The sequence below is a fragment of the Bos javanicus genome, chromosome 2, assembly GCF_032452875.1.
Source record: "Bos javanicus breed banteng chromosome 2, ARS-OSU_banteng_1.0, whole genome shotgun sequence".
In the NCBI taxonomy this organism is placed as follows: domain Eukaryota; kingdom Metazoa; phylum Chordata; class Mammalia; order Artiodactyla; family Bovidae; genus Bos; species Bos javanicus.
This window is the reverse complement of record NC_083869.1, coordinates 6,487,325-6,775,682: the sequence shown is the minus strand read 5'-3', so window position 1 is coordinate 6,775,682 and position 288,358 is coordinate 6,487,325. Positions and strand designations below refer to the sequence as shown.

The 288,358-nt window shown below is 38.8% G+C and overlaps 6 protein-coding genes and 1 long non-coding RNA gene across 20 annotated transcripts; 5 read left to right on the top strand and 2 right to left on the bottom strand.

Moving 5' to 3' along the window:
• Positions 1 to 68,965: 68,965 nt before the first annotated feature.
• ASDURF (ASNSD1 upstream open reading frame) lies at positions 68,966 to 73,792 on the top strand. Its single transcript, XM_061433085.1, has 4 exons — positions 68,966 to 69,195; positions 71,946 to 71,999; positions 73,011 to 73,086; positions 73,708 to 73,792. Exons 1-4 carry the CDS (start codon positions 69,106 to 69,108, stop codon positions 73,776 to 73,778), a joined length of 291 nt encoding a protein of 96 aa, XP_061289069.1. The 5' UTR covers positions 68,966 to 69,105; the 3' UTR covers positions 73,779 to 73,792.
• Positions 73,793 to 73,799: 7 nt separating this feature from the next.
• Positions 73,800 to 78,646, top strand: ASNSD1 (asparagine synthetase domain containing 1). The gene is made up of 3 exons (XM_061433074.1): positions 73,800 to 75,266; positions 75,541 to 75,722; positions 78,293 to 78,646. Exons 1-3 carry the CDS (start codon positions 73,800 to 73,802, stop codon positions 78,564 to 78,566), a joined length of 1,923 nt encoding a protein of 640 aa, XP_061289058.1. The 3' UTR covers positions 78,567 to 78,646.
• Positions 78,647 to 84,052: 5,406 nt separating this feature from the next.
• On the top strand, positions 84,053 to 138,466 carry ANKAR (ankyrin and armadillo repeat containing). 10 transcript variants are annotated; one of them, XM_061432896.1, is made up of 24 exons: positions 84,064 to 84,286; positions 86,759 to 87,394; positions 93,344 to 93,781; positions 95,371 to 95,534; positions 96,140 to 96,243; positions 97,122 to 97,302; positions 98,366 to 98,585; positions 99,965 to 100,000; positions 106,234 to 106,435; positions 108,934 to 109,142; positions 112,897 to 113,001; positions 114,204 to 114,445; positions 116,991 to 117,159; positions 120,739 to 120,980; positions 121,146 to 121,299; positions 121,384 to 121,545; positions 123,526 to 123,632; positions 125,911 to 126,033; positions 128,892 to 129,050; positions 129,989 to 130,106; positions 132,486 to 132,595; positions 134,086 to 134,282; positions 136,775 to 136,821; positions 138,130 to 138,466. In XM_061432896.1, the coding sequence occupies exons 2-24, from the start codon at positions 86,794 to 86,796 to the stop codon at positions 138,375 to 138,377; spliced, it is 4,338 nt and encodes a 1,445-aa protein (XP_061288880.1). In that variant the 5' UTR covers positions 84,064 to 84,286; positions 86,759 to 86,793; the 3' UTR covers positions 138,378 to 138,466. The 10 variants fall into 10 exon arrangements, with proteins under 10 accessions (XP_061288959.1, XP_061288950.1, XP_061288941.1 ...); XM_061432914.1 differs by having other exon boundaries at positions 84,064 to 84,334; XM_061432903.1 differs by lacking the exon at positions 84,064 to 84,286 and adding an exon at positions 84,810 to 85,234.
• Positions 138,467 to 138,636: 170 nt separating this feature from the next.
• OSGEPL1 (O-sialoglycoprotein endopeptidase like 1) lies at positions 138,637 to 151,457 on the bottom strand. Its single transcript, XM_061433030.1, has 8 exons — positions 151,362 to 151,457; positions 149,779 to 150,019; positions 144,926 to 145,313; positions 143,940 to 144,144; positions 143,715 to 143,863; positions 142,796 to 142,926; positions 142,600 to 142,671; positions 138,637 to 141,097 (listed from the first exon to the last, which is right to left on the bottom strand). The coding sequence occupies exons 2-8, from the start codon at positions 149,997 to 149,999 to the stop codon at positions 141,019 to 141,021; spliced, it is 1,245 nt and encodes a 414-aa protein (XP_061289014.1). The 5' UTR covers positions 150,000 to 150,019; positions 151,362 to 151,457; the 3' UTR covers positions 138,637 to 141,018.
• Positions 151,458 to 151,732: 275 nt separating this feature from the next.
• LOC133257322 (uncharacterized) lies at positions 151,733 to 156,695 on the top strand. The gene is made up of 2 exons (XR_009739500.1): positions 151,733 to 151,820; positions 153,397 to 156,695. It is a non-coding gene; the product is annotated as an uncharacterized LOC133257322 (long non-coding RNA).
• Positions 156,696 to 159,553: 2,858 nt separating this feature from the next.
• ORMDL1 (ORMDL sphingolipid biosynthesis regulator 1) lies at positions 159,554 to 171,931 on the bottom strand. Of its 2 annotated transcripts, none has more exons than XM_061433052.1 (4): positions 171,845 to 171,931; positions 170,131 to 170,311; positions 164,147 to 164,298; positions 159,554 to 161,085 (listed from the first exon to the last, which is right to left on the bottom strand). In XM_061433052.1, exons 2-4 carry the CDS (start codon positions 170,302 to 170,304, stop codon positions 160,950 to 160,952), a joined length of 462 nt encoding a protein of 153 aa, XP_061289036.1. In that variant the 5' UTR covers positions 170,305 to 170,311; positions 171,845 to 171,931; the 3' UTR covers positions 159,554 to 160,949. The 2 variants fall into 2 exon arrangements, with proteins under 2 accessions (XP_061289036.1, XP_061289028.1); XM_061433044.1 differs by having other exon boundaries at positions 171,807 to 171,912.
• A 130-nt stretch (positions 171,932 to 172,061) lies between these two features.
• On the top strand, positions 172,062 to 282,892 carry PMS1 (PMS1 homolog 1, mismatch repair system component). 4 transcript variants are annotated; one of them, XM_061432990.1, is made up of 13 exons: positions 172,062 to 172,152; positions 180,068 to 180,219; positions 184,165 to 184,347; positions 194,556 to 194,658; positions 227,842 to 228,005; positions 255,862 to 255,978; positions 259,127 to 259,249; positions 260,187 to 260,330; positions 260,478 to 261,367; positions 272,721 to 273,206; positions 276,718 to 276,848; positions 281,753 to 281,913; positions 282,542 to 282,892. In XM_061432990.1, exons 2-13 carry the CDS (start codon positions 180,088 to 180,090, stop codon positions 282,704 to 282,706), a joined length of 2,799 nt encoding a protein of 932 aa, XP_061288974.1. In that variant the 5' UTR covers positions 172,062 to 172,152; positions 180,068 to 180,087; the 3' UTR covers positions 282,707 to 282,892. The 4 variants fall into 4 exon arrangements, with proteins under 4 accessions (XP_061288974.1, XP_061288992.1, XP_061288983.1 ...); XM_061432999.1 differs by lacking the exon at positions 172,062 to 172,152 and adding an exon at positions 172,410 to 172,493; XM_061433008.1 differs by lacking the exons at positions 276,718 to 276,848; positions 282,542 to 282,892 and having other exon boundaries at positions 281,753 to 281,867.
• The last annotated feature ends 5,466 nt before the right edge of the window (positions 282,893 to 288,358 follow it).

The following is a 288,358-nucleotide window of genomic DNA, read 5'->3' as shown; positions in this document are numbered from 1 at the left end:
CTGGGAAAGATTGAAGGTAGGAGGAGAAGCAGACAACAGAGGATGAGATGGTTGGATGGCATCACCAGCTCAATGGACATGGGTTTGAACACGCTCTGGAAGATGGTGAAGGTCAGGGAAGTCTGGTGTGCTGCAATCCATGTGGTCACAACGAGTTGGACACAAGTGAGCAACAGAACAACAACAACTAAAAGGAAACTTACTGGAAAGATGCCCTATTTTACTATGTCAACTAATGGGAATCTAAAAGAAATTAAACCAAAAATAGCTATGTATTTGTCATTTTAATTAGTATTTATTGTAAACCCTTAACCCTGGAACATACATAGATATGTGTGTATGTACATATGTACCTGTGCATATTTTGGCTTTATTGTCCCTTCATAGTTTCAGAACGTTGATCTATTTATAGCTAAAACACATCAGCCTTGGGATCTGACTCCTGATAGTATCCTAGGGTCAAAAACTAACTTATTTTACTTTTAAAGATTTTTAAGCTTTTGAAGATTATCTGTGTTTGCTGTGTCTGTTACATGTTGAATTTTATTCAGTAAATGCTGCACAGCTGAGAGCAAGGGTCTGACCCAGACATGCCCCTCATTCTCAAACCTCCCTCACCTCCAAGCTTAAGTACTCTATATTTTTAACAAAGCCAAGGAATCAGTTTGTTTCTTTCCACCTTTACCAACAACAACAGTCGGTCCTCTCTGCAGTGAGGCTGGCAAACCTCCCAACAAGGCAGCCAGTAGGAAGAGAGTGTTCTGTCCCCATAAAAGAAGCAGTGGTTTTTCTATCCACCCTTGGCTGACAGGTATTGGGGAGGCCAGGCAGTCAACCAAGAGCAGATCCACAATGTGTGGCCTGTCTATGTCTGCACACTTCTCTTTCTCTCTCTCCCCCTTACTCCTCTCTGTTTATTTTCTGGGTGGCCATTAGTCTTTAGTAATCTGGTTCAGGAGGCAAAACTGATTTCAGTATAAATGAGAGAAAACCTAGTAAGTTAATGAACTCAATTTTGATACCTAAAGAGTTTAGCCAAAGATTTCTAACTTTTCCTAGTCAATTGTAAACATTACTTTCCTGTTTCATTTCTCTCAACCTAATCATGCTAATCTTTCATATACCAGCACTTTTCAGGGGAAGAATTTCCATTATTTCCTTGGTGAAATGTCCACATTCTTAAGTCCAGACTTATTTTCTTTTTTAAAGTAGACTTTATTTTTAGAGCAGTTTTAGGTTCACAGCAAAATTAAGTGGAAGGTACAAAGATTTCCTATACACCTCCTGCCACCGCCCATACACGCATAGTGGCCTGCATTACCTATATACATTCCCCACAGAGTGGTTTATTTGTTATAACTGATGAACCTACATTAATATACTAGCACCCAAAGTCCAGAGTTTGTGCTAGGGCTCACTTTTGCTGTTATACATGCTATGAGTTTGGACAAACGCACAATGACACATTTTAATCCTCAGTAACTATACAAGTTATTCGCCATTACAGAGGGAAATTTTTATAAACATAAACATTTTAAGAACTAATTCTTAAAATCAAGTTAATCATAATCAAATTCCTTCAACTTTTGGTGGAGTCACAAAAATTCACATTGTTATTGCCAATAACCTGTTTTCTAATGTCTCAAATTTTTTGACAGAGTTAACTGAAAGGCTTAATATTTGTTTGGGATTTTAGTTTTGTTTTGGCTAATTTTGTTTACATTTTTTAAACAACCGAATAAAATAGTCAAATTGAAATAATATTCTCCTAAATTAATCATTTGCTTAGTTGAACTAATTAACCAGTTTTAATAGTGACAGTGTTATTAAACACAGTATAAAGTACCCAGATTGAAAATTAAATTTGTTCAAAATATGGAAATTCAGAAAATGTAACTACAAGTATTCATTGCCTGTATACAGCAAAATTTGTGTATCATTAATATATCTTCATCAGACAAAAAAGTAATAATACCATGGGAGCTGTGTAAGTAACCTGACAGTGTGCTTTAAAAGCTTTGAATACATGGAACTATACGGAATAATATTTATGTTACTAGACAATGTGTAACAAGGTGTGGCTCTTGAGTGCCACGTCAATTGTTATTTAGGTTCTTGAGCTTGTTCAGACATCTACCATTTCTTACAAGGATCAGGAAAGAAGCCAGACTGAGATCATGGTAGACTGCTGTTTGGCCGGGCAGAGTATCAGGTAGGTTGCTTTGGTTTTCAGAGCCCCCTTCCCTTTGCCTGACCTTCCCCAAGTGAATCTCCCACATATGCCCCCCTCATTCCTCCTCCCTCATAATCTTCCTCACACTCAAACCAGCCTCCTCACCCCTCACCTATGCTGCCTCCAGGAAATGATGGGATAGACTCACTTTCATGTATAAATAGCTGACGAAGCTTCAAATGTTATCATTCCTGAATTATATAAATTTTAGATAAACAACAAATAAGCAAAGAACAAAACATTTACTTCTTCAATTTCAGGATCCTGGCAAATGAAGAAAGTATTTTTGCAGGGTGGTGGCAGAATAGGGTTGGCAGGGAGTGGGCATCTTCTCAGTAAAAGGAATGGGGAAGCTTTGTAATCTCACTTTAGTTTCAGAACTGCAGTAAATATTCCTATGTGCTTAGGTCAGGTGAAACATTTCCCCATAAAATGTGTCTGCTAGTATTTGCTTATATCAAACAGCTGAGTAAGAGTCCAACCTACAGGTTGGTAACTTAAACTATAATTATTTACGAGTCTCATTTTATCCTGAGTCATCCAAAATTACTGAAATCTTCAGAAAAACATTTGGTTGTCTGCTGCACATGGACGTGGATTTGTCATCTTTCACGCTTTCCCTGGTACCTGTCTCACTCAGACAACCCCAATGCCTTGGCTCATACACAAAAGAGAGGACTTCCTTTTCCTCATCCTAGTATTGTTAATAGAAGAATGAAAATAGTACCTTTGTATTAGATAAGCAAGGAACAGACCAAGAGACAAAGGGCGCGAAAATATGTGACAATTATTGACAAGCCCGACATGATGAGGCTGTTTGCTCAATCCTCCCAATACTTCATGAAATACATAAAGAAAGAGCAACTTCCAGAGCAGCATTAACCAAAATTCCAGTTCTTGTGTCTTGTCTCTGGCAATGGACATAGAAAATAGTGTGAGATGCATCTATCAGGTTTGACAGCAGCTAATAAGAGACGTTTATTGTATTTAACCTTCTATGTTTAATCATGAGCACCAAGGGTCACTGGCATTTTAGGTTGCACTGCTGTGATGTAGCTTCCTTCCTTCCTTGCTTGCCTTCCTTTCTTCCTTCTTTCCTTCTATTTCAAAACTATTTTCTATTTACTGGCTTTCCACCTCGACCCAGTGGCCCTTCAGTGACCCCTACTGTGGTTCGGTTTCCCAGGAGAGGCCACATAAACAGGGCAAGAGATCCCGGAGGCTCCCAAGAATTTATGCAGAGAGAGGTGTGTTGCCTTGGCTGGGCAAGACATTGAAAAATGAGCTGTGTGCGGAGGAGTCTAAAGGGTTCTTCCTAACCTGATGGCACTTCATTCCTACAATGGAGGCCCCACAGGTCTCAAGGTAAGAATTCAGTTAAATCACACATGGGCAGCTCTCCTGGATGAGGTACAGAAGATGTCTTTTTTTCTGAAAAACCTCAATAAATATAATTGCACAGACTAACAGTAACAAACAAAAATGATGTTTACTAGAAGGCAGGACAGTGCAGCAGGAAGAGCAGTGGCTGGGGAAGCAGGAGGTGGGCTTCTAATTCCTAGAGAGTCCCGTGGCCTCAGACATGTTGCTTACTCTGTGGCTCTGTTTGCCAGTTTATAAATCAGGTGGGCCGTGTCCCAGAATCATGGGGTTTTTATGGCTTAAACACTTCATCATACTAAGACTAGAAAAGTTGAATTAAACATCCTATGTGTATTACATTTTTATTGCTGTGTAACAAGTGACCACAAATTTAGCAGCTTAAAACAACACATTTAGTATCTGATATTTTCAACAGGATGGGGGTCAGAGCTCAGCAAGGCGCTGCAGGGGCTGGAATCTAGATATGCAATTCTGGTTCTCCTCTAGAAGCTTAGCTCTCCTCTGGAAGCTCAGCTAGTGACCTGCTTCCAAGCTCGTGAGGTTTTGGCAACATTCGGTCCCTGTGGTTGTGGTACTGAAGGCCCGGGCTTCTAGCTTGATGTTAGCTGGAAGCCACTCTCAGTTCCCAGAAGCCAACCATAGTTCTTTGCCACAGGGCCTTCTCCACAGGCCCTTGGATAGCATAGCAGCTTGCTTTCTCAAAGCTGGCAAAGGAGAAAGAGAGAAAGCCTTCTAGCCCGATGGATTCTTATATAATGTAGTCACAGAAGTCACATCCCATCACCTTTGCCATATTTTACTGGTTAAAAGTTAGTCACAGGTCCCAGCCACACTCCTATGGCTGATTCGTGTTGACATGTGGCAGAGGGCAACACAATATTGTAGAGAAATTGTCCTCCAACATGTACTTTGTTCTATACTTCTCAGTGTTTTACAGTCTTAATATTTGGTAATTTTTAAAAATACAGGGAAAAAAAGCAGAAAAGTAGGGGAGGGGATTAAACAAGCACATGAACACCAAGATGAGGTGGTCAGGGAGACCACCTTAAAGTCTGTCTGCCACACTTCTGTATTTTTTTATTTTTTTGTAGTTTTCCCACTCAGTCTTTCAGCAGATTCTGTCAGTTCAACATGTAAGACATACCCATCTGCCACTTTTCATCACCTGCATTTCCAACTCAACCTCCCTAGTCTATGTGTTCATTTTCTCTCATTAACACTACTGCTATAATCTCTTAACTTGTCTCCCTCTCTGTTACTCTATTATGTTAAAATTTTCCAATGGACTTCCTGTTATATGTGGAATAAAATCCAAATGCCTTACTTGCATGACCTGGCCCCTGACTACTTCTGTGACCTCATCCACTTCTGTTCACTTTTTCTCATTCCATGTCTGCTACCACCAAGTCCATTCCCACCTCAGGAACTTTGCACATGCTTTCTTCTGACAGAAATGTTCTTTCCTTAAGTCTTTACTTGGTGGTTCCTTATTTTCATCCATTCTTCACTCAAATTCTGCTTCCTCATAGACCTTCCTAACCACCTTAATCACTCTACCTGAGTTAGCTTACCCTTGTCCTACTCCAGGCATTCTCTGTCCTAATATTCCACTTTATTTTTCTGCATAGAACTTACTGTCATGTGAAATATGTTTTAATTGTTCAAAATTTGTGTCCTTCACTTAGAATGCAATGTCCATGAGGACAAGCCATTGTATTTCCAACAGTCTCCATTGTCATAAACACTGAATGAAGAAAACAATGAAGAACTCCAAACTCAAATTTCAAAAATTAATTGAATAAAATTGGCTATCTGAAAATTTACTTAATTTACCTTAATTTTTGCAGTTTTCCATGAACTAATGACAGGTTTATCAATAATTGCCACCTATTCCTATCCAAGTTTTTGGAGACCATTACATTATGACACCATCCTTAAGGCAGAAAGTGAAGAGGAACTAAAAAGCCTCTTGATGAAGGTGAAACAGAAGAGTGAAAAAGCTGGCTTAAAACTCAACATTCAAAAAATGAAGATCATGGCATCCAGTCCCATCACTTCATGGCAAATAGATGGGGAAACAATGGAAACAGTGACAGACTTTATTTTCTTGGGCTCCAAAATCACTGCAGACTGTGACTACAGCCATAAAATTAAAAGTTGCTTGCTCCTTGGAAGAAAAGCCATGACAAACCTACCAGTGAACCAGCGAAACTGCTCAGTTGTGTCCAACTCTTTGTGATCCCGTGGACTGTAGCCTACCAGCCTCCTCCAACCATGGAATTTTCCAAGCAAGAGTACTGGAGTGAGTTGCCATTTCCTTCTCCAGGGCATCTTCCCAACCCAGGGATCAAACCCAGGTCTCCTGCACTGCAGGCAGACACTTTACATCTGAGCTACCAGGGAAGAGCATATTAAAAAACAGAGACATTATTTTGCCAACAAAGATCCATATAGTCAAAGCTATGGTTTTTTCAGTAATCATGTATGGATGTGAGAGTTGGACCTTAAAGAAGACCAAGTGCTGAAGAACTGATGCTTTCAAATTGTGGTGTTAGAAAACACTCTTGTGAGTTCTTGGACTGCAAGGAGATCAAACCAGTTAAACCTAAAGGAAATCAGTGCTGAATAGTCATTGGAAGGACTGATGCTGAAGCTGAAGCTCCAATACTCTAGCTACCTGATGCAAAGAGCTAACTCATTTGAAAAGACCCTGATACTGAGAAAGACTGAAGGCAAGAGGAGAAGGGGATGACAGAGGATGAGATGGTTGGATGGCATCACCAACTCAATGGACTTGAGTTTGAGCAAATTCTGGGAGATGGTGAAGGACAGGGGAGCCTGGCGTGTTGCAGTCCACGGGTTCACAAAGAGTCAGACACAAATGAGCAACTGAACAACAACAGTATTATTCTATCAACTCAATAGCAATTGTTTCCAGAAGAGAGCCCCTGCACCAAGTCTAAATATCTGGTGAGTGTTTGGGAAATAGATACCTTGAGTGATGGACTGAAAAAGGATGCACAAGCTTTAGAGCAAGATGTACAGGAGGGGTCTTCCCTGGCGGTCCAGTGTCTAAGACTCCATGCTCCCAGTGCAGGGGGTTCAGGTTCAATCCTCGGTCATAGAACTAGATCCCACGTGCTGCAACTAAGAGTTTGCACGCTGCAACTAAAGATACCACATGCCTCAACAAGGACTCAACACAGCCAAAAAAATAAAAATAAAAGATGTACAGATGGCCATACTTCCAGGCATTAGGAAGAAACATCTTTTCCTCTTGTAGGAGAAATTCCTAAAATTGGTCACGTCTACCTGTAGTGAGTAACTGAAACTGATATGCAAAGGAGGTATGGTGATACGGGAAAAAGAAGATTGATCCAGGAGCCAGGAGACCTGAAATCCAGACCTCATTCTGCAGCAAAAAAAAATCCAATTTAGAATGTCGTGCATCTGCCCTGAGACTAATTTTCCTCATCTATAAAAAGACAGAATTCTGCTAGATTTCCAAGGTCCTCCAATATTAATTTTTTTTTGAAATATATAAGTTCTATCAATCCATGAAAACCTATAAAAGGATAGCTGCTGAGTTGAGTTATTGACCACTAATCACAGCATCTGTAGAAAGGAAGAGAAATGATCACCAACAATAACAGTCAACAGCAACCAAAGATGGTTCACCCTGTTCCTCGGAAATCATTCACATCGTCTTTCCATTAACAGTCCTATTATAGTGCTGACACTTGTCTTTCAGCCTGGTCATATGTTACCATCTCAACAAAAACACCTGAGCCAGACTTCCCTGGTGGTCCAGTGGTTAATACTCTGTGTTTCCACTGCAGATGGTATGGGTTCAATTCCTGGTCAGGGAACTGAGATCCTACATGCCACATGACCCTCCCCCAGATAAAATAGAACAAAATAAAATAAACACCTGAGCCAAAGGCTAGTAGCTGTTTCAGCTATCCACATTGTATTCTAAAAGCTCCTTACACTCCAGCTACTCAGTGTGGAATTCTGGCAGCATGGAGAAAAAGCTTCTTTTATCTAGTCCACAGAAATAACATACTAGACAGAAAAAAGATTTACCAGTTTGAAGGCCAACAAAGTAGTTGGGTGACATAGGCATGGCTTTCTAGAAAGCTCTGGGAATCTTATTTTTCTAGTAATAATACGTGAGGGCTTCTCTGGTGGCTCAGTGGTAAAGAATCCTTCTGCCAGTGGAGGAGACAGGTGTTTGATCCCTGAATCAGGAAGATCCCCTGGAGAAGGGAATGGCAACCCACTCCAGTATTCTTGGGTGAAGAATCCCATGAACAGAGGGGCCTGGTGGGCTACAGTCTATGGGGTCACAAAAGAGTCAGATACAACTGAGTGACTAAAAATAACAACAATAATATGTGGGCTATACATTAATTCATAGCACTTCAAAGTGGTTCCACTTGCCATGCTAATTTTGTCTGTCCTTCCCTAAAATTGTACTATTTAAGCTCATTTGTAGTCCATACTAAAACATTGCATGGTATTCTAACTAATAGTAAAAAGTCAATTAAAATTACTTGAGGAAAATCATCTTTTTTATTTTTATGGGTTGCCTAGTAACCAAGTGAATTAAAGAAATGCTCTCCTAAAGAATTTAATCTTCAATTTGCTTATGCTTAATTTGCTTAAGATTAGACCAGTTATGGATGTGAGAGTTGGACTGTAAAGAAAGCTGAGCACTGAAGAATTGATGCTTTTGGACTGTGGTGTTGGAGAAGACTCTTGAGAGTCCCTTGGACTGCAAGGAGATCCAACCAGTCCATTCTGAAGGAGATCAGCCCTGGGATTTCTTTGGCAGGAATGATGCTGAAGCTGAAATTCCAGTACTTTGGCTACCTCATGCGAAGAGTTGACTCATTGGAAAAGACTCTGATGCTGGGAGGGATTGGGGGCAGGAGGAAAAGGGGATGACAGAGGATGAGATGGCTGGATGGCATCACCGACTTGATGGACGTGAGTTTGAGTGAACTCTGGGAGTTGGTGATGGACAGGGAGGCCTGGCGTGCTGCAATTCATGGGGTCGCAAAGAGTCGGACATGACTGAGCAACTGAACTGAACTGAACTGAGACCAGTTATAAAAACAACCTACAGTAGTTTCCTCAAAGATAAAACTATCAATGCAGCCTTCTTGAAGATAGCACTGTGGTTTGACATAAATAATAGACACTGTGAAAACAAACAGGAGAAACTGACATAGAGAGACTGACAAAATCTGGCAGACAATGCAAAAATAATGCTTCTCAGGAAAAAGAAGAATAAACTTGCTTTTTAAAAAGCCCTTGAAAACAATTCTAAAATAATAAAAAGGCAACAGTTTTATTTCACAGTCTCCAAATATTTCATGACTGTGTCATTGGAGTTTCTGATTCCTTCCAATGACCATCTTCCTCTGCCTCTGCCCTCATTTCTAAGGCTCCAAAGTGTGTACAGACCACCCTGGTGAGGTTGATGGTGAAGATGTGGAAGACATTCCCCTGCAGGCTTCAGTCTGCCATTCATGTGCTAATGAGAAACTATGGCAAAGTATATGAGGCCTGAGAGAAAAATGCAAGAAAAATTACATGTATAGAACAGTCTTTTGGACTCTGTGGGAGAGGGAGAGGGTGAGATGATTTGGAAGAATGGCATTGAAATATGTATAATATTATATATGAAATGAGTCGCTAGTCCAGGTTCGATGCATGGTGCTGGATGCTTGGGGCTGGTGCACTGGGACGCCCCGGAGGGATGGTATGGGGAGGGAGGAGGGAGGAGGATTCAGGATGGGGAACACATGTATGCCTGTGGCGGATTCATTTCGATATATGGCAGAACCAATACAATATCGTAAAGTTTAAAAATAAAATAAAATTTTAAAAAAAAGAACAAAAAAAGTAAAAAAAAATAAATAAAAGTGCAAAAAGCAAAAAAGAAAAAAAGAAAAATTACAAATATAACACCTTCCCGCTTCCCTGGTAGCTCAGCTGGTAAAGAATCTGCCTGCAATGCAGGAGATCCTGGTTCGATTCCTGGGTTGGGAAGATCTCCTGGAGATGGGATAGGCTACCCACTCCAGTATTCATGGGCTTCCCTGGTGGTTCAGATGGTAAAGAATCCACCTGCAATGCAGGAGAACTGGGTTCAATCCCTGGGTTGGGAAGGTTCTCTGGAGGAGGACATGGCTACCCACTCCAGTATTCTTGCCTGGAGAATTCCCATGGACAGAGGAGCCTGGTGGGCTACAGTCCATGGGGTCACAAAGAGTCGGACATGACTGAGCGACTAAGCACACATATGACTCAGACGACAGAGGAAGAAAGAGAAGGGGATAGATGTGGGCAGAGGGCATAAACATGAACCGGCCTGGTCATAAAAGCCTGTGTTGGCAGTGAGAAGTCATGTGAAGTGTGTGTGTGCTTTAATTACTACCGGGTGAGCAGATCATAGCCTCCACCTTCCTGTTCCTTTTGCCTATGTGTTCACAGATCAGTAGCTGAAAGTGTGAGACAGATGTTCTCTTCCAGAGGATCATTTACAAATCACAGGTCATTCATCACATGGAATGATTCTAAAACACTCTAAAAGGTTACAATTTAATATCCCCATCAAATTAAAATGCCTCAACCCTCTCCTAAGGGCATCAAGCACTGTTGCCATGGTAAAAATGCTGACGCTGGAGGTGGGGGCTCCACCGTGATGATGTGGTTATTTAAGGCTGTAGGAACCCACTGCCATCTGTGCCCCAAATTATCTGGATGTTAAGACTGTCTCAAAAGATCTAGAATGTGCTGTTGTAAAACTCCCAATTTCTGCCTTCTAGATCGAAGACCTAGAATTTGTTTTTGTCCAAAAAGAACCACTTCTAAGAGTCTTTTACTCACTTAGCTGTGCAGCAGTAGGCAGAAATTTCCACCATCTTTCTCTGGGGCCTGGATTCCAAGTCACAGAGGTGCCAAGGGGCGAGGGTGAACAGGTCCCTGCTCTGTGAAGCATATCTGAGATCGAGTCGTTTAACCAACTCTGGGTTCATGCTTCCGGGTTCATGCTTAGACCAGTGACCTGGCAGCTTGACTGTGTTTCTAAGAGAAGAGCTGAGAGAAGGAACAGCAGTGTTTATTTTCAAGGCCACAGTGAGGGGGTAGACAGTGTCTGAAGGCCTGCTTAGGCTGTGGGAGCAGTTGACCTTCACAAAGGTCACTAGTGATGAGGAAGCAACATGCTGTGAGGCCAAAAGGCTGAAGTGGGAGAATCTAAATTCTTACTCTGCGGCATATGTGTTGTGGTGCTTTGGGACTCTCCTGGTGGTATTTGCAGAAAGAAATCAGAGGAATATCGGACTCGGGCCAGTCACATAGGTTGAAAGTTTGTGTCATGAAAGCCTATATACAAAGGGGGAATTGTGATCTTAGTCACAGGTTGGAGAGACCGGGGACATATAGTCCAACATATATATGAGTTCCTTGACAGCAGACATCTCTGTACCTTAGTTTATCTACAAATATGGGTAAAACGTAGGTTTGAAGATTAAATGCATGTATGATTTATACAAACATAAATTTTATATTTAAATTATATGTAAAAATATGTTATACTTGTATCTTATTGTGTTTATGATATATTGTTGTTCAGTCAATAAGTCACGTCCGACTCTTTGCAACCCTGTGGACTGCAGCATGCCAGGCTCCCCTGTCCTTTATTATTTCCTGCAGTTTGCTCAAAATCATATTCATTGAGTCAGTGATGCCATCCCAGTCATGTCATTCTCTTCCGCCCTCTTCTCCTGCCTTCAATCTTTCCCAGCATCAGTGTCTTTTCCAATGAGTTGGCTACTTATGTAAAATTTTATATTATGCAATACATATTTCTCTATGAAATTAAATGACATATCTATAAAATCATTAAGTATCTGGCCACAGTTAAGAGATAAAAAATAAGTAGTAGCATAAAAATTTATATATTTACCCCCCAGCACGGAAGGAAGGAAGGGAGGTAGGAAGAGAAAAAAAGAGAGAGAAGAGAGGGATACAAGGATGGAAGAAGAAAGAATGAATGCATGAACTGAAGGGCAAATATTCCCTTGATGTGTTTAGAGGACAGTGCGAATGTGCAGGGAAATATTCTTAGCGAAATAGTGCAGAAAGTACACGTGTAACTAAAACAGCTCCACACGACACAGATTAATCCACTTATTTGGGACTGTGGCCAGTCCACATAACACTTTAGTGCCTATACCCACAAATAGTTCATGACTGACAAGAGCTGTGCAACAGGAGCACAGCCAGGGCACCCTAGACCAGAGGGCCTTCCTGGCCCTCTCACTGGGGCAGGCTTGTGTTTCCAGTCTCTGATGTGGGTCCGGGAGGCAGCTCGTGGGAGAAAAGATGATGGGTCTTCAACTGAAGGCTCCACGTCACTAATCCCCTGGTCAACATACTCCAAGGAATTCTCAAAAACACCCAAAAGGGAAACGAGCTTCATTTGAGCAAGCAAATGGGAGTTCAAATAATTTTGATTTATATATTAAGAGGAAGGACAATCGCAGAAGGCTGGAAACTATAAGGCCCTCCAGCTACCCTTGGGTCATCTTCAGTGTTCTAACTCAGTTTCCTTCTCAAGATTCCAGAGTTACATCATGACTAAGTGTAATTCTCTAAAAGCCTGACAAATGCTAAATTTGCTAAAACCAATCTACTTTCTTTACGTGAGGAAGAGAAGATAACTATTTGTAACTGGAGTCCTTACACGTTTAGTACTTCTTTGTAACCCCAGAGAATGAAGGAAAGGAGCTCAGAAAGAGAAGAGAGCTAACATTTAGTGAGCACCTGCTAAATTTCCTGGAGAAGCAAATGGCAGCCCACTCCAGTAGTCTCACCTAGAGAATTCCGTGGACAGAGGAGCCTGGCAAGCTACAGTCCATGGGCTTGCAAAGAGTCGGGCACGACTGAGCGACTAAGTTTCAAGTGCTTTCTAACCTTCGTCCTCATTTAATCCATAGCAATCTTCTGAAGGAGGCTTTATAAATCCTGTTTTGTAGGTCAAGAAATTAGGGCTCATGTTAACTCATCTGCCCAAGATTATAGTGTTTTTCATGCTTGAGTAAATAGTTGTTGTTATTGTTTAGTCACTAAGTCGTGTCTGACTCTTTTGTGACTTCACAGACTGTAGCCTGCCAGGCTCCTCTGTCCATGGGATTCTCCAGGCAAGAGAGACCCTGGAGTGGGTTGCCATTTCCTACTCCAGGGGATCTTCCTGACCTAGGGATCAAACCTATGACTCCAGCGTTGCAGGCAGGTTCTTTACCACAGAGCCACCAGGGAAACTTTAGTAAAACAATTTTATAAGAATCATCAAGAATATGCCAAGTCCCTCGTTTAAAACATATTGATCCAAGATATGTTTTTAAAGGACTTTTTGATTGTACATTACAACTGTGAAAAAAATATTTTACTCATGTAAGGGTAAATAATAATTTTAAATATCACCATGGAACTAAAAACACACACATACCACAAAATCGGAGAAGGCAACGGCACCTCACTCCAGTACTCTTGCCTGGAAAATCCCATGGACAGAAGAGCCTGGTAGGCTATAGTCCACCGGGTCGCTAAGTCAGACTCGACTGAGCGACTTCCCTTTCACTTTTCACTTTCATGCTTTGGAGAAGGAAATGGCAACCCACTCCAGTGTTCTTGCCTGGAGAATCCCAGGGATGGTGGAGCCTGGTGGGCTGCTGTCTCTGAGGTCGCACAGAGTCGGACACGACTGAAACGACTTAGCAGCAGTAGCAGCAACCACAAAATACAAGGACCTGAAAATAATGTCTTTAGACCTCTAGGTGTCCACAGATTCTTGAGAAATATTATTCTCTCTTTTACTATATTCTCATCATTTCAGACATCCATGAAAGACTTGGATGGTGCTCTATACCATAATAAGTAGAATGTTCCATCATTAGAACTAATTTCTAAGCTTACAGTCTGCCACCTGACATAAAAATCCATGTTCTTGATTTCTAATTTGCAGACAAACTTGTACAGTATATATCTGCCATCTTTGCAAAGCTGTGTCGAAATGAGTCAGCCTCAGAAAACCAAAGTCATGACACCCTCATGCTGGCTAAGGCCGTTATTTTTGGACCTGGTTCCCCCCAGGATGCAACCTGCTCCCACGAGCATGTTCAACTGGTCTGAACAGCCTGAGACTCTTGCTGCCAAGTTGATCTGGCCTTTCTGCCCCTCCTGTCACAAGTCTCCTGGCTCTGGGCTCAGTTTGAACAAAACAGTTATGACTGGCTCTCTATATCTCTTACCCCTGTAAAGCAATTACATACATAAATTCCAGGGTTCAGTTCACATGTTGCAAACTTAAGCCTAAGAACAAATGGGTCCCTTCAAACAAGAATTTCCTTTACCCCAGAAACTGTGCCAACCACCACAACAAAGATGTGACTTGGCCATCTTCCAGGACTCCAAGATGATACTTTTCGGCACTGCTGGAGACAGACATCATAGCTGCAAGCAAAAGATCTATGTGGATAGGTAGAAAACACATCGTGTGAAACAAGCCCCAGGTCAGTGCCTTCTTAGGAATTCAGACTTTATCGTCTTGAATTGCTCTTGTAGATATTCATTAACACCTTTTTAAAAAAATACCTGTGACACCTAGATGTTAAATCACATTAAAGAGAACACAAGTAGAATTATTTCTAACTGGGAATCTGGCCCCTTCTCCATTTGATATTTCATTTGCTCCCCTTTTATAGAACTAATTCAAGTGGACCGAAGAACCTGATCTAGTAGACATTTGAATTACAGAGAACCTAGGTGAACTAACTTAGAGAACTATTGATAACATTTTTAACATGCACCTATTGCCAGTTGGGGACTAATTAGGCTGGATGCGTTACCTACCTATCTCATTGAATCCTCATCAGTCATGTAGGGTAACTATTACTGCACAATCCTAAAATCTCCATTTCACCTAGACAACCAAATACTGCAGGGCAGGGGAGCTCTGGAATCTGTCTATGTGGCCTTAGGAGACACAATAGAGGGGAATTGATGGATTTGTCTTGAAGCTACATAGCAAGCACAGTTTTGTTTTTTATTTTTTAGCATTTTTATTGGAGTGCATAGTTGTTTTACAGTGTTGTGTTGGAGAAGGGAATGGCAACCCACTCCAGTGTTCTTGCCTAGAGAATCCCATGGACAGAGGAGCCTGGCAGGCTACAGTCCATGGGGTCACAAGAGTCGGACACGACTTAGTGACTAAACCACCACCCAGCGTCATGTTAGTTTCTGCTGTACAGAAAAGTAAATCAGCTCTATTTATATATTGATTGTATATTTAGTTGTAGCTGGGAGAGGAGGCTGAAAGTGGTGTGGAAGAACTCAGTGACCCCTTCCCCAGTCCTCCAGACTGACCTGTGAGTAGTACTGCTGCCTTGAAGACAGTGAGAACCAGCGTGCTGGGAGGACAGATCCACCATGGATCTTAGGATACACATGCTAAAAACGCCAAAATACACATGCTGAAACTATAGCACACACATGCTAAAAACTGTAGGATACGCATGCTAAAATACACATGCTTAAACTATAGGATAAACGTTCTAAAAATGCATGTAATAACTTTTAAAATAAAAAAAAGGAAATAGGAGAAAGTCTAAATTGCATTTTTCCCAAAGGAAAGAGCTGGTCATGATACTGTAAAGACACGCGGTTTTCACAGCAGAATGGGAACTGTGGCTCATGTTCCCCAAGGGTATTTTTTCAGTTGCTTTCCCTGCATTACCGACCAACTTACTTTCTGACTTAGGAGATCTTTTCCATCTAAAATGTCAGGACATACCAATTCAAAACATGGTGTCAGCAGAAAATGAAGTCCAAACTATTTTTTTTTTCCCTCTCAGCATTAAGAGCTGAGCCAGCTGTTCTCATGTGCCCACTTTGGCAGGGAAACTGGACGCAAGTTTGTGGAATGAGAAGGATTGGTGTCAAGGTTCACACGGGCCTGCAGAGACCATGGTGTTTTCAAGTCGCATCGATTTCCACATGAATACTGGAAACCTTACTAAGTGATTAAAACTACAAAAGAGTTTGGATTATACATGATTCTTGGACCTCTGTCTAGGGAAAAAAATAAACATTAAATCAGTCCTGTACGACATTTCATCTCTTCTTTTAATCCTGGCAGAGCAATTTACAAAAAAATGCATAGCTAATAGGTTTCTTTCTTCCCCTCCCTCCTTCCCTTGTCTCTTCCGTCTTTTCTTCCTTTCTTTGAAACAGAGTCCCAAACCATAAATGTATTGTCCAATACCCACATACTGATTATTAAGTTAGTTAAGAAAGACGAAACCAACAAAAAGTTTTTTTCCCTAAATACTGAAGTCCAGCCAGTGTCTGAGTTGTTTTCGGTTCAGGGCGTGTTTGTTTCTGATCAGTGTGAGTCTGCAGTCTTTGGGACTGCAGTTGATATGTGGCACACGTCACTGGAGGTGTCAGATAGTGAGAGTCCCCAGCCTGTGGAAGGCTGAAGCATACAAGGCCGGATCTCCTCTCCGCTCTCTACCAGCCAGCTCCATTTCCTGCAATTCTTTTCTCCTGTGAGTCTTTGTTATTTTGCAATGTTGACCGAAAATGTCAAGATTGTTTGCTATCTCAAATCCCAAAATACCCATGACCTTAAATAGAGCATAATGATTTCTGAAAGGGAAATGGTAGCCTTGATGGCAAACTTTATATAGTCTTTTCCTCCCACGGAATCAGAGCTATCTTGAAAGAACAATTTAACAAAAATGTTATGTATTACTGGGGAGTCAGATAATTATAATTTGAATAAGACCCAGTTAAATCAACCAACTGAAAAATGTTAACTTCAAACTGCTAGGTTGGATTAGGAATAGATTTCTAACTTCCCCTCTCCTTTCCCCCAATAATAAAATATGAGGCAATTATGAGGCAATTATAAAATGAGAAACTTACAAATGTTTATCATCTCAAGCAAAATCTCAAGGATAGTTTAAACATTCACCAAAGGCAGGCAAATCTATAGCGAGAAAGATGATGCAGCTGCCCACTTAGAAATATTAATAAAACAAGGTATCAAACCAGGAGCTGGCCCTAGAAAAGATTTTGAAATGTGAGTACCTTTTTACGCTTGTCTCCCTGTGTTGCGGGGCTGTGCTCTCCACCCTCTTAATTGCAGCCCTTCCCCCTTGCCCAGCTGCTGTGTAGTTTGCACAGGTTCCTGCACACCGCTCAGCCCTCTCCAGAGCTACTCTCAAGTAGGGATCATGGAAGAAGATGTCAGTCAGTATTTCACCACTGGGACAGTTTGAGTAAAGTTGTTAATCTCATGAAGTGTGTTTTGAAGATAAGAAGAGCCTTATTCATGGAATAAAAGGCTTTTCTTTGTTAAAAGAGCTCTCAGCCTCGTTGTCCAGGTTTGGGATTGTGGCAGTGGCGCAGGTGGAGGATTCCCTATACTCCTCTTCAGAATGACTTCTGTTCTTAGGTAGATCCAGGCCCAGCGATGGCAATGAGTCTACATAAACATGCCTTAGACCATCTGCATTTGAGAGAACTGTGTGTGTTTATGACACTGGTACTTTGCAAGCTTCCATTTCCCTGGCAGTGTAAAAACATCTTTTACAAACTGCCTTTTCTTTAAAACAAGGGTAGTAAAGCTTTCACCAAAATGTTTTCATAGTCAGCAGCCTCCTAATAACCAGGAAGGCAAGCAGAGAGGGTCTTGTTTCCCCATTTTACAGACTGAGAAATCAATATTCAAAGAAACTAAAGACCACGGTAAGGGTCAAAAGAATCCGAGGATTCTCAGAATTCTTTCCTTTGCAAGGGACCCTAAACATAAGACTCAGATTCCTGGATCCCACTTCTAAGAGGCCTGGAATAGGCCCGGGAACCCACATGGCTATAAAGATTTCCCCAGCGATTCTGGTGCTCAGACAGGTTAATTAAACAGGCAAAAATAAGCAGGTGGGGAAGCAGAGGAAAGATGACACAGCATGGGTCTTCTGCAGTCACCTCCTCAGTCAGCTCTGTGTTCAGTTGGATGGGTCTTCGACAGAGCAGACCTCAAAAGGGTAGAAGAGAGATAAAAAGAAAACAGAGAATGCAGATTCGGTGAGAGAGCAGAGAGCTGAAGAGTAATTCCTAATTTGTAGTGTACAGTCCTATATATACAAAACATTGATTCAGATTCTCCCAGCACACCAAAGGAAGGAGTCCAGAGTTGCTATGTTGATCCTTCACACAGTACTAGGGTAGAAAACCTGGGGAAACTCCTTCCAGAAACCCAGAGAGTCACCTTGGAGAACTGAAACCCCTTACCTTCAATCCACTGCAGAGCCACTCCACATTTGGAAAGCACAGAATGCTCTCCTTCATGCCAATGCTTTAGAAAACATATATCTTCAAGTCATCTGTTGGATTGTGTTAGATTCGAAAAGTAAAAATCATCCTGAGAATAAAAGCCACTCAACAGCAGGAAGTCACCTGCACGGTGGTTTTTTCAATCAGTTAACAGTGTTTTCGCCCCAAGGAGAAATCTGATGAAGAGCAAGGAACTGGGTGCCAGACTGCCCAAGTTCAAACCCCAGGCCCACGACTTAATAGTATGTAAGCTAGAGCCAGTTACTTTACCCCTCTGACCTTCAGTTTCTTAGGGCCACTGTGAGGATTAAATAGGTTATTCTTGAACAAAGACAAGCACTTAGTCAACGTTATTTATTAGGTCTTAACAATTACTATGCTTAGTTTTAACAGGTAATAAGAAAACGATAGAATGTTGTTTCAATTTTAATGAGACATATAATCAGCAAATCTATCAGTTAGTGTTCTCCAGGTACAAACACTATAAATCTACCCTGGCTAACAAAAGAAAGTTTTTTGGGAACTTGGAACAAATTGTATAGCTTGCAGAATAGAAGGCAAGTTGAAGAACCAGGTCTGAGAAAGGAAAAGACCCAAGCACTTGTGGAAGTTTAGGTGCCAGGAACCAGCTGGCAGCCTCTTCAGGGCCCTGACCTTGGGATGAATGAGCCACAGTCATTACTTCAAATGGTGTGTTGCTTCTTTAAGAGTCAAGTTCCAGAGCATCTATTGGCCCAGTTGGGGTCATATGTCATTCCCTGCCTAGGAAACAATGAGACATTCTAAGTAAAACTCCCACTAAGACTCCAAGGGAAAGTAAGGAAAATCAGAGTACTGTTTACCAGATGGAGAGATGCAAAGAGGACTGGTGTCCATCATTTTACCATCTGGTTATATTCAAAATAGTCTTTTCTACAATGGTTAGTTGGAATATGCTTACACTTTGCTTCCCTGGTGGCTTAGATGGTAAAGAATCCGCCTGCCATGCAGGAGACCTGGGTTCGACTCCTGGGTTGGGAAGATCCCCTGGAGAAAGGAATGGCAATCCACTCCAGTATTCTTGCCTGGAGAATTCCATGGACAGAGGAGCCTGGCAGGCCCATGGGGTGGCAAAGAGTCAGACATGACCGAGCAATTAACACTTATTTTTCACTTTAGTTGGAATCTGCTAACATTTTGCAACAGATACCGAAATACGTGTGATAAAGTCCTCTGGCTAGCCCCAAAAGGAAGGCAGTTTAACTTACAAAGTTCCAGAAACATTAATAATATTCTTTACTCAAAGCTCCTCAAAGATTCTTAAGCTTGACCTCAAAATTTAAGCCCTTCCCTTTCAAATCTATGTAAGTATTGAAGAAAACAGGGTTAGGAGCACGTAGCCAGCCTAAAGGCCCTGGGCACTGGCCATATTAATTCCATATTGATGTAGCAAGGTAACAACATCACTCATTATCAGAGAAATGCAAATCAAAACCACAATGAGGTACCATTTCACACCAGTCAGAATGGCTGCGATCCAAAAGTCTACAAGCAAGAAATGCTGTAGAGGGTGTGGAGAAAAGGGAACCCTCTTACACTGTTGGTGGGAATGCAAACTAGTACGGCCACTATGGAGAACAGTGTGGAGATTCCTTAAAAAACTGGAAATAGAACTGCCTTATGTCCCAGAAATCCCACTGCTGGGCATACACACTGAGTAAACCAGAATTAAAAGAGACACGTGCACCCCAATGTTCATCGCAGCACTGTTTATAATAGCCAGGACATGGAAGCAACCTAGATGTTCATCAGCAGATGAATGGATAAGAAATCTGTGGTACATATACACAATGGAGTATTACTCAGCCATTAAAAAGAATACATTTGAATCAGTTCTAATGAGGTGGATGAAACTGGAGCCTATTATATAGAGTGAAGTAGCCCAGAAAGAAAAACACCAATACAGTATACTAACGCATAAATTATGATGATAACAATAACCCTGTATACGAGACAGCAAAAGAGACACTGATGTATAGAATAGTCTTTTGGACTCTGTGGGAGAGGGAGAGGGTGGGATGATTTTGGAGAATGGCATTGAAACATGTATAATATCATATAGGAAATGAGTCACCAGTCCAGGTTCGATGCATGATACTGCATGATGCTTGGGGCTGGTGCACTGGGATGACCCAGAGGGATGGTACGGGGAAGGAGGAGGAAGGAGGGTTCAGGATGGGGAACACGTGTATACCTGTGGTGGATTCATGTTGATATATGGCAAAACCAATACAATATTGTAAAGTTAAAAAAAACACATTATACAACAAAAAAAAAAAAATAAAATTTTTTAGGAAAAAAAAAAATAATACCTCCAAAAAAGGGTGGGCAGGGCCTGGATTCTGTGCCTCATTGGAAATAGCAATAGAAGCTTCCAAAGGGATATAAAGTTTTCAAAAAGTTAAAACTTGACTCAATTAATACATCTTAAAGATTTTATTCAACTCCTTAATTAATGAGAGAACTAGGAAACTGGTAAAACTGGTGCACAGAGCATTTTGAGGAAGAATGTGAATATGATTTCTAGTTTAAATATTAAACTGGTGACTGTCTCACATAAAAATGATATCTTAATCCCCATAATCATAGGACTGCCCTTTATACTGGACAAAAATCATTTGCATTTTTACTGGAAACAAATTTATAAATAAACATGTAGCTTCCCAAAGTCTGAGCCTTTAATCAATAGAAGAGTGAGCTTCAAATACAGGTGCATGCCTCAAAAGTAACTAGGGAATCCTTGATGTGAACTAGGGCTCGAGGAGGACACATGTTCACTCCCCTGCATATTTTTTTTAAAACAAGGGGATGTCAGCAGAGAAAACAAGGGTTCAGTGGCAAGAAAAGTGCTCTGATTGCGAGGGTATCACAGGTAGAAAAGGTCTTTGCCCAGTGTCAGGGGACAAGAGGAGAGGCCTTTCATGCATTATACAAGGAGTCAAGAACACACGTCAGGTGTTCTTGAAGGAAAAACCGTAATGAACGGTGACAAGTCGTGGGTGGGTACTGTATAAATAAAGAAGACCACTGAAAGGCTTGTGTGGATTACACACTAGAATAATTGCATTACTAAAATGTTTTGGTTGATTAAATACCCTCGCTATGTGTCTGCTGCTATTCAAATTTTACTGTCTACTAATGAATTATTTAGGCTTCTCTTCCTTTCCGGATGTAGAAAGCATTTTTCTTTCTTAGCTCTTTTAGGTTTTTAAATTTCTAAAAATCAGTCTTTTGTCTTTTAAGTCCTATAATTGAAGGACAGAACAGCAGAATTATAATAATATCTGCTTTAAAACTACCATTGTAAGTTTATTATCCTAGAACAGAAATGTCTTAATATGTAGGAAGTCATATTTCTTGAGACATCAAAATGGAATGAATTTTTACTTTTTAGAATTGCTTTCTTCTGCTATTTGACACAAGGAATGGATTAGATGACATATAGGATCCTTTACTTTATTGCAGTCCCAGGGTTCTATATCAACTAAATTTCCCAAATAGTCATATAACACATTTCAGGGTTAGATGGTTAAAACTGTACACTGTGGCAGATTCGAGTAGCTCATCTTTTAAATTTCCTGTTATCAACACATTTAAAATATAAAATATGTGTAAGAACATTTACCATACTTTGTCAGCTAGCTAATAGGTACCTCAAGAGCTGGAACCCTGTCATCTTGGGCAAATAAAGTGTAATATGATGCTTAGAATACTGTAGATGTTTAATAATTATTTTTAAGTGAATTAATTAATATTGTTAAATATCCAGAGATAGATATTTTCATTAGAAAAATTAGTAAAATTATTGTGTTGCTAATAAGTGCTCAGTCGTCCCTGACTCTACGACCCCATGGACCGTAGCCCAGCAGGATCCTCTGTCCATGGGCCTCTTCCAGGCAAGAATACTGTAGTGGGTTGCCATTTCCTTCTCAAAATTATTGTGTTAGTCTCCCCAAAATTGAAAAATCACTCGAGAATATTGACAAAGTGCATGCTTAAAAATTTGTCTTTTCCCATTTAAGACTAGTTTATATTTTAGAATATGTAAAAGAAAAGACAGAAAATAAAATCCTTTGCTATTAATCACTGCATGACAGGTAAAGCAATGACTCAAATATTATCTGTCTATATATACACATGTGGATTTCCCTATAGTCAGATGGTAAAGAATCTGCCTGTAACACAGGAGATCCAGGTTCAATCCCTGAGTCAGGAAGATCCCCTGGAGAAGGAAATGCAATCAACTTCAGTGTTCTTGCCCGGAAAATCCCATGGACAGAGGGGCTTGATGGGCTACAGTCCATGGGGCCACAAAGAGTCAGACATGACTAAGTGACCAACACACACATATATGCACATAACTGAATCACTTGGCTGTATGCTTGAAACTAGCAGAACACTGTAAATTAACTATACTTCAATAAAAAATTTTTAAGGAAAAAAAATGGATAAAGAGCAAGATCCTACTATATAGTCAATATCTGTAATAACCTATAATGGAAAACAACATGAATATACAGTAGGATCTTGCTGTCTATTTCATTATTTTTTCTTAAAATAGTTTATGTTTTAGAATATGTAAAAGAAAACACAGAAAATAGAATTCTTTGCTACTAATTGCTATGTTATATGTAAAGCAATGACTAAAATATTATGTCTTATATATATTTGCTATACATCAGAAACTAACACAATATTGTAAAGTAACTATACTTCAATAAATAAATTAATTTAAAAATTAAAAAATTCAAAAATTTCAATAATAAAAATAAATTTAAAAATTACTAATAGAGTTAGACGTCTACACAGTAATCTTCTCCAAGATGTTTCTTCAGCATATTTCAGAGCATCTAAACTATCTTTTACTATGTTTATATCTCATTTATTCCCGGTCATTATCTGCAACTATCACAAAATTAAGAAGTTTTTTGTCTATTTTTTTCCTGTTTTTTTTTTTTTTTTTGTCTAAAAGTAGTAAAGAATTAATTTCCAACCTTTTGGGTCATAGTTCTGGGGAAAAACATTATGCTCCTCTTCTAAAGCTATTTAAGTTCTGCTTTAACACCCTTTCACTGTGTGTCTTCTGGAGAGCCATTTTAAAATTAAAAGCAGATGGTGAAAAAAATTCTTTGTCTGAGACTAAACTATAAAACTTCTGGAAGTCTAATTGTGGTTAGGTAAAACAATAAAATTTCATGTTAAAAGCTGGCTTCCAGGAAAATGATTTCATTTTGTTTGGAAAACGCTGTCAGAATTCATCCTGATGCGCTCAGGCAGTGTATTTATAAACTATCTATTTTCTTGCTTTTAAAGAGGGACATAGAGCATGAAATTGGGGGAGGGGTGGAGAATGCACTTTTGGGTCTACAGAAAAGTTCCTAATCCATTCATCCAATAAACACTATTTCTGTCTTCAAGACATTGTTTCGGGTGCTGGTGATAATTAGTGAACTAGATACACAAGTGCCCGGCCCTGAAGACTTTACAGTCTCATGGCTGAGACAGATAATAAACAAGTAAACCAACAAATCAAACAATTCAGTTTTGATTGTGGACAGTAACATGAAGGAAGTAAAAAGAGTTCTTGATAAGTAGTAATGGGGAAAGAGAATCACTTTATTTTTTTTATTTTCTTTTCTTTTTTTAATTTAATTTTATTTAACTTTACAATATTGTATTGGTTTTGCCATATATCAAAATGAATCTGCCACAGGTATACATGTGTTCCCCATCCTGAACCCTTCCCCCTCCTCCCTCCCCATTCCATCCCTCTGGGTTGTCCCAGTGCACCGGCCCCAAGCATCCAGTATCCTGCATCAAACCTGGACTGGCAACTCATTTCATACATGATATTATACATATTTCAATGCCATTCTCCCAAATCAACACCAATACAGTATACTAACGCACATATATGGAATTTAGAAAGATGGTAACAATAACCCTGTATACGAGACAGCAAAAGAGATACTGATGTATAGATCAGTCTTTTGGACTCTGTGGGAGAGGGAGAGGGTGGGATGATTTGAGAATCACTTTAGATAGGTTCATCAGGAAAATCCTCCCTGCACAGCTATATTGATCAGAACTCTTTGCATTCTAAACAACAACTACAAAAAAAAAAAAAAAAACAACAAAAAAAAACATGGCTTAAAAAGAATTTATTGCCTTGTCTGGGAATATGCCTCATTTCCTGCAGAGTTTGGTCTAGCAGCTCAAAGTCCTTCCAGAAGATTTTCAGCCCGCCTCCCATTTGTGCTTTCCTCACTGATGGAATCATCCAGAGGTCCTCCACAGTCACTGCTCTCCACTCCTTACCCCAACTCTCCCCTCCTACAGGAAGACACAGATATGCTTCCATTCCAGAGTGTAACTACTGTTCAAGAACCTAGAGGAAAAGGAAGTCTCTTTCAAACACTTTCAATGAATAGGAATTAAATTTTCTTTCTCAGAAACCCTAATAAACATCTTCTCACATCTTGGCTCTGCCTGGGTTACAAGCCCATCCCTAAAGCTGTCACGCTGGCCCAGGTAAAGGAATATGCTTATCGACTTACACCAGTTGGGACCACACCTAGAGCTGGCCATGGGCTCCATCCCACCTAAGCCTCAAGCTTAAAAGTGGGATCAGGGTGGAACTCCAGAGGAAAATTGGGTCACTCTTTTACCAAAAGAAGGATGGACGGATGCTGGCTGCAAAACAACCGATGCCTCTATAAGGAGGTCACCTTTAAACCGAAAGCTGAAGAAGCCAATCGTGTGCTAAGTCAATAAGGCAGGATTCCACGCACTGAAAATAATGAGTTGAAACATCCAATGCAGAAAAGAAAGAGGCATCTTCAAGGCACAGAAAAGTATGCTGCTGCTGCTAAGTCGCTTCAGTCGTGTCCAACTCTGTGTGACCCCAGAGACGGCAGCCCACCAGGCTCCACTGTCCCTGGGCTTCTCCAGGCAAGAACACTGGAGTGGGTTGCCATTTCCTTCTCCAATGCATGAAAGTGAAAAGTGAAAGTGAAGTCGCTCAGTCGTGCCCGACTCTTAGCGACCCCATGGACTGCAGCCTACCAGGCTCCTCCATCCATGGGATTTTCCAGGCAAGAGTACTGGAGTGCCATTGCCTTCTCCGACAGAAAAGTATAGGTATTTTATAAATACATAAGCTAAGATACTTTGATCAAGAACTCAACTAACTACAAAAGGTAACTGCTTTGAATTTGCTTTCCCATAATCAGATATTGCCCCTTGTATAGTAAATAGTTGACATGAGCTACTTCAATAGTACAAGACCATAATATGTCACAGAGCCTATTTGCGGCAAGATTTTTTGGTCTTTTTACTATGATTATCGGGGCTTTCCTAGCGGCTCAGACGGTAAAGAATCTGCCTGCAATGCAGGACCCCTGGGTTTGATCCCTGGGTTGGGGAGATCCACTGGAGAAGTGATTGGCAACCCACTCCGGTATTCTTGCCCGGAGAGTTCTATGGACAGAGGAGCCTTGTGGGCTACAGTCAATAGGGTCACAAGGAGTCAGACCCGACTGAGCACCTAACACTTTCACTTTCACTGTTATCATAAAAAGATAGATGGTAGGTAATAGAATACATATAAAATACGTAATTATAAGAAGATCAAACTGTCCTATGGCTTACATTTTTTCACTTGCTGCTGCTGCTGCTAAGTCGCTTCAGTCATGTCTGACTCTGTGTGACCCCAGAGATGACAGCCCACCAGGCTCCCCCGTCCCTGGGATTCTCCAGGCAAGAACACTGGAGTGGGTTGCCATTTCCTTCTCCAATGCATGAAAGTGAAAAGTGAAAGTGAAGTCACTCAGTTGTGTCCAACTCCTAGCGACCACATGGACTGCAGCCCACCAGGCTCCTCTGTCCATGGGATTCACTTAGGAAAGAAATATATTCCTCTATATCAATATTCATTCATTTATTTAACTAACAAAAATTTAGTGAGCTCCTACTACATACTACATGCTATTCTAGGCACTTGAGATAACATACATTTAGATGAGTAAATCTTCATGCCTAATAAAAGGAATTTTTCTAACTCAAACTGATGACTTAACTATGCCTTATGTAAACTTTGCTTTGTTGACTTTAGGAACCTGAACTTTCTCACTTGATATGGGCCAGTATAGTTAGAAAAGAAAGACTTCCTTGGAGGGACAAGTATCAGTAGGACTCTAACAGAACCACTGGCATTAGGTCCTCAGAAACAGTGCATTTTGTTGCATATTGCACTTCCAAGACCAAATTGATCCTGTTTTATTACCACTTTCCTCCAACTGGAGGGTCAGGGGGTATACAGGAAGGATCCATTGTAGCACCCTCAGATCAAAGGTCATAGGATTTCCTGGTCCACCTCTGAATTCTAAACACAAATAGGAGAGGAAGTACAGTATAAATTAAAACACGTAACTTCAGAGTTAGAGGAGACATAAAAACTCAGTTAGTTCCTGTCTTTTATTTTCTATATAAGGAAACCCACAAATGATGCAGAGGTCCTGATAATCTGTATTCAAGTAAGCACTTGGTTTATATTAAATTATTGAGTCATATTTCCTCACTAGCCTTTATGCTTAAGATTACAGAGCATGCAAATCGGGTGCTCTGTGACGACCTAAAGGGGTGAGATGGGGTGGGAGATGGGAGGGAGGTTCAAGAGGGAAGGGACATAATGTGTACCTATGGTGATTCATATTGATGTATGGCAGAAACCAGCACAATATTGTAAAGCAATTATCCTCCAACTAAAAAAATAAATTTTAAAAATTTACAGAGCATGACAACTGAGACAGTATGAGAATTCCTAACCAGATCCCCCTCTTACACAAGCTATTTGATAGTGAGGTCAGGACCTCAACCCAGACAATCCAACTCCAGAGACAAAACTCTGAATTACCACCTTCTCTGCCACTTATAAATGGTGACCTTTGCAAACTTCACCTCCCTAAACCTGTTTCCACATCCCCAAAAGAATTCTTCCCTCACGGGGTTTTTGTAATTATTGATCAGACACATATAATATGTTATCTAGAACTTCAGAGAATCTGAGATTTCACCCTCCTTTCAAGTTAACAAGTTAGTCGTGGAGGGTGGCAGAAGTCATGAGACTCCTGAGACAGAACAATGAACAGTTTCTTGCTCCTAGGAATAGTAGTACCAGAATATGAGCATTTGCAAAAGTTCCCTCAGCTCTGATTCTGCAGAGAAGAAGGCCAGGTGCCACTTACGAATGCAATGGGTTATGTTACAGAAGAGGAACCTCAAATATAGTGAACTGAATTATTTTACAATGGGCAATAAACCTGATTTCCGCTCAGGTTTTTGTATGAATTCAAGTTCAGTTCGGTTGCTCAGTCGTGTCTGACTCTTTGGGACCCCACGGACTGCAACATGCCAGGCTTCCCTGTCCATCACCAACTCCTGGAGCCTACTCAAACTCATGTCCATTGAGTTGCTGATGCCATCCAACCACCTCATCCTCTGTCGTCCAATTCTCCTCCCACCTTCAATCTTTCCCAGCGTTAGGGTCTTTTCCAATGAGTCAGCTCTTCACATCAGGTGGCCAAAGTATTGGAGTTTCAGCTTCAGTCCTTCCAATGAATATTCAGGACTGATTTCCTTTAGGATGGACTGGTTGGATCTCCTTGCAGTCCAAGAAACTCCCAAGAGTCTTCTCCAACACCACAGCTCAAAAGCATCAATTCTTCGGTGCTCAGCTTTCTTTATAGTCCAACTCTCACATCCATATGTGACTACTCAGAAAACCACAGCTTTGACTAGACAGACCTTTGTTGGCAAAGTAATGTCTCTGCTTTTTAATATGCTGTCTAGGCTGGTCATAGCTTTCTTCCAAGGAGCAAGCATCTTTTAATTTCATGGCTGCAGTCACCATCTGCAGTGATTTTGGATTCCAAGAAAATAAAGTCTGTCACGGTTTCCATTGTTTCCCCATCTATTTGCCATGAAGTGATGGGGCTGGATGCCATGATCTTCACTTTCTGAATGTTGAGTTTTAAGCCAACTTTTTTACTCTCCTCTTTCACTTTCATTAAGAGGCTCTTTAGTTCTTCCTCGCTTTCTTCCATAAGGGTGTTTACTTGTTTCCATTTCTCTTAGGTTAAGACCTAGGGGTAGGATTGCTGGGTCCCATGGAAAGTCTATGTACAAATACCCTTGAAGATAGTCAGGAACAAAGGCAGGCAGTGCCTCTGCTTGCAAGACTTGCACAAATGTGAGAAACCAGTTAGACAGCATACAGTAAGTGTTCAATAAAAAGTATTTATTACTGTAAAAAACATTGTTGCCTAAGACTAGCACTGGACAAGCCATGAGGGCATCTATTCACTCCAGGGAAAGAATCAAGGCTCCTCGAGGGATGTTATTTCCTACCTACTTTCTTTCCTTTAAGTTGAAAGCATCATTCTAATGGGAGATATCCATTATGGGTAGAAAGGAAAATCTCCTAGGAGATCACAAATATAAATCAATAGATAATACCAGGTTGATGGTGGCTACTTTCCTGACATTTGGTTTCTGTAATACTTCCCCACATAGAGCTGCTTAGTCAAGTGACAAAGTTGAGGATGCCTCTAATTACAAGTTATAAGCTTCAGCTCAACCCATACTCATAATCTTATGTTCCCAGCTGCCTGCAGACAGCAACCTTCTGCTCATGCCCATGAAACTCCAGCCTGCTCATGACCTTCCATTTCTGCCCAACCGGTTTGGGGCATGCTTAGCCACATATATGCATTTTCATGTCCATACATAAACATATACCCTGCCAGTTATGCTTGTCTGGCCAAACCCTGAATGACGCAGAACTTAGTACCAGAAATGGTTCCAGGGGAACAGAATTTAAGGATGGGTTCTTTGAATCAGTCCTGGGTTTTCTGGAATTGGTTTGGAATGCTCTAATATAATTAGGCTAATGACCGTGCTACCAGTGGTGAAATGGGCATGAGGAAAGACTAGTAAGGAGAAGGCAAGGTAATTGGGCTGTTCAGAGTATGAGTTGGAAATTGGACTTTCAACTTTACACACAGACTTTCAACCAGTCCCTCAGTACTGGATTCGTACCTACACTGCTCCTCCTCTGGTCCCGCAAATCCAAAGTCTCCGAAAGTTTGCAGAGTGAAGCCTTCCCGGCAGGAACCTGAGCTGGTGAGGGACTAGGAGACTTCTAGCAGATCAGCAAGGTGGGCCTGAGGGAGCTTAGCACTGCCTCCTAGAGATGGGGGACACGAAATTCAACTGGACTGTTTCTCCACGTGTTTAAGTTGGTACTGTCACAAATAGTAAAATGACAGTTTTAAGGTAGGAGGTGATTATATTTTTCCCCTGATGTGTACGTTTGAATATTTCATAAAGAAAATTAAATAACTTTAGTAATAATTGAAAGATGATGTATGCCTCTTGATGAGAGGGAGACAGAGCTAACTGGCCATTGTTTTAACTTGGGAAAATGATAAAACTGAAAGGAAAGTTGCATGAATATACATCCATGACCCCAATTTGCCCTCTTTTAATCATAAGATCCCCTTGCTCACTCATACTCTGTCTTTCTTTGTCTAGATTGGTGGATAGAGAAATAGATTTTTAGGGTAGGCTGCATATATTACAGCCTTTTTTTCTAGAAATACTACAATTTCCATCTGGTTAAAAGAAAGAGATAGTCTCTTTTATACACACAGTTCACTTAAACTATAATAAATTGAACACTGCTACAGAATTTTATCTATTCTATCAAAATCTTGTCAGTGTACACACTAGTGCCCATGAAGGTACTTTCTTTGCCATCTACAACAAAACTGCCAGAATCATGGATCAACCATGGTGCCTAGGTCACCCCCATCCCCTGAACCCCTGTACCCGCAGTCAGGTCCTAAGGGCAAGTGAAGCAGGCTGGCTTCCTCCGGCTTTCCTCACCACCCCAGTCTTTGTCTTCAGGGATGCATTTTACTGAGTCATCAAGAAAGCTTTCCCTTCTTCTCTGAGCAGGAAACTTTCTCTCAAAGAAATATTTCAGTACAATTAGAGAAAATGAATTATTCCACAAGCTACCACGTGCCCTGAAGAGGATGGCCCCCAATCTCCGTTTCTCATAACCAAGGATATTTATTCTTTCTAAACTTACCTACTCTCCTAATACGCTCTCTTCTGTTGGTTGGGTTTTGTTTAGGGACTCTCCAAAGTTTGGGCTCTGAGGAAGGAGGGAGTCTGCTTCAGCCCCTACTGTCCTGCTCTGGCCTCTCAGAGGTGACCAGGGGCTGGAAAGGAGGTTGACCTTGGCTTAGCTCTCCCTGCCAATTGGGAGGTATGCAGACGGCAGGCAACAGGAAGGATACTGGGTCTTGTTCACCCCTCTGGAGCGGAGGAAAAGAAACTAGTTCTCAGAGATCCTGTTCACAGGTGACAGACCTTCCCTTTCTCCCGCACTGCAGAGACGGTGAAAAGAGCTCAGGTGAGAGGTACAGGTGTCTGAGTAGGTGCATGGTAACCTCGGCTACCTGACTGCAGGATTCTCTGTACTTGGTGGGGGTGTGGGGGGGGGATGAGCGTGGTAAAGCCATATCCACAGCTTCTTTCCTCTCTCTGTCAGGAGGAGGCCAAAGAGAGGGACCAACATTCTGGACAAGCAATCTGTATATAGTTTCATGTAGGACTCAGCTCACTTTCCACCACTGGAGTGTGGACTGGATTCCAGCCTTGATCCATAAAATTGACTCCTGTCCTGGGCCAGCTCTCCCCACCTCCTCTCCACTGCCTCACTCTACAACAAGACAGCCCAGCTCTGAAGTGTTTCAGGGACAGGATACTTTTTCCTGAAAACTGTGGCTTTTGCATTTTAGAGCAGGTCTCCAATATCGCTGATCCCAGAGCTGTGTACACACAGGGAAGGGGGTTACGTGGCAGGCAGTATTGCTATGCTGGATCCTAGGAGCACTCAGCCTAAGATTAAGGTAAATTCCCCTAAGATTCTGTCATGTCTGTAGTGTTCATCTGTCTGGGGAGCACGCATTAAACATGACAAATTGGTCTCCCTCTGAAATGTGCACCCCAGGGAAGGAAAAGCCCTCCCAGGAAAAGCCTTGAAGCTCTTCAAGATGCTTGATTTGATGACACATTGCAAGGGCTTCCCTTGGAGCTCACATGGTAAAGTATCTGCCTGCAGTGTGGTAGACCCAGGTTTGATCCCTGGCTCGGGAATATCCCCTGGAGAAGAAAATGGTAACCCACTCCAGTATTCATGCCTGGAGAATTCCATGGACAGAGGAGCCTCGAGGGTTACAGTCTATGGGTCACAAAGAGTCGGACATGACTGAGCTGCTAACACTCACTCACTGTGAGGTGAAGGTGTTACTCTGTAGAAGTGTTCACATCTCTGCCTGGGGGAAAAGGAGGCAGAGAGTGAACAGATGGTTTGGAATTTAATAAGGAAGTAGAGAGAAGACCAGAAACAGGGATAATCCGAGGCTAACAGGCACTGTGAGCACATTGATGTCCTCCTGGAGGAAATGTACATGGGTTTCATCTTTGAGGGCTTCCCTGGTGGCTCAGACAGTAAAGAATTTGCCTGCAATGCGGGGGACCTGGGTTTAGTCCCTGGGTTGGGAAGATACCCTGGAGAAGGGAATAGCTACCCACTCAAGTATTCTGGCCTGGAGAATTCCATGGACAGAAGAGCCTGGAAGGCTACAGTCCATGGGTTTGCAAAGAGTCAGATACAACCGAGCAGCTTACACTTTCACTTCATCTTTGAGCCCAAATGCATATACGAATATTGTCGTGCGTGGCATGGCCCTCTCTCCTCTCTGGAGAAGGTGACCTTGATGTGTTCCTTCCAGTTGTGCTTGATGACAATGTACAGGGTGTGCACACTGTTTGGTCATCAGGTTTCAGGCTCTGCCTTGTGATTTTCAAGCTCTTGGTGAATTGCTGGTAGGTCTCCAGAGACACCTACAGTTCACGCTGGACAGGTAAGCCCTATTCCTTGCTCCCTAGTTTCCGTGGCTGAAAGGTTGCATCGGGCCCCCATTCAATGCTGTGAAGCCGATGTAGTCAAAGGTACCAAGCAGGTCCTCATCTCCATGCATATCCATGTCATCTGATCAAAGCCACAGAATTCCAGAGACAGTGTCTGCAGTCAAAGAAGATATCAAAGGGATGGAACCACAAAGAAGGAAGCAAAGGTAGGGCCAGTGAAAGGTAAAGTGAAAGGGGCCTGTTAAGACACCCTCTATACCAACACCAAATGGAAGGCAAGGGGTGAGGAGGTGGGGCAAAGTCCATCATGCTGTCTCCATCCCATCTCACCACCCTGTCCAAGCTTCCACACCATGGGCCTAGAATAGCAACCTTTATTGTTTATAGAGAGAGACAGTCTCAGAGAGGAAGTAAAGCCTACAGAGTAGCATGATTAATTCCAAGTCTTCATAATATAGCAAATAATAGTGCACATCCCTCCTTTTGTTTGATGCTCATAACTTGAAGTTCAGAAAGGCTGAGTTACCCAATTAAGTGAAAAATGCTGCACTAGAGAAAGTCAGACATGACTGACAATCTGGGAATCTTTGCCACAGATTCACAGACTAAAAACATCTAACCAAGAGCTGAGTGACTGGCCTGGGGACACATTCAAAGTCATCCTTGGACCCCAGATTTTTTCTTATCTCTAGTTGATACACAGGAGATGAAGCAATCAGACAGGACTGAAAAACACAGGAAGCTAGTAAGGAAGGATCTCCTAATTCTCTCTCTGCTCCTAGCACTGCTTCTCCTTTCCAGGATCCCATCCCAGATGAGAAAGCAGGAAGGCAAAACTCATTAGCTGAATATTGGTGGGAGAGATGAGGTGTCATTTCTCTTTTGAAATAAAGTTTACAAATACTTCGTACTCACACCTAGGTCTCATAGTGTTGCTCGGTCCCAGGGGTCATAGGTCACTTTCTATAGAGATGTGCTCCAGATGATATTGACATAGAATACAATGGGAATGGGGCTCCCTGGAGTTCGGGATCCCAAACTCTATATCCCACACCTAACACAAGCCAGTCAAAATACATGAATGGGCTGGCAGCTTGGGATGAAGCTGCTCCGGTCTATACATATGGGGGGGAGGTGTTTTAATGTTATAATTTGCCATAAATTTAATGGGCAAAAAATAGTATGTTGGTGTTTTAATTTATAGTTCCCGTAAGTTTATTGGCCATTTATATTTTTTAATGAATTTCCTGTTCATTACCTTCAACTTATTTTTATATAGGATTTCTTTCTTTCTTTCCTTCTTGTTTTTTTTTCCTGTTGATAGGCAAAATGATTAGAATTTTAACCTTTGTCTCTTATATGTTCAAATATTTTCCCAGTGTTATTTGTAGTTTAACTTTGTTTCAGAGGTCTTTTACCATATAGAAATTTTACATTTTTATGTATCAAGTCTGCCAAACATTACCTTTTTTCCCCATTTATTTATTTTTTAAAACTTTTAGTTTTGTATTGGGGTATAACTGATCAAAATCCCATGGACAGAGGAGCCTGGAGGGCTATAGCCCATAGGTTCTCAAAGAGTCAGAGACAACTGAGTGACTGAGGAGGCCATATGCAGAGCCAATCAAACATTATCTTTTTGACATGGTTAAAATGTTAGAAGGTTTTAAATACCAGACAGATTAACACAAATAAGTGAAGTGGTCCGGGAGAGGATTGGGTGAACTAGAAAGCATTACTTCTTTCTAAAAAGGAGGACTCCTCTAGATTATGGATATGGCTGAGCTGATTTTCATGTGCTTCCAGAGCTCTGGCCAAGGTACCACAGGCCTTGATGGAAGGGTACATGCAGTCACGCTGGGCTTGAGCATCCCCACAGCTCCCACAGCAAAAGATGCACTTTCCATTTCATACCATTTATCACTTCAGACGACAAGTGTCTGCTTACCTGCCTGCCTCTCTACATCATCAAGACAGATGTCTTGTTCACTATTATGTTCGCAGCACCTAGCCAAGCACAAAGTAGAAGCTGACGTTTATTTGGGGCGCCAAGGAGTAATGTGTGGATGCCTCCATGGTAAGTACTGCATGTGGCTTGTATTTTCATTCTGCACAGGCATTTAGAAGGCATGCTGGATGAAAAGTGGTCTTCCACGCTGAGCCAAGAAATGCCTTCTGGTTTGGCAGTGACTCAGCCTATGTCTTTAACAGAAATCTGAGAACAAGGAAAACAAACATGTGGTCATTTCAGTCTATCTCCCTCTTAGCTGGGGCGGGCTCAGTTTTCATACCAGAGGATTTTACATGTTATTCCTATTGTTTATTTTGGGCTTTAAAAAAAAAAACAACTTGAAAAGGAATTGAATTGTTAATATGGAACACAAACTGCTGAAAAGCATCAAGGGGCGGGGGCAGGGAGGAAAAGATGGAAATAGAAAAAATACAGTGAAAATAAACTGAACAAAACCTTGTTTCAAAGCACATTCTTAATCTGGAACAACAGGGAGCTGTCTGATTCTGGTTCTCATGATGTAAAACACTTAACAAGTTTGTTGATCTTCAAGAGAGAGAGAAAAAAAGAAACAGCTTCTTGATTTGAATCTAGACTTTTTCTTAGCTATCAAGTGGAAAACAAATGTTATCTTTCCTTTTCCTCAGCAGGGGAAAGGAAAAGGAAGCCAAAAAGAAAAAGAAAAGAAAAAAATTCTGATAGTTTTCCTAATCCAAGGATTAGGTCTGCACTATATTAACTAAACTTTATGTTTAGTATTTATTACCAGGAAACAGCAAAAAGATCGGATGAACAGAACTTCAGCTTCAGAATAAAAAGTAAAATTTTACCTGTTAATCTTAATGATTTTTTTTTAATGTTTTTAATGCTTTTAGGAAGGGAAAAACGCTCTTTCTTCTCTGTGCCCGCTGTGGAGTTACTACTAGGGACACTTCAGGGGTATCTGTGTGACTGCCTCCTCCCACTATCTCCCTGCCCAGCTCTCCCATGGGTATACCCCTGCTTCCTGCATTGCCCCACAGGAAAGATGAATCTCAGGAACACGTGATGCTCTCTCCCTGACCACAGTTGATTGAAACAGGACCAACATCTTCCCCCACTACACCAGTCAAATACATTCTCTCAATTTGAAACAACAGACAGATACTGACATCATTTGACTTTCATTCATCCCTCTTTACAGTTAGAATAAATCTCTACTGCTTGAATCACTAACTTAAATACAATTCTATTGTAATATAGCAAAGAAATAAAGAGGAGGAAAGAAAGAGAGGGAGGGAAAAGAAACATACTTAGGGGTTCCATGAGTTGAGATAAATGTCCATTAACCCTAGATAGGTTTTCAAATAAAGCAATTCAATACATTTTGACCTATTGAAAGTCAAATCTCATTATTAGGACTGAGTATGTATAGATTCTGAACATATGTATTGCAAAGCAATTTATTAGTCTTAAAGTTTCTAAAATGGTTTTAGAACTTCAATTTAAAAATTGTATCATTTCAGCCATTATACAATTATTCACGAATTTTGAATTTAGATATGAAACCAGACAGAAAAAAATAATGATATGGCAGACAACTGAATTCTAGATGAGTCAACATAATTAATTATAAAAATTATACTCATTTATTCAAAATCATTTATTGAAATCTGATATATGCCAGGCTGTCTAGTAGGCGGTGGGGAACACATCAATGAACAAAATAGACATAAATCCTTGCCAAATGAAGCTTACATTCTAGAAGGGGAAGAAAATAAACAAAATTAATAAAATATACAGCACAGACTGTTACATGGTGGTAAAGGTAATATGGGGGAAATGAAATAAATAAACAGGTGATCAGGGAAATCCTCAATGAAAAACTTGCCTATGAGTAAAGATCTGAATGAGTCTTTAAGTTTATCTACATAGTCTAAGGACTTCTCTGGTGGCTCAGATGGTAAAGCGTCTGACTATAATGCGGGAGACCTGGGCTCAATCCCTGGGTTGGGAAGATCCCCTGGAGAAGGAAATGGCAACCCACTCCAGTACTCTGGCCTGGAAAACACCATGGATGGAGGAGCCTGGTAGCCTACAATCCATGGGGTCACAAAGAATCAGACACGACTGAGCAACTTCACTCACTCACTCACTCACTCGCATAGTCTAAGCTTAAATCAAAGTGATGAATTGAAGTGATACTTTTTCATGAAAACAAAAACATGAAGGGTAAGAGTAAACATTCCATTTCTAACATGAGCACACCTTCAAGGTGCTGTCACCAAGCCTTTGTCCATCTAGTAAATGCCATCCAAGCCCTGACTACCAGACTCTCTCAGACAGAGTTCAGTATTCCTCCTTGTCTGAGAACTCTTCATTACATACAGACTTGTATACTATACTAGGCTTTCTTCTCTAATAAATCATAGTCTCCTGGAGGTCTGTTTTGGTTCTGTTTCCCCAACATGTAGCACAAGGACTTATTCATTACAGCCACTCATTAATTTCTTTTTAATTGAACAGATCACATGCCCCAAAGTTGACAGTAAACACAATTATAAAACAATTATAAAATTTCAGTATTAGCTAGCTTATCACTGATTCAGAGAACAGGAAATTCTGGCCTATATCCTATTTTGGCCTATAAATTATTGGGCTTCTCATGGTCAACAGGAAAAATGGTCAGAGATCTTTACCAGGCATTCAAGACCTTCAGCAACTCGCCCTTGCCCACGTTCCTATCCTTCTGTCCCACCATTACCCCATACTCCCCCAACTCCAATTATGCAGACAGGCTTATTCTATCTCAAAAACCATGTCTCTAAGCTTCTGCTAAGGCTATTTCCTTGGCCTGAAGTTCTTGTTCTCCTCTTATGCCTGGTAAGTTCCTACTTATCTGAAAAATCCATCTGAAAGGAATTCCCTGGTGGTCCAGTGGTTAGGACTTGTTCACTGCAGGGGACATGGGTTCAATCCCTGGTCAGGGAGCTATGATTTTTGTTCCTCTGAAAAGTTTTTCCTGATTTTTTCAGATAGAACTAGGTACTCTTTCCTCTGAACCTCATTTTGTCTTTTTCATTCCTCAGCTACAATATTTATCACATCGTGGTATAAGTGTTTCCTTGTCTGGCTTCCCAACTTGACTGAGAAGTCTTTGAGGTTAGAGACAAGCTTATTCCTCTTTGTTCACTCAGTGGATAGCAACAATGTCAGGTACATAATAGTTACTTAATACAGTCTTGGTTGAGTGAATGTTGAACAGATTTTAAATACTCGCTTAAGAACATTCAGCAAGATACTGACAGAAAGAAGATATGAAAATAAGTCCCCAGCGTACTTGTTCCTATATATATATGTATATATATACACACACCACCCTGCATGCAGAGTTGTGCCTCACATTTCAAAATCATACAATCTAAACCAGGCATATCACTCCCCTCAGAAGAAAGGATCTTTGAAATCATTGGTGTCAGAACATGTACAAAGCATAAGCTATTTCATATAGCATCAAGACTTAAATTGTATTCAAAATTAGCAACATTAACAACTAAATGGAAGAACTTAAGCAAGCGGTTTTGACTGGAGACATTTAGCAATGTCTGGAGTTATTGGGGGCGGGGGTGGCCACAATTTGGGGGTGGAGCTGCTTCTAGAACCTAGTGGGTGGAGGCCAGTGATGGGGTTAAACATCCTATAAAGTATAGGACAGCTCCTCATTACAAAGAATTATCCAACTCCAAAGATCAATAGTCAGAGGTTGAAAAACTCTGATCTAACCCTTCCACCTCAAGAAATTATAACTTTTTTCTGAGTCACTATAATGACATTAAAAGTTATGATGGGCTCTTATGTAGATATGACTTCTCTCCTAGTCAACTGCTAGGAATGTATAAGTTCTAAAAATAATTGTAAAACATAGTACTCTGAACTAAGAGAAACATTGATCTCAAGGAAGAAGGAAGGGCTGGTTTTTCATGTTCCACATTTGATCAGTAGCAATTTGAACTCTACTAAAACAATTAGACAATAATAATCACCCTACTCAATCTCATAAACATTTGGATGAATTATTAATAAACATTAATCAAAGTATTACTGCTGATAAAATGGATGATAACTTGGAAAGAACCGCTTGGCTACTTAGCAACAAGATTACCAACCTTTGTAACATTTTAGCAATGCACAGGAGACTGAAGTAGTTTAAAGATAAGGAAATACATCAAAGCAGAACAAGACAATCTGAAAGTACTCTAAATGATGGCACCTAAGGTTAACTGCAAGGAGATCCAACCAGTCCATTCTGAAGATCAGCCCTGGGATTTCTTTGGAAGGAATGATGCTAAAGCTGAAATTCCAGTACTTTGGCCACCTCATGCAAAGAGTTGACTCATCGGAAAAGACTCTGATGCTGGGAGGGATTGAGGGCAGGAGGAGAAAGGGATGACAGAAGATGAGATGGCTGGATGGCATCACCAACTCGATGGATGTAAGTTTGAGTGAACTCTGGGAGTTGGTGATGGACAGGGAGGCCTGGCATGCTGCGATTCATGGGGTCGCAAAGAGTCGGACACGACTGAGTGACTGAACTGAACTGAACTGAAGGTTAACTAGCCATCCAAACCCCAGAAATATGTCAAGAATCTGGTGAGGGTGGCAATACACCAACCCTCCCTGTTTTATTCCAGTGACACAACAGCAATGTGCTGCAAAAGAAAGTCTCTACTTCTGTCTCCAACTTCTTACTGACCATGTATTTGATTGTCTACAGGTGATCTTCACTTAGATTTCCCTTTGACAAACAAAACACATTTCAAAACCTGAACTTGTCATTGTTCGTAATAAAATGGAAACTTCATTATTTTCAACAGCATCACCCAACTTTTGACCACCTGAATTTAATCCTGTTACCTTACATTTCACTGCCTATACTTCAGCCTCATAATCCAACAACCCCCTGATTTGTATCACACATTGTCTTTTGAATTTGGTACTTTTCTCCACTTATTCCCTTTTTTAAAATCTATTTTTAAATCACTGCCTTAATGCAGGTCCGTATGTATTCCTAGATTTCTGTAGCAACCTTGGACGGTCTCTCATATTTATTGTCTCCTTGGCCCATTGCTTCACATGCTATTGTAATAACAACCACCACAGCAACACTGATGACAAGTCTAGGCTGCTGTAGCTTACAGGTGTATAGCTCAAGTCTTGGAGTCAGCCTGCCAGGATTCAAGCACTTAAGGATACTGTGATTTAATTAATCCTTGTGACAGCTCAATGAAGCGGCTATGATTATCTTCACTTTACTAGTGAGAAAACTGAAATGTAGAGAGTGGAAGCCACTTGCCAAGATCACACATGTGGTAGCACTGAGTCAGGATTTGGTCACAGCGCATGTGGCTCCATAGGCCTGGCCCTAACCACTGTGATACCCTGCCCATCCTCCAATTGTTACTACCCAGGACTTGTTGTGCCCTACACCCATATCATAAGGCCACTCTTCACATATCTGTATCCTATGAACCCAGCTCATTTTCTCTTTCTGTATCACTTTTGCATGTAAGGGACTAGTTGCCTTTATTTTATTTTTTATACGGTAGTGAATTGTTTTGCAATTATCCTAATATCAGTCCATATGTTTATATTTTGTCTCCTCACCCAAGTTTAAGGTTTTTCAAGAACTTTGCTATTCTTCTACGTTCTTCCAAAGTACTTACTAGAACACCCATGAGTATGTTAAAACTAACAGCCATAGTACTCATGAGTACTAAGTATTTTAAGATTAATCTGTTTATTATTTACATGAAAACCCTTTACACATAAAAAAATACTGAATGGAGGTGAATAACTAATTCTAGGTATTATTATGAATATTAAAATCAAGTTGGAGATTTCCTAAAAAATAATGAAAACTTTGGAGGCCCTGAAGATAGTGATGTCTTCCAGCTTCATCTGTTAACGAGCGCCAAGTACAAGGGCTGAAAGACCAAAGGCTTTGCTTCCTTGTTTAGTAGAGCTGGCCTAGTCATTCCAGAATACTCCCTAGCTTGGGGTGTAGCAGCTCCCAGTACTCTCAACTCCACATGACACTGAAATTGCAAGCTAGATTAGCAGTCAGCAGTGGTGGCCAGTTCTTACTCTTATACAGCGACAGCACGTGATTGAGAGTCCTGGAGAGAATACAGGCTAATACGGTGTGTCCCCAAGCACCACCATCACCACTGTGGCCACCGCTTGGAAATCTTTCATTGGAATAACAGCTGCAACAAGTCATTATCACAGGCCTTTGATTTGGCTTGTCCATATTCAGAAAAGGGAAAGACAAGAGGCTTAACTCACCAATTAGTTTAAGCTCAGACTTGTTCGCTGCAGTTCATACTTGTCTGGCTTGTGTACCTAGAACAGACCTGACTCAGAGGTACTAGATTTGTTGAATTGATGGATGGGTTTAGAACTTCATGTTTTCTTTACATAACAGTGATGAAAACGATATCTATCATTATTGAACTGACAGCATGGTGGTTATACACCAGCTCCCTAGAGTCAGACGGCTTGAATCTGCACATCTGCTGTCTGTCCTTGGCAGAGTTACTTAATTTCTCATACTCCCAGTTTCTTTACCTATAACATGGGCCTAATAAGAGTAACTACCTTCAGGACTTTTAAAAGGATTAAAGTAGAAAATAATGTTATATACTTAGTATACTGTAGTCTTACACATTTTAAGGACTTTAAAAATTGTAGCTATTTTTGAGAGCCTGCTCTGTGTCAGGCATTCCAGGAGGGTTTCTGAAATTTTGCATGATTGGCATTTTGAGACAGATAATTCTTTGCTGTGGGGGTTGTCCTGTGCCTTGCAGAACATTTAGCCCACACCTGCTCTCTACCCACCAGATGCCAGCAGCATCTCCCCGGTCAGGGCAAGCACAACTGGAGAGCAAAATCAGCCCTGGTTGAGAGCCACTGCACTAAACTGAGCTCTCTACAGTTATTTTACTGATTTCTCAAAATACCCTGACAAGGCACTGTGCCAATGGAATCTTCTCTATTTTGTAGGTAAGAAAATGACATCTGTCACCAGCTTGCCTGGGTGGCCCAACCTGCCCAGGTTCAGCTGACTCCGGTCTTGACTGTGTGAACGTCTCCCACCTGTAGTGATATTTGTCTTCATGCCCTCCCTTGGCTTCCTCACCCACGAACGTACTTCCTGTAAGTAGAAGTCACAAAAGGACCTTCAGGGAGCCAAATCTCACCTTTACAGAGTTGTGAGATGATCTCAGGAATCCTCATCTCATGCCCATAACTCCTGAACCACAGTATTTCTACTCAGAGCTACAGAGTTTTGTAAATCCCACGTGCAGCAGGTAAATAACCAAGAATGGCACTACTCAAGAATGTGAACTAGGACTTCCCTGGTGGTCCAATGGCTGGTACTCTGCCTTCCAATGCAGCAGATGCAGGTTTGATACCTGGAAGGGGAGTAAGATCTCACATGCCTCATGGCGAAAAAAACAAAACATAAAACAGAAGCAATACTGTAACAAATTCAATAAAGACCTTTTAAAAACTGTGAATTACAACATTATAAGGCCTCATTTTTAATTCCTCTCTCTCTCTGTTTCCCTGCCAAGTCCCTCTCCAAGTAATATGCATACTTTTCCACTCCTTTTTGTTTCTATGAACTCCATCCTATTCTTGGACCTCACTAAACACAACAGCCAAAATGCTTCAATGGCCCTCACTGTACCACTCCAGTTCATTTAGTATCCTGCTGCCTGATCAATCTTCTGCAGTAATTAACTCACCAAGTTACTGTTCTACTACATGCTGTGCTTAGTTGCTCAGTCGTGTCCAACTCTTTGAGACCCCATGGACTGTAGCCTGCCAGGCTCCTCTCTCTGTGGGGATTCTCCAGACAAGAATACTGGAGTGAGTTGCCACGCCTTCCTCCAGGGGATCTGTCCACCCAGGGATCGAATCCAGGTCTCCGCATTGCAGGTGGATTCTTAACTGTCTGAGCTACCAGGGAAGCCCAAGAATACTGGAGTGGGTAGCTAGCCCTTCAGCAGTGGATCTTCCTGACCCCAGGAATTGAACCAGGATCTCCTGCACTGCAGGCAGATTATTAAAAGCACTGCTGCTGCTGCTAAGTCACTTTAGTCGTGTCCGACTCTGTGCGACCCCATAGATGGCAGCCCACCAGGCTCCCTGGTCCCTGGGATTCTCCAGGCAAGAACACTGGAGTGGGTTGCCATTTCCTTCTCCAATGCATGAAAGTGAAAAGTGAAAGTGAAGTCGCTCCGTCATGTCTGACTCCTAGTGACCTCATGGACTGCAGCCTACCAGGCTCCTCCGTCCATGGGATTTTCTCCAGGCAAGAGTACTGGAGTAGGGTGCCATTGCCTTCTCCACCTAAAAGCACTAATGAATCCTTATTTCCTAAAACATCAAGTTTAAATTTCACTAAGTGACATTCAAGTCCCTTGAAATACTCTCTCTCTCTCTCTCTGCTCCTTGTCATGCTGTCTCTCCTTCTCCTGCCAAAATCCTTGCTGTCCTACTAACTGGCTGAGGGGAACCCTGTTTCTCTGTTCCTGAAATCCTGTGGTTTCCTTACTCTCCCTTCTCTGTGCCTCTCCATCAAAATTCTGACCACTCTTTTAGACCCCATTTAGGCTGAAGCCCCTTCGTGAAGTGTTCTCTGGCAACTATAGCCTCATCAAGACCTTTCTATTTCAAGGTGTTCTCAGCCCCAGTAGTCCATCCCATACCACCAAGCACCTTAATTTAACTCACTGATATCTGCTAAAGTCTCATGTTTGCCCAGATGGACTACAATTCTGTGGCATTCTGGTACCATATTTCACATTTACAGGCTGTTCTCAGAGAAGATCTTCAGTGAGTCCTTACAAGTTGACTTCTGTGGAAAGCCTTCTGCTGCTATAGAAATAGAGACAGTGCTTCACAGAAGTGTGTGCCCTAACCTTACCGTAACATCTGGGGCTCCACCCTATATGAGGTCACCTCTTATGGTTCCCAGCCACCTGGAGACACCATTGCCAGCATACCTGCCTTCTGCCAGCTCATCTCCAGCCTGAGCCCTCTGTTGGCTCTTTGCTTTCAATACTCTTGGGCTCCTGTTCCTATCACACACCTTGACTTACTTCTGCAGCATAGTCTTTGACATTGACTTTCTTCCTTGGGAGTAAAGCCCGATCACCATGCTGAAGTTAATCTTTATGGCCTCTTTTCTGGAGTCTTGGGAAATGAAAATTATGACATTATCTAGGCCAATGATTCCAAAACATAACAGAGAATAAGATCACTTGAGTGCTTTTTAATATTTTGACTCCTGGGCTCTGTTCCAGACCTACTACATCAGAATATCTGGGATATGGGCCTGGGAATCTGAATGCTTAAAAGCATCCGAGGTGATTCTCATGATCAGATGAATTGAGGAGACACTGATCTTAGGCTACTGGGTAGTATTTTACCAGCTTATCTGATGAGATACTCAGGCCTAGTTGACAATCAACAATTAGGCATCCTGGAGAAAGAAATTATTAATTTCAGGGGCTTAGCAGTATTCTTCCTTATAAGTTTCCATTTTTTCTGGCTATTAATATAAGGAGATATAGTCTACTAAATGGACCACTAATACAGAAACTAACAGTGTGACCCTGAAGAAGTCACTTAAGAACTCTGAGCTTTAATTTCTCATTTATAGAAAAAAGGAAAGTTAGGCCAGATAAGTAGTTCTCTTTCATGGATGAACATTAGAATCACTTTAAGAGTTTTTAGAATATACTATCCCCAGAGATTTTAATTTGATTGATCCAAGTGATTATGTGGTACAATTGAGATTAAAATAAAGTGAACTGGGTGATTTTTAAGACACTTTCCAACTCCAAAAATAACTTCATGATTTAATAGCCCTGCCATTTTCTAATTCTCATGTTGACCCTAGACATCATTTATTTCATGCCATATGAAAAAAAAAATACATACTGGTTTTTTTTATTCAATTTTTTTCAATAACATCTTTGTTAGGTATTTGATGTTCATGTATGAAAGAGACTGAATAATTTTAATATTCTTATGAGTTACTACCATGCAAAAATATTCAGGAGAATAATAAAGCCTTTAAAACTTGTCAGGCATAAAGAGCAAAAATCAGCTGCTAATTAAATCAAGATAAGTATATATGTCTCTGTTCCTTCAGTATTCAAAGTAATATTGATTGCGGAGTGGCTGCTCTCTGTCACCCCTGTGTTAGTTGCTGGGGATACAGCTATGTATGAGAAAGAGTCCAAGCCCACATGGAAAAATAAACATTGTGTAAATGTTACAAATGCGATTGGGATCACAGTGGAATACAGGGAGCTACAAGAATGCATAAAGAGGACTTAACCCACTCTGTGCAAAAAGGCTTACAGGAGGAAGTGTGAGTTACAGTGAAGCCTGATAAACGAATTGGAATTAAGAGTGCTTGCTGAGTGAATAGCAGGTTGGAAGAAACTGAGGGTAAAAACAGCTTCCATGTACTAGAAACAGAAGGAAGAGGCTTGAACCAGAATGTGAAGAAAATGTGGTACAAGTGGAAGACCCTATAAGAGAGTTTAGAATTTATCCTAAAGTATGCAAATAGTGGAGTTTAGAATTTATCCTAAATAGCATAGAATTTCGAATAAATTTTATTCTAAGATGCCCAATTATGAAAGCTTAGAATTTATTTATTCTAAGAGCACTGAATACTTTAACTAGGGAACTAAAGCGATCTGATGTACACATTTGAGAGTCCCCACAGTGCCTGGAGCACAGAGATGCCTGTGGGAATAGAGAAAACGGGCTACTGGAGTGTAAGATGGACTGCAGTGGTGAGAGCAGAGATGAAGGAGAGTAGATTTAAGACATCCATCTGAAAAGACTCAGAGAGGCCCAGTGACGGATGGGCTGTTGGGGACCTGATGAGTCAAGATTTCACTAAGAACTGGGTGGACGACCATACATTCCCTGAGTTAAGGGACCCTGGAGGAGGAGCAGGTTCAGTGGAAAACATGGGCTCAGCTCAGGACACACTGAGTGTGAAATACCTGTAGGCCAACCAAGTGGGGGTCTTTTTTTTTTTTTTTTGGTTGCACCACTCAGCTTGCGGGATCTTAGTTGCCCAACAAGGGATTGAACCTGGGCCCCAGCAGTAAAAGCCCCAAGTCTTAGTCACTGGACAACCAGAGAATTCCCAACCAAGGAGGGGTCTTGATCAAAGTGGGTCTGAAACCAAAATAAAACCTGGACTAAAGTTACAACACAAAATTACAAAAGTTGTCAACACACAGAAGATGCCTGAAGTCACTAGAGATGGTTGAAATCACCTGCTACACGCTGGGGACTACAGTAGGTGCTAGGGCAGTAGATTTTTGGTGCTTAAGTATTTCACAGTCCAACCAATAGAACCATGTATTAAGGATGAATTTTAGTTCAACTGCCATGAAAATTACCATGAACCACTACACTGAAAATCCCAATTATGGTCATAACAGGTATACCCTCTTCTCTCCTCTGCCCTCTGGAGAGCAGAGTTATCTCCCAAATCAATCCAAACTAGAAATTCATCTAAAAGTAGACTAGCCTATACTTTGTCCTAGTAAAGTGGATTTCAACAGCTTAAACCATTAAAAGATATCATCTAAATCTTAAAAATGAAATGGACAAGTTGAAATATCTTTACAATAACATAACATGCTTTTAAATATCATTGAACATGAAAATCCAGGGAGCAAATTGCAGATTTTGAGGTTTTGGTCATTCTCATGGCAATGTCAACTCTACAGTTTACAGGGTTATGATCACAAAGCCCAAGGTCTGTTAAGCCTATGCCACATATAAACAAGTCCACAGTCTAAGGGGTTCATGGGACATGGAAAATGTACTTTGTAGCTTAAAAGAGCACTGCACACAACATCTAAGCCTTCCGTTTGAAAGTTCACTTGATACCAGAAATAATTACAATAAACCTAATGGAGTTGGAGAAGGTTCAATTACCCTTTCCCTTTCTTCCTCCATTTCTTCCCTCCCTCTCTTTTTTTCCCTTTAACCTCTTCCTCCCTTCTTTCCTTTTTCTTTCGGTTTTTTTTTTTTTTTCATTTTCTGTCTTTCCGCAATAATTTTCTGCTTAAAAACTTTTATGGAATGAGACAAAGCATACATATATAATCTAAATGCCAGGTTCAGCTCACTTCAGTTGCCCAGTCATGTCTGACTCATTGCGACCCCATGAACTGCCGTACTCCAGGCCTCCCTGTCCATCACCAACTCCTGGAGTTCACCCAAACTCATGTCCATTGAGTCAGTGATGCAATCCAACCATCTCATCCTCTGTCGTCCCCTTCTCCTCCTGCCTTCAACTTTCCCAACATCAGGGTCTTTTCTAATGAGTCAGCTCTTCGCATCAGCTGGCCAAAATATTGGAGTTTCAGCTTCAACATCAGTCTTTCCAATGAACACCCAGGACTGATCTCCTTTAGGATGGACTGCTTGGATCTCCTTGCAGTTCAAAGGACTCTCAAGAGTATTCTCCAACACCACAGTTCAAATGCATCAATTTAGATGGCGCTCAGCTTTCAGTCCAACTCTCACATCCATACATCACCACTGGAAAAACCATAGCCTTGACTAGACGGACCTTTGTTGGCAAAGTAATGTCTCTGCTTTTCAATATGCTATCTAGGTTGGTCATAACTTTCCTTCCAAGGAGTAAGCGTCTTTTAATTTCATGGCTGCAATCACCATCTGCAGTGATTTTGGAGCCCAGAAAAATAAAGTCTGACACTGTTTCCACTGTTTCCCCATCTATTTCCCATGAAGTGGTGGGACCGGATGCCATGATCTTTGTTTTCTGAATGTTGAGCTTTAAGCCAACTTTTTCACTCTCCACTTTCACTTTCATCAAGAGGCTTTTGAGTTCCTCTTCACTTTCTGCCATAAGGGTGGTGTCATCTGCATATCTGAGGTTATTAATATTTCTCCCAGCAATCTTGATTCCAGCTTGTGCTTCATCCAGCCCAGTGTTTTTCATGATGTACTCTGCATATAAGTTAGATAAGCAGGGTGACAATATACGGCTGTGATGTACTCCTTTTCCTATTTGGAACCAGTCTGTTGTTCCATGTCCAGTTCTTACCCCCCTACCCCAACTCTGGCCACTTTTACTCAGCACAGGAAGTGTCTTTTAACTTCATGGCTGCAATCACCATCCACAGTGATTTTGGAGCCCAGGAAAATAAAATCTGTCACTTTCCACTTTTTCCTTTTCTATTTGCCATGAAGTGGTGGGACTGGATGTCATTATCTTAGTTTTTTGAATGTTGATTTTTTGGTTTCTTTTTAAAATAACTTTATTTATTTTAATTGGAGGCTAATTGCTTTACAATATTGTATTGGTTTTGCCATACATTGACATGAACCTGCCACGGGTGTACATGTGTTCCCCATCCTGAACCCCCTCCCACCTCTCTCCCCATTCCATCCCTCTGGGTCATCCCAGTGCACCAGCCCTGAGCACCCTGTCTCATGCGTCAAACCTGGACTCATGATTCATTTCACATATAATATACATCTTTCAGTGCCATTCTCTCAAATCACCCCACCTTCGCCCTCTCCCACAGAGTCCAAAAGACTGTTCTATACATCTGTGTCTCTTGCTGTCTTGCATACAGGGTTAAAGTTACCATCTTTCTAAATTCCATATATATGTGTTAGTATATTGTATTGGTGTTTTTCTTTCTGGCTTACATCACTCTGTATAATAGGCTCCAGTTTAATCCACCTCATTAGAACTGATTCAAATGTATTCTTTTTAATGGCTGAGTAATATTCCATTGTGTATATCTGCTGATGGACATCTAGGTTGTTTCCATGTCCTGGCTATTATAAACAGTGCTGCGATGAACATTGGGGTACAGGTGTATCATTCAGTTCTGGTTTCCTTGGTGTGTATGCCCAGCAGTGGGATTGCTGGGTCGTATGACAGTTCTATTTCCAGTTTTTTAAAGAATCTCCACACTGTTCTCCATAGTGGCTGTACTAGTTTTCATTCCCACCAACAGTGTAAGAGAGTTCCCTTTTCTCCACACCCTCTCCAGCATTTATTGCTTGTAGACTTTTGGATCACAGCCATTCTGAATGGTGTGAAATGGTACCTCATTGTGGTTTTGATTTGCATTTCTCTGATTATGAGTGATGTTGAGCATCTTTTCATGTGTTTTTTAGCCATCTGTATGTCTTCTTTGGATAAATGTCTGTTTAGTTCTTTGACACATTTTTTGATTGGGTCGTTTATTTTTTAGGAATTGAGCTGCAGGAGTTGCTTGTATATTTTTGAGATTAATTCCTTGTCAGTTGCTTCGCTTTCTATTATTTTCTCCCATTCTGAAGGCTGTCTTTTCACCTTGCTTATAGTTTCCTTTGTTGTGCAGAAGCGTTTAATTTTAATTAGTTCCCATTTGTTTATTTTTGCTTTTACTTCCAATATTCTGAGAGGTGGGTCATAGAGGATCCTGCTGTGATTTATGTTGGAGAGTGTTTTGCCTATGTTTTCCTCTAGGAGTTTTATACTTTCTGGTCTTACGTTTAGATCTTTAATCCACTTTGAGTTTATTTCTGTGTATGGTGTTAGAAAGTATTCTAGTTTCATTCTTTTACAAGTGGTTGACCAGTTTTCCCAGCACCACTTGTTAAGGAGATTGTCTTTAATCCATTGTATATTCTTGCCTCCTTTGTCAAAGATAAGGTGTCCACAGGTGCTTGGATTTATCTCTGGGCTTTCTATTTTGTTCCATTGATCTATATTTCTGTCTTTGTGCCAGTACCATACTGTCTTGATGACTGTAGCTTTGTAGTACCTGAAGTCAGGCAGGTTAATTCCTCCAGTTTCATTCTTCTTTCTTAACATTGCTTTGGCTACTCAAGGTTTTTTGTATTTCCATGCAAATTATGAAATTATTTGTTCTAGCTCTGTGAAAAATACCATTGGTAGCTTGACAAGGATTGCATTGAATCTATAGATTGCTTTTGGTAGTATACTCATTTTCACTATATTAATTCTTCCAATCCATGAACACGGTATATATCTCCATCTATTTGTGTCATCTTTGATTTCTTTCACCAGTGTTTTATAGTTTTCTATATATAGGTCTTTTGTTTATTTAGGTAGATATATTCCTAAGTATTTTATTCTTTTCATTACAGTGGTGAATGGAATTGTTTCCTTGATTTCTCTTTCTGTTTTCTCATTGTTAGTGTATAGGAATGCGAGGGATTTCTGTGTGTTGATTTTATATCCTGAAACTTTATTATATTCATTGATTAGCTCTAGTGATTTTCTGGTGGAGTATTTAGGGTTCTCTAGGTAGAGGATCATGTCATCTGCAAACACTGAGAGTTTTACTTCTTCTTCTCCAATTTGAATTCCTTTTATATCTTCTTCTGCTCTGATTGCTGTGGCCAAAACTTCCAAAACTATGTTGTATAGTAGTAGTGGTAGTAGTGATACTGGGCACCCTTGTCTTGTTCCTGACTTTAGGGGAAATGCTTTCAATTTTTCACCACTGAGGATAATGTTTGCTGTGGGTTTGTCATATATAGCTTTTATTACGTTGAGGTGTGTTCCTTCTATTCCTGCTTTCTGGAGGGTTTTATCATTAACCCCAAAAAGATGTCCTTTTCATTATATGGGACTGGAATGCAAAATAGGAAGTGAAGAAATACCTGGAGTAACAGGCAAATTTGGCCTTGGAGTATGGAATGAAGCAGGGCAAAGGCTAATAGAGTTTTGTCAAGAGGATGCACTGGTCATAGCAAACACCTTCTTCCAACAACACAGGAGAAGACTCTACACATGGACATCACCAGATGATCAATACTGAAAACAGACTGATTGTATTCTTTGCAGCCAAAGATGGAAAAGCTCTATACAGTCAGCAAAAACAAGAGCGGGAGCTGACTGTGGCTCAGATCATGGATTCTTTATTGCCAAATTCAGACTTAAATTGAAGAAAGTGAGAAAAACCACTAAACCATTCAGGTATGACCTAAATCAAATCCCTTATGATTATATAGTGGAAGTGAGAAATAGATTTAAGGGACTAGATCTGATAGACAGATTGCCTGATGAACTATGGATGGAAGTTCCTGACATTGTATAGGAGACAGGGATCATGACCATCTCCAAGAAAAAGAAATGCAGAAAAGCAAAATGGCTGTCTGGGGAGGCCTTACAAATAGCTGTGAAAAGAAGAGAAGTGAAAAGCAAAAGAGAAAAGGAAAGATATACCCATTTGAATGCAGAGTTCCAACGAATAGCAAGGAGAGATAAGAAAGCCTTCTTCAGTGATCAATGCAAAGAAATAAAGGAAAACAATAGGAAAAACTAGAGATCGCTTCAAGAAAATTAGAGATACGAAGGGAACATTTCATGCAAAGATGGGCTCGATAAAGGACAGAAATGGTATGGACCTAACAGAAGCAGAAGATATTAAGAAGAGGTGGCAAGAATACACAGAAGAACTGTACAAAAAAGATCTTCACGACCCAGATAATCACGATGGTGTGATAACTCACCTGGAGCCAGACATCCTGGAATGTGAAGGCAAGTGAGCCTTAGACAGCATCACTACAAACAAAGCTGGTGGAGATGATGGAATTCCAGTTGAGCTATTTCAAATCCTGGAAGATGATGCTGTGAAAGTGCTGCACTCAATATGCCAGCAAATTTGGAAAACTCAGCAGTGGCCACAGGACTGGAAAAGGTCAGTTTTCATTCCAATCCCAAAGAAAGGCAATGCTAAAGAATGCTTAAACTACCACACAATTGCACTCATCTCACATGCTAGTAAAGTAATGCTCAAAATTCTCCAAGCCAGGCTTCAGCAATACATGAACCGTGAACTTCCAGATGTTCAAGCTGGTTTTAGAAAAGGCAGAGGAACAAAGGATCAAATTGACAACATTCACTGGATCATCAAAAAAGCAAGAGAGTTCCAGAAAAACATCTATTTCTGCTTTACTGACTATGCCAAAGCCTTTGACTGTGTGGATCACAATAAACTGTGGAAAATTCTGAAAGAGATGGGAATACCAGACCACCTGACCTGCCTCTTAAGAAACCTACATGCAGGTCAGGAAGCAACATTTAGAACTGGACATGGAACAACAGACTGGTTCCAAATAGGAAAAGGAGTATGTCAAGGCTGTATATTGTCACCCTGCTTATCTAACTTCTATGCAGAGTACATCATGAGAAACGTGGGCTGGAAGAAGCACACACTGGAATCAAGATTGCCGGGAGAAATATCAATAACCTCAGATATGCAGATGACACCACCTTTATGGCAGAAAGTGAAGAGGAATTAAAAAGCCTCCTGATGAAAGTGAAAGAGGAGAGTGAAAAAGTTGGCTTAAAGCTCAACATTCAGAAAACGAAGATCATGGCATTCGGTCCCATCACTTGATGGGAAATAGATAAGGAAACAGTGGAAACAGTGTCAGACTTTATTTTGGGGGGCTCCAAAATCATGGCAGATGGTGATTGCAGCCATGAAATTAAAAGATGCTTACTCCTTGGAGGAAAGTTATGACCAACCTAGATAGTATATTGAAAAGCAGAGACATTACTTTGCCAACAAAGGTCCGTCTAGTCAAGGCTATGCTTTTTCCAGTGGTCATGTATGGATGTGAAAGTTGGACTATAAAGAGAGCTGAGTGCCAAAGAATTGATGCTTTTGAACTGTGGTGTTGGAGGAGACTCTTGAGAGTCCCTTGGACTGCAAGGAAATCCAAGCAGTCCATCCTAAAGGAGATCAGTCCTGGGTGTTCATTGGAAGGACTGATGTTGAAGTTGAAACTCCAATACTTTGGCCACCTGATGCAAAGAGCTGACTCATTTGAAAAGCCCCTGATGCTGGAAAAGATTGAGGGCAGGAGGAGAAGGGGATGACAGAGGATGAGATGGTTGGATGGCATCACCGACTCGATGGACATGGGTTTGGGTGGACTCCGCAAGTTGGTGATGGACAGGGAGGCCTGGCGTGCTGCGGTTCATGGGATTGCAAAGAGTCGGACACGACTGAGCAACTGAACTGAACTGAACTACACTATTCCATGTGTCTAGATATTTTGTGTATATTATAATGACTGCTAGTGATTCACAGAAATAAAATCTTAAATCAACTAGTCCTGACCTACAATTTAAAGTATTTTCAGTTCAGTTCAGTTCAGTCACTCAGTCGTGTCCGACTCTTTGTGACCCCATGAATCGCAGCACGCCAGGCCTCCCTGTCCATCACCAACTCCCGGCGTTCACGGAGACTCACATCCATCGAGTCAGTGATGCCATCCAGCCATCTCATCCTCTGTTGTCCCCTTCTCCTCCTGCCCCCAATCCCTCCCAGCATCAGAATCTTTTCCAATGAGTCATATTTTTTTTGCAATTAAAATGATTCTGCTACACATAATCTCTCTACACATAGCTTATTACTTCATTTTAAAATTATATCTTAATCAGAACATTGGTGTGTCAATAATGTTTAACAGTTGCCCTCTGTGCAGATGGAAGAGGGAAGGAGGTGGAGTAGAGAAGCCTCCATTTGTCTTATTTGCCAATTTAAGTGGTGCACATATTCCAACTATGGCCAATTTCAAACTCCATTGGGCAAAAACTGAAACACATGTCAGAGCAAGAGCAATAATAAACACCAAGTAAAATTTAAGAGGTAACAATAACCTAATGAATTGAACATCAGCCAAAAAATCCCCATGCCTTTTTAATATTTTCTAATTCTGATATAGTTGATTTACAATATTATATAAGTTGCAGGTGTACAACATAGTGATTCACAAATTTTAAAGATTATACAGCATTTATAGTTATTATAGAACATTGGCTATATTTCCTGTACTGTATAGTACATCTTTGTAGTGACCCTTTAATTTTTTTAATGAAAATTTATCTATAGGAAGAGTGGTGATTGAAACCAGCTTAAACTGGCTGATGGGTAAATTTTTAGGACTTTTTTAAGCTGGTTATTAAACATGACCATTATTTTTAATTAATTTGCATAAATCTACAGTTAAATAAGGAGAAGGCAATAGTACCCCACTCCAGTACTCTTGCTTGGAAAATCCCGTGGATGGAGGAGCCTGGTAGGCTGCAGTCCATAGGGTCGCTAAGTCGGACATGACTGAGTGACATCACTTTCACCTTTCGCTTTCATGCATTGGAGAAGGAAATGGCAACCCACTCCAGTGTTCTTGCCTGGAGGATCCCAGGGATGGGGGAGCCTGGTGGGCTGCCGTCTATGGGGTCACACAGAGTCGGACATGACTGAAGTGACTTAGCAACAGTTAAATAAGTTCTATTTTAAACAAAGGCAATAGATAGTGAAAGCTCATCGTATCCTAATTTTTTTTAACTCTATTTTACTATTATCTATACCCTTTAGCTTTTTACATCTACAGGGTACAACTGCATATTTCTTTCCAACTCTGCATTCATGCTGGTCATTAGGAACAAGGTATTAATAAGATTTTTTTAATTTAGTATTTTAAATATTGAATTTAAGAATTTAAAGGATTGTCAATAGAGATACAGATTTTATTATTTTCCAGTGGAATGAGAAAGTGATTATGTAGATAAGAAAGTAAGAAGATGGCAGGTGACTTTCTAGTCTAACAGGACAGACTCAGAGTTGGGTCTTTGAGGAATAACATATTAGAAGAATCTGGAGAAGGAAATGGCAATCCACTCCAGTACTATTGCCTGGAAAATCCCGTGGACAAAGGAGCCTGGTAGGCTACAGTCCACGGGGTCACAAAGAGTCGGACACGACTGAGCGACTTCACTTACTTACTTACTTACCTGTAGTAGAATAGTAATAAGAAATGAGAAATGAAGTATGACCGTATGATGTGTTCAGAAAGTAGAATCTGGTTGTTAAACTGGAAGAAAGCTAACTTGGATGCAAAGGTGTTTATAGGTAACAGAGTTTTAAATCATCTATGGTGCCGACAGCAGCAAGATGGGAAGGCCTGTGATTCTCAGACTGTGCCCTGTGATGCCATGGGGTGTCTGTGAACCCAAAGGACACCATGGGATATTCTAAATTTTGAGGGAAACACAGTGATACTGACATCTGTTGGACACGGCTTGAACTGGTTGCTCAAGGTATTCTCAGTTTCAACATTAGATTGTACTACATTTATTTTGACAATGATGTCATATCTTTGCAAAGATAACTGGTGGTTTCTGAGATGAAAAAAAAAAATACCTCATGAAAATCACTGATGAACAGAAACGAGGGTGGTGATGTTCAATCTTATTCCAAGATTTGAGAAGTTATACAGTGCCCAGCAGTCATACACACCCTATTAATGCCTGTGGTTACTTAAGAATAAAATGTAAATGTTATTTTCCATTTCAACTTTATGTGTACTATTTTTTCAAGTAGCTCCTAAGTTGTTCAAATGCAAATATTTCTTAAGTTTTTGGACCTCATTACTTAGTAAAAAGAATTACTCGGAATTTTTTTTGCTCATTTGTTTTTTGGCTTGTTCTCAGCTTTGGGGATCAGAGAAGGAAATGGCAACCCACTCCAGTGTTCTTGCCTCGAGAATCCCAGGGATGGGGGAGCCTGGTGGGCTGCTGTCTCTGGGGTCGCACAGAGTCGGACACAACTGAAGCGACTTAGCAGCAGCTTTGGGGACCATGGAAAAGTTATGGGGACATTTAGAGTACTCTGAACTGAAAAAGTATGGGAATGTCTGGAGGGGGCCTCAAACTCATAAAGAAGGAATGAGTGGGATTCTGGGTGCAGAGCTCCTCAAAACATAGCCATATTAAGTTCAGGAAGGAAATACTGTATTAAACATATAAAAAGGTATTAAAGGTCGGAAGTAAGGTGCAGAAATGAGAATAATAAGTGATAAGCTATGCAGTGCTACTTGTAAAAGCAAAGGAATGGAAGTAACCACAGAGTCCTGAAATAGAAGGATGACTGAATCACCTAAGGGACAACACATGATGGGGTTTGTACTGGGCAGCCGTGGGCGGAAACAAGCATGCACTGCTTTACACTATTGTGAAATCATCTCCAGGATATAATGTTAGATAAGAACGTCAAAGTGCAGGAACGTATGTACAGTGTGCTACAGTTTATCTAGAAGAAGGGAAGAAAATATGAATATGTACATAAACATTTTGTTTATAAGTGAAATTTAAGTTCAATTAAAAAAAAAAAAACTTGTATTAGACTTCACGCTCCCTTTAGGTTATGGAAAGCCTGAAAGAAAATCACTCTTCCATTTGCAATAACAAAAAATGAATGATCTGCAAAATCACAGCTTTCCTTGAACAAATTGGAGAACTAAGCTCACAGGGTAACAAACCAGGCTGAAGCAAAGGAAAGTCAGGAGCCCTCGGTGAGAGTCAGGACATAGGCACTTCTTCCTGGGTCAGACTCCCCCAGATGCCAGACAAGCCAAGAAGAAAAGCTCAGCTAATGTTTTCAATGAATTGCTGAAAAGTGTGAGGATACAATGTCTGGGTGGCCATAGATATGAGGGAAATTCACAACCGCTGGTGCTCACAAGTAAGATCTGAGCAACACTTCTTTAAGGCGCAGGCCTGAGGAAGGGACAAACTTTTTGCAAGGCACAGACAAAGCTCAAAAAGAAACCTATAACTTGTCTTATCTTTAATAAAGAAATCAAAATAATTGTTTTTAAAACACTGTCCAACAAAGAAAATTCCAGACACAGATTACTTTGCTGGGAAATTTTACGTAACATTAAGAGAAGAAATAATAATATTTATATAAACTATTCCAAAATGCAATTAGGAAGGAACACTTCCCAACTGATTTCTGAAGTCATCATTACCCTGATACCAAAATCAAAAGGAAAAAAAAAATGCATTGCAACAAAATAAAGCTGCAGACCCACAGCTCTCATGAACCTAGATGTAAAACTCTTCAAGAAAATATTAGCAAATTGGATACAAAAAAATATTAAAACGTAATTCATCATAACCAACTGGAGTTTATCCCAGGAATAAGATTGGTTCAACATTTAGAAAGCAGTCAAGCTAATTCCTCATACCAACAGACTAGACAGTGTCAGGAAGCTTAGGCAGAATGAAATTCAGAAGAAAGATTATGTTTGTTGCCCCAAAGAGTCCAGCAATAAGCTCTGTAACCCAGAAATTCCTATAAATATTTCAGAGAAGGGACAACTTGTCATACTGGATAAGCTAAAGGTCTATATGATTGCTTCCTAGTTTAACTACAGTTGATTCTCCTCAAGAAAAATTAGGCTAGGGGATTATAATACTATTTCCACACCAAGTCACTCAGTTATGTCCAACTCTTTGCAACCCCATGGACTGTAGCCCACCAGGCTCCTCTGTCCATGGCATTTCCCAGGTAAGAATACTGGAGTGGGTTGCCATTTCCTCCTCTAGGGGATCTTCCCAACTTGGGGATCAAAGCCATGACTCCTGCACTGGCAGGCAGATTCTTTATCACTGAGCCATGTGAAAAGCCCCAAACATTTCCAAATGTCATCTCTAATCCTCAGGGTTAGAGGGGAACTTCAATAATTAGTTTTGGGGATAACCAAACAGCTATATGCAAAAGAATGAAACCGGATTACTTTCTCACACAACACACAACGACAAACTCAAAATGAATTAAAGACTTCAATGCAGGACATGAAACCTTAAAACTCTGAGAAGAACACATAGGCACTGTGTTCTTCGACATCAATCTTAGCAGTATTGTTTTTTTGGATCTGTCTCCTCAGGCAAGGGGAACAAAAGCATAAATAAGTAAGACTGCATCAGACTAAAGAGGTTTTGCACAGTGAAGAAAACTCAACAAAACAACAACCTGCTTAATGAATGGGAAAAAATGCTTGCAAATGATATATACAATAAGGCATTATAGCCTATATATACATATATATAAACTCATACAACTACAAAAAAAAAAAAAAGTAGGCGGAGGACCTGAAAAAACATTTTTCAAAAAAAGAGAAATAGATGGCCAACTAACACATGGAAAGATGCTCAACATCACTAATTACAGAAATCAAACTCTTGTCCCCTGCAGTGGAACGTTGAAGTCTTAACAACTGGGCCACTGGGAAGTCACAATTTCCAAGTTTCTGTTTTCTGTTTTTTTAACAAATAGTCTCCCAAGAGTTCTAACTGCCCAACATCCCTCCTCCTCTCTCATTTCCTCCCTCTTCCCCTGCCCTATACGTATATTCTCTCTTCTACAAAAGCCATCCATGCCCCTTTTTTCAAGAAGCCTCAGTCACACAAACTTATATTGATAACATTAGACCAGCAGTAGGTCTGGTTTTAGTCATCCAGAATTTAATCTCAGCCTTCCTTGGACACTCAACATCCACCATAAAATCAAGAGGTACAGACACATACTCAAATCCTGTTTTGTTTTATCTCACTCAGTTCAGTTCAGTTCAGTCGCTCAGTCATGTTCGACTCTTTGCGACACCATGAACCGCAGCACGCCAGGCCTCCCTGTCCATCACCAACTCCTGGAGTTCGCTCAGACTCATTTCCATTGAGTCAGTGATGCCATCCAGCCATCTCATCCTCTGTCGTCTACCGGGGTCCAGCCCTGGTTGGATCCAGGGATTCCCTCGGGAGGACGGCGTCGGCAAAAGAATAGATAAAGAGATAAGGAAAGAATTTTGCAGTTAAGAAAACAGAGGAGAGAAAAGAGGCTGATATTCTTTGGTTTACGCAGAAAGCCAATAAAGCCCCAGCACGGGACTTACTCTGCTCACATAGGCCGCAGGCGCCCTCTCAAATCGCAGAAGTTGCCCCACCTTAGGCACATTCTCAAGTGGGTCTTAGAAGCCCAGGCAGGAAAGTGAACGCAGAGAGCCCCTGCGCTCCATGGAATCAGCCTGAATAGGAAAAGGAAAGAGAAAGAACGACATGGGGAGACCAAGCTTCGGTCAGCAAGGCCCGCACTTCATTTTCCAAAATAGTTTTTATACCTTAAGTTGTGCATAGAGGATAATGGAGGAAGGGGTAGAGTCATGCAAGGTCAGCAGTCCTTTATCCTTATCGAAGCCAGGCTTTCTTTCTGCAAACTTATCATATGCAAAAGTTTTAGGTGATTTACATCATCTTCTGGCCAGGAGGCCCGTTAACATTTTATGACCCTTTCTTCAGAAAACTTATTTTTCTCTAAAGGTGATTATTCTAAAGTCAGGCGCCACCCTCCGAAAGCATTAGATAAAATAGCATTCCTTTAGGGCAAAAGTGTGGTGGGCTATAACAAGAAAAGAATTAACTCAAGGGTCCAAGGTTACAAACATTAAAGCTACTACTTACATGTCTATACACCAACTATATTAATCAATACACTCCCAGGGACACAGTAGGTAAGGGATATGGAAACTTGGCAGCAAGCATTAGCTCAACAAGGAAATCCTCTACTAGTTATATTTTAACAATTTTAACTCCCTGAGAAGCTCTGCATTGTTAGAATATCTTAAGCTTTCCCTGCCTCTCGTGGTTGGGAGGCTGTGAATATGAACAAACCTGTCAGGCAAGCTAGAAAGTCATCAGAGGGGTTTGAATTGAAACACTCCTATTATGCCCAGAATACTTATTAACTGGAGTTTTAAGTTGATTTTCTTATAGAGAAAGTTGGTCGGGGATAGCCCCTCATTAATGTCAGAAAAGTTGGTGAAAGTCGTAAAATAGTAAAACAGATTCTGGTTTTGGGGTAGACACTCAGGCAGGCCCAGAGGGGCACCCCTCGAGTTCTGGCTCGCCTTGCCCACCAGAACTCTCCCACATGGCCTTGTCATGGGTGGGGACTCCTGTGCTGGCTCCCGGCAGTCGTCCCCTTCTCCTCCTGCCCCCAATCCCTCCCAGCACCAGGGTCTTTTCCAATGAGTCAGCTCTTCGCATCAGGTGGCCAAAGAATTGGAGTTTCAGCTTTAGCATCAGTCCTTCAAATGAACACCCAGGACTGATCTCCTTTAGGATGGACTGGTTGGATCTCCTTGCAGCCCAAGGGACTCTCAAGAGTCTTCTCCAACACCACAGTTCAAAAGCATCAATTCTTCGGCGCTCAGCTTTCTTTATAGTCCAACTCTCACATCCATACATGACCACTGGAAAAACCATAGCCTTGAATAGATGGACCTTGGTTGGCAAAGTAATGTCTCTGCTTTTTAATATGCTGTCTAGGTTGGTCTCACTAGGGCAAGCCAATAACCACTGCACTGCAATACTTTTAACACCAGAACACCAGGCAAATACATGCAGGGAAACTGAACAAACTTGCTTGTTTACACTGTGATAGCACAAGTAGTATTTCCCTGGCTAGTGCTTCACAAAACATAGTAATAAGATACACAAAGTCACGCTGTTACCATAAACAGACTTTGGTTAACAGCTTTGTAAATCTGTATGAGTGCTAACGATCAGAACTGGAGTAAAAATACCCAGCTATGAAAAATCCTGCATTACAATGAGGGCATTTTACAAAGAAAAACATTATCTAAATATATATATATATATATATATTTATCACTGAGACATTTTAACTTTAGTTGTTTTTGTTGATTCACTCAGGCGGACTCGTTTCAACAAGTTGTAAAAGCATCAAAATGCATATTTGGCAACAGTAAAGGCCTAATCACTATTTGCAGCTCTTTAGAAATCAAACATTCATAACTATTTTATTTAACTGACTCAGGTCATTCACTGCAATCTAATGCACAGAGATGGCTATGCTTAATTTTGCCTCTTCAATTATGTAGACCAAAACTTTTTAAAAATGCCCTTTGTTGTTCAGTCGCTAAGTCGTGTCCAACTCTTTGCAACCCCCTGAACTGACCCTTGCCAGGCTTCCTTGTCCTTCACTATCTCCCTGAGTTTGCTCAAACCCATGTCCATTGAGTCCATGATGCCATCCAACCAGCTCATCCTCTGTTGCTCTCTTCTCCTCCTGCCCTCCATCTTTTCTGGCATCAGCATCTTTCCCAATGAGTCACAGTCTTTGGGAAAGTAGGTGGACTGCCGCACCTGTGTGCAGAAGCTCTGGAAGTAGCATTTTGATCAACCTTCGACACAGCTGTCAAGCATGTAAAGATACCCCAGGCATGGGCAGCATAGAAAGCATTTAGCACTGGCGCCATTCACAAGCCCCACTGAGCACTACTTTATAAGGCAGACCCACCAACAATGAAGTCTTCAAATCCGGTTGGTTTAAGAGCAAGTTTGAGACTATGATGTGGTGTTTGAGGTACCTAGGGTGAAAAATTTAAAGAGACACTCACTTGCAGGGCCCTGAGAATGACGGCCTCTTTAAAGTCTACACCCAAGGCCCTCATTTACTTCATCCTAGTCTCTATCCTGCAGAAAAGCCCCAAAGTGACGTTGTCTGTAGGAGTCAGGAGCACCTGATCTCCACATTCCATGGCTGATGTGAAACTTCAGAACCAACCTTATGTCAGGTAGTAAAGTTTACTCATCCCCAGCCCAGTGCATGGAGGCTCAGCTATTTCGCTTGAGGGATCAACAGCAACCTGATACACTCACTTCTTTATTAGGACTAAGTCCCTGAGTCTTGTCAGTGCCTGTGTTATAAAGGGCTAGTGGTGGTGGTGGTTATAGTTGCTAAAGCATGTCTGACTCCTATGATCCCGGGGCCTGTAGCCCACCAGGCTCCTCTGTCCATAGGACTTCCCAGGTGAGAATACTGGAGTGGATCACCATTTCCTTCTCCAGGGGATCTTCCCAACCCCAGGGATTGAACCTGCATCTGCTGCATTGGCAGTCAGATGCTTTACCACTGAGCCACCAGGGAAGCTCCCTTTCCTAGAGGCTGCCTACAAACACTAGTCCAGTATCTCAGGCCATCATCTTCTGACATGATTCCTGAGGCAAGTCACGAGCTCAGATTGCATCACTTCTACCTTGATTTCACCTCCGTGTGATTTGTCTTAGAGTCCATCCGTATTCCCACCCTACTATGTTGAGGTCCTTTAATGGACCAGAACCTGGTGGTCTGGAGTCAACCGATAAGAAAGTAAAGGAGAGAGAAAGAGGCTGATATTCCTTGGTTTACAAGAAAGCCAATAAAGCCCCTGCACAGGACTTGCTCTGTTCACAGAGGCCTCAGGTGCCCTCTCGATGGGGAGAAAGTGCCTTCTTGAAAGGGTCTTAGAAGCCCGGACTGGAAAGTGAACTCAGAGAGCCTCTGTGCTCCAAAGAAATAGCCTGAGAAAGAGAGAGTGAGAGAGAGAGAAAGCAAGACACGGGGACCAAAGCTCTGATGGAGCAAAGGTGTTTTAATCAACATGGTGTGGGCATATATACTGTAGTTATCCTCAGCAAAGATAAAGATTAAAATTCCAGACTTACAAAACATAGGCGATCCATATTAAAGAGAGAAAGAGTTGTAAATAATCACTTTTACCATATGGTTCATAAAAAGGAAGAGGGTGCTTATAACCGTATAGAAAAACTAATGAAGGAAATGCCTGGATTCCTCAGCCCCGGAGAGGCTTGCCTCTCCACTTAATTCCTGAATATTCGGGAATTAATAAGGAACACAGAATTCCTGACAGATCCAAAACAGCACACAGGAAGCCTCCTGTTGAATGCTTCCTGACACTACTGGATTCCAGGGCCCCTCATCTGCCCCCAGAGACTGCCCTTTGACCTGCTAGTCCAGGCTTCTTGACATCTGTGGGTCAGTCTGTCTCCTTTCGACCAACTCCCAGTTATTTCTGCCCCCATCAGCATTAACAGAACCAATCAAAATATTGTGACAACCAAAAGTTCCTCCACATATTTTGTAAAGAAGTGGCTGGGGCAGTAGTAGCCCTGCTGAGAACCACTGGAAATAGATAAAAGTGTATATCTTCAATGAGAAACAGGTCAAGCATTTCAGAGCCTCATTCCATTCCATTGATTCATAAATTTGTTTGTGTTAAAATCATCAAGGGTAACTTCTGATTTATCTGTTTAACACATGCTTAGATACTGCTTAGTATATGCCTGAAACTGTTTAAAAAAAAAAAATACTCTACAACTATTAGCTCATTTAATCCCCACAACAGCCATCTGAGGTAGGCACCATTATTACTCCCATTTTACAGGTCAGGAAACTGGGACTTGAGAGTTTTAATGACGTACCCAAAGTTTCACATCTAATATATGTAGAGGCCAAAATTCAAACCCAGACATTCTGGTTATAGGATATATGGTAAGCACTTTGCTCTGCAAGAGACAATCATGTCCCATCCACAAAGAGTTGATTTAGTAAATCTGGGGAAAGGATTGAGAAATCTATATGTAACTGAACAAGACTTTCAGGTGGTTTTATACAGTAAGAAGGCCACCCATCTACTAACTGATATTTGGGAACTACAGCATTACTCCACACCTCATTTGAGAGAGACAGGACAACAAGAACTTGCATGGCTAGAAACAAATCTGTGTTAGATTAAACTGAGGAAAAACAGTGTTTGGGATATTATTTATTCAAAACCTTGAAAGCCAATCTAATAATACACATCACTTTTACAAAATGGTCAATATTGAACTGTGTTATTAAAGCAAATGAAATATATTAAGAATGTAGCATCAGAGGAAGAGTATGCTGCTGCTGCTGCTAAGTCACTTCTGCTGCTGCTGCTGCTGCTAAGTCACTTCTGCTGCTGCTGCTGCTGCTAAGTCGCTTCAGTTGTGTCCGACTCTGTGCGACCCCATAGACAGCAGCCCACCAGGCTCCCCCGTCCCTGGGATTCTCCAGGCAAGAACACTGGAGTGGGTTGCCATTTCCTTCTCCAATGCATGAAAGTGAAAAGTGAAAGTGAAGTTGCTCAGTCGTGTCCGACTCTTAGCAACCCCATGGACGGCAGCCCACCAGGCTCCTCCGTCCATGGGATTTTCCTGGCAAGAGTACTGGAGTGGGGTGCCATTGCCTTCTCCGAGGAAGAGTATAAATAGCATTAATAAATATGAATTATCCTATGAAGCAGGATATACAGCAGCAATGGACTTAAGTGAAAGACACATGAAAGAAGGAAGAACATTCTAGCTATTTGTATCCTAGGCTCCAGACAGACAGCCCTGAACCAGTCAGGCAAGACAAATGATACCAAGTAACCCTAAAATATTACTTCAAGCAACACAGGAGCTACAGCAACTGAGGGGAAAGATAATAGCAATTAAATAAACATGAAGAAAACAAGATAAAATGTGAAAGAACTTTGAAAATAGTGTGTCACCTTGCCAATATGATTACCACTGTACAATTTAGTATACATTATCTTGGGGTGGCCTCAGAAAAAAAATAGAAACATCAGAACCAAAGCAGACCCATAAGCAACAACTCTCTCAACACCACCCCTCCCACAAAGAGGGATGAAAAACCATAGATCCGTCAGCAGTGTTTCTGGCTACTTACTCCAGAAACAACTTGAAAAGTGTTAGTTGCTCAGTCGTGTCCCACTCTTTGCAACCCCATGGACTGTAGCCCGCCAGGCTTCTCTGTCCATTGGATTCTCCAGGCAAGAACACTGGAGTGGGTTGCCTTGCCCTTCTCCAGGGGATCTTCCCCACCCAGAGATGTAACCTGGATCTCCCGCATTGCAGGTGAATTCTTTACTGTCCGAGCCACAGGAAAGCCCCTAGAAATAACTGTAGGTCAGGGTCAGTTCAAATGTTAATCAGAGCTCCCACTCTGCCAGATTCTACCATAGGAGGTGAGTTACAGAGAAGACTAATACCCTGGGAAGTTCATTCTCTAAAACTTTACAGATAAGTGCTCCATCACCCCCAAATACTAATTAAGATGACATCGTTAGTATGTCAGGAGAAGCCCCAGATAAATTGTAGTGAACCCTATAGGTTTGGGGAAATGGAGCCAGATGGTGGGTTAAGAGAATAAAATTTTAGTTTTTAATTAATATACAATTTGGCAGTAATGTTTAAAAAATTATTATAGGTGAATAAGACTTCAAAACTGAATGTACTTTGCCAAAATTTTAGCATATTTCAAAATTTGTTTTCAGAGCCTTGTATTGCAAACCAAGGCAAATAAGATCCACTTTCATCAAAACTTCGCCAACTTGCTATACTTCCTCAAGTTTTGTCTTTCACCGTGCTCTTTCATATTCTGAACAAGGTGACACTTTAGGACCCTCTTTCTCCGTGCAAAACAAGACTCATTGCATTACTTTGCATGCTGTCTTATTACCTCCCTTTACGTGTCTTAGTGAAGTTGCTCAGTCGTATCCAACTCTTTGCGACCCCATAGACTGTAGCCTACCAGGCTCCTCTGTCCATGGGATTTTCCAGTGCTGGAGTGGATTGCCATTTCCTTCTCTAGGGGATCTTCCCAACCCAGGGCTCGAATCTGAGTCTCCCACATTGTAGACAGACGCTTTACCATCTGAGCCACCAGGGAAGTCCTTACGTGGTCTTGCTGCTGCTGCTAAGTCGCTTAGCCCCATATTAATTATAACTTTCAACCAATTTAATAACTTCTGTTTCATAGGGGAAGCTGGAGGTAGATTATTGAGAACTGTTACATGCAAGCATTTCAGCAGATGAATAAAACTCATAAGTTTACATAACACAACTGCCTACAGCCACACACATTCCTTTCACACCTTCTGAAAGTAGCAAAAATAAATACATACATTAACACGACTCAAAAGGATAGCCATTCTATCACACATAAAAGCAAAAGTATATGAACTTAAAATTATGATTTTATTAATCAATGTTTTAGAATTTAATTTTTTAAAAATCTAGTTACCAAATGATTAATCAGTAATTAATTTAATATTATATCAGGGTTTTAAGGATTTTTGAATTATATTTAAACTTACATAGTACAAAACATAATTTCTGTGGATGTAAAAAGTTTGTCTTAATAACTTTAGTGAACATAAATTAACATTTTTCATAAATGTAAATATTTTCTAGCAATACTATTAGCTTATTTAATGAGTAAATCAATATAAGTAGTTTAAGAAGTTCAGACTAGCTGATCTCTTCCTGAGAAAACAAATCTAATGCCTTTTTAAATATGTTTGTATTTATTTTACTTAACATTGCTAAATCAGAGAAAAGATACAAATGCCGTTTTATTCTTAAACCAAAATTATTAATCCAAGCTGATTTTTCAAAGACTCACCTTAATTATATACACTTGGATTCTTCAAATGTTTCTAAGCTAGTAATTTTTTTTAAGCTTAGCACACCGAAAGCTTTAGAAATTCTTATTCTTTTTAATTTGGGGGATTTGTGCAAGTGCATATGTTTGTCTATAGACCAATTAGATCAAAGTTCCTTTAATTTAAGAGGCTTTAGAATGGAATTTTTCAATACCCTACAGAATAGCAAAACATTCTACATTTACTCAGCAAAATATAAAGGCTGTTATAAATTATGGACACAGACATATAGAGAACTTACAGCTTCAGTTTTACAAACTGAACCCCAGGGTGAAACTAAACAGAGAAACACAAAAATTCACCAGTTTAGATATCAAAAAGCTGTTCATCCGAGTTGGTGCACAAAATCCTTACTTAGTTTGAGCTCACAAGGACAAATGAAAAGACTAAAAACCTAGATTCTTTGTTTTCTCACTTCTAATAGAGACTAGATCTCCATCAACCAAAAATTATCACCAAATGTGCATATGTGTGATCAGTCACTTGAGCCATGTCTGACTCTTTTCGACCCTATGAACTGTAGCCCATCAGACTCCTCTGTCCATGGGATTTTCCAGGCAAGAATACTGGAGTGGGTTGCCATGCCCTCCTCCAGGGGATCTTCCTGATCCAGGGATCAAACTCCAATCTCCTGCATTGCAGGCAGGTGCTTCACCGCTGAGCCACTGATGAAGGCCTGTCTTCAAATGGTTAGGCTATGAAACCAAATTCCCAATCATTGTTAGCAATATGGACCAACTTAGCTAAGCATAAATTAGAAACAAAACCAAAATTTTAAAAAATCAGTAAAAAGACAAAACAGACAGTAATCTTAATTCTATAAGCACTTTGGATGTACTCTAAGAGCCAATAAAAGATATTCTTGGGTTTAAACAACTCATGAGGTACACTTCCTTAGCCATAAAGTTTGACTCCATCACACGGGTTCACTTGGGCATCTTCATGAAAACTTAAGATATCCTATGCTAAAGTATACTTTTCAAAAACAGAAAATCATTTTTCCTGTACAAATATAAAATGAACATTTGTCAAAGTTTTATTCAACTCATTAATTAATGAGGGAATAAATAAGATTCTAAAACCAGTTCAAAGAGTTTATGAGAAAGTAGACATATATTGATGCTTTTGAACTGTGGTGTTGGAGAAGACTCTTGAGAGTCCCTTGGACTGCAAGGAGATCCAACCAGTCAGTCCTAAAGGAAACCAGTCCTGAATATCCATTGGAAGGACTGATGCTGAGGCCGAAACTCCAACACTTTGGCCATCTAATGTGAAGAACTGACTCATTGGAAAAGACCCTGATTCTGGGAAAGATTGAAGGCAGGAGGAGAAGGGCACAACAGAGGATGAGATGGTTGGATGGCATCACTGACTAGATGGACATGAGTTTGAACAAGCTCTGGGAGTTGGTGATGGACAGGGAAGCGTGGTGTGCTGCAGTCCATGGTGTTGCAAAGAGTTGGACACGATTGAGTGACTGAACTGACTGAGACATATATTAATTTTAAAAATTAGGATAGGATTGCAGAGTTAGATGCAAAACTGATTAATATCTTGCAGAATACTAAATCACAGTTTGTGGGGTTATCTGGTCTAATAGGTAGAAATTATTTTCATATCTACCAAAAATCTACCAGTTACATCCCTCCACCCCTAACAGAATATAAATGAGCCCAGTAAATAAAAAAGTCAAACCTAGAAAAGCTACAAAAGAACACTTTGGTAATCTCTTGCCTATTTCCAGGTTTGGGATAATTTTTCTCATAGGAGTGAGATATTGCAAATATTGCATGGGACATATATAAAGTTTCATTCATTTATCTGAAATTCATATTTAACAGGGAATCCTGTATTTATCTTTTAACCCTAACAACTAACTAACATTAACTTTATCAAGTCTGTACAGGATCATTACCAACAGTATATCTCTTAAATCTGTGTCTGGCTTCCATATTTTTGCCTGCTGCTGCTGCTGCTGCTAAGTCGCTTCAGTCGTGTCTGACTCTGTGCGACCCCATAGACAGCAGCCCACCAGGCTCCCCATCCCTGGGATTCTCCAGGCAAGAACACTGGAGTGGGTTGCCATTTCCTTCTCCAATGCATGAAAGTGAAAAGTGAAAGGGAAGTCACTCAGTCGTGTCTGACTCTAAGCAACCCTATTGACTGTAGCCTACCAGACTCCTCCATCCATGGGATTTTCCAGGCAAGAGTACTGGAGTGGGGTGCCATTGCCTTCTCCGATATTTTTGCCTAGATAATGGATCATCGAAAAAGCGAGAGAGTTCCAGAAAAACATCTATTTCTGCTTTATTGACTATGCCAAAGCCTTTGACTGTATGGATCACAATAAACTGTGGAAAATTCTGAAAGAGATGGGAATACCAGACCACCTGACCTGCCTCTTGAGAAACCTATATGCACGTCAGGAAGCAACAGTTAGAACTGGATGTGGAACAACAGACTGGTTCCAAATAGGAAAAGAAGTATGTCAGGGCTGTATATTGTCACCCTGCTTATTTAATTTCTATGCAGAATACATCATGAGAAACACTGGGCTGGAAGAAGCACAAGCTGGAATCAAGATTGCCAGGAGAAATATCAATAACCTCAGATATGCAGATGACACCACCCTTATGGCAGAAAGTGAAGAGGAACTCAAAAGCCTCTTGATGAAAGTGAAAGAGGAGAGTGAAAAAGTTGGCTTAAAGCTTAACATTCAGAAAACTAAGATCATGGCATCTGGTCCCATCACTTCATGGGAAATAGATGGGGAAACAGTGGAAACAGTGTCAGACTTTATTTTTGGGCCTCCAAAATCACTGCAGATGGTGACTGCAGCCATGAAATTAAAAGACGCTTACTCCTTGGAAGGAAAGTTATGACCAACCTAGACAGCATATTCAAAAGCCGAGACATTACTTTTCCAACAAAGGTCCGTCTAGTAAAGGCTATGGTTTTTCCAGTGGTCATGTATGGATCTGAGAGTTGGACTGTGAAGAAAGCTGAGCGCCGAAGAATTGATGCTTTTGAACTCTGGTGTTGGAGAAGACTCTTGAGAGTCCCTTGGACTGCAAGGAGATCCAACCAGTCCATTCTGAAGGAGATCAGCCCTGGGTGTTCTTTGGAAGGACTGGTGCTGAGGCTGAAACTCCAGTACTTTGGCTACATCATGCAAAGAGTTGACTCATTGGAAAGGACTCTGATGCTGGGAGGGATTGGGGGCAGGAGGAAGAGGGGACGACAGAGGATGAGATGGCTGGATGGCATCACCGACTCGATGGACGTGAGTCTGAGTGAACTCCGGGAGATGGTGATGGACAGGGAGGCCTGGCGTGCTGCGATTCAATGGGGTCGCAAAGAGTCGGACGCGACTGAGCGACTGAACTGAACTGAATAAATATTAAGTGGTGTTTCTACTGAGCGTCTATTCTTTATATTCACCACTAGGGGGCGCATATAACTTACAGTCTACTAGATGCCACAGGGTAAAGAGCGTTTCAACATCCCATACGCTAGGGTCGGTTCAGGACCCTAATCACTTGTGCGCACGCGCGCATGTACTCCTAGCGCAGATCCGGCCTGCGCAGGCGTTCCAGTGAGCACGCATACGCCATTGATAGGACTCACCGGAAATTGAAAGAGAGGGGCTGGGGCCGCTGGGAGCGCAGAGCGGCTGTGGACGCGGAACTGCAAGAGTGCCGCCTGGCCTCGCTCCTTCCGTGTTTGCTTCTCTGCGGAGATGCCCAGCCGGGGTGAGCGACCCGAGGACGGCGCTGGGCCCGTCCCTGCTGAGAGCTCGACCCTGCACAAGGAAGAGCTCAGCAGCAAGGTGAGTACGGGACGAGGTAACATGGCCCTCGGGCTGCTCACCACCGGAGACGAGTCTCAGTGGCCCCGTGGGCTAGTCTCCACTTTGCCCTGCTGCGACAGATACAGTTAAAGGGACACCTTGAAACTTGCCCCGAGATTAGACCCAGACGGTAGTAAGGCGGAAGTTTAGTTGGTTTTATTTTTTTTTTAATCAATTTTTAACAAATTTTTAAAAGTATCATACAGTAAAATTTGGCTCTTTTTTGTTTTCTCTATATTTAACACGTGTATAAATTTGTGTGACCACCACCACAATTGGAATATAGACAGGTTCCACGACCGTAAAAGACTCCCTTTATAGCCATGCTCTCCCCTGCCCAGAAGCTCTGGCCATCCCTGATCTGCTCTACATCAGGACAGTTTTATCCTTCCCAGCACATCATGTAGATGAAATCACAGCTTATGCCTCTCTCAGCTTAATGTCTTTGAAAATCATGTTTGGATTTTTTTCTATGTACACTTAGTTAAAACTTTTAGAAATTACCTCCCACCCTAGATCTGCTGCCAGTAGTCTCAGAAAATGTCACCACCATCCATGCAGTTGTCCGTGCCAGTAACCTGGGAGCCCATCTTTGCATCCATCACGAAGTTCTATCAGTTTCACTTTTGAGGCCCCTTTGTAAGGTGTCCGTTTATCACTGTGTACACTTTTAACCATCTTAAACCCGCCTCTTGCATCTGCCATAGCTGCTGCTGCTAAGTTGCTTCAGTCGTGTCCAACCCTGTGCAACCCCATAGACGGCAGCCCACCAGGCTCCCCCGTCCCTGGGTCCAGGCAAGAACACTGGAGTGGATTGCCATTTCTTTCTCCAGTGCATAAAAGTGAAAAGTGAAAGTGAAGTCGCTCAGTCGTGTCCGACTCTTAGCAACCCCATGGACTGCAGCCTACCAGGCTCCTCGGTCCATGGGAGTTTCCAGGCAAGAGTACTGGAGTGGGGTGCCATTGCCTTCCTGCAAAAGTTTCCTAACTGGTCTCTCCTTATCCATGGTTACCTTTTTCCCGTCTGTCCTTCATTTAGCTGGAGCTATGCTCCTAAAACAGAGAAGGCAATGGCACCCCACTCCAGTACTCTTGCCTGGAAAATCCCATGGATGGAGGAGTCTGGTAGGCTACAGTCAATAGGGTTGCTTAGAGTCAGACACGACTGAGCGACTTCCCTTTCACTTTTCACTTTCATGCATTGGAGAAGGAAATGGCAACCCACTCCAGTGTTCTTGCCTGGAGAATCCCAGGGATGGGGAGCCTGGTGGGCTGCTGTCTATGGGGTCGCACAGAGTCGGACACAACTGAAGCGACTTAGCAGCAGTAGCAGCAGCATGCTCCTGAAAATGTTTATTTCATGGTTGCTTTTCTGCTCCTCCCCCCACAAAAGGAAGCCAATGTAACGCCATAAAAAGAAAAAAAAAATTTTTAGTATTTGAAATGAGGATGGCTATAGTCTTTCAGGTAATAGATGTCTGTGATAATACTTTGGTTCTGTCCCAAACTGACACTGGCATCTTGGGCACATCTCTGATTCCTCTGTTACAGTTTCCTTGTCTGAAGTACTAAAGTATACCATTCCTAAAATGAATGGGAAAGTGCTATTCAAATATAAGCCTTAAAAGGAAGTTGTACAAATTCAGTCTTGGAATTCAACCCAATCTCTGTAATCAGTCACTACGGTGATTGGCAGCTGGAAAGCAGAAGGGTACACATCTGTGGGGAATGAAATTTCAAACTGCACACAGCCTGCTCTGATGACTACCTAGCATGCCACTTACACTGATGTAGGACAGAGCCCCCAGGCGTCAGAGGTTACACAGTAACGCTGTTCAGAGGCTCTAGTGACACTGTGTGATCAGTCATGTTTGCAGTATCACTATCATTACTGAAGAGTTTGAAAGAAATTTAGTTTCCATGTAGTTGAGCCCTCTTCTACTTAAAAAAGGTGAGACCTAGTTCAAGAGTGCCAGCTCTGTGCTAGCTTTTGAGATACAAAGAGGAATAAAGCAAAGATGGAAAAGTGATGAGTCATACTACTCCTGGTGGCTCAGACCATTAGAGAGTCTGTCCCTGGGTGGGGAGATCCCCTGGAGAATGGAATGGCAACCCACTCCAGTAGTCTTGCTTGGAGAATCCCACTGACAGGCGATAGTCCATGCGGTCAAAAAGAGTCAGACAAGACTGAACGACTAATACTTACCCTGCATGTAGGATACTTAACTACTACTTGCTTAGTCTGTCTCGCTATACCATTTAGTATGTAAATCATGAAAAGCATAGGCATTGGGAGAGGGAAAGGTCACCCACTCATTACATTTGTGGGTTTTTTTGTTTGTTTTAAGATACAATTTAAATCATTGAAAAATTGGTATTACTTTCAGGTCTTGGTGAATTTTTTTTTTTTTGACATATTCTCTGTTTTAAATAAAAGATATAAACTTTATTTAGTAATGTAGTTCTTGCCTGAATGTGAGTGTTGGTTGCCAGCCCCCTGTCTGGGTATAAGGGGCTGTCTAATACTTTGTCTGTCTAATCACTGTCTTTTCCCCTCAGCTTCTTGCCACCTGCATGCCCACACAGACGGCTGTTATAAAAAGTCTGTATATTCCCAAATTGCCCATTTGGACAATCAATACTTAGAGCCCCTTATCCTCTCTTTCAAGGGCTCCTATTGAGCATACTTCGGTAATCTCTGATTTAATAACTTTTCTTTATTTCAATAGATTAAAGAACAAAAAGTTGTTGTGGATGAACTTTCTAACCTGAAGAAGAACAGGGTGAGTTATTAGCGTTACTGTAAGTACTATGTGGGAGGATTTGATATCAACTGTATAAATCTATGTATTAATCATAGTTGCTAGTAATCTTTCCCCAACATATGCAATTGACATTACCTGTGAATCAAATGATACTAATTGTACTGTTATCCTGGAGCTGTAGTCAATAATGGTATTTATTTTGTACTTGAATTTGGTGTATTCTCTTGACATAAGTAAACTTTGAATCTATTGAGAAGAGAAGAAGCTATACAGGTGAATGTGGATTTTTTTGTTTGCTTATTTTTTAAAAAAGATAAATGCTACCGCTTCCTCTCCCTACCTCCTCAGGTTTTTACTCCAAGCTTCCAAATGGAGTGGTTATTTAACTCCATTTTTATTAATGTATTCGTAGATAATCAAGCTTCTGCTTAGTGTGTCATTATATTGCCAAACATTGTATTTTAAAGTTAAGAAATGATTTGAGCCCTTTAAAGCTTGTAAAGATTACTGGATAACAGACAGGTTAGACAGTTCTCATATGTGGAGTAATAGCAGTTAAGGTACAGTTGATAACAAACTTTTTATCAGGCAAATTGGCAAAATTTATCAAAGTCTTAAAGCTGTGTAATATTTTGATCCAGCAAATCCAGTTTGATTTCTATTTATAGGAATTAATACATTAGGAAAATATCATGGAGTGCACAGAAATTTAGTTACAAAGACATTCATCACAAGTTTGATTATAGTGATAAGTTGGCAACAGCAACATCTAAATGACCAGATGAACTATAATATTACTGAAGAAAAATGGTATTAAGTATATTCAGAAAAAAAAAGTTTTACCTCAGTGTTAATGGTAGCAGTTTCTAGATAGTTGGATAATGGGTGAGTTCTTTGTTTATCTTTATTTGCCAAGGTATTGTTCTGAACATGTTACTAAAGTTCAATAGTAAGCAGTAATAGGGTTCAGAGTTTTGACATCTACCTTTTAGATCAAATCATGATATTAGCCTAAATTATGTTTTGCAGAAAGTATATAGGCAGCAACAGAACAGCAACATATTCTTTCTTGCAGACCGAACAGAAATGCTTTCTGAAAGCAAAAGTAAGTTTTTTCGGTACATTATACAGAAACAAAAAAATTCTTTTGTGGGCTTTCTGTGGAAATTCATGATGGTGCCTAAATTATACTGTCTACAGCTGAATGTATAAACATATATATCTAAAGATTGGATGGTGGTATACCAGTTAATAAAATTAGTGGAATGGTTTGGTTTTCTTCAAGTTAGCCTTCCAATGGTGAGTTAACAGTAACAATAAAATCAAATTTAAGAACTGTAAGAAGTGTTAGAAAGCCACAATAATTAATGTAAGTTTTGGAATTTTAGACAGATATAGGTATGAAATAATGTTTTACCAATTTCTGCCTTTTTTATTTTGAGTGAATCACTTTGAGCCTGCCAAGTCTTAGGGTATTTAAATAAAATGATATGAATATAAACTGTGCATAGCCCAATGCCTGGGTCAGAATAAGCATTTATCAACAGAAACTAGATCCCTAAATAATAAACATTCTTCATCAGAAGTCTGTTGTAAATTATTATTTAAACTAGCACAGTACATATGTGGTTCAATCTTGGAAAAATAGCTTGTTTTGCCTTTTGAATTACTAGGTAAAGCTTCAAGAATTTTTATTCTTTAATGTGTCTTCTTCCGTCTCCCACAGATACATTGGATGAGCTGAGGAAAGAATATCAAGAAATAGAAAACTCAGAGAAGACCAAAATCAAGAAATAGCCAACTTGATTTTACATAGCAATGTGTGGCATTTGTTGTGCAGTAAGCTTTTCTGTTGAGCATTTTAGCAGAGATTTGAAAGAGGATTTACTGTGTAATCTTAAACGACGGGGGCCCGATAGTAGTAAACAGTTGTTAAGGTCCACTGTTAACTACCAGTGTTTATTCTCTGGCCATGTCCTTCACTTAAGAGGTCTGTTGACTGCCCAGCCTGTGGAAGATGAAAGAGGCAATGTATTCCTGTGGAATGGAGAAGTCTTTAGTGGGATCAAGGTTGAAGCCGAAGAGAATGATACTCAAATCATGTTTCATTATCTTTCCTCTTGTAAGAATGAATCTGATATTTTGTCTCTCTTCTCAAAAGTCCAAGGTCCTTGGTCTTTTATATATTATCAAGCATCTAGCCATTCTTTGTGGTTTGGTCGGGACTTTTTTGGTCGTCGTAGCTTGCTTTGGCATTTTAGTAACTTGGGCAAGAGTTTCTGCCTCTCTTCAGTTGGCACCCAAGCATCTGGAGTGGCTGATCAGTGGCAGGAAGTTCCAGCATCTGGAATTTTCAGAATTGATCTCAAGTCTGCTTCCATTTCCCAATCTGTCGTTTTAAAGTTGTATCCTTGGAAATACAGTTCGGGGGGGGATGATATCAGAGAATGTGTTCATAATAGCCTGACTGAGATTTCAGCAGACTTGCCAACATTTGTCTTGGTGGCAGCAAATGAAGCCAAACTGTATCTTAAAGACCCTGTTGTCCCTTTAAATATGGCGTTGCCACAAGCTGCATTTGAGACCCATTGCAGCAGCATTTCCAGGAGTCCACTGACAAGAGAGAGCCTTCGGGTCTTTCTTACAGATGGACACACGAAGGAAGTAGTTCAGCAGTTCATTGGTGTCCTGAGCACCGCAGTCAAGAGACGTGTCTTGTGTTTACCTAGGGATGAAAACCTGGCACCAAGCGAAGTTTTGAAAACTAGTAACGGGAAAGCAAATGTTGCAGTTCTGTTTTCTGGAGGGATTGATTCCATGGTCATCGCAGCCCTTGCTGACCATCATATTCCTTTAGATGAACCAATTGATCTTCTTAATGTGGCTTTCATGACTAAAGAAAAGACTATACCAGTTAATTTTAACAAAAAAGGGAGAAAACAGAAAAATCATTGTGAAATGCCCTCTGAAGAATTCTCCAAACGTGCTGCTGCTACTGCTGCTGCCAGCCCTGGTGAACAGTTCAGTGTGCCAGATCGAGTCACAGGAAGGGCGGGCCTGAAGGAACTGCAAGCTGCCAACCCTTCGCGGATTTGGAATTTTGTTGAAATTAATGTTTCTCTAGAAGAACTGCAAAGATTAAGAAGAACTCGAATATCGCACTTAATCCAGCCCTTGGATACAGTCCTGGATGATAGCATTGGCTGTGCAGTCTGGTTTGCTTCCCGAGGAGCTGGCTGGTTAGTGACCCAGGATGGAGCACAGCCGTATCAGAGCAGTGCAAAGGTATGACACGGCTGCTCAGGATTTCTGAGACCTAATTTTGACCCTTAAAGCTTTTAACGCAAGTTGCAAGAATATAGCATCTTTTAATTGCATTTGAACTACAACACAAAGTATGTGACTTTGTAAAAATTGGGCATATTTTACTATCTTATGACTTTGCCTTGTGGATTTTTTCTGAAAATGTTATCTTTGGGGTTATTATTTTTTTAAGCTTTTATTTTCCTTACTGCATGGTAGGTAATGTTCTTACATAGATTTCTTTCAACCTTTGTAGGTAGTTCTTACTGGAATTGGTGCAGATGAGCAGCTTGCAGGTTATTCTCGTCATCGGGTCCGCTTCCTGGCACATGGGCTGGAAGGACTGAATAAGGAAATTGAAATGGAACTGGGTCGAATTTCTTCTAGAAATCTCGGTCGTGATGATAGAGTTATCAGTGATCATGGAAAAGAAGCAAGGTAATTCTTGTTGTCTGTTGTAGGGTTGTTCGATAATTTTGTAAAAGCAGTAGACTGAACCTAAAAAGGAGACTTTTAGGTTCCTTTTTCTTTGGATACTTGTTCCAGTGAGTTACAGTAGCAGCAGTGTCTTGGCTTTGTATTAGAGTTAGTCAGAAGCAGTGCTGGAGAGGAACCAGAGGAACAGTTTTTCCAGAACTCATTCTCCAAGAAATGGCTTTACAATAATTTTCAAAGGTGATACAATGACCTGATTAAAGGCTACAGTGAAAGACTGTAAAACTTGAGGTAGTGAAATACTGAGGGGAGGTATTTCAAGGGCTCTGTTTTGTTTCAAATGTTTGCTTTCTTCCCAAGCTTCCTCCTCCAGTGTTACAGAGCCTGACTTTGTAGACATTCCTTGTATGTATAGGCATACTTGGAAATCCTGCATTCTCAGTTCCAGACCATTGCAACAGAGCGAGTCAAATGAATTTTTTGGTTTTCCAGTGCATACGGAAACTATCTTTATACTATGCTATAGTATATTGAGTATGCAGTAGCATACTTTATGTTTGCTGTATTTAGACATAAATATGCATTTATGTATTTAGTATTTAAAATATGTATCTAGTATTTAGAATGTATTTATGTATTTGGTATTTAAAATATGTATTTATGTATTTAGAATAAATAAACATATATTTGTCTAAATTTTTATATATATACCTTAATTCAAAAATACAAAACAAAAAGCAATCTCAGTGATAACATCAAAGATTATTTATGTTATCACATATCACCATAACAGATATAATTGTTCTTGTTTTTGTTGTTGTTTAGTCGCTAAGTCATGTCCAACTCTTTCTGCAACCCCATAGTCACTCGCCAGGCTCCTCTGTCAATGGGATTTCTCAGGCAACAATAATGGAGTGGGTTGCCACCATTTCTTCTCCAGGGATCTTCCCGACCCAGGGATTGAACCCAAGTCTCCTGTACTGGCAGGCAGATTCTTTACCACTGAGCTACAAGGGAAGCCCAACAGATATAACAAGAAAAATTTAAAATCGGGAAGCATTTCCAAAAACATCACACAGAAACACGAAGTGAGCGAATGCTGTTGGAAAAATGGCACCACTGATGGACTTGGCTCGTCACAGGGTTGCCACGAACTTTTAGTTTGTTAAGAAAAAAAAAAGCAGTCTCAGTGAAGCACAATAACACAAGATCCATACTGATTTAAACGGTGATTCCAGTACTGGATCCCCTCTATCATAGGTGTTTTGAACACAATTTAGTCATAAACATTCCAAGTTCTCTTAATAGTTTCAGAGATCAAGGCACTTACATGTGTATATCCTTTTTTAATATTAGGGGTTTGTGTTTACCTACAACATATTTCTGATGATAGTATACAAATGCTTGAATACAACTTTTTGAAGCATTAAGGAAAAAGATGTGTCGTTTAATTATAAAAAGCAGAAGTTTGTTCATTTATTAAGTGGTAGTTTTATTGCAGGGGTACAAGCATGCAAGGAGTCCAAATGAGCTTTGTGGGAGTTGGAACATCATAATATACCAGCTCTGAGATGTCATTGTTTCTTGTCTCTACTTTGTTATTCCTATGTTGCCAGTTCTGACATGTAAAATTAACATAATTTTCAAAATTTTATCATAAAGAAGTAACACCACAGTATAAAGTGTGTAAAATGTTTTCCTTTTGACGTGTATCTGTATATGAGAGATAAAAAAATTCAACCCATTTCAGCTAAGTTAGAGAAAAGGAAATTTATTTTATTCAGTAAAAGCAGTTAATTCTAAAGGGACCCCCCTCCATATGATACCCATGGGTAAAAATGGATATGAAGAATGTTTAAAACAGCTAATGCAGAATTTGTAATTGAATGAATACCACTGTAGTGGCTAGATCTAAACCAATTTTTTATGGATTTTGGCAAGAGTATTAACCATACTCTATTAATTAGTTTCTCATTTAAATTTGCTTTCACAATTCATTTTTATAAAATATTCCGTTTAAAGAATGCCTTTACCCTTTCCGATCTCTCTGCTTAAGCTAAAGTAAAATGTAAAACACTAGTGTAATTGTGGATGGGGGAGGGATTAGAGTATTTTAAACAAACCAAAAAAGAACAGAATTTGCTAGGAAATTAGGGGAGCCTAAAGAGCAGAGAGTTGTAAAAAGTTCAGTTTCTTTAGACATGTAAAGAGGAGACACAGGTTGAATCATTAACTCAAGACCATGCTTGTTTTCAAGGCATTCCTGAAGATACCTTATGAAACAATTTGAAATTATTTCTTGACATCATAGGCTTAATTTGTTTATTTATTGAGGGAAAATTTTTTTACATTTTAGGATGTGTATTAAAATTAAACAAGTGTTGTGAAATAATTTTTAATGTGATTAAATTTTAGCTGTAAAAATTTATAAGTAACTAGAATATTTTTAATTTAGAAAAATTGTGCCCTCAATAATTAAATTATACCTTAAATTTTAACATACTGAATAAAATACAAACACAATAATCACAAGAGAAAACTTTTTTTAATAGTGGTTATACTTTTTATTTTAGATTTCCTTTCCTGGATGAAAATGTTGTCTCCTTTCTAAATTCCCTACCAGTCTGGGAAAAGGCAAACTTGACTTTACCCCGTGGAATTGGTGAAAAACTAATTTTGCGTCTTGCAGCAGTGGAACTCGGTCTAACAGCCTCTGCTCTTCTGCCAAAGCGGGCCATGCAATTTGGATCCAGAATTGCAAAAATGGAAAAGAATAATGAAAAGGCGTCTGATAAATGTGGAAGGCTCCAAATCATCTCCTTAGAAAACCTTTCTGTTGAAAACTAGATGTTTCATAGTGTAACAACATTTACTGAATGGTGGTTTTTTAAAAAAATAAAATACTCTGCTGCTTTATTATTGTATAATGTGGTTTTAAAGTTCATTACATGCATTTTTATATAACTTTGTAGTGCAACCAATTTAATCAAATTGATACTCTAGAGAAAGAGATTACACTTGAAAGAACAACCTGGATATTTTAAACTGTGATATTAATATTGTTTTGAACTCTTAGATGGTTATGTCCCACCAGCAACACTGAAAAAAGGGCAGCTTTTATGGACTCTCTTCATGGTAGCTACATCCAGAAATACTAGTAACTCAATTTGTTATCATTATTATTTAACAGACGAGAGAACTAAGGTTTTGGGGGTTCACACTCCTGATTGATGTGTGGTACATCTCTTTGAAAAGACAGCTCACTGCCCTGCTCCGAGAACTTTTGAAGACCATTTTGAATATTCTCCTGTCCCACAAATCTCTAACATCCCTCTGTTTTCCCATTGTCAGCTCGTGACCTGATTTTCACAGAGAAATCAAAATCAAGCCAAGGACTACTTGGTTTTCCGACACCCAAAGTCCTAACTTACCTGTGCGTGCACCCATCCTTTCTCCCTTCTTGCTATTAGAAAGAGAAATGTATTTAAAATGTTCCAGTATATACCAATTTAAAATGCATATTCCTGGTCCCTCATCTTCCATCTCTTGCCTCCCATTCACCTTCCCCCTTTCAACCTTTTCACCTATTTACTGAAGTTCACTCCAATCAGACATCCACCCACAGTATTCATTCGTGACCATGATATCAAGGTCACATTTGGCATCCATCCCCGTTTAGGGCTGACACCCTTTCTAGGTCTGGACGTAACTGTGGTTCTCCTAAGTGTAGTGGGAAAGAAAGAATACTAGCAGGCGTGTATCAGGGCTTTCCAGCTGGCTCTAGTAAAGAACCTGCCTGCCAATGCAGGAGACGTACGAGACGTGAGTTCGATCCCTGTCAGGGAGATCCCCTGGAGGAAGGCATGGCAACCCACTCCAGTATTCTTGCCTGGAGAATCCCATGCACAGAGGAGCCTGGTGGGCTACAGTCCAGAGAGCCACACAGTTGGACACAACTGAAGCAACTTACCACAAGGCATGTGTCCAGATTTTCACATGCCCTGAAGTTATTTCCTGTCAAATGCAGTGTTCAAACCAGATTTAGATATTACCTGAATAGCTTTCAACTGGATGACTTCGTGGTCCTGAGCATTAAATTGATGCTCCTAATGTGAGTAGATAAACTTGAGGTTTGCCCTGCACCCCAGAGTTGAATGTAATGATTTTTATAACAATATAGTTCAATACTAAAGACATGCCAGGCACTAGTCTGAATTTTATGTGTATTAATTTAATCAACTGAATCTCTAAAGGGAATCTCTAGTTCACTTGTTCTGGCAGGATACTCTGTGTGCATGTTTTTTGTGGGGTTTTTTTTTTTGTGGTTTTTGTTCTGTCCCCAGAGGGCCTGATTTTTTACAACTTTTTTGATACTTAATCCCATAAACTGGAATGAAATTCCGTTAATCCTTCAAACAAAGCAAAAGACTTTTCCCAAGATCCCAAGTAAAACAAACCATCTGGGTACCTGAACAAAACCTTTTAGGTAGAGAAATTTACATTACTCATACTTCATAAGTGCAAACATGCAACTCCTAAAGAAGACAGTGATTTGACATCGCTTGCCCTGGGAAAGCAATAACAAATTTACTAATACTACCACCACAGCAGCTAAAATAATGACATGGTTGGACTAAGAGAAATTCTACCTTCAAACAGTTAACCAAAACCCTGCTGCTGCTGCTGCTGCTGCTAAGTCACTTCAGTCGTGTCCGACTCTGTGCAACGCCATAGACGGCAGCCCACCAGGCTCCGCCATCCCTGGGATTCTCCAGGCAAGAACACTGGAGTGGATTGCCATTTCCTTCTCCAATGCACGCATGTGTGCTACATCGCTTTGTGTCCGACTCTGTGCAACCCCACAGACAGCAGCCCACCAGGCTCCTCCGTCTACGGGACCCCAGGCAAGAACACTGGAGTGGGTTGCCATTTCCTTCTCCCACCAAAACCCCCTCTGTTGCTAAATTCAGTGAAAAGCTTGGGTTCTCATCTCCCTTGACCTAGAGCAGCATCCAGTGAAGTTGGCCAGTCTCTTTTCTTGGCTTGTATGACCAGACTTGGCTTTCTGCTCTCCTGGCTGCTCGCTGTTGGTATTCTTTCCTGCCTCCACCCTCTCCGCGTGACCTTTAAATAATTAAATCCCTCAGGTCTCCATCCTGGGTTCTCAAGTCTCTATTCTCTTTCATGGCGATTCCAGCCATTTCCCTGGCTTCATTTACCCTAAGCCAGCCCAAGTGTATTAATCTAACCCAAGCTGCTGCTTTTAACTCAGATCTTTGAGCTTCCCCGGTGGCTCAGAAGTTAAAGTCTCTGCCCGCAAAGCGGGAGACCTGGGTTTAATCCCTGGGTCAGGAAGATCCCCTGGAGAAGGAAATGGCAACCCACTCCAGTATTCTTCCCTGGAGAATCCCATGGATAGAGGAGCCTGGTGGGCTGCAGTCCAGGGGTCGCAAAGAGTCGGACACAACTGAGCGACTCCAATTTTGCATCTAAGGCGCATCTGACATCTCTGCTTGGTTCTCTCACGGGTAAAACTGAACTCTTAATCTTGCCCTGATCCTGCATGTCTGACAAACAGTTGTCGCTACACGACCACCTTCTTTTTAAACTCTCCCACTACTCGATCTGTTACCAATCGTCTCTCCTTACTTCTCAAATGCCCCTACTCAAGCCTGTACCTACCCTCTACTGCCACAAATCGAGCCCAGACTCTTGGGATAAAGTTCAAAATCTTTAAACAGCCTGTGTAGTCTAGCCCTCATCATATTTTTGTGTCCACATCTTTCTTGTTGTCCATACAGAGTTTTGTTCCATTGCTCAAAAGTTCAACTTTTTTCTCAGCTCAGTTGCTCGTCACCTATTGTTTCCTATCCTCGGAAATCTACTTCTGAACTCTCTGCTTGGATAGATCTTTATCAGGCTCAGCTTAAAAGATCACTTCCTCGGGGCAGGCTTTCCCAGCCCTGGTCTTAGCATTCCTTCACATGCTATTATTACACCGTACACTTATGGCATTGTTTAAATACAGCTGTATGCTTACTGGAGGAACTAACCTTGGGGCTTTACATCTGCCTTTTCCAGGGTCTCCAGTGCCTAACTCATAACCAGCGTTCTATAAGTGTTCATTGAAGGAAAGAGTGATGGTAGAGGAGGCATTCCAATTCAGGACTACCTCAGAGCCTGGCGCCTTGCCAACGCCACCTCTGCCCCTGTGCTTCCTCGGAGACAAACTGTCAAAGTAAGAAATGATAGAGATGGTGGCTCACCTGGTGAAGAATCCACCTACAATGCAGGAGACCCAGGTTAGATTCCTAGGTCGGGAGAATCCCCTGGAGAAGGAATAGGCTACCCACTCCAGTATTCTTGGGCTTCCCTGGTGGCTCAGATGGTAAAGGATCTACCTGCAATGAGGAAGACCTGGGTTCAATCCCTGGGTTGGGAATATCCCCTGGAGGAGGAGGGCATGGCAACCCACTCCACTATTCTTGCCTAGAGAATTCCATGGACAGAGGAGCCTTACAGGCTACAGTCCATGGAGTCACAAAGAGTCAGAGATGACTCAGTAACTGAACTGAACTGGACTTGGGCTGAGTGTTGTGTGCTTAGCTGCTCGGTCGTGTCTGACTCTTTGCAACCCCATGGACTGCAGCATGCCAGGCTTCCCTGTCCATCACCAACTCCTGGAACTTGCTCAAACTCATGTCCAATCCAAATTGGTGATGCCATCCAACCATCTCATCCTCTGTCATCCCCTTCTCCTCCTCCCTTCAATCTTTCCCAGCATCAGGGTATTTTCAAATGAGTCAGCTCTTCGCATCAGGTGGCCAAATTATTGGAGATTCAGCTTCAGTATCAGTCCTCTCAATGAATATTCAGGACTGATTTCCTTTAGGATTGACTGGTTGGATCTCCTTGCAATCCAAGGGACTCTCCAACACCACAGTTAAAAAGCATCAATTCTTTGGTGCTCAGCTTTCTTTATGGTGCAACTCTCACATCCATACATGACTACTAGAAAAATCATAGCTTTGACTAGATGGATCTTTGTTGGCAAAGTAATGTCTCTGCTTTTTAATATGGTGTCTAGGTTTGTCATATTAAAAAGCAGAGACATTACTTTGCCAACAAAGATCCATCTAGTCAAAGCTATGATTTTTCTAGTAGTCATGTATGGATGTGAGCAGCAGCAGCAGTAGGTTTGTCATAGCTTTATTCCAAGGAGCAAGCATCTTTTAATTTCATGGCTGCAGTCACCATATGCAGTGATTTTGGAGCCCAAGAAAATAAAGTCTCTTACTGTTTCCCCATATATTTGCCATGAACTGATGGGACCAGATGCCATGATCTTCATTTTTTGAATGTTGAGTTTTAAGCCAACTTTCTCACTCTCCTCTTTCACTTTCATCAAGAGGTTCTCTAGTTCCTCTTCACTTTCTGCCATAAGGGTGGTGTCATCTGCATATCTGAGGTTATTGATATTTCTCCCAGCAATCTTGATTCCAGCTTGTGCTTCATCCAGCCCAGCATTTCACATGATGTACTCTGCATAGAAGTTAAATAAACAGGGTGAAAATATACAGCCTTGATGCACTCCTTTCCCGATTTGGAACCAGTCTGTTGTTCCATGTCTGGTTCTAACTATTGCTTCTTGACCTGCATACAGATTTCTCAGGAGGCAGGTAAGGTGGTCTGGTATTCCCAACTCTTTAAGAACTGTCCACAGTTTGTTGTGATCCACACAAAGTCTTTGGCATAGTCAATAAAGCAGATGTTTTTTTTCTGGAACTCTCTTGCTTTTTCTATGATCCAAAGGATGTTGGCAATTTGATCTCTGGTTCCTCTGCCTTTTCTTAATCCAGCTTGAACATTTGGAAGCTCACAGTTCACATACTGGTGAAGCCTCGCTTGGAGAATTTTGAGCATTACTTTGCTAGCGTGTGAGATGAGTGCAATTGTGCAGTAGTTTGAACAATCTTTGGCATTGCCTTTCTTTGGGATTATAATGAAAACTGATCTTTTCCAGGCCTGTGGCCGCTGCTGAGTTTTCCAAATTTGCTGGCATATTGAGTGCAGCACTTTCACAGCATCATCTTTCAGAATTTGAAATAGCTCAACTGGAATTCCATCATCTCCACTAGCTTTGTTCTTAGTGATGCTTCCTAAGGCCCACTTGACTTCGCAAGCCCAAGTCCACATTGAGTTGTAAAGGGGTGGGGCGGGTGGTGGTGAGGGACGAATCTTAGCTGGGATGGGCGCCCGCGGCCTCTGGGCGAGGACCCACCCACGGGTATGTATAGGAGCGCCCTCTCGCGGAGGCGCCGGGCCAGCGGCCCCAAGCCCGAGGACTAACGGCTGCTGCCCGCGCGGGTGGCAGGACCGCAGGCGAGGCCGAGGGCTCCCAGGACCCCGCGGGGGAAGCGGGCCTCCCAGGCCTCTGCTCAGGAGAGTCCCGCCCAGTCCTCCCCTCGCCCTCGGTCACTCGGGATTCCAGACGGTGAATTCGGCTCCAGGCTAGAGACCCTTGGAGAAGACTACCGTCCCTGACCCCGGGAGTACTCTGGGAGCCGGTGTGGATGACGTTTCCTTTTCCTAGATAAACTGTCATCTCAGAGCAGGTTTCTTCCTTTGCCCTGTCCTTTCCCTTTCCCGTGTCTGTGTGGGCACAGGGCTTGGACCTGACGATGGACTTGAGGAATCAGTTTGTTCTGATTCTGAAGGTGTGAAACCTCCGGCGCATCCTCTATTCTAGCCTGGTTTCTGTCTCTGTGGAGTTGGGCTCCCAACGCCTGTCGCGGAACTGGGTTCACCAAGTATCCTGTCAGAAAGAGCAGCATCTGACTTTTTCAGAAATGGAAATCCTCTGGCCCCACTCCTACCCCACTCAGAATCTCTAGAGTAGGATCCAGCAGTCTGCCGGAACAAGCCCCGGGTGATTTCAACACAGCCTAGATTTTGAGAATCGTTGTACAGAGAGGCCAGTTAAATGAAAAATTTTGTGTATAAAGTGCTGGGTAAATAGATGCTCAGTAAACAGTAGTTAGGTTATTATTCCAGAAATAGAGAGGCACTGCATAGAATCCCTGGAGAAGGCAACGGCACCCCACTCCAGTACTCTTGCCTGGAAAATCCCATGGTGGGCTGCAGTCCATGGGGTCGCTAAGAGTCGGACACGACTGAGCGACTTCACTTTCACTTTTCACTTTCATGCATTGGAGAAGGAAATGGCAACCCACTCCAGTGTTCTTGCCTGGAGAATCCCAGGAACGGGGGAGCTTGGTGGGTTGCCGTCTCTGGGGTCGCAGAGTCGGACACGACTGAAGCGACTTAGCAGCAGCAGCAGCAGCATAGAATCCCATTTCTATTGAACAGAGATACAACGTTAAGGAAGTATTTCTTGCCTTCGCTTTTTTTTTTTTTAAAGCAAGTGTTTGTTTTCTTGCTTTAAGAAAATAAAACAAAAACCCTGAAAAAATTGACCTTGTGAAAATGCCTCTACAACAACAACAAAAGAATAGGTATGCAGCAGTATCTTCTTGTATATAAACGTGTTTCTTTTCGATATACTTCTTCGTATCTTTTTACCTCTTTTGAAAAGCATATTATGATTAATGTTAAAAGTTCTACAAGTTTAACTCAGATTTCAACTTTCTTATGCTGCAATTAGTTTAAGCCTGAAAAATATATTAGAACTACCATGAAAGTGTTAGTTGCTCAATCGTGTCTGACTCTGTGACCACATGGACTGTCTACCAGCAGGCTCCTCTGTCCATGAAACTCTCCAGACAAGAGTACTGGAGTGGGTTGCCATTCCCTTCTCCAGGGGATGTTCCTGACCCAGGGATCAAAGCCAGGTCTCCCACACTGCAGGCAAATTCTTTACTGTCTAAGCCACCAGGGAAGCCCATAGAACAACTATATCATCCAGTAATTCCACTTATGTGTATTTATTCAATGAAAATGAAAACACTAACTCCAAAAGATATAGAGACCTCCATATTTATTACAGCATTATTTACAACAGCCAAGATATAAAAACAACCTATTGATAGATTAATGGATAAAGAAAGTGGAGCATTTATTTACACATACACAATGAAATATTGTTTAGCCATAAAAAAGAATGAAATCTTGCCATTTGTGGCAACACAGATGGCCCTTCAAGGCATTACCAAGTGAAATAAGTCTGACAGAGAAAGACAAATACTATATAATCTTGCTTAATGTGGAATCTCAAAACAAACAAAAAACAAACCGTAGCATAGATACAGAGAACAGTTTGGTGGTTGCCAGAGGCAGAGGGTGAGGTGGGCAAAATGGGTGAAGGGAGTCAAAAGGTACAAACCTCAGTTATAAAATAAATAAGTCATGGGGAAGTAATGTATAGCGTGGCAACGATAGTTAATAACACCAAGACTTCCCTGGTGGCACAGTGGATAAGAATCCACCTGCCAATGTAGGAGACACAGGTTCAGTGCCTTGTCTGGGAAGATTCCACATGCAACTGAGTCCCTGTGCCACAAATGCTAAGCCCACACTCTAGGGCTGGTGATCTGCAACGTCTGAAGCCCGTGCACCTAGAGCCTGTGCTCTGCAACAAGAGAAGCCACCACAACTGAGAAGCCCGTATATTGCAACAAAGATTAGCCCCCACTTGTCACAACTAGAGGAAGCCCTTGCAGCAACAAAGACCCAAAGCAGCCAAAAATAAACAAATGTTTATAGTTAATAATAACATATTGCATATCTGAATATTGCTAAGAGTAAATCTTAAAAGTTCCCATAAGAAAAAAAATTCTGTAACTATGTATGGTAACAGATGTTAACTTGATTTTTTTGTGGTGATCATTTCAAAATATATACAAGTATTAAATTACTATGTTATACACCTGAAACTAACATAATGTATGTCAATTATGTAATGGTTGACCATGAAACAATTAACCATAAAGATGAAAGGCATAGATTTATTTCTTGAGAAATTCAGCTTCATTGCCATGATAAATTTTATTGCTTGTCTTTTCCTTTTCATTTCATTGCAGAAACTTCAAAAAGGACACACTAGAATTAATTAGAAATGTTAAGATTGCCCAAAAAAGGAGCACCTAGATTTGATCAAAATCAAGATGAAGAAACTTACCTGGAAAATTTAGCTGTCCAGAGAAATGCTTCTGCTTTTTTTGAAAAATATGATCGGAGTGAAGTACAAGAGTTGCTAACTACTGCACTAGTTAGCTGGTTGTCTGCCAAAGAAGATGTTCGCTCTCAACTAGACATGCCATGTGGAATTATGAGTCAAATGAATAACGTAGGCTTCTCCACTGCAATCCTACTAACTCCTGTGGACCCTACTGCCCTCTTAGACTATAGAGAAGTCCATCAGATCATAAGAGAATTGGCTGTTGGAATTTATTGCTTAAATCAAATTCCTTCAATCAGTTTAGAAGCTAATTATGATCAGAGTTCTTCTTGTCAATTACCCCCAGCTTATTTTGATACCAGAATTGGGCAAATTCTGATCAATATTGACTACATGTTGAAAGCACTATGGCATGGAATATATATGCCCAAAGAAAAACGAGCTAGATTTTCTGAATTGTGGCGTACCATCATGGACATTAATCCAGATGGGAAGCCTCAAACAAACAGAGATATATTTGCAGAATTTAGTTCAGCAGGTAAGAGAATTTAACATGTTTTATTTTTATTAGAATCTTCTTTTAGAAATTAAAAGTAATTTATATGTGATTTGGTTTTATTTTAGCCATATTTCTTAAAAGATTTTTTTTTAATTCCAAAGAATCTATCTTTTCAATAATTAACCTTTTTTTTTTCAATGTCACCTTTTGAATCTTGGTTAGAACCCGAACCACAGAAGTGTTCGTTTGCTTTTTACTACATCTGTGGCTAGACTGCTGTGAAGTTCAAATGTATGTGAATAAGATTTACTTGATCACAACAAGGCAGCCTGACTCACCTGCTATGGGTTGGGTATCCAGGTGTTTTTCAGGTTCTGAAGCTTTTTGTGTGCCAGCAAGCAGTATCATCTCTTGGAGATGGTACCTCTCTGTCCGGTAATAGAGTCATTTGTCTGGTAATCTGACTCATTTCCATGCAAGGTCATCAACTTCTGTTCAGAGGAGAGTCTAAGAGTAGTGAGTTTATGCAGAAATTCTCCTCCTCTGGGGGAGAATTAGTCTGTGATGTTGCTGGAATCAGCACGAATGCCACTGGATAAGTGCTTATATCCTCTGCTCCTAGGACTGAAGGGTCACTGGCTACTAAAAAATCATAGCCATAACTGGAACCTAAAAATCTCTTCTTGTTGTTCAGATCTTGGGATGATTAGGGTGAAGTAATGCGAAAGACTGCCAGTAATAGCTAGTAAATTCCATTAATTTCTGCATTCCCTTGACTGGTCTGGTAGTTCTCTCTTAAAGGGTACTGATATTTTAACATCCTATAGATACATTGTTGATGAGAATATGGCATGGTCAAAATCTTAAAAACTTTTGTTAGCATTCACCCAGAAGTTCTATCATTTCTGGTAGTTTAGGACCTTCAAGGCTAGTTCAGGTCACATAAAATATAACTAAACTAGGATATAATTTTAGTAGTCAATGACTCTTCTATCCTGGAAATTGTCTAGTGATCTACTAACTAGTCACTGGAAGGCTATAAGGAGCATGGCACAAGTCAGATGATGTTTCTGCCTGCTTGCATTGACCAAGACATGTCTGGAAAACTAGGTTTCATGATTTGCTCTCCTTGATCAAGATGGTGACAGAAGCTCTGTGAAGATCTGAGCTCCATGGAGGGTATGAAGGATCAGCAGGAGTGGATGGCAGCTTTTGACAATGTTAGAGCTTTGACAATCCCGACAAAAATTGGGGTTTTGCCTTTTTTTCTGTTTTCACAAAAATCATTTTGAGGCCCTCGTTGGAGAAGAGGTGGGACTAAAGAACCAGCATTCCAAGCTGGCATGTGTCAAGCAAAGCACAGGCCAGACATGACAGAGTAACTGGTAAAGAAACAATGGCCCCTCTTTAGATTCTAGGTAGAAACTAGGTAGGTACCCAGGTGGAAACTTCCAGTATAGAAGTCAAATTCTGGAGCATGATGAGAGTTAGAGGCGCACATGGAGGATTCAGCCATTCATATGTAAAAGTCCCAAGAGCCTCTGGGCCATCGCGTGAGAGCGTCAGTCGTAGGAAGAGACATCAGCAGGGCAGGAGGGAGCACATGCCCTGTTTTATATCTAAGGACAGAGGGCTCCCGCCGCCTAGTTGATGATAAAATCAACTATATCAAGCAACTTCCCAGCCCAGCTTCTGGTCTATTGAATCCAGCTGTCGGTCACATCTGAGGCCACTCTCTATGAGGACTCCCTCACAGGGGTGCTCCTGGTTGAGGGGATCAGAGCCACATGGAAACATTCTAATCAAGTTGTGGGTGGAGCTGGGGAGCACCCAGAGACTGAAGTTGTCTGTCTTCCATTGTCTACATTTTCAGGGATGATATTCAGAATTAATCATAAGCACTGGCCAGCTAGAACGGGCATCAGTAATAATGCTGGAACAAGATCTCAGAGGCCTCCCGCTTGCCATATGTACCCTTTGCTGGATCATGAAGCTTTCTAGACTGTCCCCCAGGAGGGTGGCATTCAAAGAGCTCAGGGCTAGAGCAATTCAGTTTACCAAACAATATCAAAGGTTTCAGTATTTTAACAGTGTAGCCATATTGGTATATAGCTAAATATCAGTCCTGGATATTTCTACTTAATTCTCCTTTCCTGGATGAGAATTTATGCCTTGACTATTATGATCCTCCCTTTAAACTATCTCAAAATCATCCACTTTGGTTCATCTCAGCTACAGCACCCTGATACAGAACATCCTTTTCTCTAGCCTGACATACTGCAACCGCCTTCTGACTGCTCTCTCTGCTTATGATCCCTTTTCACTGAAAATGAATGAGGCTAGAAATCGTGCAAATCCTGTCACTCTACAACCATGTGCCTTGGGAGAAATACTGTGTTACACCAAAGCACTTTGTAATATTGGCTGCCGAGCAGTCAAAGAAGTGCCTCTTATGTGGATAGAGATTTTCTTCTCCCTCACACTGTTCAGGAGTCTGCTGAAGACCTGGCAGCATCAGCATGCCCCAGGCACTGTAAGGACGGTATAGTGCAAACGATGGTAAAGGACGCAGACACCAGAGTGCTGGCGCAGTCTGCAGGGGGGAACCTCAGCGAGACAGCAGGGATTGGTACAGGTTCCCATCAGCCACCACAGCAGGAGCATCCCGTGAAATCCTGCAGGGCCAAGCATCAGATTGCGGGAAAGGCACCTGGACCCTTAGGAGAGGGAGCTTTTATGCTGCATGCTTAAGGATGTACAGGGTCAGGTACCAGCATACCAGTGCAAAGTGGACTAGCCTAGGTTGCCCCCCAAATTAGGGTCTGAAATGAGGACTTAAGTCAGGGCAGTTTATGGAAAATGACTCCAAGGGACAGGAAATGCATAGAAAAGGAGGAATCATCAACCCAAGGATACGCTGCTGAACTTTCACCACTTAGATAAGTAGTTACGGTTTGGCTGGGACCCTGTGGAGTCACACAGAATATACTTCAGGATTGTCAGCCTGAGGGATGGAGGAGGGGAACATGTATTCCCTGGCTCCTCTCCTGCATTGGTCAAAGATTACGTGGGAGTTAACTCTGTGTGCAGATTTGTTCATCCATCAGAGTGGCTGACTGGATTCCATCAGGAGTCCAACACAGCAGTGAAGAGAAACCCCAGGGCAAAAGTAAGGGCCAGATGGCGCATCTGAGGCAAGGTGTGGTCAGGTTATATCTGTGTGGAGCTGGTCCATGCAATAAGAGCCAGAGTGAAATATAGATTGCCAGGGAACGCAAGGTGTCTGATATAGAGTGTGACTCCTGGCAATTTGGCTTTAGCCCCATGCTCCCAGTTTAGTTCTGGTAGTTGCTGCTATATAGCGGCAAGAGGCTGGGAAGACTTGCTATTTCATCTTTCATGGTTGGAGAAAGAGCACCTCCTCTCTTGACTGTGAGTCTGGGTTCAAACCTTGCAACTGACCATGTGATTGTCTTAAAAACTGTGCTAAAACGGATTTCCAAGGAACTCTGCAGGAAGCCAACAATACTGGGGGGAAGGAAGACTTTTGTGAATCAATGAGGACAAGACCAAGTTCAGCTCTGCATAGCACAAAACCACCAGGAAACACCACCCTTAGGAAAACAGTAGCAACAGCAGTGGAGAATGCAGCACACCAAAAATCTGGTCCTACTCTCCAGTTTGCTGAGAAAGATACTAATTAGGGCAGGTCCCTTGATCTGAGGACCTTATTTAATACCCAAAGCTGGTAGAGTGAAATGGTTATTTTTTTATTCCTTGATCTTTGTCTGGAATGCTCTATCCCTCACCCCACTCCCCACTCTTCTGCATTCCTTCCCAGGTTATTGCTACTCATTTTTGAGTGCTTGATTCAGACACCACCTCCTCTGTGCACATTGTACCACTTTTTATTGGAATTGTTGGCTTCATCTCTGTCTTCCTTAATAGATCTGTGCTTGAGAACTTGAGAGCACAGAAATGTGTCTTTTTTTGTCTTTAAATTCTCATTACACCTGCAGTGCTTTGTTGTTATTTAGTCACTAAGTTGTGTCCAACTCTTCAACCCCATGGACCCGCCAGGCTCCTCTGCCATGGAATTTTCCAAGATCTTCCTGACACAGGGATCGAGCCTGAGTCTCCTGCATTGGCAGGCGGATTCTTATCCACCAAGCCACTGAGCCACCAGGAAGCCCCCTACAGTGCTTCAGTTCAGCTCAGTTCAGTCGCTCAGTCGTGTCCGGCTCTTTGCGACCCCATGGACTATATAGTCCATGAAATTCTCTAGGCCAGAATACTGGAGTGGGTAGCCTTTCCCTCCTCCAGGGGATCTTCCCAACCCAGGGATCGAACTCAGGTCTCCTGCATTGCAGGTAGACTCTTTACCAGTTGAGCCACAAGGGAAGCCCTTATAGTTTAAGGAACTCATGGATAAATAGTGCTTTTAACTATGATAAGGAATGAAAGAAAAGCAAATTTGGGGGAGAGGAAAAATGGATTTTGTTTGGGAGTGCCTCTAGGACATTCAAGTAAAGATATTTATTCATTTTAGTTCAGTCGCTCCGTCATGTCTGACTCTTTGAGACTCCATGGATTGCAGCACGCCAGGCCTCCCTGTCCGTCACCAACTCCCAGAGTCCACCCAAACCCATGTCCGTTGAGTTGGTGATGCCATCCAACCATCTCATCCTCTGTCATCCCCTTCTGCTCCTGCCTTCAATCTTTCCCAGCATCAGGGTCTTTTCCAACGAGTCAGCTCTTCACATCAGGTGGCCAAAGTATTGGAGTTTCAGCTTCAGCATCAGTCCTTCCGATGAATATTCAGGACTGATTTCCTTTAGTAAATCGCTGGGGGGCCTCTCCCCAGATGCCATTATCTTTCTGACTGGTCTGTTTCCTTCTGTCTCCTGCTTTGAGGGGGCAGTGAGTCTGGTGTCCAAGAAGTGGAAGGGGCTGTGGAGCTCTTCATTCCCTCTTCTTCCAATATCTCCGCCTTTCTGCCTCTCTGGGGTGAGAACTGACTCGCTGCATTTTGACTCCCATCCACCCAAGCCACAAAGTTTTAGAGGAATCAGCAATGCTCTAGCTTGTATTTAGATCTATTTTAACTGTCAGAAACACTTCAGTTTCTTCTTCATCTCAATAATTTATCTTAGTCTTTTGCAAAAGGGATATGAATCATAGTGGTCATCTTAAAAATCCAAGCCTATTCTTGCTTTTTAAATATGTAGATTTGAGGAAGAATAAAAGGAAAAAGAAAGTGGGGAGGCACACTGATGTATTATTTTCATTGTAAGGCACGTATGTTACACACAAGCACCATATTTTCTACCAAGTGATATTTTATGATTCTAAGCCATTGTCTCAAGCCTATTTTAAAGTTGCTTTAAAAAAGACAACTTTAAGACAAATTGTCTTAAAAAAGACAATTTGACAACAAGAAAATGACAATTTCATTATAAATGGAAAGAAAATGTAATAAATTTGTCATTTATAGTATAGAATAAAACTAAGTTTTAATTCTTGTTTCATTATGATTAGTTAGTAGGAAAGTTATTTATTGTATATATTTAGCTTCTGTTATCAGCAAGGAGAAGAAATGTGTATTATAGGAACTGAATAAACAAATATACTTTATGCCCAAGTAAGAAGCGGAGTCTTTGCTTAAAGGAAGATCACATTTCTCTTTTGTTCTTCCATATTTTCTTTGATTAAACATGAGACATGTTATTATCTTTCCATGGTGTTGTATTATTCCTTCAAAGAGAATGAAAATCAATTCTTTTTAATTTCACCAGCTTCTCTCTTTCTTTACTCTGCTTAGTTATCATGTATCTGTCTGCTTTTCTTCTTTGACAGTTTCAGTGGTATTTCATTATTCCTTTGCTGTCATTTTGGTAGAATTTTGAGATGAAACTGTATTCAATCTATTTATCCAGAAGCCAAGTATGAAAATTTCACAATCTTAAATTTTTCTTTTTTACTGTGAAGGTTTGATTGATATTACAAAGGATCCAGACTTTGATGGAATCTATGATGAAGACATGAATGAAGATCCAACATATAATCCCAATAGCCCTGAAGAAAAAGCTGTATTTATGAAATATGCAGAATATATCCTACTAAAGATGACATTCAGCACCACACAAGTTCAACAGTGTGAAAATGTTTTTATATTTGAAACAGCCTACTGGCTTACTAATGCTATAAAATGTAATCAGGATAATCTTGATATTTGTACCTACCAGAGATTACATCAAAGATTATATCTTCAAAAAAAGATTATTCAAAAACACTTGGAGAAGAAAAAAGAAATCAGGAAAGGGATAGGATACCTAAAATTAATATGTTTTCTGACTCCATTTCTACTGAGCTTAAAAAAGAAGATGAAAGTTCCATATTTAAGTGGTCTGCTTCAGCCTTTTTCAGGTAAGAATACTGCCCAAATTATATTTAAAATGTAGATATATATTGAATTTATGTTTAAACTCAATTCTGTTTATAGTATGTGGATCCAAGCATATAACCAAGCTATAGCATGTTAAAAATGAAAAACATGCTAAGGTTTGACAGAACACAACAAAATTCTGTAAAGCAATTACAAAAAAGCAATCTGCAATTCCTTCAGTTAAAATATAAATAAATACAAAACAAAATGTGATGTCTCCAAAATAATTTAAAATGCCTGGTGTATTCACATAGTGCAAGGCAAGGTACATATCTTTATCAAGTACGAGGATGATTGAAAAACAAAATGATTTCTGAGATATGTTATGTCCATGACAGTATGACGCTATATCATAGTTCATGCACAGGAGAAATTCAGTGCATTTCTGCTCAACATCCCTATTGTGTTTTTCAGGAAAATTAGAAATTGATCCAGATTAATATGGGGCAGTAAAAGATCATGAATGGTCTTACATTTCTGAAAAAAAAGATGAAAATATATTAAAAGCTTTAGTAATTGGTCCTATAACAAAAGAGTAGACGGAGCTGAAATAGGGTCACGTTTATATGGAATTTGACAGGAATACAGAGAAAACTATTCCTCCCACCCAGATTAGCACACAAATTGCGTATTTTCGTTGGTGGTTAAACATATAGGCTTATTTATAGCAGGTTTTCTATTCAGATAGCAGATTTTCAGTAGAAATTTTGCAAATCATTTAATAAAATTTGTGTCATGAGAATTATGATAGTGAAGCTTATAATCCATACCTGTAAACTATTTAAAAATGAACTCATGACAATCTTGTCCAGGGATGCGGGTGGGGGCAGTGTCTCGTGTATGGAACTAATGTGCTCTTAGAGGATGTTAGCTGTACCTGTAATGACTTACTACTTAAATTATTGGAAACAAATATGACTAAATGTTAATAATTAATTTCCATGTGGTGAGATTTGGGTGTTACATTTTTCTTTGTAATTTTCTGGACCTTTTGCATTTCTTATAATATATACCTTATATTGATGAAACTATATTCTGCTCACAAGTCAAAATACTGAATAAACTAATCCTTGCCAGGATTTTAGAAAATTATTTTTAAAAATAAATGTTATATGTGTAGCTTTCTAGAAAAATGAACTGATTATTTTTGTCATATGAGAGATACTCACATTTTCTTTATAATGTCTCTCTTCCTTAACTAGCTTGGGTAACTTTTGTTTATTTAACTAGAGAGTCTCCATGGCACAGAGTTTCAAATCTCTATTGATAATGGAGGTATAATATTAGTTGTGAGCTCACATATAGTAATTAATAAGTGAATTAATGTTTTGAGTATTCTTTTGAAATGTCTGTACAAGGAAACTATCAAAAATGCCCGAAACATATGATATAAATATATTTCAATATTTAAAATATACATTGAGCATATATTTTATAGACTACAATTGTGAAGATTTCCATTTCACATGGATTCTTTTCACTTTATGTAAAAATGATTTGAGACCTCCAAAATATGACTGCTTATATTCTATTGAACTTTTAAACAAAATTTTGTTTTCATTTTTTTGAGATGACAAGGTCAAGACAGAGCGAGAATTGCCTCCATTTATTTATGGACGAGATTTTAAATGCCAAAATTTTCACTACAAAGAGGATCAGTATTTTCATATTCATGGAGGAATTGAATTTGACATCAGCACCCCTTCAATTGAGAATGCTTCGGAAGATTTTAAGGTTTACATTATTGTTGTTCCTGAAATTGTTCGTCATTTCACAACTCTTTCATCCTATTCTCCAACCAGAAGGAGTTTCTGTTGGTGCAGGCCCTAGGCGGCTCTCCAGATGATGACCTCCACAGCTCGCTAGTCTCTTCATACATTGCATAACATACACGAATTAAGTGCAGGTCTGTGTAAGGTCCTGTGTTAAATGTCAGAGGCACAACTATCATCCCTGCAGACTTTATAGGCCATATTTGCCCTGGAATAGTTAACCAAGTACAGAAGAAATCCCTGAACATTAACTATGTATTCTTCCATTTTTTTCTCAAGGATTAGCATTAAAATGGAGATCCTCCAGAGTTTGAGAACAATAGTTCTTCATCTGGAAAACACAATACATTTCAATTGTCTTTGCTTTTCTACCTTCTCCATATTATATTTCTTGTAAAAAAAAAATTTCCCTCTAATCCAAATTAGGGATTGTATACATTCAGTTATTATCAGGGTCTCTTGGGATATTTTATTAAAAATGTGTTCTTTACATGTATAAAATTTCATCTAAAATAAGTCTTACAATTGTTTATACTTGTTTTTTTAGTAACATAATTTATATTTTAGAATAACTTAGAAAAAATACGGGATTGTGCTGTTAATACATTTGCAGAAGACTCAGGATACAAAGAACATTACTCAATACCAGTCGTGAAATTTAATGGAAAAAGGTAAGGAACTTTTAGTAACTGCTCACAGTCTCACAACTTGTTGAAAGAAGAAAAGAGGAAACTGTCAAAATGAAAAGGCTAACTTCAAACTTCAGGATGGAGATCCCAGAACAATAACAGTCCCCGTGAATGACTGCTGCTGCTGCTGCTAAGTCACCCCAGTCATGTCCGACTCTGTGCGACCCCATAGACGGCAGCCCACCAGGCTCCCCCGTCCCTGGGATTCTCCAGGCAAGAACCCTGGAGTGGGTTGCCATTTCCTTCTCCAATGCATGAAAGTGAAAAGTGAAAGTAAAGACACTCAGTCGTGTCCGACTTTCAGCAACCCCATGGACTGCAGCCTGCCCGGCGCCTCGGTCCATGGGATTTTCCAGGCAAGAGTACTGGAGTGGGGTGCCATTGCCTTCTCCACCATGAATGACTGCAAACTCTCTTAAGTATTAAATACTAGATTTATGACTCCGTATACCTTGATACAGTTTCCCTGGTGGTTCAGTGGTAAAGAATCCACCTGCCAATGCAGGAAATTAGGGTTCACTCCATGGATGGAGAAGATCCCCTGGAGAAGGAAACAGCAACCTACCCCAGTATTCTTGCCTGGGAAATCCCATGGACAGAGGCGCGTACAGTCCTCCGTAGCCTCATGGCTACAGTCCATGGGGTCACAAAAAGGTTGACATGACTTAGCGTCTAAATGACAATAACACCTTGATACATTCTGTGTAATAATCCTTAGACATGGTAATTCGTTCTTATAATGAACACAATGGTTAAATGGGGATGGAGGTGTTTTTGTCATAGAAAATTGTAACTGTTATAAAAAAGTTTTGCCAGCATTCCCAGTCAGAAAAACTTAAAAAAAAATTTTTTTTTAACAGCTACTATGTGATCAGTTTTGAACTTGAAATTTTCTATCAGCAACTGTATAAGACACAGTGGTGGGGAGCCATAAATGAAATAGTGAACAATTTGAGGCTAAAAAGACTTCCACTGACAGATGCTCAATTACATGAACAATTTAAGAAAAAATTTGGTTTCAAGAAAGCTATGAAATGCAAGGTATTTCAGTGATTACCACATAATTTAGTATAAGAAATTATAAATAAGTAGGTATCTCAAATTTTTATCATAGGGATAAATAATGGGTTAAATGAAGTCTTTAATATACAATTAAGATTCTACATTTTAGTAGCTGAAAATTCTGAGTTATACATTTCTGGCCAAGTTACAAAACAAACTGTGTATGAATGGAATTGTGATTAACCTTAATAACGGCTAATATTTATGGAGTACTTATTTTGTATGCTAGGCACTGCTACAAATTCTTTCAACAAACTCTTTCTAGACACTAGTGCTATTGTTATCAATCCTATTTTACAAATGAGAAATTTGACATGCAGTGAGTTGAGGGTCTTTCCCAAATCACACAGCTAGTAAATTGCAGAATCAGGCTTCAGTTGTGGGGACCAAATCTAAGGAACAACCCTGGCATCCTAAATCACATCTCTGCTTCAATATGCCTTGGCTTACAACTTTTGAAACTGATAAATTAAGTGGTGAGCTCACCAATTTCAAAGGACACATTGGCATTTATTTGTTTTAATGTCCATAAATGATAAGTATTGATAAACTTAGTTTAATTTTAAAATATTGAGTAGTCAGAACAGCTAAAAATGGGACATTTTCACCTCTCCACTTTGAGACATAAAGCAAAGAAGACTACTCTTGTAGCTATATATTTCAAGTCTCTGGACTTCTAAGTTAGACTGCTCTTAAGTTAGAGAAGGAATTTGATGTCCATTTGCTTTTTAAATATTTCAGAAGGGTATTTGTCTACCTTGCATGAATTGTCTCCTAAGAAGAAAGATCTACAACTTCTCCTTTAAAAAAAGGAAGGAAAAAAAATTCCCCCAATTATTTTTAAAGTTCTCAGAGTTTCTTTATAGCCCTAACAACTTCATTGCCCAGTGAGACACTTTACACATGGATCTTGTGAAAATTCTGCTGTAATAAAACACCAATCATGTGATTACATAAATATAGTTCATTGTCCTTTTTGTCCTTTCACTAAATTTTAGGTGCATTTGGAAAACACTAATTCTGACCTTCCTCATAATTTTAGAGTATCCCATTTGGTATGAAGTCTGCTGTTGAAAGAGGATTATATGCTGTTTTCCATACATTCAGCCGTAAAACCTCAAGCTCGACGATCAACATTTCGGACGAGGCAGGTTACGCTATTTTCCATCATGCTGCTCTACACAACAGAGTCCCGATCATATGTCAGCTGTGCAATGCCAACTTCAACGTCAATCAGAGACGCTTCATTATACTCAGCCAAGGTGCCATCACGTTTTTATCTCTTGAAATGTTTTTCTTTTACTTCAGCATTACAAATGCATGTTGATTTTAACACAAGGTTAAAATTTAGTATTGGAGACGAGAGCACAGTTGTTTCGGTTTTACTTATCTCAGAGGGGCTCCTTTTAGTTTTCTAAGTATCACCTGTTGCTCTCTTACATAGTATTATTCATCTGTTTACTGTGTTTCCTTCATTGAATAGAAGCTCCGTGAGGGCAAGGATTTGGCTTACTTTGTTTGCCATGGTGCCCTAGGGCCCAGAGGAAAACCTGGCATTGGTAGATGCTTGAGAAATACTTGTTGAATGAATGGCATGATGGTGAATTCAGGGTAGTATTTGATAATCACTGACATAATTAATATACACTGATGTTCCATAGAAATTCTGAGAAAAGGGAGATAATTAGAGATCCCGACAGAACACCCTGTTCTTATCCCAGGTTCTTAACCAGGTAATAGTTTCTTCATACTACACAAACATATGTAATAACAAAACATTCCTCTGTAACCATAATTTTAGGATTAATGACCCCTTTAAGGCTAACCTGGTTTAAACTTTAAAAAGCAAAATTTCCTGATTATTAGAATTACATACATATTTATATGTTCATTGGAATAAATTTAACCAGTATAAAAATAATACAATTGAAAATGAAAGTAGAAGCCCTCCATAACTGAAGAGGGGAAATAAGGTCTGATGCAACAATATTGGCAGTAAGAAATGGTGATTTTATATTTTAATATGTTGTCTTAAGAAGCTGTGTTAAATTTTCACACCAAAACAAAATGTGCTGCTTTAATCCTCTTGACTGTTGAACGATTTCGTACTCTGTCAGTATAATTGAAATGTTTTGGCACTAAAATGCTTCTATTACTTAATTAAAATATTCAGCAGACAATGAACTTAGTTAAAATAGAGCAAAATTCAGTCAAAATGTAGTAGATGGCCTGTTATTTGAAGATGTGTTTTAAGAGTTTTTGATGTTTAAAAAAAAGCTTTCATAATTAAAGTTTCTGTGTCATATTGTGACTACATAGATTTCCATTTGCTGAGAACTGAGTAGAGCTTGAGGTATGGAAAATATCTAACTACCGGCAATGTCTGTGTATTATGACTTCACCAACACAGAGCTGTCTCCTGTGAATTTGGGCCAGCCCTGTGGGAGGCAGCACTCCTGGGTCTGTCTGATGGCCTAGGTGGCTCTGCCAGAAGTTACACTCAGTCCTGTTTGATGTAATCCTGTCACCTGCATCTCAACATAGTCATTTTGTTCACCTTCATATGAGTCAGTTTTGACTAATTTGGGAAACTGTTACGTATTAATAATCATACTTCTATATGTATTCCTTTTTAAAACAGAGTCATCAAAAGTAGACATGAAAAAAGAAAGAAATGGTAAGACTTAAGTAAAATATTTCACATTTTTAAAAGTTCACTGCATATATTAAAACTTATAGTATATAATCTTCAAATTCTGTCACATGAGGATAACACAAAATGATCTTTCTGTACAATTTGAAGTGTACATTTTTTCTACCTGTGATTATGTATTCATATTTTTTCAGTTTGGGCAGTAGATCCTTTTTTAACCACGGAATTTGCGAATTATCTCTACTTATTTTTATAAAATCAGGGCCTAAAATGGGTTTTATGCCCCCAAAATGAGCAGTTAATATTATTTAGATATGTGCCACCTAGTGACAGGCACATTCTGTGCAGTCTGAGAATGCATCGTTCTTGCTGAGGGGAGACTTTAACTCAAGTGTTGTATATGCAGAAATCAGAAAAAGTTTTAAAGGATATACTATATATATATATATATAAGACTATACCTTCATACTCTATATAAGATAATTCAAAGAGGGTTTATTTTTAAAGAAATCATTTGCAAAGACCTGAATTTTGTAAGGGGAAGAGTGATGGTCATTCAGTTGTGTCTGACTCTTTGCAACCCTAAGGACTGTGGCTCACCAGGCTCCTCTGTCCATTGGCTTCTCCAGGCAAGAATACTTGAGTGGGTTGCCATTTCCGTCTCCGGGGGATCTTCCCAACCCAGGGATCATGCCTGGGTCTCCTGCATTGCAGGCAGATTTCTTCTCATCTGAGCCCCCAGGGAAGCCTATTGGAAGGGCAATAGTTATGCAAACCAGCCTCTTGCCATTGATGGAAGAACAGCTAACCAGAGGTGACCAGGGGGTTAGATATCCTGACCTCACCTTTTCCTCCTCCAGTCTCCTGCCAGGGCTCCCACAGGAAGTTACAGACAAGAAGACACAGGGCAGGGGCTGCAAAATCTGCAGAGGCCTGCAGAGTCTGAAGAGAGCAAGAAGGGTGGTAGAGGGAGGTGAGTGGCCTGGGGGGACAAAGGAAGCTTATCTACTGGCCCATCTACACTGTAGGAATTTACAGCCCAGTAAGGCTTCCCTGGTGGCTCAGATGGTAAAGAATCTGCCTGCAATGCAGAAGACCTGGGTTTGATCCCTGGGTCAGATTTCCTGGAGAAGGCAATGGCTGCTGACTCCAGTATTCTTGCTTGGAGAATCCCATGGGCAGAGGAGCCTGGTGGGTTACAGCCCATGGGGCCACAAAGAATAGGACACGGCTGAGCAGTGGTATACTTCTTGCATTCATGCTCTATTTTTTTCTTTTTCTTTTCTAAATATTACTTATGGCTACCTTGTATAATATTTATTTGTTTACTCTGACTCCCTGACTTGAATATAAGGTCTATAAAGGGCAAGAAAATTTGGTTTGCTTTGCATTGGTATCCTAGAAGAAAGCCCAGCATGGTAGGTGGTCAGGAGTGGTTATTGAGTGAACACATGATGGATGAAGGCAGGGAAGTATTTCACAATCACTGACATTATTCGTATAGAGTAATGTACTGTAGACGTTCAGGAGAGAGAGAGAGAGAGAAAGGTCCCAAGAAAGCATCTGTTCTTTAGACCAGAGTTCTTTCTTTACCCGAGAATTTCTTCGGACTATATAAATCCCTCCAGAATGTCCCTGATTCGAGGAGACTAGGACAGTGTTTCTCAGCCTCAGTACTCCTGACGTGGTGGGCTTGCCAGTTCTGTGATGTGAGGGCTGCCTGCGCACTGTAAGATGTCTAATAGCGTCCCTGGCCTCTACCCACTAAATGCCACTAGTGACCCGCACTCCAGACGTGACGACCAAAAACACCATCAGACATTGCTTATGTCAAGGGGAGGGCACTTTATCCCACTATTATGGGGTAAAACTTTCAAGTGTGTAGGAATCACATGTATCTTGTTAAATGAAGACTGATTCAGAGGGCCTGGGTGCGAGCCAAGATCCTAAATTCCTATTAAACATACTTTAAAAGGAGTAAGAGGGGGATGTAAGAATATTATTCCTGCCCCTAGGTTGTGCTGACGTATTTTTTGGAAGAGGATAGAGAGGAGAAGGAGAAGACCCTGTGGAGGTTTCTGCTTTTGGGTTTCTGCTCCAGTAAGCTGTGGTTCTCTGTAATCTTCCTGTCTACCTCTCTAGTTTTAGGAGCAGCATTTCTGCCCTGTGACCTCACTTCTCTAATGGATCTGAGAAGAGCTGTTCATTTTTCAGCTTGTTCAAGTTTTTCTTTGCTATTAGGATGGATTGGGGAATTTTAAGCTACATGCTAGACCAGAAACTAGAAGACTAAGCAATAATTTTAAATAATTAGATTTGGCTCAGATGTTGTGTATTATTAAAGGCTATGATACAGTCAGCAAAAACAAGACTGGAAGCTGACTGTGGCTCAGATCATGAACTCCTTATTGCCGAATTCAGACCCAAATTGAAGAAAGTAGGCAAAACCACTAGACCATTCAGGTATGACCTAATCAAATTCCTTATGATTATACAGTGGAAATGAGAAATAGATTTAAGGGACTAGATCTGATAGAGTACCTGATGAACTATGGACAGAAGTTCGTGACATTGTTCAGGAGATTGGGATCAAGACCATCCCCATGGAAAAGAAATGCAAAAAAGCCAAATGGCTGTCTGAGAAGGCCTTACAAATAGCTGTGAAAAGAAGAGAAGCAAAAAGCAAAAGAGAAAAGGAAAGATATAAGCATCTGAATGCAGAGTTCCAAAGAACAGCAAGGAAAAATAAGAAAGCCTTTCTCAGCGATCAATGCAAAGAAATAGAGGAAAACAACAGAATGGGAAAGACTAGAGATCTCTTCAAGAAAATTAGAGATACCAAGGGAACATTTCATGCAAAGATGGGCTCGATAAAGGACAGAAGTGGTATGGACCTAACAAAAGCAGAAGACATTAAGAAGAGGTGGCAAGAATACACAGAAAAACTACAAAAAAGATCTTCATGACCCAGATAATCACGATGGTGTGATAACTCACCTGGAGCCAGACATCCTGGAAAGTGAAATCAAGTGGGCCTTAGAAAGCATCACTACGAATAAAGCTAGTGGAGGTGATGAAATTCCAGTTGAGCTATTTCAAATCCTGGAAGATGATGCTGTGAAAGGGCTGCACTCAATATGCCAGCAAATTTGGAAAACTCAGCAGTGGCTACAGGACTGAAAAAGGTCAGTTTTCATTCCAATCCCAAAGAAAGGCAATGCCAAAGAATGCTCAAACTACCACACAATTGCACTCATCTCACACGCTAGTCAAGTAATGCTCAAAATTCTCCAAGCCAGGCTTCAGCAATACGTGAACCATGAACTTCCAGATGTTCAAGCTGGTTTTAGAAAAGGCAGAGGAACCAGAGATCAAATTGCCAACATCTGCTGGATCATCAAAAAAGCAAGAGAGTTCCAGAAAAACATCTATTTCTGCTTTATTGACTATGCCAAAGCCTTTGACTGTGTGGATCACAAAAACTGTGGAAAATTCTGAAAGAGATGGGAATACCAGACCACCTGACCTGCCTCTTGAGAAACCTATATGCATGTCAGGAAGCAACGGTTAGAACTGGACATGGAACAACAGACTGGTTCCAAATAGGAAAAGGAGTATGTCAGTCTGTATATTGTCACTCTGCTTATTTAACTTCTATGCAGAGTACATCATGAGAAACACTGGGCTGGAAGAAGCACAAGCTGGAATCAAGATTGCTGGGAGAAATATCAATAACCTCAGATATGCAGATGACACCACCCTTATAGCATAAAGTGAAGAAGAACTAAAAAGTTTCTTGATGAAAGTGAAAGAGGAGAGTGAAAAAGTTGGCTTAAAGCTCAACATTCAGAAAACGAAGATCATGGCATCTGGTCCCATCACTTCATGGGAAATAGATGGGGAAACAGTGGAAACAGTGTCAGACTTTATTTTTGGCAGGGGAGTGTGGGGGGGGTGGCTCCAGAATCACTGCAGATGGTGACTGCAGCCATGAAATTAAAAGACGCTTACTCCTTGAAGGAAAGTTATGACCAACCTAGGTAGCATATTCAAAAGCAGATACATTACTTTGCCAACAAAGGTCCATCTAGTCAAGGCTATGGTTTTTCCAATGGTCATGTATGGATGTGAGAGTTGGACTGTGAAGAAAGCTGAGTGCCGAAGAATTGATGCTTTTGAACTGTGGTGTTGGAGAAGACTCTTGAGAGTCCCTTGGACTGCAAGGAGATCCAACCAGTCCATTCTGAAGGAGATCAGCCCTGGGATTTCTTTGGAAGGACTGATGGTAAAGCTGAAACTCCAGTACTTTGGCTACGTCATGCAAAGAGTTGACTCATTGGAAAAGACTCTGATGCTGGGAGGGATTGAGGGCAGGAGGAAGAGGGGACAACAGAGGATGAGATGGCTGGATGGCATCACCAAATCGATGGACATGAGTTTGGGTGAGCTCCGGGAGTTGGTGATGGACAGGGAGTCCTGGCGTGCTGTGATTCATAGGGTCGCAAAGAGTCGGACACAACTGAGTGACTGAACTGAACTGAACTGAACTGATGATATAGAACTTAGACTGCTAAGACAGGCAGGAAGCCATTGAAATTTTCTGAGTTGGGAGAAAAACAGTGCTTCACTGAGGAAATACCATTTTGGCTGAGGAATAAATAAGATTTAGGTAGACCCCAATCATAGAGGTATTGTTTGGGAGAAGGAAGCTTTCAGACAGCAGAAATAGCCCAGAGTGATCAATAATTCATCATCCAAATCAAGGAGTTTGAAAATGAATGGGCACTATTAATTATTATGCTGGGCAACAGGCATAGACCAGTACTTTCCTGGGAGCCTGGAATGTGTGGTCAGTCACTGTATGTTTGAGGAGCTACAAGAATGAAGAGAGCACGGTGTGTGTGTTGCATTTCTTTCCATCTAACTTACCTCTCTCTCTTTCTTCCCTCTTTCTTCCTTTCTTTTTCTTCTTGGAGGGGAGATGGTTCAGGTTAAGTTGGAGCTAGTGCATCCCTTTTTTGTGCATCATTATCAAGTGGCCTCAGGAAGCCACTAAAGAGTTTTAAACAAGAGGTAAAAAAGATCAGATTTACATTTTGAAAAGTGAATTGGGAAGGGCAAGAGCAAAGTGGGGATATCAGTTGAGGTTCTAGAGATACTTAGACTTGGTGATGTGCGTGTGTGCTCAGTCACTCGGTCATGTCCAAGTCTTTACAACATCCTGGACTGTAGCCCACCAGGCTCCTCTGTCCATGAGATTATCCCAGCAAGAATACTGGAGTGGGTTGCCATTTCTTATTTTAGCAGATCTTCCCAACCCAGGGATTGAACCCACATCTCCTGCCTTGGCAGGCGGACGCTGAGCCTCTTGGGAATCCCCAGACTTAGTAATGAGAGCTGGTTATGAAGCTGAAATAAGAGGACTCTTCCAGGTTTGTGGTTTGTAGAACTGGCTGGATGACAACATCCTTCATGAATTAGGGAGCAATGAAAGAGGATCAAGTTTGGAGGAAAAGATGGGAGGTCAGTTTTGAATATGATAAGTTTGAAGAGGGTGTGGAGATGCCTAGCGAGATAACGGATCTGGAACTTGGAGAATAAATCAGATCTATAGGCATAATCCTAGGAGTCATCAATTTATAGGTTGTAAATGAAGCCATTGAGGAGCTAAAAGTCTTAAGGCTCATTTTGACATCAGGATAATGAAAAGGTCCCAAAAGAGACTGCACAATAAGTAGCCAGATAAATTGGAGAAAAATAAGAGGGTCTCATACCTCAAAAGCCAGGGGAAGAAACCATTTTAAAACCGAAGTGTTCAACTTACTGTTGAGAAGATAAGAATTGAAAAATACCCACCAGGATTTAGTGACATAGAAATCTTTTATGAGCATATATATATTTTTAATTTTAAAGAACTTTATCTTACTACAAGCATTTGAACAAAATGGAAAATTATTTAAACAAGAAATAGTTTATAACACTGATAAGACTATTTTATATATTGACTTAAATTTTCAAATATTTAATATTTTGAGTGTTATATTTATTCTTCATAACTTATAAAGAAGTATTTATTTTTAATGGTCAGGTATCCCAAGTTAAAGAAATATAGAGTTGCCTAAATCCTTTTAGTGATCTTCTTAGAGCTTTTATATCACACAGAACTAAGCTCGGTGGTTGGGCATGATTAATAAAGAGGCACGTTTTTTAGGAATGTTAGATCTTTGAGCACTGAAGTAATTGTCTATCCATTCTAGGTCCAACACCTCTACATCTGGCAGCTCAGGCTTGCTCCTTAGAAACAACCATCTGTCTACTCTGTTTCAAAGCTGATTATACACTTTCTGAAAAAAGAGGCTGGATGCCAATTCACTTTGCTGCTTTCTATGACAATATCTGCATCATAATTGTTCTCTGCAGGAAGGATCCTAGTTTACTAGAAGCTGAGGCAACAGCTGAGTAAGTTACTAATCATTTGTAAAAATACAAATTTCTGCTTTCATGTCTTGCCCCAAGCACTGACCCTAAAAGGAACGGTTGTTATGACTGATTTCAAAGGCTATGTCGGGCTTACTCTGCTGCCTTTTCTGGTCACTATCTTCTTCTACCACTTATCTTTAGAATTTATAAAGATCGAACTTCTGTTAACCTATACAAGTTTTCTGGAAGAATAAGGAGTAAGTCCTAGGAACTTTTTCCTAACTTTTTCCCAAAGGGTGGTTCTACAGATTAGTTTATCAAGTTAACTACTTAGTGTCTTAGAAGAAACACAAAACAAGGGAAGGAGGAAGTTGTTCTAAATTGAGCCTTATACAACCAGGAGGCCGCTCCAGGCCAAGGTGGACAGACCATGGACAAGAGGAGAAATGTCTTCCAAGACAGGAAGACAATACAAAGAGGGAAAAACTTTGCAACAGGGCAACATCCCATGCAATGTTCTGTTTTACAACTTAGCTAGCTCACGACCTTTAGGGTGAAGGCAAACTTCTCCTGAGGGTACTTTCTTGGCCAGTAATCTAGCTACCAGGCTATTGTTTTGATCTAGGCAGAGTTTCAGATATCTCTGAATCTTCAAACAACTTATCCATTATTATTCATTGTAGAAACAAATCCTCCCTAGGTTGGGGCAGAGATGCGTGTGGAGAAAGCTTTCTGGAAACCAGGATCTCTGGCAAATAGACCCTGGAAAGAGCCAAGAGAAGTGGAGGTCTGAGTGCAGTTCTTAGTTCTGTCGTGCTTTGACAGTGTGTCTTTGAGCGCAAGTGGGGTAAAAGACTGGAAGCACTAAAAACGTCAAACGGTTGAAAATGAGAAGTTGAAGTAAGAAGCTATCTGTGAACATAAGGAACAAGCCAAGGATTTATAGAGAGGACAGTTACCAAGGTTGAGATCTATGTGGAGCTCATGAGAAGTGTGACCATGTGTGATATGGAGACAGATCAGGAGGGTATGACGGGGACCTGCGCGATCAGGACACGGATGGTGGTTAGCATGGGTGTTGAAGTCACTGATAACAGAAAGGAGGCATGTTGGTGAGGCAGCCAATGCATGAGCTAGGATGGTGGAAGGGACCCACTGGCAGGAGGGCAGTGGCAGTGCGGACCTGGAAAGGGTAATATAATCTGATAACCTATTTTTCAAGCGAGGGAAATCAGAGCAATGGTGTTAGAAGTATTATAGAAGTAACCTTTATTCCTACCACTGAGTAGGAGAAAGAAAGGAACAGGAAGAAAACATTCTTGTTCAAATAGAAAAGGGAGAAAATGAAGAGATGTTTACTCATAAAGGACAAGTTTTCCCTGGGCCCAGGAAAAAGAGGATAGAGGAGAGGCCTGGGCCAGCTGGATATTAGTGAGTTTAAGGACAGGCAGCAAGAGAAAGGGGTTCAGAAGGCATGGTTGTAAGGACTAGAAAATTAATATTTGAGGCCATGTAATATGGTGAAAAAAGGAAAGGAGACTATGCATGAAGGCTGTGCTAATAAGCTGATTGCTGGTACTCTCATTCTTTTATGGACAATAAAGTAATCCAGTTTGCTTAAGGTCACACTGTTATTCAATAGATCTGTTAGTAAAGTTATAGTCAAGGTTGCCTTGACAAAGAGGGCCCCAAGTATCTGTATTTTAAATAAGGATAAATGTAGTTCTTTTTCGTGAAGTCTAGGCTGGCGGTCGAACGCTGGTGTAATGGGCTGGCAGTATGAGAAACCAGAGGTCCTGTTGTGGCGTCTTCGTGTGTGGTTCCCCTATTCTGGTACAGAATGACCACTTCTGCTTTCATTATTGTGCCTGCATTCTAGCCTTGAGAGAAAGAGAGAGGACAAGTAATGGCACACTCCATTTCTCTTTAAGAAATCGCCAGGTAACTTCTACTAACACCACACGGGCCAAACTCAGTCGTGTGGCCATACCTGTCCACATGGGAAGCGAGGAAACGTGGCATTGGGCTGGCCGGTCTCGTGCCCAGCCAAAAGACCTTCACTTGTCTAAAAAGCAGATCCTGAGTTTTTGACAAAAAGTATTGGTTTCCGCCACACTGAGGACGCTGGCATTTGAGAAGTGGACTTGAGTTCTAAAGACGGGTTGACACACTGTCTGAGCCTCAGTTTCATCATCTGTAAAATGGGCTGATCACACTTGCCTTGCTTCTTCACCTTCATTCATTGACTTGTTGTGACGAATCAGTGAGATGGCATATTCTAAGACCTCTGTACAGATTATGTCAACTTCTGAACAGATTACAAGGCATGATAACTAAGTTGGGAGGGAGGGTGGGGACAACTAAGGCCAGGGAGGCAAATGTATTTACCTGTGGTATCTACAGAAGAACACTGTGGAAGGAAGAGAAGGTGATGTAGCCACCAGAGTTCCTCCAACAGCGGTTTGGATAGCTTTCCAAAAAGGGATTTCAACACTATACGTGTGCTCAGTTGTTACCAGGTTTTCCTCCGTTTTTAGGAATCAGTGTACCCCACTGCTTCTTGCTGCCACATCGGGAGCCCTGGACTCTATTCAATACCTGCTTTCTCTTGGTGCTAACTGGAGAAAAACAGATATTAAAGGAAATAACATCATTCATTTATCAGTGCTAACCTTTCACACAGAGGTGCTCAAGCATATAATAGAGTTAAATATTCCTGAACTCCCAGTTTGGAAAACATTGGTTGGTGAGTATGGAACACATACTCTCTTTATAAATAAATGTTCTTATCATTATTCAATTTAATTATTGATATGCACTCTGAAATAGAACAAATAAAGCATGCATCATATTTTGAGTTAAAACCAAAAATACAAAAATAGTGAACTATTTTTGTATGTGAAAAATTAGTTTTATTTCTGAATTAAAATAAGATAACCCAGATGATAATTTATACAATTATATTTGTTTTTACTTTTTCAACTTTCTCCAAAAGCAACCATCCTCTGTTTCATCAAAAAAAAAAAAAAAAAAGAAGAAGAAGAAGAAGAAATAGGAAATTAAAGTTTCAGTGGAAAATACAAGATTTATTCCTCACCTCCTAATTTTAGAAACAGTTTCAGCAACATCTTCCCTCATATTTTGATAATGTTGTATGAAAAAATTCTATTTGCATTCCCCCCACTCAATTTTTATTTGATCTAGCCAGAAATATTATAAAGGTAAGAATTACTGGCCAACTGAATGTACACATCTAATTTTACTCCCTCCTAAGTCCCAACTAAAATTACATGGCAATTAAATAGCAGCAAGCAAGCACTGAAGAGAAAACCAGAAGAAGCAATAAAATGTTGAAAGCAGACAGGCAAATCCCAGGACTTAGCAGACCAGAGAAACCCATTCCAAGCCAACTGTGGGAAAGCTGAGAACATCTCAGATTTGGACTACAAATCCCCACTAGGCTGGCTGGAGAGCTTTCTGCAAAGGCTAACCTGGAAAGACCTACAGATCTAAAGAGGGAATTCTCTCCGACTAACTGGAAACTGGGAATCTGAACCAAGAGAAAAGCAAAGCAAATTTCAAAGATGATAGCAAAGGGAAGTCCCAGAATGGAAAGAGTGTACCCAGACCAGCAGGAAAATGTGGGAGGAATGACCAACAGGTACAGAGAAAACTAAGCAGATGAAATAAAATAAGGAAATTATCACCTCTAGGTGATACATAGATATATGTTTATATATATACTATCTATAGATATAGACAGAGAAATAAATGTAGATATATACTATATCAGCCCAAGAGATACTGGATAGGGTTTTCAATGTTTATTTGTGTGCATATATATCACTGTATATCGTTCCTTCTCTCATTGCTGAGGCTAAGACTTCTAAAACTATGTTGAATAGTAGTGGTGAGAGTGGGCACCCTTGTCTTATTTCTGACTTTAGAGGAAATGCTTTCAATTTTTCACCATTGAGAATAATGTTTGCTGTGACATTGTATATATGATGCATATCTATAGATAGATGTATATATCTATGCTGCTGCTGCTGCTAAGTCGCTTCAGTCGTGTCTGACTCTGTGCGACCCCATAGATGGCAGCCCACCAGGCTCCCCCATCCCTGGGATTCTCCAAGCAAGAACACCATTTCCTTCTCCAATATATCTATAGATATGTATAGATATGTATATATAATATATATCTATCTAAATCTATATCTGGGCTTCCCTGGTGGCTCAGCTGGTAAAGAATCTGCCTGCAATGTGGGAGACCTGGGTTCAATCCCTGGGTTCAGAAGATCCCCTGGAGAAGGGAACAGCTACCCACTCCAGTATTCTGGCCTGGAGAATTCCATGGGCAGTAGAGTCCATGGGGTTGCAAAGAGTCGGACATGACTAAATGACTTTCACTTACCTTCAAATATATATCTGTATATCTATATCAGATATATAGATATGCATATATATACTATCCATAGATATGTATATAGATATTATGTATATTTATATATAAATAGTATAAATATACCCATATATATAGATAGTATGTGTATATATATATATAGGAGAAACTAAGAAGAGTATCTTGTTACTTTTGATAAAGGCTAACACATTTGAAATACAGTGGTAAGTTGTATCTTAGAAAAGCAAGAAAATTCCAGAAAAACATCTGCTTCTGCTTCATTGACTATGCTAAAGCCTTTGACTGTGTGGATCACAAAAAACTGTGGAAGATCCTTAAAGAGATGGGAATACCAGACCACCTTACCTGCCTCCTGAGAAATCTGTATGCAGGTCAAGAAGCAACAGTTAGAACCAGACAGGAAACAATGGACTGGTTCCAAATCGGCAAAGGAGTACATCAAGGCTGTATATTGTCACCTTGCTTATTTAACTTCTATGCAGAGTACATCATGCGAAATGCTGGGCTGGATGAGGCACAGGCTGGAATCAAGATTGCCAGGAGAAATATCAATAACCTCAGAAATGCAGATGACACCACCCTTATGGCAGAAAGTGAAGAGGAACTAGAGAGCCTCTTGGTGAAAGTGAAAGAGGAGAGTGAAAAAGCTGGCTTAAAGCTCAACATTCAAAAAATGAAGATCATGGCATCTGGTTCCATCATGGCATATAGATGGAAACAATGGAAACAGTGACAGACTATTTTCTTGGGCTCCAAAATCACTGCAGATGGTGACTGCAGCCATGAAATGAAAAGACGCTTGCTCCTTGGAAGAAGCTATGACAAACCTAGACAGTATATTAAAAAGCAGAGACATTACTTTGCCACCAAAGATCCGTCTAGTCAAAGCTATGTTTTTTTTAGTACTCATGTATGGGTGTGAGAGTTGGACCATAAAGAAAGCTGAGTGATGAAGAATTGATGCTTTTGAACTGGGATATTGGAGAAGACTCCCGAGAGTCCCTTGAACAGCAAGGAGATCAAACCAGTCGATCCTAAAGGAAATCAGTCCTGAATATTCATTGGAAGGACCGATGCTGAAGCTGAAGCTCCAGTACTTTGGCCACGTGATTTGAAGAACTGACTCACTGAAAAAAGACCCTGATGATGGGAAAGATTGAAGGCAGGAAGAGAAGGGGATGACAGAGGATGAGATGGTTGGATGGCATCACTGACTTGATGGACAGGAGTTAAAACTTTCCAGGATTAGCTCTTGGATTGGAACCTGAATTTTAAAAGAGAATACCATGGAGTCAGCTACCTAGGTAGAAGCTGGGACTAGATTTGTTATTATGGGGGCTGGGTAAAAAGAGATGAATGAAGATATTTCTATGAGGCTTTGTTTGCACCAGATAAATTGTTTAGAATCCTGTATATTTGTATTATTTCCCATCTGGAGTATAAGTTCATTCAAGGTTTTTAGAAGTATCTTCTTCATACTCAGGCAATGTATAAAGCTTCATATATGATTTAATGCTGGGAAAGACTGAAGGCAAATGGAGAAGGGGGTGGCAGAGGATGAGATGGTTAGATAGCTTCACTGATTCAATGGACATGAATTTGAGCAAACTCAGAGAGATTGTGGACAGAGGAGCCCGGCGTGGTACAGTCGCAAAGAGTAAGACACAACTTAGCAACTGAACAAAAGCAACAGATTTTTATTGACAGTAATGTAGTTTACTTTGCTATGCTTGAAAACCTATACTCAAATTTTATTCAAGTGATTTCAGGAATAAGAGCTATATTATTTTCCAGATGATTTTTGAACCCTGTGACTGCCCAATCTAAGTCATTCAGGCCAAAGATAAAGAATTTTAGGATATTTTATGCTAATTCTATAGATTATAAACTTTGAAGATCATGGGTGTTCAGTCTGTCTAAGCACCTCACATGCACAGAGGGAAATTTAAAGAATGCAGTTGATGGTGATGTTGGTGATCTCAACTCATGGCTTCAGTTGGCCTATACAGAAACAGTCAACCGTTCTCTTACCTCTTGTGAAATTACAACGTGTATTTTTCTGTTGAATACTTATCAGAAATGTTGCAGTGCGAAAGCTATAAGCGAAGGATGATGGCCGTCATGTCCTTAGAAGTAATCTGCTTAGCACATGATGAATACTGGAAATGTATTTTGGATGCAGGTGATGTAAAATCTATCAACTATCTTTTGCTCATGCTATTTTATGCAGAGATATGCCCACTAACTTTAAAACGTATTTTTAATTGTGAAGAAAACTTTTCAGTTGATCTTAAGTTTCTATTTTTCTTTTTTTCTAAGATAATTCCCTTTACCTGTAAACCTTGAATTTTATATTTCAAGTGAAAGTGGCACAGGACTAAAAACTATATAAAGCTCATTTCTCTAAAACTTTGCAAGCTTAAAAGTTATATTAAATTAATTTATCATACTACCCGTATGTTTACTTTCACTTAAAAATTATCCCTTTTCTCTATTTGTACACTTTATTTATAAAAATAGCAGTTACAGGATCAGGCCTGGGTCTGTAACTAGCTCTGAATTTAGAACTTAGACTGATTGCTTACTTTTCTGTATGCTTAATTTCCTCATTAGTAAAATAGTTGCTACCTCATAGGATTGTTTTGAGAACAGCACTACCAATTATAACTTTCTGAAATGATGGAAATATTCTATCTACACTATCCATTATGGTAGCCATTACTCTAATGTGAATATTGGGCTCAAATGAGATGCTTCAGAAATATTGATTGATTGAATAAATGAATGAATGAAAAGGTTATAGGCAGTCCCCTAACATGTTCCTAAAAACAAGTACAAAAAGTTTTTGAATAGTGTTTTTCCTTCACACTAAACCTAAGTAACAAGCATCCAACTGAAGCCATATTTTCTATGTTCACCGTGCCCACTGACTTCTATCTTTGAACCAATTGTTTTCATTTTTCACGGCTACTTATATAAAATATGGGTAAAATATAATAAAGTACTCAAATAATTGCATATACCACTGCCACGCAAAGTTGATGCGATAACCAAAGTGAACTCTACCATATGGTAGTGCAAATACTTTATTTTTCAATTATCTTAAGCCAAAATTCAGTGTTTCAAAGGTGGCTTAGTGTTGCCAATATGAAATGTATGATTGTGTGCTGTGTGAAAATCCAATGTGTGGACAATGAGAACTGCCCATACTATAGACAAGACAGAAACGTGCATTGGTGTGGTTTCAAATGATAATTTTATAAATATTTCATCAAATTATTTGCTAATTGTTTATATGGCAATGCCCATAAATATTAAGTCTATCATGATAAATTGGCTACAAATAGTTACAAACCATGCTCTTTCTTGATCTTTTCATTGTAGGCACCATTCCTGCATTAATCAATCTATTAAAAGGCTCCAAAATAAAATTACAGTGCAAAACAGTTGGGTTATTGAGTAATATCTCAACCCACCCAAGTATAGTGCATGCTTTAGTAGAGGCGGGAGCCATTCCAGCTTTGATTAACCTACTGGTTTCTGAGGAACCTGAACTACACTCTCGCTGCGCTGTCATTCTATATGACATCGCTCAACTTGAAAACAAGGATGTTGTTGCCAAACACGTAAGCTCTTTTCACAGAACATCATTTTGACTGAGTGACTCTCTCATATGGAAGCTAGAAAGATGCCCTTTTCATTCTGCAGTGGCCCTCATAAACTCCCAGGGGAGAATTCCAATCTCAGTGAGGATGCAAAGAGCAAACCAGCCACAATACCATGAGTACCAAAGTGAACAAGAGCAAGAACAAGAGCTCTGTGCCCAGAACAGGCCCAGTGAGGGCTGTGTGTCAACCCTGTCCTGAAGTCCCGCTGTTTGATTTTATTTCATTTCCCCCCACCCAGTCCTACCCTCCTTGTCTCTTGCTATGTTTTTGGCCTTATTTATTTTTGTGTGGACTACTGTTTATCTTTTATATCTCTTCACATCTTTCCTGGGCTTTTCCAACTCATTTCACTGCCCCTTGTCTCAAAAAATCTTCCCTGAGCCCTGCTGTCTCTTCTGTGCACCCTTGTTTTATAAAGGTGATGGCCTAATATAATTTTTTCACTGATAGTATCAAAATCATTTTCAGTTAAAGTTTTTCGTATACTTTGTGATATATTTTTTCTGATGAGCATTCTTTATCTGTCATAAGTTCTTTCTATTTTTTCTCTTATAATATGTTTGAACAGATCCCGTTCTAGGTCCTTTTTGATCAGTACTCAGCTTGAATCCGGAGAAGGCAATGGCACCCCACTCCAGTACTCTTGCCTGGAAAATCCCATGGATGGAGGAACCTGGTAGGCTGCAGTCCATGGGGTTGCTAGGAGTTGGACACGACTGAGCGACTTCACTTTCACTTTTCACTTTCATGCATTGGAGAAGGAGGTGGAAACCCACTCCAGTGTTCTTGCCTGGAGAATCCCAGGGACAGGGGAGCCTGGTGGGCTGCCGTCTATGGGGTCGCACGGAGTCGGTCGGACACGACTGAAGTGACTTAGCAGCAGCAGCAGCAGCAGCAGCTTGAATGAGATACGTTCTTTCTAATCTAGCTATTTGCAGGAAATGCATGTGGGAAAGAGCCCAGGTCCATGTTCTAGGCTACAAGAATATGACATAGGCTGCAGGGTTGTATGCATGGGACCTTTCAGCTTTGCTTTCCCTTAGCTGACAGCGATACAGTACCCATCATGTCGTTTCTATTTCCTCCACAGTGTAAAAATCTGTCTCTTTCTTTTTATCTCACCAATAAGTCTACTTCTTCTAAATACCTTATCAGTATAATTCTTTATTCATCCTTGCCTTCCTTAACTCTCAACACTTTATGACTAACTGGTCCAGGGAAGATCCTGTTGCCATCCTCCACGCCCATTCCTATTGTTCCAGACAGGGAATTGTGTGTGTGTGCATTTTCCTTGTCCCTTAAAGTAGAGCCATTTACTTTAGAAAACTGTGTTCTGCCAGTATTTCCTGTAGCCAGTGGCCATGGGAAATCTCTCTCATCTCTGTTGGTTCGGTTCAGTTCAGTTCAGTTCAGTCACTCAGTCATGTCCGACTCTTTGCGACCCCATGAATCGAAGCACGCCAGGTCTCCCTGTCCATCACCAACTCTCGGAGTTCACTCAGACTCATGTCCATCGAGTCAGTGATGCCATCCAGCCATCTCATCCTCTGTCGTTCCCTTCTCCTCCTGCCCCCAATCCCTCTCAGCATCAGAGTCTTTTCCAATGAGTCAACTCTTCACATGAGGTGGCCAAAGTACTGGAGTTTCAGCTTCAGCATCATTCCCTCCAAAGAAATCCCAGGGCTGATCTCCTTCAGAATGGACTGGTTGGATCTCCTTGCAGTCCAAGGGACTCTCAAGAGTCTTCTCCAACACCACAGTTCAAAAGCATCAATTCTTTGGCGCTCTGTTGGTTACTCATAAACATTTATTATCATTTAGCATTACAGATGTCTCCTAGCTTTATTGAAGATAATGTTACACCTCTGTTTCTTGTCTTGTTTAATATTCTTTCATTATTACTGCTAGTAGGGAGAAGTGCCATCTTTACTCCACTTAAAATTAGTAAACTATATTTACATTTAAAAAGAATATTTTGTGTTATATAAATATAACTGCCAATTACCAGTGCAATGTATACAATGACAGATATTTCCAAATGGGCATTGTATTCAATTGATATTACTCAGTTGTTTCACTTTTAGACACTTAAATGTTACAGTGAACTTGCAGCCTCAAATTATTTTGGTATAAAGGAAGCTATTTGAAAATATATTTATAGGAACTCCCCTGGCTGTCCAGTGGTTAGGACTCTGTACTTCCAATGCAGGTTTGACCCCTGGTTGGGGAACAAAGATCCTACATGCTGCATGGCACGGCCAAAAATGAGAGAAAATATATTTATAGAATTCTCACCTTAAAATTAAAGCTCAAGACATGCTCAAAGTTGTGACAACTGTCACTTAATGTACCATAGCGGTACACACATTTGTTTATGGGCAATTGTTCTGTCCTAAATAAGCAGATATTTATATCAAGAAAGATTATAGACTTGTGTTTCTAAATAAAGATGGCAGACCTCCTAAATAAATTTGATTATAATTAAATACTATTTTATTTTTAGAATGGAATCCCAGCTCTGATAAATCTCTTAAACTTAGACATAGAAAGCGTGCTAGTAAATGTGATGAACTGTGTGCGGGTCTTATGTATGGGAAACAAAAATAACCAAAGAGCAGTGAGAGACCATAAAGGCATCCCATACCTTATTTCATTTCTGAGTTCTGACTCAGGTAAGTCTCTATTTCTATATATTTTAAAGTGACCAGAAATATTAAGTGAAGCAAATAAAGGTTTGAACTTGTCATTGATGAATAGATGTCCTGGATTTAACTTAGGATAGATCTAGACATGTGTAATATAACTTAACTTCTGAAACACTTAAATTTAAACCACTGGATTTATAAAAGGAATTGATTCTCAAAGCCATTACGTATAAAAATGTTGAACTAGACATTTAAAAAAATGGAAACATTGGCACAAGTAATAAAAATAATGTAGTTAATATGCCCAGGGATGCCAGTAGACGTCTCCTTAGATGAATAAGACACATTTTGATCATTGGAAGCTATTTTTCAGGTTACATAAGGACTTTAGATTTGTTGTGAGATATTGGATATCAAAATTCAAGATAAGGAGGTAATTAGGCTAATTGTCAGGCTCTGAAGTGCATATAAATACCAAGAACACCAGAAGCTATGAGGCAGTTTCTGCAGCTACTGCAAATGGTCTCTTAGACTCTGTCAGAATTTTCTCATCCCAATGAGCATACACGTAACAGTGTGAACTTCAAGTCTGTGGTTTTCCCCCACATATGGGGAGATAAAAATTGGGAGAAAGCAGGAGGAATAAAAAATTGGGGAAAAGCTTGTATGTTTTCCTTCCTGCTCAGTTTATCATCTTTTTTTCTATTCTAGCTCTCTAAGAATGAATACAGAATAACTATGTTGGCTATAATGTAAGACAAGGTTATGGATAAGGGGTTTGTTGCAGAAGGTTTTCTTTTACTTTAGTACTTCAAATTAAGCAATTATCATCTAAGAACTTCTTTCATGTAGTGAAATCATTTGAAAGTTCTTTTCCTTTGTTACAAATTCATAAAGTCATTTGGAATATATTCACCTGTCTCCCCATTCTGCCTAATTCTCTGAATCTATTTCTGTGTATTGGGTAGGTTGGAGAAGTGGCCTCATGTAGGAGATGTCCTATGGAGTCCAGCCTCAGGCTACCCTCTGGCCATCAGACCTAGATGCTCAATACAGCCCTTATGTGGGCTGTATGCCCCCTCCTGTTGTAGTGGGGCCAGCTACTGTAGGCACACTGGTGGGCATGGCTGGCCTCTGGTCTCGTTGGCTGAGAGGCCTTGCCTTGTGTAGTTGCTATGGGCAACTGGCGGGCAGGGCAGGTTCTGATGGGTAGCTAGTTGTGAGGCCTGTCATTAACTGGTACAGGCAAGCTGGTGGAAGGGGAGGGGCAGGCCCCTAGCACTGATAGGCTGCTGCTGCTGCTAAGTCACTTCAGTTGTGTCCGACTCTGTGCCCCCATAGAGGGCAGCCCACCAGGCTCCCCCGTCCCTGGGATTCTCCAGGCAAGAACACTGGAGTGGGTTGCCATTTCCTTCTCCAATGCATGAAAGTGAAAAGTGAAAGGGAAGTCACTCAGTCGTATCTGACTCTTAGCGACCCCATAGACTGCAGCCTACCAGGCTCCTCCATCCATGGGATTTTCCAGGCAAGAGTACTGGAGTGGGGTGCCATTGCCTTCTCCAACTGATAGGCTAGAAGGAGGATTCCAAAATGTGCCCGCCGGCATCAGCACAGTGGAGGGAGATCACAGAACTAGCTGTCTCTGTGTCTCATTCCCCTGTGGAGTGCCAGCTGCCTCCTGCTTCCCCTGGAGGCTCTCCAAGATGAGCAAGTAGGTCTGACCCAGGCACCTTTCACACTGCTGCCTCTCTGCACTGGGCCTCCGAGCATGTGAGATTTTACATGCACCCTTTAAGACAGTTTCAGTTTCCTACAGACACATGAAAAGATGTTCAACATAACTAACCATCAGGGAAACGTGAATCAAAACCACAGTGAGGTGTCACTTCACATCTGTCCAAAGGGCTGTCACTGTAAAGACAGCAAATAACAAGCGTTGGCAAGGGTGTGGAGAAAAAAGAACTCTGGTGCACTGTTGGAGGGAATGTAAATTGGTACAGCCAACATGGAATAGAACTAACAAATGATCCAGCAAATCCACTTTTAGGTATTTGCACAAGGAAAACTTAAAGGCTAATTTATAGAGATCAAAGCACTCTTATGTTCCATGTGGCTCAGCTGGTAAAGAATCTGCCTGCAATGCGGGAGGCCTGGGTTTGATCCCTGGGTTGAGAAGATCCCCTGGAGAAGGGAAAGGCTACCCACTCCAGTATTCTGGCCTGGAGAATTCCATGGAGTGTAGAGTCCATGGGGTCATAAAGAGTCAAACAGGACTGAGCGGCTTTCACTTTCATGTTCCATGCAGCATTAGTTACAATAATGAAGATATTGAAGCAACCTAAGTGGCTATTGACAGGTGAATGAATAAAGAAGATGTAGTATATTTACACAGTGGAATAGTCACAGCCACAGAAAGAATGAAAGCTTGCCATTGGCAACAATATGGATGGAACTAGAGGGTATTATGCTAAGTGACATAAGTCAGACAAAGAAATACTGTATTCAGTTATATGTGAAGTCTAAAACTGAAAACAAATGAACAAACAAAACAAAAAGTAGATACAGAGAAAAGAGTGTACTTTTTCTCTTGTAGATACAGAGAAAAAAACTGTGATTGCCACAGGCAAAGGGGTTTGGGAGTTGTGTAAAGTAAGTGAAAGGGATTAAGAGGTACAAATTTCCAGTTATAAAATAAGTCATGAGGCTGTAATATACAGCACAAGGAATGTGGTCAATAATATTGAAATTACTTTGTATGGGAATAGACAGTTACTTTTTGAGGTGGTAGTTTCTATACATCTGAAACGAACATAATATTGTATGTCAACTATACTTCAATTTAAAAAAGAGAAAAGGGGGAAAAGTGAAAATGAATCTACCATGAATGTATTCAGTTATTCCAATAATTCCTAGGACTCTATGCTAAGGGGAAAAATATACAGACAGGAAGGAAATGTGCCAAGATTTTTCCTAAGCATTGTTTAAAACAGTGAAGAGTTAGAAACAACCCATTATTTTTAAACATGTAAATGTTTAAGGAAATGTGAGACATGCATTAATGGAATATTTAGGAGACACTGAAGTTCATAAGGAATGGGAGAAATTTTTTTTTACTGGTAAATTAAAATGCAGGATACTGTGTTTATGTACAACTGTGTTAAGTACAACACTATCCAAAGTTATCTATGGCTTCCCTGGTGGCTCAGATGGTAAAGAATCCACCAGCAATGCAGGAGACATGGGTTCGATCCCTGGGTTGGGAAGATCCCCTGGAGGTGGGCATGGCAACCCACTCCAGTATTCTTGCCAGGAGAATCTCCATGGACAGAGGAGCCTGGTGGGCTGCAGTCCAGTGACTAAGCACAACGCTATCTATATTTATATAATCTATATTATATATTTACAAAAATAGTGGATGATATTACATGGAATGTTTGTGCTTGGGTGGTAAAGTCTGAAGAGTTTTATTTCTTTTTTTCTTTATTTTCTAAATTTTCTAGACTCTATAAACTTGACTTTTAAATATGGAAAACTAGTGATATGCTGCATGCTTATATTCCTACTTTTTAAAAGATTTATTTAACTGGTTCTTGAATTCATTTGAAGATGTGTTGACAGCTGTATCTTCTGTTACAATTGCTGAGGTTGCTCGTGACAATAAAGAAGTTCAGGATGCTATGGCTCTGGAAGGAGCCATTCCTCCTCTGGTGGCTCTGTTTAAAGGAAAGCAGCTTAGTGTCCAAGTGAAGGGTGCAATGGCTGTGGAAGCACTGGCAAGTTACAACCCTGCTATCCAGAGAGCGTTTCTAGAAAAATCATTGAGTAAATATCTTTTAAAACTTCTCAAGGTAGGAATTTTATTACTTTTCATTTTTCTTAAAGTATCCAATATTGAATTTAAATTAAGTGAAAAGAAAACTAAAGCCAATTCTAGAATAAACGTTTTATTAAACGCACATTCCTGTGGTATTCAGTAAATCCTCATTGACTGAATGGAATATTTTTTTTTATAGGCATTTCAAATAGATGTTAAGGAACAAGGAGCTGTAGCGCTTTGGGCCTTGGCAGGACAAACACTGAAACAACAAAAGTATATGGCAGAACAGATTGGATACAACTTTATCATAAATATGCTTTTGTCACCATCAGCTAAAATGCAGTATGTTGGTAAGTTATGTTCTGTGCATAAATCTACACAATACAGAACAGGACTTTGGAGGGTTAGACATGTTTCTTGCTTTTCTTTGTCAGGAGGTGAAGCCGTCATAGCTTTAAGTAAGGACAGCAAGATCCACCAGAATCAAATATGTGAAGGGAATGGGATCGCACCACTGGTCCGATTACTAAGGATTAGTAAAATAGCCGATGGCACGCTGCTGAGCGTCATCAAAGCAGTGGGGTCCATCTGTATTGGTTTGTAAATTTATTCTCAGTTCTAAAAATATTAGTAAGGTACTACTCTTCCTCTCTATCCCTACTGTTGCAGCCCTTAACCATATCTAATCTGTTATTATAATATTTTTATTTCTCAAAGACCTTAATGAGTAGAGCTGATGTAATTAAGCATAGTGTATCAGTCTTGCTTTGAATTCTGGTTAGAATGAGAAATGAGGACCATGAGCCTTGGCTCTTTTGACTTAAAGCAATCTCTTATTTTTAAGTTTAAGAGAAAAATATTTCTTATTTTGAATCTTAGGAACTATATGTTTTCAAAGATATAGAAGTGTTTCTAATGCTGCAGCACATTTTTCTATTCCATTCTCTTTGCACAGAAATTCTTTGTTTATGTAGTGGCCACCAGGTCTTGCTGTTCCTTTCTTTGCAAAGGAATTAACCTTTCCATAAACACACATATTTCTTCATTAATTAGGCCTTTACTATCTCCCAGCAATGTTTTATAGTTTCCAATGTACAATTCTTGCACAATATTTTGCCAATTTTATCTTAGGTATTTCATATAACATGCATGCAACACTCCCTACCTCAGTGCCTGGTGCACCCGGCACTCAATACTTGTCTGTTGAATGAAGAATATTCATGTAATTATTGCTTGTGTGCATCCCCTGGTGGCCAATGGAAAAGGGGAGTAGGAAACAATGAAAGAAAAGTGTTCTCTGCTGCTCTTATTCCCTCAGTTCAGTTCAGTTCAGTTCAGTCGCGTCTGACTCTTCTCGACCCCTTGAATCGCAGCACGCCAGGCCTCCCTGTCCATCACCAACTCGCGGAGTTCACTCAGACTCACGTTCATCGAGTCAGTGATGTCATCCAGCCATCTCATCCTCTGTCGTCCCCTTCTCCTCCTGCCCTCAATCCCTCCCAGCATCAGAGTCTTTTCCAATGAGTCAACTCTTCACATGAGGTGGCCAAAGTACTGGAGTTTCAGCTTCAGCATCATTCCCTCCAAAGAAATCCCAGGGCTGATCTCCTTCAGAATGGACTGGTTGGATCTCCTTGCAGTCCAAGGGCCTCTCAAGAGTCTTCTCCAACACCACAGTTCAAAAGCATCAATTCTTTGGTGCTCAGCTGTCTTCACAGTCCAACTCTCACATCCATACATGACCACAGGAAAAACCATAGCCTTGACTAGATGGACCTTTGTTGGCAAAGTAATGTCTCTGCTTTTGAATATACTATCTAGGTTGGTCATCACTTTCCTTCCAAGGAGTAAGCAAACAAAAGTGTTCTCTGCTGTTCCTATTCCCTGCTCCTATTCCCTATTCCCTTAGTTGCTTCAAACTTCAAGCACCGGGTAATAGTAAGTAGGTGCTTTCTCTTCATTGTTCCTAAAGGGGCCCGATCTTGTACTTATATTTAAGTATGTAAACCCACTGTATTTGTAGTGTGGCATTTATTGGTAAAAGAACAAATTTTAAATTGTTCGTTCATGTCCACTAGAAAGATGATTTGAGTCTCTTAATTGAGATTAGAGCTGCAAATTAAAGTAGTATGCTTAGAAGAAGTAAGATTATCTTTTTAGTATGAGTATTTAAGGAATCCAGAAATTTTAACCAGGTGATTACTCAAGTTATTTTTATAAAAACAAACTTTTAATGGAAAACAGTAGCAGCTATAAGCTGAAGTACCTTGCACGTAATTATTTTTTTAAATAAATGATAGCTATTACATTATTATTCCCTGATAGTCCAGCACTTCTAATTTCTTAGTTTTGTGACTATTAGAAAACTGTTCTAACAGTAAATTTTCCAGGATTATTCACTTTGCCTTTTAAAAAGTTAATTAAGGTAAAACAGTGTCAATAAAGCATTTCCTTTTGTAATTTACCAACCATATTATGCTAGGACACATTGAGAACCAAACAGATTGAGCTATGTTTGACTGTAACATTTCCAAGATGGAAAAAACATTATCTCATTGAGATGTGGGTTCTTACAGGTGTCGCTCATACAAGCAATCCCATTAGTCAACAATTTGTTGTAGATGAAAATGCCTTTCCAGTACTTATTCAACTACTGAGAAGTCACCCTTCTCCTAATATTAAGGTATATACAAGACTTTTGTGTGATATGGTAAAAATTAACATAAATGACTTTTTAAAGAATAATTTTTATCTTTAGGCAAGCTAAGAAGTATAATAAAAATATCTAACCTTTTAAAGCAAAATCCTAATTTTTTTAAATTTATTTTTTCATTGAAGGATAATTGCTTTACAGAATTGTGTTTTTTCTGACAAACACAAAATCACAAAATCCCAGAAGTTTTAAAGAAAACCGTTGCCATAGGAAGAGGTTTTGTGGATTCTTTGATACTTCAAAAGTAAAAAAAAAAAAAAAACAAACCTGAATTCTGGGGAATTGGGTTAATTTTCCTATCTAGATTTTAAGACTAGAATGTCAAAAACAAAAATATGAAGGAAATTAAAACCCCTTTTTAAAGTGAAAAAAATTGCTACAAAGATAGTAGCAAAGATATTACTAAATTTTATTAAAATGTGGTTTCTTCAGATTTAACGAGAGCCTTAGTCTTCTGTCCTTACTTATCAAAGAAGTTTTATTCCTCAGATATTTGATTATTCATAGAATTTCTTCCCTTCTTCCTCAGATACTGGTTGCTAAACCTGGGTGGGGATAAGGAGGATGTGTGATTTATGTAGTAAAATTTCTCAAATATAAATGAATCCTGTCCGTGTTTACACCATCAGAACAGCCCTACCTTCCACCAAGCAACCTGTGTTGGCTGGCAGCAATACTTTTCTCAAGGGTGGACACTGCTAGGAATTACTACGAGTTGCTGAAGAGTCATTCATTCTTCTATTTACTTCTAGTTAAATGCCTTTAGTAAAATGACATTCACATGTATTAAAATCCTTTACCAAGGTTTTAGAAATTCAGGACATCTATACTTGGCCACACAAACTATAATGACAAAAATTTATTTTCTCTTTAAAATTTGGTAAGGGCTCTGCTGGAAATCAGAAAATTAATATAACATATGAAGAAAATATATAAGTAAATATAGCATGATTTCTTTTAAGGAAGGTGTTTGTTATTTTGCTATCAGAAAAGATGTTATATGTTATCTGGCTTTTCTTGCCATGAAAGAGATTATGTCATTACATATGTTGATTAGGGAAACAAAGAGGCACATGTTAGCACTTTTTGGCTTGAATTATATGTAAAAACTGCACTGACTTTCCGGAGAAGGCAATGGCAACCACTCCAGTACTCCTGCCTGGAAAATCCCATGGACGGAGGAGCCTGGTAGGCTGCAGTCCACGGGGTCGCTAAGAATCGGACACGACTGAGCGACTTCACTTTCACTTTTCACTTTCATGCATTGGAGAAGGAAATGGCAACCCACTCCAGTGTTCTTGCCTGGAGAATCCCAGTGACAGGGGAGCCTGGTGGGCTGCCGCCTATGGGGTCGCACAGAGTCGGACACGACTGGAGCGACTTAGCAGCAGCAGCAGCACTGACTTTCAAAGTACAAATAAATTTCTCAAGACTAAGGAAAATGACATATAGAATACATTTTTTATTTAAAAATGTACATTTTCATGGCAAAACAGTTTACTTCAGTTGCGTCTATATTTAAGCATATATTTTCAATGAGTTGTTAAACTTATTAAAACAGAACATAAATATTTAACATTTTAATACTTTTCCTCAAGTAAGATTGTATAGTAAATATTTTGCAATAATAATCATGCTTTTCAAATTCACAATGCTTTTTATAGAAATCCATGGTGTAGTACTTAAAAATTTGTCTACTGAGCCCAGTAATACCAAGGTTCATTAACAGTCTCCTTAAAGGGCTTCAGAATGTGCCTTAAACAACTCCAGAACCAGAAGAAGAAAACTTCCTCTGGATTATTCCCCAATGCTTTGCTTCAGTTGAAAGCATTCCATTAGAGCATTATATCTCAATGGTCAGTAGCTAACAAGCACCATGCTAGGAAATTTAAAAAAAAAAAAATTTTTTTTTTTTTTTTTTTTAGATGTAGAAGGAATGCAGCTATGCACTTATGATAAATTTCTTCACACGCACTGCAAGCCCTGGTTACCTCCCCATGTGCCCTCACACGGACCTTTGTGGTTGCACAGTACACAGAAAGATTGTTTTCTCAGCTGTTAAAAATTATGAGGGGGATTTTTCCAGAAGTTGTAATTGCCACTCTCTAAATACTAGTCAGAGAAATGGAATTAATGGTATTCTATGGTATCTTTGAGTTGGTATATCCTATATAAATATCTGAATGATGAAATGTGTCATTTGATAAACCATGAGTGAAAAATATGTTTCTGAAAATTACATATGTAGGTTGAAGTGGCATTTTCCTTGGCATGCATTGTCCTAAGGAATGATCTCCTACAGAAGGAATTACAAGAAAATGAAGGATTTGATTATGCTGATGTCCTTTATCTTCTTCACTCAGAAGATAAGGTAATAACTTTATGAAATGTTAGAGCTCATTTAGAAGAAAATGATTTTTAGACTACATCCTTAAAATTTCATTTTTTCATACAATATTCAAATGTATTATTTTAAAAATGTAAAATATCTTTGGTCGGTTGTTAGTTTGTAATGATGTAATAGTATTGTTCCATATTTTTCATAGTTGTCTTATTTCATCTTTGAAATGTAGCCGTTTTAATGCTTGGTGACAAGCCAAAAAACAAATCTCTTCTGTCCTGGATGCATCAGATTTCAACTTAATTTTATGACCTTTCAATCTTCAGTCATCTACTTCTTACCCAGTATTCTAGAGTGGTGGTTCTCAAACTACTTGTGATAAAGGAATAGCTTTTTCCCCAGCAATCTGTTATGAGGAGATAATTTTAAAGCAACCAAGCTGTAAAATTTGAAATAATTTTAGACTTTCCATGAATCTGCAAAAATAGTACAGAGTGTTCTGAAAGTACACAGCTTTCTTGGCTGTCAATCAGGAAATTAACATTGACACAATACTACTAGCTAATCTGCAGGCTTCATTTAACTTTTGCCCGTTTCTCACCAATGTCCTTTTCCTATTCCAAAATCCAATGCAGGATCCCATATGGCATCTAGTTATCATGTCTCTTTAGTGTCCTTTAATCTGTGACACTCAAGTCCTTTGCCTTTCATGACTGATATTTTTGATGAGTCCAGGCCAGTTGTTTTCTAGAAAGTCCCTCAATTTGAGTTATCTGCTGTTTCTCATAGTTAAACTGAGGTCATGCATTTTGGTCGAGAACACCATAGTCTTCACTCACTTTCCCAGTGCATCACTGCAGGGAGTACACGATGTTGATGTCTTATAACTGGCCGTGTTAACTTTGGGTGCCTGGTTAAAGTGGTGTCTCCATATTTCTCCCTTTAGTTACTGTTCTTCCCTTTGTAATGAACAAGTATTTGGAGGTGAGTGTCTCTGAGACTATGCAAATACTGTGTTACGCATTGTACTGTTGCTCACTGGTTTCAGGATCCATTGATGCAATAATAATTACTGTGATATGTCTAATGGTGATTTAAAATTTTTTCCCTTTATTATTAACTGGTATTTAACTGTAAGGAAGAGCTGTTTAAGTATTCTCAGTTTGTATAATCCTTTTGTCAACTATTTTGTGAACTATCACTGGTCCATGGGCCACACTAACCCTAGAGAAATAGAGAAACTCCCAAACTATTATTATTCTACGGTGCATTGGGCAATAAGGAAAGAACATTGCCAATTATGTCTCGGCTCAGGGAGATGTTGAGGAAGAAAGGGGAGTGGTAAAGGGGAGAAATGAAGTCATTGCATTATTTTTTTTAAACAGAATTTTACTCTACTGTAGTACACAAAAAGATGAGCAGGGCTGCTGTAATATGGGCAATAATAGGGTAGGAATCATCTGACTTTCTAAACCACGTGTGCGCCCTCTACTCTGTTCCATCTGCGTGCTACTCTCATTAACGCGCTCCTCAGGGACACCAGGTTCTCCCTTTCCCTCTGCCCACTCTACTTTCCATCATTCTACAACCCCTCCCGGGCTGTCACCGCTTATGCCACTCTCTGGACCCTTCCCTTTTATACCTAATACCTTTCTTCTTGCCTGTGATCAGGGGACTCCTTTGTAAGTTGTTGTTCAGTTGCTAAATCATGTTGGACTCTTTGCAACCCCACGGATTGCAGCACGCCAGGCTTCCCTGTCCTTCACTATCTCCACGAGTTTGCTCAAATTCATGTCCATTGAGTTGATGATGCCATCCAACCATCTCATCCTCTGTCGCACACTTCTCCTCCTGCCCTCAATCTTTCCCAGCATCAGGGTCTTTTCCAATGAGCTGGCTCTTCTTGTCAGGTGGCTAAAGTATTGGAGCTACTTTGTATCAGAGTACTTGGTGAGTACATACTTTTTATTATGGAAAAATTCAAACAATTAGAATGACAAAGTAGCATACTCACATATTCCCATGACCTGTCTTCAGCAGTTATTTCATTTATATATTCCCTCACTATCCATATATTACTTTTGAAGCAAATCTCAGGCATCATATACTTTTATCTGTGAATATTTCATAGGTACCTATAGCATTTTAATATGATTAACAGTGACAAGAAAACTCACTAAGATTAATGTTCTCTCACACTGAAAATAATGGTTCTCTCTCTATCACAGTGTTCAAATAAAATATTAAAAATAAGATTTAGTGATAAGATTCTATCTTTTGGGTCTTTCCAGAAGATCAACCATACTTGTAAATCTTTGGCAAATGGACTGCCAAAGGGAAAACTGACTTTTGCTCTGTGCCCAGTCCCAGAATGTTAAAATCCGACTTTTAAAAAGGAAATCATTTTTTATTCTCCCTTAGACTACAGCAGAATTTTATAAGTAAATTTAAGAAATGAGCGGTATCATCTCAGAATGCATAAAATTCAATATATATCATGCTATACAAGAGAAATTTTAATTTTTTATCAATTGTATTTTGAAATGTTGAAATAAAAATATGATTTAAAAAGTTGAAGGTTAATACAATTATGGAGATTCTTATTACCATTTAGGTATTCATTTATATAATCAGTAATCTAACATTCCATTTAAAATTTAAAAATTTTTTCTCTTCTCTTTTCCCTGATACCACTACCTAATTCTCTGTTTTATCTGTTCAATAACACTCTGGGGCAACTCTACTACCTGTTTTCCCTAATAATGTCTTATTTTACTCCCAGAGATAAGAATGAAATGTATCCTAATATGCAAGAATTCAAAACCTATTGCCTTGAGTAACATGATAAATGAAGTAAACTAAAGATAATGCATCTCTCCTGTTTCCAGGATATTTGTTTACGAGCAGGCTATGCATTAACCCTTTTTGCCTTCAATAATCGCTTTCAACAATACTTAATATTGGAAAATGGAAAAATGAGCATATCAATTTTTGAACCTTTCCTTGAATCAACAATTGAAACTGAGAAGGCAATGGCAGCATTTCAGGTATAAATTTGAGGGTTAAAATTTCAAATCAATGTATCTTTCTAGTGAAAACTGAAAAGTTAGAAAAAACATTGGATCTGGAAAATATTAACTGATTTTGTAAAATTCACAGTATTTTTTACACCTCCCCCTTCCACCTCATAAGAATTTCATTATTTATGAGGAGTCCTTCATTTATGTAGAGTTTTACAAGGTTAGGTGCTGCCCTGGTGGCTCAGTGGTAAAGAATCCACCTGCTAATGCAGGAGATGCAAGTTTGATCCCTGGCTCAGGAAGATCCCCTTGAGGAGGAAAAGGCGACCCACTCCAGTGTTCTCGCCTGGAGAATCCCATGGACAGAGGAGCCTGGTGGGCTACAGTCCATGGGGTCACAAAAGAATTAGACATGACTTAGCGACTAAACAACATGATGTGGGTTTTATTGTTTTTTACAAATTAATAGGCGGTTTTGCCTCATCTGATGCTTAAAACCACCCCATCAGGTTGACAGGCAGGTAGTATTACTTTCATCACCCCTATTTTACCAGGCAGGAGGTAGAGAAACAAGTTTTCTAACTGCGGATCTCTAGCTGATCACCTGATTCTTCAACCACGTAGACAACCATATGTATCTGGCTTCTTCTTGATCTTATTCTCTCCTTTTTGTCTATCTCATGACCTTTAGGAGAAGTGTTTTCTGTGAACCCATACTTTACAGATGCAAACGTTGCCAACATTGTGGAAAGAAGATGGAAGGATAATATGGCCTACGATGGTTACTCAGTAATCAGATAGGGAAACACACTCTGGGTCCTCGCCGCACAGCTTGCTTTTCTTCTATTGGATCATACCAAATTGACCCTCTTACTTTCCTGAGAAGCATCCCCTCAGAAATAAAAGGTTAACTACAGAAGCGGAGTACAAAATGTTCAATGAGTCTCTGCTTTTTTTACTTTTAGATTATTGTATTAGCTAAAGTCATTATAGATGTGGACCACATTACTTTGACTGCCAGAGGTGTTACTATTTTAGTTGACAGTCTATATTCAGCTGATTCCACTACTATTGTCTTGACAGGTAAGAAATAACTAGAAGTCAATCATATCCACATAAAACTATTTTCAAAAAAGGTGTTTTTTTTTTTTGGTAATCTGAGGAGTAATAAAATAAGCCTGATACTCTGTCAAATGGTTTTAAGAATGAATTCATGTAAGTCTACGTGGAACTCCAGAGTTAAGTCTACATGGAATGAAATGAAGTCTATTCTGTACCCCAATTAGAGCCTTTCTGATTTCCTAATTAACTTTTTTAAACCTATAATTAATTTTTTCAGGATGTAAAATGAGAATTCAACTATAAACTACCAACCACAAAATTTATACACTAATTTATAGTCATACTGGCAGACTTATGCTGATAACCTCTGTTTCCTTTTGACTAAATGTGCATATTTGGCCAATGTCTGAGTTCTCTATGTTGCTATGCGATGTAGCAGAGCAAAATGGTCTAGCAGCACTCTTGACACAGTTAGTGGTAATTGTTTGACTGTATCTATCCAGATCTAACTCTCCAGATGATAAATATCTTAGTTTGCTTGATCTATCACGCTCAATTCAACATAAAACAGTATCAAAATGACAGCCATATGGACAGACAGCTACCAAAAAATAAAGTATTTGTTTTTTAACTGAAAGGGATTATTGAACACACCAAAAAAAAAAATTTCACTTGCTGCCACAAAGTTACATTTGTATGGTGTAAGGTAAATTCAAGCAAACAAAAATTAGCCAGAAAAAAATACATGTTTAATATAAGTTATTAAATATATTTTATCTAAATGACATTCATAGTCATAGTAATTCTATGACTCTGAAAAACAATTGTAGTGGGTTTAAATTTTACCTCATAAACTCCTCTGTGCAAGAAATGACGTATTATTTTAGCTTTCAAATATTAATTTTCCCAGGCTGGTAGATGTTGAATCTCAAAAATTATTTGGCTTTCTCTGCACTCCATCACTGGAGTCATATGCACCTCCAGAGTCATATGCATGTCTTGGATTTCTCAAGCAAAGCCAGGTATTTAGATTTCAGGGATAAAGTGAAATAAGTGATATGCTCAAGTCCAGGTTGGTATGGTTTCCAGAAGAGGCTCCAAAAGCACAGAAATTTTACATAAGCTGATATTTCTGTTGCCAGCAGTTCAGTTTTTCCCATGTGTACCATTTAACCATTCTTCACAAAAAGTCCTGCTCTCTATTTTAGTCTTAGATTTTCTGCCCTTACCCATTTCTTACTCCCTATATTTAAAGACACTTTTTCCCTTCCTCCCCTTCTATAAACTCAGGCTTTAGAAAATATAAGCCTGAAAGTAAGGTTATCGTTAGATAATTTTTGGTTTAGACCATACCACCCAACTCATCCTGAGGCCATAAATACAGAAGTCTTTCTGGCTTTTTAATGGAGGCTGGAAAAAACAAAAGGAGAACAAAAACTCAGTGAATACCTCAATAAAGTATCCACCCACAAATGTAAAAATAGATTTATTGTGTTACACTTATTCCAACACAGCAACAATATTGTGAAAGAATATCACATGAAATCTCTAAAAATAAAACACAAATTGTAATGAAACAATTTTAAGTTGGTAGCTGCACCTTTATTTAATTACTGCTGCTGCTGCTGCTAAGTCACTTCAGTCGTGTCCGACTCTGTGCGACCCCATAGACGGCAGCCCACCAGGCTCCCCCGTCCCTGGGATTCTCCAGGTAAGAACACTGGAGTGGGTTGCCATTTCCTTCTCCAATGCATGAAGGTGAAAAGTGAAAGTGAAGTCGCTCAGTCGTGCCCGACTCTTAGTGACCGCATGGACTGCAGCCTACCAGGCTCCTCCATTCAAGGGATTTTCCAGCCAAGAGCACTGGAGTGGGGTGCCATTGCCTTCTCTGTGTTATTTAATTACTAGATCACTTTATTACTTCAATCTCAAAACACTGCTTTTATGGGAAGAACTTCAATGATCTTAAATGTCAATAAGCGATATATTGCTTGATTTTAAAAATATAATTAAGCTCTTAACTCAAAGCCATTTGAATTGCAAAAAGGACATTAAATTTTCTTACATAGTTCAAACATTATGTTCATAATCATTAAAAAACATAAAACCTCAAAATAAAATATATTCTGAAGCCAAGAGGAAGAAAACCTCTGATTTTTCAAAATTCTTCACACTTAAATGAACCTATTTAACTTTTACTGTTTGTGACAGAAAACCAAACCATAATTTTGGGAAAAGTTTATATTTAACACACACATATTTTTCCTCAGCAGTTCTTCATTAATAGAGATGTGACTCAAAAGCTTTTTAATACTTTCATATATGCAAATGAATGAAGGCACAGTATATTGGTTTATATCAATTAAATGACACATGCATTTTTTCTTGTTTAATTTATAGGGAACTTAATAGCTACCTTGGCTCATTCTAGAGCTGGTATTCCAGAAGCATTTACCACATTAGGGACAATCCAACAGCTCTGCTATCATTTGTACTCAGGACAAGAAGAGGTATGAAAAAGCAATTCTAAAACAGAATATCCTAAAAATAATTTGCCTCTCTCTCACTTCTGTGGGCCAATTTCTCCACAGGTTGAGTGTTATGTAATATTAACAGTTCATATTACTAACTCAAAATTTTATGAGTTTTCTAGTCCTACCTTTGCCATTCACAATTCTGGTTCCCACAAAATATGCACATTGGTTTTAACTTCAGGCTTTAAGGTTCAGTCCACGAATAAGTACATGGATGATACAAAAATACTTATTTATAAAATGTTTTATAATTAAAGTCACTCAGTCATTTCTGTGATTATTTGTAATGATGAAAGTGGAATCCATTGGAACGTTTTCCTTACCTGCCCAACAGTTAAGAGTGAGGGTGTGTGAAGCCCAGTTGGCTATGATAGTGTTGCTTCTGTTTCTTTTGCTTTTCCTGGAAGGGCTAAGGCAGTATTCCTCCATAAGGCTGTATAACCTGGAGGACTCATTACACCACAGACTGCTGGCCTCCGTTCCCAAAGTTTCTGATCTGGTGTAGAATTAGCATTATGGTGTAGAATTAGCATTATAGTTTGCATTTCTAACGTGTTCCCAGAAGCTGAGGCTGCTGCTCCAGAAGCACTGTGCAAGCCATGGAAGATTTGGGGGCATAGACAGAAGTCGTATGTCAACGTAAAGACCAATATGTCAGCCTTCTGGTACCCTGCATGGGTTTGGTTTACATTCATTTTTTCAACGTTTTTTATGCCACCACGAAGAGATTTTCCTAAGAACTTCCCAGGGGTGTACGTTATTATATGAACAACCTAATTACTTCAGAGTGAAATGCAGAGAGTATTTCCTTCAAAGGAAGGATTACTTTTTCTGGAGTCCCATGGCCTGGAACTTGTGCTTGTTTCTTTCAGTGGATAACTGAGTTGCTTCCTTCCTTGGGTGGCTTATTTTTAACTTACTCTTATGCTCTGGTTTCTTACCTAGTTTCCTATATTATAATCATCTGTGCAGTTTTGAAAAGTCCCAATATTCAGGTCCCTGCACTCCAAAATAATTAAATCAGTTTCTAGGGGGTGGAATACAGACAAGATTTTCATAGCTTTCCAGGTGATTCCAATTCACAGTGAACACTGAGACCTACTATCTTAGTTCAAACTCAAAGGTTCTTACTTACTTGTCCTAGAATCACCTGTGGCACTTAACACCAGATTCTACTGAGAGAGATTGTATTTAGTTGACGGGCTTTAAAAAAAAAAAAAAAAAAACTACCGGTGATTCCAAAATGCAGCCAGGACTGAGAACAACTACTCGAAATCAATGGCAACTCACAGCCCTCCCGAAAAATATGGCTATGCCTCTGTCTATAAATTGCCATCAGCTGACATACATATTTGCTGTATGATATCTACAGAGATTTCCTATGAAATATTTAATGAGCACATTGGGTTAGATATTTTAAGAACAAAGCTCAATGTTTAAGGGGAAATTGTTTTTTCTTCACTTAGGTTCGCATGGCTTGCTCCAGTGCTCTTGGTTACTTAACTTACAATGCAAATGCTTTCCGACTCTTATTAAAGGAATGCAGGAATAAGCCTAATCAGTTCCTTCGTATAACAAATAATATCAGCAGAGATGCAAGTATAAACCCAGCATTTTTAAAGGAATTTAAAATGCAACAAAAAGTGGGACTTCCTTCCCTAAGGTATTATTCCTATATTTGAAGTGGCAGTAGTGAAATTACTGAGACGAATTTTTAAGGAAGTTTAAGAAAGATCAAAGGGAACTATCCTTGATATGAATCTATGTACTGTGTAACGAAGGAAAGACTTCATTCTAAATGTCCATTGCCAAAGCCTCTTTTTAATTCCAACTTAGCAACATAATTTAGAGTACAGACAAGAATACAACTGATCTTGGGGGTCCTGTCTGGTCAGGGTTATTCATCCCCCTTTTCAGAAGTTTTTGGAAGATTAGTTGCCTCCAAATTCAATTTGGGCTTCCCTGGTGGCTCAAAGGAGTAAAGAATCTGCCCGCAATGCAGGAGACAGGGGTTCAATCCCTGGGTCAAGGAGATCCCCTGGAGAAGGGGATAGCTACCAACTCAAGTATTCTTGCCTGGAGAATTCCATGGACAGAGGAGCCTGGCGGGGTGATTCAGGAAGTCATTCTTTGGTAGGTTTGGGGTATATCGGAGAGCTCTGAGGCAACCAGGAATGCCACTATGACCTTGGCATCAAATGGGGCTTTTACACATGATTCAAAGCTATGCCAAATTCACAGGGTATAAACAGGGCTAAATCAGACCCAGTGGCTAAAGTTATGGCAAAGGTTGCCTGGCATTTATTCAGAGGATTTTGCTTCAGTGTTGCAGTTCTACCATGAACTTAAGTTTCTGTAAAAAGAGAGGAGAGGAGAATCTCCTTACAATGGGCATATTTTCTCTTCTTCTGTAATTACAGCTGAATTAAGTCTCTGCAAATAGTGCTATTTACACATAGGAAACAGAACTACTCAAGATATATTATTAACTCTATGATAATAGAAGACAATAGAATCCAGTAGTGTATCATGGTTCTATAAGTCAGTTTTAAGTACAGAGAAAAATGAGTATATCTTCAGTCACTTTAATTTGAATGAAAAACTGAATACCCAAAACTGATTATCTAATTTTATATAATCCAGGGAAAACTAAATTACAATTGCTTTAAATTTCTGGGCTTAAAATTTTTAATTTAAAAAATGTTTAAAATAATATTTATTCAAAAAATTAATATACTTTAAATAATGGAAGTATTATTTTACAAAATCACTCTCACAGCTAGCCCATATGGCAACTTTTGGGGAATTAGAATAAGATACTCCTTCCTAGGTGCACTTTACTGCCATCTACAATTACTGTGAGGTTTTGTACGGCATCCCCTGGAGTTGTGAACTCTCAATTTTCAGGATTATAAACAATAACAAGTGATCAGCAAACTGATGGGAATCACTACCAAGTGAGGTAGAACTGGTAAACAAATAACAATTACTCCCATAACTAATAATTCTATGCACTCTCCTTACAGTACTTATATAGATTGACTATTCCCTTTAATTTTCATAACAATCCTACAAAGGAATTTTATTTAAATGAAACTATGGGGAATGTGCTAAAAGATTATTAATTCCCACAAAATATTCCTTGATACCACTATTGGAAACATAAAGTAGATTGATTTTGGTTGGGGTCATGGCAGCATTGTTTTGGAGTATATACCACTTCTCTCTTCCCACACCCTCATTCAGCCCCAAGAATGGCAGATTAGAAGTTTTTGGATGTGTAAATTTTGAAGTATGTAGACAAACAAAATCTTACTGTTAACTGACCCTACGTGAAAATAATCTGAGCCTAAAGTACCAGCCAGTTTCATGTTACCCTACAGCCATGAAGTTGGCATATTGAACAGACTGGGGTCTGTCTTATTAAAGTTGACAAAAGCAAATGTTCCTTCCTCATCAAATTAACCAGGAACACATCCGTCATAAGAAGTTTTAATATTTAATATTTAAAATTACATTTTATTACCAGGCAAATTTTGTAACACCATATTTATGTTACATGTACAGGATAATGATTAAAATACTTCTATTAAAGCTATATCATATCAACTTAGGTATAGCTTATTATTCTTTAGCTTGAAATACTTCATTAGTATCACATTACTTTGAAAATAAAGTTTAAATTTTCTCTTATTCATGGTACACAAAATGACTGATCTTTATTCTCCAATCTTACCTCCCATCATGTCTCCAGATAACTTTAATTCTGATCACACTAGACTAAGTACTTAGTGCCCTTCGAACGTGCCGTGCCATGCTGTTTTATAGTATTGTAATTTTTCATATTCTGTTCCCCATATCTGGAATACACTCCCCTAACTCATCTATTTAAAGACCTATTTTATTCAAAACCTAGCTGAAGTGTCTCTTCTTCCATGAAACTTTTCCTATTCACTTCAAGCATACTGAATCTTCCACATGTTTTGGGTGGTAAGTGAATAAATGACTGATGGACTATAAAATACTTACAGGTAACATGCATAGTTAGTACAGGTAAAACGTATAAATTAGACCCCTAGGCACTGAATATGGTACCTGGGTATACTAAGTTTTTATATATTTCTAGTTTTTGTGATAAAAGTGTTTTCCTTTCAGTCTGGAGAAAAATGGAGGACCATCCATAATTCCTGTCTTTAAGAAAGGTAATTGATTTTTTCTTTTATCTCTAAGATACTTTCAATTCAGACCTTTTATAATTGTTTTATTTCTAAGAATTCAAAATGCTGAGGCTACCAAAAAATGTTTCCCGGTAAACTTCTACTTTTCTAGTTTTACCTACCTAAAATATCTTCCCATTTACAAGCCCGTGCTGTGTTAATCATTCCTTTTAAGGCTTCCCCACTTACGGCATTTGACAGAAATCCCTTTCTTACTTTGCTTTTTCTCACAAGCCATGCATAGAAATGTCATTATTGAAAAACATATGACTTTAATTACGATCTTGCTATTACTCCGTTTCATGTACCACTTGCCTATAAGTTCTTACAGCAGAGATGACATTCTTTCCGTTGATATTATGTTGTTTTATAGACTTGATAGGTAAGTTTATAGAGTTGATGGCTGAGTGGCTGAGGCCTGTGAGATCAGAATCCAGATCTTATCATGTTAGTGTCCAATTCCTACTAGACAAGTAATAGGGAAAATAAATTAGGTACTGACTTGATGTACATGCTTCGTGCCTGATCATGTGTGCTTAGTGTAGGACCCAAAATCAGTCCACTTGGTATATTACCTCACTGTAAAAGCAAAGACAGAACTTTCTGAAATCAAGATCACTTTGTTGGAGTCACAAATGGAAAGACAGAGAATAGGAAAAGAAAAGGACAGGGAAGAACTTCATTTATCAGGGAGTATCTGAGGGAAGATAGGTATGTGTGGGAAGCTATATTTTTGAATATCATTGGTAGTAGAATGGTTTCTGTATGGTCTGGTTTTTGGATAGCTTCTTTAGTGTAAGAGTAATTTACCTAGAAGGATAAAGCTGGTTCGATTATTCCTTCATTTTAAAATTGGCTTCTGAATAATATGTATACCAGTAATGGTCTGCAAAGTCCAGACCAGGTTTGTGATAACATAAGACAAAAAGGAAAAAGGACAACTAGGTGTCTAATAAAGTTAATTTCATTCAAGTAAAGTCCTCCATTTTAAGATAATGGCTTTTACACCTTCTTTTGACATGAAAATATCCCTTCTTTTCCAAAATGATGTTTAAAGTAGCTGGCATTTGTTCTTTCATTAGTGCCAACTTGGCATGATAAAAAGTTTGCAACATATATTGATCTCCACAGATTTTTGCATTCCAGCATCTTAAGTCTGGAAGCTACTGATCTGTTCTCTTAGTATGTTTCAGCGATGTGAAGAATTAGAAATATATAGAATTAAAAGCAATGAGACTATTCCTAGGGCTCTTAGGCTTAAGCGACACTTAATTATGGCTCTTTCCTTTTTAGGGAAAGAGCACCGAAGAAAATTAAAACCCAAAATTCAACCAAGAGATTCTTTGACTTTTATACCTCCTGTAACTAACTTCATGGGACTCTTCAAAACAACAAAAAAGACTACTGTTTCTCATAATATTTTTTCCTTTTCATCTGCAATTTCATCAGATATCATAACGGTATCAAGACCAAGAATAGTGCTTTTGAACCAACTTGGGAAACATGTACAGAAAGCTAATCCAGAGCCTGGAGAAGGCTAATAAAAGCATTTTAGTGTGAAAGGATTCCCGAGCAATCTTGTAAAATTTTTCATTTTCAATTATGCTAAAATATACATAACTGAATCATCTTTTTGAATGCAAATTCTTGATATTGATGTTTAACAAAATTTCCTTAGCATGTCTACTGGAATTTAACATCAGGTCTGATATATGGCTTCAAAAATTAAGTAGCATTTTCTAAAACAGAATGCCTGCACCTAAAACCATTAAGCAGCTGACACAAGTGACACAATTAGTGTATATAGAAAGATTTTTTTAATTGGTATGCTGGGCTAAAAAGGTCTGATTCAGAGTAGCCTACATGTTAACACTCATTGTGCTACCATATGATATTTAATGATAGATACCACAGATGCATGAGCCTTCTAAAAATCTGAAATGTATACATTTAAAAATACTTCATTGAAAAAAATCTGAAATCACTTCCTATCAAGCATAAAAGTATGGCTAAAAATTGTGGCCACCACTTTTGACCAGATTCCACACCTACAGAGTATCCTTGGTTTGCAGCTGGAACAGATGATATTCTCTGTGGCTCAGAATCACAGGATGTCTTTGCCCAAAGACTACTGTTTCCAGTGGGTGCAAGCTTTGATGTATGTCCGCTTCTCATATTTTACAGCAGCAAACAGATTTGACATAAAAGCTAACTGGGTTTCAGTGAGTCCTTTAAAGAGTACTCCTTTTTCTTCGTCCACTTTGCTCAGTTGTCTCTATGGTCTATCTGGTCCGCACTAGAACATATATGTTAATCAGCAGTTATTTTCTCCAACATGCCTTCACGTAACGATGGTGATGGTGATTGTGACAGCGGCTACAGGTGCTTAGGGCTTTCTATGTGTCACAGTCCAAAGCCCGTGCTTTTAACCACTGTACAACAAGAGACTTCCTTCATCTCCAATTCAATTCTGAATTATCTTAACGTCCAGAGTCACAACTTCCTGGTGGAGAGACTAAAATACAGGAATTCCAGGGAAAAATCTGGGGAGAATTTTATACTAGAAAGGGATAAATAATTCAAATGATAAAAACCAGTATCATTTATTCAGCATTGTTAAGAATTCACATCAACGAAACATTAAGCCTCTGTAGACTTTTAAAAGAAAAAAGCCTTTAGAAGCAAATTTTGAACTTTGTTGCTAGATTCAGGTGGGTTCAAAGTTGAGGATCGTTATTGCATTCAATAACATAGGCATTTTCTGAGTATCTTGGCCTAGATAGACCATCCTAAGTTAAGCTAAGCTAAGTCGCTTCAGTCGTGTCTGACTCTGTGCAACCCCATAGACTGCAGCCCACCAGGCTCTGCTGTCCCTGGGATTCTCCAGGCAAGAATACTGGAGTGGGTTGCCATTTCCTTCTCCAATGAATAAAAGAGAAAAGTGAAAGTGAAGTCGCTCGGTCGTGTCCGACTCTTAGCTACCCCATGGACTGCAGCCTACCAGGCTCCTTCCTCCATTCATGGATTTTCTAGGCAAGAGTACTGGAGTGGGGTGCCATTGCCTTCTCTGAGACAGACCATCCTACCATGCTTAAAACTTTACAGTATTTCTCTTTAAGTACAGGGCAAAAATAAAGATTATTTTTATTACCTTGCATTTTCTTTTTATTTTTAAAAATTATATGTAAAATGAGAAAGGCCTCAATTCATCAAATCACCTGCCTCTTAACCTGTGCATGCACGCTAAGTCGCTTCAGTTGTGTCTGACTCTTTGTGACCCTATGGACTTTTAACAACTTGATCTAGTTATGGATGGTGTAACATAAATCTCTACTAGCAAAACCTCTCAAAGGACATTGAACAGTTGGTAGCATCATCCTTAAATTCAAAGGACAGTACATTCAGTTCCTTTAATCTGGGCAGAAAAGTCATGAACTGTTATGATATCTGCAGTAAAAGTTCAGATTCAAAGGACATTATCAAAAAACCAAAAAAACAAACCTTTTTCATCTCATGTATTTTCACTGATTAAATATACTTTCTAAAATAATGAATGTCAATATATGTGGCCAACTAAAAAGTACAATACACCCTTGAGGGATTACTTGCATGTCATATTTTTTAAAATCTCAGATGGATCTTAAGAAATGTATAGAAATCCCATTTGCTCCAGAGAAGATACCTAATAATATATATTTTTTATAATTATTAACTTACATTTTATTAGAGAAAGTCTCCTTTTGTTTTGTCCTAGAATTCTGAGTTGACATGACTTTGACCTGGCTACCATTCAAAAATTGCTGTCTCACTAGAAAAGTCAGGGTAATGTTTCCATAGGAACTTATACTATTCTGATATGAGAGAGGTGGGAAAAGATCTATGCCTGTGTTAACATGGGGCCATGATTTAGCAGAATTGCTACATTTTTTCCAAGATTTTTCTTTTCACCTGCCCATATCAGTATATTATTTTCCTCACAAGGTGTTTTATTTTGGTTTTTGATAATTAAATAGAAAAACCCTTATACTCTCTTGTAAGACTATTATTGTCTCTCAGAAGAGCAGGTTAAACATCAAACATAAGAAAAGTAATAACAAAGAAAGTCTTGATGAACAGTTAATATTATATATTTTATATACAAAAAAATAAAAACCTTTAGGGACTTTTTTTTTTAAGCAAAAATCAAATCTTCATTTTTAATCTTGGCACTTTTATAGCAGCTTCTCCAACTTCTTTTGATATATCTACTCCAAGAGGACATCTGCATCAAAACCAGACAAATCACATTATTTCAAATATTTGCTTACTGATCTGTCACTAGTTCTGCAAACTATTTGTTTAGAATTCTGACAAAAAATATATGTATCTAGTGTATAACTATCATATGTGATGGTGGTTCTTGAATACATATAGAGTAGGACCTCAAACTAGCAAAACAGGTAAAGAAAGACTAGAAATCTAAATTTGGCAATTTTTTAAAACCTCTTTCATTATTCTAAAAGAAAAAAAAAGTGAACAAACAAAAGAAATCTCTTTGAGGTATAACTGACATGTTAAAAACTATGCATATTTAATGTACACAATTTAGTGAGTTTGGGGTTGAGATGTTTTTGAAAGAGTTCTATTGCTCTCAAATACTGTAAATAAGTTAAAGTTGAAACAAAAAAATTACAAAAAATGCTTTATGCTCTACAAAGCTAAAAGGCTAAAAAGTTTACCGTACAGCTAAACTATCCATTCCTACTTGAGAAATTCACTAGGTTTCCACCAGCTCTTCTCTGAGGTTTCAAAAGCAGGCTCGCTCCTTTCTACATTCCTTTGTCACTGGTGACAGGAGAGGCCTTAGATCCTACCCTTGGCCTCTGTTCTTCCTCAGTAAATAACTCTGGCCTCAGATTTCTGCTTTTTTATATGTTTAGCATGTTGCCCTATGCTAGGCTTCAGCTGGAGCCCAACCTAAAAGCCATCATCTCCAGCCTCAACACTGCCACGAGAAGGCTGTGCTGGGTCAGATGGTGGATTCCACCTGAGGCCAGGCTGGCAACAACTAAAGGGGTTCTTTTTGTCACTACTAACTAAAATTTGTCCACTGATGATCAGCTTTAATAGTCTATGGTTCACGTGGCTGATAGTTATGTACTAAAATGCTGAAAAGTTTTAAAACAGCAGATGAAACAATACTGAAAATAGAATTATGTTAGATTATGAAATATAATCATGCTTTACTATTTTTACTATTCCAGAATTAACTTAGACCAGAACTTGATAACAAATTGAAAAACTGTGCTACTCCTAGGAACTTCAATTTGGGAGGGGAAATCCAAGGACTGCAGAAAATAAACTATCTTTTGGCACTTTCTCAGCATCCTGTGGAGCTGTATACTCACAACCCCATCTCACACTTGAATCCTTTTTGCACATTTCTGTTATTTTCAGCATGGCAATTGGTGCTGAGATGGTTCTGATGCTGCAGAAGTCCAGGTCACGGACATGGTTTCCGTTCTGGTCCCAAACGAGAGAATTCATCATCCTTACCTATTCCGTGTTTCTAATCTATAATTGGCCAACATTTGTATAATTTATTGCTATAACAAAAATATTTCCTGTAAGTTATCTACCACCTAGGTTAGAAGAAAAAAAATTAATGTGATCTTTCTTCAAGTACCACCAGTATGTCAATGAAAACCTTAACTGTAAAAGCAAAATCCAGGCTTTGACTTTTACGGTACAGCCTGCAGAGAGATTATGAATGGTACCACGTACTTTGGTTCGTAGCGGATGCCTTCTGTGTTGTGTAAAATGCCCAAGCCAGCACGTAGTCTTTCAACACCATTCCTAAATAAGAACCATTAAAAATAAAATAACTAGCTGAAGATGTAAAGGAAGAAACTTTAGCAGGATGAAATAGCAAGTAATATCTGCATAATTCTGAGTGAGCCACAAATGCACTGCGGCTTACCACGCAATCATAACGCCGTTGTCAGTGCAGAGTCTGGGGGGCGGGCACAGCAAAGTGCACTGTGTTGCACTGGTCACGATTTCCAGGGCTTTTCGGATATATAAGTTACTTGCAACGCCTCCAGATACAACCTGAAAAAGTTCAGAAGACCAAAGTGAACAAATAGCACATATGAATATGAGGTAAGCTGAGGTAAACCTGGGGAAAATACCAGGATTATACAATAAGACCATATCACATTTTGGTAGGTGGGTAAATGATTAAGTAGTATATCTATATAATAAACATTTGGGAAAGAAAAAAAAAACAACTTCAATATTACCATATGATCACTATCATTTTTGTACATTTTATTCTAACCCTTTCCTCACAGTACAATCATTATACAGTATTTTAGACCCTGTAGTTTTTGCTTGTAAGCATTTTTTTAATTTTACTACATAATTCTTAAACTATTACCTTTATATTCCATTTTGTGAACCTACTGTTTAAATATTTTCCCACTTTACAATTTTCAAAAGGATGAAGTTTAAGATACAGTTACACAGGAAATTTATCAAGCCTTTTAAGCACATTTAAAGGGATTTCATCAAAGGAACATACATTTGAAGGAAACAGTCCATTTTTCTAAAGACAGTGATAGCAGTTACACTGCATTTTGTTTCATACTGTAAACCCTCTTTTAAATTCAGTAAGATGCAGCCTTGAACATTTTTGCCACACAGGCTGTACAGATGTCCTATAAAAGTGCCACACCTGTACAAGAAATGGCTGTTAGTTTTCATTCTACATAATCTCTTACTGTCAGGGACAACTTATGGCATAAAGATCTTTTCATCCTACACTTATGGTCAATTAAGCTCTGGAAAGCAAAGGAACGTACTGTAAAGGATTACTGCTATTCTATGACAAGACTCACCAGTACTGTGTTACTCTGACGTAAGAAGCCTCTCTGCTTGCAGAACAGAAGAGCACGATGTGTTCTTTTTGCAATGTGGCAGGCCACGGTGTGCTGGACCGCAGCAGCAATGTCTGCAGCTGAAGACAGGACCTGCCCCTGCTCGATACCTGCAAGAATGAGCGGGTATTTTCAGGTACCATCCAGTGTTACTTATCTGTCCAACTTTACTAATTACAAATATACCTTCCTCTTTTTCCTTTTGCATTATCATCTTATCAATAACGTGTTGAAGTCCAGAAAAAGAAAAATCACAATTTTTAGCACGTTGCATGGGAGGCTGGAAATCAAAATGCAATCTATTTCCCTGTTTGGCCAAATGTTCTATAGCCTTCCCGCCACTCATGGTGGAGCACTCTGGATGTTTTATTAAGGAAAGTCTTCTTGCTACCTACCAAAAACAAAATAAAAAATTTTGTAACATCATGAAACTGTACACTTTGAAACCAAGATACAAAGGAAATGATTTTTACCCTGGATGAGTAAGACATGCTATACTTCTACAACTAAGGACTATACCTGGTGGTCGGTCAAGACAGACATCTTGCTCCTTCTGACAAGTGCTCAATAGTGGCCAATCACTGCCTTCCTATCTACTTTTGCTCTTTTATTGGGGATGGAAAATAGGTTTGAAAATGACAATGACTGCTCAATTATAAACTTCAGAATAAGAACCTGCCCTATTTCTTTTGAATTTCAGCTTGATAGAAGCAGGTTTTTTACATAAAGAAGTCATTTTTAGAATGCTAAAACAAAGGAAAATAAATCTGCTCGTCAGTGGTATCAGCAATGATAACATTTAATAATGAAACATTGTGCATCTTTAATGTCCTTATGTCATTTTATATATCCTCTTGTTCAGTTTTAAAAGGTACATTACACTTCACAAAGCACTTTCTTTCACATGTTATTTGACTAAAAACATAAATGTAATACATGCAAACTATTAGAACCTTTATATACTGATGTAAACCTCATATCATCTTATTCAGAGTGGGTAAGAAGGAATCTTTCATAAAATTATGCACTACTTACTTTTTGTTTTGTTCACATAATATTTTCAGTTTAATATGATATTATCCAGAAATATTTAGATGAATAGTGAAATTACTATTTAGCTGAAACAGACACCTAACAAAAAAGAATGGAGATATTAATTCTTAAATAATTACCTTGTCAAGCATGTCACCTGGTGCTATGTCCAAAGACTTCCCAAGAAGAAGAAAATCTGAAACTCCTCTAACTAATGCCAAAAGACAATGACCTCCAGAAATCAAAAGAACTAAAAACGGAAATTCTACCTTATTTGTTAACCTAATAGTAAGTGCATGAGCCTCCATGTGATGAATGGGAATGAAGGGCTTTTTAAACTGGTCTACCAGTTGTAAGCTAAACGATAAACCTACGCCCAAGCTTAAAGCAAGTCCTGGCTTTATGGTGGTCGCAATTGCTGAGAGTTCACTTGGAGAGACTTCACTGGCAGAGAGAGCTTCTTGTACTATGCGTTGAATATTTTCTCTATGAAGCTGTTGAGCTACTGGAGGAATAATCCCACCTGTTCTGAAAGACATAAAAAAAAACCCAACTTTTGTAAGTTTAAGATTGTAAAAATAGAGGAAGAAAAAGTATGTATTATGGCTGAAGGCATGTTTTCAAATTATCATTATATAACTAAAAACATCAGTAAGTCAAGTATTTTCTAATTATGTGTGCCTTATAATATGTAGTACATTATAAGAACTCAACATGCAATGATTAAGGATGTAATTTACTGTTGCTGACTTTGCAAAATTGTATACAACTCCCACACATTTATTTCTTGATAAAAGAAATCACCAAAATAATTCTGAGAAGCATTCTAAGGAAGACATCTTGAATAAGGAAAGGACAGGATAAAATTGGGTTTTAGGAAAGGAAATCAGGATTTTGGGGGAAGGAATCAGTATGCAGGCAGGGAGATTTTTAAAGAGGTTATTGCAAAAGTATTTGTGTAAGGTTATTACATCTTAAACTGAGTGATCATGAGAATGGAAAGGGACCAAGAACCAAAAACTGTAATAATTTTAACTGGATATCAGGGGAAGGGGGAATCAAGCCATCAAAGGTAAATCCTGAGCTGGAATGACTGGGAGAAAAGAAATCCTAACAGAAACACAAAGACAGTTTTGTGATGAAGATGAGTTTATTTTTAAACACACTGCACTTGAGGTCATGGTAGGACAGTAGACAGCTTGCAATCCTGAAATAAATTCTGGGATCCAATCTTAATCCAAGAATCCAATTTTGATTTTTGGTCCATGTAGGACAAGCAGAGGAAGATCACTCCAAATGTCAAGAGTAAAGAATTAGAAGGCAAAGGTTGTTAGCAAAACAACGGCCAGCATGTGACTGATCAGAGGGCAGAGCAAAAATGCAGAGGGTCTGCAAGATATACCTCTACTCTCAAAAAAGAACTTCAAATATTTGACGATTTGATGTTGTAAGATCTGCAGGTTCTATACAAATGGCATTCAATTATTTAATAGTTAAAATATGTATGTGTCAGTCAATGAGAGCGCTATTTAAGAGGAATTACCTTATTTCAACACATTCATATTGTAATACAATTTTCCTTAATTCTCTAAAGCTACTTTTTCTTCTATATTCCTCAATTCTGTTAATGGCATCAATAACCTCCAAACTGCTTAGGTTTCAAGGCTCATCTTTTATCTCCTTCCTTTCCCTCACTTTCCACATTTAATTAAATTTATAAGTATTGATGAGGTCAGGCTGTTTGATTGTCACCAGCAATTTCAAAAAGCTCTCATTAAGTCACTCTGTTCAAAGCCTTCTAACTATACTTCTCCAGATACTTTCTCTGATCCTTGGAGTTGTACTATACTGTATTGCCAGAAAAAAAGCAGTGATGACTGAATTTGGGAGACTTTAAATCCAAATCCTCTCCCTTCTACGTATTTCTTCCTTCCCCCACTTGCCTACACTTCCCTTCTTTCTGTGCCTCTTCTTTGTATTCTAAGGATTATGCTAAGCATCAGAGATGAAAGAGATGAAAAACACAATGGCTTTATTCTCAAACAATTAACAATGATTGCTACAAGTCAATTAATAATCAAATAATTTTTAGACAGTATGGAAATGGATGATTAAGGAACAAAGCTACTAAAGATGCATGGAAACCATTTAGCCTCAAGGCTGGAGCCAGGAGTTCAGACAAGAGACAGTAAGGGTTTTGAATTAAGTCAGAGAAAAGGGAGAGGAAAGTTTCCATATTTGGAAGGTAGATTTACCATGACCGATGACTGATTTGGGTACAGAGTGGTGAGGGAGAAGTCAAGATTGTCCTCCAGGTCTCTGGCTTGGAAGAAAGGAACTCCTCTCCTGAGCAGACCTATATTACTTCACTTTACATGCTGTTTTACAACAACCTGTTTGCCTCTTTGTCTTCTTCACTAATATATAACAGAAAGAGTAGTATTGTTACCAGTAATAGATGGGGTTTTTGCAGCCCTTCCTATTTGACAAGAACTACATCATATACTTTAAAAGAATTCACATTTAATCTTCACAACAATATTATGAGCTAGGAGCCATTATTATCCCCATTTCACAGACAGGGATACTGAGTCACATAAAATGGTGCAAGGTCTCCAAGCTAGTCAGTGGCTGAATCAGAATCTAAACCCTTTTATATGGTAAGTTGCTCAGAGGAAAAAAATCATATATTTGTACCCACAGTGCCTCAGAGGCTACCTTGCAATTATAGGTGTTCAATACATGCTGAGATGAGCTGGTATCCAACAGCTTGTATGGTATTCTCACGTGACTTTCACCCTAGCTAAACTGAAAGGTTTATTTTTGTCCAGCACTTTCTCACCTCTTTCCTTTGCCAATGACACTATCTCAGTGTACAAGTCTTTCATCTCCATTCATTAAAGGCCTATCTGTCTCTCAAGGCCGCTGACCCATGCAACATGTCAAGTGTTGTGCCGGCCACTAGGTACAGTGTAGTGATTAATACAGACACAGCCTCCATCACCTTGGAGCTTAGAGTCTATTTGGAGGAAACACTAAATAAGTAAACATAAAAATTATGAAAAGAACTACTAAGAAAATAAGCAGGATATGATGATATAGAATAAACTGGGTGGGAGTACCTAATTCAGATAAAGTGGTCAGGGTAGGCTTTTCTGTGCAGTTAACATTCCTTTGTTCAGATGTCCAATAACCCCAAAATAGTAAAAGGATTGTGAAACTGAGGTATGGTAATAAGTTATTGTCTGTACTACTTCTGAGATACTTACTTTACGCTGCCTTGCACTCCTAACTTTCCTTGTAGGTCTATATATCATGTCTCAAAGAGTAGGTTAAGCTTCTTGGAGGTAAGGACTTGCTAGTATGTCACTGCGCCTTATTAAGGCCCACTGCAGCCCCTTTGATGTAATATGTAACCATTAGAGGCCTACTCTGCCTCTTCAAGTATACTATTTCTAATTATAATATTCTGTTGTTATAAGTATCATGCAACCCACAATTCCATAAGGCAGGTATTATCTTTCCTATTTTATGGATGTGAAAACAGAATCAGAAGCAACCTAGATGTCCATAGACTGATGAAGGGATAAAGAAGTTGTGGTATACACACACACACACACACACACGCACGCATGCACACACACATACATATGCAATGGAATATTAGTCATAAAAAGGAATGAATCTGAGTCAGTTCTAGTGAGGTGGATGAACCTAAAGCCTGTAAAACAGTCAGAAAGAGAAAAACAAATATTTATATAAACACATATCTACAGAATCTAGAAAAATGGTACTGATGAACCTATTCACAGGGCAGGAATAGAGACACAGGCATAGAGAATAGACTTGTGAACACAGCAGGGGAAGGAGAGAGTAAGACAAATTGAGAGAATAACACTGAAACATACACATTACCATGTGTAAAACAGATAGCTAGGAGGAAGCTGCTGTATATAACACATGGAGCTCAACCTGCTGCTCTGTGACAACCTAAAGAGATGGGATACGGGCAGGGGTGGGAGGGAGGTTCAAGGGAGAGGGGACATATGTATACTCATGGTTGATTCGTGGTGTTGTATAGCAGAAAAGAACACAACATTGTAAAGCAATTATCCTCCAATTAAAAATAAATTAAAAAAAAAAAAAAAAACAGATTCAGAGAGGATAAGGAACTTCCCAAAGTCAGAGCCAATACTGACTGCTACTTCATGATTCAAATACTAGTTTATGGTCTCAAAACGTCAGCCTTTTTCACTACTCAAGATATTGGAAATCAATGGCTTGAAGGTGTAGTTGTACTGCACAGTATTTTAATATGTTGGAGTTACCTACTAATTTTTAAAATTTGGGAGATATTACCATAACATTCCGAATTTCCATTCTCTTGAAAATTCTTATGATCAAATAATACAAGGCCTACATTCCTGTATGGCAACAATTGGCTGGAGTGGAGCAGTGACCTCCTATAGTTATTTTCTACATTATTCCCAGCCCACTTATTTATGCAATCTGCCTGGTGGCCCTCTGGAAATAGCTGAGGTTATAAACCTGGCACCATTCTATGTTTTAATACAATGGTATATTATTAAGTATCGACATGACATATATATATATTTATATTTATATTTGTAATAGGATTTTCTTTTTCAGTGATTAACACAGGCTGTAGGTCAGGTCATACTTTCCTAGGACTTCAGTGGAGACCACGAAACATACAGCTGGACAAAAGGAAATGGCATTGCTGAAGGGAATTCATGGCTAAACACCAAAGTTTGTTTGTTTTTGGCAACAGGATTAGCTAAGGTCGGGAAGTTACTGTGGAGGTCCTTAAAAGCCAGGTTGAAAGGTGTAAGGTTTTATACATCAGTTATTAAGACTTGCACAAAAGAAGAAATTAGATTCTAAAATTTGCCTTTTATATGTAATACATTAAGATTTTATTTCATTTTATTTTTCAAAAAAAGTGGAAACTACCAAGATAATGCCTACTCACTTTAAATGAACTTCAGTTTGGGAATGTATTGCTTCTCCCAAAACATTTCCAGCTTCATCCACTACAGCAGCTGCTGTATCATCACAACTGGTTTCAATTCCCAATACTAGTTTATGAAGGAATAGTTTTCCAGGATGAAAATGAAAACTTCCTAAAAATGCATAAATTTTCCTTCTTGATGGTTTAAAAAAGACTCCTGCTGTCTTATTCAATATTAGCATATTTACTGTATGGTTAATTCCTAGAACAGAAAGAAACAAACTATTATTTGGAACTGACATTTGCCACTAGCCCATTCAGTAAAGCAAAATTCCTGAAAACTTGGTTTATTTTTCAACATATAGTTCTATAAAAATTTAGGAAAGTTTTGTTAAAAGTTAGCACAATATTTTAAAGTTATTTAAAATAATTATGAATTAAAATAATGCTCTTTTAAGGGGAACATTAGATAGACATAAAATTATATACAAAATTTCTGTATTACTAATACTTGTATGTTGTTCTTAGCAAACGATTATTCTTTATAAAAGAGCTAATATTACAGTACAATAGTTACATAGTCCCTTGAAAAGTGCTATTTATTTTTTTTATAGCCAAAATTAAGACAAATTGTTGTTTTAAAAAGTCAACACAATAAAGGCAAAGCAAAACTAATGAAAACTAATGCATTCCATTTCCCGGAAACATCTTTCAAAAGAAAAATTTAATCATGTGGTTGAAAAACAAGAGTTCGCATTAAATACACAGTAAGATTCAGGCGTGTAAATTTAGACACAGGCGTTCTCATCAAGCTCATCTTAAAAGAACACCTCAGCTAAAACGACCATAACCTAATACCTATTTTATCTATTAATTACAATTTTTCTAATTAAATCTCCACTTTTGCCACAGGTTTATCCTTCTGGTGTGTATGCTCAGTTGTCTCTTTGCGACCCTATGGGCTGTAGCCTTCCAGGCTCCTCTCTGTCCATGGGATTTTTCAGATAAGAATACTGGAGTGGGTTGCCATTTCCCCCTCCAGGGGATCTTTCCCACCCAGGGATGCTTTATTACTGAGCCACCAATAGAGATCTCCCCAAATCCTCTTGTCTCCAATAACAGCTGTCCATCATTAAAGCACTTTGATTTTTTCACACTGCCAAGTATCTAATCTCATGTCGCCCAAATCACCTTGTTCTAGAACCTTCTAGAAATTTAGTAGATTCTTTCTCTATCACACTAGTGGACAGAATGGGGCGGGGGGCGGGGGGGAAGAGCGAATATTGGAACTTTTATTGTTCCACAGGGCAGAGGGGCGTCCAGGGATTGGAGATGAGCGACGTATTCACAGAGGACAGCTGCAGAGGATGCAGTCCCAACAGACGCGCCATGAAAAATTAGATTTATAGTCACTATATCCAGCCAAGGAAGCTTGTGCGAAGCCCTTCTCGTTGGAGCCAAGCCGGATCCCAAGTGAACCTGGTCTGTCTTGGGACTTGGCCAGCGCTGGTCTCTGCTCTAAGGCGGCGAGGGATTCTAACTGGAACCGCTATTCTAGCCGCGCGAAAGCAACAGAGAGAAGAGGGCTGAGCTATCTCACCCACCTTACTCGTCAACGTTAGTAGCTAGTACGCATCTCCTTTCCGTGCAAAGCCGATTGAATGCCCTTTCCCAGGCGCAGGAAAGCCTGAACTTGCCACGCCGGAAGTGATGTCATCAACATGGGGCCAGCGTCCCGTCGCCAGGGTCAGCAGCTGTTTCCCCGAGGGCGTCACTCAGAATAAATACAATCGCAAAGGCTGTCTTTTCCCTAGATGCTCTGCGTGCGCTCAAGCAATTCTCCCAGACCTGTAGGTGTAGTCTGCAAGGTCACACGGCTACTGACTGATACAGCGGAGACAGATTCGACTACGAGAGCACAGATTCGACTACGTAGCATTTAGTTCTGAACACTACGTACGCTACAGTAAAAGAAAAAAAAAATTTTTGCCTTAGGCTGGAATTTGGACGCCACTGTGAGAAAAGTATGGTCTTTGCTTACTCTGGAGGCAGTCTTCACCATAGTATGTACTCCTATTCTTTAACCTCCTTCAGTCTTTTTTTGTTTTTATTCGTGAGTGAACTTATTACCATTTGAATAGCTTTGTCCGAATCTATTCTTTCTTCTTCCCCGCAAGGCGTTAAGATCTTACCGCAAGGTCTTTATAAATTCCAGGCTGGACAAGGCTGGCTCATGTTTATGCCTTTCTTGGTGTGAAGGTCTTGGTATGAGGTAGGGAAAGTCACAGCTATGGTCTAGTGCCAGATATGTAATTCATAATCACCAGGTATGAAATTTATTATTATCAGCACTACTAAGAATTTTTAAGGTAGAACTTAATGTTTATCAAAAATTTCATTTATGTATGAAATAATGCACATAATTAACAATAAAGTGGAGTTTACTGTGCGCTAGGCACTGTTGCAGATTTAATCTTCGTAACAACCCCATGAGGTAGTTACTGCCCTCATTTTACATATGAGACAACTGGACAACAGAGTTTGGGTTATTTGCAGGTTACACAGCTAGTAAATGCAGAACTAGGATTAGAAGTCAGGCCAGCTGCCCTGGAGTCTGTTCTCTTAACTGATAGAATATTAAATAGCTCATATTTTCCCTAAGATGTGTTGTTGACCCAAAAAGAGGAAAAAAGAAAAATTAAGACCTAAAGGTTAAGAATAATTAGTCATCCTGATTGCATATGATAGGCCAGGAATTACTTGCTCTTATACACTGGGATCTATTCTGAACATAAAATCGTTCACATCTGGTATTGTTTTTCTTGCAGCTTGAATTACATTATCCCAATGCTCTCCTGTGTTGTCAGAATTATCCCTGCTGTGTTTGGTTGTATCAATAGATACCTTATTTGGGCACTCCTTATCTGGGTACCCTTGGCTGCTGTCGAGTCTGAATGCTGCATTAGGTGAAAGAGCAGAACTTAAGGATGTTAGGAAGGAATTTGGGGCTTCCCTGGTGGCTCAGTGGCTCCTCATCTCAATGCAAGAGATGCAGGTTCAATCCCTGGGTTGGGAAGATACCCTGGAGAAGGAAATGGCTATCCACTCCAGTATTGTCTAGAAAACCCCATGGAGGAGCCTGGTAGGTCGCAGAGTTGGACATGACTTAGAGACTGAACAACAGGAACGATATGGGTAGTGGAAAGAATGGCACTTACACCAGTCCTAGATATTTGGCAAGGGAAGGTATAATTCTTCCACATTCTTTATTATACTGGAGAAGTTATTGGGGGAAAGATGTATGCTCTCTGGGGCTTGTCTGGGCTTTTATGCAGATCACATCATATGGTTTGAATGCCACTCTCATGGGCATTCTCAAGAAAACACGGCCTAACTACTGTTAACTGCAACATGAATTGAGAGTTTGGAATTATAAGTATGTTCACATTCTCTGCTATTGCTTAGCTTTCCACTTGTAAACTTTAGAGGAAAACTTTATATAGAAGAATCTTTATCCTAATTATGTCATAACTAAATTGGATTTTCACATATCACATCTTTATTGGATTCTTTCCTTTTTCTAGGCAGTTTACTAGTTGTTAGGGATAAAAGATAAAATATCCATTTTCTATTTTCAAGGAATGGAGTCTAATAATGTGTGCATGCTCAGTTGTGTCCATCTCTGAGACCCATGGACTGTAGCCTGCAAGGCCTCCTCTGTCCATGGAATTTTCCAGGTGAGAATACTGGAGTGGGTTGCCTTTTCGTACTCTAGCACATCTTCCAACCCAGGGATTGAACTGGCATCTCCTGCATTGGCAGGTAGATTCTTTACCACTGAGCTACCAGGGAAGCCCCATGAGTCTGATAATAGGCAATTACAATTCAGCATTATGGAAAATGTGCATTAAGAGAGGAGTCACTTGGGGAAGGGGACAGCTTGCCACAGATTTATCCACAGTTTAGCAGGACCATAGTGTGCTTACTGGGTTTCAACATCTGATTTTCTTTTAGGGTTGAAATCAGTTTATCAGGTCTAGAAGTGATTGGACTCTGGAGTGCTGAGTCACAATTTGCTAATAAACTGCTATGTAAAAACCATAGTACTAATGTATTAAGAGAAATGATGAAGGGTCTAGGATAGTTGAGCCTGCTGATCCTCACCTTTTCTGTGTTGATCAAATTACAATGAAAGCCAGATCCAAATTATAACCAGATTGTTTGGCATAATGGAATGGAAGCAATAGAAATGAGTTTGGTGCTTTTAATGGCTAATATTTCAGGCTTGATGCACCCCTTTCCACTTGAGTCACAGAGCTGTCTTGTTTTTCATAGGTTGAATTGTGCTAAAAAAAAAAAAGTCATTTGCCTTTCTCTTAAGTTTCTTTGCTAACAAATATCTTTTTTGATGTGGAACATTCTTTCATCACAGCTTTCCTGGTGGCTCAGACAGGAGACATAAGAGACACAGGTTCCATCTCTGGGTTCGGAAGATTCCCTGGAGAAGGGCATGGCTACCCACTCCAGTATTCTTGCCTGGAGAAACCCATGGACTGAGGAGCCTGGCAGGCTGTAGGAGGTCTGCAGCGAAGAGTCAGACACAATTGAGCAACTAACACTTAACTTTACGTTCTTTAATTAATGGTAATACCATTCATCAGGCAGGTCTCATCTTTGGAACATGTTTTATTTCATTTGCTGAACCATGATGCTTGTATCACAAATTTACTGTTTTTTAAAAAAATCATGTTAAATGTTAGGGAAATCACCATTTTAACCATTTTTAGGTGTACAGTTCAGTGGCATTAAATACATTCACATCGTTGTGCAACCATCGCTACCATCCATCTCCAAAATTCATCTTCCCCAGCTGAAACTATCCATTAAACACTTAATTCCTCATTTCCTTTTCTTCCTATCCCCTGGCGACCACCATTCTTTCTGTCTTTATGACTTTGACCACTCTAGGTACCTCATACTCTAGGTGACACAGTACTTGTCCTTCTGTAACTGGCTTATTTTACTTAGCATTAATGTCGTTTCATCCAGTGTTGTAGCATATGTGAGAATTTCCTTTTAAAGCTCAATAATATTCCATTGTGTATATAAACCGTTTTCTTGACACATTCATCTGTCAATGGACAGACACTTTAGCTACTTACACCTTGTGACTTGTGAATAGTGCTCCTATAAACATGAGTTGTACAACTATCTTTTCACATCTCTGCTTTCACTTCTTTGGAGTATATACCCCAAAGTGGAATTGCTGGATCATATGGTAATTGTTTAACTTTTTGAGAAACTAACATACTCAGATGATCTTATTTTTCAAGTGTGTGGAGTCTGTTTTTGGTAGTAGATGGAGAGGGTGAATCTCTTTGTTGCTCCCCTAAACTCCCTGGGACCATTAAGTGCCATGATAGAAGCACGAGTTTGGTAACTCCAAGGAGGGACACATTTCAAAGCAGGATCACTGTATCAGGTTTTCATGTAGTAGCTGGTATACTGGTATTTTCCTGGGCAATAGCCAATGAATCATCTGGCTCTTCTGTTCTCATTTAGAAAACTATAAAATGAATAAAATGATGCATGCTTATCTTCTTTATAATATGGTCAAAGTAACACATATTTTCCAAAATCTGTAACTTTTTAAAAAAGTGTCAAAAAGTCTGTAACTACCTGATGTGAAATACCAACTCACTGGAAAAGACCACGATGCTGGCAAAGATTGAGGGTAAGAGAAGGGAGTGGCAGAGGATGAGATGGTTGGATGTCATCACCAACTCAGTGGACATGAGTGTGAGCAAACTCTGCAGATAGTGAAGGACAGGGAAGCCTGGAGTGCTGCAGTTCATGCGGTCACAGAGTTGGACAAGACTAAGTGACTGAACAACATAATTGGAAATTCAGAAAATTTATATATTGTAAAACTCCTTTCATATTGTAAAGAGTTTATTCTAAGCATTAATGATGTTCTTTCAATTCTTGAATTTGAGAATTATTTTTATTCATGTAATTATGCAGTTAAAGGTCACAGTAACAAAACTAGCTTATGTGCTAATTTGAGATTACATAGATCTTTAGAGCTACAGGTTGAGTCACTTTCATAAGCATTAGTTGTTTTATTAAAGGCTTGAATGAGTCAAAAAATAGAATAATTATACTATTCTGAACATAAAATACAAATATATTATTAGCTATTTTAAATTATGAAATATTTTAATTATGAAAGTGTCAAAAATAATATAATCAACTTCTGTGAACCAAACACCCAATTTAAGAGCTAAAGTGTCACCCTTCAGTTAAGCTGTGTACTGTATACCCCAATATTCAGTATTCTAAGTTTGATGTTTATAATTCTTATGTATTCATTCACTTGTAGCTAGACAAAAACTTTAAAAAAGTATTTATTTTTGGCTGTGCTGGTCTCCGTTGCTGCACGGGCTTTTCCTAGTTGTGGTGCACAGACTTCTCATTGCGATGGCTTTTCTTGTTGTGGAGCAAGTTTAGTTGCTCGGTCGCATGTAGGATCTTACCAGATCAAGGATCGAACCTGTGTCTTCTGCATTGGCAGGTGGATTCTTTACCAACGAGTCACCAGGGAAGCCCTAAACAATAACTTTTAAACTCCCCATAACAAACTATCTGCTGAATCATTTTTAACTGGAACTATAATTATGGAGTAAAATAAAAATCTGAGACATCTCACTACTTTTTGACATCAAGCAAAATGAAGGTGTTTATCCTTGCTATGCTCTTACCTACTTCTCGGCCCAGTGCTATTCAAAAATTACTATTTTTTTTTTTAACCTAGACCTATCTTCCTAGTACTGAACTTGTTTACACTTCCAACATCAATATGTAATATCCATGTAACTGTTTTGGGAATTACACTTTTCTGTCCTGTTAGAAAGAATATTAAACTGCATTGGTCTATACTGGGTTCCTGCATTTGTCTTTTGCATGAGGATATTTTGGAGTCATATTTACTAGTGATATATATTAATAAAGGGCTTCCCTGGTGGTTCAGTGGTAAAGACCTGCCTGCCAATGCAGGAGACACAGGTTTGATCCCTGGGTCAGGAAGATTCCCTGGAGGAGGAAAGGGCAACCCACTCCAGTATTCTTGCTTGGGAAATTCCATGGACAGAGGAGCCTGTCAGGCTATAGTCCACGGGGCTGCAAAGAGTAGGACATGACTGAGCGTGCGCATGCACACACACAGATTAATACAGGAGACATGAAAAATACATTGCATGAGAAGATTCAACATCAGCTAGACAAGATGAATCAACAGGTTAAAATCCAATAACATGGGGATCTACAGGAATATAGATAAATCCATTAAGTAAGTACATGAAGGGAAAACCATCACTGAACAGCACTGCATGTTGGGACTGGAGATTTTAGTGACCGTAAAGTGAATCAGTGATATGTGGCTCTCAAAACAGCTAAAATAATATGCTTCATTAAAAATAAAAAGTATCCAAAAAAAATAAAAAATAAAAAAGTATCCAGAGCAAGGGAAGTGGTACTGTTGGAGTGACATCATATCTGTAGTTACCTTAGTGTGATATATAATAAACTGCAACTTAGAGCAGAATTATCAGGACAGTGGGAGAAATTTGAAACCGTATCATAATGGACAATGGTGAGAGCTCTGGTAGTATTTATTCAGTGCTGTTGATAACAGTTTAAAAGTTAAATAGCTGAAAAGTTATGTAGAATAAGCATTAAATTTTGGCTAAAACAGGTTATAAATTCCATTACAAAAATGCAGCCTTGTATTTTTGTAAGTCCTCCTTTATTAGTGCTAACACAGGACTGAACAGAGGCGTGGTGGGGTTCAATTACATAGCCTCTAAGGTCTTTTCCAACTCTTGGCATCATATAGTTTTATAAGGCTAATTCATACAGATATTAGTTAAGGAGACAGCTATGCCCCTCAAGATCTTTCTAGTTTAACAGACTATAGTGACATAAACCTAACAAATACCATTCTATGCTTAAAAACAAAAATGAAAAATGGGGCAAGTGAAAAGAATACAGGGGTTAACTTTGGACGTTCCAGTGGGAACTCCCATTGGTCAAAGCTGGAGGACAATTTGAGCAACAAATTAATAGTGTTATAATGGATTATAAACAAAGAATAAAACATCCATGAGCTCATAATATAAATGACTGAATAAATGGGAGAGAAGGGAAAAATCTTCCTTACAAAAGAATTCCAGTAAATACATGTAGAAGGAATGAGGGAAATAAAACACCACCATTGGAACTCCAAAGTAATAACTGATGCAGTAAAGAGTCACCAATGCATGCTAAAATTAGTAGCATTTCTGAACTCAGACCTATTTAGAAATTGGTATTATGTGTCCTGACTTGAAATTAGGAGCAATTATAGCATAGCAATTGATTTTATTCCAAATAAGTCATTATAGATTTTGTTTAAAAAAGTTTTATCTTACACTAAACTGTACAAATTTGCGAAATTAGGAAGTTTTCTTATTTACCATTCAACCACTCACCTAGGTGTTAAGGCTAAAAAACTATGAGTTATTTTAGTTCCCTTCCCCCTACTTACTTTCACTGTATGAGTGTTTTGTGGATTTGTACTTGCAAAGTATATCCCGTATTTTACCACTTCTCACCACTGCATCAGCTAATTCCCTAGTCTGAGCTACCTCTTGCCTGTAGTAGCTTCTCAACTGTTCTTCCTGCTTCCCATTCCCTTATAGTTTATTTCCAGTATTAGCCAGTGAGCTTCGCAGACACACAAGCAAACCACCACAAAAACCCCAGATCCCTTTACTCTCCTGTGCAAAACGCTCTCATGGCTTTGTCAGGCTTAGAATAAAATTTGCTCTTTACCTTGGTCGACCCCTACCTACTTCTCTGAACTCATCTGCTACCATTCTTATCCTTGTTGCTTATTACTCCTTTCCAGGCACAGTGACTGTCCTTCAAACATACCACCTCCTTCCTGCCCCAGAGCCTTAGTACCTGCCATCACCAGTACTGGAAAGCCTCTTTCCCCAGATCTTTGTATTGCTTGCTCCTTTACATCAGGAAAGTCTCTGTCTAAGTGTCACATTAGTTAGGATCTTTATGGAAGACTTTTCTGAGGCAGGCTCCCCTGCCTTTTACTGGTTTATTCCTCCCCGCCCCCCCGCCCCATGACATTTATCACTATGTAAAATAATATGTATTTGTTTACTCATCTGTTCTCCAACTTGAATGTAAGCACATAGGGGAAAGGACCTGGTTTGTCTTGCTACAAACTGTACCCACAATACCTAAAATAATTCCTACAATGGAGTGGGCCTTCAAATATCTATTGAATAAATATCTTTTAACACACTGAAGGGCTAAAGTAGAGGAAAGAGCAGAAGGCCTGTATTAGAGGCAGAATTCTGTCTCTGAAGTCTGTGGAAAAAAATTTAAGCCTTTTGAGATAAACTTTAAAATGAAGAAAAATGAAAGAATACTTTTTAGCTGCCTTAATTTTACAAGGGCTTCCCTGGTGGCTCAGATGGTAAAGAATCTGCCTGCAATGTGGGATACCCAGGTTCAATCCCTGGATTGGGAACATTCCCTGGAGAAGGGAATGGCTACCCACTCCAGTATTCTTGCCTGGAGAATCCCATGGACAGAGGAACCTGATGGGCTATAGTCCATGGGGTTGCAAAAAGTCAGAGACCACTGAGCCACTAACACTTTGACTTTTGCAAATTCAGTTGCTTAAAACAAAAAATTTAAGCATAACTTAATGACTGAATTTAGAAAGCTTTTGCAATAACCTTACACCAAAGAAAAATTTTATTTAAGTATAGATTACTGGTTATTTAAAAATACAAACATACAAAGGCATTATCATACAACTGATTTCTAAACTCAATACTTTTAAAATACAAAACAATGATCATTACCCTAAGAGTCAGTTTGAAACAAACTGACTTTTGAGTTGGTTTTATAATTCTTTTTACTCACTCTTGCTTACAAACGTTACTAGGTTTTTCGGTTTCATTCCATATCAGAACTTTTTTCTGACATGTTTACTTCTCAAAGTAGTATATAGTTATTTCTTGGAATTAATGTTAGCAACTATAGAAAGCTTCTCTATGTGACAAAAATTCAATATGGTTGCTGCTTTGGAAATTTGAGTTATCTACACTAAGACTCACATATTGAAAGGTAAAATACGAATGGGTAAATGATGCGGGTTGAGAGCAGGAGGACTAAGAAAAGATGATGTTATCTTTTACTGCAGACCTGCTACAAGAAGACTCCGTTATTTACTTTGATACTATTACTAGAGAAGCAGTTTCTGCCAGGTCACAGGTGGGCTAGGTAGTTGTCCATTTTAATTTTCTTTACTAAAGAATGGCAGACGGCAAAAATTAAATTGCTCCACCAAATAAGCAGAGACTTTAAGTTACCATATACTTTAATTATGAAAAATAAATTATTTTCTTAATTGGTTTAGCAGCCTTGTATATGGAAAGGCAGCAAAACCCACTCTATTCCAAAATTAGAAGGCCAGCTCAGAGGCTGCTTCTAAGATGCCTGACTATCTTCTATCATCAATCAGTCATGAAAGTGGACTTTCATGAACTCAGTAATAAATGTAAAAATAAACTCATTTATCAAACAATGTGGAGCCTGCAAAACCAAAAAAGTTCATAAGGTAGGAATTGGTTTGTATAAAACAAATATATATATCCTCTTATATAACACAAGAGGAATATGTATGGTAATAAAAACAATTTATAATAAACTTGTAAAGAAATGATTCTGGTTTACATGTAAGTCGGCTTAAACTGACTATGACTGAATGATTGAAAATTTTCTTCTCCCAACATAATGCCCATTCATTATAAGCTAAGCCAGACTTAGTTTCTTATAAATCTCTACTTCTTGGATTTATCTACTACACTCTTACTTTACAGACATTTAACTTATAAGCTGGGCCTGCCCAGCCTGCCCATAAAGCCTCTCTTCAGAAAGATACCAGATGCATTAAACAGAGACATCTTCCTATAAGAATCTGCATTTCAAAACAGCCTATGAAGAACTAGCAACTGGCCTTCCAATGTAGCTACCTCTCATTTCACATTATGCAGTTTACTAACCACTCCTTCCTTACAGAAAACTCAGTAGCTGTAAAACTTCCTGTTCCATTTCAAAACATTTCAATACTTATTAATTCCAAAGATCCGAACACCATGTAGCTGTGGCATTTTGGGAATTAGCACACTCAGGAGAGAAGCTGTGTTTAGGATGAAGTGAGTTGTATCATACTTCGTATAGAAACTTGCCAGAAAATATCTGTAGAAACAAAAGTAAGAATATATATATATAAAATATCTAAAAGTGAAATTGCTTAGAAATCTTTAAATATTTAAAGGTGGGAAAAAGGCCACTGAAACATAAATACCTAAAAGCAGAACCATTTTTTTTGAGCACTAGAACAAGAGCAAACATTTTAGTTTGGGGGCCTAAATTAACTTTAATTGAGACTGAAACATTGGTTGAATAGAGGCATATATGCACATTTTGCATTTTTGCAATTGTGTAAAATGTATTTAATGGAAGACAGTTACTACTTAGCATCCTTTAAAGCAGAATGCTTTCAAACTAGGGTTCGTATGCTTCTTGAAACTTTAGGTATAGTTTTGTATTAATGTGTATATATCTAAAGAGAAAATCCAGATTCAGAGCATCCATCATATTCTCAAATGGTTTATTGTGACCCACCAAAAGGTTAAAAGCCACTGCTGTAAAGTTGTGAAAAACAGGGTGTTAGTGCATTAGTACAATTTGTAATAGCATCTGCGGAAGCAAACAAATACTTGATTGCCCTTTTGATGTTCTTTTTTCCATACTGTAGTTGAACAGGGATATAACCAGTATAATTGGCAACTTGAAAGATATTACTGTAAGATTCCAGCTGTTTTTCTATAATTGAACATCTGAGTGTATATATTCAGGATATCCAATATCTGAGAATTTGTTTTAAGAAGCCTAAGCCACCTTTAAGACTATAAATCATCAATTCAGAATACCCAAGTTTGACCCAAGGGTACATCAGGATGAAGACACATCAAGAAGCCACCAAAAGAGTATCCTAATATAAAGAGGATGTAAAGACTGTAAACAATAAAGCATTGTACTGTACTTGATACAGAAGGCTAACTAGTTATACTCAAGATTTTTAACTATACAGAAGCTAGGCACACATAAGCCCCATATTATTCAATGGTCAGCCGTATTATAATGCAATCTTCAGCATGTTATAGATGAGGATACTGAGACTTTCAAGAATATGGCTGAAAGTCAGATAGCTAGAGGGTAGTAGAGCTAAAATACAAATTTAGGGCTCTCTGAATAGCCATTATTCTTGTTATTGCATTGGACTTCCCTGGTGGCTCAGACGGTAAAGCATCTGCCTATTGTGCGAGAGAACCCGGTTCAATCCCTGGGTTGGGAAGATCTCCTGGAGAAGGAAATGGCAACCCACTCCAGCACTCTTGCCTGGAGAATCCCATGGACGGAGGAGCCTGGTAGGCTACAGTCCATGGGGTCACAAAGAGTCAGATACGACTGAGCAACTTCACTGTCACTTTGTTAGATCATACATATTTTTCTTTTGATATTATGTCAGGCTAAAATAATTAAAAACTTAAAAAATTTCCTCTTATGTGGAACGAAATCTACATAAGGAAAAAGAAATCTACCACTTTATGATTACTTCATTCTCTTCATTTGAAAATGCCTTCCCTATCTTAAACATCAATGTAACACCTAACCTACCTTAAGTGCCATTTTAAGGGATTCTAATGCCTCGACTCAATAGACATGAGTTTGAGTAAACTCCGGGAGATGGTGAGGGAGAAGCCTGATGTGCTGCGGTCATGGGGTTGTGAAGTGCTGGACGCAATTTGGCAACTGACCAACAACAACGCCTCTAAGAAGTCTTTCCAGTTACTGCAGACCACACTGATTCTATAATGGATATGTAATTATATATATTCTTTGTGACTGGGTGAGTGATTGGGATATATGTTAAATATCCATTGTATGAAAGCATCTGAGTGTAGAATTCAAAGCAGTCTATGCACTTATAAATTCTTTGCAGAAATAAAATAATAGAGAAATAATATAAAGTGGCATAAATTAAGGGATGTATAACTACTACTGCTGCTGCTAAGTCACTTCAGTTGTGTCCGACTCTGTGCGACCCAATGGACGGCAGCCCACCAGGCTCCCCTGTCCCTGGGATTCTCCAGGCAAGAACACTGGAGTGGATTGCCATTTCCTTCTCCAATGCATGAAAGTGAAAAGTGAAAGTGAAGTCGCTAAGTCGTGTCTGACTCTTTGCGACCCCATGGATTGCAGCCTATCAGGCTCCTCTGTCCGTGGGATTTTCCAGGCAAGAGTACTGGAGCAGGGTGCCATTGCCTTCTCCGATAACTACTACTACTACAGAAGTTCAAAGCAGAGCATTTCACTGAAGGTTGGTTGCTAAGGAAAAGACTTCACTGAGATGGTCACTATTTAAATCTTGAAAGAAAAACAAGACAGATAAATTAAGAAAGGAGAAAGCATTTCAGGTGGAAAAAATGACTTGAACTAAGGCATAGAAATAGGATTATACATAACATATTTAAGAAACGCTGCTTAGAAGAGTGGCTAGGTGGGAGTTGGGTTAAGGTAAAATATTCACATAAAGGAAAAATAAAGTAGGAACCATTTTGTGGAGGATCCTGAATATCAGATATTAGGAGGAAATCAGATACCAGATATAAGGTTAGATGCTTTACAGATAGATCTTATCTCATTCATTTTTTATATCATCGGATTTGAGTTAGGTACCATTGGCTAGAATTTTATTTATGAACAAACCAAGCAGGCTGAGTGACAGCTACATGATTCAACCCAGGTCTGTCCTATAATGAAAGCCTAACTTGTTTTCTCTAAACCATACTGTCTCTCCCAGGGAGTTTGAGCATTCAAATGCAGCAGGTAGTCAGTGAAATTCATCTGAAATCATCTAAATCTTTGTTGAGGGAGATTAATTTGATAGTGGACAACAGAACAAGATTATGTGTTTAGTTTTCTTGCAAGCAGCTTAAGAAAGTGAACTAGAATATATCTGACTTGTACATTCTAGAATGTCTTGGCATACTGAGGAACATGTAATGTTGTCTCCATATGTTTGACTGAAGTGAAAACTGGTTTTAACTGTTAAATTTTGCCTGTATTTTATATTCTCTATGAAGTAACAATTTATAAACAAAACAATCTGTTTCCACTTCAAATTTAATCTAATAAAAGAATGGCTTCATCTCATCAAGACCTCCTCATACCTAAAATTTCCACCACTTACAGAATTATTGGAGAAATTGTGAAAAACTTCCGTGAAGATGTAAACTGTACTCCATAGTCCAGTTGTTCCCAATGAGTTAGGAGCCTTGCTTTACCCTGGTCGGGAGTTTCAAAAGGTGTTCCTTTTACTGCATGCAAAAATACATACATCCCCTGAAAAACAAGCAAGGGGGTATATAGTTAATACCAAATACAAAATGAGTATTTGTCATTAAGCATTAAGATAGTTCCAGACTGTGTCAGACTCCATGATAAACTTAATAGCTCATGTTTTAAGATTTCATATTATTGTGAAAGATTGTGGCCAGTTTCTTCATAGTAAAACTAAACTTCTGTGGGCTTATATGGAAATATTATTTGGTGAAAACCACTATAAAATCCACCAAAAATAACCTGTTTTCATCTCTTATTAAACTGAAAATAAATGAAAAGTACCATTAGGGTAGCTTTGCATCATTACATTTAGATTTTCTAATACATTTCCTATTAGGAAATAGGATTACCTTATCTCCAGTGTGTAAGAAAGTTTAGAGTGTTATATTAGTAAGTCTGATGATATTTATGTAATGATAAAAACATATAAATTGGCAAATATTATAATCTGTATAGGGGAAAATTGTTTGAAAATATTTAACATTAGTCTTTGTCTCAATAGTTCTTTGTCAAGATGTCTGAACAAAGATGGTTTGATGTACTAGGTATAATGTTTAACACAATCTGCTTTTAAAATCACCACTGTAAGTCAATAGTGTGTTTTTAGAAGGTAGTTTTTAAAAATAAAAGTAAAAAAAATTACTAAGAGCCATTCTGGCCAGTGATACGTTTAAGTATCTAATTTTGTGGTTAATTAGGAAAAAAAACAATGTATGCTAGATTTGGTTTCCTGGAGATAACCACTTAGATTTATAGGTAACAGGATTACCATCTAAGGCACTGTAAACAGAATAAAGCATATATATTATTGTGGAACAGTTTTACCCAATGAAGTTTTACCCCATGATGTGATATTTTTTTTTTAACTTCAACTTTTAATAAATATATGGAAAAAATAGAAAACTTAGTGATTTGAAATTTTACGTTATAGCTTAAGACAGCCCTTCTTTAAAGCTTAGTCTACCTACTTCCTAGTTATTCCATTAGGCAGTTTAAAAGTTGTTTACCTGAAATAACACATAAGCAACAGAAGCATGGATTCATGTTCAACTGGATGTAAATCTACAAATGTTTAATAAGTGGCTAAGCAGAATACATCATGAGAAACGCTGAGCTGGAAGAAACACGAGCTGGAATCAAGATTGCTGGGAGAAATATCAATAACCTTAGATATGCAGATGACACCACCCTTATGGCAGAAAGTGAAGAGGAACTAAAAACCCTCTTGATGAAAGTGAAAGTAGAGAGTGAAAAAGTTGGCTTAAAGCTCAACATTCAGAAAATGAAGATCATGGCATCTGGTCCCATCATGGGAAATAGATGGGGAAACAATGGAAACAGTGTCAGACTTTATTTTTGGGGGGTCTAAAATCACTGCAGATGGTGATTGCAGCCATTAAAAGATACTTACTCCTTGGAAGGAAAGTTATGACCAACCTAGATAGCATATTAAAAAGCAGAGACATTACTTTGCCAACAAAGGTCCGTCTAGTCAAGGCTATGGTTTTTCCAGTAGTCATGTATGGATGTGAGAGTTGGACTGTGAAGAAAGCTGAGCACTGAAGAATTGATGCTTTTGAACTGTGGTGTTAGAGAAGACTCTTGAGAGTCCCTTGGACTTCAAGGAGATCCAACCAGTCCATTTTAAAGGAGATCAGTCCTGGGTGTTCTTTGGAAGGAATGATGCTAAAGCTGAAACTGTAGCACTTTGGCCACCTCATGCGAAGAGCTGACTCACTGGAAAAGACTCTGATGCTGGGAGGGATTGGGGGCAGGAGGACAGGAGGAAAAGGGGACGACAGAGGATGAGATGGCTGGATGGCTCACTGACTCGATGGATGTGAGTTTGAGTGAACTCCGGGAGTTGGTGATGGACAGGGAGGGCTGATGTGCTGCAATTCACGGGGTCGCAAAAAGTTGGACGCAACTGAGCAACTGAACTGAATATGTACAGAACACAGGACCTGTATACATATATGAAACTTGAACAAGACATGTGCAACCCCTTGAGAAAGTTCAATCTTCTGAGATATAAGGAAAAGATATGCATAAACAACTACAATGTAGGACAGAAATTTCTGTCAAAGGTATAATGAAATACAGGAAATGCAAAGCAAAAGGCTTGATGGTACCTTGTCAACTACCTTATTCTTGAAGGTTCAGCTCAATGATAATTCCTTAGTGAAGCGCTTCACATTAGCATTAATTAACCTCTTCCCTATGTGCATATATGGAATTTTATTGAAAATAGTTAAAAAAAGAAAAGAAAATAGTTTTATTATAGCACAATACATTGTATTGAAGTTATTTATATAATGTTTGTTTTCCCATTAGCCTGAATACCCCAGGAACAGGGACTCATACAAAGCAACTATTAGATACTAAGCCAAGATGACATTAAACCAAGGAATGTTTATTCTGTAAGCACAAGGAAATCACTTTCACATTGGTTTTAAAAGAGTATAAAACGGGAATTCTGTGCTTTCAAATTCTCAGGGGAATGTGACCCCCAAAAGTTAAAAATCTCTGCTTTAGACCATATATGTATTAGACGTTATTGAAGAGAAAAAATAATTCTATCATTATGTCCTTCAAACCACATGCACTCACCAGGGTCTAGAAGATAATTCAAAGCTTATTTTATGTATTCTTTTTAATGAAAAAAATCTTATCTAACCATTTATCTTTTACTCCATTATTTTTATTAAGTTTTTCTATAAAATTTTAGTGATGATTTATGCCCACATTAAAAGAATTAGGGAAATAAGTATGTAGCTCATGATTAGCCCTTAACAAATATTTACTGACTCAAAGTGAAGAGTTTTCTTTCATTTTAAAAGCCAGGGTAAGAACTTTGTGAAGTATTAAAACTTGTAAGACTGAACTGTAGCTCTGAGTAAAACAACTGCTCTAGGTTTCTAGTATATAGTTTATAAAGACAGAGGCCATGTTTTTTCTAACCATGGATAACAATTAGGTCTACTTTTCCATATTAAAAAGCGTGCAGTACATATTTCACACTTTTAATTGGTTTAATGTAGGTTAACATCAAAAGAAATTTACATTTGGCATCATGTAATTGCTACATTTATGGCTGGTTAGTCAGGTTTTTAGTATAGAGGACTAAGAAGTTGAAGTTTACTTCCCTACACGTTCTCAATTACTCGTCCTTTGTCCATGGCCATATACTGTGTCTCAGTCTCAGTCAACTAACTTGCAAACATGAAGTGGGCAGATGACTTCTAAAGTTCATTTAATGCATGTGCCACTGGAGAAGGGAAAATTATGTGAGAACATACATAATTTATTCAGCAACATTTAAATAGGTCTTTAGAGATATAAAAGTTAAAAAATAGAAAAGAGATAAATTGCTAATTATAAAAGTATGATAAACACATGACAAAAGAATGCAGCATGGGAATTTTGTAGCTTCCTAGAAAGGGTGATACTTGAGAAGTTTCCCTGGACAAGCAGGAATCACCCAGGCAGAGCAGGAAGGAGGGAGGGGTATTAAAATAGTGGAAGAAGAGCCTAAGTCAAAGCAGAAAGGTGAGAGATGATTTTCATTATTGTGAGACCATAGTTGTGTTTGGAGATGTGTTAATATTGGGTCTCTTTCTTGCCTCTGTACTATTTTCAACTAGTTTTGTATGTCACACAAAGAACTTGGCATTTTACTATGAATGCAATAGAATCATTGAAAGACTTAAAGAGTGTGTTTTGAACAAACATGAATTTTAAAAATATCACTCTGCCAAACTTGAATGAAGGAAAGTAGAGTAGAGGAGCATCAAGGAGACCAAGTAGGAGTAATCTACTTGAGCGTAAAAAAGGGCATGAATTACAGCAGTGTCAGTAAGGATCAAGCTGAAGACAGTAAAACAGGACACGGCTTTGACTAAATGGCTGTGGAATATAAAGAAAAAAGTTACCCTAAGACTAGTGTGACCATATGTACTAGTTTGCATGGGTAGTCCTGATTTATACTTATTCTCTTAAGGTTGTTATTACTAGAGCTCTCTTTTACCCTCAAAACAGTCTTGGTTTGGATGATATATTATATTTATTAATCACTTTACCTTGACATTCAGCTATGTGGCTTGGCTTGCTGTGGAGATAGTGGTGCCTTTAGATTAGGAACAAAGTCCAGGAACAGATTGTGATGGGTGGCAAGGAATATATCAGGAGTGAGTGTAATTTATACTTGTTTGGTTTTAAGGTGCAAGGTGATCTGGCAGTATTAACATGGTCATCATCATTTAACAGGTAGAAACTGAAAATACAGATAGATGAAGTAACCTAGGTAGAATACATATCATAAGAAGGGATAAAGAAGAAAACCTTGGTAATAGCAATACTTGAGAGCAAAAGAGAAGACTGTAAGAGGAAGTAGTAAAGATCCAAAATATATCCAGGAAAAAGCAGTCCCAAGGAAGCCAAAGGAAAAGGGATATGATTAGCATCAAATATTTCAGAGATCACTATTTAAAAATAGGGTTAAACATTCCTTTCAAAGTCTATCATATAAAATAAACTAATTGGACATTCATTTATTTCTACCACATCATCTTTGTCCTTCTCCAGTCAACTTCAAGGCTTCCCAGGTGGGTCAGTGGTAAAGAATCCACCTGCCAATGCAGGAGATGCAGGTTCCATCCCTGGATCAGGAAGATCCCCTTGAGGAGGAAATGGCAACCCACTCCAGTGTTCTTGCCTGGAAAATCCCATGGACAGAGGAGCCTGGTAGGCTACAGACCACCAAGTCACAAGAACTGGACATGAATGAGCACGCACAGCCAATTTCATATACTTTCCAGAAGACTTAAAATAAATCATATTAATTTAAAAAAAATCTATTTATCCTACACTTTTCTGTTTTAATGTTCTAAGTTTCTCATTTTGGATATATCTTTAAACAAATACAGAGTTAATCTGGATTCAATTAAAAGTCTCAAATAACTAGATTTCTCCCCTTTCATTCTACATTAATAGTTTGTTAAAGACAAAAAAAGTCACCATCAGGTTTTTTGTTTATTTAAATAGGCAATTTCCAGAGTATTTGGTCTAACCTCTGGTACTTTGTAGAGCTATCACATAATAACAAAAGAGCAATAGTTAACAGAAGAAGGTAAGGCATCATAAGTTTTTGAATCATTTAAGACAGATTAAACTCAAAATTTCTACACTGAAACAGAAAAGTATATTTATACAATTTAGAAAGACTTAACCAGGATTTAAGCCAAAGATGTTCATTAGATTCTAGTTAACCAAAAAACATAATTACTTCTGATGCATTCTGGTTAATCAATATATTATAGTAGTCTGAGTTAAAGCATCTTGTAATTTTTGCTAAAATTACTTTTTTCAGATTCTATAAAACCAATAGGAAGAAAAAAAAAAGGTCTTACTTATAAAAAGGGTCCAATGTTTAAATATAAAGTGATAGAAAAATATAATCTTATTCGAGATAAGAATTCTTCAAAACTGTCAGAGATACAAAAAAATCACTGAACTATACACTTTAACTGGGTGAATTTTATATAACTCAAATTGTTTAAAAACTAAGTCATGTGTTTTTCTTTTTATATAAAACTTTAAGCTTCTTAAAAAGTTGTTTAAATACACCATCTTAACCATTGTTAAGTGTACAGTTCTACGGTATTAAGTACATTCACAATGTTATGCAACCATTACAATCATCCATCTCCAGAACTTTTCATCTTACAAAACATTACCCATTGAACAGTAACTCCCCATTTTTTCCTCGCCCAGTCTCTGAAAAATCATTAAACCTTAAGGTTTTAAGTGTTTAGTATAAGGTGAAATTCTTACCAGATTATGTATAACATTTGTTAAGGTCCAAGCAACAGGAACACTGAAGAAGGGAATACTGAGTAAAACAATGTGAAGCAAGCCAACTCCCAATGCATATGTCAGCCACATACCACGGCTGTTCATTACACGGGTATTTGGATTCACCTCGCTGTGGGCAACGCCAACATTCATGTTTGCGCTGTAGAAAAGCAATAAAATGAATCAACACTGATGTAACTGGAAACCCAAATATTCCTAATTCTGACATGACAAAATAAGTGTGCTACTGGGATTACTGCCCCCCCCCCGACCCCCGCCACCTCATCGCTCTGAAATCGAACAGACCCTCCAATATATGCTACTTCCATATGCCCAGGAGGTCAATAGTTCTTCTTCACATCCGACTCTAAGGTAAGACAGACAAGACTTATTTTTATGCTTCTTGTTGAAAATAAACAGTTAAAATTCCTTTCCTAAAGCTTGTCTTCAAGCATGTTGGTTTTACTAAATGAAACAATGGGCAGGAAAACTCAGAGAGAAAACCTACATTTTCTTATATCATGAGAGCAAAGTGAAAACTCAGTAAGTAAGTTTACCAACAGAATAAACTAATATACAAAAAAACAAAGTTAACCTAAACCAGTCTGTTTTCAAATCACTCCTTCAGGAACACCGAAAATGAGAGGAACATAAAGAGGTGGAAATTTACATGGTCAAAGGATAAGGTTTCTTTCTCAATCTTGTGATACAATTAAGGTTAAAACAAGGAGTCTTTCTTCTGCACATTGTAATTCTAGTCACCGTCCCTAAAATACTGGTTTTTTCTCTTTCCTTCCTCCCTCTCCCCTTTTTTTCTGAGATTGGGGGGGGGGGGCGTGCTACAGTGTATTGGGAACAGCTGAATTAAAAATACGCAAACCCTTTCCATTACAGAGTTAGCACTGAGAGAGGAATTTCTCCTAACTCCATCCAACAAGTATTTCCAGAGTACAATGGCCCTCTCCCTCCAAAAACCTATAGGCTTACGGTGATGAAAGTTACACTAAAATCAAGTCAGTCTCAAAATTAAACGTGTGAATGTCTTCCAGTCTAAATATCCACCGTACATAATATATAATTTTTATACGCCATAAATTGTACTTCGAACGTGCCACCACACAGGGTGCTTTTCCCACTTTCGACAGATATTTTTTAATGCTCGAAAGACCTTAAAAATCTACATCTGAGGCGGAAGGCAAAGACTGATCCTACCACAGGACGGAAAACCTTTCCAGGGAGTCTGCCGCGCCACTTAAGGACTGGCAAACAATGACTTCACAGAGCAAAGAACCCTCTCGGCGCTGCCCTCGCGGATGCAGGGAACCCAGCGACCACTCGCTACACAGCCAAGGGCAGGCAGCCTTCCCCAGCGGCCGGAGCTCCCGGGTAGTGGAAGCTCAGCAAAAGCCGCTGTGCTATCGACAAACCGCCCCGACTCCCGACTCTTTCTTCTCGGAGCTGCACATCCCGTCAGGGGCGGGACGCGACGACGAGGATTTGGGGAGCAAGTCGTGGGGGCCACTTGGCCCGCATCGCCAGACAGGGCGCCACGGATGAAGCCAAACTCCACCTTTCCCCTCAAGCCGAGGGCCTGCTAGCAGCTCCCCACGGCACAGGCAGCATCACAGCCCCTGCGGCCGTTTGTGACCACTCACCCGCCGCCCCACTCCCGGCGGCCGGACAGAAGCAGTACCAGTGCCGCGGAGGCGAAGGCGGCGTCTCCTCAGGCCGGAGGCAAGTGGTCAGCCTCAGTGCCGCGCAGCGCGGCGCGGCTGGCGGAAGCGTTCCTTGCGGAAAGCGCTGCCCGCGGATTGGCTGAGAGCGGCGCCAATCCCACGTTCGCCGGACTGGGCGGGACTGAGGGCGGTGCGCTCCGTGTCTGCCCCGCCCCGCGCGCGCGGTGGGTGAGTCGGGACTCAGCGAGGCCGGGCCTGGGCTCCCGTCCGAACGCTGGCCGGTCCGCTAGTGGATTGTAATTGCCCACTTCGCGCGAGCAAGCAGGTAGTGTCGTGTGGCCAACGGGCATTCATTGTTACATTGTCGTAGGCTCGAGAGCGTCCTCCTTTGACCTCGTCCTGGTCTGGCGCGAGTACAGGGGGCCGGCAGGGGCGCCCCTCCCCCTCTCCACGCGCGGAGCGGGAAGCGGGCGCAGCGGCGCTAGCGGGCGCGCACACGCGGTTAGCGGCCTCCCACCAGCTGCGGGCCTCCTTGGTGTCTGAGCTTTCTTGACTAAACGGTGTCTCAGCCCACTCCTCAGATCCTTTTGAGTGCAGGTCTTAAAGTTTGCCAGGCAGAATTTTACCTCCGGACAGCCATAATTCAGCCTGGCTTTGAGTGTGAGGGTAGGCTTCATAATATTGTATGTAGTAGCATCATGCAAGTGGGGCAAGCAAACTTTAAGGTTGATTATGATTTTTACTTATGTCATTCTGGATCTCTCTACACGCAGAAGACGGGTACTTGTTTGCTGAGGAAATATGGGTTCCAAGAGTTTATTTATTTTGCCGCTCCCCGTGGGTTGCAGGGAGGCTTGTGGAGACCTTGGTTCCCAACGAGGGATTGAACCCGGGCCTTGGTAGCGAAGTGAAATCCTAACCACTGGACCGCCTGGTGGTCTCTGATCTTATTCAAGATAAGAGAGGAAAAAAATCAGATTATTTGTAGTTATCTTTGAAGTTGAATTTTATTACTTTGGCAATACACAGAGTTTATTTGTAATGCTGAAATAACTTTAAGTGGGCATTTCAAAATTGGTGTAAGAGAAGGTGGACTATATATATGCGTGGTGGCTCAGTTGTCAAGTCATGTCCAACCTTCTGTGACCCCGTGGACTGTAACCTGCCAGGCTCCTCTGTCCGTGGCGTTTTCCAGGCAATACTGGAGTGGGTTGCCATTTCATTTTCCAGAGCATCTTCCCTAGCCAGGAATTGAACCCTCATCTCCTGTGTCTCTTGCTTTGGCCTGCAGATTCTTTACCACTGAGCTATGTGGGAAACCCTATATACATATGGGTTTATTATATGTATGTATAATAGCATTTCTATTGGCCCTATGAAACCAGTTGTTTTTTTCCTTTTATTTTATTTATTCTCCCTAAAGTTTATCTATGACTTCTCTGATCTTTGCTTCTTTTTTAGATACATTGTTATGCTTAATTGATTTTCCTGATTATCAGCCCTCTTTTGGGAATGTTTGATTTACCCCTCAGCAAATATGGAAGACTGATTTCTGACATTCTTAGACAATCTGTGCTGTGATTCGTAAGCCTGATATCCCTTTTCAAAAGATTCCGATTGGTACACATCGGTGCTTGTTCCAAAAGTTATGTTGCTGCTGCTAAATCACTTCAGTCGTGTCCAACTCTGTGTGACCCCATAGACGGCAGCCCACCAGGCTCCCCCCTCCCTGGGATTCTCCAGGCAAGAACACTGGAATGGGTTGCCATTTCCTTCTCCAATGCAGGAAAGTGAAAAGTGAAAGTGAAGTCGCTCAGTTGTGTCTGACTCTAGTGACCCCATGGACTGCAGCCTACCAGGCTCCTCCATCCATGGGATTTTCCAGGCAAGAGTACTGGAGTGGAGTGCCATTGCCTGGGATATAAAATTAATATACAATCTCTGTTCTCAAAGAGCTTTCAGTCGGGAAGGGACAGAAATAGAATACTTAGAATAATCTGTGATGAGTTTGGGGTTAGAAATAAGGGAAAAGTGCTCTGGGAGTACAGAGGAAGGAGGGTATAATTTGTTGGGGCAGGGATTGGAGCTGATAAGAAAGGCTTCCTGGAGGAGGTCGTACTTGAACTAAATCTAGAAGTATAGTTAGAAGTCATTAGTAGAGAAAGGGAACCTTATGTTCTGAGGAAGGAATCAGGGCTGCTACATTAAGAGAGACGAATGGTATATAGTGTGACTGGTCTAGTGTGTTATTTGGAGAAGAGTAGGATGAGATTAGAGAGATAGAGGTCCAATTGTTAAGGAGTTTGGATTTAACCTAATAGTTGAAAATCTTTATAAAATTTTAAGTAGGATAGCAACATGATTATATAAAGAACAGTGTAGGTGGTTGAGATCCCAGGAAAATCTCAATTACCTGGTTATGGCAGTAGTTCAGGGGAAAATTGTTAAGAGGCTGAACAGAGGTAGTACCATAGCTTTAGACAGGAAAGAACTGGTTTGAGAGAGATTTAAACAGTAGGATAGATAGGACTGGGTGGCAGGATGTAGAGGGTGAGGAGAATTTCAGGGATGACTCAAGGTTTCTAATTTTGCTTTGTGAGAATGGATGAACATAGCCTTTGGAGTCAAGCATGCCAAGATACGCAGGTGTGCCTCTGTCACTTAATAGCTGTGTGATCCTGGAACAAGTTATCAAGCTCTTAAATCTTGTTTGTGATAGAGGAATGACAGTATACATAAACTTGTGAGGATTAATTTTGTATGTATTAATATATAAAGTAGCTTATGTAAGCTTTTTTTTTATTATCAAATAAATTCAAGAAGAAGGTTAGAGAAAGATCTGAGATCCCCTTGGGTCTTGTTAAGTTTAGGGTGCCTCCCTGTCATCTAAATGATGATATTTAGAAAGTAGTTGGAAATAAGGCCCTGGATTCTAGAAAAAAAGCCTGGTTAGGAGGTACAAGTGGTGTGTAGGGGATAGTATGGAGGCCAATTAGAATACATAAAGGAAGGGAGGTCACTCTTCCTAATGTTTACCTTTGCAAGAGGTAAGTGCTGATAAAAGTATTTTTTGTGTCCCGCTTTATTAATTTGTGAAGTACTCTGATTACTCTTTTGTTGCATCCAGAAATAATAATTCCCTGCATTCAGACATTGTTCAGATAAGGACACAGGTGTGTTAAGTGAGCCAAGTTCTTTCAGAATGTAGGGTGAGCAAAGGGTCATTCGTGGCTCAGTGATCATAAAGGACCAGGTTATAAATGATACTGAAATTGGGTCTAGAATGGTAGATAGTTTTGCATCAGGAGAGTGTGAAGGTGCAAATAGGGTGGGATTGCTGGCAAACCAAGATTGACATTTTTGACTGCTGTCAGTAAGAACAATGTGCTGATAAGATACATAACAAAGTTAAGTGGGAGATGTGAAGGGGGAATAAGAAGAGAAGTTCTCTTTTATAAATACCTATTTTGAGGTATCAGTGATGCTGATTGTAAGAAATGCTTGTCTTAACTTGAGAGAGATCACTGTTGGGATGTAGATTTAGATGTGATTCTATACCTGAAGCTTTGGGTTTTAAGGTAGATAAGAGGAGTGTGGAGGGATTATGGAATGCCCATTTTCTGGGAGGAGAGTGAGGAAAATATGAAGAGATTCAAGAGGTATAGGTAGATGATATAATTCTTGAGAATTAAACAGTATCATCGATGTCACATGCTTCAGGGATGTCAAGGAACATGAGTTCTGAGAAAAGGGTTTGATGACGTAAGAGCTCATTGGTGAGCTTGAGAACAGAATCCTATCAGTGGTTGTATACCCTGTTTTGCAAGGTTTTAGAAGTGAGTCTGTGATAGAGAATTGGTGACAGTGAATATAGGTTACTTATTTAAGTTTGGCTTCATAAAGAAAGAAGATAATCATAGAGGTAATAGGGTTGAGGGAAGAATTTTTGGTTTGTTTTTGCTTTCAAGGCCGGAATGACTAGAGGTGTGGTGGGACTGAAGAAACTAGGTGAAATTGTTAGCTTAGAAGAAAGAGACATTAGTCTGAGACTGAGGGAAGAAGAGTATGTAAACATTTTAAAAAACCAAAGAACACTGTGGTGAGAAGGTAAAGTGTGTGAAAATAGAGATCATGCTGTGGTCTGCCTTGATCTCAGTAGGTAGAAGAGGAGGAAGGTTGGGGTGAATTTAGGGATTGGGGAGCAGGAAATAGATTTTGAAAGAGAAGTTAGAATTAGATGAAGATGATGAGATGAATAAAAAGATTCTGCAGAAAGGGAAGGTTGAGGTGAGGCTAAGTTAATACCCCAAAAGTGTTTTTCTTACATCCTTGAGACTCTCAAACTGAGGAAGCAGACTTCTTAAACCCAAGCCTCATCTGATTTCAAGCTGTGGATTAGCTCCTGTTGGGGTAGTTAGAGGTCTGCTGCGTGTGTTTAGGTAGGGGTCGGGGTGGGATTCATTTACTAGTTTGGAGGAATTCAATTTAGTCCAAAGATCCTGGGATCTTTTAGCATGTATATGCCAAGCACTATAATAAGTTGTATGAAAGTGAAAGTCGCACAGTCATGTCCTACTTTTGCGATTCCATGGACTGTAGCCTGCCAACTCTTAGGTTCATGGAATTCTTCAGGCAACAGTACTGGAATGGGTTGCCATTTCCTTCTCTAGGGGATCTTCCTGACCCAAGGATCAAACTGGGGTCTCCTGCATTGCAGGCAGATTTTTTACCAAGTGAGCCACTAGGGAAGCCCAATGAGTTATATACATTATTTTTTTTTACTTCGCAGGAGGAGAAGGGGACGACAGGGTTGGATGGCATCACCAACTCAATGGACATGAGTTTGAGTAAACTCTGGGAGTTGGTGATGGACAGGGAGGCCTGGCGTGCTGCAGACCATGGGGTCGCAAAGAGTCGGACATGACTGAGCGACTGAACTGAACTGACTTCTCACCACAGCCATATGATACCATTATTATCTCTAGTTTGTAGATTAGATGATTAAATTTTAGAGTTTAATTTTCTCAACATTTATATAATTATTAGTGTAAAGGCTAAGCTAGAACCAAAGCAGTGTGATTTCAGAACTTGATCTTGTAACCACTACTTTCACCAGGACTGTGCAATAGAACACTAATACAAGCCATATATGGGCTACCTGGTAGCTCAACTGGTAGAGTTGACCTGCAATGCAGGAGACCCCGGTTCGATTCCTGTGTCAGGAAGATCCCCTGGAGAAGGGATAGGCCACCCATTCCAGTATTCATGGGCTTCTCTGGTGTGGCTCAGATGGTCAGGAATCCACCTGCAGTGTGGGAGACCTGGGTTCAATCCCTGGGTTGGAAAGATCACCTGGAGGGGAGGACATGGCAACCCACTCCAGTATTCTTGCCTGGAGAATCACCATGGTCAGAGGAGCCTGGGGGGCTACGGTCCATGGGGTTGCGTATATGTATGCACACGCACTTTTAAATTTTACGGTAAGTCACATTAAAGGGGGAAAAAATTAAGGGAAATTAATTTTAAAAAATATTATATATAATCCAGTATATTCAGAATATCATTTAATTTTAATCAATGTAAAAAATTAAATTTATTTACGTGTTTTATACCAAGTTTGACATCCAGAGTGCATTAGCACATTGCAGTTGGAGTAGCCCTGTTTCATGTGTGAGCCGTCACAGTGGCTGGTGATGACCGTGTGTGTGCTAGTTGCTAATAGTACCATGTAGTTCTGTACCTTTAGACCTGAGGCCAGTCTGAAGCCTGAGGGTGCCTTTGTTGTGACAGCATTAATTTGTGTGACTGTTATGGCAATGGAGCAGCTGACCGTGTGCTGTTTTCCTGACTGACTGGGAAGGCCTCCCGCCCAGTGAGAGCCACAAAGAAACACTGAAAGGTGGTTGTTGACAGCTACTCTCCTAAGACTGGGCTACCCCCAAATTACATACATAGTGTAATTAGAAGTTAATTGTTAGAAAAAGATTTTCAGTGTTTCTGTATATAATGATCATGGTAATGAGAATACTGTATATTTTATATGGCTTTATCATTTACATAACATTTTGTGTGTATTTTCTTATATGATTCTCACAACAGACTAGTGAGGGATTATCCTCATTTATACAAGTAATAAGTTGATTTTGCAGAGGGATTTAAGTAATGGCACTCCAGTGGCAGAAAATGAAGAGGAACTAAAAAGCCTCTTGATGAGGGTGAAATAGAGGAATGAAAAAGCTGACTTAAAACTCAACATTCAAAAAACTAAGACCATGGCATCTGGTCCCATCACTTTATGGCAAATAGAAGGGGAAAATGTGGAAGCAGTGACAGATTTTCTTTTCTTGGGCTCCAAAATCACTGCAGATGGTGACTGCAGCCATGAAATTAAAAGATGCTTGCTTCTTGGAAGGAAAACAATGACAAACCTAGACAGCATATTAAAAATCAGATACATCACAGGTCCATATAGTCAAAGCTGTGGTTTTTCCAGAAGTCACATACAGATGTGAGATTTGGACCATAAAGAAAGCTGAATGCTGAAGAATTGATGCTTTTGAGCTGTGGTGTTGGAGAAGACTCTTGAGAGTCCCTTGGACTGCAAGGAGATCAAACCAGTCAATCCTAAAGGAAATCCACCCTTTAGAATATTCATTGGAAGGGCTGATGCTGAAGCTCCAGTACTTCGGGCACCTGATGCGGAGAGCCTACTCATTGAAAAGACGCTGATGCTGGTAAAGATTGAGGGCAGGAGACAAAGAGGGTGGCAGAGAATGAGGTGGTTGGGTGGCATCACTGACTCAATGGATATGAGTTCCAGCAAGCTCTGGGAGATATGAAGGACGGGGAAGCCTGGGGCACTGCAGTCCATGAAGTCACAAAGAGTTGGATACATCTTAGCGACTGAACAACAGCATACAAGTGATAAGTTGATTTTACAGAGGGATTTAAGTAAACTTCAGTTTATGTGACTAAAGATGAACACCCAAACCTGTTTTTTTAGACTCTGGTCTGGCGTATTTCTCCATCGTGCTAATCAGCTTTGCCTTGTGCAAAGCAAAATGTAGTTATGAATTGTGAACAGTTAACACCATTCAGAAGTCAGTATATTGACTGCTTCCCAGAAATGCATCTCTCAAAATTCTGTGTAATCTTAGTGGCTATATTCCATTTCTTGCTCAATTACTTATTCTTAAACTTCATGTCACTCTGCTTGTTTACATCTAAGTTGCCTGAGAAAGAATCCTAAATAGAAACCTTTTAATTTTGTTTGTCTTTGGTATCGTTGTTTTGTTTGGACCTAGATTCCATAGGATCATACCATCATGTGTGCATGTAACAAGTCGTGGTAAATTAAGGATGTACTTTGGGTTCTCCCCTCCCCCGTTTTATTGTCAGATAAAATCATAACTCTAGAGGAACTTGTATGTTGTCAAGCTAGTATTTTTTAATTTATTGAAATGTTTTCTGAAGTTAGGCATTAAAGTAGATGCAAACCCCTCTCCCTGCGGATTTTGTATATATGACTTCCATAGGAGGTTTTTTGTTTCTTTGCAAAAGTTTCATGACAGAGAGTTTCATGGCTTAAACAATTACTGGTAGAGAGATTCGGATGGACAAGTTGGATCGGCAGGTAAAGGACCTTGAATGCCAGCACATGGATTTGAGCTTTATCTTATTTTGGCTTTGGGGAGCCACACGATTAGAAAGATGTTTTAGGCTGAGTAGTGTACAGGATGGTAATCTGATGTGATATGTCGGAGATGTGACTAGTTTAGATTAAGGGTAGTTCTATAGTCTGAATTTCCTAACCCTAAAAGAGCTCAGTAATTAAAAGAGAAAATTGTAATTCATTGAAATGTATCGATGACTAATGATGTTCAACAGCCACTGCCATTAAGGCACATGACTGACATTATCTGCTTATCAGTTGACAGCACCATCTGGTCATTCCTAGCCAGGCAGGTCATATATTACACTTATTGCACAATTGTTCTTACCATTCTTCAATTAGTAACTAGTGTGACTTACCAAATAATATATCTGTGCCTTAGACTTAACAATATGCAGATGATAATGGCATTGATTTTAAAGGATATTCATAAGAAATAAGCAATTTAATACTGTATGTGCTTAACAGTAGAGCCTGACATACAATGAGACTCGTAACCAAACTGCTATCAGTTCTGTTAGGAATGTTTAACAATTTTTATTTTTACATCTCATGGTTTATTTTCTAGCTACTGTGCTGAAAGCTAGAATGAAACAGTTGTCCGCAGCAACAGTTCGCCTACTTTCAAGCTCTCAAGTAATCACTTCCGTGGTCAGTGTTGTAAAAGAGCTCATTGAAAACTCCTTGGATGCCCGTGCCACAAGCATAGATGTTAAACTGGTGAGTGTTCTTGAGATGCTGCCAACTACCTTTGAAACAAAAAGGAGTTGGACAGATGTTTTCTCCTTACAACTATTACCTTTTTTTTCTTCATATACCAGTAAATTATTTTTAGAACATTAAATCTTTTGTCTTATTTAAGAGTAAATCCTTAAAAATGCATTTTAGTTTAAATCAATATACAGTAACACTAAAGGAAGTCATAAAGGAAAACTTACTCTTGAGGACTCTTTCACATAAATGAACTTAATTTGTCCATATTTTCTGCTATTACTTACCCTTGGTTATATGTGCTTATTTGTTTTATATATTCTCATTTGTATTTTGTTTTTTCTACTTAATCCTCTTTCAGAACTTTGTTGTTTCATAGTTTTCACATTTTTAAATTTAAGTGCTACATATTAAATCATTTGAGTTAATATGACTTATGACACTTACTATGATTTATTGCAATGAGTCTGAACCTCTACCACCTCTATTATAAATTACTAGCTCATGGAGGTAAGGTCTATATTTTTTTGTGTTGTCTATACCTGTTCAGAATCTGGTACATAAATGGTAAATAAATTTGTTTGAGTGAATGTAAGAATGCATTTTTTTTGTAATCTCCTGATCATCAGATATTTATATTATTTCTGGTATTATGGCATTAGCAAGAATACTGATATGAATATCTTTGTAGGAAAGAGACCTTCCCTTTTCATATACATGTACATATATTATATATATGTTATCCCTTTTTATCCTTATAAAAACTATAAATTAGCTACCGCTACCCATTTTACAAATAACTAAGGTTCTAAGAACTTTCCCAAAGTCATGTAAGTATGGTAGTAAGTAGTAGAGCTGAGATTATATTCCAGATCTTTATGACTCTAAAACCTTTCAAGATTTTTCGTCAATGCTAGTGGTTCTCACAACACTTGGGTGCATCAGTAATTTTAGTGAGTTTGTTAAAACAGCTATTGGGCCCTAGAATTTCATATTCTAGGTAGGGCCCCAAATTTGTGTTTCTAAAAAGTTTCTGGTTGATAATGAGAAGCATTGTTCTATCCTATGTCAAACTTGTACTTTGATTTTAAATGATACAGTAAAAGCTTTATAAATATGAAAAAATTAAAATGAAAGACAGTTCCTTTTTCTTAAACATTTTATACAGTTCAGTCTGATTAGAATACAGTTGATAGTACTTAAATAGGATTAGATAATTATAACTGACAAATTTAACATAAGAATCTTAAGCAGGCAAACATAAATCTTACTCTGAAAGGTCTTGGAAGAAAAATACAGTTTTAAAAAATAATTTTACAGAGCCAACAGAAGTCCTCTTTAAAAAGGAAATTAGAGTACACATTTTTACCTGGTTATATATTTAAGTCTCTTGACATTTATCAGTTTCTGGTTTGTAGAATTTTAAAACAGCTCTTTTGCTCTATATAATAAGATCTGTTTTATTATAGTTTCATATAGTAATAATTGTCCTGAGTATGAATATTTTCATAATTAGTAAATTAAATGTGTTGACATTATTTCAGACATTTAAACAGATGTTTGTATTATTTTACTCAGGTCCCTTGAGTTTTTACTTGTATTTAAAGACTGGCATTTCTATAGTTAATTATTTTTCTATAAAACAAAGTAGACAAGCTATCTCCAGAATCATAATGTTAGATTAAGGGAGAGATAAGAAACTAAATCTTAGGTGACTCTCCCCAGCACCTTGTATTTCTAATTTATCTAAAAAAGAATGATACAGTATCATATAATTTTAGGTTATTAAAAAGGTACTGTAGTATTTTTAAATAACAGTCATTATAATTGTAGGAAGATTTTTTTTTTCCCTATATAACTTGCATTTATGGCCATACACATAAAACTCTGTGAAGTAAAGCTTATGATAGAAGTTTGCTACCAAATTTAAAATGTGTACTCATAGAAAGTGTGATGACCATAGGAATTTATGCTTTGTATTTGCAATATATGCATATTTTTAGTATTAAATTACCCATATTAAGCTATGATTTGTTTTTCCTCCTCCATTTTCAAATTAAAAACTCACTGAAATTGCTAATTAGGTGTATTTTCTGAGCGGTCTGTTAGGTGACTTTGCAGAAAGAAATTCAGAAAGTCATAATTAACAGATTTTTATTTATTTATGACTACAATAAGTAGTTCAAGAGAGAAAGTAGTAAAAATCAGATTGAATGTTGATAATTGCTGGGCTCTTGGTGGGTAGAACTGGGTGTTGTTTTGATGGTGATGGTGTTCTGTTTTATTTGGGAGATTATATATACACAAAGCACCCTTCAGCCTTGTCATGGTGAAGGGACTTGGGTAACTCAGTGAAGCTATGAGCCATGCCATGCAGGACCACCCCGGACAGATGGATGATAGGCAGAGTACTTCATGCAGAATGCTGAGCTGGATGACTCACAAGCGGGAATCAAGATTGCTGGGAGAAATACCAGCAACCTCAGATATGTAGATGATACCACTCTAATGCAGAAAGTGAAGAGAAACAGAAGGACCTCTTGATGGGGGTGAAAGAGGAAAATGAAACAGCTGGCTTGAAACTCAGCATTCAGAAAACTAAGATCTTGGCATCCGGTCCCATCACTTCATGGCAAATAGAAGGGGGAAAAAGTAGAAGCAGTGACAGATTTTCTTTGCTTGGGCTCCAAAATCACTGCAGATGGTGACTGCAGCCATGCAATTAAAAGACACTTGCTCTTTGGAAGAAATGTTGTGACACACCTAGACAGTATATTAAAAAACGGAGACATCACTTTGCCAACAAATGTCCATATTGTCAAGGCTTTGGTTTTTCCAGTGGTCATTTGTGGATGTGAGTTGGACCATAAAGAAGACTGAGTGCTGAATCATTGATGATTTTGAAGTGTGGTGTTGGAGAAGACTCTTCAGAGTCCCTGGGACTGCAAGGAAATCAAACCAGTCAATCCTGAAGGAAATCATCCCTGAGTATTCATCGGAAGGACTGATGCTGAAGCTCTAGTTCTTTGATTACCTGATGGGAAGAACCATGTCATTGGAAAAGGTCCTGATGCTGGGAAAGATTGAGGGCAGGAGGAGAAGGGAGCAGCAGAGGATGAGATGGTTAGATAGCATCACCAATTCAGTAGATGTGAATTTGAGCAAACTCCAGGAGATAGAGGACAACAGAGAGCCTGGTAGCTGCAGTCCGTGAGGTTGCAAAGAGTTGGATACGACTTAGTGACTGAACAACTGCAACAATATATTAAAAGGTCTATATAACTTTGGAGAATATTTCTGGGGAAGTTTAAACATAAATTTAAATGTAAATACCTATTATATGGAAACAATTCAAGGGAACCATGAAGATCATACTGATATTATTTTACACTGAATCTGAGTCCAAGGAAAACAAGGAACTTGCCCATTGTACCATAAGTAGGAATTGGTAGAGTTAAGAATTTAAACTCTTTAACTTCCTTAATGTTAAGTTTACATGCTCTGTTGTGCTGTGCTTAGTTGCTCAGTCATGTCCGACTCTTTGCAACCCCATGGGCTGTAGCCCGCCAGGCTCCATGACCATGGTAATTCTCCAGGCAAGAATACTGGAGTGGGTTGCCATGCCCTCCTCCAGGGGATCATCCCAACCCAGGGATTGACCCCCGGTCTCCTGCATTGCAGCTGGATTCTTTACCATCTGAGCCACTAGGAAAGCACAAGAATAATGGAGCGAGTAGCCTATCCTTTCTCTGGGGTTTCTTACTGACTCAGGAATCGAACCACGGTCTCCTGCATTGCAGGCAGATTCTTTACCAACTGAGCTACCAGGGAAGTCCTAAGTTTCCATAAGAGATAGATAAATAACAAAACTGTTTCATTTGTGTTACCTTCTGTCTAAATGTGATAATAGTTTATTGTCTTTATATACTAAAAGTATTTTTGAACTTTTCATAGGAAAACTATGGATTTGATAAAATTGAGGTGCGAGACAATGGTGAAGGTATCAAGGCTATTGATGCACCTGTAATGGCAGTAAAGTACTACACCTCCAAAATAAGTAGTCACGAAGACCTTGAAAATTTGACAACGTATGGTTTTCGTGGAGAAGCCTTGGGGTCAATTTGTTGTATAGCCGAGGTAAGGTAATTTGTATTGATCATTTTAGCAGTTTCATAATAACATGGTATTAGAATTAAGAGAAAACCCACCCAGAATTTGGCAGTTTTTTTTTAACTGTGTAAAATACATGTAACATTTACCATCTTATTGTGTAAAATAGACATCAAATCTACCAGTTTAGTCATTTTTAAGTTTACAGTTCTGTGACGTTAAATGCATTGGCTCTGTTGTGTAGGTATCACCACTGTCCATCTCTGGGACTTTTTCATCATCCCAAACTGAAGCTGTACCCATTAAACAATAAACCCCTATTCTCCTTTCCTCTGTCCACTGGTCACTAATATTCTACTTTCTGTCTCTATGAGTTTGACTGTTTAGGTGTGTCTTATACTTGGAATCATACAATATTTATCTTTTGTGTCTGGTTTATTTCACTTAGCATAATGTCTTTAAGGTTCATACATGTTATAATGTGTATTAGAATTTCATTCTCGTTAAGGGTGAATGATACTCCATTGTATGTATAAACCATTTTTTATTTATTCATTCATCTATCAAGAGACATTTGGGTTGTTTCCAGTGTTTGACTCTTGTGAAGATTGGTGTACAAATGTCTGAGTCCTTGCTTTCACTTTTTTGGGTATATACCCTGAAGTGGAATCGCTGGGTCAAATGGTTCAGTAATCCCCCCTTATCCCTGGTTTTGCTTTCTGTGGTTTCAGTTACCGCAGTCAACCACTGTCAGAAAATATTAAGTGGAAAAATTCCAGGAATAATTCATAAGTTGTGTGCCATTCTGAGTAGCATGATGAAATATGGTGTGGTTCTGCTCTGTCCTGCCTAGGATGTGAATTGTCTGTCTCACGTATCCACACTGCACACAGTACAGCCTTTTAGTCGCTTTCTGGCTGGGTGAGTTATCAGATCTGTCAAGGTATCATAGTGCTTGTTTTCAAAGGAGCCCTTATTTTACTTAATAATGGCCCCAAAGTACAAGAGTAGTGATGCCAGCAATTCAGATATTCTCTTACTGTGCCTGATTTATTAATTGAACTTTATCTTAGATATGTGTATTTAGAAAAAAACATAGTGTATGTAAGGTTTGATACTATCTGCAGTTTCAGGCCTCCACTGGGGATTTAGCAACATGTCTCCTGTGGGTAAGGGGGACTACTGTAATTAATTTTTTGAGGAATGGCAAAGAGTGTTTTTCAGTGGTAATATATATATATATATACACATATATATATATATATATATATATGAGAGGGAAAAAATGGTTTGATCATCTAATGGCTTGGAAAAGTATTAAAGTTATACAGGTAACTATAAGCATTTCTCAGAGCCTTTACTGTACTAAAGTGCATTGTGAATCTCTGAGGTTGGTGGTTTACAATAGGGACATTTCCTGCACACTTGGCTATGAAACCCATTTATTGAGATAGCTATCACTGTTAATTCTGTTCTGCTGTGGAACACACTCTGGAAATACTACGCTGGTCAACACAGATAATTGGACTGTGCTCTAGAGATATGTAGAGAAGCAAATGGCAACTCACTCCAGTATTCTTGCCTGGAGAGTCCCATGGACAGAGGAGCCTGGTGGGCTACAGTCCATGGGGGTCACAAGGAGTCAGACACGACTGAGCAAACACTCAGTCACTCACTAGAGATGTGCAATGGCTTGGGCTAAACCCTAGTTAGAATTTTCCTCTCCTGACTGCTGGATGTTTTCAGTGTATATAAACCCTTCGTTCAGTTGATGTCTGACCCACCGCGTTGCATAGTATCAATTCTGTGTCACTGCCTCTTCCCTAGATCTCACAACTGGTTTTTGGCAAAGCCCATCTGGAACCTTATCTTGAGAGAGTCAGTTCCTAGGCAGGTTGATAAGGAGTCTAGGGGTTCCCAAGGAGAGAGGGATCTGGAATTCTCAAGGAGGAAGAAAGGACAAACTTTTTTCTTTCTCCATATTCCTTAGGATTATATAACAATAATGTATCTTGCCTAAGGATAGTCTCTGGATTAAACCTTCTGTTATCTTAAAATGTAAATTATGGGAGTAGGTCTGATGAGGTCTTTACAACCTCCAGACATTCTTTGGATGCATTGGAAAGTATATAACTTCATTGTTAACACTAGCAAGCGGGTACTCTTTCTGCCGCCTTCTGATGCCTATGTCAGAAGCTTTCTCTATCTCCTTTATACTTTAATAAAACTTTATTACACAAAAGCTCTGAGCTATCAAGCCTCGTCTCTGGCCCCGGATTGAATTCTTCTCCTCTGGGGGCCAAGAATCCCGGAGTCTTCGTGTGATTCAATAACAACCTTTCAATCTCTCCATCTCCATGTATATCAGTTGTGTTTGATCACTAGTTGCTTTGTGCTGTACTGCTCTCTTCTGTGTTCGGGTCTGTTTTACAGTGTGATTGTGTGCCAAGGTGACTGTTTTACATGGTAATTGTGAGGGTCTCCTTAGCTACCTGCTTTTGCCTGGTGGCCATGTATCCTTTCATTTGTGCTGACTGCTGTTTGGGTGAGCATGCTCAGGTGCAGTGAAATGATGGGACTTGTCTCAGAAAAGTGGCAAAGATATGAGATATTGCTGCTTTCATTGTCTATTTAGTGATCTAGTCTCCCCAACAGTGACCCCTTCTCCAGGCTTCTCCGTCTTCCCTCAGCCCTTCCCTTAGAGTGTCTGCATAAAGTAGGTTTTCTCCACTTTTGGTGGAATGGTCCCATCTAGGTATTCACTCTTTAACTTCAGGGCTCTGTAAGCTGATGCCTAAGAAAGAAAAAAAAATTGTGGGTTGTGGAGGACAGGAGTTAAAAGGGTGAAGTTATGCTGTTCTAGCTCAGAGGACCTTGCTTATTAGAATCCAGATGTTCAGACATCACTAAAGGAGAAAAGACCTTGTCATTCCTTAAGTGTATACTGTGTAAAAATCTTTATCCAAAATCTTGCACACCCTGTGCTTTCTCTATCTTTCTCAGCACTTGTTTTATTGAGAGTTTGCTGAGTCTCCACAATTTACTGGCCATTGCCCAATTTTATCACCGTAGACTGTACGTTGGAATCTATAGTCCTGAAATCTTGTAGAAAGAGTCTTTTTTTTTTTTTTTTTAATTGGGGTGTGATTTGTACCAGAGAGGCTTTGAAGCTCCCAGTACTAAATACTGCTGTTTGAGTTCTCAGGGCTGTTCTAAAAATTGTATTATTTGTTTGAGAGTAAAGTATTTGATTTTCTAACTGTGTTGTCCAAATTTGGCAAATAGTTGTTAAGCTTTATTTTGACAGGTATTGTTAAATAATATATTGTTCAGCCTTTTTGTATTTTCTTTTTTTTTTAAATTTTATTTTATTTTTAAACTTTACATAATTGTATTAGTTTTGCCAAATATCAAAATGAATCCATCACAGGTATACATGTGCTCCCCATCCTGAACCCTCCTCCCTCCTCCCTCCCCATACCATCCCTCTGGGTCGTCCCAGTGCACTAGCCCCAAGCATCCAGTATCGTGCATTGAACCTGGACTGGCATCTCGTTTCATACATGATATTTTACATGTTTCAATTCCATTCTCCTGAATCTTCCCCCCCTCTCCCTATAAGATGTGTATATTGGCCTTTCAGAACTGAAGTTGGTCATTATCAACTTTGTCTGCTAGGTGGCAGTACTATACTTAGTCTTTTAAAATACACTGTACATAAGTCATAATTTATCCAAATCTTCACTGTAGTTACAATTTTTGATGGCAGTTTGGCAAGTCTTTATCCAGTGGTACTCAGCATTGTTTTTTCATTTGATTACTTAAGCCCACTTAGTATCCAAATTTATCATTTGATCTCTTGATTCATTTTTGAAGTATTTGAATGTCTTGAGTATAAATACTTAAAATAATTTTGTTCATCAAAATTACAAAAGGAGTAGAAGAATTGTCAAATTATCACAGTGATAGAAAACTATAAGCTTTAAGACATTATGTTCAATTTACATATTTTAGAGTCCAAAGTTTATCTTAGAAAATATTCCAGTATTTTATGGAATATTGTTAAGTCTTATAAGTCTTTGGGAAAATCACACATAGATGTGTGTGCATGTGTGTGTAAATTTTTATGTATGTATACTTCAGATCAAGATTTAGACCATTATCAGCACCCCTGAAGGCCTCTCTCATTCCTGCTTCCAGCTAGTATGCCTCAAAAGGTAGTGGCTCTTCTGATCTGTATCACAGAGATTAGTCATACCTGTACTTGAACTTGATCTAAATGGACTCTTACAGTTTATACTCTTTCGTCACAAATGTTTTGATGATTTAGATTCTTTCTGATACAAAGGATTCTGGTATGAGTAGTGGACCCTTACCCACCTTATACAGGGCAACCTTGTAAAGGCCCTGTTCTGATTCAGAAACAACTCTGCCATGCTGTTTCTGCTCCAGAGTGCCCCCTGGGGCCTGCCAAGGCCTGCTGTGACTGTGGCACAGCCCCACTTCTCTTTCTGTCTTGCGCCCACAAATGATCGTCTCTGGAGCACTCGCCAGTGCTAGTCTCCATCTTAGTCTTTTATGGTTTAGTCTCCCTATATTTTTGATAAGAAAATGAGGTTTTCTGAAGCCAAATGCCAGGTTTTCTTTTCTTTTTTACAAATTTATTTATTTTAATTGGAAGCTAATTACTTCACAATATTGTAGTGGTTTTTGCCATACCTTGACATGAATCAGCCATGGGTGTACATGTGTTCCCCATCCTGAACCCCCCTCCCACCTCCCTCCCCATCCCATCCCTCAGGGTTATCCCAGTGCACCAGCCCTGAGCACCCTGTCTCATGCATTGAACCTGGACTGGCGATCTATTTCACATATGATAATATACATGTTTCAACACTACCCTCTCAAATCATCCCACCCTCGCCTTCTCCCACAGAGTCCAAAAGTCTGTTCTTTACATCTGTGTCTCTTCTGCTGTCTCACATATAGGGTCATCGTTACCATCTTTCTAAATTCCACATATATGTGTTAGTATACTGTAATGGTGTTTTTCTTTCTGACTTACCTAACTCTGTATAATAGGCTCCAGTTTCATTCACTTCACTAGAACTGATTCAAATGCATTCTTTTTAATAATGCCAGGTTTTCTTAACCCAACTTCAAAACAGTCTAATAATAATTCAGTTAAAGTTTATTTATCTACTGTATGTGAGTGGTTTAGTTCAGAGGAACTGTGCACAGTGAAGTAAATGGAATATGAAAATTGTGATCTCTTTAGAGACACATAATGTATCCATGGCAAAGCCAAAAATTCATTTATAATTTCACACCTCTCAGTACTGGGTTTTCCACAGTACCTCACACTGCTTTCTTACTAGCATGATTAAAAAGGTATTAGTAAGTTTAAAAATGCCTCATATTAAAATAATGAATATACTCAGGTCCATAGTGCTCAATAGAGATTTTATCAAGGAGTAGTCAAGTTGAAATGTATATCGAGGCTTCTGAATACTATTTCAGAAACATAGTAATATATAGTTCTTAAAGTCAATTATATTTTAAAATTAAAACATTATTTAGGAAGACAAATTAATGAGTGCTTTTCTGGGGAAAAATATTACTTTTTAAACAATACACTTCACCATTCAGAAAGAATTGAAGTTGCAAGTATAGAAGTTACATGTTTATTTTAAAGGCTCCAGTTTATTTTGAAAATTTTTGGATAGAGATTTCGATTACATAATAAAAATTAGTGATTTGGTTATTCTATTGGCCAAACTAACTGATGTAGATAGATTTAAAGTCATACAGATGTAAATCATCTCTGACTAGGTAAATTGATAATAGATAATTGGGATATAGTTTTGTCACACAGCCATCACTCAAAACTCCAACTGTTTAAATTATCTTGTGTTAGATTATTTTAAAGTTAATCATAATTTTAGTTATAAAAAGAAAAATTAAGTAGACTTTCAGCAAAGTTGGCTGTCGAAATTTAAAATATATCTAATTCTGTTTTTTTAATTTATGCATTTTAAAAGAATAAGCAGTTTTTCTTATAAATAAACTAATTTTTCAGTTATAAAATGACTTCCAATCAGTCCAAAACAGTAAAAAATAAATTTTTATAACAGAGTGGTATTTAAAACTGGAATTACCTGTTTCCATAATCTGATGAATGTATCAGTGACTGAAACAAAGTGATTCATTTTTTTTTTTTTAATTATATCATTCAGCATAACATCTCTTGAAATTTATTATTGTTGTGGAACAGTAATTTTGGAATATTCATCAGTCTTCAGTGTTAAATTCCTGGTACGTATTACTAAACATACTAACTAAAATGAGCTGCTGCTACTGCTGCTAAGTCGCTTCAGTCGTGTCCGACTCTTAGCGACCCCATGGACTGCAGCCCACCAGGCTCCTCCATCCATGGGATTTTCCAGGCAAGAGTACTGGAGTGGGGTGCCATTGCCTTCTCCGAGATGGAAGTTGGTTTGCCCTTATTTGTGGTCCCACAGAGCTGTGGAAGAGTAGAGGGAAGCCTCTAGCTTCGTTCTGATGTTTCCTGCTCCCTGTGACACGGTGCAGGATGCCTCCTGTGTCCCTGAGAGCCATTGTGGTAAGCCTTTAATTAGAATAGGCACAGAATTTTTTAAGCAGTTGGTATATCATGTTTCGTAAATGCAACTTTCTCACTGATAATAAAACTGTGGAAAGGGGAAACGCCAAGGCCAGGATCTCCCTGTTGCTAGTGTCCCACAGTGGAGTATTTGGGGGAAGTCATAACTTACAGCTGTAGGCAGGCAGACAGGCAGGCATACTCACACTGAGGAAGAAAAGACAGGTCAGTGATCCATGTGCGGTTCACATTTCAGCTGAATCATGAGGACCAATTACCTTACTTTTCAGATTTTGTCCAAAAGTCAGCAGAAGCAAAACAAAACCAAAAAACCTCCACAAAACTTTAATTATCTTAAATGAAATTTTGTTAGGAGAGGATTTTTTTTTCTCATGAATTTAAAGATATATACTAAGCTTTTAATTTACTTACTTTCTGAAACATTGAGAAAAATAGTACTTACCTAAAGCTTAAATGCTTTTATGCAATTTTAACTTTGTAATAGTATTATAATTTATTGAAATTCATTAACTAGACCAGAGAGTCAGTTTTTAACAATTGATAATTAATATAACCTCTAAGGACTTCTAAAACTTCTTTTAAAATAAACTCATTTTAAAATTCTTTAAAATAAATTTATTTTTTCTCTTGAGAACACCACTGGAGTCATTCACTGCCACAATTCCTCAATGTCTCTAGTCAGAAGCACCAGTAATAATTTGTAATATTAAAGATGCTTCTGATGGTGGAGTTATTACCAATTCAAATGTGTTAGCTGCTGCACAGCTAACAGCAGCTAACACATTCTGAACCTGTGCCTGGTCCAAAAAAAGGTTTCCTGTCCAGGACACAGGATCATATGATGAAATGAACTCTTGAAATACAATTCCTTCTTCTGAGGAACACACTGTGTTTTATGAATTTGTGAAACTGTGTGTGTGTGTTATCCTTCACTGTCTTTTGCAGGGAATTACAAAGGATTTCCTATCTAAATAAATTTCCATAGTACCATAAACAATTTAGTTTTTAAAATTTTAACACTGGAAGACGATATTATGTTCTTTTTTTTTTTTCTTTTTTTAAACTTCTTTAACATAAATGTTGCATTATGACCACTAAGGTTCTATTTTGCTTTTTAGCACTTCTGTTTATTCATCTAGGCTGGAGTTTGTTTTCTATTCCCTAATGGTTTAAGGCTAAATCTGTAAAATGCTTTGAAGTAGTTAAAGCAAAAACCCATGTAACCTTATAAAGTATTAGCATCATCTTCATCTTATCATCACCCTTCTCCTAAGATGATAGTGTAATCATTTATTCAGGACCATCTAGCAAGCCACTGGCAGAGTTGGCACTAGAACTCGGAGTTCCAGGGCTGCCTTTACTCAGTGACACCAGCTTACGTCAAGTGGCTAGCTCTTTGGAAAATAGAAATAGAATTCAGTTGACCTTGGCATTTTGGAGCAGTGTTTGGTTAAATGTAGAATTATTTTTAGAGGGACAATCATAAAGTGATTAAATTAGAAATAGGAAAGAAAATCTCTAGGAATTTCTGTACTCTTTGTTTTTAACAAACTTTACTAGAGGGAATCTGGAGAAGGCAATGGCACCCCACTCCAGTACTCTTGCCTGGAAAATCCCATGGACGGAGGGCCTTGCGGGCTGTAGTCCATGGGGTCGCTAAGAGTTGGACACGACTGAGCGACTTCACTTCACTAGAGGGAATCACAATTAGACACTTAGAGTTGGGATGCAGCTGGGAAGATTGAGATTGGTTATCAGGAAAACTTTTTAAAAATACAACTTTTGAACCATGAAGTGTATTATTGGAAATAGAAGAATCACTGGAGAGTATACAGAGGCTCACAACTTTGTTTCAGGTACAACTTTTTTTTGGTAGCAAGATTGTTGTTGTTTATTTTATTTATCTGTTTTTAATTTTTGACTGCACTGGGTCTTCCTGGCTGTGAACAGGCTTTCTCTAGTCGTGACGAGTGGGTGCTCCTCTCTTTTGCAGTGCTCAGTTTTCTCATCGTGGTGGCTTCCGTTGTCGCAGAGCACCAGCTCTGGGGTGCATGGGCTTCAGTAGCTGCAGCTCACGGGCTTGAGAGCTCAGGCTCATAGTTGTGCTTCACGGTCTTAGTTGCCCCACAGCATGTGGAATCTTCCTGGACCAGGGATCAAACCCTGTATCCCCTGCATTGGCAGGTGAATTCCTAACCACTTGACCCCCAGGGAAGTCCTCAGGTACAACTTTTGCGGGGGTGGGGGAACATTTATGACAGAAATAGCAGCCTGCAGCAATGAGCCTCTAATAATGATTTTATGGACATCACCCTTGGAGAAAATCTAACAGACTCTGCTAGTATGCTAGTACTGTGAGCTGGAGAAGCCATATATTTATATGCCATATAAATATATATTGATATTGAATATATATAAAAATATATTTATATGCCATATATATATATATATATACACACACACACACACACACACATATATATATTCGTGGTGACTGGTGTTGCCTTCGTGGTACCCACATGTTCCACAGAGCCATCTGGCCTACCATAAATCAGGGCATGGTTAGGACTTGGTGACAGAATCATCACATGTAGACCCAACTGGACCTAGATGAATTCCAGTAGTGGTGCTGAATCTTTATGGCTTCTTTCTAAATTATATAGATGTATTTTAAGATAGTCAGCTCTGCTTAGTCCAAGGATGACTGAGAAAGATTGCTCCCAATTTTGGGTGGTCATTGCTCACTCAAAATGTGAGAAGGCTTTTTTGAATCCACCCTGCTTTTTTGCCAGCATTCCCACTCACCAACTATGGTGTTTTCTCATAATGGAATGTTTTACCATTGTTATAGCATGTGTTCTTCTAGTAATCTCACAAAAGTTGGTAAGTAGAAAGCTGAGGGTGAGGATGGCTCAGAAGAGTTCAGACATTCTTAAATTTGTATTTCTATGACTGTAATATCTTAGGAAATATTTTCATGCTAAATGGAATCCTTTTTTATATGTTTTAATTCTAGTTTTTTAAATAATAAAATGTTTCCATTTAAACAGTGAGTTTAAAGTTTGGGTTTAAGAAATATTGCTGATAAATCAACATATATGTTTGATTAATTGATTTTTATTCTTTTGAACCATTAACTTGAAATACAGAAGTGCAATTTTATACTCAGCATAAAGGAAGGAGTGAATGGTCACTTTACAAAAGAATTTTTCACTTTGCCAGCAACTTTGTGGGAATTGTCTGTTGAAAAGCAAGCTTCCCTAATGCAATTGAAGTATTTGATTTTACAGATGTTAAGTCATTTAATACATACAGTACAAATAGCCATTCAAGTTTACTGATGTGTGTGTATGTTTTAAGGTAATATATTTGGAATAAAAATCAGTAATTTGCAACATGAAAAATGTAAGCTAGCCTATTGTTTATTAGTGTATCACTATGGAATATTTCAAAAAGAAGTGGTTGTAAGAACTTACTAAGTCAAACTTTTTTCAGTTGAGAGAATATACGTTTATTATTTTAAACCTCATTTTATAATGAGCCCACTGCAGTATATAAAATCATAATTTTATTTGAGTTTTTCTTATTCTAGGTTTCAATTACAACAAAGACAGCTGCTGATAACTTTAGTACCCAGTATGTTTTAGATGGTGGTGGTCACATAATTTCTCAAAAACCTTCACATCTTGGTCAAGGTAAGACAGAAGCTTTGTAGCATTCTTTGCCTTTCTTTCTTATTTTTTTAAAAAAATTGTTTTCTCTTTAAATTCAAAGGTATTGCTTTGTGTTTGATTCTCATAAAGTCTGGTTAACTTCTAATTGAACATTTAGCCTTACTCTAGCTGCTGACTTTTTAAAATACATAGAGTTCTCAAGAGGAACTGTGTGAAAGACTTTGAGCAACAACATGAATTGGTTATTCTATAAAAATTGTCAGAGCAGTTGTTTTACTTGGTCATTAGTGTCTTCTTTATATGAAGGATAATATATTTTTTGAAATGACTAAAATATTATTGATTTAGTAATCCATGGCAGTAAACATTATTGATTTAGTAATGTATGGCAGTTAACCATACTAAGCAAGATATTATTAAATAAATAATTTAAAATATTTTTTTATGGAAAACTTCAAATATATGTACAAAAGGAATAAGTACCCATCTCTCGGTTTCAGTAATTATCAACTCATTGCTCATGTTTCACATATTATTTGAAGCAAATAGATACATTATACTTGCTATTTGTAGTTTAGTTCTTTAGTATTTTATACACTTACACAATGTTAGTACATTTTAATTGACATCTTTTTAAGTCCCTCCCCTAAAGAATCCACCTGCCAATGGAGAAAACATGATTTAATCCCTGGTTCGAAAAGTTCCCCTGGAGGAGGAAATGGCAGCCCACTCCCACTATTCTTGCCTGGAAATCCCATGGACAGAGGAGCCTGGCGGGCTACAGACCATGGGTTTGCAAAAGAGTAAGACATGACTTAAGGACTGAACAGCTACCTATTTACATCTAGAGAAAAATCTCTCTTCAGGTGTGAGTTTCACATATCTACTTTAATCTTTTGCTATTAAATTCTGGTAATGGGATGTATAAAGTTGAGAGAATATTAAAGATATGGCCTGTTTAGAGTCATTCCCAAAAGAATTATGAGATCCGAAAAAGGACTTGTGTTGTAGAGTATTTTGTTAGTTGTCCTTCTGATTTGTGTTGTAAATTCATTTTTAAGTTTTTGGTCCCTCATTGTAATTTATCAAAGCACTGTATTTTTTTCTGTGGTTTCTTCCCTCCAATTTTAATGTTAAATTATTGGATGTATTTTTTCAAATGATTTCTTTCTTCATTGAAATTTATTTTCTTGTATCATAACACTGATACCAAATTTTCTCATTCTTTCTCTTATTTTATAAATCTTCATTTATACTTTTGATCATTAAAAATTAATATTTTTTCATCTACATAAAGGAAAGAGTTAATATGAACCCTTAAGAAAACACACTTTTCCCCCTCATTTATTTGGTAAATAAAAATGAGCTCAAGTCTAATAGCAGTTTAATTTGATGTATTATATTGTGCATGCTTTAATTAAAAGTAATAGATTGTGATTCTTTTCTTTTTTATGTGCTGAAAATAAAGACAAAGACAAGGCATTTTTTAATATGGTCCCTATCCAGAAATGCTCTTACCCCAGTTCTTAGGAGTTCAAGTTAAACCACTAGGAGATATTTGAGTGGCTATCCTGTGGAGGACTTTGAAGTAATCTAGTCACCTTATAAAACTTAAATGTATTTATTTTTATCTTAGTAGTAGCCAGTCTAATCTGGATGGCCAGTGCCTCTGCATCACTCATACTTCTCATGCTTTTCTATATTCATTTCCATGGGAACTATGAAATAACAGTCCTTAAATATGGAATCCTTCTGATCTTTGCCCATTTGCTGATTCATTTTTTTTCTTGGTGACCTAAGCCTTCTGTACTTTTAGTGAGACCATGTAGGCATATTAAGAAATTTCTCCAGTCAGTAAGTGAACCTTATTTTCTTAGCATATTCCTCTTATCTTAAGAAACTACTTACTTAGAAGGTCAGTGGTTGTGAAGGTAGTTAGTGTCTTTCATAACTCACTTCCCCCCACCAATTGCCTAGATAAACAACACAAAATCAAACCCCTAGTTTGTTGTTGCTCCAGGTAAGCGTATTATAGAAACCCACAAGCACTTTCGAAAGCCCTTTATACTTACATTGCCTTAGTGCTGATAGTTTCTGAGTGATTAAATCACAGACTCACATTTCACCACCAGCTGTCATTCAGCTTCCATTTAAATATTTTCTGTGTAAGATAAAACTACAGTACAACCATCCTAATTAATACCTGTGCATTTAGGGTTCTTGCAGGTTAATTTCTTCTGTGGTGTGAATGTCCTTGCTTAGCAGTTACTCCTCATATCATCTGATAGAATGGTGATACCTGTAGATAACCTAACTGTAGATGGAGGGACAGCTCATAGCAACATCTTTCTTAGGCATTTTAAAATTCATTACCCCTTTAAAACATATTTTTAAATGTTTCAGAATTGTTTACTAGAGTTCCCAGTTCTGATTTTTCCAGATATAGGTATTTATTTTATGGATTAATTTAATCATTTAAAATAATTTGTGTGTTTAATGGAATATCATTTTAAATTGCCCTTACCTTCTGTTCACTTCTTTTTTAAGACATTTAAAAAATTAACAAGAAATGTAAAAATAAGTTTCTAGCTTTTAAATTATTTTACCAAGAACTCTGACTAAATGACTTGTTTTGATATCTTTTTTCTGTCATCGATTCTATTTCCTTTACCCTAGATAATCAGCATTAAGCTTTCTAAATTGATTTACCATCCTAGACAAATTGTTTTAACACCTCTTAGTAATTCTGCCTTAGGAATTTCTCAGATATCAAAATTAGTATATTTAAAGTACTCTGATCAGGGTATATCTTTTCCCTACCCCTTTTTTAGAGTAGAACATCATGTTCTTTGTAAATGCTTGGTATGTGTGATTGTGTATGTATTGAAAAATTTTTTTTTTCTTCTTGAGAATAGAACTTTATTCATTGAATAAGAAAACATTGATATATTCAAGCAACCATACCTCTTTACATTAGGAATATAAATAGCTGCCTTATGGCATAACATAGGGTCATTTAAAAATATAACAGGGAGCATATTACAGGACTGCAGTTTAATTCTGGTGTTTATAGAATGTGCTAAAGTTAGAGAGCTGAGCAGTTCTCTTGTAAAATATGATAGTATACTAGGGCCTCCTCCCTATTGGCCAATATTGCTTGGTATTTTTTTAAGGATATACATTTCATTTGGAATCAGCAAAGTTTTCCATCATGAAGTTTTGTTCAAATATATGTGTATAATTCTTGGCTTATTGGTAATTCTCAATTTGTTGAGAGAAAATGTTTTTAGCTGGTGAAGCAATAAACCATCAGTTAATGTACGGATTAGGTACAGTGTGGTCTTCAATGCATAACATATATTTAAAAGCCAACATACATCTTTTTCATTTCATAAACATATATTTGCTCTGATTTCTGCCTACCTTCCTTACCACTGTCTGTCCACAGCTACAGTATACGTCATTATATTTGTACAGGCTAGTGGAGACCACGGGTGAGTGAACAGAATTCACAGACTAGTGGAGAATACAGATGAGTAAAGAGGTAATGACAGCTATCTAGAGGACGGAAAGCAAATTTTTCAGAAAACAATATTTCAGTTTGAAGATGGTAAGAAAAGGAGGGAATATAACTTTTCAATAAGAGAAGAATGGATGTAGAAGATGTCAGGAGACGACTGCTCTCTGTGTAATGACAGGGGGAAGCACATGATTTAAAAAGTTGTATTTTTTAAAATTCATTGGAAAACTGTGTCACAAAGAAGTTAAATGAACCAAGTTCAAGATGCACCTTTGTGCCTTCCTAGACACACTTAGGCACAAAGAGACTGGTGGCTGCTTGTGTCCCTGAGAGCATTAACTGAGCCTGGAGGCGTAGGCAGGCAATGGAGCAAGCCTGCTATATGGGATTGTTTATGGCCCTAAGAGAAACCAGCTGAACTTTATTAGTTGCATACGAGCTGACGACAGATTGGAGGATAGGATTGATCCTCAAATACTGGTTCACCTGAGAAGCCAAATCTTATCAGGACTCTTGCTGAGTAAGCAGTGATGAAGAAAGTTAGGACTGAGCTAGAGAGAGGAGAAGGCAATGGCACCCCACTCCAGTACTCTTGCCTGGAAAATCCCATGGATGGAGGAGCCTGGTAGGCTGAAGTCCATGGGGTCACTAAGAGTCAGACATGTCTGAGCAACTTCACTTTCACTTTTCACTTTTCATGCATTGGAGAAGGAAATGGCAAGCCACTCCAGTGTTCTTGCCTGGAGAATCCCAGGGACAGGGGAGCCTGGTGGGCTGCCGTCTGTGGGGTCACACAGAGTTGGACATGACTGAAGTGACTTAGCAGCAAAGAGAGAAGTATCTTAAAGTCTTACAGTGTTTAAATCCCAAAGCCTTGCCATAGGAAGACACCTGATTCCATCTTCAAGACATTTGAAACCAGAAGTGAACTGGAACTAAAGGGCTACTCAGCTCCAACCCAAATGAACTCCTTTTGTATTGAAGAGAGCTACTCTTCACTGTAGCTGTTTGACAGAGAAAATGAATTTACCTTCACTGGGGAAAAATATCTATTTCAGTATCTATTGTTCCTTTATGCATCATGTCTCGTAAAAATAAAAATATTGAGAGACTTGAAAAAAGGAAAATGGATTCATAGTCAAGAGAAAAAGTAGTTGATATAAACAAACTTGCATATGTTTGAATTAGGAAACAAGAACTTTCATGTTAAAGGATTTAGAGAAAAAGATAGTCAAAATTGATAAGACGGTGGAAAATTTGAGCAGAGAAATAGAATTCTAAGGAAGAACCTAATGAAAATTCTAGAACTTAAAAAGACATTTCTCCAGAGAAGACATACAGATGGCTAACAAACACATGAAAAGATGCTCAACACCACTCATTATCAGAGAAATGCAAATCAAAACCACTATGAGGTACCATTTCACGCCAGTCAGAATGGCTGCAATCCAAAAGTCTACAAGCAATAAATGCTGGAGAGGGTGTGGAGAAAAGGGAACCCTCTTAACACTGTTGGTGGGAATGCAAACTAGTACAGCCACTGTGGAGAACAGTGTGGAGATTCCTTAAAAAACTGGAAAGAGAACTGCCTTATGATCCAGCAATCCCACTGCTGGGCATACACACTGGGGAAACCAGAATTGAAAGAGACACACGTACCCCAATGTTCATTGCAGCACTGTTTATAATAGCCAGGACATGGAAGCAACCTAGATGTCCATCAGCAGATGAATGGATAAGAAAGCTGTGGTACATATACACAATGGAATATTACTCAGCCATTAAAAAGAATACATTTGAATCAGTTCTAATGAGGTGGATGAAACTGGAGCCTATTATACAGAGTGAAGTAAGCCAGAAAGAAAAACACCAATACAGTATACTAACTCATATATATGGAATTTAGAAAGATGGTAACAATAACCCTGTATACGAGACAGCAAAAGAGACACTGATGTATAGAACAGTCTTTTGGACTCTGTGGGAGAGGGTGGGATGATTTGGGAGAATGGCATTGAAATACGTATAATATCATATATGGAACGAGACGCCAGTCCAGGTTCGGTGCACGATACTGGATGCTTGGGGCTGGCGCACTGGGACGACCCAGAGGGATGGTATGGGGAGGGAGGAGGGAGGAGGGTTCAGGATGGGAAACACATGTATACCTGTGGCAGATTCATTTCGATATTTGGCAAAACCAATACAATATTGTAAAGTTTAAAAATAAAATAAAATTAAAAAAATAAAAATAATACAATAAGTAAAGCTGAAAAACCAATAAGGTAGATTAAACTGGTGTACTAAGAATGACATAGCAGAGTTCTGTGAGAATGTTTGGAGACAGTGGATGCAGGAGATGAAGTTAGAAAATGGTAGCTTGGATATTAGGTTATGTTATGTTATGGTGAGGAGTTTTTACCCCTTCTTGCAACCAGTGTTGGGCCACTGAAACTTTTTAGGTAGAGGATGGATATCATGCCATTTACAAAATAAACCAGCAGGACATTATAACTCCTACCATAATTTATGTCTTACTGTAAGAGATGTTATCTTGAACTAAGGTTTGAGGAGAAGGAAAGGACATGACATAAATTTGAGAGATCTTTTGGGCATAGAATGGCTAGGCCTAGGTGACTTAGGCAATATTGGTAGTAAGAGATGGGGGAAAGAGTCAGTTCAATATAGAGTACCTGTTTTTGGAAACTGTTTGATGTCAATGTTATATGAGAACGGGAGGATAAATGTAGTATCAGACTCCAGGAGAAAGATCTAGGCATGGTGATTTGAAGTATCTTTGTAGTAATTTTGTATCCAGGTAATAATTTTGAATAAGTACCTATATATAAGTTGAGTATTGTAGGTCTCAGACATGTATATCTTATTTATAAGATGCACATTTTGACATCTCAGAAAACAGGTTGTGGCTTATAATTAATGGCCTCCCTAATTACTTTGTCAACAAAGGTCCGTCTAGTCAAGGCTATGGTTTTTCCAGTAGTCATATATGGATGTGACAGTTGGACTATAAAGAAAGCTGAGCGCCAAAGAATTGATGTTTTTGAACTGTGGTGTTGGAGAATACTCTTGAGAGTCCCTTGGACTGTGAGGAGATCCAACCAGTCCATCCTAAAGGAGATCAGTCCTGAGTGTTCATTGGAAGGACTGATGCTGAAGTTGAAACTCCAGTACTTTGGCTACCTGATGAGAAGAGCTGACTCATTTGAAAAGACCCTGATGCTGGGAAAGATTGACGGCAGGAGGAGAAGGGGACGACAGAGGATGAGATGGTTGGATGGCATCACCAACTTGATGGAAATGAGTCTGGGTGAACTCCAGGAGTTGGTGACGGACAGGGAGCCCTGGCGTGCTGTGGTTCATGGGGTCGCAAAGAGTTGGACACGACTGAGCAACTGAACTGAACTGAACTGAATCCCTTTTGGATAAGCAGTTGTGTGTATTGTTTGTAATTTGTGTATTGATAGCAGGGATAAACAACAATTTTACATTTTCCTCCAAAACAAGTGTTTTATGAGACCTAAAAAGGGAAAATAGCCACAAGTGAAAAAGCTGTGTTAAATAGAAAGGGATTGCCATCACAGGCCCAGCATTGAAATTCAATACACCCGAGGAAATTGCCTTATCTGTCAGGCTCTTTAAAAGAAATTTCAGAGCAATGAAAGGCTGGTGTGACTAGTTCTGTTGCCTGGGATGGTTATTTGGGTATTGTAGCATAGTTTAATTGGCATATTGTTTTTTTATTTTTTAGAGGGTCATAAAAGTGTATTTCTTACAGCTTTGCTGAAAGGAATTATTGGCATATGAGTGGCATTTAAAGCTGTGGGAGTGGAGGAAGTATCTAGGGAGAACGCAGAGTGAGATGAGGAGGCATAAGAGGTCTCAGAATACGGTGTGAGGCGAATTTTGGTGTGAGTGTGTGACCTCTCTTTAGCAATGGAGACAGAGTGCCTACCTTTTCTGATTGCTGGGTGCGTGCACGCCTTATTCTCCGTCAGCTTTACCTAGGAATTTAGCAGTGGTATTTTTACTTCCGTAAGGCAGGGAATAGCAGCACCACAGTGTTACTAGTGAGTAGTGCTGTGGTGTTCCAAGGACTTCTGTTCTGTGTGTGAAAGTGACTTGGATTTAGGCCAAGAAAATACCCTGGAGGGAGGCCAAAAAAGAAAACCCCACTTCAAAGTGTTTGTACAGTCATCCCTCAGTATTCACAGAGGGTTGGTTACAGGGCACCTTACAGATACCAAAATTGTCAGATGCTCAAGTCTCTTATGTAAAATGGTGTAGTCGTTGGCATATAACCTACACGCATCCTCCCATACATTTTAAATCATCTCTAAATTGTAATACCTAATACAGTGTAAAAGCTATGTAAATAGTTGCCATTGGTTGCAGAAAATTCAAGTTTCACTTTTTGGAACTTTATGAAATTTTTTTCCCAACTATTTCGGCTCAGTAGTTGGTTGAATCTACAGATGTGGAACCCACTGATAAGGGAGACTGACTGTGATATGCAAATGATGCACCTGATCAAGAGAAAAGCAGAAGAACATCAAGTGTGAGCCAAGTAGAAATACGGATTTTCTTTGGTCCTATTCCACAAAGATCTTTTTCTCTTAACCTTGTTTTTTTATTATTATTTTTTCTTTTAGTAAATTCCCTTTCAAAAACTATAAAAATACCATGTGTAATTCTTTAACTGCAGAAACAATTTAAACAAATACAAAGTTTATTCTTACTACCTTGTTTATTTTCTTTCTTCAGTGCATTCATTCATTCATGCATTCGTTTGTTGTTCATTCAAAATTTTTAAATAAATTTTGTTTATTTATTTAGCAATTCAGTGTTTGAATTGCTAGAGAAATAATGACAAACGTGGCAGACCCTAACCCTAACTTGTTCTCATGCTATTTGTATTCTAAAAGAAGAGGCAGACACATGTTTTTTCAAATATTGATAATCTCTAGGAAGAGAGAAAACATGATTGAACTTCGGGAGCAGCAACCTTTGATAGGGCATTTAGGAGTGGATTCTCTAAGGGGTGTTACTTAGATTGAGATCTGAAGCTTGATAAAGGAGTTAGCAATGCAAAGGGTAGGGGAAAGAACACATGTCCACAAGCCTTGAGGTGGAAAGAAGTCTGATGTGCTGAAGTAATGGAAGGAAGGACATTTGGAGGAAAGGAGATAGCCATGCTGCTAAGTTGTTTCAGTTGAGTCCGACTCCGTGGGACCCCATAGACGGCAGGCCGCCCCGTCCCTGGGATTCTCCAGGCAAGAACACTGGAGTAGGTTGCCATTTCCTTCTCCAATGCATGAAAGTGAAAAGTGAAAGTGAAGTCGCTCAGTTGCGACCCCATAGACTGCAGCCCACCAGGCTCCTCCATCCATGGGATTCTCCAGGCAAGAGCGCTGGAGTGGGGTGCCATTGCCTTCCATAGTGAAAGTTAAATAAGATCATGTAAGCTTTTATCTTTTTTATTCCTAACCCTTTTCTCCAGTTTTTACCCAGTATCATTAAGAGTTTTTTCTTTTAAAACATTGAGTTCCAAGCTATAGTTAGGATTTCCCCTATGTTGTATTGCTTACATTTTAAGAATGTTTATTAGTGTTTATTTAACAGTTATATTTCAAATGGCAGCCACATTGCCATCTTCTGTCTGATGATTTTTTGCTCATAAAGTTTTTTTCTTCTCTTATCATGTAATTCTTTGGCTTTTATGTAATTGCCATTTGGTTAGTGTTTATCCTCCACTGTTTTCATCAAATATACTTGGGTAATATACTTTCAGATCTCTGCAGGTACAGAACAGTCTATGTTTTGCCCATTATGCATATCATATTTATCTTGAGTGGGTATACATTTCTTATTTACCCCTCAGTAGTTTGAGATTGTCTGTCTTCTAGTATTATAGATAGCAAACTTAATGTTATTCTTTCCTAATAAAGAACTTGTTCTTTCTGAAGTTTTTGTTAAGTTTTTCATTCTCCTTAAAATTTAGGACCTCCAGTGGAATGTGGTGTCTTTTAGATTTTTTAAATTCCTATTTGTAATGGTTTTAAGCTCTTGAAATCTGCACTCAAACCTTTAACTCAAGAAAAATTTCTTCTGTTATTTATTTAAATACATCTGCATTTGTTTCTTTTCCTTTTCCTGGAATTCCTGATTTTAAGCTAGGCTTTCTAAGTCTTATATTTCCTTCATGATTGCCATTTGTGTTTTTGCCATTTGTTATGAGAAGTAGGTCGGAGAAGGCAATGGCACCCCACTGCAGTACTCTTGGCTGGAAAATCCATGGACGGAGGAGCCTGTTAGGCTGCAATCCATGGGGTCGCTAAGAGTCGGACACGACTGATCGACTTCACTTTCACTTTTCACTTTCTTGCATTGGAGAAGGAAATGGCAACCCACTCCAGTGTTCTTGCCTGGAGAATCCCAGGGACGGGCAGGCCTGGTGGGCTGCCGTCTATGGGGTCGCACAGAGTCGGACACGACTGAAGTGACTTAGCATTGCATAGCATGAGAAGTAGGTCACATTAGGTCGGTTGCTGCACCTTTGCAGCAACTTTCAGGTGTTTTGATTCTGATTCACAGTAAGAAGTACATTTTACATAGCAACCTAGTTTATACAAATCCAATCAAAACAAAATATATACTTATTATGGGTGATGTACTTTGTTATCATTTAGTCTATTTGTATTTTAGTATTTTTTTATTTTTAATGCTAGTTGCTGTATACTGAATCACTGATTCTCAGCCAATGATGGTCCCCTCCTCACCTCCCCAGGAACATATGACAGTGTCTGGAGGCATTTTTGATAGTCACACTGGGTTGGCTGCTGGCTGCATCTAGTAGGTAGAGGCCGGGGATCCTGGTACACGTCTTGAAATGCACTGGACAGCCCCCACAATAAACGTCAGCAGTGCCAAGTTTGAGAAACCGTCTACTACATTGACTCTTTGGCTTTTCAGTGCTCTGTATCTCAGCCCTACTGTACATTCATTAGAATGACAGGAGGAGATTGACTCATTAAATCTGGATTAGCTGGTGACTGGTCGTTGAAGTTGCTTAGTATTTGAAAAAATAGTAACTTAAGGTATATGGCCCTGAAAAAGCATCTAGTACTAATTTCATGGGTTTTTTCCCAACAAAAGCTAATTATTAACTTGATGTTTAACTGGTATGATTTTTATACCTTTATTCGAGTTTTTCCTTTTTTTATTGAAATATTGTTGATTTATAATAGTTTCAGATGTACAGTGTAGTGATTAAATGATTTTATAGATTATACTTCATTTCAAGTTATTATAAAAAATACTGATTACATTCCCAGTGCTGTACAATATATTCTTGTAGTTTATTTCTTTTATACAAAGCAGCTTGTAACTCTTATTCCTCTACTCCTATCTTGCCCCTCACCCAGTTAGTAACCGATATTTTGTTCTACATCTGTGAATCTTTCTTTATTGTATTCATTCGTTGTGTTTTAGATTCAACATATACGTGAAATCATACAATATTTGTCTTTCTCTGGTTTATTTCACTAAACCTAGTACCCTCTAGGTCCATACATGTTGTTGCAAATGGCAGAATTTCATTCTTTTTTGTGGCTGAGTAGTATTCTGTTATATATATACACTACATCTTTTTTATGGGCTTCCCTTGTGGCTCAGCTTGTAAAGAATCTGCCTGCAATGTGGGAGACCTGGGTTCAATCCCTGGGTTGGGGAGATCCCCTGCAGAAGGGAATGGCTACCCACTCCAGTATTCTGGCATAGAGAATTCCATGGACTGTATAGTCTATGGGGTCCCAAAGAGTCAGACACGGTTAAGCGACTTTCACTTCACATCTTTTTTATACATACATCTGTGGTTGGATGCTTAGGTTGCTTCCGTATTTTGGCAATTGTAAATAACGCTGCTGTGATTATTGGGGGGTGCATATATCTTTTAGACTTAGTGTTATCTTTTTCTTTCAGATATATACTCAGGAGTGAAATTGCAGGATCATAATGCAGTTCTAGTTTTAGCTGATGAATTTCTGTACTGTTTTCCGTAGTGTATTGTCATAGTGTATTTCCATAGTCAGTTGGCGGCACCAGTTGACATTTCTGCCAACAGTGTGTTAGATTTCACATCTCTTCACATCCTCGCCAGTTTGTTGTTTGCAGTCATATGATAGCCATTCTTAAGTTGATAACTCGTGTTTTCATTTGCATTTCTCTAATGATTAAGAACAGTTGAGCATCTTTTCATGTGCCTCATAGCCATCTGTATATTTTCTTTGAGAAAATGTCTATTTGGGTCTCTGGCTCACTTTTTAACCAGGTGAGTTGTTTTTGATATTCAGTTGTGTGAGCTGTTTCTGTATTTTTGATATTAATCCCTTATTATTGTTATTATTTCAGATATTTTCTCCTATTTTTCTCCCATTTTGTTCTATTAATGATTTCCTTTGCCTTGCAAAATATTTTAAGTCTCATTTGTTTATTTTTGCTTTTATTTCCTTTGCCTTAGATACTCTAAAAAAAATATTGCTATGATTTATCTTAGAGTGTTAGGCCCATAATTTCTAGATGTTTTGCGGTTTCCAGTCTTATATTTAGATCTTTAATCCATTTGAGGTTATTTTTGTAAATGGTGTGAGAAAATGCTCTAATTTCATTCTTTTACATGTAGCTGTTCAGCTTTCTCAGTACCACTTACTGAAGAGACTGTCCTTTCCCCATTGCATATTCTTGCCTTCTTTGTCATTAATTGGCCATAACTATCTGAATTTATTTATGGGTTCTATTCTGTTTAACTGATATGCACCTGTTTTTTTGTGCCAGTACTGTACATACATGTGCTTCCCTGACGTCTCAGTGGTAAAGAATCTGCCTGCCAATGCAGAAGACGTGGTTTCAGTCCCTGGGTTGGGAAGATCCCCTAGAGAAGGAAATGGCAACCCGGAGTGTTATTGCCTGGGATATCCCATGGACTGAGGAGCCTGGTGGGCTACAGCCTTATGGGGTTGTAAAAGACATGTCTCAGTGACTAGACAACAATTATACATACTGTTTCGTGTCAGTACCATACATACTATTACTGAAGATTTGTAGTACAGTCTGAAGTCAGAGAGTATGATACCTCCAGCTTTGTTCTTTTTTCTCAAGATTGCTTTGATCCTTTAGGAGCTTTCATGGTTTCATATCAATTCTAGGATTAGTTGTAGTAGTTCTGTGAAAAATGTCATGGGCTATTTTGACAGAAATGGCATTAAAGTGTGTAGATTGCTTTGGGTAGGATGTACATTTTAACAATACTATTTTTTCAAGCCGTGGATACAATATATCTTTCCATTTCTTTGTACCTTTAACTTCCTTCACTGTTTTGTATTAATAGTTTTAGAATATAGATCTTTCACCTCATTGGTTAAGTTTATTCCTAGGCATTTTTAAAATTTTATTTACTTTTTATTGGAGGATAGTTGCTTTACAGTGTGATGTTGTTTTCTGTCATGCACCGACATGAATCAGCCATAGGCATACATATGTCCCTTCCTTCTTGAACTTCCCTCCTACCTGCTACCCTATCTTATCTGTCTAGGTTGTCACAGAGCACCAGGTTGAGCTCCCTGTGTTATATAGCAACTTCCCATTAGCTATCTGTTTTACGTATGGTAATGTATATATTTCAAGGCTACTCTCTCAATTTATCCGACATTTTCTTTCCTCCGTTGTGTCCAGAAGTCTGTTTCTATGTCTGAGTCTCTATTCCTGCCCTGCAAATAGGTTCATTACTACCATTTTTATAGGTTTCATATATATGTGTTAATATACAGTATTTGTTTTTCTCTTTCTGACTTACTTCACTCTGTATAACCTGCTGTAGGTTCATCTGCCTTACTAGAACTGACTCAGATTCATTCCTTTTTATGTCTGAAAATAATATTCCATTGTATATATGCACCACAGCTTATTTATTGCTTCCATGTCCTGGCTGTTGTAAATAGTGCTGCAGTGTACGTTGGGGTACATGTATCTTTTTCAATTATGGTTTTCTAAGGATATACGTGTTCAAGCTGATTTTAGAAAAGGCAGAGGAACCACAGATCAAATTGCCAACATCTGCTGGATCATTGAAAAAGCAACAGAGTACCAGAAAAACATCTATTTCTGCTTTATTGACTATGCCAAAGCCTTTGACTGTGTGGATCACAATAAACTGTGGAAAATTCTGAAAGAGATGGGAATACCAGAACACCTGACCTGCCTCTTGAGAAACCTATATGCAGGTCAGGAAGCAACAGTTAGAACTTGACATGGAACAACAGACTGGTTCCAAATAGGGAAAGGAGTACATCAAGGCTGTATATTGTCACCCTGCTTATTTAATTTATATGCAGAGTACATCATGAGAAATGCTGGGCTGGAGGCAGCACAAGCTGGAATCAAGATTGCCGGGAGAAATATCAATAACCTCAGATACGCAGATGACACCACCCTTATGGCAGAAAGTGAAGAGGAACTCAAAAGCCTCTTGATGAAAGTGAAAGAGGAGAGTGAAAAAGTTGGCTTAAAGCTCAACATTCAGAAAACGAAGATGGAATCCGGTCCCACCACTTCATGGGAAATAGATGGGGAAACAGTGGAAACAGTGTCAGACTTTATTTTTTTGGTGCTCCAAAATCACTGCAGATGGTAACTGCAGCCATGAAATTAAAAGATGCTTACTCCTTGGAAGAAAAGTTACGACCAACCTAGATAGCATATTGAAAAGCAGAGACATTACATTGCCAACAAAGGTCTGTCTAGTCAGGGCTATGGTTTTTCCTGTGGTCATGTACGGATGTGAGAGTTGGACTGTGAAGACAGCTGAGCACCAAAGAATTGATGCTTTTGAACTGTGGTGTTGGAGAAGACTCTTGAGAGTCCCTTGAACTGCAAAGAGATCCAACCAGTCCATTCTGAAGGAGATCAGCCCTGGGTGTTCTTTGGAAGGAATGATGCTAAAGCTGAAACTCCAGTACTTTGGCCACCTCATGCGAAGAGTTGACTCATTGGAAAAGACTCTGATGCTGGGAGGGATTGGGGATAGGAGGAGAAGGGGACGACAGAGGATCAGATGGCTGGATGGCATCACCGACTCAATGGATGTGAGTTTGAGTGAACTCCAGGAGTTGGTGATGGACAGGGAGGCCTGGTGTGCTGCGATTCATGGGGTCACAAAGAGTCGGACGCGACTGAGCAACTGAACTGAACTGAACTGAAGGATATGTGCCCAGTAGTGGAATTCCTGGGTCATACTGTAGTTCTATTCCTTATTTCTAGTAATTTTTTTAATGTTTAAATATATATGTTTTATTGAAGTAGAGTTGACTTACAATGTTTCAGGTGCCCAGCAAGGTGATTTGATTATAAATAAAAGCAACATTATTTTTGAAATTATTTCCTATCATAGGTTATTATAAGATATTGACTATAGTTCCTATGGTATACACTAAACCTTTGTTACTTGTTGCATATCTACTTATTAATTAGAAATCTAGCATTCTATTCATACTAAGTCAAACCAGTGGATTCAAAATGTCATTTTTTTTAAGTAAGCCAAAAATTTTAAGTTTTCTAAAATACATATTATGCATATTTGTATTTATACAGAAGTTTTTCTACTATACTTGATAAATGCTTGAGAAAGAATATTAAAAAAAAGAGAGAAATTGGAGAAATTTTTCCAATTGGAGAAACTGGAGAACATAAACTAAATGAAATGGGAGCACTGAATATGAAATAGAAAAAGTGAAAAAAACTAGTAAAAGTAAAAGACAATCATAGAATCCAGTTGTTTTTAAACATGACTGCTCATTAGAAACGTATCTGGAACTCTGGAGAAAATAGCAATACCTGAGCATTTGTATTTTTCAAAAACTTTCAAGATACTTCTGATATGCATCTCGATTTTAAAAAGCAATTGCAGGTTTTTCTATTAGATTCTAGTTTTGGTGATATAGAGTTCTATTACTTTTCTGTTGACCAGTCATGATATAATGGTATTAAGTGAATAACAGTTACATAATCACAGTAGTAAAAGATGTTTATCAGCTTTCACAATCACTATCCAGAGAAAAAATAAAAGATAATTACAATTGCATGCCATAATGGGAACATGATAAACTTAACAATATAAATTAATTAGATAGAATTTGGAGGGGTTAAGCAGAGTGATGTGGTGAGTAGAAATCCATACATACACATGTTTTCATCTACCCAGCCAGTCTGTGTCTTTTGGTTGGTGTGTTTAGTCTATTTACATTTAAGGTAATGATTGATATGTATGGTCCTGTTACCATTTTCTTAATTGTTTTAGGTTTATTTTCTGTAGGGTCTTTCCTTCTCTTGTGTTTCCTGCCTAGAGAAGTTCCTTTAGCATTTGTTGTAAAGCTGGTTTGGTGGTGCTAAATTCTCTTAACTTTTGCTTGTCTGGAAAGCTTTTGATTTTTCCATCAAATCTGAAGGAGAGTCTTGCTGGGTAGAGTATTGTTTGTTGTAGCTTCTTCCCTTTCATCACTTTAAATATATCATGCCATTCCCTTCTGGCTTGTAGAGTTTCTGTTGAGAAATCAACTGATAGCCTGATGGGAGTTGCCTTGTATGTTATTTGTCATTTTTCCCTTGTCACTTTTAATGTTTTATCTCTGTCTTTAATTTATGTCAGTTTGATTACTATGTTCCTCCTTGGGTTTATCCTTCCTGGGACTCACTGTTTCCTGGACTTGGTTGACTAAGTTTTCAGCTATCATCTCTTCAAATGTTTTCTCGGGTCCTTTTTCTCTCTTCTCCTTCTGGGACCCATATAATGTGAATGTTGGTGCATTTTATGTTGTCCCAGAAATCTCTTAGGCTGTCTTCATTTCTTTTCATTCTTTTTTCTATATTCTGTTCTGTGGCAGTGATTTCCACCATTCTGTCCCCCAGGTCTTTTATGCATTCTTCTGCCTCCATTATTCTGCTATTGATTCCTTTTAGTGTATTATTCATCTCTGTTCTTTAGTTCTTCTAGGTGGTTGGTAACACTTACTGCAGCTTCCACCTCATGCGAAGAGTTGACTCATTGGAAAAGACTCTGATGCTGGGAGGGATTGGGGGCAGGAGGAGAAGGGGACAACAGAGGATGAGATGGCTGGATGGCATCACCGCCTTGATGGATGTGAGTCTGAGTGAACTCCGGGAGTTGGTGATGGACAGGGAGGCCTCATGTGATGCGATTCATGGGGTCACAAAGAGTCGGACATGACTGAGCGACTGAACTGAACTGATTGCAACTTCTCAATCTTTGCCTCCATTCTTTTCCTGAGATCTTGGGTCATCTTCACTGTGGTTATTCTGAATTCGTTTTCTGGAAGGTTGCCTATCTCCACTTCATCTAGTTGTTTCTATGGGGTTTTATTGTGTCCCTTATCTGGGGCATAACTTCCTGCTTTTTCATTGTGATTAACTTTCTGTGATAATGGTTTTTGTGTTAGCCTCTGTGACACTGCTTCTTGCTGCTTCTGTCTGCCCTCTGATGGCTAAGGCTAAGGGGCTTGTGTAAGCTTCTTGATGGGAGGAACTGGTGATGGGAAGAATTGGGTCTTGCTCTGGTGGGCAGGGCCTTGCTCAGTAGAGCTTTAATCCAGTTAACCTGCAGATGGGCGGAATTTCGCTCCCTCCCTGGTACTTGTTTGCCCTAGTCAACCTAGCCCTGGGGTCTGCCGGCTCTGTGGTAGGGTTAATGGCAAACTCCAAAAGGTTCTTACAAGGGGGCCTTTCCAGTGCCCCGTCCCTGTGGTGAGCCCCTGCCGACCCGTGCCTCCATAGGAGGCCTCCAGCGCCATCAGGTTGTCTTGGTTCAGTTTCCTGTGGGATCAGTGCCCCTGTCCTCTGGGTATTTATTGGTGCATGCAAAATTTTGTTTGTGCCCCCCCCAAGACAGGAGTCTCTTTTTTCTCCAGTCCTCTGGAAGTCCTATCATCAAATCCCCTGGCTCTCAAGGTCAGATTCCCTGGGAATTTCCAGTCCCTTTGTCAGATCCCCAGGCTGGGAAATCTGACGTGGGGTCCAGAACGTTCACAACAGTGTGAGAACTTCTTCACTATTAATGTTTTCCAGTCTGTGGGTCACCCACCTGGCCGGTATGGGATTTGATGTTATTGTAATTGCACCCTTCCTACTATCTTGCTGCGGCTTCTTCTTTGTCTTTGGACTTAGGCTGTCTTTTTTTGGTGGGTTCCAGCATCCTCCTGTTGATAGTTGTTCAATAGCTAGTTGCAATTTTGGTGCTCTCACAGGAGGAGATGAGCTCATGTTCTTCTACTCTGCCATCTTGAACCAGAAACCACTCCTCGGTATTTTTGATGCAATTTTAAATAGGATTGTTTTCTTATTTTCTTTTTCTGATAGTTAATTATTAGTTATTAGTTGTTTCATTATTATCAACACATTTCTGTATATTAATCTTGTATCCTTCAAGTTTAATGTATTCATCTATTAATCCTGGTAGTTTTTTAGTGGAGACGTTAGGGTTTTCTATGTATAATATCAGGTCATCTTAGTTTGATTGCTGTGGTTAGCACTTCCAATACTATGTTAAATAGAAATGGCAAGATTTGGAATCTTTGTGTTATTCTTTTGAGCATGGTATTAGCTGTGGATTTCTCATCAGTGGTCTTTATTATTTTAATATAACTTCCCTCTATACCAGCTTTGGAGAGTTTTTATCATGAATGGTTGTTCAGTTTTTTCCAAATGCTTTTTCTGTGTCTGTTGTCATGTGATGTTTATCCTTTTGTTAATGTGGTATATATCACATAGATTGATTTACAGGTGTCAAACCATCCTTACATCCCTGGAATAAATCCCACTTCATCATGGCGTATTATCCTTTTTCATATACTGTTGAATTTGGTTTGCAAATGTTTTGTTGAGGACTTTTATATCTATATTCATCAGAGATACTAGCTTATAATTTTGTTTTTATAGTATCTGGTTAACAGAGGCCTTATAAAATGAATTTGGGAGTGTTCCCTCCTCTTCAGTTTTTTGGAATAGTTTGAGAGGATAGGTATTATTTCTTCTTTATATGTTTGGTAGAATTCGCCTGTGAGGTTCTTTGGTCCTGGAAATTTTTGCTTGGAAGTTTTTTTTTATTGTAAATTCAGTTTCATTACTAGTGATCAGTCTGTTTAGATTGTCTGTTTTTTCCTGGTTCAGTTTTGGAAGATTATATGTTTCTAGAAATTTATCCTTATAGGATGTCTGATTTGTTGATATATAACTGTTTACAATATTTTCTTATTGTGTGGCTTTTTTTTTTTTTTTGGTATCTCTATTGTCTTGTGTGTGTGTGTGTGTGTTTTATCTCTGTTTCTCTTCTTTCATTTTCTAAGTTTATTTATTTAAAATCTCTTTTTATTGATGAACCTGGCTGAAGGCTTATCAATTTTGTCTGTGTTTTTAAGAAAACAATTTTCTGTTTCATTGATCTTTTTATTGTTTTCTTGGATTCTTTATTTCCTCTCTGAGTGTTATTATTGCATTCCTTCTGCTGATTTGGGTTTTGCTTGTTCTTCTTTTTTCTAATTCGTTAGATGGTCGTTTGGATTGTTTATTTGAGATTTTTTAATTTCTTGAGGTAGTCCTGTATCTGTGTAAACTTCTGTTTTTAAACTGCTTTTGAAAAAAAAAATAAACTGCTTTTGCTGTATTGGGTAGATTTTGGAGAATTTTTTTTTTTTTTCATTTGTCTCAAGGTATTTTCTGATTGCCTTTTTAATTTCTTCATTGATCTGTTGGTTTTTTCGTAACATGTGGTTTAGTCTTCATGTGGTTTGCGTTTTTCCCATTTTCTTTCTATAATGGATTTCTAGTTTCATATTGTTGTTGTCAGGAAAAATGTTTGATATAATTTCTGTTCTCTTAAATTTTTTTCTTATTTCTTTCTCTTAAATCTTTGAGTCATTTCAGCATACAGTTTTTAAGAAGCTTATCAATATTGGTGAATTTTTGTATAGCCATTTTAATATTCAAGATGGGAGAAAAAAAGCAACATTTTCAGCATATTATGCTGTATTGTTTCACAAAAGATAAAACATAGCTGAAATGCAAAAAAAGATTTGTGCAGTGTATGGAAAGGTGTTGTGACTGATTAAACATGTCAAAAGTGGTTTGTAAAGTTTTGTGCTGGAGATTTCTCACTGAACAATGTTCCACAGTTGGGTAGGCCAGTTGAAGTTGGCAGCAATCAAATTGAGACATTAACTGAGAACAGTCAATGTTATTCAATGCAGGAGATAGCCATCATACAAAGAATATCCAAATCAACATTGAATATCATTTGTACCAGCTTGTCATATTGATGTTTGCATTCCAAAGCAAAAAAAAATCTTCTTGACCGTATTTCTACATGTGAAAATGTTCCGTTTTTAAAACGATTTATGACAGATGATGAAAAGTGGATTATGGTACAGTAATGTGGAACAGAAGAGAACATGGGGCAAGTGAAATGAACCACCACCAACCACACCAAAGACCAGTCTTCAGCCAAAGAATATGTTGTGTATAAAGTGACCACAATCAGTCAACAAGGAATGCATAGTCTTCCATCAGAATAACACAGATCAGATCAGATCAGTTGCTCATTCGTGTCTGACTCTTTGCGACCCCATGAATCACAGCACGCCAGGCCTCCCTGTCCATCACCAACTCCCAGAGTTCACTGAGACTCACGTCCATCGAGTCATTGATGCCATCCAGCCATCTCATCCTCCTTCGTCCCCTTCTCCTCCTGCCCCTAATCCCTCCCAGCATCAGAGTCTTTTCCAATGAATCAACTCTTCGCATGAGGTGGCCCAGGTATTGGAGTTTCAGCTTTAGCATCATTCCTTCCAAAGAAATCCCAGGGCTGATCTCCTTCAGAATGGACTGGTTGGATCTCCTTGCAGTCCAAGGGACTCTCAAGAGTCTTCTCCAACACCACAGTTCAAAAGCATCAATTCTTTGGCGCTCAGCCTTCTTCACTGTCCAACTCTCACATCCATACATGACCACAGGAAAAATCATAGCCTTGACTAGACGAACCTTTGTTGGCAAAGGAACGTCTCTGCTTTTGAATATGCTATCTAGGTTGGTCATAACTTTCCTTCCAAGGAGTAAGCGTCTTTTAATTTCATGGCTGCAGTCACCATCTGTAGTGATTTTGGAGCCCAGAAAAATAGTCAGACTTTATTTCTGTTTCCACTGTTTCCCCATCTATTTCCCATGAAGTGGTGGGACCGGATGCCATAATCTTCGTTTTCTGAATGTTGAGCTTTAAGCCAACTTTTTCACTCTCCTCTTTCACTTTCATCAAGAGGCTTTTGAGTTCCTCTTCACTTTCTGCCATAAGGGTGGTGTCATCTGCATATCTGAGGTTATTGATATTTCTCCCAGCAGTCTTGATTCCAGCTTGTGTTTCTTCCAGTCCAGCGTTTCTCATGATGTACTCTGCATATAAGTTAAATAAACAGGGTGACAATATACAGCTTTGACGAACTCCTTTTCCTATTTGGAACCAGTCTGTTGTTCCATGTCTAGTTCTAACTGTTGCTTCCTGAGCTGCATACAGATTTCTCAAGAGACAGATCAGGTGTTCTGGTATTCCCATCTCTTTCAGAATTTTCCACAGTTTATTGTGATCCACACAGTCAAAGGCTTTGGCATAGTCAATAAAGCAGAAATAGATGTTTTTCTGGAACTCTCTTGCTTTTTCCATGATCCAGCGGATGTTGGCTATTTGATCTCTGGTTCCTCTGCCTTTTCTAAAACCAGCTTGAGCATCAGGAAGTTCACGGTTCACATATTGCTGAAACCTGGCTTGGAGAATTTTGAGCACAAGACCATGTTTATTTGATCACCAGGCAAAACTGTTACAGCTTGGCTGAGGAGTTCTGATTCATCTCCCACGTTTAGCAGACATTGCAGCTTCAGGTTTCCATTTGTTTGGGCCTTACAAATTCTCTTAATGGAAAAAATTTCAGTTCACTGGAAGACTGTAAAAGGCGCTTGAAACAGTTCTTTGTTCAAAAGATAAGTTTAGGGAAGATGAAATTATGAAGTTGCCTGAAAAATGGCAGAAGGTAGGAGAAGGCAATGGCACCCCACTCTAGTACTCTTGCCTGGAAAATCCTATGGACGGAGGAGCCTGGTAGGCTGCAGTCCATGGAGTCATGAAGAGTCAGACACAACTGAGCGACTTCACTTTCAGTTTTCACTTTCATGCCTTGGAGAAGGAAATGGCAACCCACTCCAGTGTTCTTGCCTGGAGAATCCCAGGGACGGGGCAGCCTGGTGGGCTGCCGTCTATGGGGTCGCACAGAGTCAGACATGACTGAAGCGACTTAGCAGCAGCAGCAGCAGCAGCAGTGGAACAAAACAGTGAATACATTGTTCACTTCTTGGTGAAAATGAAAAATGTGTCTTTTTTTTTAACTTAAGGAAGAAGAAGAAGGAACTTTTTGGCCAACCCATTACTGTTTCCTTATTGATTTATTTTCTAGATGATTGGTGTAAGTGGGTTTTTAAAGTGCCCTACTATTATTGTATCGTTGTCTGTCTCTCCATTTATATATGTTATGTTTGTGCTTAGTTGGTCAGTCGTGTTTGACTCCTTGTAACCACATGCACTGTAGCCTGCCAGGCTCTTCTGTTCATGGGATGTTTACGCAGGAATATTGGAGTGGGTTGCCACTTCCCCCTCCAGTTATATATGTTAGTATTTACTTTGTGTATTTAGGTGTTCCTATATTAGGGGCATATATGTTTATGCGTGTTAAGCCCTGCTTTTACACTGATTCCTTTATTATTTGTCTTTTGTTACAGATTTTGTGTTAAAATGTTTTTTGACATGAGGATTATTTCCCCAGCTTTCTTGTCATTATTTGCTTGAAATATCTTTCTCCATATTCTCACTTACAGCTTATGTGGGTCTTTAGCTCTGAAGTGAGTCTCTTTTAAGCAGCATGTTGTTAGATCCTGTTTTTTAATTCAGTCAGCCACCCTATATATTTTTTCTTTCTTTTCGCTGCACCTAGTAACTTGTGGGATCTGTTGCCCAGCCAGGAACTGAACCTGGGCTGTGGCAGTTAAAGACTGGAATCCTAACAGTTAGGCCACCAGGAAACTCCTATTGCAGTTTTCAATTTGGTAACCACCATGGGGTGTATATGTACTTCCCTGGTGGCCCAGATGGTAAAGCGTCTGCCTGCAATGCGGGAGACCCAGGTTCGATCCCTGGGTTGAAAAGATCTCCTGGAAAAGGAAATGGCAACCCACTCCAGTATTCTTGCCTGGAGAATCCCATGGACAGAGGAGCCTGGTAGGCTACAGTCCATGGGGTCACAAAGAGTCAGACACGACTGAGCGACTTCACTATGGGGTTTATACATGTTGACCTGTAGCTATATCTACTAGTTTTAAACTGGTAATCATTTAAGTTCAAACACATTATAAACAATCTACATATTTTTACTCCTTTCTCCCACATTTTCTGTTTTTTATGTCATATTTTACATCTTCATTTTTATTCCGTATCCTGTATATAGTTATAGTTGATTTAAAAATTTTTTGTCCTTCTCAGCCAGTGAGTTGGCTCTTTGCATCAGTAGGCTGAAGTATTGGAGCCTGAGTTTCAGGATCAGTCCCTTCTAATGAATATTCAGGATTGCCTTCCTTTCAGTTCATTTCAGTTCAGTAGCTCAGTCATGTCCGACCCTTTGCAACCCCATGAATTGCAGCACGCCAGGCCTCTCTGTCCATCACCAACTCCCGGAGTTCACTCAGATTCATGTCCATCAAGTCGGTGATGCCATCCACCCATCGCATCCTCTGTCGTCCCCTTCTCCTCCTGCCCTCAATCCCTCCCAGCATCAGAGTCTTTTCCAATGAGTCAACTCTTCGCATGAGGTGGCCCATGTATTGGAGTTTCAGCCTCAGCACCAGTCCTTCCAATGAACACCCAGGACTGGTCTCCTTTAGGATGGACTGGTTGGATCTCCTTGCAGTCCAAGGGACTCTCAAGAGTTTTCTTCAACACCACAGTTCAAAAGCATTAATTCTTCGGCGCTCAGCCTTCTTCACAGTCCAACTCTCACATCCATACATGACTACTGGAAAAACCATAGCCTTGACTAGATGGGCCTTTGTTGGCAAAGTAATGTCTCTTTTTGAATATGCTATCTAGGTTGGTCATAACTTTCCTTCAAGGAGTAAGCGCCTTTTAATTTCATGGCTGCAGTCACCATCTGCAGTGATTTTGGAGCCCCCAAAAATAAAGTCTGACACTGTTTTCACTGTTTCCCATGAAGTGATGGGAACAGATGCCATGATTTCCGTTTTTTGAATGTTGAGCTCTAAGCCAACTTTTTCACTCTTCTCTTTCACTTTCATCAAGAGGGTTTTTAGTTCCTCTTCACTTTGTGCTATAAGAGTGGTATCATCTGCATATCTGAGGTTATTGATATTTCTCCCGGCAATCTTGATTCCAGCTTGTGCTTCATCCGGCCCAGTGTTTCTCATGATGTACTCTGCATAGAAGTTAAATAAGCAGGGTGACAATATACAACCTTAACATACTCCTTTTCCTATTTGGAACCAGTCTGTTGTTCCATGTCCAGTTCTAACTTGCTTCCTGACCTGCATCCAGATTTCTCAAGAGGCAGGTCAGGTGGTCTGGTATTCCCATCTCTTTCAGAATTTTCCACAGTTTGTTGTGATCCACACAGTCAAAGGCTTTGGCATAGTCAATAAAGCAGAAATAGATGTTTTTCTGGAACTCTCTTGCTTTTTCGATGATCCAGCAAATGTTGGCTATTTGCTCTCTGGTTCATTTTGATCTCTGGTTAGAAATTGCCTTTTCTAAAACCAGCTTGAATATCTGGAAGTTCATGGTTCACGTATTGCTGAAGCCTGGCTTGGAGGATTTTGAGCATTACTTTACTAGCATGTGAGATGAGTACAATTGTGTGGTAGTTTGAGCATTCTTTGGCATTGCCTTTCTTTGGGTTGGAATGAAAACTGACCTTTTCCAGTCCTGTGGCCACTGCTGAGTTTTCCAAATTTGCTGGCATATTGAGTGCAGCCCTTTAACAGCATCATCTTTCAGGATTTGAAATAGCTCAACTGGAATTGCATCACCTCCACTAGCTTTGTTTATAATGATGCTTTCTAAGGGCCACCTGACTTCCCATTCCAGGATGTCTGTCTCTAGGTGAGTGATCTCACCATCATGATTATCTTGGTCGTGAAGATCTTTTTTGTACAGTTCTTCTGTGCCTTCCTTTAGGAATGACTAATTTGTTCTCCTTGCTGTCCAAGGGACTCTCAAGAGTCTTCTCCAGCACCACAGTTTGAAAGCATCACTTCTTCAGATCTCAGTGTTCTTTTGGTCCAGACTCACATCTGTACATGACTACTGGGAAACCGTAGCTTTGACTATATGGCCCTTTGTCAGGAAAGTGATATCTTTGCTTTATAATGTGCTGCCTAGGTTTGTCATGGCTTTTCTTCCAAGGAGCAAGCATCTTTTAATTTCATGGCTGCTGTCAGCTGTCACAGTGATTTAGAAGCCCAGGAAAATAAAAGGCTGTCACTCTATTTTTTCCCCGTTTGTTTGCCATGAGGTGATAGGACTGGATGTCATAATTTTTGCTTTTTGAATGTTGAGTCTTAAGCCAGCTTTTTCACTCTCCTTTTTCACCATCATCAAGAGGTTCTTTAGTTCCTCTTTGCTATGTGCCATTAGGGTGGTATCATCTGCATCCAGGGGATCTTCCCAACCCAGGGATTGAACCCAGGTCTCCCACATTGCAGGTGGATTCTTTACGAGCTGAGCCACAAGGGAAGGATCATCTGCATATCTGAGTTTATTGATATTTCTCCCAGCAGTGTTGATTCCAGCTTGTGATTCTTCCAGCCTGGCATTTCACATGATGTATTCTGCATATAAGTTAAATAAACAGGTTGACGGTATACAGTTTTGACGTTGTCCTTTCTCAATTTTGCATCAGTTCGTTTTCACATGTTTGGTTCTAACTCTTGCTTCTTGACTTACATACATATTTCTCAGGAGGCAGGTAAGGTGATCTGGTATTCCCATCTCTTGAAGAATTTTCTACAGTTTGTTGTGATCCACACAGTCAAAGGGTTTAGCATAGTCAATGAAGCAGAAGTAGATGTTTTTCTGGGATTGCTTTGCTTTCTCTGTGATCCAGGGGATGTTGGCAGTTTGATCTCTAGTACCTCTGCCCTTCCTAAATCCATCTTGAACATCTGGAAGTTCTCGGTTCACGTACTGTTGAAGCCTAGTTTGGAGAATTTTGAGCGTTACCTTGCTAGCATGTGAAATGAGTGCAGTTGTGTTGCTGAGCTTTCCAAATTTGCTGGCATATTGAGTGTAGCACTTTCGCAGCATCATCTTTTAGGATTTGAAATAGCTCAGCTGTAATTCCATCACCTCCACTAGCTTTGTTCCTAGTGATGCTTCCTAAGGCCCTCTTGAGTTTGCACTCCAGGATGTCTGACTCTACCTGAGTAATCACACCATCATGCTTATCTGGGTCTTTAAGAGCTTTTTTTGTACAGTGCTTCTGTGTATCCTTGCCATCTCTTCTTAATATCTTCTGCTTCTGTTAGCTCCGTACTGTTTCTGTCCTTTTTTGTGCCCACTTTGCATGCAATGTTTCCTTGGTATCCCTAATTTTCTTGAAGAGATCTCTTCCCATTCTGTTCTTTTCCTCTATTTCTTTGCATTGTTCACTTAAAGCTTTTTCTATCTCTCATTTTGGAACTCTGCATTCAGATAGGTATATCTTTCCTTTTCTCTCTTCCCTTTTGCTACTCTTCTTTTCTCGGCTGTTTGTAAGACCTCCTAGGAGTATGGTTTTGCCCTTTTGCATCTCTCTTTCTTTGGTAGGGTTTTGATAACTGCCTCCTGTACAATGTTACAAACCTCTTTCTATAGCTCTTCAGGGACTCCGTCTATCAGTTCTAATCCCTTGAGTCTATTTGTCAATTCTACTGTATCATCATAAGGGATTTAAGTCATACCTGAATGGCCTAGTGTTTTTGCCTACTTTCTTCAATTTAAGTCTGAATTTTGCAATAAGGAGTTCTTGATCTGAGCCACAGTCAGCTCCTGGTCTTGTTTTTGCTGACTGTATAGAGCTTCTTCTTTGGCTGCAAAGAATATAATCAACCCAATTTTGATATTGACCATCTCGTGGTTTTCCATGTGTAGAGTCATCTCTTATGTTGTTGGAAGAGGCTGTTTGCTGGAACCAGTGCATCCTTTTGTCAGAACTCTTGTTAACCTTTGCCCTGCTTCATTTTGTACTTCAAGGCCACACTTGCCTCTTACTACAGGTTTCTCTTCAATTCCTCCTTTTGCATTCCAGTCCCTTAATATGAAAATGGAATCTTTTTTTGTGACATCTTTGTTTGGTGTTAGTTATAGAAGGTCTTGTAGGTCTTCACAGAATCATTCAACTTCAGATTCTTGAGCACTAGTGTTTAGGGCATAGACTTGGATTACTGTGATATTGAATGGTTTGCCTTGGAAATGAACAGAGCTCATTCTGTTAATTTTGAGATTGCATCCAAGTATTGCATTTCGATTCTTTTGTTGACTGTGAGGGCTACTCCCATTTCTTCTAAAAGATTTTGCCCAAAGTAGTAGATATAATAATGGTCCTCTGAATTAAATTCCCCCATTCTGGTCTATTTTAGTTCACTGATTCCTAAAGTGTCAATGTTCAGTCTTGCCATCTCCTGTTTGACCACTTCCAATTTGCCTTGATTCATGGACCAGCTTCCTATGCAATATTGTTCTTTACAGCATCAGACTTTGCTTCCATCACCAGTCACATCCACAGCTGGGTCTTATTTTTACTTTGGCTCAGTCTCTTCATTCTTTCTCTAGTTATTTCTCCATTCTTCTCCAATAACATATTGGGCACCTGCTGACCTGGGGAGTTATCTTTCAGTGTCCTATCTTTTTGCCTTTTCATATTGTTTATTAGGTTCTCAAGGCAAGAACTTGAGGCAGTTTGCCATTGCCTTCTCCAGTGGAGCATGTTTTGTGGGACTGCTCCAGCATAATTTGTCCGTCTTGTGTGCCCTATACAGCATGGCTCATAGTTTCTTTAGGCTACACAAAGTTGTGATCCATGTGATCAGTTTGGTTAGTTTTCTGTGATTGTGGTTTTCATTCTGTCTGTCCTCTGATGGATGAGGATAAGAGTCTTGTGTAAGCTTCCTGATGGGAGGAACTGGCCATGGGGAAAACTGGGTCTTGCTCTGGTGGGTAGGACTGTGTTCAGTAAATCTTAAATCTGACTTTCTGCTGATGGGTGGGGTTGTGTTCCATTCCTGTAGTTTGGGCTGAGGCCAAACTATGATAGGGGCAATGGTGACCTTCTCCAAAAGGACTTTCGCCAGCACACTGTGCCTCCCATGACTGCTGCTGTCAGTGTCCCTGACCCTGCAGCAGGCCACTGTTGACCTGTGCCTCCACCAGAGATAATTGTTCTCCAGTTTGTGGATCGGGCTTCCTTGTGGCTCAGATGGTAGTGTCTGTCTACAATGCCGGACATCCGAGTTCAATCCCTGGGTAGGGAAGAGCCCCTGGAGAAGGAAATGTCAATCCACTCCAGTATTCTTGCCTGGAAAATCCCATGGATGGAGGAGCCTGGCGGGCTACCGTCCACAGGGTTGCAAAGAGTCGGACATGACTGAGCGACTTCACTTTCACTTATGTGATTGTCCACCTGGCGGTTCTGCAGTGGGGCTGATGGCGACCTCCTCCAGAAGGACTTACCGCACACGTGTTACCTCCCAGGACTGCTGCTGCCAGAGCCCCTGTCCCTGCGGCACACCACTGTTGACTCACACCTGTGCAGGAGACCCTCACACTCGCAAGTAGGTCTGTCTCAGTCTCGTGGGGGTCGCTGCTCCTTTCCCTGGGTCCTGGTGCACACAAGGTTTTGTTCATGCCCTCCAGGAGTCTCTGGCAGCTGTGAGGTTTGATTTTGAATGCAGTTGCATCCCTCTTACTGTCTTGTTGCTTCTCCTTTGCCCTTGGATGTGGGGTATCTTTTTTTGGTGGGTTCCAACATTATCCTGTTGATGATTGTTCAGCAGGTAATTGCAGTTTTGGTGTTCTTGCAGGAGAACATGAGTGCGTATCATGTAAGTGGTTGATCTGTAGCCTTTACTATGTATTTGCTTTTGTGAATTTTTTTGTTTTGGTTTTGGGGTTTCCTTCCTTTTTTTTTTTTTTTTGACTGCACCATATAGCTTGTCGGATCTTAGTTCCCCAGCCAGGGATTGAATCCGGGCCCTCAGTGGTAAAAGTGCCAAGTCCTAACCACTAGACTGCCAGGGAATCCCCTATATTTGTATAGTAGGATTTTATCTTTCCTATAGATTTTTATTTTTCTTGTTGTAACCTTTCCTTTTCCTTAGAAACTATCTTTTAACATATCTTTTAGGGTTGTTTTTAAGAGTTTATGATGAACTCTTTTAGCTTTTGCTTGTCTGAGAAGTTCTTTATCTTGCCTTCAATTTTAAATGATAATCTTGCTGAGTAATATATCTAGGTTGTAGGTTTTTTCTTTTCAGCACTTTAATATATCATTGCCAGTCCCTGATTGCTTGCAAAGTTTCTACAGAATAATCCAGTGAGCCTTATGAGGGTTCACTTGCCGCCTTTAGAATTCTCCCTTTATCTTTGCTACTGCTAAGTCACTTCAGTCATGTCTGACTCTCTGCGACCCCATAAACAGCAGCCCACCAGGCTCCCCCATCCCTGTGATTCTCCAGGCAAGAACACTGGAGTGGGTTCCTTTATCTTTAACCTTTCCCATTTTAATTATGATATGTTTTGTTTTTTTTTTTAATTTTATTTTATTTTTAAACTTTACATAATTGTATTAGTTTTGCCAAATATCAAAATGAATCTGCCACAGGCATACATGTGTTTGTACCTCTGTTTGGGTTCATTTTGTTTGGAACCGTCTATGCTTCCTGTCCTTGGATATCTCTTTTTCAGGTTTGGGAAAATTTCAGCCATAACTTCTTCAAATATATTTTCAACCCTTTTCTCTCTCCTCCTTCTTGGACCCTATAAGCAAATGTTAATATGTTTGTTGTTGTCCTAGAGGTCTCTTAAAAACTCTTCCCATTTTTTAAAATTTGTTTTTCTTTTTGTTGTTCTAATGGAGTGATTTCTATTATTTTGTCTTCCATACCACTTAAAAAGTGTTCTTCTGTATCACCAAATCTACTGTTATTTCTTTCTACTGTATTTTTCATTTCAGTTATTGTATTCAGTTCTGACTTTTTTCTTTTTTTAGTTCCTTGTTAAAGTTCTCACTGTGTTCATCTGTTCTTTTCCCAAGTCCAATTACCATTCTGATTAGTAATGCTTTGAATTCTTTATTTAGTAAATTATTTACCAGTGTCATTAGTAGTTTTTTTTTTTTTTTCATGGGTTTTGTCTTGTTCTTTCATCTGAAGCAAATTCTTCTGTCTTGTTATTTTGCTTACTTTTCTGTTTCTCTATGAAACTTGGTGAAACAGTTACCTATCGCAGTCTTGTAGGGGTGTCTGTTGGGTCATCCCTAGTTAGTACCAGGTGCCTTTGGTAGGAGAGCTGGGTTTTATATGAACACGATTACATCTTCCTCCACGGAGTGCTGGCAGCTTTCAGCTTATTTGGGTCTAGGGATACAGACAGATGGGCTGGAACAGAGTCAAGTGTGAGCTGGGGCTTCTCTGCCCAGTGACCAATACCACCCGATTGTGGATGAGATCAGGTTCTGTGTTGCCGGAATACAAGGCCTGAGGATCAGGTCTGAGCTGGCTCTGTTTTCTCTAAGTATGTGTGCTCCCCCTCCCAGCGTTGGCACACTTGCCCTCGAGGGGGGCTGAAGCAAGAGGAGCACGTGTGGGCACTTGTCATGGATTGGGGTCCATGCCCTGTGGTTCTGGCACCATTTTAGAGTACCAGACTGCTGTTGATCCACTCTCTCCAGGAGTGCCCACAGTGGTTGCCTTTCCCTGTTCAGATGCTGCTTCGGGCCTGAGCCAGCTCCACCCTCTACAACTACATTCTCCACAGCCAGGGCAGCCCTTGCCCTAATGTGGAGCTCTTTTGTGGAGCAGGAAGGGCCAAGGCAGATGCCCTGTGTGGACTGGGCATGCACCGTGGATGCCCTATTACCAGTCAGAGTTCCAGACTGTTCCCAGTCCACCTCCTTTGCAAGCACCAGCAACGATTGCTCCTGACCTGTTTGGATGCTGCCCCAGATTCAAGCCACGCCGGTCCCCTGCAACTGTGCACTTCCGTTGGCTAAGGCAGCCCTTGTTATAGTGTGGAGCTGTGCCAGAGTGGCTGCTCAACTCGTCCAAGGTGTGTGCTGAGGTGGTAGTGGGAAACAGGCCAGAGACCTGCTCCCTCTGTCCTATTTCAGGAGTAAGCAAGCATCTGCTCACTCTTCATGAGTGGAGTCTAGGTTTCTTAGAGCCTGTCAGTCCCACTGGTTTTGAAACCACCTGAAGGGACTCACCTTCCTGGTGTTGGACCCTAGGCATAGGGAGCCCAGTAACTGGTTCCAGCTGATTGTTCCCTGGGAAGGGCCTCTGGGCCCGTGTGCGCTTTCCTCTTCTGCGCCCTCTCTCGGAAGGGGCGGGCAATTGCATGGACTTGTGTCCTTTCCCCTGCATTTGGTGTCACGTGCATCTTTCTTACACCTTTGGTTATGGAAGAGTCTGAATGCCAGTCTCCATTTTGTTTTCGGTGATAACTGCTCCACACATAGATGTATTTTTGATGTGTTAGTAGGGGGAAGTGAGCTCTGTATCCTACTCTGCCATCTTGACCCCACCCCTCAAGTTTTTGGTTAAATAAGTTCACAATTTAAAAAAAAAGCTTTTGTTTCATTATCCTAGTTTTGCATATTTCAGAAGATGAGATAAATTAAACCAGGCAATTAGATATTATTTCAGATAAGAATTTTTTTACTTGAAGTATAGTTGATTTATATTGTATTAGTTTCTGGTGTGATTCAGTTATACACATATATATTCTTTTTCATATCTTTTCCATTATAGGTTATTATAAATAAGATACTGAATATATAGTTCCTTGTGTTGTACAGTCGGACCTTGTTGTTTACCTGTATTATATATAGTAGTTTGTATCTGCTCACCCCAAATTCCTGATTTTCTCTCCGTCTTGCTATTTTCCTTTTGATTTGTTTTCTGTGTTCATGAGTCTATTTCTGTTTTGTTAATAAATTCATTTGTGTCATATTTTAAATTCTGCATATGAGTAATATCATACATTGTCTTTCTCTGATTTATTTCACTTAGTATGATAATCTCTAAGTCTATTCATGTTGTTGCAAGTGGCATTATTTTATTTTTTCTGGCTCAGTCCATTGTGTGTGTGTGTGTGTGTACTACATCTTCTTTTTTATTTTTTTTTAATTGTGCTGGTATATAATTGCTTTACAATGTTTTGTTAATTTCTGCTGTATGACAAAGTGAGTCAGCTATATGTATACATATCCCCTCCATCTCGGACTTCCCTTATCACCTCACTTTCTATCTGTTCATGTGTCAGTGGACATTTAGGTAGCTTCCATGTCTTGACTTTTGTAAATAGTGCTGCTTTGAACATTGGGGTACATGTATCTTTTTGAAATAGAGTTTTCTCTGGATATATGCCCAGAAGCAGAGTAGCTAGATCATACGGTAGCTTTTGTTAAGAAACCCCCATACTGTTTTCCATAGTGGCTGTACCAATTCACATTCCCACCAACAGTGTAAGAGGATTCTCTTTTCTGTACACCCTCTCCAGAATTTATTATTTGTAGACTTTTTAATGATGGCCATTCTAACCAGTGAGAGATGATACCTCATTGTAATTACGATATACATTTCTCTGATAATTAATGGTGTTGCACATCAGATAAGAATTTTTAATTGAATAATTAAGGTTATACATATGCTGTGTAGCCTTATATCATCTGTATGTTTTAAAGTGCAGAATAAGCATCATTCCCAGGTAGTTAGAATATCAGCAGATTTCTTAAGATACTACATTCTATCAGCAGTAAGCCCATGTTTTTCAGTAGTGGTAGAAATAAGATTATTCCTATTTAGATCACACATGTTAAGTTGCTTCAGTCATATCTGACTCTTTGAAACCCTGTGGATTGTAGCCCGTCAGGCTTCTCTGTCCATGGAATTCTCCAGGCAAGAATTTTGGAGTGGGTAAGGCATGCCCTCCTCCCAGGGATCTTCCCAACCTAAGGATCAAACCCACAGCTCTTAAGTCTGCTGCATTGTCAGGCAGGTTCTTTACCACTAGCGCCACGTGAGAAGCCCACATAAAAGAGATCATACTTAATGGGTCAGACCTGTTAGAAAGAGGAGAGCCTAGCAAGAGATCAGAATAGCTCGCACAGTTGAGCCTTCTTTGGGTTCCCACAGTTTGAAGAGAAATGGACTTCAGTAATAAAAGGAGTTAATTACTGATTGTATGTGGATTTGAAGATCTGTGAGGTTCCTTTTACGTCTAAATATGCTTTCTTCTTATCTGCCAACAGGTACAACTGTAACTGCTTTACGATTATTTAAGAATCTACCTGTAAGAAAGCAATTTTACTCAACTGCTAAAAAATGTAAAGATGAAATTAAAAAGATTCAAGATCTCCTTATAAGCTATGGTATACTTAAACCTGATGTAAGGATTGTTTTTATACATAACAAGGTAAGCATTATTGTACTTTCTACAGAATTTTTTGATACGTGACGTAGTAACGGGACAGTGCATTTTGTCTAAATCAGATGTGTAAGAATCTTTCAAAATTTGTCCACATTTGTTTAGTTTTTTTCTTTATTGTATAAAGAGCATCTTTGTTACCTCACATCTATATGAAATCTGATTGAACCTTTTATTTCTTAATTTCTAAGATAAGTTATTCCACCAAGAAACTTTTTCATCCAAGGAATGTTTGAGTGCTTCCTAAATATGAAGATGACTGAGACTTGTTATTTTCCTTTAAGAAGTTCACTGTTTAAAAACAAACAAATGAAAAAAAAAGTTCACTGTTTAGTGATATTTTCTTCCTTTTATTTTAAATGGTTTCTTCTTTGGAAGAGTTTTGTGTTTGCTTTTTAAAGGAAACTCTACTCATTTCTTTCCATTTTTCAAAGCAGGGCTGATGAGGAATTCCTCTTGTTGCTTGATAAATCTTAGGGGAAAGGAAGGTTTACATATCTTCTGAATGTTCTGTTTCATAAAATTCTACATGTGCACCTCAAAATATTTACTGTAAGGAGAGTAGAAGTTTGTAAACCTGGTGGGGAGTAGAGAGGTAACACTTATTGAGGGTGTGCACAGGGCCAATGCCTGTGCTATTTTCATGAAACTCCTGTACTCCACAGCAGCAGCCGAGTGAAGAGACATTATGTCAACTTGCAGTGGTCCTCTACACTGGACTTAGAGAGGTTTGCTCAGAATTGCACAGCTGGTAAATGTTGAGATTGGTTTTGAAACTTTACATGCCTACTGAGTATAGATTCTTCACACTCTACTGTTTTGTCTTCGTATTTTAATACTATATTACATTGTGTAGTTCTTTTCTAGGTTTCAGAGCACTTAGAATAACCTTGTAGGGTAGACAGCCTTACCTCTATTTGTATAGGGAAGCTCAGAATGATCTAAGGAATTGTTCTTGTTAATGAATTTCCTTCTTAAATATCAACTAGCAGTTTTCCTGATTTTATCTCTATTCGTGGCTGTGGTGGGTCTTTGTTGTTGCATGGGCTTTTCTGCAGTGACAGCGAGCAAGGGCTGCTCGCCAGTTACGGTGCACGGGCTTCTCGTTTCAGTGGCTTATTTTGTGGCAGAGCATGGGCTCTGGGGCATGTGGGCTTCCGTAGTTGTGGCATGTGAGCTCAGTAGTGTTGGCTCCCGAGCTCTAGAGCGCAGGCTCAATGGTTTTGGCACATGGGCTCAGTTGATCTGTGGCATGTGGAATCTTCCTGGATCAGGTATCAAACCTGTGTCTGCTGCATTGGCAGGCAGATGAGGGAAGCCCCGTTTTCTATTTTACGGTAAGTAATTCTACTGAGATCCAAGCACTTTTTCATCCAGTTTTCTTTCTACTCCATGTCTTTATGCTTGTTATTAAGAAGATTCCATATGTTTTTTTTTTTTTTAATCTCCATTTTTCTTTTCTTTTTTTAAAATTTTATTATTATTTTACTTTACAATATTGTATTGGTTTTGCCGTACATCAACATGCATCTGCCATGGGTGTACACGTATTCCCCATCCTGAACCCCCCTCCCAGCTCCCTCCCCATACCATCCCTGTGGGTCATCCCAGTGCACCAGCCCCAAGCTTCCTGTATCCATATGTTTTTTAATTTAATTATTTTTGGCTGCTCCAGGTCTTCATTGCTGTGAGCAGGCTTTCTCTAGTTGCAGTCCCTGGGCTTCTCGTTGCAGTGACTTCTCCTGTTGCGGCATGTGGGGTCTAGAGTGCATAAGCTTAGTGGTCATGGCGTGTGGGCTCAGTAGTTGTGCTGGGTGTGCCTAGTTGCCCCGCAGCATGTGGAGTCTTTCCAGACCAGGGATCAAACCCACGTCCCCTGCCTTGGCAGGCAGCTTCTTAACCGCTGGACCACCAGGGAAGTCCAAGAAGATTCTCATATTAAACCAAATTACAGTGGAATATTTATGATCAGAATTTTTAGTCATCTTAAAAAAATAAAAAAGAAAGAAAAACATTAAGAATAGTCAGCCACCTGTTACTGCTGGCATAGACCTCAACCAAATGATACCTTGAAATCTCTTCCAGCTCTATCATGCTAGAATTCCTCAGGATGTTGATGGATGGAGGCTCATCCTGCTAATATAAATAACCCTATGACCTCTTGATCCAAAGAACATTTCGTTATTAAAAGTTGAATGTACCCAAGTTAAGAAAATATCAAAGGCAAAAGAAAGAATGATCAGTAGAGGAAAACAGATGGCGAAAGGTAAAACATGAAGACAGGAGCTACGTTTTTATAGCAGAATAGTGACTACAACCAAAGAGAAAAGTTTTGAGGAAGAGAAAACAGAAGAATAAAATAAGATTATTGTCTAATGTAATGGAGATGAGTATTTGAAGTCAAATATATATCTTCTAAACTTAGGATAAGTTTATTATTTTCGCAACCTATGTAAGATCATCAGTGTAGGTATTTTCTTTTGAAAATGGAAAGTAGTATTTTTCAATACAATGTATTTTATAACTTTTCAAGTACACCATATCTGAGCTTATATTGAGCAAACACAGGTCTCTCAGTGGCCTTCAATAATTTCAGATGCAGTGCAAATCTTGGAGAGTATTGCACTATTAAAGTAATGTAATACTATCAAAAGTCTTACAATAAAATTATAAATCAGTTTGTGGACAGGAAGAGCCACATGAAAAGCTTAAAGGAAGGTAAAAACCTTCAAGTGGAAAATAGCACATGAAATAGTTTTATAATAATTGTGGACACAGTATGTTTAGTCTTTGTTTAATCAAAAGTTTCATCAGGCATCTTTTTTTTAATGCACATGCTGAGGTAACTGGCTCTGCCTTCCTCTTGGGGAATTTGACATTTCTGAAGGTGCAAGTACTGTAAGTAAAATGTCACTGTCTTGGCATCAGTTTTTAGCGTTGAGTATTTAAATAGAGCTAGATTATGGGATCTGAAGATAGTGCTGTATTTAAAAGTTTCTTATGACTTTAAAGTAAATTGTGCCTACTAATATAGCCCAAATAAAGTCTTGTAGTAAAATTAAGTATTACCTACACAAGTAAATCATGGACTCAGTTATATTTCTAAGCTTTTTTAAGTATAAATTATTATTTCACTCTTTTATTTCTTAGTATGCTGTTGTACCTCAAATGTTAAATATATTGTTTAAGTTCCAAAAATAGCATCAACACATTATCATAAATCTCTCTGAACATTGAGTTCTGCTCTACTCTTACAAATAATGCTTATGTTTATCATACTTTATGTGCTTTTCTGAGAAATTTTTTTTTGCCTTAGCTTAAAATTTAAACATGGCAATATTGGTTTCTCTTCATTTGAAAAATTTTTTTCTGCATTACAAACAAACAATCATATTGCACATACTATGAGAAGTACTATTGCTATTTTGACATCTTGGATTAGTGTTCCTTCTTTTTATGAAGGTTTATAACCTGCCAAGACATTCTTTGAATACTGATAATGTTAATGTTCTTGCCAGTATGGTTATGTTAGAAAGAGGTATTTTTCTTCTTTCATCACCATGTTCCTTGAAAGCATATTGAATAATGAGACAGCCAAAGGGAAATAATTTACAAGTGGATTCAGTGACTTTATTTAAAGTAGATTTTATTTGGAGAAATGCTAGAGCCATTCCTTAGATAAGCACTACAGTCTTCAGCCTTAGTTTTGTAACTGAATCCCTGTGAGGTCCTGTTATATGTTTTTTTTTTTTTCATTTATAAAATAGTTATTTCACAGAATTAGGAGTTTTTCTCAATTTGGTAAGATCTGAAACCCACTTAATATTAGCTGTTTCATATGTTCATGAGTAATTTTACAGAGCACTAGTTCAAACATAATGATAAATATGTGATTTCAAATAATGGATACTTTAATACTTCATACTTGTTGATTTTGGGGAATATTTTCCTTTGCCTAAAGTATCATTTGTGTTTTTAAAAATTATTTTGAATTTAATTCTATCTTGATAATTAGAGGCCCACTGGTATTACAAAAGCTGAATTGGATATTATGGATATAAGGTCTTTCTGTTACAAGAGGGAAGTTAATTAATGACTTTTTACCTATCTCTCCTTTATATGACATGACTGTTAAGGCTTATTGAGATTAGTTTATTTATTTTTGAAGTCTGGAAGAATGATGACTAAGAATGAGAAAGAAGGGACACATTTATTGGGTAATAAACTGAAGATAAATAAATGGTAGTTTACAATCTGTATCCTGTACATTTGTGGTATTCCCTTTGTTCATTTTATTCTACTTTGCATCTTTTAGCCTTTTACTCATATTTTGTGAATGTCCCAGTTTTGTTTCACCTGTGCTGTGCGGAATCAAGGAAAAGTCTTTTGCCCGTAACTGGACCAGTGTTAAAGGCCACCTCCCTCTCCCATCCCCTCCAGTGTTGCGGAGGCAGTGTAATCAAAGAGAAATTTCAGTTCAGGATTATGGTTTGAATGCTCCTTTCTTCTGAAGAATATATCCCTCCAGTTCCAACCTTGAAAGTTTGGGTGGAATTGTTTTTATTTCTTTTTTCATTAGTGAAAGTGAATGTGCCTTCAGATATGTTTTAAGGTTAACTTGGGGCTAATTATCAATTATGATTGGTTGTTTGTCTTTTGGTTTGTTTTTACTTGCAAATTAAGGATAAAATTTTTAATGGTTCTCATATTTTCTTCTTTGTTATATTAAATTCTTTTACTTTTCACCTGACTTCTGAGAAATACTATATAGAAAAGATAAGAGACATATATAAGTCAAATTTTAGTTTAGTTGATTTCTAATTTTGATGTTTGCTGACACTATTTTTAAGAAATCTTTAAAGCCTTCTGCTGTCTCTCAGCAAGACTTATTCTGTAACTTTTTCCATAGCATTTTCTCTACCCCTATTATATGATTTTTGCTTTATTGGAAATGATTTGCGTTCTCTCTCCCTGTCCCAACAGCCTTTTGTGGAAGGGAGGGCTGCATTTTACTTATATCTGTTTTCCTTTTAATTCTCACTTAGTGTTACAATATACTGAGTATGGATCATAAAAAAGAATGAAATGATGCCATAAAGGTTATCATACTAAGTGAAGTAAGCCACAAAAAGACAAATACCATATGATGCAGCTTATATGTGGCATATAGAATATGACATAGATGAAGTTCTCTGTGAAACAGAAACAGACCCACAGATAGAGAAAACAAATTTGTGGTTGCCAAGTGGGAGTGGGGTGTGGGGGAGGGACAGATTGGCAGTTTGGTAATCATGTTTGTTTTCTATTTTCTGTGGGATCTATTTCTGTTTTGTATATAAGTTCATTTTTTTTTTTTTTTAGATTTCACATATAAGCAATGTCACATAATATTTGTCTTTCTCTGACTCACTTAACTTCACTTAGTATGATAATCTCTAAGTCCATCTGTGTTTCTGCAAATGCCTTATTTCATTCCTTTACATGGCTGAGTAATATTCCAACTTTATGTCTTAGTGTGTATATATATATACACACACACAAATGGGACCTAACAAAGCTTTTGCACCACAAGGGAAACCATAAACAAAACAAAAAGACAACCTACAGAATGGGAGAAAATATTTACAAATGATGTGACTAATAAGGCATTAATCTCCAAAATGTACAGAGAACTCATACACTCATTATCAAACAAAAAAAACAAACTACCCAATCAAAAAATGGGCAAAAGATCTAAGACATTTCTCCAAAGAAGACATACAGAGATGACCAAAAGGCACATGAGAAAATGCTTAACGTTGCCAATCATTAGAGAAATGCAAATCAAAATGACTAGTACCGCTTTAAATTCATGATCACTAATCTTAGTACTGCCTGGTAGTCATACTGTTTCTGTGGTCTGTTTTCTCTCCTGGTCTCCTATATCCACAGTGCTTTAAGCCAATTTTACTGTATAAGCAAATCACCTGGGCATCTTGTTAACAGGTTCTGATTTAGTAGCTCAGCGAGGACTTGAGATTCTACATTTCCAACCAGTCCCCAGGTGGTACAGTTGCTGCTGGTCCATAATCCATATGTTGAGTTGCAAAATCCCAAAAAGCTATTTCATCTCTCTTCTCAGACAATCAAGTCTTTCTTCCCTGTCTTCACTCTTACTTGATCTTACATCCTATTTTACTGAGAAAATTGAGAGAACTTTTATAAACTATCCACCTGTCTGCAATTGTGCCCATAACATTCAACCTTCTCTTCTATTATTATAGATGCATGCCTCATGTTTTTAGGCAAGGCCAATTGCTTCACTTGGGCAAAGTTTCTTAAAATAAGTGTCTGTATTCACTGTCTCCAATTAGCTTTCTTCCCATTCTCTCAAACCCACTCTAGTCAGACTTTCTCTTTCTACCACTCCACCAAAACTACTTTTACCAAGGTCACCATTGACTTTCAGATTTCTGAATCCAGTGGTCATTTCTCAGATTTTATCTTACTTAACGTTTACCACAGTTGATCTCATCCTTGAAACACTTTTCCACTTGGCTTCTAGGTCAACACACATCCTTGGTTTTTTCCCTCTACCATTTTCCTTTCTACCATTTGTTATCAGTCTTCTAGTTCCCCTTCATATCCTGACTTGTAAACATTTAGTGTCCTGTGGCTCAATTGTGGAGTTTATGTATATAATTCATTCTCACATATATATATATATAGTTACTCACACACATGTATGTGTTCATTTTCTTGATGAGTGCATCTCATGTTTCTGGGTGTCATTTATACAGTGATGACTCCTCAGTTTTTATCTCCATTCTGTAACTTTCCTGAACTCCAAACTCATAGATCTAACTACCTCCCCAAATTTCTCTTTGTTTACTAATAAGCTCCTCACATTTAACATGACAAACAGTAAAGCTCCCTCCCTTGTCTCTCAGAATTGCTCTTTACATATCCTTCCCCATCAGTATATGAGAACTCTGTTTTTTCTCTTGGCAAACCAAAACGCTTAGGGTTATCCTTAACTACTGATTCTCCCACACTTTAATCTGATAAAAGAGTAAATTCTGTTGGTCTGCATTCAAAATATATCTAAAATCTAACACTTTTCACCATGTGTGTGATCCAAGCCACCATGATCGCCCACCTGGATTTTTGTAGTAATTTTCTAATTCTCCCCACTTCCTACCTTGCTGTCTTTATTCTGAGCCTAACAGCTAAAGTGATTCTGTAAAAGAAACCCTGTGGACTATAGCATGCCAGATTCCTCTTTCCATAGGGTTTCCCAGGTAATCATACTGGAATGGGTTGCCATTTCCTTCTTCAGGGGTTTTCCTGATCCAGGGATCGAACCTGTGTGTCGTGCATCGTGGGCAGATTCTTTACTACTGAGGCATCTGGAAGATTAGTAAACCTTTTTTGTAAAGAACCGCAGTATAAATATTTGGGGTTTTCTAACTCATACAGTTTGCCTCACAACTGTTCAGCTCTGCTGTTGTAGCATGAAAGTAGAGGTATTAAAACTTTACTTTAAAAAGCAGGTGGTAGGTTGGATTCAGTCCATAGGCTATAGTTTGCTGATCCGATATAGGTAATCTGACCCACTACTATGTCTGATCTCATTCATTTATTTTCTTGGCTCCAGCTAACTGGCCTCCTTGTTTTTTCCTTGAACCTGCCAGTCATACTTCCAACTCAGGACCTTTTTATTTGTCGTTCATTTGCCTCAGACATTCTTCTGTATATCTGGCTCAATCCTTATCTCTCAGTTCTTTACTTAAAACTTCCTCAGTGACGTTTTCTTTAGTCACCCTAAAACTATAACTGTTTCCCCCCCCACACACACACGTTTTCCTGCTTTATTTTTCTTACTAAAACTTCTAACTAACATGCTGTATATTGTACCTACCTTAATTTATTATCTTTCTTTCCTCCTCTAGATACAACTTCCATGAGGGGAGAGACTTCTGACTTTTTTCACTGATGTGTCCCTAGTGCTGACAGTAGTACTTCATGTAGGTACTCAAAAAATATATGTTAAATTAATGAGTGTGATCACGGGTTGAGAGCACGCAGGACAGGAGAATTCCATCCCATTGGTGGCACCAGCCCATACTGGATTGTTAACATAGATATTAAAGCACCAAAGATACAGGGGTAGATGGTATCAATAGAATTAAAAATAACAACTGGAACAGAGAAGTACAAAATATCAAGCATCAACTTTTATACTCAGACCTTTCCCTTTCTTTCTGGAGGCCTGCTTGAAAGTCACAGAAGAGGGAGGGTTGACTTAAGCCACTTGGCAGGTGGGTGTTAATTGCTTCAGTGGAGTAGGAACAACCTATCAAAGTGGTCTCACCTAGGATTCCACAAATGGGTGGGTCATGGGCTGATTTTACTACAGTATACTTTGCTAATAGGGATAAATGGATCAAAATCATTCTAGGTATAGGAATAGTATGAATATAAAAGATGGAGGTAGGAAAGTATTTAGAGGCAGTGAATAAGTCAAGTTATGTGAGTAGGTAGTTATATAAAGGAATACAGGAAGATAAACCCTGAAAGACAGTTGGAGTCTAGATTATAAAGGGTCTTTAATGCTAGGCTGTTTTTTTGTTTTGTTTTTAGTAGAAAATTGGGAGTAGGGAAGTGACTTGATCAAGGTGTTAACCTGTGGCGGTTTGGTAGTAACGTGCTGGGAGGAATTATAGGAAGCTATAAGCAGAGACCTTAGTTAGGAAACTATAACAAAAATCCAGACACTACGTGGCTGAATTAGGATAAACAGATTGGGCATGGAAAACAAAGAGGGTGATCACTATTGTAAGGAAAAATCCATGAGACTGCACGTAGATAATGAAGATACAAGGATGAGGATACCTGATATATTTAACTTTATATGCTTAGGAAAATGGTAATATTACATCCCTGTTTTATTCCTGAATGGGTGCGTCTGTCTTTCTTTTCCAATATGTAGCACCTTCATGAATTCCCTGGTGGCTCAGAAGGTTTAAAAAAAAAAAAAATCTGCCTGCAATGCAAGAGACCTGGATGTGATCCCTGGGTTAGGAAGATACCCTAGAGAAGGGAATAGCTACCCACTCCAGTATTCTTAGCTGGAGAATTCCATAGACAGAGGAGCCTGGTGGGCTGCAGTTCATGTGGTTGCAAAGAGTTGGACATGACTGAGTGACAATGCACTCATGAATTACTCTGGCATAATTTTGATTTCTCTCCAGAAAGAACCTAATAGAATCAAGCAAAACTTTGGAAGTGAAGTTATTTGTTACCTCATCAACAAAGTTTTTGTTGACTAGTCTGTTAAGAAAGAAAAGCTGATCAACTCCATACTGGATATTATTTGTTAGCTTTAAAACTTGTTGCTTGTTTTTTAAATAAGAGGACAGAATTAGAAAAATAAAGAACCATAAGGTAATTGTTGGGATATTTGCCTGAACAGGATGTATGGGAAAAGAAATGCCATCAACTAAGCATCAGGGAACCAGCTGATTATAGGAGTGTTGGCAGCTCAGAATCTGTGGATTTGGTCTTCTTTTTTCTTTTTTTCAGTATTATTGTATTAAGAACTCTTAACATACGATCTACACACTTAACAAATTTTTAAGAGTACAATATAGTATTGTTGAGTAGAGGTATGATGTACAGCAGGTCTCTGGAACTTATGAACCCTAACTGAAAGTTTATGCCTATTTGTTAGTAACTTCCAATTTTTTCCTACCCCTAGTCCTTGTTAATCACCATTTGACTCTTTGATGCTATGAATTTGTCCATTTTAGATGCCTAATATATATGGAATCATGCAGTATTTGTCTTTGTGTGACTAGTTTATTTCACTTGGCATAATGTTCCTCATGATTCATCCATGTTGTCACATGTTGTAGAATTTCCTTCTTTTTTGAGGCCTAATAATATTTCATTGTATGTATATAATACATTTTCTTTATCCATTCATCCATCATTGAACACTTAGGGTGTTTCCACATCTTGGTCATTGTAAATAGTGCTGTAGTGAACATGGGAATGCTAATATCTCTTTGAAATTTGCCTTTTGGAAAATACCCAGATATTGGATATCTAGGTCATATGATATTTCTATTTTTAATATTTGAAAGTATCTCCATTCTGTTTTCTGTATCAGCTGCACCATTTTGCATCTCCACAAACTATAAAGAGTTCTAGTTTCTCCACCAATATTCTTACCAATACTTGTTGTCTTTTCCTTTTTTTTTTTTTTTGGTAATAGCTATCCTGACAGGTGTGAGGTGATACCTCTTTGTGCTTTTGATTTGCATTTCACTCATGGTCAGTGATATTGAGCATTTTTCATATACCTGTTGACCATTTGTATTTCTTCTTTGGAGAAATGTCTATTTAAATCCTTAGCCTGTTTTTTTTGTTGGGTTATTAGATTCTTTTGCTTTTGCATTGTAGGAGTACCTTGTATATTTTGGATGTCAATCATCAGGTGTATAGTTTGTAAATGTTTTCTCCCATTTCATGGCTTGCCTTTTCACTTTGTTGATTGCTTCCTCTGTTGTGCAGGAGCGTCTTTATTTTATATAGTCCCACTTGACTATTTTTGCTTTTTGTTGCTTGTACTTTTGGTGTAATATCCAGGAAATAATTGTCAGGACCAGTGTCATAAAGCATTTCTTGTGTGTTCTTTTCTAGTTTTACAGTTTCAGGTGTTTAGTTATGTCTTTAATCTGTTTTAAGTTGATTTTTATGTGTGGAGTGATATAAAGGGTCCAGCTTTTGCATGAGGATATCCAGTTTTCTCAACACTGTTTATTGAAGAAGCTATCCTTTCCTCACTGTATTTTTGCCCCTTATCAGACATCAGTTGACCTTATATGCATGGATGTTTTACTGGGCTCTCTATTTTTTCTGTTGGTATTTATGTCTGTCTGTATGCTGCCATACTGTTTTGATTATTATAGCTTTTTAATGTATTTCAGCCTCAGGACCTGTGATGCCTCTTAGCTTTGTTCTTGTTTCTCAGGAATCATTTGACTATTCATGCTCTTTTATAGTTCCATATGAGTTTTAGAATTGTATTTTTCTACTTCTGTAAAAAAATACCACTGGGTTTAAAAAAAAAAAAAGAGATTGCATTAAATCTGTAGATCACTTTGAGTAGTATAGAAATTTTAACAATGTTAAGTCTTCAAATACATGAGCACAGAATGCCTTTCCATTTGCATCATCTTTAGTTTCTTTCATTTGGTAGTTTTTATCATCATACAGGTCTTTCCCCTCATTAAATTTATTTCTAAGTATTTTTTTCTTCCTGTGCTATTGTTAAGAAGATTGTTTTTCTAATTTCCTTTTCAGATAATTCATTGTTAGTGAATAGAAACACAACCAATTTTTGTGTTCATTTTGTATCCTGTAATTTTATTGAATTTATTAGTTCTAACAGGGTTTTTATGGAGTCTTTAGGGTTTTCTAGAAATAGGACCTTGTCATCAGGAAACAGGGACGATTTCACTTATTCTTTTCTTGTTTGGATCCCTTTTATTGATTTATCTTTTTCTTGCCTAATTGCTTTGGCTAGGCCTTTTAGAACTCTGATGAATGGAAATAGCAATATGGGTATCCTTGCCCTTGTTACTGTGCTCAAAGGTAAAGCTTTCAGTTTTTCACTGCCGAGTACTGTGGGCTTTACCTAGACGGCTTTTATTATTTTGAATTTCTTTCCTTCCGTGGGCTTCCCTGGTGGATCAGCAGGTAAAACGTCTGCTTGCAGTGCAGGAGACCTGGATTCGAGCCTTGGGTCAGGAAGATCCCCTGGAGAAGGAAATGGCAACCCACTCCAGTACTCTTACCTGGAAAATGCCATGGATGGAGGAGCCTGGTAGGCTACAGTCAGTGGGATCGCAGAGAGTTGTACACAACTGAGCAACATCACTTCCTTCTATTCCTAGTTTGTTGAATGTTTTTAATTGTGAAGGTTCTTTCAGTTTTGTCTAAGGTTTTTTTCTGCATCTGTTGAGATGATCATGTGATTTTTATCCTTTATTTTGTTAATATGGTGTATTACATTAATTGAAATGGATATGTTGAACCATCCTTGCATCCTAGAGATAAATCTTGTTTGACTGTGGTGTATGATCTTTTTAATATGCTGTTGGTTTGATTTCTAGTATTCTGTTGAGAACATTTGCATCTGTATTTATCAGGGATGTTGATCAATTGTTTTCTGATAATATTCGTGTCTGGCTTTGATATCAAGATAATGCTGCCTTCATAAAATGAATTTGGAAGTTTTCTTCCTTCCTTCCTCTTCCTTCCTATTCAGTTTTTAGGAAGAGTTTGAGAAGAATTTATTTTACTTTAAATGTTTGGTAGAATTCACCAGTGATGCCATCTGATCCTAGAATTTTCTTTCTTGGAAGGTATTTGATTACTAATTCAAGCTTCATACTAGTTATAAGTTTCTTCAGGCTTTTTCTTCTTTCATAACTTAATCTTGATATGTTGAATGTTTCTAGGAATCAAGCCTTTCTTGTAGATTATCTAGTTTGTTGTCATATAATTGTTAATATTGTCTCATGATTATTTTTATTTCTGTGATATTGGTTGTAATATCTCTTCACTTTCAATATTCTTTATTTGAATGTATTTTTCTTAGACTAGCTAATAAGGGTCTATTAATTGTGTCTCTTTTAAAAAAACCGACTCTTGGTTTTGTTGATTCTTTTTATGTTGTTTTTTTCTATTTTATATCTTGTTTATTTTCCACACTAATGTTTATTTTTTTCTTCTCCTGTCTTTAGGCTTAGTTTGTTTTTGTCTTTCTAGTTCTTGGAGATATATAGCTAGGGTGTTTATATGACATCTTTCTTTTTTAAAGTAAGTGTTTTTCTACAAACTTACCTCTTAGTACTGCTTTTGCTGCCCCCTTAACTTTTGGTATGTTGTATTATCATTTTCCCTTGTCTCAAGGTATTTTATAACTTTCTTTTTTATTTTTTCTTTGACCCAGTGGTTGTTCAAGAGTATGTTGTTTAATTTCCACATATTGTGAATGTGTTCCTTTTTCTATTGATTTTTAGTTTCATTGCATTGTGATCAGAAAATGTACTTGGTATGTTTCAGCTTTTAAAAATTTTTAAGACTTGTTTTGTGACCTAACATATGATCTATGCTGAGAAAAATCCTCTTGAGCTTGGGAAGAATGTGTATTCTGTTGCTGTTGGGTTGAATGTTCTCCATATATCTGTTAGGTCCATTTGATCTGTATTGTTGTTCAAATCCTTTGTTTCCTTACTGACTTTCTGTCTAAATTTTCTGTCTGTTATTGGTCTTGATCTGAAAAAAGAAAAACTAGAGAAGCCTGTAAAGGATGGAGTTGCATTGCAGAAGAGATGGTTTGGGTGGCTTCCTTTAGAACACATTAGGGAGAAGAAAGAGTCAGTTTGGAGAGAAAAAGTCTCTTGAAAAACAAAATGTAATAGGAAGGTGTTCTATTCAGTGCAAATAAAGAGGAAAAGCTGAAATCAAATATCATATAAAGCAGTACCAGCTTGACTTGCAAATAACCTTTTCTGTATGGTTAAATATGGGAGGATGTAATGATTGCCTCAGAGATCCAAGATTAAGGAGCTGATGAGATGAGACTTAACGTGGTGGTCCAGTGGCTAGGACTCTGTGCTCCCAATGCAGGGGGCCTGGGTTTTATCCCTGGTTGGGGAACTGGATCTCACATGCATAACTAAGACCCAACAGCCAAATAAATATATATATATATTAAAAAGAGCTGCAGAGAAGGCGATGGCACCCCACTCCAGTACTCTTGCCTGGAAAATCCCATGGACGGAGGAGTCTGGTAGGCTGCAGTCCATGGCGTCACGAAGAGTCAGACACGACTGAGCGACTTCACTTTCACTTTTCACTTTCACGCATTGGAGAAGGAAATGGCAACCCACTCCAGTGTTCTTGCCTGGAGAATCCCAGGGACGGGTGAGCCTGATGGGCTGCCGTCTGTGGGGTAGTACAGAGTCAGACGAGACTGAAGCAACTTAACAACAACAACAACAAAAAGAGCTGATCAGAAAGACCGATCTGAAAGATCTTTGCAAACAGTATTAAGAATACAAGTAATCTGAAAGCAGTTATTAAACTCTGGTTGGATTCAAAAAGGATTTTCAGAATAGGTGGTTTTAGAACTGGTTCTTGAGAAAGACCTCAGTGGGCAAAAGCATTCAGAGCATATGCAAGGTTAAGGAGTCATGAGAGATCAGAGAAAGCTGCTATAAGAAAGTAAGAGATGAGGCTGGAAAGGTTGAGTCTGAATTCTAAAGAATCTTGTGCACTTTACTTTAGAATATGAACTTCTTGCCAGGTGGTGAATGGAAACAAAATAAGGACATGTAGGGACTTCCCTGGAGGTCCGGTGGTTACTGTTTTGCCTTCCAGTGCAGGGGGTGTGGATTCAGTCCCTGGTCAGGGAGCTGGGATCCCACATGCCTCGTGGTTGAGAAACCGAAACATAAATACAAACAATATTGTAATAAATTCAACAAAGACTTTATTTATTTTTTTAATTTTATTTTATTTAACTTTACAATATTGTATTGGTTTTGCCATATATCAAAATGAATCTGCCACAGGTATACATGTGTTCCCCATCCTGAACCCTCCTCCCTCCTCCCTCCCCATACCATCCCTCTGGGTCATCCCAGTGCACCAGCCCCAAGCATCCAGTATCGTGCATCAAACCTGGACTGGTGATTCGTTTCATATATGATATTATACATATTTCAATGCCATTCTCCCAAATCATCCCACCCTCTCCCTCTCCCACAGAGTCCAAAAGACTGTTCTTTGCTGTCTCGTATACAGGGTTATTGTTACCATCTTTCTAAATTCCATATATATGCATTAGTATACTGTATTGGTGGTTTTCTTTCTGACTTACTTCACTCTGTATAATAGGCTCCAGTTTCATCCACCTCATTAGAACTGATTCAAATGTATTCTTTTTAATGGCTGAGTAATACTCCATTGTGTATATGTACCACAGCTTTCTTATCCATTCATCTGCTGATGGACATCTAGGTTGGTAAATAGACATTTCTCCAAAGAAGACATACAGATGGCTAACAAACACATGACAAGATGCTCAACACCACTCATTATCAGAGAAATGCAAATCAAAACCACTATGAGGTACCATATCACGTCAGTCAGAATGGCTGCGATCCAAAAGTCTACAAGCAATAAATGCTGGAGAGGATGTGGAGAAAAGGGAACCCTCTTACACTGTTGGTGGGAATGCAAACTAGTACAGCCACTATGGAGAACAGTGTGGAGATTCCTTAAAAAACTGGAAATAGAACTGCCTTATGATCCAGCAGTCCCACTGCTGGGCATACACACTGAGGAAACCAGAATTGAAAGAGACACGTGTACCCCAGTGTTCATCGCAGCACTGTTTATAATAGCCAGGACATGGAAGCAACAAAGACTTTAAAAATGGTCCATGTAAAAAATTATTGTAAAAACTTTAAGGACATTTAGAAGGAGACTTAACAGAAAATGATAATTCTTATGGCATTTGGAGAATGGACCCAATTATGTTTTGTAGTTGTGTAACAGAACAAGCTGGTTCAGTAGTCCAGGCAATTGCACAGAGTATGTGTAAGAGGTTATGGGCAAGAAAAACATTTCTGATGTAGATAAGATTTGATTAGCAATTGGAAATAATATTTCTTGCTTTAAAGACCATAAAGAGTATCTGCAATCTCCCTTTGAAAGTTATGCAAAATGTAACTTATGTTTTCAAGTTTTTGCTTAAATTTTTGACTTTTTTTTTACATGAATCAGAAAGTATGAAATAGGTAGAATGAAAAAATACTATGCATACTGTATTCCAAAACATGAATATAAAATAAACAATAAGCAGAGTAAAGTAGGCATTAGAGATTTTATTTCTTTTTCTTAAAGGGGGAGGGAGTGGTCATTATCTTTTTTTCTTTTTGGTTGTACCATGGGTTTGTGGGATCTTAGTTCCCCGACCAGGGTTGAACTTGGGCCCCTTCATTGAAGCACCAAGTCCTAACCACTGGACCGTCAGGGAATTCCTGCATAAGAGGCTTTAAATTTTGAATGTTCTAAATAAATTTTACCAGTTTTGAACTCTGGGCTACTTGCTGCTGCTACTACTAAATCGCTTCAGTCGTGTCCGACTCTGTGCGACCCCAGAGATGGCAACCCACCTGGCTCCCCCGTCCCTGGGATTCTCCAGGCAAGAACACTGGACTGGGCTACTTAGTAAGAATCAAATTAAATTAATGCTTATTATGTTAATAAAATGTGATATTCTTTTAACAATAGTATTTGTATAATGATGGAATAATATTAATTTTACACCAAACTCAAAACATTCAACAATAAAGTTTCTATAAGCTTCAGTAGTTAATGTTGTTATATTGCCAGTATAAAAAGAATCTTTTCTTATATTGTATTTTTGCTCCTGTTCTTTTTTGAACCATTCAGTGCAAATACATGTCCAAGAGTAGGTAGCAATATATGCAGATCCAATTACATTAACTAGTAAGACTTTGGAAGTAGTTAATACTTCTGACTTTTAAGAGATTGAAACATGAACTTCTTAGTACATCTCTCCAGATAATTTGCATGAAAAGTTTGGTTGCACAGTTCACCAATATATATATGATTTCATATTCTAGGATTCACCTTTGCTCAGGCAGTCTTATTAGCATTACAGTTTTTGGTTAATTGTGCATTATCTTTGCGTAACCTGCTTTTTCTCATTATCACAAATTGCTTTCACAGTTGAGCTTTACTAATTAAATACTGAATATTCTCATCTAGCTTCAGATAGTGTATGTCAATGAAGTAGAAACAGTGGTAAGATATATTTGGGTAACTTCAATCAATTACATGTTATGCATGTAATAATATATTTTTTTATTGAGATGTTTTTGCTCTGTCATCATACTGACTAGAGTCAGATTCTTACTTGGCACATCCAGATGCTCCAGCTTTGTGTGACCTAGATAGAAAACATATGGGGGTATGTGTGTGTATTTTTAGAACATGTTAAGCTATCAGCCTAATGGCAGAATATATGAAAAACTTCAGGAAATGAACAGATCTGTATTTTAGAAAATAATACAGGATTCGTGAAATGGTGGGGAAAGCAAACTAAAAACTTTGCTGTAAAAAATGTAGCATTTAAAAATTCTGTTATTTTCTATATCCTTAGCTTTTAATTACTACCTTTTATTGTTTAGTTCTTTAATAATAAGTCCCATTTTTAAAATGAATCTTAATTGCCTAAGTAATAGTGAAAGTTTAATTTATTGGCAGACTTCTTTATCATTAGCCTAACTATAAATACTTAGAAAATGCTTCTTAATCAGCTCGCTTGATCTGATGCAATAATTGCCCAGTGTGAAATAATGCTCTGGAACTACTAGCAGTATGTACTTAAATTCTTTTTTTTCACATTCAGTGGTTCTCATGTTTCATAGCTTGTTTAGAACCCATTTCCTCAAGTGATCATTTTACAATTCTGTATACTAACTTCTTAGTAGGTCAGGCAGTGCATTAGCATATTTGCATTAATCAGCAGTTAAGATTTATATCTGAGACATCACTAATACAAACTAAAATACATAATATATTTCCATTAGAAATATCACAGGTTTTATAGCTGTATTAAGTGCAGGAAATTGAAAACATTAGTTTTCTTAAAATATTTTCATAGCGACTTATTTTAAATACATTCTGTACATATGTATGAATCACAGAGCTAGCATAGCTTTAAAGAGAGAAATTTTCTGTGAATAATTATTGCTCAGCTACTCTTTGTTAAAAATAACTTGTGACATAGAAGGTGTGAAGAAGATGACATTTAATTTCTATGCAGTTGCAGATTATTCAGAATCTGAACCTACTTTCTCTTGTTTTAAGCACTGTTCCTTAAATCAGCAGCTCCTGGCTGGCTTAAAATAATAGCCATAATAGCAAAAGCCAGCACCTCTGTGTTTTTTTACACTGACACACACATAAACACAAACACAAAGATGTGTGGAGCAAATGAAAAGATTACAGTCTGGCAGTTTCTCAAAAAATAAACAGAGTTGCCACTTTACCTAGCTATTTCACTCCTAGGTATATACACAAGAAAAATGTATGTCACACAAAAACATGTACATGAATGTTTATAGCAGCATCTTTCATAATAGTCAAAAAGTGGGAGTAACCCACATGTCCATAAGAAGAGGCAATATTTCAAATGTATGTCCATATAGGGGAATATCATTTAGCCATTAAAAAGGCATGAAATCCTGACAAATGTCCAGGACCAGCCAGCTTCACAGGTGAATTTTAACAAACATTTAAAAGAGAATTAACACTTATCCTTCTCAGACTGTCTGCAATAATGGAAGAAGGAATGCTTGCAAACTCATTCTACAAGACCAGCCTCACCCTGATACCAAAACCAGACAAAAGCACTAGAAAAAGAAGAAAATTACAGGTCAGTATCAGTGATGAACATAGACGCAAAAATATTCAATGAAATATTAGCAAGCCAAATTTAGCAATATGTTAAATGGATCATACACCATGATCACATGTAATTTATCTCAGAAGTGCAAGAATGGTTCAGTATCCATTCTTCGATCAGTGTGATACACCATGTTAACAAATTGAAGGATAAAATTATATGATCATCTCAACAGGTGCAAAAAAAGCTATTCACAAAATTCAACATTCAAGTATGATTAAAAAAAAAAAACCTCTCAACAAAGTAGATACAGAAAGAATGTACCTCACCTTGATAAAGGCCATACAAAACAATCTCACAGCTAGTATCATACTCAAAGGTGAAAACCTGACAGATTTTCCTCTGAGATCAGGAACAGGACAAGATTGCCCATTCTCACCACTTTTATTCAACATAGGATTGGAAGTCTTAGCCATGGTATTAGATAAGAAAAAGAATCCATATTGGAAAGAAGTAAAACTTTAATTCTTTGTGTATGATATGATACTATATATAGAAAATCCTAAAGATGCCCCCAGAAAACTACTAAAACTAATAAATAAATTCAATGAAATTGTAGGTTGCAAAATTCACTTTCATAAACCTGTTGCATATCTATACATTCACAGTAAAGTATCAGAAAGGGAAATTAAGAAAACTACCCCATTTACAATTGCATCAAAAAAATAAAATGCCCAGAAATAAATTTAACCAAGGAGGTAATAAAAACCTGGACTCTGAAAACTATAAGATACTGATGAAAGAAATTGAAGACTACACAAATGGAAAGATAAAACATGCCCATTCATCGGAAGAATCAATATTTTTAAATGACCACACTTCCCAAAGCAGTTTATGAATCAGTGCAATCCCTATCAAAGTACCAGGGACATTTTTCACAGAACTAGAAGAAATAATTCTAAATTCTATATGGAAACACAGAAGACAAAATAACCAAAACAGTCTTAAGAAGAACAAAACGAGTTATCATGCTCCTTGATTTTACCCTATACTACAATGCTACAGTAATCAAAACAATATGATGCTGGCATGAAACCAGACACAAAGATCAATGGAAGAAAATAGAGTCCAGAAATGAACCCACAAGTATATGGCCAGGAGAAGGCAATGGCACCCCATTCCAGTACTTTTGCATAGAAAATCCCATGGACAGAGGAGCCTGGTGGGCTGCAGTCCATGGGGTCGCTAGAGTCGGACACGACTGAGCAACTTCACTTTCACTTTTCACTTTCATGCATTGGAGAAGGAAATGGCAACCCACTCCAGTGTTCTTGCCTGGAGAATCCCAGGGATGGGGAGGCCTGGTGGGCTGCCGTCTATGGGGTCACACAGAGTCGGACACGACTGAAGTGACTTAGCAGTAGCAGCAGCAGTATATGGCCATTTGATCTACAGCAAAGGAGATAATATACAGGGAAAAGATAGTCTCTTTAATATATGGTGTTGGGAAAACTGGACAGCTACTTGCAAAAGAATCAACTGGACTACTTTTTCACACAGTTGACAAAAATAAACTCAAAATGAATAAGACTTACATGTAAGATATGAAACCATAAAACTCCTAGAAGAAAACATAAGCAGCACATTCATTGGTCTGAGCAATATTTTTTTGGATCTCTCTCCTCAGGCAAGAAAACAGAAGCAAAAGTAAAATAATGGGACTACACTAAAAAGCTTTGCACACCAAGGGAAACTATCAACTAAATGAAAAGGCTTCCTATCAAATGGAAAAAGATATTTGTCAACAGTATATCTGATAAGGTATTTAATATCCAAAATATACAAAGAACTCAACATCAGAAACAAATAACCTGATTTAAAAATGGCAGAGGGCCTGAGTAGATGTTTTTCCAGAGAAGTCATATAGATGACCAACAGACACCTGAAAAGACACTGAAAACCACCATTCATCAGGGAAGTGCAAACCAAAACCACAATGAGATATCACCTCACATCCGTCAGAAAGACTATTATCAAGAAGCAACAAATAACAAGTGCTGGTGAGGTTGTGGAGAAAAGGGAAACTTCATGCACTGCCATTGGAAATGTAAATTGGTACAGCCACTAAGGAACACAGCATGGAACTTTCTCAAAAAATTAAAAATATAACTATCACATCACCTATTCCACTTCTGAGTATTTTTCCAAAGAAAATAAAAACACTAACTTGACAAAATATATGCACCCCTTTGTCGTTGCAGCACTAGTTACGATAGTCAGTATATGGAAGGGTCCTAAATGCCCATGGACAGATAAATGGATGAAGAAGATGGAGTATATATACACGTTGGAATACTACTCAGCCATGAGAAAAGAATGAAATCTTACCATTTGCAACTATATAGATGGATATAGAGGGTTTTATGCTAAGAGAAATAAAACGGTGAAAGAGAAACTATGATTTCACTTAAATGCAGAGCCTAGAAAACAAAAGACCACACATAACCAAGCCAAAAGATTCATGGAGAACCAATAGGTGATTACCAGAGGGGAGGTGTTGGTGGCATGAAAATAAAAGGAGACAAAACCAAAAATAGTGACTGTATAAACTAAATAACGCTAATTAACTTAACTGATTCACACTGAGTTATAGAATTTGTTAGCTTTATTATTTCTTTAGATCATATAATATTAATTATGCTAGCTTCTTCCCTGACTATAAACTCAAAATTAAATTCGTATATTTTATATTTTACCCTTTTGTGCAAATTAAATTGTATCACTACTACAAGACACTCCTGAGACAATCTATAAGGTCTTCAGCATTATGTAGCTAAATAAAACTGGATTTTAAAAAAAGAATGAATTGCTAATACAAAGATAAAACTTGAAAAAGTTATGCTAAGTGAAGAAACTTAGTATTTCTAAATTTCTAAGCAACTCAGAAAAATTGTATGATTCCATTTACGTTAAATACCCAAAATAGGCAATTTATAAAGACAGATTAGTGATGGTCTCAGGCGAAGTGCAGAGACATGCGGAATGACTGCTAATGGGTACAGGGTTTCCTTTTGCAGTGGTAAAATTGTTCTGAAAAATTAGATTGTGGTGATTTAGTTGCACAACTCTGTAAATATACTAAAAACCATTGAATTGTTTACTTAAATTGAATCGTGTGCCAATTCTATTGTAATGAAACTGTTAAAGAAAAGAAAGAAAAGCAAAGGCTGCTTTGGCTTTCCTAAAATAATAGAGATCCATGTAGTGTTATGACAACCAGCAGTCTTTATATTTAAGCACAAAGAGCTAGTTTTCAACGCCATTAGGATTACTTTAGAAAAATGTATTCATTTGCTCACTCCTTCAGCAAATTGTTTACTGAACCCTTCTAAGTACTTGACATTGTTTCAGGTACTACGGATTCAGTCACATTCCCGATTCTCCTTCCTCTTCATGTGTAGTGAGTCGCCAAGTCACATCAAGTCTATTTCATGCCCTTCACTCTGTCTCTGTTGTCTTGTACTCTTAGCATTGTGGCTTAGTTCTGTTACCTGGTCCAGTATTTCTTAGCCATGGTGTTAATGTTAGTAGAATACTAAAGTTTGCACATGTTTTATCTTTTAAAAAATTAGAGAAGTAATCTTATAAATACCACTTTTACTGACTTGCATTCCATTGTGTTTTTCTGAGTGGACGAGAAAGCAGCACTGTTGTATCTAGTGTGCCAGAAATAACACACCATCTTCAGTGCCTATGAGAATATTTTGTGACTCTGAACCTCATCCATTTTGTATGTGCTCAGTAAAATTTGAGATTCTCTGAGTTGAAATATTACAGTCATGTTTTTTAATCCATATTGCTTTAGTTTAAGATCTCACTAAATCACTCTTGCCAGAGATCTTTTTCCTGATTGAGATACATTTGACATAAAACTGTGTAATTTAAGGTGTATAACATGTTGACTTGATACATTTATATTATAATATGATTGCCATTGTAGCAGTAATTGCATGTCTGTCACATTAATTTGTCTTTTTAGTGGTTGGAGTAATTAGGTTTATTAGTCTCTCAGCAAGTTTGAGGGTTATAATACAAAATTGTTGTCTGTATTCACTGTACTGTGAATCACTAGGACTTATTACTTATTAGATCACTAGGACTTATTTACTACTCATTGCAAGTCTGTACTCTTAAATAATATCTGTCCTATTCCCCTAACCCTTCTGCCCTGTAAACTACCAATTTTACTTTGTTTCTATGAGTTTGTTATTAGATTGTACATAGGAGTGATCAGTTCAGTTCAGTCGCTCAGTCGTGTCTGACTCTTTGTGATCCCATGGACTGCACCACGCCAGGCTCCCCTGTCCATCACCAACTCCAAGAGATTGCTCAAACTTATGTCCATTGAGTTGATGATGCCATCCAACCATCTCATCCTTTGTTGTCCCCTTCTCCTCCTGCCTTCAATCTTTCCCAGCATCAGGGTCTTTTTCAGTGAGTCAGTTCTTTACATCAGGTGGCCAAAGTGTTGAAGTTTCAGCTTCAGCATCAGTCCTTCCAATGAATATTCAGGACTGATTTCCTTTAGGATTGATTAGTTGGATCTCCTTGTAGTCCAAGGGACTCTCAAGAGTCTTCTCCAACACCACAGTTCAAAAGCATCAATTCTTTGGCATTCAGCTTTCTTTATAGTCCAGCTCTCACATCAATACATGACTACTAGAAAAACCATAGCTTTGACTAGACAGATCTTTGTTGGCAAAGTAATGTCTCTGCTTTTTAATATGGTATCATCTAGGTTGGTCATAGCTTTTCTTCCAAGGAGCAGGCATCTTTTAATTTCATGGCTTCAGTTACCATCTGCAGTGATTCTGGAGCCTAAAAAAATAAAGTCTCTCACTGTTTTCCATTTTTTCCCATCTATTTGCCATGAAGTGTTGGGACTGGATGCTATGATCTTAGTTTTTTGAATGTTGAGTTTTAAGCCAACTTTTTCACTCTCCTCTTTCACTTTCATCAAGAGGCTCTTTAGTTCTCTTCTTCACTTTCTTCCGTAAGGGGGGTGTCATCTGCATATCTGAGGTTATTAATATTTCTCCTGCAGTCTTGATTCCAGCTTGTGCTTCATTCAGTCTGGCATTTTGCATGATGTATTCTGTATGTAAGTTAAATAAACAGGGTGGCAATAGACAGCCTTGACATATTCCTTTCCCAGTTTGCAACTAGTCTGTTGTTCCATGTCTGTTTCTTACTGCTGCATATGAGTAATATCACACAATATTTGTTGTTGTCTCACTTATCTCACTTAGCAGAAAGTCCTCAAGGTCCAAAGATCTCTTTCTAACATCCATATCTGATCATGGTATTTTTCCCAATTAGGTTTGTCCATTGATTCTGCACTGTGGATAAAAGAAACTGTAAACTTCTTTCTTTGCCTGATGTGCTAGGTCATTGATGATCTTGTTCTTGTCTATCTGGTATCTGTCCAGCTTCATCTCCAGCAAGGCATATCTCTATGCTTTCACACCTTTGCCTGTGCTCTTCTACCAATCACAAATGCCCTTCCTATAACTTGTGGGTGTCAAACTCCTTTCAGGTCTCACCACACACACAACTGCTCTGTGAAGTAGACTTAGGTTTCATCTACAGTGTTCCCACTATATTTTATATTTGCAGTTTTCACAATGCATTATAATTATTTTAATACCTCATTCTCTTTTTGTATTTTTAGCTCCTTGAAAGCTGGGACTTTGTCCTCCTATCTTTGTATTCCCAGCTTTTAGGATTCCCAGGAATCTAGTACAAAGTAGCAGAGAAGGCAATGGCACCCCACTCCAGTACTCTTGCCTGGAAAATCCCATGGATGGAGGAGCCTGGGAGGCTGCAGTCCATGGGGTCGCGAAGAGTCGAACACGACTGAGCGACTTCACTTTCACTTTTCACTTTCATGCACTGGAGAAGGAAATGGCAACCCACTCCAGTGTTCTTGCCTGGAGAATCCCAGGGACGGGGGAGCCTGGTGGGCTGCCGTCTATGGGGTCGCACAGAGTCGGACACGACTGGAGTGACTTAGCATCAGCAGCAGTACAAAGTAGATGTTTAATAAATATTTGCTGAATAAATTTAGAAGTTTCTCCAAAAATTTTAATTTAACCAGAGCATTTATATATTACATGATGAAATTGAAGATTAAAAATACTTATATGACAGCCTGTGTTTCCTGGAGCAGTTCCAATTTTAAAGAGTCTAGATTCTTGAAGTGTTAATGTAGTTACCAAGACATAATTTTTTGTTGAAAAATATACACATTGAAGTTATATGTTAATTTTTAAATTTTTTACAACTTATTTTTCCATTTGATTTCATGTACTTTTTAAAAATTTTCTAATTAAAGTCTTTTTTTCTAGGTCAGATCACTTTCAAAACAATAGATAATGAAAAATTGGCATGTACAACAGAAAAAACCTAAATTTTAGTTCTGTCCTTTTAATGTGCACTTTGGGACAAATAACTGCCTATCTGTATTTGTATGAATATTAATAAATAAAAATTATTGGAAATTTAGAAATCCTTAGGTATAAGGATTAACAAAAGGCATTTGCCATCTGCCTCTACTGAGATTCCTGGTGGACTTCCCTGGTGGCTCAGATGGTAAAGCGTCTGCCTGCAATGCAGGAGACCCAGGTTCAGTCCCTGGGTCAGGAAGATCCCCTGGAGAAGGAAATGGCAACCCACTCCAGTATTCTTGCCTAGAAATCCCATGGATGGAAGAGCCTGGTAGGCTACAGTCCATGGGGTCGCAAAGAGTCGGACACGACTGAGTGACTTTCTTTCTTTCTTTAGGTATAAGGATTACCAATAATCTTATCAATAATAAGATCTAGGATGCTGTGAGAGTAGCTCCCAATCTTTTTGGACTTCTGTTATTCTGGTGTGATTTCTTTAATATGGAGACCCTGCTTTTACTCCTTGTCCTTCTTCTAACAGTAGATTATTTATTTAACTTTAAATGAATTTTTAAAATAATTTTGAGAATGTATTAGTACTCTCAAGAAACTGGGTATTTTATAACATATCACATATTCATACATGAAAATGCATTTGTCAAAGACACTATTTGAGAATTCCCAATTAGGATCTGGAGTTGGCTATAACTTATTACTATCTTTGACTAGTGAGGAAAGAGATATTGGCAAAGTAAAAGTTTGGAGCCAGAAAGGTTAGGTGTAAATCATGATTCTTTGAGTGAATAAATCTCTTTGAGCCTGTTTCCTCATCTGCAAAATGAACTACTAATACCTGCCTGAAATGGTTGTGAAAATTAACGGTTTCTATGATGGTAGTTAGTGCCTACTAAGTAAATTTTTCATAAATTGTAACTCCTACTTGCTTAGTATTAATAAAACCCTGAGAATAGATAAAAGGGTTTCCTGTTACACTAATTATTGGGTAATTTGTCTTCTTGAGCCGTTGTTACACTGTTTTCCCAAGGAGATTGGTCTTTGAGATTCTAAAAACAAAAGTGGCTTACAGATATACAGATCAAGAAGCAGAGTCAGGGACTGTTGTCTTCTTGTCCTTCACTACTATCCCCTGACATGCCAGTTAAAGAACAACATAAATTCATTTGCTTCCCCTTTCATTTTATTATGTATAATAATGTTAGTATTTTTTCCTGCCTACATAGGTTCCTGGTTATGTTAAGGAATTCATTTGGCTAGGATCCTTTGATCTAGCCAGTCAAGAGTGTCTCTCTTTTAAACTTTCTCCACAATCAGATATTTAAATCAGTGTCGTTTTGCAAATAACCTTTTGTGACAAGTAACAAATAACCTTTCTACATTACAAAAAAAGAAAAAAGAGGGAGAGAGAAAGAACAAAGGAGAACGTTTTCAATTTCCTCTGTTTGATTCTACAAGCCTGCTTGTGTAAACCCATTTCCCTCACTGCTTTTTATTCAAGAGTGTCATCAAGAGCTTTCCTTGATCCACCTGCCTCCAGTTATTACTGTCCACTTTACAGCCAAACTTCCTAAAAGAGCTGTCCCTTTCATATGTTTTCCGTATAGTCACTATCCAGTAACTAAAATTTGGCTTCATTTACCCCAGAACTGCTTTCACTGCTGATTGCTAAATCCTGTGGCCATGTCTCTCTCCTCGCAGTGAGCAGTGGCTGCTTTCTCGTTCTGGCGCATGGGTTCTCATTGTGGTGGCTTCTCCTGTTGCGGAGCACGGGCTCTAGGGCACCAGGCTTCATTCATTGTGGCACGTGGGTTCGTTAGTCACAGTGCATGGCTTGTTGCTCTGTGGCATGTGGGATCTTCATGAATCAGGGATCAACCTGCATTTCCTGCGTTGACAGGCAGTTTCTTTATCACTGAGCTACCAGGGAAGCCCTACTTCTTCCTAAAAAGCCTCTTTGGTCAGTGTACCATACTGTCCTGTGGCTCCTCTTGCCTCTGTGTCAGTGCTTTTCAGTCTCTTCCTCTTCCTCTGCCTGACTCTTGAATGTTGATGTTTTCTCCTAAGCCCTTGACACATTTTCTGTAGGATTTAAGACTTCTAAGTGAATATTTGTTGAATGAATGTGTCTATATATTGATAGTTTCTCAAGAGATTTGACTATAACTGAACCTCATTAACTGAAAAAATGTCAGTATGTTACAACATGCACTTCACAGCCACACTTTAGTGCTGTCTGTCTGAGTCATGATTCTCTTAAGCTACTACATGCTTGTAGTGAAAAAAATACAAGTCCATTATTCAGCCTTTCTGTCCGTGAAGTTTAGTTAGCTTTTTTAAAGTTCTCTGTATATAAATGGTAATTTTAAAAAGCATGCGTTACCCTAAATTTTTATACCAGGTTAACTGTTTACAGAAATTTTATAGCATTGATGTCCGTCCTCAATAAAACAGTAATGTTTACTTGAAGTAGCAATTTAATTTAAATGCACTCTGCAATATATATTCTGAAGTTTAGGATTAGAAGGGGGGAGAAAATTAATATTTAATGAAATTTTTTCATGCCAGGGTCTGGCCTGTGTGTTTACCTACATTGTATATTTTCATTTTCTAACACTCTGGGAGATAAGTATTTTTAGTCATCTCATAGAGAAAACAAAATTAAGGTTAAGGTAAGTTAAAATAGACTCTACACTACAGGATATACAGCTACTGAAACTCAGAACCAGGCTTCTCTCAAACTTTATAGCCTATAGATACCTTATAAATGATGCAGAAAATATAAACTAGGGATGAATGCTAAATACAGAAATATATTTTGTAAGTACTTGAGTTAACTAAACCCAAGTTGTGCTAAAAGTTGTCTGTGTCGTTTTGTCCCTAGGCAATTATTTGGCAGAAAACTAGAGTATCAGATCATAAAATGGCTCTCATGTCTGTTCTGGGGACTGCTGTTATGGGCAATATGGAATCCTTTCAGTACCACTGTGAAGAATCTCAGGTATACAACAAAGATGTTCTTTAATAATTCTAATTTACCACTGAAGCTGTTTAATTATGTCCTTTTTGTCGGGTTGAGGTAACAAGAAGTGTCTCTTTAAAAATTTTAATGACAAAGGATGTATAAGCTCATATTAAATCTCTTTTCCCTGCCCTACTTCCTGTTTTTATCTCTTCTGTTTATTGTTTTTAATTTTAAGTATCATGGTTACATTAGTTGTTTAAGTGATTTTCAGTTTAGAATCTTCATCTCTTTGCTTTCCTCAATGAAAGAAACGGAGTTGAGCCCTCTTACCTTTGTTTTCCCTTTCCCATCTTGAGTATGTCTTCCAGCTTTATTTTCCGACCTGTCGGCTCTAGAGAGTCTCTTGAGTCCCTGTAGCGCTGGATGAGGCCACTAACACTCCCAGTCTTGCTTGCTCTCTGTCTGTCGTGCCCGCTCCACTCTCAGGTCATCTAGCTTCAGAACCTGTGTCTTATGTAACCATCTTTCATTTGAAGATTCATGTTAAAAGTTGAAAACTTGTATGGACTGTACATTATTATGACTTCTTTTCTTTTCTATAATTTGTTGCAGTCTCTTGGCTACTAGTTCCCCTCCTATTCTCTTGTATAATATTGAGTTCTTAATAATTATCATTTTATTAGTGTCTTGGATGGAGCTTGTGCTCAATTAATGTATTAAGAATTCTCTGTACCTTAGAAGGTAGCCATGATCTGACTTGGGTTCTGTTTTTCAGAGCACCCTTAATAGTTGTTTAATAGTTTAGACACTAGTGCCGTTTTGGACTGGTCCTCTTGGCTGACTTGGGATAGTAAGGGTACTGTCTAAATTTTGCTGGGTTCTTGTGGTTTCCTAGAACTTGTTGCCCATGCTGGTAACCCAGGAAGCTTGTGACAGGAGATTCAGACGTGCTACCTATGTTCTGCTTTAGAGAGTCTACCTGTCATAGTTTCGTCTGAAGACCAGCAGCATTAGCATTGCTTGGAAACTTGTTAGTTTGACAGACTGAGTAGGGGACAGACGTCTTTACTTTGGTAAAGGAGTACAAGAGGAGCTATTAGACAGCAGCATGGAAGTTAGCTGAAATATTTTATCAAGTTTTGAATGTGGTAAGATTAAAAAATTTGAGCATTTAGAGATGAAAGAAATAAAGGCTGTACACCTATATCTTAGCATCACTGGTGTGTGTTGTATAGATGGGAATGAAATTAATCAGACGGGATAGAGAGCAAGAAAAAGGGGTCTGATGAGGAGACTGAGGGAGACTATCTCCCTTATAGGCTGTAAGCAAAGGGAGAGAAAATCTCCCTAAAGAGGAAGTTTCAGAGAGGAAGTAGAAAATCCAAAAGAGAAGGCTGAAACAGTGTCATGCTTCCCAAAGGAGAGAATTCCATTGGTGTCAGGGTCTGCAGAGAGTCAGGTAGACACAGTAGAACTAAGTGTCTATTGGAGTTGGTCACTGAGGTAGAAGCTAGATGATAGAAGGCTGGAAGTGAAGGGAGGGAGAGAAGGGTTCATAGTTGAAGAGCAATCAGGGGAGTATTCTTTGTTTATATTTTGCCTTTGATTTTCATTTTGCTTTTTACTTGAGTGATACTTGGGGTATAGAATCTTATAAGGCCTATCTTATTTTTTATTTTGTTGCACTGATTTAGTCTCTTACAGAGATTTTTTTTCCCCACAAACTAGCCTGATTTTCACTTTTTGTAACATGTTATAAGACTTTGCCATTTGATTTTAGTTTTCCATATAACTTACCATGTGTTCATTCTTAAGGTTATCCATCTTAAACCATTTTTAAAGCTCAGTATTTGGAAGTAATACTATTTATTCAGTGGCCAGCCAAGATGGTGTGGAAGAAAAACACTAGCAATATTACTGATGTTTTCTTCATTTTAATCTTTATTCTTACCTATTCTGTTTTTTTTTTTCCCCCCATCAACAAGCCTAGTAAGTCTTTCAGAGGCTGAACAGCTCTCCCTGATGCTCAGCAGGTGCTTTAAGAAGGCTCTCATATTACTTGGTAAATTATGCAACCATTTATAAGGGTTGTGAAGTTTTATAGTTAATTAAGTAGTTTCATTTTATAATGGATTATCTTGCTGTATGTATTAACTTTTTTTAACTGGCGCAGTTTGGCTCTGTGACAGTAACGCACTTAGTGTTCTAAAGTTGGTAATGCATCCGTCTCCTTAAACACTTATTTCCAAGGGCAGGGATAGCCACAGACATAGGTGGCAGCCTACAGCCTGTGTTGGTAGGGAGCCTCATGGTTTCTACTTAACTAAAAATAGCAAACCCCCTGACACTCTTGCTTTTTTAAACCTAAGCAGAAAATTTCTCACTATTACTGTTTCTTAACAGGTTAATAAAACATCTGATTCCAGTTGTTTCAGATAAGAAATTTTATAGGCCTGTATTTTGAATAATTTGATCAAGATCATATTAGTAGTGTAGCCGGAGTTTAAACCATTTCAATCTGGCTCTTTGCTGTATTCCTAACAGTTCTTTGTATTATCTCTAAAAGTAGGAGCATTTTCCTTGCTTTCTGTTCACTAAATCTCTCTTCCTTTTCATACATTTGTGAAATAGTTTTCTAAACAAAAATGAAGATAAAGTACATTGCAATGTGTCAAAGAGTAAGAGATCTTTTTTTTCCTTCAGTAATGAAAAACTAGTCAGGTTGACTTCATGGCATACTCAAAATAAAGATAGAAACAGCTACTTCTTTACAGAAAATGGTGGCTGAAAAGAAAAGGATGAACAGCCAGAGGAAAGTTACATTATAAGGGAAGAAATTTTTTTGAAAATAGTAGGAAATAGGGTTGAGCAGAGAGCAGCAGTATTTATACTGTATGTCCTATGACAATAAGATATGTATTCATGAAACTTTAATGAATGCCAGTTTTCCCTTAAAATTGCAAGAAGGGAGAGTTAGCTGAGAACACCAATTTAACATGCTTCAGTAATTTAAGTTTAATGCTCATGACATGGTTATCAAGAAGTTTATGGCTGTTTAGACCTTAAAATGAAAATCCATTTGTTAATTTTGATTATACCTTTAAATGTATATAACCAGATCCATGGACTCATGTTTACTGTTGACATTGCATATCAATACTATAATTATTTATTACAATTGTAGATTTTTCTAAGTGGATTTCTTCCAAAGCATGATGCAGACCACTCTTGCACAAGTCTTTCAACCCCAGAAAGGAGTTTCATCTTTATAAACAGTCGACCAGTACACCAAAAAGATATATTGAAGGTAATCTTTTTAAGAAAAAAGTAATTTGTCAGCTTCTTATAAGGACTATTTGTAATAATTTGTTCTAAAATAAGGAAAAGGAAAAATTATAGTATGGCGCTTCCCTAGTGGCTCAGATGATTAAGAATCTGCCTGCAATGTAGGAGACCTGGGTTCAATCCCTGGATTAGGAAGATCCCCTGTAGTAGGGAATGGTTACCCACTCCAGTATTCTTGCCTGGAGAATTCCATGGACAGAGGAGCCTGGCAGGCTACAAAGAGTCAGAAACAACTGAACAACTAACACTTCACTTTCACTTTTCACCTTACATATGACTCTTCACAACAATTCCGTGGTGAATTATTATCCTTATTTATAGTGAAGAAGGTCTTCTCTTGTGGCTCAGCTGGTAAAGAATCCACCTGCTATGCGGGAAACCTGGGTTCGATCCCTGGGTTGGGAAGATCCCCTGGAGAAGGGAAAGGCCACCCACTCCAGTATTCTGGCCTAGAGAATTCCATGGACTGTATAGTCCTAGGGTTTGCAAAGAGTCAGACATGACTGAGTGACTTTCACTTTTACTTTCATAGTGAAGAAACTGAATGTTAGTGACTACCTTAGACCACATAGCCGGGAAGTAACAGAATTTGAATTTGAACTCAGGACTTTGAAAACACCCATGACACTGTGATCTTTTCCATGAAGTCAGTTGCACTGGATGCATGCTTGCACTTCGTGTTACGTAAATTCAAAGCTTCTAAATGAGCTTTAGTATTTAGATACTACTTTTCCTAATAAGCAGTTACATCCACTCAGTTTCTCAATTGAATGTGCTTCTTCTGGTGGTATTTTAAGGATAATATTACTTAAATAATTCTATCTTTATAAATACTTTAAAGAATAATAATACTTTAGTATATTTCTGTCATTTTTTGTCTTCATTACATGTATTTCTAGCTAATCCGACATTATTACAATCTGAAATGTCTAAAGGAATCTACTCGTTTGTATCCCATTTTCTTTCTGAAAATTGACGTTCCAACAGCTGATGTAGATGTGAATTTAACACCTGATAAAAGTCAAGTATTGTTACAGAATAAGGTAACCTTTTTCAGATAATTTTTTGTATTATTTATAAACTTATGCAATCCTAGCTGTTTTCATATGAAAAAGATTTACTTTTCTGTATAGATGTTTTTAATGTTAGTCTCATAATTTCCCCTAATACTTGTTAATTTGTATTTTTAGGAATCTGTTTTAATCGCTCTTGAAAATCTGATGACGACTCGTTACGGATCACTACCTAGTACAAATTCTTACGAAAGTAATAAAACAGATGTTTCCTCAGCTGACATGGTTGTTAGTAAAACAACAGAAACAGATGTGCTTCTTACTAAGATGGAAACATCTGGAAATAATTATCCAAATGTTGATACTTCAGCCATTCCTTTCCAAAATGATGTGCGTAATGATACATCTGGGGAAAACACTAATTATTGTTTAAATCATCAGGTACATATTGGTGACCATTATGATGATTATTTTAATAGTGAAAATTCTAGCATTGATAAGAATGATGGAAATGCATTTAAAGAAATCCCAGAGAATAAGTCATCGTGTGAGGACACCCAAGAGAAGAATAGTGAAACTTGGTCTGTGGATTCTGTTGGGCAAGCCCAATCAGAAAATGGCAATAAAGGCCACAGAGATGAGAGTGGAGAAAATGAAGAAGCAGCAGTTCCTGAGAAGTCTGCAGAAATTTGTGTAGATGACTGGAGCAAAGGAAATATACTTAATTCTAGAGGAGAAAACATTGAACCTGTGAAAATTTTCGTGCCTCAAAAAAGTTTAGTGAGTAATGTAAATAGTAATAATAATAATACAAGTCCTGAACAAAAGAATCTCTGTGAAAGTTCCTGTGACAAAAATTCAAATGTGGTAGATAACAAATCTGGACAGCTTACAGCTTATGATTTAATTAGCAATCGAGTAATCAAGAAACCCATGTCAGCAAGCGCCCTTTTTGTTCAAGATCATCGTGCTCAGTTTCTCACAGAAAATTCCAAGACTAGTTTGGAAGATGCAACAGTACAAATTGAAGAACTGTGGAAGACATTGAGTGAAGAGGAAAAACTGAAGTAAGTTTCCAGAGCTTTCATGTGACCTGAATGCTCAGATATTTCCATTCTATATGACTCACTGGGTTGAAAAAGCTTCTTTTTCTTCTTATTTATGGAAAAGCAGAATGGAAAATACCTTGTGGCTTGTCCTAGAGTACTTTTTTGACATCACTTTTTTGGGGGTTAATTTAGAGATTTTTACTTTCTTTTTTTTCTTTTTGCTTGTTTTTTATTTTGGTATAAAACTACTTTCTGGTTTAAGTTTGTAATTAAAAGTTTTACATTCTTAAGACTACCATTTTCTTCTATTTCTTTTTTATACTAATCTTCCTATTATAGGACTTTTTTAAACTTTTATATTAGAACCGGGTTTCTTTTTTAAGATCTTGAATATTCCCTTTTTAAATTGTTCTTTAAAACATGTAACAATACAAAAAGTATAACGTTGCAGATTTAATTCAGTGATTTTAATACTCTTCCTTATACTCTTCAGTATAACTCAAAAGACTTTCTTCTAAAATCTTTTATTTATTGGCAACTTATAAACTATGGTGGGTTTGGAGGAGTAGGTAAAATAGATGGTTTGATCTCTTCTTTAAAAACTACATATTATTTGCTATTTTTAGATGTTCAGCTTTAAAGATACCAAAAATCCAAATAGATCCTACTGTATCTTTGAAAGTTAATCTAAAAAGGTACAGCCTTTTAGAAACGAATACAACCTTAACTAGAGAGTAAGATCCAACAACACCATAGTAGGCCTAAAAACAGCCACCAATTAAGAAAGCGTTAAAGCTCAACAATAAAAATGACACCAATCCCAATAATAAACAACTAACTCCTAGCCCTAATACTGGACTAATCTATTAGAAAATAGAAGTAATGTTAAGAAACACTTTCTCCCTGCATAAGTTTAAGTCAGTATCTGATAATACCCTATTAACAGTAAATAAAAATAACCCAATAATAAATTCAAATTACCTGAATAAATCCAAAAAAATATGATGGTTGTTTCCAGTTGACTGAAGGCACTTGGTATAATCACAGGATATTATGTTTTGAGTGATTTAGCTCACCAGAAAATGAAAGAGTGCAATTATAGTTCCAATCATATATTACTACCTGAGGCATCTCAATACTATGTCAGACATCTGGAAAAACTTTTAAGTGTAACTGGTCATCTGCAGTTTATATTTGGTGATAAACTACATGGGTACTTGACGAATTGTTTTTCTTTTTTTATTAGCTTATTCAGTCTTGTAAAAACACTATCAATATTAAAGTAATAAAGATCACTATTAACACCAATTGGCAAAACCTTTATAAGTTAACTTCTACATTTTTCTTTTTGTTTAGTGGGGATGGTGGTTGTGTTTTTTTCTTTCAACATATTTATGTATGATATATATATATTAATGTGTATCTATAAAAGATAAACATATTCTTTTAATTAATTTATTTAAGCTTTTATTCTGTATGAAGATATAGCCAGTTAGTGAACAATGATAGTTTCAGGTGAACAGCAAAGCAATTCAGCCATATATACACATGTATCCCTTCTCTCCCAGACTCCCCTCCCATCCAGGCTGCCACATAACATTGAGTAGAGTTTCATGTGCTATACAGTAGGTCCTTGCTGCTTAAGATACTCTTATTTTAAGTAGAGGCATAATACAATTGTCATCACTTTCTAAAACATGAATTTCTTAATCTTCAGTGTTCAAATTGCTAATTATTTCATAAGTGTCAAATTTTAAAAGTTAAGTCAAGATGCAAATGAAGGTCATACACTATGATGATGATGATGATGATGATTTTTAGTTTTACCTAAATGACACATTCAGTTTAAAGATGAGAGCATTTAAGTTTTAATACAGCAAGCCCATAAAAATTAAATGACATTGTTCAGGAAGTGATGAATTGAGAGTTGTCTAAGAATAGGGGAAAAAAAGCATAGATGTTCCCAGTTCTCATGGAAGTAGGTACAGTGCAGCAGCTCAAGGTAGCTATTCCCTTTCAACCTCAAAACAGCAGTTATTACCCCAGTCTCAGCGTTGTTTCTCCTTGCAGGCCCAAGGTTTTAAGATACAAGGGTTATCGTTAATAGACCTCATCTAAAAATGATCAGGCAGTATTCTGGAATTCAAAGTTTTCTCTTTCTTATTGCCATAAGGTAAACAGAAGAGCATTGTTGAAGACCTCTGAAGCTACACCTGGGTTCAAACCTCAGTTCCTCTCTTTTCTAGCATTATGTAAAAATGTGTGCACAGTATCTTTTGGGTTGTTGTGAGGATTAAATAAGATATATTATGTGTTTGTTATAAGATAAATGACTGGCACATAGTAAGTAATGTTCATGATATTAATCAGAGTTTTTAATCTGTGAAAAGAAGATTTCTCTCTTGTGATTGACATTATTTTTCATTTGCTTATTCAAGATTAAATTTAATTTGGAGGTCAGAAATAGAAACCTGTGGAGAAAATTTAGGTTTCTTGGGATCAGAGAGTTTACTACATGTCTAAGCTCTATTAGAATCTTCCAGAGCCAGAATCTGATGATCATGGCAGACCAGGTTGAAAATCATGATTAGTGAAAAGGTAGAGCAAAAATGTTTAACATTCAAGAATTGCGTTAACTACCATTTCTCTTCTAATCTTTATCTATCTTAGAATTCTTTTCCATGGTCTTAAGTTCTACAAGGAGTGCTAAGGAATATGAGAGCAGTCTCCTACAGATAATCAGTCCTTCCATCTATTCTTCCTTTTCTTTTCTTTTTTCTCTTGTTTCCAGTTTTTTTCCCCATCCTCCTTCCTCCCTTTTTTCTTTCTTCCTTTCCTTTCCTTTCCTCTCCTGTCTTTTCTTTCCTTATTTCTTTCAATTAGGAAATACTTAGGTGTCCCTGGTGGCTCAGACGGTACAGCGTCTGTCTACAATGCAGGAGACCCTGGTTCAGTCCCTGGATTGGGAATATCCCCTGGAGAAGGAAATGGCAGCCCACGCCAGGTCTCTAGCCTGGAAAATCCCATGGATGGAGGAGCGTGGTAGGCTACAGTCCATGGGTCACAGAGTCGGACACAACTGAGCAACTTCACTTTCAGGAAATACTGAGAATATTCTGTGTACAAGGCCAGTGTACTCTAGCTCATCATTTCAGATACAGTGATAAATGACAAATAAAACAATACTTTCACTAATAAAAGTACAATCTTAAAGAAACGAGTTATGAAAACACTTAGCAGTTAGGCTTAATCATATCTATAGGACAGGAGATACTTCCTGAATAGAAATTGATCAGGATGGTGTAGAGAATTTTCTGTTTAGTAGGAACAGCACATAAGAATGCCCAGAAGCTAGAAGGAAGACAGTGTTACTGAGGAATGGAAAGATGCCCTTTATGACAGGAATGTATTATGGGGGGAGTGTAGTAAAGATGGGCTTCCCTGGTGGCTCAGCCAGTTTTTTACTGCATCTGCAATGCAGGAGACTTGGGTTCAGTCCCTGGGTTGGGAAGATCCCCTGGAGAAGGGAACAGTTACCAAAAACAGATCATGGGATCCAGTCAGATCATCGAAGGTTCGAAGAGTTTTAAATAAGACCTAGGATCAGGGTTTTCTACCAACAGCTTAGGATACAGTAGAAGGTTCCTACATTTAAAATTTACAGTAGAAGGTTCCTACAATTTTTTCCTTTCTGGATTCCTCTCCCCCACCCCACCCCACCTTGCTTTCACCTCTTTTCCTCTAGTGGATTAGAAAACACTTTGTCCTCCTACTAGTATCTCAGTCAGTTGACTTGAACTTTTGTTTGTAGTAGCCATGAATATATTTCTACTTAGAATAACTAAGAATAATACTGTAATTGGGATAATACTGAAAATGGTAAATAAACTTTGTAATTACATGTAATCTTGAGATAGAGTCACTTGAGTTGGTTAGTGATAAATCAGAATTAGTATTTTTCATTTAAGTTACTAAATCCCTTAATGACATAAAGTCAAAGATAACATCTCTTTTTACTTAATATTTACTTAATATTCCTTTGGACATAACTTTTATATTTCCCAAGGAACTAATTAAATTGACTTCTTGAATAAATCAAAAGATTAGTATCATGTGTGAAAAGTTGCACATTATAGTTATTTACAAATGGTAACCTTCATCTTGAACTCACTCCATTGTGGGAGAAAATTTTGAATTTGTCCCAAAGCTAAAAATACTTATTTATAGTACTAATTGAAGGCAAACTGTATTGAAAACTTTGTGCATTATAACTTAGACTTTGAGATTCTAAGTGGAGATGGAAGAAAATAACGTTAATTATGAGCATGGCCTGCCTAGCCAGCAACTACAAGAAGCATTTTTCCTTTACCTAGTTTACAGTGAAATAGAGTCTTTTTTTTACATTCTTATTCAGCTAGTATTTATTTATTCAACAAATACGTACTGAGTACAAGCTACACAATGTGCATGTCTCTTGTGTTTTAGTCTCACTTTCTACATTTAATACCATTCTCCCAATAGTAGTATTTTTATTTTCTAATACATACCTATTCAAATTTCTCCTTTAAAATGTATGTATATTACCTACAATATAACTCAACCAGTTTTTTAAGAGTTTCTAAAGCTCAGAATTACATTCTCTAGTCTGCATTTAAAAATTCATTTTAAAATCTTTTTAGCAAGGTTGGTTAAATAATTACCAATCTTTAATCAACTATGTGCCCCATTCATTATAAGATAGGTGTTTTTTGATAGAAAATAATGATACCATATATTTACTATCATTTACTAGGTTCCAGTAAATGATAGGCTTCCCTGGTGGTTCAGACGAAAAAGCCTCTGCCTGCAATGCGGGAGACCTGGGTTCTGTCCCTGGGTTGGGAAGATCCCCTGGAGAAGGAAATGGCACCCCACTCCACTACTCCTGCCTGGAAAATCCCATGGATGGAGGAGCCTGTAGGCTACAGTCCATGGGGTCGCAAAGAGTCAGACATGAATGAGTGAATTCACTTCACTTCATTTCACTAGGTTCCAGGAACTATTCTAATTACCTAAAACATTTTAACTCATTTTATTCCTCACATCAAAGTTATAAAGTATTTAAGATGTATATTATCTAGATATTACAGATGAGCCTACTGAAATACAGGGAAGTTAATTCATTGTGTAGAGCTGCTAAATGCAAAGACAGGCCAGGCAGTCTGTCTCTAAGGTCTCTGCTCTTAGCCAGTACAATTTGCTGAATACAGATAGTAGTTTTTAGTTCTAGATTTGTATTAGAATCACCCATGGAGCTCTCTAAAAACACTATTGCCCAAACTCAGCCTAAGTATGGAGAATTGTAAGCTCTTGAGAGAGAGACCAGTAGAAAAGGGATGATATAACTGGAGAAGGCAATGGCAGCCCACTCCAGTGTTGTTGCCTGGAGAATCCCAGGGACGGCAGAGCCTGGTGGGCTGCCGTCTATGGGGTCACACAGAGTCGGACACGACTGAAGCAACTTAGCAGCAGCAGCAGCATAACCACTATACAAGACTGTTTTTGGCGCTAGAAGTTAATTTTATCCCTGTTATTATTAATCAAAATACAAAAGACCTTTTAACTTTTTCATTTCAGTCAGTTCAGTTCAGTCGCTAAGTCGTGTCTGACTCTTTGCCACCCCATGAATCGCAGCACGAGAGGCCTCCCTGTCCATCACCAACTCCCGAAGTTCACCCAGACTCACATCCATCAAGTCAGTCATGCCATCCAGCCATCTCATCCTCTGTGATCCCCTTCTCCTCCTGCCCCAATCCCTCCCAGCGTCAGAGTCTTTTCCAGTGAGTCAACTCTTCGCGTGAGGTGGCCAAAGTACTGGAGTTTCAGCTTTAGCATCATTCCTTCCAAAGAAGTCCCAGGGCTGATCTCCTTCAGAATGGACTGGTTGGATCTCCTTGCAGTCCAAGGGACTCTCAAGAGTTCTCCAACACCACAGTTCAAAAGCATCAATTCTTCGGCATTCAGCTTTCTTCACAGTCCAACTCTCACATCCATACATGACCACTGGAGAAACCATAGCCTTGACTAGGCGGACCTTTGTTGGCAAAGTAATGTCTCTGCTTTTCAATATGCTATCTAGGTTGGTCATAACTTTTCTTCCAAGGAGTAAGCGTCTTTTAACTTCATGGCTGCAGTCACCATCTGCCATGATTTCAGAGCCCCCAAAAATAAAGTCTGACACTGTTTCCCCATCTATTTGCCATAAAGTGATGAGACCAGATGCCATGATCTTCGTTTTCTGAATGTTGAGTTTTAAGCCAACTTTTTCACTCTCCTCTTTCACCTTCATCAAGAGGCTTTTTAGTTTTTAACCCAGTATAATTTTAAAAGGTCCAAATTGACCTTTGTGTTCAGTTTATTTGAACTTATTTTTTTATTGCTAATTCTAAAATGAGAAATAGTAACTGAAGAAATTAACATTTAGCTATAAAACTAAATTATAAATTTATAAATTTAATCATAGAATGTTTATTTTGAGCGTTACTATTAGACTGACCCTGATCTTATTAGTATATAATTACTAGGGCTTCCATAGTGGCTCATTGGTAAAGAATCGTCCTGCACAATGCTGGAGAAGTGGCTTTGATTCCTGGGCCGGGAAGAGCCCCAGGAGAAGGAAATGGCAACTCACTCCACTGTTCTTGCCTGAGAAATCCTGTGTTCAGAGGAGCCTGGCGGGCTAGTCCGTGGGGTTGCAAGAGTAGGACATGACTTAGTGACTAAACAACAATATAATTACTAAATGTATGTAAGTTTTGTTGTCCTCAGAGCATCATTTCTTCTATGTTGATGTTACACCACATATTTAAGGAATTCTTCAGATCTGAAATTGACTCCTTACTGTTCTATTTAATTCTTTCTTTTTTTTTTTTCCTTTTTAGTTTCCTGTACCTTAAATGGTTTTTAAAACTGGGTAAAATTTAGCTACTGTGAAGTGCATAGATCTGAACTGTATGTAGATAGTTCAGTGTGTTTTCACGTGTGCACACTGCTGAAACCACCACCACAAACAAAATACAGAACATCTCCTTCAGCCCAGAAGGTTCTTTAATGTCACCTACAAGCCAGTCACCACTTGGAGCCACTATTTTTATTTCCGTCACATTAGTTTGGTTTTGCCAGTACTTGAACTTCTTATATATAAAATCATAATGATACGTACTCCTTTGTGTCCAGCTTCCCCCAAGAAAATGTTTTTGAGGTTTTCATTCAGATTTGTTGAATGTATCCATATACTTTATTCTTTTTAATCCATAAATAGTACTCAGTTGTATAAGTGTACCACAATTTGTTTTCTCAGTCTCCACCTGATGAAAATTGTTTTCTTTCCAGATTCTGGATATTATGAATTAAGTTGTGTTGTTTAGTTTCCAAATACTTCGAGTTTTTCTAAATATCTTATTGCTGTGCTGCGTGTGCTGAGTGCTTAGTCATGTCTTACTCTCTGTGACCTCTTGGACAGTAGCCTGTCAGGCTCGTCCATCTGTGGGATTTTCCAGGCAAGAGTACTGGAGTGAGTTGCCATTTCCTACCTAAGGGGATCTTCCCACCCAGGAATTGAACCCGCGTCTTTTTTGTCTCCTACATTGGCAGGCAGATTTGTTACCACTGTGCCACCTGGGAAGCCCACTAATTTCTAATTAATTTTACCATGGACAGGTAAAATGCTGTCAGATTTAAGTCTTCTGAAATTTATTGAGAATCAAGCCCAGCAGCATATCTTGAAGAATGGACATCTAAAATGAATCTGAATTCTATAGTTAGATGTAGTGTGCTAAAGTGACAATTAAGTCAAGATAGTTGGTTCAGTTCAGTTCATTTCAGTTGCTCAGTCATGTCCGACGCTTTGCGACCCCATGAATCACAGCACACCAGGCCTCCCTGTCCATCACCAACTCCCGGAGTTCAGCCAAACTCATGAGCATCGAGTCAGTGATGCCATCCAGCCATCTCATCCTCTGTCGTCCCCTTCTCCTGCCCCCAATCCCTCCCAGCATCAGGGTCTTTTCCAATGTCAACTCTTTGCATGAGGTGGCCAAAGTATTGGAGTTTCAGCTTCAGCATCAGTCCTTCTGTCCTTCCAGTGAACACCCAGGACTGGTCTCCTTTAGGATGGACTGGTTGGATCTCCTTGCAGTCCAAGGGACTCTCAAGAGTCTTCTCTAGCACCGCAGTTCAAAAGCATCAACTCTTCAGTGCTCAGCTTTCTTCACAGTCCAACTCTCACATCCATACATGACCACTGGAAAAACCATAGCCTTGACTAGATGGACCTTTGTTGGCAAAGTAATATCTCTGCTTTTTAATATGTTATCTAGGTTGGTCATAACTTTCCTTCCAAGGTGTAAGCGCCTTTTAATTTCATGACTGCAGTCACCATCTGCAGTGATTTTGGAGCCCCCAAAAATAAGTCTGACCCTGTTTCCACTGTTTCCCCATCTATTTCCCATGAAGTGATGGGACCAGATGCCATGATCTTCGTTTTGTGAATGTGGAGCTTTAAGCCAACTTTTTCACTCTCCACTTTAACTTTCATCAAGAGGCTTTTTAGTTCCTCTTCACTTTCTACCATAAAGGTGGGTCATCTGCATATATGAGGTTATTGAGATTTCTCCCGGCAGTCTTGATTCCAGCTTGTGCTTCTTCCAGCCCAGCGTTTCTCATGATATACTCTGCATAGAAGTTAAATAAGCAGGGTGACAATATATAGCCTTGACGTACTCCTTTTCCCATTTGGAATCAGTCTGTTGTTCCATGTCCAGTTCTAACTGTTGCTTCCTGACCTGCATACAGGTTTCTGTCTTTAGTTGTAGAAAATCTCTGGTGGTCTTTAGTTCATTGTAATTGATAATTACTGTGTGTTTCTGTGTGTGTGTGTGTGTGTGTGTGTATTTGTCACTCAGTTGTGTCTGACTCTTTGCAACCCCATGGACTATACTTGTAATTTTGTTGTGCCTATGGCAGGTGATCTTCTGGAGGAGGGCATGGCAACCCACTCCAGTATATCTTGCCTGGAGAATCCCATGGACAGAGGAGCCTGGTGGGCTACAGTCCATAGGGTGACAAACAATCAGACATGACTAAAGTGACTTAGCACACATGTATGGGAGGAGATAAGCTCAGGATCTTCCTACTCTACTTTGTTGGCCACACCTTTGCATCTCTGAATTTTGCTTTTCAAATTCTGTCTGATGGTCTATGACATTCAAATACAATAGTCTGTGTAATGTAGTAATTGATACAGTTTTGTTTTGGTCTACCAGTTTTCCTGTTCCTTCTCAGTTTTGTTTCTCTGTTCCTCCTTGTTTTGGGAGAGACACAGACTCTTTAGGGTTACGTGAATATAATTTCATATTTAATTTTAAATTTCTTTATTGGCTTTGCCAGATTTTTTGCTTTGGGGAGTATATTATACATCCTTAATTTATCATAATCTACCTGAGTCTAGCCATGGCTTTGACTATGTAGACCTTTGTCAGCAATGTGATGTCACTTCTTTTTAATACACTGAGTAGGTTTGTCATAGCTTTTCTTCCAAGGGACATGCGTCTTTGGATTTCATAGCTGCAGTCACTGTCTGCAGTGATTTTGGAGCCCAAGAGAATAAAATCGGCCACTGTTTCCACTTTTTTGCCATATGTTTGCCTTGAAGTGATGGGACAGGATGCCATGATCTTCGTTTTTTTGAACATTGACTTTTTAAGCTTTTTCACTCTCCTCTGTCATCCTCATCAAGAGGCTTGATAGTTCCTCTTCACATTTTGCCGTATGGGTGGTGTCATCTGCATATCTGAGGTTGTTGATATTTCTTCTGGCAGTCTTGATTCCTAAAATGTCGATGTTTACTCTTGCTATCTCCTGCTTGTGAAAGTCTCTCAGTAATGTGTGACTCTTTATGATCCCGTGGACTATATGGTCAGTGAAATTCTCCAGGCCAGAATACTGGAGTGGCTAGCCTTTCCCTTAATGCAGGGGATCTTCCCAACCCAGGGATCGAACCCAGGTCTCCCACATTGCAGGCAGATTCTTTACCAGCTGAGCTACCAGGGAAGCCCTAGTTGACCACGTGCAATTTACCCTGATTTCATTGACCTAACATTCCAAATACCTATTCAACCTTTACAGCATCAGAGTTTACTTTCACCAACAGACAAATCTACAGTGGAGCATCGTTTCTGCTTTGGTCCAGCCTCTTTATTCTTTCTGGAACTATTTCTTCCCTCTTCTGAAGTAGCATATTAGACACCTACCAACCTGGAGGGCTCATCATCCGGTGTTACATCTTTTTGCATTTTCATACTGTTCGTGGGGTTCTCGAGGCAAGAATACTGAAGTGGTTTGCCATTCTCTTCTCCAGTGAGCCATGTTTTGTCATAACTCTCTACCGTGACTTGTCTGTCAAAAACCTATTAAAAATTTGTTTGAAATTCAAACATCTATGTCATCTTGAAAATGGTTTCTACTGGTCATTTTTTCTCTTTCCCATAACTCACATTGTCCTGTTGTATTGCTTGAGTGTTATCTTTTGCTTGTGTAATGGACATTTTTGATGCTATGTTGCAGAAACCCAGGGTTCTATTATCTTCTGAAAAGTATTGGGTTTTGTTCTACCACACAGTTAAGTTACTGACAGGTCCCCTGGAGCTTGCGGAGGCTTTGTTTTATACTTCCTTTAGGCAAAGACTTTAAATTTTGCTATTAGTCTTAGGGCAACTTCCTGAGTTCTATAATATAGTTGTGTGTTTTTTCCCTAAGAAGTAGCCCTTCTCCAATTTTAATTGAAAGCACAAACTGTTCTCCGAGTCATCTAATTATGTGAAACTTAAGCTCCAAACTCTTCTTTCTTTTGCAGCAGGCAGCTATTGAAATCTCTGTTTAGTTCATTTAGAGTCTAGTGTTTACTTTCCTCTAGATTCTCACACGTAGGATTTTCTGAGATTTTCTTCCTCAATTTCCAGTTGTTTTCGAAGCAGGGGGTTCTATGCTCTGATGACTCAGTCTATTGTGAGTTCAGCTTTCTGACTGAGGTCTTGCTATTCTCCCATAATGCTGGGGACTGCATCTGGTTAAAAGTGGTATAAATGTGGATCTCTTCAAGGGTTGAATCCATTCCAAATCCTCTTGCTTTTCAGTACTCTTCAGTGCCTGTATTAGTCGATTTCGTTATTTTGTTCTCAGCTTATCATGGTTATATATGGGTGGGTTAGTGCAATATGAGCCCCTTTGCATTACTGTGCCTAGAATGCCACCTTTTTATTTTTTATAACATTTACTTAAGATGGTTAATATATTTCTCATGACTTTATTAGATCATCTTTATATTTATTCATAGATATGAAGAGAAAGCTGCTAAAGACTTGGAAAGATACAATAAGCAAATAAAGAGAGCCATCGAACAGGAGTCACAAGTATCATTAAAAGATGGAAAAAAAAGGATGAAACCCACCAGTGTGTGGAATTTGGCACAGAAGCACAAGTTGAAAACCTCACCATCTAATCAGCCAAAACTTGATGAGCTCTTTCAGGCCCAAATCGAAAAAAAAAAGAACCAAAACATTAAAATAGTTCAGATCCCCTTCTCTATGGAAAACTTAAAAAAGAATTTTGATACACAGAAGAAATTTGACTTAGAAGAAAAGGACGAATTTTGCTTGATCCACAATCTCAAGTTTCCTGACGCATGGCTGATGACATCCAAAACAGAAATAATGTTGTTAAATCCATATAGAGTGGAAGAAGCTCTGCTATTTAAAAGACTTCTTGAGAATCACAAACTTCCTGCAGAGCCACTGGAAAAACCAATTATATTAACAGAGAGGTATGGTGGAGTAATATTTTTTTTTTTACCCTTAACAACATTTACTAATTGAAATTGAAGGTGAAAAGTTGAATTTCCTAGTATGAAAAAGTGGTATTTATTTAAAGAAATTGTATAATTTGATTTCTAATATTTAGTAGAATTAATTGCTTTTAAATAATTTTAGAATATTCTAGATAGTTTACTTCTGCACTTAATAAATAGTAAGCTCAGTCCCCCACCACCCGTACATTAGTAACTTCCCCAGGGTAATTCTGACATTGGATTGCCATGGCGCTTCTTGTGTAGTCTTTGTTTTAACATTTCAAACATATACCAACATAGAATTATACAATGCTTGCCTTTATCAGTAGTTATCAAGGTTTTCCCACATTTCCTATCTCTGTCCTTGATATTTATATATGCACATGTATGTTTTTCCTTTTGGTAAAGGATTTAGAATGATTCCCACCTAAAAGAGTTTTCAATGTATCACTAAAGTGGCCATTTTCTTAGGTAGCTACAATGCCTTTTTTCATACCCTGCTGCTGCTGCTGCTGCTAAGTCGCTTCAGTCGTGTCCGACTCCGTGCGACCCCGTAGAGGGCAGCCCACCAGGCTCCCCCATCCCTGGGATTCTCCAGGCAAGAATTGTGTTCTCTCTACACAATACTAATTCATTGGGATTGTCTCTCATTGTGTCAGAATGTATTTTTGTATATTTTGGATTATCAAGTTTAATTTACATCTAACCCAGGTCCAGCCACTACATTTTGTTATGTATGTTAAATGTTTTCTAATATCATACCATTAACTTATTGTGGATACTTAGTCACTTATTTGTTAGAATATCCCATTGTCTCTATTTGTCTGTCTTGTTTCCTTGTGGTGATGTTTAACTTGTTTTTCCCTCTCCCATTTTTAAATGGATATTAGTTCAGGAGGATTGAATAGATTTAGATTATACTTTCTGGTAAGACTGCTTAATAGGTGATGCTGTGTGCTTCATATTTCATCACATCAAAAGGCAATCACTAGGTTCAGGGAAGCCTGGTGTGCTGCAGTCCGTGGGGTTGCAGAGTCAGAAACGACTGAGCGACTGAACTGAAATGAGCTACTGACAAACTGACATTCCACCTTAAAGTTCCCGGTTAACTTTTCCATAATGGTTTTATCCACAGATGATTATTGCCTGCACTAATATAGATTATAAAATGGAGTATTTGCTGTTCATATCCTACATGAGCAAATTGTTTTCTCTTAAATATCTATTAACTAAAATACTAACATTTCACATTTTTATACTTAATATTTATTTTTTTAGCCTTGCATAGGTAGAAGTTATGATAAAGGAGGTAACCTAAAATTTAAAAGATGTGAGTTTGTTTTGTAGGACAAAAATCTGTATCAGAACATACAGAAATAAATCAAAACTCATTTTAAAAATGTATTCAAACCCTTGTGTTACAGATACTTCTCCAGAAAGAAAAACAGGGCTAGAAACAGAAAAACATCTGATAAAGCTGTCTTTGAGTATAAAATTTCAAATACACTCCAGCAGTTTTTAACAGGAGAGAAAAGTACTGTCAAATTTTTTAACTTTTAATTAAACCTAAGGGTGTATTAATTTTTTAAAATTCTTCCTTTGACAATTTCCTGAGCCAGTTTAAAGAGAATACTGCAGTAGTAATAACAGTAACTAAAATCCAATTACCTTCACAGTATTCTCTTTAAACTGGCTTAGGAAATTGTGAAAGGAAGAATTTAAAAGAATTAATACACCCTTAGGTTTAAACAGTTACAAAATTTGACAGTACTTTTCTCTCTCTTCGCTTTAAAAGAGCTAGAGTGTATTTCAAATTTTATACTCGATTGTTATTCTAAATGATGTTTGTAAATTTTCATTTATATCAAAAATCTTTTTGTGCTTGTATGAATTACAGGTTTTTAAAAATATTTTTCTTTATGATATTCTATTATAATACATCAAAATTATTAAAATATATGACATAGATTAAAAATTACATTAAAATTATTATTTGGGTCCATACAGCCTGAGAATAATCTTTCATATTTGTTTTTTTTTTAATTTTATTTTTAAACTTTACATAATTGTATTAGTTTTGTCAAATATCAAAATGAATCCGCCACAGGTATACATGATATTTGAATAGCAGCAAAGCTTCATTCAAAATTCTTTTCCCCTTTCTTCTGAAATGTGCCATCCCCATCATAAGTTTTTAAAAACTGAGTCATAAATAGGATAATTAAGTGTTGGACTGCTTTTGCATCAGATTTCTAATGCAGGTTGTATAGTTTATCTCTCAACAGAATAGAGATCTATAAAATACAAAGTAAGAGCTCAATAATAATAACAAAAGTGGCTAATATTTATCGCACTCTTACTGTATGATAGGAACTTCACTAAGGTTTTTGCTTTCATGATCCTCCCTTCACAATAACCTAATGAGAGGTGTCCACATTTTAATAAGGAAACAAGTACAGAAACATCAAGTAACTTACCAAGGTTCATACAGTCAGTATGTAAGTGGTGTATGTAAGATTCCAATCTTGACAGTAACTCTGGATCCTGCACCACTGCTTTCTACACTGTATCATCATCACCACCACTGCCACCACTGCTGGCTCTCAGATTGATCTTCTGAATATTGGGTTGCACCAGACAGAGCACCTCTGCTATATAGCCAAAGTTCTCCTCTCTGTGGTATCCGCTCTCCTCAACCTTTCAGAGATGATAAGCAAAGACATTATCCATTTACTTTCTCGAGGAGTTCAGGATTTTAATGAACAAGTAGCAGCTTATCATCCTGCGCCGGATAGAATGTAGAATAGTGCCTTACACGCCTACCATATGGTGGGTGTCAAGAGACACATTACTGTGAATAACATGTTATGAAGCACCCTGAGCAGGCCTAAAACCAACACGAAAGGTTAATTTCTGCCCTAGATAATCTTTCACCACCTCAAAATTTTGTTTAATGCTTTTACCACTCAGAACCATGTCATAGGCCACCTTTGGCAAACATATCATGCCTATAGTATACAGAAGAAATCTCTCCGGAGTCCTGAATTATTAAATTTTTACGTTCCTGGGAGAAAAGGTTACATGCTTATCTTCTTATTGAAGAAGCCTTGACTAATGACAGAATATTACGCAAGGTGGACTGCATCAATAACTTGACAGTGTATTGTGTCATGGCATTATTTATAAATAAAGTTTTCATTTGTAGTATATCGAAAGCACTTTTTAAATTTCACATTTAGTTTGTAAAGTTGTAGAAGATAGAAACTGGCTTTTGTCTATTCCTTTCTGTACACTGTATGTGGTAGGTCTATGAAGTATTAAGCAAATGTAAAAGCAGTAGAGTTTCTCACAGGGCTCCTTACACCGTTGTATTTTGGTTACTGATAATAACATTTTTTAAAGGGCCTTCAGATTAACTTTTTTCCATAAATTCTCTTATTTTACTTTAAATATTTAAGAAGTTAAAGGGCCATAATTTCTTTTTCAGTCTTTTTAATGGATCCCATTATTTAGAGATTTTACATAAAATGACAGCAGATGACCAAAGGTACAGCGGATCAATTTACCTGTCCGATCCTCGTCTTACAGCAAATGGTTTCAAGATAAAATTGATACCAGGTATGATACTATGGTTTAATATTTCCCGAGTCAGAAAAATAAATCTTGTTCCAAAAGTTACTTTTGGGTTTCATAATTTATAGATAGGATGGTATGTTTTTGTCTCACCACAAGTATGATGTCAGCTGTATAAAAACACTGTATTTCCAAAAGGTCACTTCTGCCTGAAACAAGCAAGTTTGGCATCTCTTGCAGTCCATTGCTTTGTGTTTAGCATTTCCATAACTAACAACTATAATTTTTGCCATCCTTTGTCACAACATGCATACTGCCTGCTGCGTCTAACTAAATTATTAAATACTCCTTAGCTGATGAAGCACAAATAAACATGTAGAATATTGAAATCAGCTAACAAAATTGGACATCTCTTTTTCTTTTCTAAAACGATTTACTTGTTTTCCCAAGGAGGTGTCTAACATCAACAGTCTTACTGTTTGGAGAGTGAATGATTTGCTTCCATGGCTTTGCTATCAGTTCAGTTGCCGAGTTGTCTCTGACTCTTTGCAGCCCCATGGACTGCAGCACGCCAGGCTTCCCTGTCCATCAGCAACTCCCGGAGTTCACTCAACCTGTTGTCCATCGAGTCGGTGATGCCATCCAACCATCTCATCCTCTGTCGTCCCCTTCTCCTCCTGCCTTCAATCTTTCCCAGAATCAGGGTCTTTTTCAATGAGTCAGTTCTTCACATCAGGTGGCCGAAGTACTGGAGCTTCAGCTTCAGCATCAGTCCTTCCAGTGAATATTCAGGACTGATTTCCTTTAGAATTGACTGGTTGATCTCCTTGCAGCCCAAGAGACTCTCAAGAGTCTTCTCCAACACCACATTTCAAAAGCATCAGTTCTTTGGCGCTCAGCTTTCTTTATGGTCCAGGCTTTGCTATAAAGCCTGTTATAATACTGTTTGTTTACTATGGAGATTCACCAGGTGAGGAGAAAAAGGAAAATTCATCTGGCTAGGAGACTTCAGTTTTCCTGGCTGGCCCCTTCTCTGTTCTTTCATAGTTTCCATACTTAACTGCCTCTGCCCTGTCTACCCCTGCTTCCCAGGTGGCGCTAGTGGTAAGGAAAGAAAGTGAAGTGAAAGTGAAGTCGCTCAGTCGTGTTCACTCTTTGCGACCCTGTGGACTGTAGCCTATCAGGCTCCTCCGTCCATGGGATTTTCCAGGCAAGAGTGCTGGAGTGGATTGCCATTTCCTTCTCCAGGGGATCTTCCCAACCCAGGAACCCATCTGCAAATGCAGGCCAGTCTTGTCCTGTTACTTTGCCTTCTATCTGGTATCAAGAGGCACAAAGGTTCCAGGATGAGTGATTCCACTGTCCCCTGGCCCACTCGCCCCTAAACTTGCCACGGGCAAAGTGTAGAAAAATAAAACAATGCAGAAAAATTTTAAAGGAATGATTTACTGAGACATGAAGAGAAAATAAGTAAAAATGATATACAAAACCATGAAATAGGATATATACAGAAAATGCTTTGGTGTTCCATACTTTAATTTTATTGACTAGCAGTTTTAAGAAAACCTACTCAGAACTTACTACCCCCTACCTCAATCCTGGATATTTAGATTTGGAGTAAAGAGTTAGTTCAAGTCCCAAATCTTCCGTTTAAATACATGTTGCAGGGGAAATCAGTTGGCCTCAATGTTTCTGCATCAATAGCAGCTAATAATAATTATAGGCATGACAGTACATGTATTAATTAATTTGATCTTTCTAAAGGCCTATGGTTCAGTTACTATGCACATTTTTTACAGTTAGAAAAATCAAGGCAGGAGAAATTTAGTTTGCTTAAGTATAGAGAGTTAATGATACAACCAGGATATGAACCCAAGCAATCTGCCTTTAAAACCTAGCTCTTATGTTTAGTTCCTATTAAAATTGATATATTTACTTCATGAAGGTCAGTTAGCATAGTACGTGCCAATGGTATGTGTTTAAATTTTCTCTTCCCATTCTCCAGCACCTCCTCCCTTGTACCTCAGTCGGTAAAGAATCTGTCTGCAGTGCAGGAGACCGGGGTTCAATCCCTGGGTTGGGAAGATCCCCTAAAGAAGGAAATGGCAACCCACTCCAGTATCCTTGCCTGGAAAATCTCATGGACAGATGGAGCCTGGTGGGCTGCAGTCCATGGGGTCACAAAGAGTCGGGCACGACTGAGCAACTAACACTTACACTCATTTTTTAGGTCCTCTTAGAAATCTTTTTTCCTCAGGGCTTCTGGCATTTAAAAATTTATTTGAAGATTTCTTTGGAAGGAATGATGCTGAAGTGGAAACTCCAGTACTTTGGCCACCTCATGCGAAGAGTTGACTCATTGGAAAGGACTCTGATGCTGAGAGGGATTGGGGGCAGGAGGAGAAGGGGACGACAGAGGATGAGATGGCTGGATGGCATCACTGACTAGATGGACATGAGTCTCAGTGAACTCCGGGAGTTGGTGATGGACAGGGAGGCCTGGCGTACTGCGATTCATGGGGTTGCAAAGAGTCGGACACGACTGAGCGACTCATCTGATCTGATCTGATCTGATGAATCAAGGAGTTCATGTATGTGTGTAGCAGATATTTTTTTCTTAGTCTATTTTCCTAAATAACTTTGTGGTATTGGTGGCAAGTACTTTTTTTTTTTTTTCATGAAAGATGTTATCACAACAATTTTTGTTTAAGTTAGGATAATTAGCCTGTCTGTTTCAGGAGCATGTTTGTTTTTGAGTTACCCAATAAGTTTCTGTTTCATGGACGCATTTAACTTGTAGATAGTGTTTTTAAAAGTCCTATAAATGCAGGGTACTTTGCATGGCACCAAAATATAAAAATGAATAAGCTAGTCATCTGCAAGCTGACTTGTTTTGAGTGGAATTTACTCAGATTATCATCAGCATGTTTCTCTTCTCTGTAACAGATCAAGGTAAAAATATTCATGTTTCCTTTCTTCATTTTTTTTAGCTGTTTTTTCCTTCATTATTCTTTGTCATTTTTAAAAAAAGACTATTTCTCGTCTTTTAGTGAGTTTTACTGTATTGGACTAACTTTTGATCAGCAGTTCGCCAGTTGCCAGAAAACATCTTTGGATAATAGTACTTGAAAGAGAGGAATAATACATTTGGCTTTAAGGAAAAGGATTCTTAATGTGACCTTAAAGAAATATGATTGTTAATGAGAATAGCTTTTGTTCTGTATCAGTAAGAATTACCCATTTGGGGAACTGCAGGCTTGTCAGATCACTTATTAAAGTATTTTCAGAAGATGGGGAAGCATTTCACAGAATTTATGAAAACTTCTTGAACATTATTTTAAATGTCTCTTAAGTTTTCCTTATCTATATTCTGCAAACAGAGATTAACATATTGTTCAATTTCCTCATTTGTTCCCATATACTTTTTACCCAGGCTTCTCTGGTGACTCAAGATGGTAAAGAATCCATGGGCAATGCAGGAGCTGGGTTCAGTCCTGAGGTTGGGAAGATCCCCTGGAGGAGGGCATGGCAACCCACTCCAGTATTCTTGCCTGGAGAATCCCCATGGACAGAAGAGCCTGGTGTGCTACAGTCCATGGGGTTGCAAAAAGTCAGACACAACTGAGCGGCTAAGCACACACAGCAATTTTTACCCATATCCACAAAATGTTCCTGCATTCATGTAGTCAGTATTAAATGTTTCAGTCTATTCATACTGCAAATAATATAGAACTAGCAATAATGAAAAGTCTCTTGACTGATAAATTTTACTATCTGTATATATATGTATAAAAAGATGTTTACTGGAATATTCTGCTACTTCCTCTTTGCCTATCTAATCCCTGTTTCAAGTCCCATTTAAGTTCGGTTGGTTGCTCAGACTCTCATTTTGTCTCCCTTTACTGAACTCTATTTTATCCCTGAACACTTGATTATGTATCTTCTTATATTGTTCTCCAGTTATTTCCTGGGAGGAACATTAGGATGCCTGCTCTGTTTATTATACCACCAGTGTATCTGCCATTCAGGTCAAGGAACTAGTCTGTAAATGGCAGGTTAGGAATGGGTTCATCTCAGGACCTGAAACTCTTCAAGCTACATCACTCCTCTTTTAAAATTTTCCCTTTGATGGCTTATCCAACATTGGACTATCTCTTTTTCTTTACTTATAGGTAACATTTTGTGGTCTGCAATATTAAGAATACTGTTGCACAGATAGAGCCAAAAAACCCAAATCTTTGCTATTTTCTAAAAAATCATAAAATGTGTTCTAAAGCTAAATTTGATGCTTGGGAAGTTCAAATAATAGATATGTCGGATTTAAACATTATTCTAAAAACTAAACATTAGTATTTCATTTCCTCAAACTGCTAATATATTAATGTTACTATAGTGGTAATCATTTTATAGCTTATCTGTGTATTTACCAACACTTTGTGCACCTTAAATTTACACAGTGTTATATGTCAAACATATCTAAATAAAGCTGGCAAAAAATAACTTACTATATTTTTATAATAACTTGTAAGAATTAATCTTCAGAATAATTCAGGCTTTTAGATATTAAACCAGTAGGATAGAATCTGAATAGCAACAGTTGTTAAAACATTTAAATCAGTTTTATTTTAATAAATATCATGGGACTCCATTTTCTCTCCAAAGTAAGAAATGTTCTAAACAAATGTAGGGAACAGAACAATAATATCTGAGATTAAATGATATAAAGTACATATGGTTTCTTTGAGCACTTATGACTTAATGTGAATGTGCAATCCTGTGGGAAGTTATTATTTGTTCTTCAACTAGGGAACAAAACTTTTTCCGACAATATTAGATTCTAATGTTCACCAAATATTTTAACAGTGATTTTGTTTTTCTTAGACATTTTCTGGAATACCGTTAAAACAAAATTTAACTATATGTGTTTTTTTTTTTTTCTTTTCTTTTAGGAGTTTCCATTTCTGAAAACTCCTTGGAAATAGAAGGAATGGCCAATTGCCTTCCATTCTATGGAGTAATGGATTTAAAAGAAATCCTTAATGCTATATTAAACAAAAATGCAAAGGAAGTTTACGAATGTAGACCTCGAAAAGTGATAAGTTATTTAGAGGTATGTATTATTAGCTTATGTAGATTGGCTAGATTTTAAGGTATTTAACTCTTAATAAAATAGTAAGTGATTTTGAAATTCTAGATTTGTTATCTGTTCACAAGAGGAAAAGCTGCTTCAGTGTCACCTGGAGGAAACTTTCCCTAACCATACTCTGTTTATCACATTACTCAGTTTAATTTTGTACAGTTACTTGCTGAAATTTTGTCTTTTAAAGAATTTATTTATTTTTAATTGGAGAATAATTGCTTTACAATGTTGTATTGGTTTCTGCCATACATCAACATGAATGAGTCATAGGTATACATATACTCCCTCCCTCATGAGCCTCCCTCCCATTTCCCACCCCATTCCACCCCTCTAGGTTGTCTAGGTTATCTTTTTATCTCTCTGCTTCTCTGCACTAGAATGTCAGTTTCAGAAGAGCATGGATGTTGCTTTTCTTATTCTCTGCTGTATTTGTAGAACCTACAACAGTGACTAGCACATAATTGTTGTTTAGTAAATATTTGTTGAGTGAGTGAATAATTAAAGAATATAATCAATTTTCTGTCTTCCTATTTGCCAGTAAAAACCTGTTTTCTGCTTCAGGTATATCACAGTAAAATGTATGGCTTTCTCTCCACAGGGAGAAGCAGTACGTCTGTCTAGACAATTACCCATGTACTTATCAAAACAGGACATGCAAGATATTATCTACAGAATGAAGCACCAGTTTAGAAATGAAATTACACGGTGTGTTCATGGTCGCCCATTTTTTCATCATTTAACCCATCTTCCAGAAGCTACATAATTATGTTTCAGAAAATTTGTTACTATTGAAGTCAATATGGTCATAAAATAATGAATCAGGTTTAAACTATCTGTGTACTATCATGAGTTAAATGGTTGTTTTGTAAATAAGGAATCACTGACCTGTTTGTATATTGAAAATTTTTTCAAAATTATAAAAAATTAATAAACTAATATAGACTATTAATTCATTTTATTCTCAAGAACCAACCTTCATAATAACTGCTAAGTTGCTGCTAAGTCACTTCAGTCGTGTCCGACTCTGTGCGACCCCATAGACGGCAGCCCACCAGGCTCCCCCGTCCCTGGGATTCTCCAGGCAAGAACACTGGAGTGGGTTGCCATTTCCTTCTCCAATGCATGAAAGTGAAGTCGCTCAGTCGTATCTGACTCTTAGCGACCCCATGGACTGCAGCCTACCAGGCTCCTCCATCCATGGGATTTTCCAGGTAAGAGTACTGCTATTAATAATAATAGCATAATTACTATTGGTTATAAACTCTAAATTGAAAAATACTTAACTGTTCTTGGGTGGTTGATTTACTCAGTCCAGTGAGTCAGCTGTTCTCATCAGATGATTACTTTGGTCATCTGATTCAAAGGGCTGACTCATTGGAAAAGTCCCTGATGCTGGGAAGGATTGAGGGCAGAAGGAGAAGAGCGCATCAGAGGATGAGATGCCTGGATGCTGTCACTGATGCAGTGGACATGGACTTGGGCAAACTTCGGGAGATGGTGAGGGACAGGGAGGCCTGGTGTGCTGCAGTCCAAAGAGTCATGACGGGATGACTGAACATCAACAACATGGACTAAATTGTATCCTCCAAATTTTCCAGTTGAAGCCCTGACCCCCAGTGAGATGGCATTTGCAGATGAACCTTTTAAAGAGGAAGTTAGGTTTAGTGAGAGAGGGGCTGGGGCACTCCTGGTGGGATTAGTGCCCTTTTAAGAAGAGATACCACAGAGTTTGCTTATTCTCTGTTACCCTTTCACCAACATCTCAATTCCTATTCCAGCTGCTGGACAGAGAGGAAAAGTGGCCCTCTCTAATCTAGGAGTAGAGCTCTTACCAGAAACCAATCATGTCAGTACCTTGACCTTAGACTTCTAGCCTCTAGAACTATGAGAAAATGCCTGTGTGCTTTTTAAGCCGAGTCTATAGTACTTTGCTATGGCAGCCTGAACTATTACACTGGGTTCCATGCTATTCAGGGAAAAATAAAACATTCACCTGGCATATCTGACAGAAGTTATCCATCCTGTGTAAAGGAAAAGAGGGAAAGTAACAGGGTGGGGAAAAAGTAAGGAAATACAATTTAGAGAAAAGAAGATAAAACATAACTCCAAAATCCTGTTATTTGCCTCTATTTGGGGGTAACAGACGGGATTTTCCAGGTAAGAGTAAGATGAGAAGTTGCTGTTTCTTATATGGAAATTGTTGGGCTGTGGGATCAAAATTTGTCAGAACATGGTAAGAAACAGATTTTTAACAAAATTTAGATTTGAGTTTTTATAGCGCATGTGTTCTTTGAAAACCAGATCCCACAGTTCAGTTCAGTCCCTCAGTCAGGTCCAACTCTTTGTACACCATGGACTGCAGCACGCCAGGCCTCCCTGTCCATCACCAGCTCCCAGAGTTTAATCAAACTCCTGTCCATTGAGTCGGTGATGCCATCCAACCATCTCATCCTTTGTCGTCCCCTTCTTTTCGTGCCTTTAATTGTTCCCAGCATCAGGGTCTTTTCAGGAGAGTCAGCTCTTCACATCAGGTGGCCAAAGTATTGGAGTTTCAGCTTCAACATCAGTCCTTCAAATGAATATTCAGGACTGATTTCCTTTAGGATAGACTGGTTGGATCTCCTTGCAGTTCAAGGGACTTTCAAGAGTCTTTTCCAGCACCTCAGTTCAAAAGCATCAATTCTTTGGCACTCAGCTTTCTTTATAGTCCAACTCTCACATCCATACGTGACTACTGGAAGAAACATAGCCTTGACTAGATGGACCTTTGTTGACAAAGTAATGTCTGCTTTTTAATACGCTGTCTAGGTTGGTCATAACTTTCCTTCCAAGGAGTAAGCATCTTTTAATTTCATTTCTGCAATCACCATCTGCACTGATTTTGGAGCCCAGAAAAATAAAGTCAGCCACTGTTTCCACTGTTTCCCCATCTATTTCCCATGAAGTGATGGGACCAGATGCCATGATCTTAGTTTTCTGAATGTTGAGCTTTAAGCCAACTTTCTCACTCTCACTTTCATCAAGAGGCTTTTTAGTTCTTCACTTTCTGCCCTAAGGCTGGTGTCATCTGCATCTCTGAGGTTATTGATATTTCTCACTGCAATCTTGATTCCAGCTTGTGCTTCCTCCAGCCCAGAGTTTCTCATGATGTACTCTGCATATGAATTAAATAAGCAGGGTGACAATATACAGCCTTGACGAACTCCTTTTCCTATTTGGAACCAGTCTGTTGTTCCATGTCCAGTTCTAACTTGCTTCCTGACCTGCATCCACATTTCTCAAGAGGCAGGTCAGGTGATCTGGTATTCCCATCTCTTTCAGAATTTTCCACAGTTTGTTGTGATCCACACAGTCAAAGGCTTTGGCATAGTCAATAAAGCAGAAATAGATGTTTTTCTGGAGCTCTCTTGCTTTTTTGATCCAGTGGACGTTGGCAATTTGATCTCTGGTTCCTCTGCCTTTTCTAAATCCAGCTTGAACATCTGGAAGTTCACAGTTCACGTACTGTTGAAGCCTGGCTTAGAGAATTTTGAGCATTACTAGTGTGTGAGATGAGTGCAATTGTGTGGTAGTTTGAGCATTCTTTGGCATTGCCTTTCTTTGGGATTGGAATGAAAACTGACCCTTTCCAGTCCTGGGGCCACTGCTGAGTTTTCCAGGTTTGCTGGCATATTGAGTGTAGCACTTTCACAGCATCATCTTTCAGGATTTGAAACAGCTCAACTGGAATTCCATCACCTCCACTAGCTTTGTTTGTAGTGATGCTTCCTAAGGCCCACTTGACTTTGCATTCCAGGATGTCTGGCTCTAGGTGAGTGATCACACCATCGTGATTATCTGGGTCATGAACATCTTTTTGTACAGTTCTTCAGTATTCTTGCCACCTCTTGTTAATATCTTCTGCTTCTGTTAGGTCCATACCATTTCTGCTCTTTATTGAGCCCATCTTTGCATGAGATGTTCCCTTGATATCTCTGATTTTCTTGAAGAGATCTCTAGTCTTTCCCATTCTCTTGTTTTCCTCTATTTCTTTGCATTGATCACTGAGGAAGGCTTTCATATCTTCCTGCTATTCTTTGGAACTCTGCATTCAAATGGGTATATCTTTCCTTTTTGCTTCTCTTCACAGCTATTTGTAAGGCCTCCTCAGACAGCCATTTTGCTTTTTTGCATTTGTTTTTCTTGGGGATGGTCTTTATCCTTGTCTCCTGTACAATGTCACAAACCTTCGTCCATAGTTAATCAGGCAGTCTATCAGATCTAATCCCTTGAATTTATTTCTGACTTCCACTGTATAATCGTAAGGGATTTGATTTAGGTCACACCTGAATGGTCTAGTGGTTTTGCCTACTTTCTTCAATTTAAGTCTGAATTTGGCAATAAGCACTTCATGATCTGAGCCACAGTCAGCTCCCACTCTTGTTTTTGCGGACTGTATAGAGCTTCTCCATCTTTGGCTACAAAGAATATAATCAATCTGATTTCGGTGTTGACCATCTGGTGGTGTCCATGTATAGAGCCTTCTCTTGTGTTGTTGGAAGAGGGTGTTTGCTATGACCAGTGTGTTCTCTTGGCAAAACTCTGTTAGCCTTTGCCCTGCTTCATTCTGTATTCCAAGGACAAATTTGCCTGTTATACCCAGTGTTTCTGACTTCCTACTTTTGCATTCCAGTCCCCTATAATGAAAAGGACATCTTTTTTGGGTGTTAGTTCTAGTAGGTCTTGTAGGTTTTCATAGAACCATTCAACTTCAGCTTCTTCAGCATTACTGATTGGGACACAGACTTGGATTACCGTGATACTGAATGGTTTGCCTTGGAAATGAACGGAGATCACTTTGAATTAGGGATACAGAAATATTAGCTGAAATCATACTGCTTGTGTAGACAAGAAAGATAAATGACTCTCCATTCTTCCAGTAATCTGTTATCACCACAAACTAGCCAAATGTGAGACCTCTCTCTAATTCTATTATGGTCTCATCCCAGAGAATCTAAACCAAAGATCCTCACAAGGCAATGAAGGCCTCAATAACTGTCAAGTGAACTTGGTCTCTATTTGTTACTGCAGAGCCTATATCTCATTTGTCTGGATCAAATGCACTGTCTGAATTCTCAAGCAGCCAGCTTTTAACTTGGCTAAAGTATTCTCTGAATCTTAATGTGTGCCTCCCTGCTTAAAACCTTTATTAGCTTACCACATCCTTGGGATAAAATCTACCAAATCCTTAGAAGCCTGCTGCTGCTAAGTTGCGTCAGTTGTGTCCAACTCTTAGTGACCCCATAGACGGCAGCCCACCAGGCTCCCCTGTCCCTGGGATTCTCCAGGCAAGAACACTCGAGTGGGTTGCCATTTCCTTCTCCAATTCATGAGAGTGAAAAGTGAAAGTGAAGTAGCTCAGTAGTGTCCGACTCTTAGCGACCCCATGGACTGTAGCCCACCAGGCTCCTCCATCCATGGGATTTTCCAGGCAAGAGTACTGGAATAGGGTGCCATTGCCTTCTCCGTCTTAGAGGCCTAGGAGATCCTTTAGGATGAAGGTATGGCCTATCATTCTTATCCAATCTCCATTTATCAAGAACCAGCGATGTAGGATTTCTTGCACTAAGCAATACATTGGCACATACTATTCCTCCTGCTTGAAATACATTTATTTTTCTCCTCCTGGATAATTCCTTAACTGCTTGCTAGTTTCTTCCACAGGTTTCTCCAAGGGAGTAGGTGCCCCTCTACACTTCATAGTATATGCTGTGTGTGTTCTCAGTCATGTCTGACTCCTTGGGAGCCCATCGACTGTAGCCCACCAGGCTTCTCTGTCCATGAGATTCTCCAGGCAAGAATATTGGAGTGGGATGCCATTTCCTACTCCAGAGAATCTTCCTGACCCAGGAATCGAACACCCATCTCTTAAGTCTCCTGCACTGGCAGGTGGATTCTTTACTACTGCACCACCTGGGTAGTACATGCTACATAACCCCGTAACAATGATACTACACTGCAATAATATTTCTCATCTGGAAGGCAAGGAGTGTCTTTTGTCTGTAATGTGTTCAGCACTGACTGTGACAGTAATGTCACTGAATAAACATAGAGACAAATATGTAACAAAAGGAGAAATGGGAGAGTTAAAGTGATTCTGAGTCCAATTTCAGTAGGGTGGAAGAAATCTACTCCCCACTCCTCCACTGATTAGTTTAAAAGATTTTATGGAAAAAATGGACCTCTTCAGAAGCAGTTAAATATGGTCAATTGTAATACTGGCCATATTAACTGAAAACTAACTGAAATCCCTTGTCCTGCTAATGAATATTCATGATAAATAAGGGGAAAAATTAGCGTGTTAGAAATAACTGTGTACTTCAGAGTCAAGTTCAGCATCTTCATTGCAGAGATGAAAAAGTATGGGCTAAAAGAA

What these genes read in the sequence shown, in the direction of transcription:
- ORMDL1 (XM_061433052.1), bottom strand. Translation starts at nt 170,304, where the DNA reads ATGAATGTTGGCGTTGCCCACAGCGAGGTGAATCCAAATACCCGTGTA. An exon ending in CAAATGTTATACATAATCTG is followed by an intron (nt 164,299 to 170,130) that starts GTAAGAATTTCA and finishes CTTGTTTTTCAG; the next exon opens with GGGATGTATGTATTTTTGCA. An exon ending in ACAATTTCTCCAATAATTCT is followed by an intron (nt 161,086 to 164,146) that starts GTAAGTGGTGGA and finishes TTGTTTCTACAG; the next exon opens with ATATTTTCTGGCAAGTTTCT.
- PMS1 (XM_061432990.1), top strand. Translation starts at nt 180,088, where the DNA reads ATGAAACAGTTGTCCGCAGCAACAGTTCGCCTACTTTCAAGCTCTCAA. An exon ending in CAATTTGTTGTATAGCCGAG is followed by an intron (nt 184,348 to 194,555) that starts GTAAGGTAATTT and finishes TTCTTATTCTAG; the next exon opens with GTTTCAATTACAACAAAGAC. An exon ending in CAAGATAAAATTGATACCAG is followed by an intron (nt 276,849 to 281,752) that starts GTATGATACTAT and finishes CTTTTCTTTTAG; the next exon opens with GAGTTTCCATTTCTGAAAAC.
- ASNSD1 (XM_061433074.1), top strand. Translation starts at nt 73,800, where the DNA reads ATGTGTGGCATTTGTTGTGCAGTAAGCTTTTCTGTTGAGCATTTTAGC. An exon ending in CGTATCAGAGCAGTGCAAAG is followed by an intron (nt 75,267 to 75,540) that starts GTATGACACGGC and finishes CAACCTTTGTAG; the next exon opens with GTAGTTCTTACTGGAATTGG. An exon ending in GATCATGGAAAAGAAGCAAG is followed by an intron (nt 75,723 to 78,292) that starts GTAATTCTTGTT and finishes TTTTTATTTTAG; the next exon opens with ATTTCCTTTCCTGGATGAAA.
- ASDURF (XM_061433085.1), top strand. Translation starts at nt 69,106, where the DNA reads ATGCCCAGCCGGGGTGAGCGACCCGAGGACGGCGCTGGGCCCGTCCCT. An exon ending in AGGAAGAGCTCAGCAGCAAG is followed by an intron (nt 69,196 to 71,945) that starts GTGAGTACGGGA and finishes TTATTTCAATAG; the next exon opens with ATTAAAGAACAAAAAGTTGT. An exon ending in AATGCTTTCTGAAAGCAAAA is followed by an intron (nt 73,087 to 73,707) that starts GTAAGTTTTTTC and finishes CGTCTCCCACAG; the next exon opens with ATACATTGGATGAGCTGAGG.
- OSGEPL1 (XM_061433030.1), bottom strand. Translation starts at nt 149,999, where the DNA reads ATGCTAATATTGAATAAGACAGCAGGAGTCTTTTTTAAACCATCAAGA. An exon ending in GCAAAAGGAAAAAGAGGAAG is followed by an intron (nt 143,864 to 143,939) that starts GTATATTTGTAA and finishes TCATTCTTGCAG; the next exon opens with GTATCGAGCAGGGGCAGGTC. An exon ending in GTCAGAGTAACACAGTACTG is followed by an intron (nt 142,927 to 143,714) that starts GTGAGTCTTGTC and finishes GAACTTTTTCAG; the next exon opens with GTTGTATCTGGAGGCGTTGC.
- ANKAR (XM_061432896.1), top strand. Translation starts at nt 86,794, where the DNA reads ATGTTAAGATTGCCCAAAAAAGGAGCACCTAGATTTGATCAAAATCAA. An exon ending in AGAAAGCTATGAAATGCAAG is followed by an intron (nt 97,303 to 98,365) that starts GTATTTCAGTGA and finishes TCATAATTTTAG; the next exon opens with AGTATCCCATTTGGTATGAA. An exon ending in ATCTTTTAAAACTTCTCAAG is followed by an intron (nt 120,981 to 121,145) that starts GTAGGAATTTTA and finishes TTTTTTTTATAG; the next exon opens with GCATTTCAAATAGATGTTAA.